At 45.1% G+C, this 288,358-nt stretch overlaps 4 protein-coding genes, 1 long non-coding RNA gene and 1 other non-coding gene across 11 annotated transcripts in view; 2 read left to right on the forward strand and 4 right to left on the reverse strand.

The window, feature by feature from the left end:
• Positions 1–7,232: 7,232 nt before the first annotated feature.
• Positions 7,233–7,305, reverse strand: TRNAG-CCC. The gene has a single exon. It is a non-coding gene; the product is annotated as a tRNA-Gly (tRNA).
• A 10,415-nt stretch (positions 7,306–17,720) lies between these two features.
• Positions 17,721–22,229, reverse strand: LOC122437919 (basic proline-rich protein-like). Its single transcript, XM_043462390.1, has 3 exons — positions 22,160–22,229; positions 20,441–21,983; positions 17,721–19,935 (listed from the first exon to the last, which is right to left on the reverse strand). Exons 1-2 carry the CDS (start codon positions 22,227–22,229, stop codon positions 20,857–20,859), a joined length of 1,197 nt encoding a protein of 398 aa, XP_043318325.1. The 3' UTR covers positions 17,721–19,935; positions 20,441–20,856.
• Positions 21,068–110,104, forward strand: CUL1 (cullin 1). 3 transcript variants are annotated; one of them, XM_043464016.1, is made up of 22 exons: positions 21,068–21,189; positions 56,392–56,693; positions 77,015–77,189; positions 78,855–79,022; positions 81,872–81,922; positions 82,135–82,225; positions 82,971–83,134; positions 86,495–86,657; positions 87,541–87,671; positions 96,511–96,618; positions 96,698–96,804; positions 98,027–98,075; positions 98,437–98,568; positions 100,078–100,195; positions 101,526–101,602; positions 102,048–102,179; positions 103,866–103,958; positions 107,290–107,337; positions 107,417–107,499; positions 108,008–108,113; positions 108,625–108,738; positions 109,548–110,104. In XM_043464016.1, the coding sequence occupies exons 2-22, from the start codon at positions 56,554–56,556 to the stop codon at positions 109,626–109,628; spliced, it is 2,331 nt and encodes a 776-aa protein (XP_043319951.1). In that variant the 5' UTR covers positions 21,068–21,189; positions 56,392–56,553; the 3' UTR covers positions 109,629–110,104. The 3 variants fall into 3 exon arrangements, with proteins under 3 accessions (XP_043319951.1, XP_043319949.1, XP_043319950.1); XM_043464014.1 differs by lacking the exon at positions 21,068–21,189 and adding an exon at positions 21,303–21,416; XM_043464015.1 differs by lacking the exon at positions 21,068–21,189 and adding an exon at positions 21,557–21,692.
• A 5,250-nt stretch (positions 110,105–115,354) lies between these two features.
• On the reverse strand, positions 115,355–171,692 carry EZH2 (enhancer of zeste 2 polycomb repressive complex 2 subunit). Of its 4 annotated transcripts, none has more exons than XM_043464019.1 (20): positions 171,546–171,692; positions 148,378–148,501; positions 147,694–147,822; positions 136,273–136,389; positions 132,522–132,642; positions 131,613–131,753; positions 130,545–130,647; positions 129,845–130,008; positions 125,049–125,140; positions 123,449–123,689; positions 122,694–122,863; positions 122,050–122,144; positions 121,327–121,367; positions 120,854–120,979; positions 119,972–120,150; positions 118,429–118,524; positions 117,767–117,848; positions 116,722–116,802; positions 116,510–116,594; positions 115,355–115,680 (listed from the first exon to the last, which is right to left on the reverse strand). In XM_043464019.1, the coding sequence occupies exons 2-20, from the start codon at positions 148,492–148,494 to the stop codon at positions 115,620–115,622; spliced, it is 2,241 nt and encodes a 746-aa protein (XP_043319954.1). In that variant the 5' UTR covers positions 148,495–148,501; positions 171,546–171,692; the 3' UTR covers positions 115,355–115,619. The 4 variants fall into 4 exon arrangements, with proteins under 4 accessions (XP_043319954.1, XP_043319953.1, XP_043319956.1 ...); XM_043464018.1 differs by having other exon boundaries at positions 129,830–130,008; XM_043464021.1 differs by lacking the exons at positions 148,378–148,501; positions 171,546–171,692 and adding an exon at positions 139,633–139,769 and having other exon boundaries at positions 129,830–130,008; positions 147,694–147,825.
• A 72,913-nt stretch (positions 171,693–244,605) lies between these two features.
• On the forward strand, positions 244,606–267,300 carry LOC122438830. The gene is made up of 3 exons (XR_006268659.1): positions 244,606–244,642; positions 259,703–259,706; positions 267,192–267,300. It is a non-coding gene; the product is annotated as an uncharacterized LOC122438830 (long non-coding RNA).
• Positions 267,301–282,206: 14,906 nt separating this feature from the next.
• PDIA4 (protein disulfide isomerase family A member 4) overlaps positions 282,207–288,358 on the reverse strand; it is a 17,950-nt gene continuing 11,798 nt past the window's right edge. Inside the window, exons 7-10 of the mRNA XM_043464022.1 lie at positions 287,132–287,283; positions 284,567–284,723; positions 284,161–284,394; positions 282,207–283,449 (exon numbers count right to left, since the gene is read on the reverse strand). Coding sequence (XP_043319957.1) covers positions 283,034–283,449; positions 284,161–284,394; positions 284,567–284,723; positions 287,132–287,283 — 959 coding nt within the window. The 3' untranslated portion in view covers positions 282,207–283,033. The remainder of the gene's footprint in view (positions 283,450–284,160; positions 284,395–284,566; positions 284,724–287,131; positions 287,284–288,358) is intronic.

The following is a 288,358-nucleotide window of genomic DNA, read 5'->3' on the forward strand; positions in this document are numbered from 1 at the left end:
GCCTGGTCATCAACACAGTGGGCTTCAGGATTCACAGATCTGCCACTCAGAGATTCAGTCATCCAAGGGCAATCAGAGAAGTCTATTCACTTAGTGATTTTGCTAACACAGGAATTTGAATCATGTGCTCTGCCAGGAAAATCTCTTGGAATGAGTCTGCATTCACTCCCAGCATCAACCCATCACCAGATATGACTTTGTTACTCTCTTATTGTACATGAGGGCTCAGAAACAATCCTGGAGTGATTCTGAGAAATTATTTTCACTGTGGAAAACTGCTCTTTAAAGGGATAGAAAGTCAGTTCAGAGTGACTCAGGTGAAAAAAATAGGAGAGAAATGATCGATTCCTGTAACTGAGAAGTCTAGGCTATCATAGTATCAGACCAGGTAGATTTTGATGTTGAAAGACGATGTCGTTAAGAATCTTTTTCTAGGGACTTCCCTGGCAGTCCAGTGGTTAAGACTCTGCACTTCCAGTGCAGGGGTGCAGGTTTGATCCCTGGTCAGGAAACTAAGATCCCACATTCACAGTGTGCCCCCCAAATTTTAAATATATATAAGCAATGAGGATTTACCATATAGCACAGGAAACTAGATTAAATGTCTAAGAATATCGTCCATTTCTGTCTTTCCATTTTGCTGTCTTCTGTGCTAGCTTCCTCCCCCAGCAGTCTCTGTGTTTGTGATGACAAAGAGGCTATCTGTCGCCAGCTACTAACTTACATCCTGCTAATGCAGGGACCCCAGAGGTGTTACTATCACTCACTGTTTGCAGCATGTTCCCACTGCTGGGGTTGGAGCAGGTGCTCACATGACTTGAGCCATGTGAACCAGGATGGGGAGAGATGGGTACAGTGGGGGATGCCCAGCAGTGCTCTGAAAAATATTTAATGATGAGCCCTGAGGGCGGGAGGCAGGGGGTCTTCATTTGTACTGTTTGCCGATTTCCACGGTGAGAGAGCAGACACTCTCACCAGAGCAGATTTCAAGCTGCCCAAGTGGTCCCTGAACGAAGAGTTGGGAAGAGAGATACAGGAGCACCCAGGACATAATGTTTCTACCCTACAGAGAAAATAAATGTAAGTGACCTCAAGGCCATCAATAACATGTAGTAAAATAATTAGGAAGTGACGTGTCTTGAGTATGCATGACCTTTGTTTTTATTTAATCAGAAAGTTATAAAATCTAATGTTAAGTAGTGATGGTTTCCTAAAGGAAACCAACCCTGAATAATCATTGGAAGCACTGATACTGAAGCACCAATACTTTGGCCACCTGATGCGAAGAGCCAACTCATTTGAAAAGACCCTGATGCTGGCAAAGATTGAAGGCAAAACGAGAAGGGGGTGGCAGAGGATGAGATGGTTAGATGGCATCACCAAATCAAGGACATGAGTGAGCAAACTCCAGGAGATAGTGAAGGACAGGGAAGCCTGGTGTGCTGCAGTCCATGGGGTCACAAAGAGTCAGACACAACTGAGTGACTGAACAACAAACAGCAAATTGACAGTTTATGACAGTGGACAAGCCACCCTCCTGAAGCTTTGATGATTCGTTCTTGTGAGCCAGCTCTAGCACACCAATGCAAATGCTCCAAAAGGAGAAACTCTCTGTTCCCAGAATAAGGGAGAACGGATGCTGAGGCAAGAAGGATGCCTGTCTCATATATTAATAAATGAGAGAGAAAATTTCAAGTGAAAGTTGAAAATGTGCTCTATTGGACCTTGAGATGCAAAAGAAAAATTTTAATTCTTGTCAGAAACATATTTTGAGAGAAAATCTTGGAGAATTAGGGAGGCCCAAAGATCTCATCTGTGTTTACCCTCATAATGTCAGGAGGTATTAGGTCATGAGTTGTTCTGCAGCCTCAGTCCTAAGGGTTGGTGGTTTGGAGCAGGACAGAGCCAGGGGCTAGACCCAAGACTCTGAACTGTTGCAGAGATGGGGTTGGGCAGGGCGAAGCAGCTGGAAAAAGAATTTCTCAGTATAATGCTCCCGTCTATATCCTCCTTAAAGGTTGATGTTAACAACTGAAATGAAATGCAGGAAAGTCCTTTGGAAATTTGTGGGAGTCTGGATCGTAATTTTTCAGAAAAAGGCTTCCCAGGTGGTAAAGAACCCACCATCCAATGCAGGAGACACAGGAGGCGCGGGTTCAATCCCTGGGTTGAGAAGACCCCCTGGAGGAGAGCATGGCAACCCATTCTAGTATTCTTGCCTGGAGACTCTTCATGGACAGAGAACCTGGTGGGCTACAATCCATGGGGTCACAAAGAGTTGGATGCGACTGAAGTGACAGCACCCACTATATGACAAACATCCTCTGTAAAGCTGGTCCTCACTAACCCAGAATGCACTGATCTCACCTCTCTGAATTTCTGTAATACTTAACTATGATACAGTCTACATTGTGATTATATACACTCTCATTTTCTTATAAAAATAATTGTGGGGGAAATCTTTATCCTGCCAAGCGTATTATTGCTGCCTTAACATTTATTCTTATCGCCAACAATGCTAAGCACAAAAATTAAACACATAGAGTATGTTTGATAAAAGTGGATAGGAAAACTGGACTGTCTACTAAATTGCTGTTTACAAAAAGATCTTCTTTTATGAAAAGGCAACACTGACTTTGGTAACCAGGGTAGTAAGTTATGTGTAAATGGTGCTTCTAAACCCTTGAGGGTGCCTGACAAATGACTTATTCACTTTGAAATTTTATCAAAAATGCTAACTTGGTTTCACACATATTTTATAGAGATGGTGTCATGGTAAAAATACAAATTGGACCCTGTCTGAATTAACTCAAATTTTGTATTGGACCTGATTAGGTCCAAGAGGTTACACTGTAAATAAAAATTCACAGTAACAATTCTTTTTAAAAAATAGTTTTACTTATTATTTTTGTCTGTGCTGGGTCTTCGCTGCTGGGCGGGCAATCTCTAGTTGTGGTGTGTGGGTTTCTCATCGCAGTGGCTTCTCCTGATGCGGAGCACGGGTTCTAGGGCGCTTGGGCTTCAGTAGTTGGCAACACATGGGCTCAGCAGTGGTAGTTCCCTGGCTCTAGAGCACAGGCTCAGTAGTTGTGGCACATGGGCTTAGTTGCTCCGGGGCATGTGGGATCTTCCCGGCCCAGGGATCGAGCCCGTGTCTCCTATGTTGGCAGGCGGATTCTTCACCACTGAGCCACGAGGGCAGCCTCCACCTTAACAATTCTCTCTTAGCCAGTCCCTTGTGCTTGCTGTCTACAGTGGAAAGCTGATCAAACTTGATACACTCACAGAATTACACAAAGGTCCCTTCCAATAAGGTGGCGTCAATTATTAGGAGATCACTCACTTCTGGGGGGAGAGTTTAAGGTGGGATGTTAATTCCAAATGGAATTTCCAAGTTGAATGGTGGGGATCAGCACCGAAGCGGTTGACACCATTTTACATACCTTTAGAGGCAAAGTCATTTTTTCTGGTAGGAAAACAGAGATAATTATCAGTTAATCTTTTTAACTGTTCATACTACCTATTAGAAAAATCGTAGCGCCTCAAATGCTATAATTATAATGTCTTATTCAGCCTTCTGACTACATCGGCTCCCCAGACTCTCCCCCACCCCTCACTAAAATTGCGTCTTCAAATTATGCTTCTCAGCTCCTGGATGAAGTTTCCTAGTTTAAATTAGACTTATACCATGTATCTGAAGCCCTCTCTGCTTGGTTTTTATTTCCCAGTCTTGGTTTGCCAGCTGCCTTCAACAGATGGAAATTTGGCCCCTTAAGAAGACTGCATCTGCTGTGGTACCTGTTAGCATCATTTCTTCCCACAGCCTGTTGAATCACATACATCCTTGTCTATAGACTGCTCAAGCCACACTTTAAACCTAAGTGTAATTTTAACTCCAAACACCATGTCTCAGAGAAGCAAATAAAAACAAGCAATTAGAAGTTAGCAACTGTTTCTGATAAGACAATAATTTGAAGGAACAGGAAAAAATGGTATAAATATGAAATTTAAGAAAGTTTATGTCAAACTCACAAATGTTGCTAAGCCTCCCCCATCCCACCCCACCCCACTCTCAGGGAAGCACAATATTATTAAATCATAGTCAAATAGTCCCAATAACCCAAGGACTCACAGAATGTGTTTTTGCATATCTGACTCTCTGACACAGTTGAACCACTATGCCTTTAAATCAAAACTTTAAAATCATAATCATCCTCATTTGACATCTTTGCAAGATGTAGTGTATTAAGTTTATACATATAATTCAATCAATTTCTTAATGACTACTGTCATTGCAGTGAACCATCTTCACTGTACTGCACTGTTGTGACAGCTAGCACACCAGGACAAAAAATAAGTCTTGTTCATTTCCATTCAGTGCCACAAACATTTGTGCATTTCACTCTCCAAGCCAGACATGATGCTGAGTTCTAAAAATAGAGTCGATGAAATCTGGGCCCTACTATATCCAGGGTTGCTCATTCTCACTAAAGGAATACGAGAGCATGTGGGATGTACCATGAATGGCCATAGACAACTGGCTTTGGAAATGAGCAAGACCGAGATCAGGAGAGAATTTGAACTTGACCCTGCAGTACTTTACACAGGGGACTAACCTGGTCAGGTTCAGAGTGCAGAATGAACCAAGTAAATTCAGACCTGGAGATGAGACAACTATGGAGAAATCTGCTCCAGTCCCAACAAGAAATGAGCTGAGGTAGCAACAGATTTCAGAAGGTAGAACCAATAGGATATGACATCCATCTTAATGATGGAATAAAGGAGGAATCTAGGATGATTTCCCAATCCTTTGCTATGGCAACTAGGTAGATATGCCATAAGCCAAAATGGGAAACTCAGAAAGAAAAGGTTTGAGAGGAGATGAACTGAGTTTGGCTTTTCTTATTACTATTATTATTACTTTATTGAAGCATAGTTGGTTTACAGTTCAGTCAGTTCAGTTCAGTTGGTCAGTCATGTTCGACTCTTTGTGACCCCATGCACTGCAACATGCCAGGCCTCCCTGTCCATCACCAACTCCCGGAGTTTACTCAAACTCATGTCCATTGAGTCAGTGATGCCATCCAACCATCTCATCCTCTGTCGTCCCTTTCTCCTCCCGCTTTCAATCTTTCCCAGCATCAGGGTCTTTTCCAGTGAGTGAGTCAGTTCTTCACATCAGATGGCCAAAGTATTGGTGTTTCAGCCTCAGCATCAGTCCTTCCAATGAACATTCAGGACTGATTTCCTTTAGGATGGACTGGTTGGATCTCCTTGCAGTCCAAGGGACTCTCAAGAGTCTTCTCCAAGACCACAGTTCAAAAGCATCAATTCTTCAGTGCTCAGTTTTCTTTATGGTCCAACTCTCACATCCATAACATGACTACTGGGAAAACCATAGCTTTCACTAGAGGGACCTTTGTTGGCAAAGAAATGTCTCTGCTTTTTAATATGCTGACTCGGTTGGTCATAGCTTTTCTTCCAAGGATTAAGCGTCTTTTAATTTCATGGCTGCAGCTGATTTACAAGGACGAGGTATATAGCAAAGTGATTCAGTTTTATATATATATATATATATATATATGCAAATTCTTTTCCATATCCTTTTTTATTACATTATTACAAGATATTGAGTATAGTTTTCGGTGCTATACAGTAGGTTCTAGGGTTTGTTTGTTTGGTCTTTACGTGTGTCTTTATCTGGCCGTGTTGGGTCTTAGTTGAAGCATGCAGGCTCTTGCATGAGACATGTGGGCTTCTCTCTAGTGTGGTGCACAGTCTTAGTTGCCCCAAGGCACATGGGATCTTAGTTCCCTGACCAGGGATCGAACCTGCATCCCCTGCATTGGAAGGTGGATTCTTAATCACTGGACCGCCAGGGAAGCCCCAGTAGGTCCTTATTGTTTATCTGTTTTATATAGAGTAGTGCATATCTGTTAATCCCAAACTCCCAGCTTATTCTTCCTCCTTTTTTTCCCTTGGGTCACCATAAGTTTGTTTTCTATGTCTGTGAGTCTGTTTATGTTTTGAAAATAAATTCATTTGTATCTCTTTTGTTTTGGATTCTGCATATGAATGATATCCTATGATATTTATTTTCCTCTGAGTTGGGTTTTTGGCTGCCCAGTATGCAGGATCTTAGTTCCCAACCAGGGATCAAACCTGTGCCTCCTACAGTGGAAGCACAGAGTCTTAACCATTGGAGCATCAGGGAATTCCCTGAGTTGGCTTTTTAATTCATTTTTTTGACAAATATTTATCAGTCACCTGGCACCCAGTAGGTGCCAGGCACTGGGTTGGAGCTATGGACATGATGGTAGAGAAAAGAAGGCATGATCCCTGCCCTCTTGGAGCTTAGGAGAGAGGCTTACTTGAGTAAGCAGGTAAAGATATTTATAACTTCAAGTGTGACGACTTCAAGAACAGGGAAGAACATGGCGCCATGAGGGACGGTTACTGGGGAGTCTCACCTCTCCAGGGAAGTCAGAGCAGCTTCCTGAGGAATCTGAGTTAAAGAGTCGAGACAGGGAGCATGGGTGAGAGTTTGCTAAGTGAGGGAGGGAAGAAGGATGTTTTCGGAGGGAACAATGCCTGGGGACTCTTGGGTGGCTGTGTGGTAGGTATTTTCAAGTGACTCAAAGAAGACAGTGTGACTTGAGCAGGGAGGGCAGGAGATAAAACCAGAAGAGTGGGTTGACGCCAGGCCACAGAAGGCCCTGGAAGCAGGCCTGGTGTTCAGCCAATCTGCTCCAATGTAACACTCTTCTGAAAAGTGTGAAAGTGTTAGTCGCTGTCGTGTTTGACTCTTTGAGACCCCATGGACTGTGGCCCGCCAGGCTCCTCTGTCTATGGGATTCTCCAGGCATGAATACTGCAGTGGGTTGCCATTCCCTCCTCTAGGGGCTCCTCCTGACCCAGGGATCGAACCCGGGTCTCCCGCATTTTGTGCAGATTCTTTACCCTCTGAGCCACTAGGGAAGCCCAACACTCTTCTGAAGCGGATGGTAAATAGCTCCTACGCTAAGCTCATAAGTACTGCTCCAAGATGCTGGCGTCTGTTCTGATGGTCAGTAACTGCACAGTGTTGGTTGCTAAATATTTAGATTTTTTTTTTTTTTTTGACTGCACCAGGTCTTTTAGTTGTAGCACGCAGGATCTTCGACCTCTGGTTGCAGCATGCAGGACCTTTCACTGTTCTTTATGAACTCTTAGTTGTGCCATGTGTGATCCAGTTCCCTGGCCAGGGATTAAACCAAGGCCCCCTGCATTGGGAGTGCAGAGTTTTAACCACTGGACCACCAGGGATGTCCCTATTTAGACTATTTTGAATATAACCCCTGCTTATAGGGCATGTAAGAGGTTAGTGTTTATTCCGAGAATAATGGGATATCTTTGAAGATGGTGGCATGATCAGATACATGTTTCGAAAACACCAGTTCAATTGCAGTGTGAATAACAGATTGAGAAAGTGGCAAAGTGGAGACGGGGGACCAGTTAGTAGTCTTTTTTTTTTTTTAATTAAAGTAGAGTTGATTTCCAATGTTGTGTAAGCTTCAGGTATACAGCAAAATGATTCAGCTATATATATTATATATTTTCAGATTCTTTTCCCTTATAGGTTATTACAAAATATAAAGGATAGTTCCCTATGCTATACAGTAGGTCCTTATTGATTATCTATTTTATATATTAGTATATTAATTAATATATGTTAATTAGTATATATTAAGCCCAAACCCCTAACTTATCCTTCCTCCCAGTTAATAGAGGGCTTCACAGGTGAATCAGTGGTAAAGAACCTGCCTGCCAATGCAGGAGACACAGGTTTGATCCCTGGGTTGGGTCGATACTCCAGAGGATGAAATGGCAACCCATTCCATTATTCTTGCCTGGGAAATCCCTTGAACAGAGGTGCCTGGAAGGCTACAGTCCACGGGGTCACAAAGAGTCAGACACAACTGAAGTGACTGATCATGCCTGCATGCCAGTTAACAGACTCTTGTTCACCCGGTCGTGTGTTAGGGTGGTAACTGGGGTTAAGATGGAGAGAAACAGGTTCAAGAGATAAAGATATCCCAGTCAAAATCCCAGCAGGCTTTCTTACAGAAATCGATAAACTGATTCTAAAATCTATAAGGAGACATAAAAGGTCTCAGATCACCAGAATGATTTTCAGAAAGAACAAAGTTGAAGGACTTACACTACCTGATTGCAAATCTTTCCATAAAGGTACATCAATTAATTCAGTGTTATATTGGCAGAAGGATAAACATGGATTTATGAATTGACGTTTTCTGAATTTCCTTTTCCAGATTGTTCACGGCTAGTATGTTGAAGTACACCTGATTTTTGCACATTGATTTTATATCCTTAAACTTTGTCAAATTCATTTATTAGCTCTAAACTTTTCTTGTGGATTCCTCAGAGTTTCTACATAAAACACCATGCCGTCCTTGAAGGGAGATAGCTTTACTTCTTTCTTTCCAATTTGGAGGTATTTTATTTCTCTTTATTGTCTGACTTCTCTTGGTTAAAATTTCCAGTACTGTGTTGAATGGAAGTGGTGAGAGTGGGCATCCTTGTCTTGTTCTTGATCTTGGGAGAAAAGCTTTCAGTGTTTCACCATTGACTATGTTGTTGTTTAGTCGATAAGTTATGTCCCACTCTGCGACCCCATGGACTTTAGCCCCCCAGGCTCCTCTGTCGGTAGGATTTCCCAGGCAAGAACACTGGAGTGGGTTGCCATTTCCTTCTTCAGCGGATCTTCCCAACCCAGGGCTCAAAACTGCATCTCCTGCGGCTCCTGCATTAGCAGGAGGATTCTTTACCGCTGAGCCACCAGGGAAACCCCACTGAGTATGCTAGCTGTGGGCTTGTAATATATGGCCTTTATCCTGTTTATTTATAGTTTATGAGGTGTTTTTTTTTTTTAATCATAGAAGGTATTGGAATTTGCCAAATGCTTTTCCTCATCTCGTGTGTATGATGTGATGTTGTATAGGAGATGATCATGTTTTTTTTTTTCCTTCATTCTATCACTGTGGTGTACTACGCTGATTGATGTTCTTATGTTGACCTATTCTGGCATTCCTGGGGTAAATCCCACTGACCAACTGATCTTTGACAAAGGCCCCAAGGTAATTCAGTGGAGACAAGATAATTGTTCAATGAATGGTGCTCACAAAGTTGGACATGCTTGTGGAATAAAAAGAAACCTTGACCCTAACCTCACACCATAATAAAAAAATATATATATATGTCAGATTTTCTGTGGGGCAGGAATTTAAGAGTGGCTTAGCTGAGTGGCTCTGGTTCAGGGTCTGTTGTGTGGTTCCAATCAGGAGGTCAGCTGAGGCTGCAGTCATCTGACGGCTTGATTGGGGTTGGAGGATGCCCTTCAGAGATGGTGAACTCACGTGGCTGTTGGCAGGAGGCCTCAGGTTCCCACTCAGGGAGATTTCCCTGCAGCATGGCAGCTGCCTCCCCGCAGAGTACTGTCCACAAGAGGGAACAAGGAAGAACACAGCATCTATCACAGCCAGGTCTCCTATCATCACTTCCCATTTAATCTGTCTGTTAGAAGCCAGTCACTGAGTTCGGCACACATTCCAGGCGAGGGGAATCTGACCCCGCCTCTTAGTGGGAGGGGCTTCCCTCGTGGCTCAGCTGGCAACGGATCCGCCTGCAATGCGGGAGACCTGGGTTCGATCCCTGGGTGGGGAAGATCCCCTGGAGAAAGGAAAGGCTACCCACTCCAGTATTCTGGCCTAGAGAATTCCATGGACTATATAGTCCATGGGGTTGCAAAGAGCTGGACATGACTGAGCGACTTTCACTTTCACTTAATGGGAGGAGCACAAAACCTTTATGGACATATATGAAAGCTACCACATGGAATATTACCTCCAGGGATAACTACAGTTCAGAGGTTGCCATCTCTCTGGGTGGAGAGAAGTGAGATACAGCACATAAAATATTGTACAGTTTTACCTATGTGAATAACATGTTTTAAAGAATGACAGCTGATTTCGGTAGAACCCATATCATTACTGACTTTAAAATTAGACAAAGAAGCAAAACTCTTTGCATCTTATTATTTCCTTTGAGACTATCAATCAGGATAAAAAACTGACATACTCAGAAAATTCATCTCTCAACAAAGTGCTACTTTCAGATAAGCTTATTGAAAATAATCTTAATATACTTTATGTAATGAGCAGTGCCCTAACATACTGATTACCCATTATAGTTGCAATTAGAAATGTTTTAACATTATTCATTAGCATATTGAACTCCCTGTGTGTTAAGTGTGTATATATAAGGTAAAAGTTTTGAGAACTTTAAATCCAGGCTAAAGAAATTCTTGAGAAATCTTTTTCAGAACAATTTGTTTTGCATTCTTTTTTGACATCTATTTCAGTCTCCAGTTTCTATTACTAAAAAGTATTTATCAAGTTCTGATTTGATAGCATGCTTTTCCTGCAATAACTATTCCATATTCAAATGTTTTGGCTAAAAAATTGCCCCAAAAAAGGCACCTGTTTTTTCACATGCATATAGCCTTAACCATTTCTTCTCTCAAAACAGCAAGAAATCCTAATTAATGTGAACATAATAATTTTTCTTCTACAATATTTCCATTATATTTAACTTCTTTTTCCCTGTCTCTAACATAGGATCAAGAATCTTTATTTTACCATAGGAGAAAATCTTCAGGATCTAGGACTGAAGGGTTCCTCACCTTGACCTCAGAAGCACCATGCACAGAGTAAATCTGATAAACTGGAAATCATCAACATGAAAACCATTTGCTTTTTGAAAGACAAGAAGATGAAAAGACAAGAAACCTAGAATTGAATGCAGCAGTGATACAAACCATAAGAATCTGTGCTTACCTTAGAGGTCCAAACAAAGTACTATGAGAATACAAAGGACAATGAGATTAATTTCAGCCAAGGAAATCTGGAAAGTCTGATGAAGTGAGAACCAAGCTAGGAATCAAAAAACAAGTCAGTAGGATTGTAACAGATGGACCCAAGAGTGAGAAAAGCATCTAAGATAGAATCAGCAAAAGCTAGAAGGAAGGAAGGGCTTCCCTGGTGGTTCAGTCAGTAAACAATGTGCCTACAATGCAGGAGACCCAGGTTCGACCCCTGGTTCGGGAAGATCCCTTGGAGAAGGAAATGGAAACCCACTCCAGTATTCTTGCCTGGAGAATCCCATGGACAGAGAAGGTGAAAGGAATGATACAGGTGTGGGAAAACATTGTAGTAAAGGAAAGGATGGGCTTCCCTGGTGGCTCAGATGGTAAAGAATCTGCCTGCAGTGCAGGAGACCCGGGCTCGATCCCTGGGTTGGGAAGATCCGCTGGAGAAGGAAATGGCAATCCAGTCCAGTATTCTTGCCTGGGAAATTCCATGGACAGAGAAGCCTAGTGGGCTATAATGGGGTCACAAGAGTTGGACACAACTTAGCGACTAAACCATCACCACTACCAGAAGGAAGGAAAGCGCAAGAATGTTGATACCATGAGTGGCCCAGTGTAAATTCCAGGGTATGGGAGGAGCGAAGTGGGGAGTGAGCCTGCATAGGGGATTGGGGACAAATTATGGAAACCAGTGTAGTGGAGACAGAGCCCTGTTCCCAAATAGCTCACAGCTAGAAAATGCTGGTTCTGGGAAGAGGTGCAGAGAATGCTCACAGATGTGAACTCTGGATGTCCAGAAAGATGGGATTGTTTGGCCAGGGGCCATCATGCAAGACGCCCGTCTGCTCTTGCTGCAGGGGAGCCAGAGGGAGTTACGTGTGACACCTTCTGTGCTCGCCCCCTCTTCTGTCTGCTGTCAGGCCCGAGCCTGGGTACCTGAATCTGTCTGTTCCCCACGGGCGTCTCTTCCTTGCTTCTTCCCATAGTCGTTCTCAGACCAAGGGTGGAGCTGGAGAGGCTCCTTGCAGCAGCTAGTGGGGTTGACCCCACTCAGTGCAAGATAAGAGCCACCCTGTGGCCCGTGTCTGAGCTGTGGCATTGTAGCTGCAGGAGGGGAAAGTGGGTCAGTTAGCAAATGGTTTATGAAGTGCTCACTCAGGAAACACAATCACAGTCAATGCTTTATTTTTCCCAACTCTCGATACCCTGGGATTTCAAACAATCACAATATTTTTGACCATTAGAGTGTGTTTATACCTGCTCTTTACATCTCCTCGCCTAATTCTATCAGGTGCTTAAGCATCTGTGGTTCAAAGTAAATTTTACCCCACTGCCCATTTCTTCCACTTGGCCTTGCTGGCATGTTCAGAATAGAAATCAGTTTGCATCGTCCAGGTAGCGTGGGCTAATTTAGAGGCGAGTAAGTCAGCAAACTTAAACGATAAGGGAACCACACTGCTGGATATTTACCTAGTTCCAATCTTTAAGTAAAAGTCCAGGGTGGCTGGAAGGGAGAAAGAAAATATCATTGACAAAAGAATGAGAAAACGGGACTAGCTTCCCACACAGGAGGAAAGTCTGAAGGCTTCCTTGGGATATTTAGTAGCTGGTTTCCCACCTGTCTTCTGTCTCTTACTCACCTACCAAGTTATGGGGCAGCTGGGAGGGCAGGAGGGGGTGTAATTCTTGTTCTCATCATGGTACACTGAACTACTTAAGCTCACAGCAGCAGACTTGAACGCGATGGCGTTGATAGAAAAGCCAAACACCTGCCAATGGCCTTGTCGCTGCTGGGGTGGAACAGTGGCTGATGACATTGACTTCAGTTTCTGGGACATTATCAGCAAAAATAAAATGTAACTCTCATTGTACAAAAAAGCGTTTGGTTCCTGAATTTATTCTGCTCTCAAAGCTAGCCAGGAGCTCCTTATCCAGATTCCAAGTCTGAACTGGATTTTTTTATTTAATTACATACATTTTTTTAAATTAAATTAAAAAGTTAAATACATTTTTTTCAAACAGTCAGAGAAAGTCTGAAAATTTGAGAGAGCTTGTTTCACTTCTCTTCCACAGAAAAAAACAACTAATGGAGTGGGAAGTAAAATAATTTCTCTCACAAAATGGTAGTATAATATCTTTTTTGATTATTATCTGTTCATTGAGAACTCAGGCCTACAGTCTCCTTTGATGTTCATTTCTTTTTTACCACCAAAGTGAATGTTGAGTCATAAAGCAAATGACCTTTCAGACCCAAGAAAACCTAGCTCTAAGGTCATTGGAATTTCTTCAATTCTCTGTACACATTCTCAAAATACTATTGCTTTTCTTTAAAAATGTATCATAAACAAATAGTGTTGAAGGGCTATAAAGTGTTTCTTGGCACAAATGTGGTATGACCTGGAAAACACACTTCATTATTCACAACAAGAATGTCCTCTCCAATTTATGCCAATAAAAACTTGGAATAATCCAAGATATACTTTACATGTATTACATTACATACAAGAATAGTGGCTCTAAATTGGAAACCCCATTTTTGGCAATCGAAAAAGAAAGTTCAAGGTCAAAGGCAATTTCTCAGCGGACTTCAGGCCAGCATTTATGCAAAAATATCAGGATACAGTAGAGTAAGAAGAGGCGGAGGAAACTTCAGAGAGAAGATGACATGGGATTAGGGGTCCGGAGAATGACTCAGGGAGAAAGCAATAGTAAGGAGGACATTCTCAACAGAGGTCTCTACCAGGAGCCCCCACACTTCCTGGGGGGATCCCCTTGGGTTGTCACTGTGGCTGCAACCCAAGGTCCAGGAAGAGATGTGGCTGGAAGGGATACTGGGAAGGGAGGCAGAGGTCACGGTGTGAACATTATCATTGAATATCTTCCTTAGGGATGTGAAACCATTGAGAGTTTTTTGTTGAATAATGACAATAATATGCCAAATGCTTTCTGTGTGTCAGGCATCCAACACCATGAAATGCTACAGCCCACCTTTATTTTTTTTTATATTTAAAATAGAATATTTTTTTATTTTTTTCCATTTATTTTTATTAGTTGGAGGCTAATTACAATATTGTAGTGGTCTTTGCCATACATTGACATGAATCAGCCATGGATTTACATGTGTCCCCCATCCTGAACCCCCCTCCCACCTCCCTCCCCACCCCATCCCTCTGGGTCTTCCCAGTGCACCAGCCCTGAGCACTTGTCTCACGCATCCAACCTGGGCTGGTGATCTGTTTCACCCTTTACAGTATACTTGTTTCAATGCTATTCTTTCAGAACATCTCACCCTTGCCTTTTCCCATAGAGTCCCAAAGTCTGTTCTGTACATGTGTCTCTTTTTCTGTTTTGCATATAGGGTTATTGTTACCATCTTTTTTTAAATTCCATATATATGCGTTAGTATACTGTATTGGTCTTTATCTTTCTGACTTACTTCAGTCTGTATAATGGGCTCCAGTTTTATCCATCTCATTAGAACTGATTCAAATGAATTGTTTTTAATGGCTGAGTAATATTCCATTGTGTATATGTACCATAGCTTCCTTATCCATTCGTCTGCTGATGGGCATCTAGGTTGCTTCCATGTCCTGGCTATTACAAACAGTGTACAGCCCACCTTTAAAAACCATCCTATACATGTGTACTGTTCCCATTTTACAGGTGAAGAAGTTGAGGCAGAGACCGGTGAAATAACTTTTGCAGGGTCCAACAGCCGTTAAGTGGTGGGGTCAACTCATATCATCTAACTCCAGAGCCCATGATCTTCTGCTTCTCGAGGAAGTCACTATCATATTCTGGGGTGGTGGTGGGGAACACAACTCCATGGCTACATGGAGGATGAATTAGGAGAGAGACAGGAGGTAGCGAGACCAGCAGAAGGCCATTGCAGCAGCGCAAATGAAAGCTAATACAGGTCTTAATTGGATAGGGTTTAATGACCTAGTGGACATGGAGGTTGAAAAAGAGGGCAGAATAAATATACCTGAGGCATCGAATTTTATATATATATCTCTCTCCTGTTGGTTCCGCTTCTATATATTTGTATCTTTGGCGTATCTCCTATTGCTTCTGTTTCTCTGGGGAACCTTGACGAATACAGTCCTATATCACAAACTTGTGTAAGAATGTCTTCTAGAAGCTCACCCAGTGAGTGTGTGTGCGTGGTGGGGGCGGGGAGGGGGGAGGAGTGATGGAGTTGGAATTCACAATAGGCAGAGAAAAAGAAAGGTTTCACTGAGGAAATTCCATTTAAGGTAGACCCAGAAGAATGAATTGTACTGGGGTGAGCAATGATTCTCTTGTCTGTGCTGAGCTCAGTCGTGTCCAACTCTTTGCGACGCCATGGACTGTAGCCCGCCAGGCTCCTCTGTCCATGGGTTTTTCCAGGCAAGAATACTGCAGTGGGTTACCATTTATTTCCTCCTCCAGGGGATCTTACCGAACCAAGGATCAAACCTGCATCTCTTGTGTCTCCTGCCTGGTAGGCGGATTCTTTACCACTGTGCCACCTGGAAGTAAGCAGTGATTGGGGAAGAATAACTGATACAGAAAGTGTGGTTAGCAGAGGAAACACACAGAGACCATTCAGGAGTCCAGTCTGGATCTGGCTTGGTATGTGTAAGAAACCAGAGAGGAATAAGTCCACTGAAGCTGAGGTGTGGAGGGTGTTTTAATACTAGGAATGACGTGTTTGTCATTCTTTTTGTAGGATATAGGGAATCGTTAAAGACTTTTGAGCAGGAAAGTGGCATCACTGGGTTTCATAGTGTAAACAATCCCCACTAATCCATGAGTTGGGTTCTAACTATTTTTTCAATAGACTATGTACCGGGAACTATGATAAATACTGTACATATAGTAATAAAAAACACCTTCTCTGTATTCAAGAAGCTTATAACCTATGAGAGAGTGGGAAATAGAGAAAGGATAATTATAATGCAATATAGACAAACTCTTCAGTAAGTACTAATACATGGTATAAAAGAATCACAAAAAGCAGGCACCTGATCCCCATGTGGGTGTGGGGTTTGGTTGGTGTGTATAAGGTCAAAGTTTCCTGGGAGAAGAGATTTTAGGGCAATTTCCTGGAACCCAATAATTTTCTCACAGACACAAAGTCGAATCATTAGAAAATGAGTTGCAATTCCATATGGTCCAACCTGATCGAATGTTACCATGGTGTTCAGGTCCCCAAAACTCTAAAGCCTATTTGATTCATGACTGTCTCACAACAGTTTTTTTCTGTCTTAAGGGTCCTCAAAACAAGAGGCTTAGGCCTTCTCAACGTGCAAAATCTGGACTTGAACAGATTAGACTTTATATGTCCTTCAGTCAGTCTCCTTTCCTCAGTCCCTTCTTTTGCTTATGGCTCTTCTCACCAGAACCTCTGACCCCAAGGCCTTCAGCCTGCCCTAAAGCACTGTCTATCCCCAAAACTTAATATGTCCCAAACCTTCCTTTCTTTGGCTGTTACCCTACACGGGTGAGAAAGAAGGCCATCTGATTAAACTAGTTAGTGCTGACGTGTGAATCACTTTTGATTCACCATGGGATTCTACCATCCCAGAGCTATGTGAGTCTTTAAGAGAGGATACTAGGAATCTTTCTTTGGTGGAATTCCAGACAATAAAAATAAGGCCTTTGTGTATTTGTTTGTATAGGCCATTTATCAGTCAAGAGTTGAGAAGGTGGGGCTACCCATTCTGTATTCCCCATTCAGACATAGTTACTTTGTGACTTTGGTTAAGTAAATTTTTGCTTCCTATTTTTATGGCTAGTTACATTTAGTATCATTAAAATATTGTTTGGAATTTGGTGGACTAACATGAGCTATGAATTTTTTCTAATGAATTAAAGCCGAAGATTAAAAACCTACTTCTTCAAAAAGAACTTACGACTCATTATCCTAATTAGAAGAAAAAATAGAAGAAATCGTGTATTATTTCGTATCTTTCCTGATTGCTTCCTTTGAATGTTAAGCTGGTTGGATTACTCTACTTAGCATAGGTAACTACATGGGTAGTTATTTTCCTAAGAGAAACTAGTTTGTTTTTTTAAAGCATGCATAAAGTATACGTCATGATTTGGATTAAATAAGCAAATTTAATTGAAAAATCTGCTTACTTAGCTCCTCTTCCTTGAAATACATGATTTCAAAACAAGTAAGACTTATGTAATACGTCAACAATGCTAACACCGGAAGTTTTAAGATCATAACATTTGAAACTTTAACACAGGAAGGAGTAGTCCATTATTAAATCAGTGGTTCCCAAACTCAGGTCACCAGATTGGCCCCGGATAATTAGATCAGCAACATCATCATTGGCAGTGGTGCTTTAGTCCTAAGTCGTGTCTGACTCTTGCAACCCCATGGACTGTACCCACCAGGCTCCTCTGTCCATGGGATTTCCCAGGCAAGAACACTGGAGTGGGTTGCCACTTCCTCCTCCAGGGGATCTTCCCCGACCCAGGGATCGAACCTTATCTCCTGCATTGCAAGCGGATTCTTTACCGCTGAGCAACCAGCAAGAAAGTTCATGTTTAGGTTGTTATGAACATAACAACCTCATATGAGATACTATTATCATCCCCAGTTCATAGGGGAAGGCACAGAGAGGTTAAGCAACTTGTTCAGAGTTACTCAGATAATAAGTAGTAAAGCCATGATATAAACTCTGACAGTTTCAAATTTCATCCCTTCCCCCTTCCCACCCAGTTTTGACTCAGTAGGTCTGGAATGAGCCCTGGAATCAGTGTTCAAATCCCCAGGTGATTCTGAGGCGGAGACAGGTTTGGGAACTCTCTTGTTAAATGAATTTAATTTGCTCTGGATGGCTAGTTCCTTACTCACATCTTGGAAACAATAGGTCAGAGGGCTCATCAAGTGACATGGTACCCTTTCAGATTTGACTAGTAAACAGCTATTTTGGAACACTGTTCCCTGTTCTTCAGGCACAATACTGAGGCGTCTGGTGGAAATAACGCCTGACCAAGGACTGCCTCCTTTAATGGCGCATGTAAGAGGTTGGCAGTTGGAAGAATCCACAAAACCCTGTGCAGAAGGTACAAAGTAGGCTTCCACAAAGTAGGCTTCCAGAAGTGGATGTGAGCTGGACATGAAAAAGTGAGGGTGATTTGCAGATGAAGGAAAAGAGGAGGGACCATTTCTGTTTGTTTCAGGAACAAAGGGAAGGAAGTGTTCACAAATGGTGATTCAAGGCAGGTATTTGTGGGCCAACAGTAGGTTTAATAGGACGGGATGAAGTTGAGGGTTCCTTCTGGGAAATGGCTGGAAAAAATTTGGAAAAGTAAGTTAGGACAAGATTATGGTCAACTTTAGGCACGAGGTCAGAGTTTTGACTGAACCCTATAAACAGTGGGGAGCCACTGAAAAGTTTGAAAGGATAAAGATTCAATGATGAAGGCTTCAGTTTGGAATGAATCAGTGGGGCTCAGTCACTGTGCAGGCTGGAAGGACAGCAGAGATGAGAACCAGGAAAACCATTCAGAAGGTTAAAGGAACGATACAGGTGTGGGGAAACATCGTAGTAAAGGAATGGATTGACTCGCACTTGGGAGTCACTGTGTCAGGTTATGCCACCAATTAAGCTGTGATTCGGGTCAAACTGCTACTGTTGGAGTCTTAAGTTTTTCTTTGGAAAGTGAGTGTGATGATGATAATGTATGTCCCCAGACTGAGCCAAAATAGACAAAAGATTTCTTTAGGATGGTGACTAGCTCTGGGATGCAAGGTTCACAGGTCAATATACTGTTTTCAGGCCTATACGACTTTGAAACCATGGGGTTGCAGAGGTGGACACAACTGAGCTGAACTGAACTGATGACTTAGAAAATGTCAGCGTTATCAACCACCAAATAGGGCGGTCAGTAAATCTCAACTGTACAGAAGACAAGAAAAAAAAGGGACCAACACTGTTTCAGGAAGTATGCTGGGATTATGAAGGAATTAGGGACTAACACTGTTTCAGGAAGTATGCTGTGACTATGAAGGAATTACTCTTCACAACAACCTAATGAGCTAAGTATTTTAATCCCCTTTAAGTTGGCTTAACCAAGACAAAAGATGGTAGTTTGAATTTGAATATAAACTGAGGTCTGCTTAAATTTAAAACGTGGGCTTTTTGAACTTCATCATATTGTTTTAGGTTTGCAAAGTTATATTTTATCCTAGGTTTTGACCTAATATTCTAGTCAAGACTATTTTGAATTTTGATTCTAACGTCTATAAGTTAATTACCCCTCCAAATGCTGGGTCATCTGACAGGGGGACAACATCAGTTTTGCTGAGATCGGGGAGAAGATGGAGAAGTTTTGGAGTGGAAAGAGAATAAATGGTTAGGTAGGAGGCAAGGTAACCTGTGCAGAGCAGAAGTGGTACAGACGCAACCTGGTTATGAAGTGGACATAAAAGTCAATGGTGTAGCCTTAGAGCTAAGAATAATAGTGCAGATGAGCGGAGAGTAAAGGCTGGAAGAAGTTAAGAACCGGGAACTGAGGCAATGAGAAGTGGAGAGGAAGGTAGAGATGAACTAAATCCTTCCATTAAGGAAAAACAGAGGTTGGAAGAAACAAACAGCAAAGGGAAAGTTGACCCATTCAACTCAAGTGTTAGCTGTGGTGAGTCACAGACAGGATGACCATATTGAATGATGAGATGGGAGAGGACAGGTTAGGGAAACGGGAGATGAGCTAGCCTGTCCTCTGGGGAAAGCACACGGAAGTGAGGGTCTCAGAGAAACCATATATGTGCAGTCTCCCATATATGTGTACATATATATGTACAAGCCTTCCATTTTTACCTTCAGTCCTCCCATGTGCCCATGAGAAAGTTAAGTACATCTAAGCTTCGAGTATTTAGAAGTATAGGACATTTGTTGCTGTTCAGTTGCTCAGTCCTGTCCAACTCTTTGCAGCAGCATGGACTACAGCATGCCAGGCTTCTCTGTCCTTCACCATCTCCCGGAGTCTGCTCCAACTCATGTCCACTGAGGATATAAAGCACAAATTTAAAAATCCTTAAATAGGCTCAGATCACATACTCTGTCCTTAAGCAAACTGAGATCACATACTCTGGTGACAGGTACAGACAAATGCCGTACTTTCAAAGATAAAGAGTTGTTGACAAAAGGCCACATTTCAATAGGAGGAACCACATATACAAATATCTCTTAGATATTTCTTCTAAGAGACACCCATATTCCTCAGGAAATAGTGAGGGCTGTGGGAGTAGCCCTAGGCTCTGGGCCTAGCATTTCCACCCCAAGGTGATACTTAATGTTTTAGTTTTGGAGCAAAACAGGAAGTTACACTCATCAAGTCTTTGTCCCAGATAACCTGAAATCCTTCCATGCTGAATTGTTCATGGACCATGGTATTAGAGCAGAAGCCCCTCCAAGTCCAAGCTTGCTCACCTGTGTCCCCCCCCCCCCGCCCCGCATAGGAAGCCAGGTGGCCATCTACGCTGCCAAAATTTGTATTTCAGGTACCCACTTGTGAGTTAATTTCAGATGAATGCGACGAACGACTCCGCAGCACTGGTGAAAACAGTCCTATTCAATAGTCATACCTCATCCCATTCATATATGTAAGATCTTCAATTCCATTCTTCATTTATCTTTACAGAGATTAATGGTAAAGTAAGTCTTTGTCGACGTTTGTTCAAAAAAGAGTGGGTTAAAGAGTTTAATGAGGGAAACTGATTTGATCTCCGAACCGATTTGAGAGAGACAGAGAGGCGCCGAGGAGCTGGGACTTTGAGGTGCCGATCCACGAGGCCGCAGGTGTCCTGGGGTTCAAGAGAATGGACGAGAATGGACGGCACGTTTCTCTGGAGTCTGCTGCGCCAGCCCTTCAGGGTCACTCGCCCATCTCTGACTTTTATCAGCCGGTCGGGTTATGGCTTTTGGTTATCCTCCCGGCCGGGGAGGTAGATCCAGCGGGTGTAGTTGTGATCCGCGTCGGTTGAGGGTGTGTGTGTGTGTGTGCGCGCAGAAGCGGGGGAGGGCGGGCGTGTGAGACCCTCTGCTCCGGGGTGTTTCGGACCGGTTTCTCCTCAGGCTGGGGCCCCGACCTAGGAAGGTGACCACCACCCCCACCCTCGTTCGGCCCAAAGTGGCGGGAAGCCGGGTCCTCAGAGGCGGCCCCCAAGGCCAGGGAGGCTGTAAAACCTGGACGAGGATCCGGTGCGCCCGTCCGGGGAGGGCGCGGCGTCCACGGCCAGGGGCCCGCGGGCTTTTCAGGTAGAGAGCAGCCCCGCGAGCGGGGCCTCGGCGGCGCGGGGCGGCGGGCGGGGTGGGGAGAACCCGGGGCCGGAGCACGGCGGGCGGGAGCTTTCCGGGCCCCTCCCGCTCCGCGGGGCTGGTGGGGAGATGGCGGCGACGGTTTCCCGGCTCCCCCGCCCCGGACGCCGATGGCGGAGCGTTCCGGCCCTCCCCCACCAGCTTCTCCACCGCGGGAGCCGGAGCCGGTGAGGCCGGGAGGGCGGGGAGCGGCGGAGGGAAGGCGAGAGGGCGGAGGTTGCGTGGTGCAGGCGGCGGCGGCAGCGGCGGGAGGAGGGCCGGCGGGCGGGCCCGGAGGAGGAGGAGGAGGAGGCGGGAGCCGTGTCGCACGCAGCTCCAGGCGGGGCAGCCCCGGCGGCTGAGGGACGCGGCGAGACCTTGGCGGGACGGGGATTTAACCGGGGCCGGGCCCAGCGACCAGGTGGAGACGTCGCCGGAGCCATTTAGGCAGCCGGGAAATGCGGGTGAGTTGTCGGCGGCGCCGGGGCTGAGGGGAGGCGGCGGCGGCGGCGCAGGCCCGACCCGGAGCCGCGGTGTCGCAGTGACTGGGGCCGCGGCGGCCGAGCTCAGGCGCCGGGCGAGAGGCCTGAGGCGCCGAGCCGCGACCGGGAGGAATGGCGGCGGGGGCCGGGGCACTCGTGGGCAGAGGGCGCCGGGGGCAGGAGGGGAGCGAGCGCGCGCGCGCGCGCGCGGAGCCCGGCCCTGAGTCACCCCGGCCGGCTCGGGCCTGGCCGGGCCGCGGCCCCGGACGCGGGCTCGGGGCGGCCCAGGCCCGGACTACGCACTGGGGAAAAAAAAAAAAAAAGCCCGATTCATCGCGCCCGAGGCGACGGCCTGGTGGCGCCCGCCCCTTTCCCAGCGCGACCCGGCTCGGGCCGCGGAGCCGGGCTCGGTGAGCGGCCCCCGGGGCGGTCGGGCGCGCGCGCCTCACCTCTCCTCAGTCGGCGACCCCCCCAACCACTGGGCGCCCGGACCCGCGCCCTCTTTCCCTCGGCCCCCATGGGGACCCACCGCTCCCCCGAGCGTCACTTGCCCCCGACTCGTGCTCTCAAGTAAAGTACTGGGCTCGCGCGCCGGAGGAGCCGCGGAGCCGGGCTCTCTCTGCTTTCCGGTTCCCTGCCCCGCGGCTCCCGGGTTTCCCCGCCCGCATTGTTGCGACCGTGCAGGGCGCTATTATTGGGTAACAGTCGACCCTTTGCTCGGTTCTCCACGGGGAGCGGGCCCGGGGCGGCGCGCAGGGATGCGAGTGCGGCGGCCGAACCGGACGGAGCGCCCCCCCCCCGCCCCCCTCCGCGGCGCTCTCAGAGCGCCCGCGAGTCGGGCCGGGCCTGCGCCGCCGCTTCGGCGCGCCCCCGACCCTGCACCCGGCGGGAGCGCGCGCTGACCCCGCAGGTAACCCGGGCGCCGGCCGGCCGCGTGCAGGGGTAGCCCCACGCGCCCTTCCCGGCCCCCCGTGTGCTGTAGGCCGAGTGCTGGTGGTTCCGGGGAGAAACGCATGGTGAACGTTCCTTGAGCCTAATCCTCCAAAGTTGAGGGTTTTCTCCCTTTAGCGAGCTCTCTGCCAAAAATAGGATCCTCTTTTGGGATTGGATCACTGTCGTTGCTCACAGTTCGCAGCTGGAGTTGGTGGTGAGGGTGCAAATGAGGAATTGCAGTTTAGTATTTATTTGCTCTGTGTGATTGCTCTTCGCGAAGTGGCATTAAAACAGTCCAAGTTAGTGGAGTCAGGGGTCACGCAGTTTTGGAAATGCACTCATTCGAGTGACAGAAGGGAATGAAATTCACTTTTACTTGAAACCCCCAGCTTTTAGACCTCAGCATAGCTTTAGCAGTGTGCAAAAGCATGGCCAGTTGTAAGTTTAACGATTCATTTTGTGGCCACCCTGTCTTACCTGGTTTTCTGAAATCCTGCAGCGTTTATGGATTGTGTAGAAAAAATAGGGAGCATTGTTTAAGAAGCAAAAAAAAAAAAAAAAATTTTTTTTTAATCTAAAAAATTTACACCTAACGTTCTCTTGATCTAAAAGTGTCCTTGGATATTGGGGGAAAATTTACTTAAAAGTTCTGTTGCTTTCCCTGGTAAGTTGAAATAGTTGCAACACATTTCAAATTCTGAGGCATGCATACAGCATGCAGGAGACTGGCTTGCTTTAACTCTATTATGCCCATTTTTGGAGGTTTCTAGAGAGAGTGGTCATTAAGCTCTAGAGGGTTGGGTGAAATACTCTCTAAAAATATTTAGCTTTTTTTGTCATTGGAATCATCTTTTAAAAACTTATTTTTTTTTTAAACTTATTTTAACAAAAGGGGGGAAAAAAACCTTTAGCTCTAGTATTAGGGTTTTTCACCAGTTCGTACTATCCTCTCATCCCGACTCAGTGGACATGAATTTGAGCAAACTCTGGGAGATAGTGAAGGACAGGGAAGCCTGGTGTGCTGCAGTCCATGTGGTTGCAAAGAGTCAGCCACTATAACAGCAGCTCTTAGGGCCACTGATGCAGGTCCTCGGAGGCAGGCCCCCCTTTCCTGCTGTGCACCCACCACATGGGTAACTAACAGCCTGCTGATACCGGGTAATATCCTGCAGTTTCCTTGGATGTTACAGCTCTGTCGACTCATAGCTCTAATATACATATATTACAGACATGTTGACTCCTTTGTCTCTTACTGATTATTATCCTCTAGAGATAATTAGCTTAGTCTGGGTTGTCAATGCAGCATTACTTCCCATACTTTACAGACTGAATTCCTTGAAGGCAGGACATAGTCTTTATTTTTTGCATCCCCAGAGGAGCATAGAACTTGGTCATGGGTACTTCCTTTGCTTTCTGAATGAAGAAATCTGGAATAATTCTGATTTACACCCAGTGTCTGACCACCTCGGATTTTGGCTACAGAAGCAGTCACCGCACTTAAATTGGGTAAGAGTGCGAGCTTTTTTAATAAACTGTTCCTACCACATCCCCGGGAACTAACACAGAACTGGACGGAAAAATGCTCAGGCTTTCTTCGGCTCTGAAAGTTCAGGAAAGTGCCAAGAAAGCAACTTGTGAAACTTTAATTTCCTTCTTTTCCTTCAGAACTAGTTTTAAGTACAGATGTTTAAAATTTTTGTGTGTGTGTGTGTGTTTTTTAAAAACAAGATTGAGGTCTTTGCCTCAGGTTAAATGTTGCCGCCTTAGCTTTGAGGTGAAATCCTTTGGTTGGTTGAGACTCTTCCCTGTTAAGAGAGCTCTGACTCGGTCCTGGAGGCCCAGTGACCTTTCTCACGGGAGAGACCTTTCTTGGGTCCCTGAGTGCCTTTTGATCAGAAGTTCACTCCCAGTTTGCCCAGCAGGCATAGGATGCCTTTCTTTCTGCAAGGAAAGTTCAAACGAACAGGCTTTAGATTGAAGAAGAGTTACTTGCCCTCCTTCAAATTTAGGGTGCCAAAAATTGAAGGAGTGTGTTTGTGTTTTATTTTTTGCTGTTTCAGCCCTGCATAGGTTCCAAGGCCATGGGCCTTGGCAGTTGAGTCCAGACTCAGAATGAATTTCGAGCTTTTAGTTACACCTGGAGAAAAGAATGTAATGTTTTAAGAACCAGTTTGAAGTTTATCTTGTTTTGTGTGTGTGCTTGTTTTGGTGGGGTGCTATTGGGTCGTTTCTCAACAAATTGTTTTCCTTCATTTGTCTCTCAAAACTGAGACACGAATGTGAAATGAGGAATAAACTTAAATAAAACCTTAAGGATTTTAAGCTTTGTAATCTGTCCGATTAATAATGCACACTATAAACAGGATTATTGTGATGTTTGGTGGCTTTAAAATTTTTTATGCACAAGAATACAGCTTCTAGAAAAAACATATGTGTGCCTTATTTCTTTCCGCTTGAGTATGGAACGTGTTGCTTGAGACAGAAGATGTAGGATGTTGTTGGATCTAGAGGTAGAAAACTTCTTACTTCCTTGTTTATAAAGTGAGATGGTTTTCAGTTGATTTCAGTTTTCTTCAGGCGTTCAGAGTGTGTGGATTCCATGGGAATACCATAGCTTTTAATGTTCACAACATTTGGACTGCCCCATAAAGCGTAACCTTCTTCGTGTTTGAAAGCAGGGTTGTGACGCCCAGGCTTGGTCCTTGCGACCCTTGGATCAGGTGAGCGGAGTCTTTGCTGCGCCCCCCGTTGTGGCGGCCCCCTTCCCAGAAGTGGCCCCGCTGCCCTCTGGCTCTCCTTCGGCCTCCAGAACCGTGTCCCCTTCGCGTCACCCAGCAGGCTCCTGCTCCTGTGGAAAGGCCCCACTCAGATCCTGACACGCCATCTGGGCGGGGGGAGCCTTTCCTGGGCTCCCTGAGGCCCCGCCCGGTCACTGTCCGAGCACCTCACCTTGGCCTGGACTTGGGGTTTCTTTCTCTCGTTGGACAGACCTCTTGTAGGCGTGGGACCTTGTGACAGGCACGTGGCCCTCGTGCAGGCGCACGAGTTAACTCCAGTAACTCACACGTTGCTCCTAAACATCCTCCCCGCTTCGCATCTGGGGGCTTCCCTGGGGGCTCAGGTGGTAAAGAATCCACCTGCCATGCAGGAGACTCGGGTTCAATCCCTGGGTTGGGAAGATTCCCTGGAGAAAGGAACGGCAGCCCTCTCCAGTATTCTTGCCTGGAGAATCGCATGGACGGAGGAGCCTGGCGGGCTACAGTCCACCGGGTTGCAGAGTTGGAAATGACTGTAACGACTAATACTTTCACATCTTGACCAAGCCCCTTGGGTTAGAGCTGCTGTTGTTTAATCCTCTGACAGCCTCTTGGGGAAGAAGCCGAAGCTTTGGGTGGTTAAGGTCAGGCCTACTCGGCGGCCAGTTCAGTTCAGTTCAGTTGCTCAGTCATGTCTGACTCTTTGTGACCCCGTGGACTGCAGCACACCAGGCCTCCCTGTCCATCACCAACTCCCAGAGTTTACTCATACTCACGTCCATTGAGTCGGTGATGCCATCCAACCATCTCATCCTCTGTCGTCCCCTTCTCCTCCTGCCCTCAATCTTTCCCAGCATCAGGGTCTTTTCAAATGAGTCAGTTATTTGTGTCAGCTGGCCAGAGTACTAGAGTTTCAACTTCATCAGTCCTAACACTAAATATTCAGGACTGATTTCCTTTAGGATGGACTGGTTGGATCTCCTTGCAGTCCAAGGGACTCTCAACACCACAGTTCAAAACCATCAATTCTTCGGTGGCCAGGCCTGAGTTAAAATGAGACGGTGACTCCAGGGCTCCAGCTTTTACCCAGGTGTTCTGATTTATATGAAGGTGGAAGAGAAGAAGGAAGCAAGGTAGAAATGCTCTTCAAGATTGATATCTTCCTATTGATAATTAGGACAGAATTCATTATGCAGAACTGGGTTGCCTCCCAAGAATGAGCTTATTCTTCTTAGTCTTTTAATAATGGGGGGACGTTAAAGGAGAGTGATTGGACACTTGTGGGACAGAGGTGAACAGCTCTGGACTTTGGGACTGTCGTGGAGTGAGATGTGACTCACTGGCCTTATAAAACCATTGAAGACTGTTCAAATCTAGTAAGCTGTGATTTTTTAAAAAAGGCCTATGGCAGAGAATACTTTGAAAAAGAGATTGTATGAAATGTGTGCATGTGTGTGTATACTGCCGAAAATATTTAGAGTAATAAAAACGGTTGTGATTTTAGGATGGAGAACTTGTGTGCTTTTAAAGTGTCCCCCCACAACCCAGATTTTTAAGTACCAAAAGATAATGCAGTTGATCTCAGGATGGAGAAGTCCTCTCAGCATATAACCCCAAAAGCAGGAACCGTGAAGGAAAAGTCTCCATTGATTACTTGAGAATAATTAAACTTCTATATGTTAAAATGCCACAAATAAAATTAAAAACCAAATGACAAACGGAAAGAAATAGTGTACCTTTCAGGTAAATTTGCTTTCCTTACTGCAAAAAGAGGGCTTATAGAACTAAGATGAAAATACTCATGCCACCTCCTTCCCCACTATGGGGGGAAATGAGCAAACTGGTCATTTTTTTAAAGAGGGGTCAAGAAACAAAAATTCAGCTTTACTAGTAGTACTCCTGGGAAAGCAAATCAATGAGATACTGTTTGTTTTAAATTTTGGCATAGATTGAAAAATAAGCCACTTCTGGTGAGGATATGAAGAAATGAGTCCATTCAGTCATTGCCTGAAAAAGAATAATTTTTTGCAAGAACCAGGTTGTGTGTGTGTGTATGCACTTTGAAATATAAATAGCCAATCTACTTTTAGGGATTCAGTCTTAAGAAAATATAAAAAATGATGGGTTAATACTCTGCCACTGGTACACTATTTAATGCCTTCCTGTTGAACGTTTGTTTTCACATTTTGCTGTTAAGGGTTATGATCTCAGCATTTTTAGACAAATCTTTGCATTTCTGTAATTCTCTATTCGGTGAGACCACAGCATGCTATATATAGAACAATATATGTAATGTCTAAAATTTTCTTTTTTTAATGTGCGTGTACTTTTTTTTTTAAATAAAGATAATAAGCTGAAATGTTTATAGTGATTATCTCTGAGTAGTGGAATTATGGGTTATTTTTAGTTTATTCTTTTGGCTTGTGTTTTTTTCCTCCAGTTTTCTACAGTTCACATGTATTTATAATGCAGTGGTTTAGCTTGTGAAGACAGAAGACAATAGAAGCAGCGAGCCTGCTCTGAGCAGGATGTTTGTGCTCCCTCAGCTCAGTGCTGGGTCACCTGGGTGTCTGCTCTGCTTGCAGCAGGTCCCTCCGCAGGTGTGCTGACGCGGGTGACGGGTTAAGGGTGAGATATCTGACTGTTGGTTCTCCCTGCAGGGCTCCGCTTCCCATCCTCCCATCTTAGTCCTTCAGCTTCTCCGGATCCCCTCATACTCCATGCCCTGCGTGAAACTGTTTTAATTTCGTGAAATCCATTTATGTTTTATAATTTTGTTGAGTTGTAACTGGATTATGTACTAATGAATTGTCTTCAGTGTGGAAGTTTCTTTTTCTTAGCGATGCTGCGACCTTCCTGTCTTTTTTTTGTGGACTTCGCAACTCCTAGCCATAGTAGATGGGTGTTGAAACCTATTGTCATCATGCCTAAGAATGTGCATTTGCTACAAATTTTCTTGACACACCTCATGTCATGGCTTGGAATATTAAAACGTTATTAGTGATTGAGAAATGTATCCTGAATGACACAAGCTAGGAATGCTCTTGGCCATCTGAGAGAACAGGCTCACAGAAACATGGCCCCGAGTAGCTAACATAGTTAAGCGTGCCGAGGAAGCATTTGAAAGTCAGGATGTGGCGGAGAGGCCAGAGAGCCTGGAGGCCCTCCTGCAGGAGGCAGGGAGGCCTGCTCTGGTTGGACTGGAGGGAAAGGTTTGAAGTGGGGATGAGGCTGAGAAACCGGGGAACGCAGAGTTCAGCCCCAAGTGGTGTCCCAGACATAAGGGCCGGAGGCGCTTCCCCCACTTTGGGAACTAGGGGGCTTCGGTATGGGGGAGGGTGGGGAAGAAAAAAAGCCAGAGATTGGTTTCTTCTGACCACTCCACTCCAGTCTTAGCGGATCATCTTGCAATGTGGTAATAACCGCTCTTCCTCAGCACATAGAATGTGCCAGAGACTGGGGCTGAACCCACTCTGGCAGCTTTGAAACTGCCCCCCACCCCCTGCCCCAGCTTTCTGCTTCTTGCAAGTAGACACCTTATTATGGACAGAAGTCTTTCTTTCACTTCCCAAGATAAAGGTAGCCTTGCCCACTTGATTCAGGAGTGGTTTGCTAGTCAGTCATGGTTCAGAGGGTAAAGAATCTTGTCTGCAATACCGGAGACCCAGACTTGATCCCTGGGTCGGGAAGATCCTCAGGATAAAGGAACGGGTACCCACTCCAGTATTCTTGCCTGGAGAACCCCATGGGCAGAGGAGCCTGGCGGGCTACAGTCCATGGGGTCGCAAAGAGTCAGACACGACTGAGCGACTCACTTTGCTTGCATCAGATAGAGGCTCCCGAAACCGGAGGGTGAGGACTGCCTGCCCGCAGGGGACGCAGAGTGCTGGCGATGGCGTGGCCTGGGGGCCGTGTCATGGGAGGCGCTCCTCAGTGGCCCCTTGGCAAGTGTCCCGTGTGTCTCTGCCTCTGTCTGGGGCAGGGGGTTGTGTTGTGTTTGTGGACATCGGCGATTTAGCCGGGCATTTATGGTGAAGCCTATCATGCACGTATCACTTGATACTCTGATGCACTGTTCAGTTCCTGTTTTTATAATAAAGCAACTCAGCTTTACCACTCCCTGCATTTTCAGTCATTTGTTTTAGAGCAGTGTTTGCCCATCTATGTTCTCTGACATGTAAGATATTGAAATGGAAGTGAAGTGTTTGTGCACTTCAGTCATGTCCAACTGTTTTGCGACCCATGGACGGTAGCCCACCAGGCTCCTCTGTCCATGGGATTCTCCAGGCAAGAATACTGGAGTGGGTTGCCATACCCTCCTCCAGGGGGTCTTCCCGACCCAGGGATCGAACCTGTGTCTCCTGCATTGGCAGGCAGGTTCTTTACCACTAGTGCCACCTGGGAAGTCTATAGAAGGGAAGATGTGTGAGTAAATGCATTTAGGAAATGCTAGGTTGGATACTGAGGAACTTTTAATATGCTAATGAACGTTGCTACTCTAATAGGGAGACTTCTATTTTATAGGAAATACATATCTTACAGGGTCTGTGTGCATATATGAGGTGGTGGTGGTGGTATTCAGTTGCCCAGTTGTGTCTGACTCTTTGCGACCCCACAGACTGTAGCATGCCAGGCCTCCCTGTCCCTCACCATCTCCCAGAGTTTGCCCAAGTTCATGTTCATTGCATTGGTGATGTTGTCCAGCCATCTCATCCTCTGACGCCCTCTTTTCCTTCTGCCCTCAATCTTTCCCAGCATCAGGGACTTTTCCAATGAGTCAGCTGTTTGCATCGGATGACCAAAATATTGGAGCTTCAGCATCAGTCCTTCCAGTGAATATTCAGGGCTCATCTCCCTTAAGATTGAGTGGTTTGATCTCCTTGCAGTCCAAGGGACTTTCAGGAGTCTTCTCCAGCACCACAGTTCAAAGGCATCAATTCTTTGGCGTCTGCCTTCTCCACAGTCCCGCTCTCACAATACCACTGAGAAGACCATAGCCTTGACTATACGGACCTGTGTACCCTTGGTTTAATAATAGCATCTGAGGGAAGAAAACCCTACTACCGTGGTAAAGAATATGTGTTGCTTTGTAGAGACATACCGATTTTAGAATCAGATGTGAGAAATGACATGCCTTGCCGCGGAGGGGAGGCCAGGTGTGGAGTAAACGCCGTGTTTGCCTCTTCGCTCTCAGGCAGAGCGTTGAGCATCTTGAAACACCAGAGTTCTCAGGAGTGGGGTGGGGAACACGGAGAGCAGGATCCTCCTGAGTCCAGAGTTAGACGTGTACTTGTCTAGAAATGGTTTCTGCCTCACTTTATTCCTTGTCTAAATATAAACCCGAAGTGCTATTATAGGAAGTGTCTAAACAAAATGTTTTTTAAGCGCATGGACCAGCGTTAATCCGTCCTCACTACCGAGGAACAACAGCAGGATCTCAGCCAGTGTCGTTCACATTTTCTTGGAGGTGACATACTTGAAAGTACTTTTTAAACCTGGAAAATGCTGGTTTGTAACATTTAAATTAACTACAAAGATGTTTCAGAACTTGTTAAAGTTTATAAACTGCAGGAGTTTTCAAAGCTTTTCAGTCCATTGAACACAGACCTGGCTTCTCCTAGGTCAGGTTCCCCGAGCTTGTTTTCTGATATTTACGGGCCCCTTTGCGTTTCTCGCTCGGTGGTTTCCAGGGTGAGAATGGGATGCCCAACCAGGTGTGTTTTTCAGAGCACTTTTGGCCACTTTAAGGAAGGGCTGTAACACGCAGTGTTCTCCAAGCTTCTGGACCAGGATCGCATCGTTTTTTCTTGAATCATCTTGGCCTTCGCTTGTTAGATCCTCTTTGAGGAGGTGGCTCTTTGGCTGGGTTCTCTGATCTGGTTCGCTTTGCTGTGGGGTTTTTCAGGTATGTTCTGGCTGGAGCAGTTCTGACCTTTTTCGAGGGTAGCTGGTTGCCTCCTGGCTGAGCCCACCGCACCCCCCAGCCCCGCGCCCCAGGCTTTCTCACTGCCCGCAGGGTGTCCCCGTGGCCCTCCCTACCCTCCCAGCCACCCCAGCCACGTTCAGTGTCTCAATTTACAGCGTTGTCTCTGAGAATGTTCCATATTAAGTGATTGCCAAGTCTTATTAGTTCTTCCTTCAGCATGTTCTGTCCTCAGCTCTGCCTTGTTTGGGTCTGTCCCCAGCTCCCCTTGCGTGTGTTCAGGATTTGTCCTGACTCCCTGACTACAGGGTCTGTCCCCAGCAGAGGTTGGCATCACCATGACCGGCTGGAGGAGGCCCTGCACTCCATCCTCGCCAGCCCTTCTCCGCTCGTCCGTCTCTCACCTGACGCTCAGAAAATTCCCAAAGTCAGACGTGTGCCCAGTGCGAATCTGCGGCTCTTCTCACTCGGAAGTGGCTGGTGTGGGGGCTGGCTCTTCGTCTTGTCCTGGTTCTTCACACCTTCTACCCATGAAACAATGCAGTTTCAGTAGGGCAAACCAGTTTGGGGAAGTTCTATTAATTTTGAGATTTAACCTATAATAAATTACAAATGAGAAATGTCCTTTTGATAGGCTGACTCGTGGGAAATGTCTGTGATTAAAGAATTCACAGGTGTTATAATCAACAAACCGTCTGAAAGTATGGATGTGGTGTAAGGTGAACATCCTCGGCTTTTTCTGGTGGATTATAGGTGAGTGAGTATGTGTCTAACTAGGACAGTGGATTCCCTTCATAGTTTAAAGCACATTCAGATGACTCCTTGGAGCAGTGAGTCTAACTGTAGTTCTACATTAAAAAGAGGGTTGCCCCCTGCCCCCAAATGCAGAGGAAGATTTGTGTGTTTTATTAACTGTCTAGTAGAGACTAAGGGTGTGTGATCTGAAAAAATCAGTCCTAAAATGTGCTTCTTTCTCCATAGTTCATTGCATTTGTACTTTGCAGTAAGTTGATGTGTTTGCAAAGTTTTTGTATCATTTTGTGAAGCTCATGTCCTCTAAAGTTCCCTCTCTTATATATGTGAGTACTTGGTAAACTGGAGGAAACCTGCACTCTGTGATTTTGATGTTCTTTCAACTGGGAACATGATTTGATGGTTTTAAAAATAAGCTATTTGAAGCATAAGCTTGAAAACTTTGCTTGAGAAAATATATACAAGTTCAGTTCGGTTGCTCAGTCGTTTCCGACTCTTTGTGACCCCTTGAACTGCACCATGCCAGACTTCCCTGTCCATCACCAACTCCCAGAGTTTACTCAGACTCATGTCCATTGAGTCAGTGATGCCATCCAACCATCTAATCCTCTGTCGTCCCCGTCTCCTCCTGCCCTCAACGTTTCCCAGCATCAGGGTCTTTTCCAATGAGTCAGTTCTTCACATGAGGTGGCCAAAGTATTGGAGTTTCAGCTTCAGCATCAGTCCTTCCAATGACTGTTGAGGACTGATTTCCTTTAGGATTGACTGATTGGATCTCCTTGTGGTCCAGGAGACTCTCAAGTCTTCTCCAACACCACAGTAAATTATGTGAAATCAAGAATTTTGACAGACATTACTCTGAGGCTTCCCCTGCTAAACTTGCACTTGACTGTAAAGAGAATAGTACCGCCCCCATCACAGGTAGTAGAGATCGATACCGATCTCAATATGTAGGACACTCTTTATTCTTACTGTAGAAGTGAAAGGAGCTGCTTTTGTCTCTTCTGTCCCTAAAACAGTAACCTTTAAAAAAAGCCAGTACTTCTACAGTGACCATAAAAACAAGTTAGTGCAGATTATGAAGGAAATTGACTACAAGTTTTTGCAACTTAAACATATGACTAGGATCAGTTCAACTAAAAACAAACACAAATAAAAAATGCCAGAAGCTTCAGTCAGTTTCAGAATCATTTTCTTAGGTGAAGCTGTTACAGGTTTTACCAAATTTTTGCCTTTGTTATAGACATGGCCAGATTGTTTTGAGTCGGATTGGGGAGCAAGGTTTTTTAAAAATCCCCCACCTGCCACCAAAAAAAGGAAAAAACCTTTATTGAAGGTTATCAAATGGGATGTGTTCAGGAACTCAGAAGACTTACTCAGATAATTGAGAGACTGAATTTAATCTGTTTGTCCTTGATAGGTGCAAAGCCCAGGTTTAAACACAGCACTTTTTTAGTGTTATGTATCTCCTCTTATCCTTTGCCGGATATTTATAAGTCTCTGACTACTTGATGTTGTCATAGCTGGAAAGGATATTTTCAACAGGACACGCTATCATTAAGTCAGGCTCAGACAGTAAAGAATCTGCCTGCAGTGCTGGAGACCCATGTTGGATCCCTAGGTTGGGAAGATCCCCTGGAGGAGGGCATGGCAACCCACTCCTGTTCTTGCCTGGAGAATCTGATGGACAGAGGAGCCTGGTGGGCGACAGTCCGTGGGGTCACGCAGAGTTGAACACAACTGGGCGGCTTTGACTGCACATGTGCATGGGGTGGGGTGGGGTACAGACCCCTCGGAGCAGTGGGTGCCCCAGGCTCTTCACCACTCTGCGTGGCCAGAGCACTGTCCAGGCCCCTGAAAGATGGCACCAGCGGATCTCTTGGACCTCAGGAAGGTGAAGGAATGGGTAAACTGTACTCAGAACAAATCAAATGTGAAAGCTCCAAATCAGATTGAGTGTAGAGGAGGGACTGTGTATTCTTTTTGAACCAATTTGTAGTGAAGTGGGAAATGTCTTGAAAATTCACTTAGCTAGAGAGAGCTGCTGGTCGTGAGTTTTGAACTTAAGGTTAATGTATTTGGAGTAGGGGAATGAAAAGGCTTGAAACACCCAGATTAGCTGAGTGATCTTGTTCACCTAGTGACGTGGTAACTTTCAAAATCTGCTGACTCAGCAGATGGTATTTCAGGGCCCAGCGCTGGCCAAGTACAGGGCGAACCATGTGCCATGTGGGGAAATCTGGCTGTTAGCGGAACAGGATTGTGAGACCTGTGCGTTGAAATGTTTCATGGAGACGAAAGTGACTGTCTGTGTGGCAGCATCCTTTACGGAGGAGGAGAGACCTGTGTCGCCTGGTCGTGACGTGCCACGCTGCCTGCCCAGCTGACGGCGTCTAGACTTCACCCTCAGTGGCCTGCAGCTGTCCCCCATGCTGCCAGCGTCCTGGTCGTCTCAGCAGTGAAGGCAGCCTGCTCTGTGTTTCTGCCTGTGTTGGTCTGGGTCCCGACGATACTGTGGCACCAGGACGGCAGGGGGTGGCCGGGGTGTAGACTCAGTGGATCCCTCCCAGCAGCAGCTCACCCACCAGCTGGGGTCAGAAACACTTTGCCAGCTGGTATTTTTAAAGCACTTTTTTTTTTTTTTTCAACGTGCATTTGGTGGTGGAACCAAAGAACCAGCTGAATTTTAAGAGTGAACGAGATTTCAAAGAAAAGCTGAACTTTGAGCAACTGCCTCTGGCTGGATCCCCGGGTCCATCAGAACACGAGGCTCCCTGTCTTCTGATGGTGGGTCCACTTTGGTGGCAATTTGGGGAGATAGCCATGGTGTTCTGTTGTCCAAGAGTATTGTGCAGTTTGCAGGCAACGTTACTTCATTTTGACTTAAAAAATAAGCACTCTAAGTTTCATATTTCCCCCTGAGTTTTTGTTGTTTTATTTAAATACTGTGTTGGGGTTTCAAAGACATCTGATAACCTTTGTTGTTCAGTCACTAAGTCGTGTCCAGCTCTTTGCGACCCCACAGACTGCAGCACACCAGACTTCCCTGTCCTTCACTATCTCCCAGAGTTTGCTGAAACTCAAGTCCATTGGGTCGATGATGCCATCCAACCGTCTCATCCTCTGTCACCCTCTTCTCCTCCCACCCTCAATCTTTCCCAGCATCACGGTCTTTTCCAATGTTGAAGTTGGAGTGTTACCGTGAAGAGTAGCAAATGCTTCCTGTGTCTAGTACCCTTAACAGTTTCTTTGCATGACTCATCCATCTGTGCCTCACAACTGCCTTGTGAGATAGGTAATGTAATCACTGCAGGTCATTATAGGCATTATAAGTTAAGGAATCTGCCCAAGCTTATGTAGATTGTAAGTTACAGAGCCAGAAATGTCCCCTCGGACGTCCACGTGCACTTTCGTATTAACTGTCTCAAAGAGTCTTGTCACCGTTGCTTTTTGAATTGTTTCTATAGTAAGAAGTACATTTCGTAGGTTAACTCTCTACATACACAGACATAACTTAATTAAAGATGCTCTGAGTAATACTTGTTATGTTCTATGAGCTCTTTTCTTTTTCACTTTTTTGAAAAGTTCCAGTTATCACTGGCTAAGCTGGTTTCACGGCCTACACATTAATGGATTGCAGTCCTCAAGTTTGAAAAACATGCATGGTGTAGATAATCATTATCATATGTAATACTTTTTTTCCCCTTGTTTTAAAGTGAATGAAAATGCTTGAAAATGAAATACATGCAAGCAGCAAGCTAGATCACTGAATTAATATGCCTATGATAGCATTGTGCTGAAATGGAGAGTCCTGAAACTCGGTCCGTAACAGTTAAAACTAGTTGATGTGGACAAACAAATCAGTCTGTATAGTCAGTTCAGTCCAGTCTCTCAGCTGTGTCCGACTCTTTGTGACCCCATGGACTGCAGCACAGCAGGCTGCGGTCTGTATAGTACCTGTTGAATATCAAGTGGTTACGGTCATCTTCAAGCTTCCCTGGTGGCTCAGACGGTAAAGCGGCTGCCTACAATGCGGGAGACCTGGGTTTGATCCCTGGGTTGGGAAGATCCCCTGGAGAAGGAAATGGCAACCCACTCCAGTATTCTTGCCTGGAAAATCCCATGGATGGAGGATCCTGTCATGCTACAGTCCATGGGGTCGCAAAGAGTCGGACACGACTGAGCGACTTCACTTCTTCTTCAAGTTTTCCTAAAGTGTATACCAGTCAGCTTGTGTCAGTGCACTGGAAGTCACAGTCATTAGGGTAGGAAGGATGTATATACCGACTGAATGAAGAATCAGCTTTAACAGTACTTAAGGCTTTGAGTGCTTTTGTGTAGATTTTTAGGATTTTAAAAGACCTATTAATTATTCAAGTATCGAAAATAAAAATTGCATCCTAATTCCTACGATGTTCTTAGGACAAAATTCCATACTTGATGATATCCAAAATTTCTCATAGTTATAAAATTGTGTGTGTGTTCTGGGGACTGAGTTGAATTAGCATATTTCTTTATTTGTATAATTAAAAGGGCAGTGATCTCAAGGACACAGTAGCTATATTCCCTCATTTAGTGTAAGTTTAAGGATCTAGTAATTTCAAAGCTTCTGCTAGTTTTTAGAAAGTAGGAGATCTCATAGAACAAGCCCATGAAGCTTTAAATTCATTTGCTCACATCCTACCCCAGAATGGTGTGTCCTGGGCTTGGTTCTTCACTTCCCATACCATCACTTTTATAGTTTTAATCGCCTATTTGAGTAATTTCTCTTAAATTTTATACATAATGTAAATGGTGTGCCTCCGCTCACCCCCATTTTTCTCAGTACTGTTACTGTGCTGGTAGAAAATGAAATGACATGTAATTAACATGTTCTAGCTTGCCTCGCTGTAGTGCTGTATGCTGAAGACCTGGATAGGTTTGGAGGTTTTTTAAAGTATCATCAGTGATTTAGGTGAGTCCCCCCAAATATTTGGAGTCACCATTTACCCAGTATTTCTGGAGCACCTCCAGTGTGCCAGGCATTCACTGTGTTTGATGCTGAGGATTCAGCTGTGAATTAGACCCCTGCCTTGGAGCCACAGTCTTCCCTGGGGGCTCAGAGGTTAAAGCGTCTGTCTGCAATGCTGGAGACCCAGGTTCGATCCCTGGGTCGGGAAGATCTGCTGGAGAAGGAAATGGCAACCCACTCCAGTATTCTTGCCTGGAGAATCCCATGGACAGAGGAGCCTGGTAGGCTACAGTCCACGGGGTCGCAAAGAGTCGGACACGACTGAGCGACTTCACAATGTATCTATCTATTTGGAGCTGCAGAGCAGAGCCCATCAATCAGAAGTATTACTTTTATTAAATCTGAAGGTTCTGGGTGAGAGATTTTGTTTACAAAGAAGAACTTCAGTTATTGATATACTTTCCATTTTTACAGTAACAGGTATAAATTTAAAATCCACTTATTAACATATCCATTATTCAAATAGCAATAATTAGCAAAAGCCTGATTTTCAATTAAGAGAAATGAGCAAATATAGTATTTCATATTCAGCATTAGCTTTTTGTTTACTCAGGTTTTCTAGATTATAAAATGCAGGTTATTTTATGAGCAAAACCTAAAGATCAGAAGTGAGCCTCTACTTTCATTTTTTTGATTTTTTTTAAAGACTTGTTTTTCTTTTTTTAAAGCAGTTGTAGGTTCCCAGCAAAACTAAGAGGAAGGTGTAGAGATTTCCTGTATCTCCCCTGGCCCCACATACACAGACTCCCCCATTATCAGCATCCCCCACCAGAGTGGTATATTTGTTACAAGCAAACCAACATTAACACATTAATCACTTAAAGTCCATAGTTTACATTAGGATTCACTCTTGGTGTTGTATGTTTTATGAGTTTGGACAAGTGTATAATAACAGGTATTCATCATTATAGTAGCATACAGAATAGTTACATTGCCCTGAAAATCCTCTGTGCTCTGCGTATTTATCTCCCTGCCCCCACCCTCCACCAAGTTCCTGGCAACCACTGACGACTTCTTGTGATGTGTGGTTTAGTCCCTCAGTCATGTCTGATTTTTTGCGAACCCATGGACTGCAGCCCACCAGGCTCCTCTGTCCATGGGATTTCCCAGGCATAAATAGCTGGGTTACCATTTCCTTTTCCAGGGTGTCTTCCCGACCCAGGGATTGAACCCACCTCTCCTGCATTTGGGCAGATTCTTTACCACTGAGCCACCTGGGCAACTTCTTACTGTCTCCTTAGTTCTGCCTTTTCCAGAATGTCATAGAGTTGGAGTCACAATATGTATAGTCTATGTATCCTTCTCAGAATGGCTTCTTTCACTTAGTCTTGTGCCTTTAAGGGTCCTCCATGTCTTCTCATGGCTTGATGGCTCATTTCTTTTTAGTGCTAAATAATATTCCATGGTCTGGAGAGACCACAGTTTATTTATCCACTCACCCCCTGAGGAACATTTTGCTTGCTTCCAGGTTTTGACTGGAAAAAAGGCACTATATGAACTATGAAGAAAGGCACTGTAAACATCTGTGTGAGGGTTTTCATGTGGACATTAGTTTTCAACTCCTTTAGATAAATACAAAGCAGCACAATTAATCGCTGAAATGTATGGTCAGAGTGTGTTTAGTTTTGTCGGAAGCCCAAAGTGCCTTCTAAAGTGGCTGCACCATATTGCTTTCCCACCAGCAGTGAAGGAGCGTTCCTGTTGCTCTTCTCTCTCACCAGCATTTGGTTTTTGTCATTGTTCCGAATTTTGGCCATTGTGATAGGTGTGTGGGCGTCCCACGTGGCTCTAGTGAAAAAGAACGCTCCTGCCAATGCAGCAGACATAAGAGACTCACGTTGGATCCCTGGGTTGGGAAGATCCCCTGGAGAGGGGAATGGCACCCACTCCAGCATTCTCGCCTGGAGAATCCCATGGACAGAGGAGCCTGGCGGGCTGCAGTCCATGCAGTCACAAAGAGTCGGACACGGCTGAGGCGACTGAGGATGCTGTAGGTGTGTAGGGTGTCTCATTATTTTAATTTGCGTTTTCCTGGTGATGATGTTATGTGGAGTAGCTTCTCATGTGCTTGTTTACCACCTGTATTTCTCCTCTGGTGAAGCCTTTGGCCCATTTTTTAACCAAATGGTTTTCTTACTGAGTCCTAAGAATTTTTGTGTATTTTGGTTAACAGTTGTTCATCAGACCTGTCTATTGCCAGTATCCTCTCCCAGCCTGCGGCTTGTCTTCTCATTCTTTTGACAGTGTCTTGCTCAGAGCAGACGTTTTTCATTTCAGTGAAGTGCAGCTGGTCAGTGATTTCTTTCATGGACCCTGCCTTTGGTGTTGTGTCTAAAAGGCCACACCTTTACCCTAGCTTATCTAGGGTTTCTCCCACCTGATCTAGGAACTTTATAGTTTTGCTCTGCTTTTATTTTTAAGGAAGACTTTGCAAATATTACACGAAAAATGTCCAACATACCAAAAGTGTCCTTGCATTTAATGGGTTTTAATCATTTTTCTGACTAAGATCAGATGAATTAGATGGGTTTTTAATGATCATCTACTACGGTTATTTTTTAAGAAGGAAGGAAGATCACCATCAATTGGGGAGTTCCTACTAGGAACCAGCCATAGAAGTAGGCCTTTTTACTTACGATGTCTTATTTAACAACTCTGAGAAGTTGGCATTTGGATCTTTAACTTCAATTGAGTTCTCAGAATTAGCACTGGCATTGAAGGAACCAAGTGTTCCCCTTCTAAGTGAGTCTGACTAGTCATGCTCCTTGGTTTTGGAGTCTCACGAAGGATTTGTCTCCTTGTTAAGAAAGCTGAGTGACAAAGAATTGATGCTTTTGAACTGTGGTGTTGGAGAAGACTCTTGAGAGTCCCTTGGACTGCAAGGAGATCCAACCAGTCCCTCCTAAAGGAAATCAGTCCTGAATACTCACTGGAAGGACTAATGCTGAAGCTGAAACTCCAATACTTTAGCCACCTGATGCAAAGAACTGACTCACTGGAAGAGACCCTGATGTTGGAAAAGATTGAAGGCAGAAGGAGAAGGGGATGACAGAGGATGAGATAGTTGGATGGCATCACCAATTGACTGATGAGCAGAAATGATACTGGCAGTAACTGTCCTGGAGTAAGGAGAATATCTCTGATTTCCTGGTGGTGAAATGGTGGTCAGAGGTGGTCCCAGAACCCCTGTGGTCCGCCACCTGCGCTCCTAACTAGGGGAGTGAGATAGGGTCAGTCTGAGGTTACAAGGATGCTGTGTGCACCACTGAGCCATCATTCAGTGCTCCCAGCCTCTCTGGGCGGGTTTCAGGTTGATTTCCTGTCTTCTGCGGTGACTAAACTTGAGTTTACTACTTCTTGTCGTTTGGGGCCACTCTATATTGGGGGATAGATTGCTAGAAGTGAGATGACTGGGTGGATGGGTCAGTGCACTTGGCAGTGTTTTGGATACGGCCGATTACCGCCTGCAGAGTGAACACCTCCACCAGCATCAGTTCCGTCGTTTTGACGTTTGTCATGTAGTGTCTGTCAGATTCTGGAATTCGGAGGTGCGTTTTTGGAGATCTCAAAGTCCAAGTCTGAGAGACTCGTCCCCTCCATGTTCCTCGCTGGCGCCGCCCCTTCCCCCCTGCCCGTCTTGAAGTTAATTTCACTGCGCTGAGGCCTCCTTTCGTCCCAGCTCCACGGAGCTATCAGCCAATGTTTCTAACATCACATCCCTGCCCCGGAACCTTGCAGGACCCTGTTGCCCACTCAGAATAAAGGCCTCGCATCCTCTTACTACAGAGGCCCCCTCCTCTCTTGGAAGCTCTTGCCCAAGCCCCCAGAAACTCAGCCTCCTGCCCTTTGCTTTTCTGCCTCCTGCTCTTCCTGGGCAAAAACCCTCAGATCCCACCTGAGAAGCATTCAAAGCGCAGACTTCGTAGAGCCTTCTTGGACATTGTAGTCTGAAGTGACTTCTTCCAGACCCTCCAGACTTGTATTGCAGTTTTACTGTATCTTCACTGGGGCAGTAAAATGTCTCTGCCTGGTGACAACTCTTCTCGTACTTCAGCTGTCTTTAAATATTTTATGTTGCAGGAGAACTTGAGCCCCTCTGTTGGTGACATATTAGATGGCAGTTCTTAAAGCTTTCTTTCCAGTGGAACACCCAGTAATACTGCTTTTCATGCTAAGGCTCCCGCATATCCAGAACCTGGTAATTTTGTGAAGATCCATTCCTTGCTGTGAGTGACCTGAATTCGATCCAGAGCGATTTGTGCTTTAAGGCTGTCTTTTTTTTCCTTAACAGTTTTATTGAGGTATAATTCTCATAACACTCACTTGTTGTAAATGTATAATTCAGTAATATTTAGTAAAATTAGGGTTGCGCAGTCATCACCACAGTCCAGTTTTAGAACATCTCCTTTACCCCAGAGGATCCCTCTGGGGCAAGGCCTGTCTCCTAACTCTCCACTCCACCCAGTGGCTCCCCCAACTCTCCGCCCCCAACAAGCAGGAGTCCACTTCCTGCCTCTCTTGTTTACCCGTTCTGTACATTTCATGTAATAAATGGGATCATGTAACATGTGTTCTTTTCTTCTGGGATTACAGAGGATGAGATGGTTGGATGGCATCACTGACTCAATGGACATGAGTTTGAGTCAACTCTGGGAGTTGCTGATGGACAGGGAGGCCTGGCGTGGTGCAGTTGATGGGGTTGCAAAGAGTCGGACACGACTGAGCAACTGAACTGACTGACTCACTTAGGCTAGTGTGTTTGAGGTTCATGCGTGCTGTGGTGTGTATCAGTACTGCATTTTCTATTGCCTAAGTGTATTCTTCTGTACGACTATAGGATATCTTGCTTATCCGTTCACCTGTTGGTGGGCATTTGGGTTGTTCCACTTTTTGGCTTTTATACGTAATGTGCTGTGAACATTCGTGTACAGGTCTTTGGATGGACATATATCTTCTTTTTTAGCGGGGGGTAGATCCCTAGTAGTGGAATTCATGGGTCATGTGGTAGGTAAAGAATCCGCCTGCAATGCAGGAGTCACAGGAGATGGGGGTTCTCTCCGTGGGTGGGGAAGTTCCCCTGGAGGAGGGCATAACAACACACTCCAGTATTCTTGCCTGGAGAATCCTGTGAACAGAGGAGCCTGGTGGGCTACAGTCCATAGGGTCACAAAGAATCAGATTGAAATGACTTAGCACAGTGGTAAATTTATGTTAACTGAACCTAGTCTTTAAATGGCCCGAATGTTTAATTACTAGCTTTGAGTAAAGACATAAACAAGACAGTTTGAGCACTTATGATTCAGGCCTTGGGAACTTGACTCTGAAGTGATTGAGAAAAAGCAGAACCCATTTCCCATCTGTGTGTGTATTTAGATTCTCTTTCTAGCCGTGGATTTAATGGTTTTGAATGACTAAGTGGAGACAAAACTCAGCTAATGTTCCTAGAAAGACATCTATTAGGATATTAATTGGAATTTTTTATGCTTTTGTCAACTTTAATTGTTTGAGCTTAATTGTAATTAAGCCCTTAGTTCTATATAGAAATGGAATAATACACATTTACATTTTATAAGTAAGTGTACAAATTTCAATAATGGAGGTCAGGTAGTAAATGCCTTTCCTGGTGATGTACAGATAGAACCCTAAGTACTGAATGTACAAATTGTTGGTCTACATTTATAAGATATTAACCCTTGTTCTGGTATCTTTAAGAATACTTTGATTTAAAAAGTTAAACACTTAAATAATTCATATTCAAATACTAATAAATAAATATACAAATAAATAGGGATGTGAATATGAGTAAATATCCAGTTCGTGAATTGGCCAGATCTTCCTTGACCTATTGGTTTGCAGTCCTTTGGGCCCGTCATCACACACTGATATCTTGAAGCTTTCACTTGTGTTTTTGCATGGTTCCTGTTAAGCCATGTTGTAATCTCAAATTAGAGAGTACATCCTAGCAGCACACTTCTTAAGGAGGTGGGATAGGAAATCTCCGCCTTCCTAAGAAAAGAGCATGGAGGGATGAGTGATGGAAAGAACACGGCTTTGGAATCCAAATATTTGGGTATGAATCCTTGCCACTTGTTACCAGAGTGGTTTTGGGCAAATTATCAAACATCTCCAAGCCTGAGTGGGGCTTCCCTGGTGGCTCAGTGGTAAAAGAATCCGCCAGCAATGCAGGAGACATAGGTTTGATCCCTGAGTCAAGAAGATCCCTTGGAAGAGGAAATGGCAACCTGCTCCAGTATCCTTGAAATCCCATGGCCAGAGGAGCCTGGTGGGCTACAGTCCATGGGGTTGCAAAGAGTCGGACACAACTGAGTGCACGCACACACACACACACACACACACACACACACACACACACACACACGCCTGAGTGTCCTCATTTGTAGGAAATAGTACTATCCAGAGAATATGGTTATTGTAAGGATTCGGTGAGGAAAAAGCATTACAGCTCCTAGTGGCACAGGGTCTAGCAGTGAGGCCTGCAAGAGAATACTGGGTCCTCTCTTTACACTGCGAGGAAACAGACAGGAAACAAGCAGTCCCACTGCATGGACCCTGTCTGGTCGTGGGTGCAGTAGAGTGTAGACGGTGGTCGTGGAATTACTCACTTAATAGAATGAGAGGCTGCTTGTGTTTTAGAAGTCAGTCTGGGCACCACGGTGGGGGGTGGATTGGAGCAGGTGAGACCAGGGAAGAGACTGACGTTAGTGACCCAGGTGAGATAATAATGACTGCCAGACTCTTAAGGAGCTGTTGGGGATATCTTGAGAGGTGGGTGATTCAAGAGAGGAGGAGGGAGTTGATGGAACTGACTTTGCATCAGGGGTGAGAACAGGAGAAACCAAAGCTGACCTCTTACCAAGATAGGGGGATACAGAGGGAGGCTTAGTTGGAACGTGGACCAGTCAAGAGACTAAGCAATGGCCCTTAATTTAAGGTGAGGGTGGAGGGACTGGGGAGGGAGGGATGGTATATGTGAATTGAGATGGGTCTGCAGCTAGGAGGGGGTGCTTTCATCACCTCCAGGATTTTGAATTGGACAACCAAACCTTTTTTCTGTTCACCAAGGTAAAGAAAGGTGGAGAGGGAGGTGTTCTGTTTCATTCACATGAGCGTGTGGCCTCTGGAAGGTCCAGGAAAGGAGAGAAGGAGGGAGGGTTGAGTCAGGAGCAGATTGGCGTGGCCAGTACACAGAGGGGCCACGGCCACGGGCCAGGAGGGGAGGGGAGCCTCACCTCGTGTGCTGACGGCTCCTGTGACTCCTGAATTACTGAGTGAGAGTGTAAGAGTCTAGTAAAATCCTGCCCACTACTACGCAAAGTTTACAGCCTGGGGGCTCCGCGTTACCTTATCCCAGCTATGCACATCAAACCCAGGTTTCAGATGTTCAGTTCAGTCACTCAGTCGTGTCCGACTCCTTGCAACCCTGTGGACTGCAGCACGCCAGGCTTCCCTGTACATCACCAACTCCTGATTTTTACTCAAACTCATGTCCATCACATCGGTAATGCCATCCAACCATCTCATCCTCTGTCGTCCCCTTCTCCTCCTGCCTTCAATCTTTCCCAGCATCAGGGTCTTTTCCAATGAGTCAGTTTTTTGCATCAGGTGGCCAGAGTACTGGAGTTTGAGCATCAGTCCTTCCAATGAACATCTAGGACTGATTTCCTTTAGGATGGACTTGGTTGGATCTCCTTGCAGTCCAAGGGACTCTCAAGAGTCTTCTCAATACCACAGTTCAGATGTTGCGTTTTTTTAAATCATTAATGGAATTTAAGAATTTCTCAGTTGGTGAGTTTACCAGTCTCAGTTCTAAGTGGCACTGAGATTGCTTGGTATGCACCAACCAGATCACGATCAAATGGCACAGTATTTCCAGGGGTGTAAGTGAGAAGGTACTGTGTTTTGGTCCCATCCCCTCCCACATCCGTGTCCTGAACTTGACCACCTCCCTGCCAGGCCCCATCCTTTTGCTTCTCTTTCTTTGTCTACCACATATGTTGTGTAAAAAGCTGGAATCAAGATTGCTGAAAGAAATATCAATAACCTCACATATGCAGATGACCCCACCCTTATGGCAGAAAGCAAAGAGGAACTAAAGAGCCTCTTGATGGAGGTGAAAGAGGAGAGTGAAAAATCTAGCTTAAAAGTCAGCATTCAAAAAACTAGGATCATGGCATCTGGTCCCTTCCATTCATGGCAGATAGATGGGGAAAAAATGGACACAGTGACAGACTTCATTTTCTTTGGCTCCAAAGTCACTGCGGATGGTGACTGCAGCCATGAAATTAAAAGACGTTTGCTCCTTGGAAGAAAAGCTATTACCGACCTAGACAGCATATTAAAAAGCAGAGACATTAATTACTTTGCCAACAAAGGTCTATAAACTTAAAGCTGTGGTTTTTCTGGTAGTCATGTATGGATGTGAGAGTTGGACCATAAAGAAAGCTAAGCGCCAAAGAATTGATGCTTTTGAACTGTGGTGTTGGAGAAGACTCTTGAGAGTCCCCTGGACTGCAAGGAGATCCAACCAGTCAATCCTAAAGGAGATCAGTTCTGAGTATTCATTGGAAGGACTTACGATGAAGTCTCTAATACTTTGGCCACCTGATACAAAGAACTTAGTTGTTGGTTTGTTTTTATTTCTTTTGCAGTATATTTAAGGTAAATCCCAACCATGCTATCATTTCATCCACAAGAGTATTAATCTGGTGAGGCTTGGGGGTTTTGTTTTTAAACAGGAGCCAGTAAACCCCGAGGCCCGGTGCCTCACACAGCTCTAAGCCGGCGTTCCAGGCTGTCAGGGAAGCCTGGACCCTCTATCCTGTGTTCTGTGTGTTTTTACTCTCAAATATAAAATGGTATCATTTCGTATGTATTCCCCTGTCTCTTTCCCCGCGGGACTCTTTCGGAAATTCATCGTGTTGGAAGAAGTGGCCAGAGTGGACAAGCTTGTGTGTGGTGTGCTGTGCGACTGTCCGACAGCTTATTTGTGACTTCTCCTTGTGGTGAACTTTCATGCATTTCCTGGTGGGCACAGGCAAACGTTCTTCTCGGTGTAAATCATTGTTTTACCATCTGTTTCATTTCTTACGTGCCATACTGCAGGTGGAAGCCAGGGACTCTGTATACTTTTACTAATTGTTAGAAAATAAGTAATTACTAAGTAATACGCAGGATCATTTCAAATTTTAATCATTTAAAATGTTATTAAACTAGAAAAGCCAAATTTAGCCTTGTTTTTTCTTTAACAGTGAATTTTGACTGTATTTTCATTAACTCTAATAATGACTATTTTTAAAAGATACTGTAACAGCTTAAATCCATGCTTTGTTTTGATTTTTTTTTTTTTTTTTAACATTTTTCAAAAGCAGTCACCTAACTGTGGACACAGTTGTGGTCTTTCTGCCCCGTGTCATGTATTCCTGTTACCACTCTGATCTGAATTATTTCTGCTTTGTTTATTGAACACTGTTCTACACTGGCTTGTGCAAAAGCATCTGCTAAATGTGTTTGGTCTTAATTTACAGGAACAGCGGCAACTACTAGGACCACCTTAATAGACAAAAGTGGTATCTGGATTTTTTTTTTTTTTTTTTTTTTTATATTTGAGGTGAAATTGAGCAGGGGACACAGTTCTTTTATTACTTTTAAATCTGTGGGCTCCTCCCCTAGAGTAGAAATGTAGGTTCATTAAGGTCTGAATCAATGTTCCTGTCTGTTTTGTACTTAGGGCTGGTCGGGGCAGGGGAGTAAGGTGTTCGGAGAAGTCAGGCAGCCCAGCTGGTGAGACGCGGTGAAACGCGTGGCCCTCTTCAGTTCAGGGGCCCGGCCGGCCGGGTAAAGTGGAGGCCACCCCTGAAAGCAGAGAGAAACCCCCGGTCCCCTCCATCGCTGACGCCCCACCCCGTCCCCAGGCACCCAGCCCCCGCCCGCCCTCCCTCCTCTCCCCGCCTGCCCTCCCTCCTCTCCCCGCCTCAGTTCTCAGTGCAACCTTCTGGAATCCTGTTCCCGGGAACTCCTCGGACGCCTCTCCAGCCTCGGGCCCCCGGCTCCTCCTCAGAGGCTGCGCTCCGAAAGCCGCGCTGGGGCCGTTGCGGGACCCCTACGTCCCTCCCCGGGCTCCCGTGAAGGTGCGCCGGCTCTGGGTGCTGCCCGCCCGGCCGCCCCGCAGCGGCGCCGCGGTCTCCGCGCCCAGCGCCCTTCCCGGTGACGGTTCCCGGTGCCGCCGCCTCTCACTGCGTCCAGCCCTCCCCGGGCCGCGAGGAACGCGTCCCCGGGCAGCCTCTTCACGCCTTCAGGGCCGGAATGCCTGGAGAGTCTGCGTTTCTTTTTAAGTTGTGATCGGAGAGTAGTTGCTCTGCAGTTTGTGTGTCTGCGGTGTGGCACAGTGCCCGCAGTGTACATACACACATGTCCCCTCTGCTGGGATTTCCTTCCCTCTCAGGTCACAGAGCAGCGAGGAGAGCGCCCTGTGTCTTTCGGCAGGTTCCCATCAAATGTCTGTTTTCTGCGTAGTCGTGTGTTCTGTCAGTCCCAATCCCCCAGCCCATCTGGCTGTCCCTTTCTCATCTCAGTCGCTCTAAGTATTCTCTAGATCTGTCTCTCTGCTTTGCAAGTAAGTTCATCTGTACTGTTTTTTTTTTCTGTATTCCACATATAAGCAATATTATATAATATTTGTTTTTCTAACTTCACTCTGTATGGCAGTCTCTAGGTTTTTCCACGTGTCTGCAAATGGCACTGTTTCACTTCTTTTTACGGCTGAGTAATGTTCCATTGTGTATATGTACCACATCTTTATCCGTTCCTCTGTTGACGGACATTTAGGTTGCTTCCATGTCCTGGATGTTGTACATAGTTCTGCAGTGGACGTTGGGGTTCACATGTTTTTGAATGTTGGTTGTCTCCAGGTATGCCCCCAGGAATGGGATTGCTGGGTCATATGGTAGTTCTACTTTTAGTTTTTGAAGGAACCTCCGGTACTGTTTTCCATAGTGGCAGTACCAGTTTACCTTCCCACCAGCAGTGAAGCAGGGTTCCCTTCTCTCCACATTCCCTCCAGCACTTACTGTTTGTAGAGTTTTTGATGATGGCCATTCTGACCAGTGTCAGGTGTATAGTTTTGTTTTGCATTTCTCTCATAATTAGTGATATATTGAGCATCTTTTTATGTGTTTGTTGACCATCTGTGTGTATTCTTTAGAGAAAGGTCTAATGTCTATTTAGGTCTTCCACTCATTTTTTTATTGGGTTGTTTGTTTTTTTCATATTGAGCTGCATGAGCTGTTTGTGTGCTTTGGAGATTAATCTCACGTCTGTTGCTGTCTCTCTCAGCCCACTCCAGTTTGATTCCTCCTGTTGAAACCATGGGAACACCTGCCTTGCTCGGGTCCCCAGTGTCTTAGACAGAACTAAGGTCAGAAGCTACATTTCAGATACTGTCATTAGGATGAAAATAATAGCTCACATTTATCACACACCGCGTTGCCACTTTCAGCCAGGACCCTCATAGATGTTAAGTGATTTACCAAAGATCATACAAGACGTAAATGCAGCGACTATGTGAGGCCCAGACAGCCGTGCCCTTTTCTGGCCTCCAGCATAGGTCTTGTTGTTTTTGGCTGTGACTTTGCAGGTACAAACTCTGTGGGTTCCCCACCATCTAATCTGTCTCTAAATGTTCCTCAGGCTTCAGGTTGGGTCTCTATCTGTGATTGATGGTGGCTCCCACTCTCTAGTGCCCGTCAGAGATGAGCCTCCACAGTCCAGCCTCCAAGGATGGGTCACAAGCACCTCAACCTCCCTGGGTCCGAAAGCCAGTCTTTCCACTCTGTCATGTTCTGTCCTCATAGACAGGTCCACGGTCCCTTTATCATGTAGCTGCACGTGAGTGTTTGTCGTACACACATCACCAGAGAAGAATCCATAGGATTCTGTGCTGCCCGTTTACAGCAGTACAACTGTTAAAAAGTCAGCACCTGGGAGCTCTGAGTTGGATGCTAGGGTGATGAACAGTGGAATATTTTACGCTTCCAAACCAGTGAGGCATATTTCGTTAAGCGAGTGAGGTTTATCTCATTATTAAGTGAAGAAAGTTGTAGAACAATGCATGGTTGATCCCAAGAAAGTTAGGTCTCTGTAGGGATCAGCCCAGATTTCCTTTTTTTTTTTTTAACGTTGTGTTTTCTTGAAATATTAGTGTTTTCTTGAAAATCCAGACCTGAGGTGTATTCAGGGAAAAAGATGCTCTAGCCAAGTCAGTTTGAGTGGGAGATGTTTTATACTGTTTTTATGACAGGAATTCATAAGACATGTTCACTTATTAAGGCCTCTGAACTCTTGTAGCAAGCAAAATATTTAGCTTCAGTAAAGCTATCATTTCCCCAGATTCGCTGGATGATCTGTTCAGTTGATGCTCCGGTTAGTGTCTACAGACATCTGTCATAAGTGCTCTTTTAAGAAAGCCCTTTCCTTACTAATGAAACTGAGTTACTAATATCAAAGAGGATATAGCTTTTAGGATTCTTGGAGGTCGTTTGGTTAGTTCATGCTTGTATTCAACGAAAAAATCTTATGCACCATTAATCTTGAGAAATAGACTGATTAGTTCACAGTTTGAAGTGTTAGAACACTTGTTTTAATACTGATTCCATTGGCTTTCGTATCCCTTTGGAACAAGTCTCTTTCATGAGGCAAGTCCTTGAATATCCAACCTCCCTTCTCCTCCTAGACATCTTTATTTTGAGTTCCCCTACCGTATCTTAACTTCGCTGGGAGAGGGAAGGGTGAAGTGAGCAGCGCTGTGACTGGCCCAGGCTTCTGAGGCCAGGGCTGGGGTGGGATGGGACAGCAGGCTCTGCCCACCCATCCCTGCCCTGGGTTGGTTGCATTTTGTGCCTTGGTTTCCTGGGCATCCAGTGAAAGGAGCCAATCTGCAGTTTCTCTGTCTGAAAACTTGAGTGTTCCTCCTGGATGTTCATGACCACAGTTGGAAACCCTGTGATGCCAAGGAGTCACTGTAACAGTGCTTTTGCCCGACTTTCTAAGTATATATTTGGTTTAGTTGTGTTTTTTGTTTTTAGTATCTCCTGGCTTTTTGGACATCCTAAGTTTTATGGCTGTGGGATGTGAATTATTAGGAAAATATTTTTATCCCTTACCCCAAAACCATTTCAGCCTCTGACTTTTCATGAGGTCTGCCTGAGGTTATTGATAGTTTTTGATGGCCCGGTTATGGGATGAAGGGCAGGTGGTTTGTAAAGTGGTTTTATTCCTGAAAATTCCATACTGGCAGATAAGTCAGTCTTTTCTGGGCACTCGTGTTATTGAATTTTTATTCCAAACAGTTCACCATCAAACATCGAGGGATGTATCCAGTCAGTTCAGTTCCGTCGCTCAGTCGTGTCCAACTCTTTGTGACCCCATGGTCTGCAGCACACCAGGCTTCCCTATCCATCACCAACTCCTGGAGCTTGCTCAAACTCATGTCCATCGAGTCGGTGATGCCATCCAACCATCTCATCCTCTCTCGTCCCCTTCTCCTCCCGCCTTCAATCTTCCCCAGCATCAGGGTCTTTTCCAGTGAGTCAGCTCTTCTCCATCAGGTGGCCAAAGTATTGGAGTTTCAGCTTCAGCATCAGTCCTTCCAGTGAATATTCAGGAGGGATACATAAGCAGATGAAATCCAAACACAGCCCCTCGAGCATCACCAGAGCATCCCCTATGCATTCGGGCCCCACCCACGTGCCCCTTCAGGGAGGGGCTGGGCTCCCAGGGGGCCTCCAGCTGTAGGGCCCTCCCTGGCCTCCCCGCCCGGTGCACTTGCGGGCACTGAGTCCCCAGGAGCAGAAGCACAGATTGTGCCGCCCCGTGTGACAGTCCAGGCAGCGCCGGACACCCAGCTGCCTCCCGGGCGGGGGCCACCTCACCGTCCACCCAAACTCTGCCCCAGCATTTGCTCCAGGGAGCCCAGCCTGTGACCAGCAGGTCAGCTGCTGTCAGCACACGGCCTGATTTTGAAGACATTTCTCTGATGTTCGTATTTTTAACGTTTCCTTTTAGATGTAGTTTTCTTTCTCTGTTGTAGTATAAGTGATAAATGTTAAATATATAAATGGGAGGCTCTCTGGGGGGTATTAAAAATATAAGATAAGGTTAGAGTCTTTCAGCTTCTCAGTTAAGTCAGTAACGGCATGTGGATTTTTGTGAACTGTGTAAATTTTGGATACTCAGTGAGGACAACTAGGAAACGGGAATGACTCATTTGAAAGGGAAAACAATAAAGCACCTAAAAGCAGAAGTAAGATACTTTGCTGAATTTTCACCACATGAGCTGAGATTTGGCTGTGGCACCAGATTCCCACGCGTAGAACTAGACAGAAAATGTGTGTAATAAAGTAGACTTGATATTTTAACATGAGAGATTGTGTTTGATCTTGGAATACCAGTTGCTCTGATGCAGTAAGACTCATAACTGGAATCAGATGTACATTAGGAGAAAGAAAGAGCACATTGGGGTGCTGATGTTGAATGGGGACAAGGAGGTCATGTAGGGGAAAATCACTGGCCATTTTATTCGGTGTACCTTATTAAACTTGGGGTGGAAGTGAGGCGGGATAAGTGCCTTGTTATTTTTGTTGAGTCTCTCAGTCATGTCCAACTCTGTGACCCCATGGACTCCAGCACACCAGGCTTCCCTGTCCTTCACTACCTCCAAAAGTTTGCTCAAACTCATGTCTGTTAAGTCGGTGATGCCATCCAACCATCTCATGCTCTGTCACCCCTTTCTCCTCCTGCCTTCAATCTTTCCCAGTATCTTGCCCTTTTCCAACGAGTCAGCTCTTCACATCAGGTAGCCAAAATATTAGAGCTTTAGCATCAGTCCTTCCAATGAACATTCAGGGTTGATTTCCTTTAGGATTGACTGATTTGATCTCCTTGCAGTCCCGGGGACTCTCAAGAGTCTTCTCTAACACCACAGTTCAAAAGAATCAATTGTTTGGCGCTTAGCTTTCTTTATGGTCCAACTCTCACATCCATACGTGACTACTGGAAAAACCATAGCTTTGACTACAGGGATCTCTGTTGGCAAAGTAATGTCTCTGCTTTTTAATATGCTGTCTAGGTTGGTCATAGCTTTCCTTCCAAGAAGCATCTTTTAATTTCATGGCTGCAGTCACCGTCCACAGTGATTTTGGAGCCCAAGAAATAAAATCTGTCACTGTTTCCATTGTTTCCCCGTCTGTTTACTATGAAGTGATGGGACCAGATGCCATGATTTAGTTTTTTGAAAGCTGAGTTTTAAGCCAGCTTTTTCACCTTCATCAAGAGGCTCTTTAGTTCCTCTTTGCTTTCTGCCATAAGGGTGGGTTCATCTGCATATCTGAGGTTATTGATATTTCTCCCAGCAATCTTGATTCCAGCTTGAGCTTCATCCAGTCTGGCATTTTGCATGATGTACTCTGCATATAAGTTAAATAAGCAGGGTGACAGTAGACAGCCTTGATATACTCCTTTCCTTCCCAATTTTGAACCAGTTTGTTCTATGTCCAGTTCTAACTGTTGCTTCTTGACCTGCATACAGGTTTCTCAGGAGGCAGGTAAGGTGGTCTGGTATCCCCATCTCTTTCAGAATTCTCCACAGTTTGTTGTGATTCACACAGTTTAGGGTTTAGCGTAGTTAATGAAGTAGAAGTAGATGTTTTTCTGGAATTCTCTTGCTTTTTCTATGGTCCAGTGAATGTTGGCAATTTGATCTCTGGTTCCTCTGCCTTTTTGAAATCCGGCTTGTACATCTGGAAGGTCTTGATTCACATATTGTTGAAACCTACTTTGAAGAATTTTGAGCGTTACCTTGCTAGCATGTGAAATGAGTGCAATTGTGTGGTAGTTTGGACATTCTTTGGCACTGCCCTTCTTTGGGATTGAAATGAAAACTGATCTTTTCCAGTCCTATGGCCACTGCTGAGTTTTCCAAATTTGTTGGCCTATTGAGTGCAGCACTTTCACAGCATCATCTTTTAGGATTTGAAATAGCTCAGCTGGAATTCCATCACCTCCACCAGCTTTGTTTGTAGTGATGCTTCCTAAGGGCCCCTTGACTTCACACTCCATGATGTCTGGCTCTAGGTGAGTGATCACACCATCGAGGTTATTTATAAGACCATTTTTGTACAGTTCTTCTGTATGTGTGTGTATATATATATATATATATATTTTTTTTTTTTTTTTTAGTTTTTTATTTGGCTGCTCTGGGTTCTAGTGGCATGTGGGATCTAGTTCCCTGGCCAGGGATTGAACCCAGGCCCCCTGCATTCCAAGCTCAGTGTTTTAGCCAGCGGACCACCAGAGGAGTCTATTCTTCTGTGTATTCTTGCCACCTCTTCTTAATATCATCTGCTTCTGTCAGGTCCATACTGTTTCTGTCCTTTATTGTGCCCATCTTTGTATGAAAAGTTCCCTTGGTATCTCTAATTTTCTTGACGAGATCTCTAGTCTTTCCCATTCTATAGTTTTCCTCTATTTCTTTGCATTGTTCATGTAAGAAGGCTTTCTTACCTTTCCTTGCTATTCTTTGGAACTCTGCATTCAGATGGTTGTATCTTTTCTTTTGTCATTTGCCTTTCTCTTCTTTTCTCAACTATTTGTAAGGCCTCCTCAGACAACCATTTTGCCTGTTTGCATTTCTTTTCCTTGGGGATGGTCTTGATCACTGCCTCCTGTACAGTGTCACAATCATCATCCATAGTTCTTCAGGCATTCAATCAGATCTAATCCCTTTAATTTCTTTGTCACTTCTGCTGTATAATCTTAAGGCATTTGATTTAGGTCATACCTGAATGGTCTAGTAGTTTTCTCTACTTTCTTCAATTCAAGGCTGTATTTTGCAATAAGGAGTTCAGGATCTGAGCCACAGTCAACTCCTGATCTTGTTTTGCTGACTGTATAGAGCTTTTCCATCTTCAGCTGCAAAAAATAAAATCAGTCTAATTTCAGTATTGACCATCTGGTGATGTCCATGTGTAGAGTCATCTTTTGTGGTGTTGGAAGAGGGTGTTTGCTGTGACTAGAGTGTGTGTTCTCTTAACCTTTCTGGCATGTGACATCTTGTGCACACCAAGACCCAGTGGGAGGAGAAATTCAGCTATTTTGGAGAAAGGATGAGGATTTCCAGGAGCTGGGCCGCTGCCCACTTTTTGGCCTTTTCTGGTGGTCCGTGGAGCTGTCTTGGTGCCTGTGGCTGTGTCACGTAGCATGCTGAGATGTTGCAGTGAGTGTGCCCCGAGACCCACGGTCTAGTGGAAGTCAGCCACCCACCGTCCTGGACCTAGCTGCTGCTGACCAGTTTGTGTCGTGGCCTTGGGCTGGGTCATTCTTTTAAAGGTTGTGTGCCCTGCCCCGCTCAGTCTCACTATGAATCCAGAACACCCCAGTTCCTCTCAAGTGGGGTGATGGCATGTACCACGCAAGGTCGAGAAAAGGCAGATTGAAGTCAGGAAACATTTGCAAAGTGGTTGCTGAGGTGTCAAGTTTCTTAAAACTAAGAGGATTCATGCTTGTGTTAGACATTTTTATGTTTCACTTTTGGACGTACCTATTTGGATGTAGACATAAAGTGTTTTTAAGATTAGGAATGATGTTGTGGTTTCATAAAATATTAAGCCCCGTCGCTTAGGTTACAAATACCAGAGCTGATTAGGCTTCAGAAGTTCAGGCACTGTCCACTCGTGTGGCCGCCACTGTCCTTCAATGTGCCTTAGCCCGCGGAGAGCTCCGCGCAGCCACTGAGGCGCTGGGTGCACTGAACCCCTCGCAGGCCGTGACACCTATTCTTAGTATTCCAGACACCATGTACCTCCCAGCATTTATTTTCTGGAGCCATTGAAGTAATTCGCTGTTTCCTAGTTTTACACCAGAAGTACTTGTTTAAAAACCACCGCATTTTGATGTAATATGCATAGACATTCCTTGAAGTATGTCTGTAATGTTTTATATTGGGAAGTACTGACTTAACACAATATTGGATAGCTAACGTTCCTTATCTGTGGATCCATAATCCTGAGGCATTGTAAATTGTATTTTGCAGTCGCTTCATACACTTAGAGATAATAGCCATTACCACTTGTCAACCCTGATAGCTCCATTGGTAAAGGATCTGTCTGTATTGCAGGAGACCCCGGTTCGATTCCTGGGTCGGGAAGATCCGCTGGAGAAGGGATAGGCTACTTCCCTTCAGTATTCGCAGGCTTCCATGGTGGCTCAGCTGGTAAAGAATCTGTCTGCAATGCAGGAGACCTGGGTTCAATTCCTGGGTTGGAGAAGCTATCCTGGAGAAGTGAAAGGCTACCCACTCCAGTATTCTGGCCTAGAGAATTCCATGGGCTGTATAGTCCATGGAGTTGCAAAGAGTCGGACACGACTGAGCGACTTTCACTTCACTTCACTTCGCCCCTTGTCAAGTGTTTACTGTGTGTTGGATAGACCTGCGTCTATCCTGCAGACTAGGAAATTGAGACTTACAGCAGTGAGAAGTCACTTGCCCATGACCATATATCTGTAGGTGTGGAGCTAAGGTTCAAACCCAGGTCTCCCTAAATTCAGAGTACATTTTAAATATTGATAGTTCTTGCCCAATTCCCTCCTTAAAAAGGAGTGACTGGGGATCCACTGGCAGTCCAGTGGTTAGGACTGGTGCTTTCACTGTCGGGGTCCAGATTTCAATCCCTGGTGCGGGAAGTAAGATCTCGCAAGCTGCCCACTGCCCCTCCTCCCCCCAAAAGAAGTGACCCTTCCCCCTCACTTTCAGCCTCACCACCATTTGTATTTTGCCAGATGCTAAGTGAGTTTTTTTTTTTTAATTCACAGGTAACTGGTGAGATTGAACATTTGGCTTTTTTGTTAGCTGTTTGTGTTGCTCTTTCTGGACGTTTCCTTTGCCTTTTTTCCTTTGAGTTTGTCTAACTGTTATGTAGGTCAAGTAATGTAGTTTAAGTTGTGATATCTTTTGAAGACCAGCAAAACAGCATGTTAGTTGTGCTTGTGTATAAGTTTTACCAGCTCTTCTCGGCGCACTCTAATAAACATAATGATTTTGAACTAAGCGTCTACGTACGCATATCACACAGACCATGTACTATGAAAGTGTCGTCACACAGAAAGAGAAAGAATCTCTGGATCAGAGTGCAGAGGCGTCTGCCAGGGCCTGCAGACCCAGTGTTGCTCTCAGCGTGTGGCCAGCATCCTCTCACACTACCCCCGCCTAATCAGTTCCCTTTATTTCTTCTTCAGGTTGGCCTGCGATGAGATTTCATTCTCTCCATTCAAAGGACATCATTTCTGAGCCGCTGTGAATAACTTTGGAATGATAACTGTATGTTTTCATCTGATGGAGAATTAGCTGAACCTTGACCAAGGATCGCTGCACTGGACGACTTGAGACTCTTACTCACCATGTCATCCAACCGGAGTCAGAACCCGCATGGGCTGAAACAGATCGGCCTCGACCAGATCTGGGACGACCTCCGAGCCGGCATCCAGCAGGTGTACACCAGGCAGAGCATGGCCAAGTCCAGATACATGGAGCTCTACACGTATCCGCCGCCGCCGCGCGCGCACCCGGGGCTGGGGGCCTCGCTGGGCCGGCCCGGGGCGCGTTAGGGGTGTTACGGCATGTTCTCTCTGCAGTCCTCCTGGGATAGAATCAGTAAGGTCGGCTTTTAGCCTTCAGAGTTAACTCATTCACTCTGTCTGCGTTTATGAACAGAGGTGAAAGTGGCCGCTTGGTGGTCTAAAGCAGTGCTCTTCAGCCCAGGAGCCTCTCGTGGCTCATGGCTGTTTCCATTTGAAATCATTAGTCGTGGTACCCGTGTTCTAAGCACGCAGTAGGTAATCACTTCGACCAGGGCAGGAAGTTCTGTGGCAGGGCGCTGCTTACCGCTGGGGGCTTGGGTTTCTGTATTGTCTGGGGCTGCCCTCACGCAGCGGGTCAGGGTGGAAGAGCTTGCGTCAGAAGTGGTCTGGTCCACAAAGCCCAAAATATTTACCATCTGGTTCTTCATGGGACAGGCTTGCGACTCCCATGTAAAAGGGTCACCACATGGAGCAAAAGTTGCATTGTTGTGGCCTTGTTTTACAAATACGATGTCCAGGTGGTTCACTCTGTTTGGTCCCTGATAGGTGCAAGGGACTGCCGTGTGCTAGAAGGTTGTGTTGTCTGGTGTATGCAGTTGGCCCTCCTGATCCACGGAGGCAGAACTCCAACTGGACTTGCCATTTTATGTGAGGGACTTGAGCGCCCACAGCTTCTGGCATGGGAAGGTGAAGTGGTCCTGGAACCTGACCCCCACAGGTACCAAGAGATGGCTGTGTGTGTGTACACCAAGGCGTACTACTTAACTTGTAGAATTTCTCGAATCCATTCAAATATCAGAAATTGCAGTTGAAACTAGCTCACCAAAGGGCGGATTGCTACTGATTTGCTCATTTTAGGAGTTTAAAGTTGTTAGTTCAGGGCAGATTTAAGTTTAAAGCTTTAATGTGTATCAGTGATTATCAAACTTGGTTATGTGATAGTCCAGGAGGCCCTCAACTATGCTAATATTTTATGGTTTTAAAAAAGTTTAACATTAATTTGAATAGGTATGGAACTATATGTCTGTCTCTAAAATGAACACTTATTGTGGGTATAGACCAATTTTCATAAATACATATATACTTACACTGTAGAATACTTCAACAGATAGCTGCTTTATTGAGTTATAATTCACATACCCATAAAATTCACCCTTTTTAAATGTCCAGTGCAGCAGTTTTAGGTGTACTCACACATTGTGCAACCGTAACCGCTGTCTAAATTTAGAGGCTTTTCATCACCCCCAGAGCAGCTAACTGTGCACCCTTGCTAGTCACTTCCCATTCTGTCCTCCCCCCAGTTCCTGGCAACTGCTAACCTACTTTCTGTTTCTATGAATTTGCCTATTCTGGACATTTTACATAAATGGAATCACACAATCACACAGTGTGTGGCCTTTTGTGGCTGGCTTCTTTCACTTAGCATAATGTTTCCAGGCCTCATTCTTGTTGCAGCACGTGTCAGGACATCATTCCTTTTTACAGCTGAATTTGATGCATATTCCATATTTTGTTTATTCATCTATCAGTGATGGGTATCTGGCTGTTAGGAACCATATTATAAATATTGTGTGTGAGTTTTTGTGTTTTGTGCAGATGTGTTAAAAAACACGTGTATATATAGGAGTGGAATCATTGGGTCATGTGACATGTCGAACACTTTTAAGGAGGCCGTAATCTTTACAAATGAGAGGATATTGATCCCTTCAAGAAGGCTGTGGCTTGCTAGGTGTGACAGGTTTTGTGGTGGAGGTTTTTGAGGTGTGGTTTTTGGCTTTTTTGTTTTTTTTTTCTTGGTTGGTTATTTTGTTTAATTCTTTAAGTCCTAGAGCTAAAGATGGTGATTCCAGTGATGAAACAAGGCCCTTGGTTGGATTTCTGCATGCCAACAACAGGGGAGTGCTAGAATAGAAACGATGAAAATTTAGTTGCTAGTTTGTCTCCAGGGAACTTATTAGTTTTCATTTTTGACCAGCCCAGATTGGTCCTTGTTCAGTATAATGTTTTGGTCTTAGAACTGTTTCTCTTCCTCTGCTTGCTGCAATTACTAAATTCTTTTATTCTATAAATACAGTTTGTCGTTTTGATGCTTTCCATTTTAATTTTTTTTTTTCAGGAATAACTCTTGAGTAAGATTCTTCTAGTTCTGTCTGAGAAGATAATAGTTTCATTTATTTAGTACATTTATTAAGAGTGGAGAATCTGCCACCCTTGAACTGTTGCTGTAAAACTGCTCACCAAACCCTCCTGGGTTGTGAGGGCATGAGCCCACCGTGCCCCACTTTGCTGACAAAGCAATAAAACTGTTCTTTTCTACTTCTCCTCTCCCCCCGCAAAAAAGAGATTGGAGATTTCTGAACTTGACATTAATTCCTTAGGTATTTGTGAAATCAGAGCTGCCATTTGAGTCCTGGGTATCAGACACCGTGCTGGGAACCATCTACATCTGGTTGGAGGCTTACATCAGTCACCCACGAGGGCTGGTGGTAGTAACCCTGGTGCAGTGCTGTCGGAAACCCAGTCTCCCAAAGCTTGGGTAACTTGCCTAGTTGTTATAGCAACCACTGGGCAGTGATGACGCTCATCTGAAATTCTGAGTAGCCTGACTCTAGAAACTGCCTTTATCCACTCTGTGGCCTTCAGATTCTGTATGTGAATGAGCCATAGTTCTCAAAATATTTTCTGTATTTTCCTTAGGAAGTTCCAAAAGAGTCTGATCAACCCTTAAATATTAACTTTTAGGATATAGACGAAAGAGAATGTCTACTTGTGTTTTTTAATTGAATTACTGAAAATCATAAAATTCTGCTGCCTCCTTCACCTGCATTCTTTAACATCAGTGTTATTTTCCAGTATAGAAGAACTCAAGTCATCTGGCACATTTTTCTAGAACGCATCTTCACTTCCATTCCAGTCATTTACACACAGCTTTTGGAAACTGTCGCCGTACCACGGTTCTATCTCAGCCTCAGTTTACATAACAGTGTTTGTAGAACTTTCTCTTTCGGGTGTACATTCAGTCTCCATGTAACCGCTCGGCTGCATCGCCCTTTAAGATAATCTCCCAGGGCTGGTGTCCAGTGACGGATGTTCTAACGCTGGCTTGTGAGGTTGTGTTTCAGGCTGGGAGGTACTTTGGGTCCTGGGGAGAGGGAGCAGACTGCATCTCCCTGCTGCAGTCAGACCAGGGCCGGTGGAGGAGGCCTGGCCGGGAGAAGGAGAAGGGGTCCTTTCTCCATCGTCACTGTAGACAGCAGCTCACAGCGAGATCTTTACCCTCTGTTTATCTTCGAGAAACACTTGACACATTTTCTAGAAAAAAGTAACCAACTTCTGGAAGTGCAACTAGTGTTCCTAGAGCCTTTAGCAACCACTGGCACTCCCTGGTGCTACAACAAGAAGTTGGGTTATTATACAGCGTAAATGTTTTTCTTGATTTCTCAATTTAGAGTAGCAAAAGGAAGAGAAGGCAAGTTGAGGAAAGAGCGGGGGAATAAGGTTCCAGAGCACCTGAGTCAGAAAGATCTAGTTCAGTTATTAATAACTTTGTTCCCAGCCATTCAGAAAGGCTTCTCTTTTCCCCTTAAAGTTCAGCCTGTTGCCCTGGCTTCCCACTGGATGGTGGTTAGCAAGTCTGATTTTCCGTCTTGGGTATGTAGAGTACAGTGCAGCAACTTTTTTTTTTGTTTTTTCTTTTTGGAGTAAAATATAGGAGTATGTTCTATGCTGGTGGGTAAATAATAGTAGATTTCCTTTCTTTTGAACTTGAAATGGGTAGTGAAGTTTCCTATTCGGTTTCTTTCTTTCTGTTTTAAAGTAATTCATTAGTTACGGCTGTGCTGGGTCTTCACTGATGCATAGGCTTTTTTCCCTGGTTGTGCCGTGCGGGGGCTGCTCTCTAGGTCGGTGTTGTTGGGGAGCTCGGGCTTCAGTAGTAGCTGCTCTGAAGCATGCAGAATCTTCCCGGACTAGGGATCAAACCTGTGTTCCCCGCATTGGCAGGTGGATTTTTTACCACTAAGCCACCAGGGAAGCTTCCTGTTTGAGCTTCTTGACGCCACTGTGTTTCCATGCTCAGAGAGCAGGCACGGGTCCTGACTTTGGGCAGGGGGTGCGGTGTGATGGGGGGACCCCCGTGGCGAACCTGGGAGCAGCCGGTCATGGCTCGTCTAGCCGGCAGGCCACCTGGTTAAGTTTGTTGGTTTTGCTAGGCCCCCGATCTTCCTGCTTCTCACTTCCAAGTAATTCTTTTTTTTCTGAAGTCATTGTTCACCTCGAATCATAATTTTAGCTTCCCTTGGAGTCAGTTTAAATTTCTATGTTGATGTCTTTGTCTTTTTCCTCTCTGCCTGCAGACGTTCTCAGACACTTGACAGGGTCTGTTTTCCTCCCTTTGGTGCTGTGAGCTGAGTTAGTTTATTCTGATTTCAAAGTTCCTTTTTTCCCTGGCAGTTACATTAAGGATGACATTCCTATTTCCTAGCCTGGGCTGCTTACCTGTCCACAGGTTGGAATAAAAGCATATTCCAAATTCGCAGTTAAGCTCTGTCCCCACAGTCTGTGTGGAGAAGGAAATGGCAACCCACTCCAGTATTCTTGCCTGGAGAATCCCAGGGACAGAAGAGCCGGGTGGGCTGCCGTTTGTGGAGTCACACAGAGTCAGACATGACTGAAATGACTTAACAGCAGCAGCCACAGTCTGCGCCTCAGTTCGCATCACTGGGGTGGGGTCGCTCTCCTCCCCAGAGCGGCTCCCGGGCCCCTGGCAGAGCCGAGAGCCCCCCAGGGCATGCGGTCGTGTCGCTGCTCAGCGCCCGCCAGCTGGGGCGTCGTGTCGCCCTGCCCTCACTCTTCTAGGTCGCCGGCGTCCCCCTCTGCCGGCTCCTCCGCGGCGGCCGTGGCCGCGGGGCCGGTGTTCCAGGCAGCAGCCGCACTCCTGGCCCGCCTGCCGCAGGATTCTCTGTCCTGTAGAGAAACTCGGGCTTGTGGAAAAGCAGATCAGACAGAAAGAATGTCAGCTTGTTTTCACAGTGCCTTGATGATGGTCCCAGTCCATCTTGAGGTAACCACGCAGCCAGTGAAGGTATTTGGACATCTGTCATCTTGTACCTTTTATTCCGGAGTCGTAACATTAATCCGGTTTTGCTCACCTAACAAGCATGGCTTTCCTCAAATAAACCTAAATGTATAGAGGTATTTTTTTTCCAAATGTATGCAGCTCTTCTCATATATACGTATATATATACATACAGATACATTTATCCATATTTTTAGAATAAGGCTCTGGAGGATATAACTGGTTCACAGACCAAAGAAATGCAAAAGGTCAGTAAGCCTGTAGGAGAATTGTCAACCTCTTAATTGTTAAAGAAATGAAGAATTTAAGACATTGTAAACCTCTCAGGTTGACAGCCGTTTTAGAGAAATGATCGCAGCCAGTGCTGGCCCAAGTGAAAGAAGCTGGAGCTGCCACAGTCAGGGGGTATCAGTTTGCTGTGATCTTTCTGGGGAAGTTTAGAAATACACAAAAAGGTACTTTGACCCACTGATTTTTAACTTTTAACTGTCCTAAGGAAATGTGCTGCGTCACTAAAGTCCTGTCCAACTCTTAGCGACCCCACGGACTGGAGCGCACCAGGCTCCTTTGTCCACGGCGTTTCCCAGGCAAGAATAGTGGAGTGGGTTGCCATTTCCTCCTCCAGTTTTGTTCAAATTGTATGTGTCAGGGATTCAGAATATTTCATATTTGGAAACAACAGGAAACAGCCTCATTCTTCAACATTAGGGATTTGATATAAATGGCCATAAACAGCCATTAAAAATTCACTGAAGATTATTATTCATGGACATGTACAATGTCCCTAATAACGGGGAACGCAGGATATGAAGTGGTTTGTGTGATGTGAACCCCCAGGACATCATCTGTGCTTCTGAAAAGCTTTACATAGCATGGGAAGTGTCTGTCCATAGTTATTGGGCTTATGGATGGTTTTTTAAAACCTCATCTGTGCTTTCTAGGCTTTCAGTATAGAACATACATTTTAAAATACAGTTGATTAGTTTTTGCAGGTTTCCCTTGTGCAACTAGAAGTCCTAGTTATTTCACTCACTTGCAAAATTCCTTCTGTCTTTCGTTACTGACACGGTACTGTTAAAATAGTTTTGGGGATTGAGAACCCAAATCTATCTTCCAGAGGAAACCCATAGAAATTATATTGGGTTGGCCATAAAGATGTTACAGAAAAACCCGAGTGAACCTTTTAGCCAACTCAGTAATCATATTGCGTAGTTGTCTCTGGAGGCAATTTTGGGGGTTTTATTAGTATAAACATGGTATGTTGAGCTTTCTTCTAAATTTGATTCATGGTGTGTATACTCAGAGCACTTTGAGCTTTGTTAAAACAAATTTTGTGGTTAATCACAGGCTGTTGTGTGCAGTTTTTGCCTTTGAAATAAATGTGAATTTATTTGCTTCGTCTGGTATATTCCCTTTCAGGGCTATACCTGCCACAGCCCAGAGAGAACTTGGTTCTTAAATAACTTTGCAGACGACAATGCGGGGTGGGAGGCGGGCCTGCCGCTCCTGCCAGCGGGTGCAGCTGGAACGTTTGTGGACACAGCTTTTAGTGCAGAACCCTTCCAAACGATGTTAATACAGGCAGCTGCTCAGATTTCCACTGTAAGTTCACTTGGATAAGAAGGGGTCGCAGAAAGTGGTTCTGTTCAGAAGGAAGGTGGCTTGAGTTTGGTAGTAACTAAAAGTCACAGATTGATTCCCCAGATGTGCTGACTTCATGCTGTAAGGCTGGTGCCCTGTGGTAACAGACAGGGGGGCCGCTGCCCGGTCATAGTGTTACCAGGCACCCTGGGCATCACAGCCAGGGACGGCGTGTGGTCACACAGTGCCTGGATGCCTGAGGCGGGGCGGGCACCCAGGCGATGTCTGCCTGAAGCTTCGCCTTCACCTGACCCCTTTCAGGGTGACTTGTCCCTACCAGTCACGCAAAGAATGTATTTTGGCGAATGATGAAGCAGTCGTGGGATGCAGAAGAGTTGTGGGCCTGTTTCAGAGGCGGGCCCAGGCTCTGCTCTTGATGGCCAAGTGTCGCCAGAGACCCCAGGTGTCTGCCTCAGGTCCCACTCACTGTCCCAGTCTGATGGCGGCGCCAAAGGAACCCTTCCAGGGAACCTTTTGAAAACAAGGTCAACGTTTTAAAAGTCCGCGGCACGGGCTTGTCAGGCTCTCGCTGCCCTAGTGTAAAACAGCCAACCCACTGACTCCCGAAGGTGGCTTCTGTTTGATTGCCCCCGTTTCCTCCTGGGTCCCCAGGCCAGCTTCTCAGATGAGGACCAGCTGGGCTTTGGGCTGAAGCTTTCCACAGTCAGGCACAACTACCCATTTTGTGGCCTAAAACTTACTTGTAGAAAAAACTGCATGGGCTTGAGAGTAGATCCCTGTGGGGGCTTTCTGCTATGTAATTTTTGATTTTTAGATACATAATCCTGTTGTCAACCTAGGCATTTAACAGGGCGCACAGTGAAAGGCACACATCCTCCCAGCCGCCTCCGCCCCACCCCGGCCCATCAGTCTCTCCAGGGTGGTGTCGGCCATGCCTATCTGTCTGCACACGCGTATACAGAGATGAGCGTTTGTCTGCAGCCTAGGAGCGCCCTTTAACCCCATTCCCAGGTTTCGGTGGCCGTGTACCTGGGGTGGCTCCCTGGTCGTCGGGCCTGCAGGGAACTTGCTCTGAGTCCTCCCCTGAGCGTGAGGACCGGTCTTGATGCAATACTGTTTTCTGCTGGTGTCTCACCAAGCGGAATTGTTCCTGTCACTCTAGAACCGTGCATCTTCGTTGGAGACCATAGAAAAACGCATTCTCCTTGATTCCTTTGATAGCATGTGCACGTTAATTAGCCGTGGGGTTGCCTTAGCCATTGGTTCTGTTACATAAATGCTATTAGACATGCTGAAGATAAATACTCTGAAACCAAAATTAATTTTGGCACATAGCAGTCTGGATGCAAAATATGTTTATTTTGGATAATTCTTAGTTAGGTCATCTGTTTAATTTTAGGATTCTGACTTAGTTATTGTTAATTTTGTGTTCTATTTTATTTTTATGTTCTGTAGATACTATTCTGGCTTGTATTTTTCTTTCTTCTTTGGTGTTTCAAGTATTATAGGGCTTCCCAGGTAGCGCAGATGGGAATCTGCCTGCAATGCGGGGGACATGGGTTCGATCCCTGGCTTGGGAAGATCCCCTGGAGAAGGGAACAGCTACCCACTCCAGTATTCTGGCCTGGAGAATTCAACCGCACGACTTTCACTTTCTTTCAGCTATTATAAGCTATCTCAAATGCCTTAAAACAGTGGAAGGGTGTGTGTGTGTATGTGATGCAATATTTAATAGTCTCATTTCATTAATTTGAAAGCCTTTGATGATAGGCAATACAGACAGCTATTACTGCAGAGGAGATGCTCAGAGGAGGGAGGAAGATATTGACACTACTGAAGTTGGAAGGCTTCAGAACTAGTGGAAGCTAAGTGAACCTCAAAAGATGAGTATAAATAAGGAGGAAAAAATGAGAAAAGGGAGAAAGCCTTGCAGAGTTTTGCTTGAGGGAGAAAGATGGATGTGAAGTGGGAAGTGGCACCACGAGAAGGCACGAGGCTGGCCAGGAGTAGATGCTGTCAGACTGGCCCCCGGAGTTAGTTTCACCGGCTTTGACACAGGACGACTCCAGATCGTGGTGAACCTTGCAGACCAGGTAAATGTGTTTGTTACCGTTATTTTTTGAAAGCATTATAGGTCCACAGAGATGGATATATGACTTGAGAATCTGTGACTTTAGGAGGAGGAATCTGGAAGCCAAGTGGAGTTAATACCGGAAAGAGATCAAAGGCACAGGAAGACCAGCTTGTTCTTGGCAGTCCAAGTGCGATGTTGTGTAAGTTCTGAGCTAGGGTAGTGGTGATGGAAACAGGAAACAAAGGGAGCAGATTTCTGGGCTTCTGGCCGAAGGTGAAATTTGTTTTGACTTTCCCATTGGTGGCATCACTAAAATGATCATCATAAAATCATTTTAAATCAGTGAGGACAAAGAATGGCAGAGAGATGAGATGAGAAATTTAACCGTTTGCTTGTTCTTTTTCTTTAACGCAAAGCAGACTGAGTCGCCGCACTGATCACCGGGGTGTAGGAAGCCTCACTTTAGAGGGAGCGTCCCCGAGGAGGGTCCGGGGACAGCACCGCCGGCCCTGTAGGACCAGAGAAGCTCAGAACCTGAAGGCTCCGGTTTGGCAGAAGGTGGAGGGGTGAGACTGGGCAGTGCTGGGAGGGGAGGGATGGATTCAGAGTCTGCAGACCTGAGAGCCTGTCACTTCCCTCTCCTCGAGTGTAGACCCCCTGACAGCTGAGAGCCTGTATCCCGGGCAGAAGACTCGCTGCTTCTGTTTAGGACACACGGAATGGGAACATCACGGAAATTTATAAACAGGAGGCCTAGCACAAGTTGGGATGAATAGGAACTAACAACCGTGGCTGTGATGGAAAGTTAGCATTTAAGTGACTGGTCCGTCATTGTGTATCAGAACACTGCTGGTAATGCAGGGACAGAACAGTTCTCTGGAAAAGCTGAACAACCTGAAAAATAAATGCATTTGTCAACACAAAAGGTGAGCTGTGCAGAGCTATGGCCCACCAGCCTCCCTCAGGCCAGTGGTATTTCCAGTTGGTTTTTTAGTGCCTTATCATTTTGAGTACTAAGCATTAATAGTGTTTGAAAGAACAGAGTACACATAGAATAAAAGAGAACAGGAAGGAACTGACAATACAGGGAAAAGAAGAAAATGTTTTTAAAAGTAACATTTTTGAATGTTAGTCGCAAAGTCTGAGATGAGAATCTCCTCATGGCAGTAAGTTAGGAACAGGACACTGAGAAAAGAACTCACATTTGCAATTGCAACTCGGGTTTTAAAAAGAATAGTAATAGAAGGCCCTGAAGGACATTAAAAAGGAAAGATACGAGGGCAAGTAGCTTTGCAAACAGAAGTAAGCCAGGAGGCCCAATAAATATCTATTAGAAATTCTAAAGAAAAACAGGGAGAGAAGAGTTTTTGAATTTATAATAGTATTAATAGAGAGTATAAAGTAACTTCCCGGAAGTGAAGATGTTAAATCACTAGTGCTGAAGATAATAAAGGATGAAAAGATGGATCCTACAAACAAAACCATGGCGTTTCTGTACACGGAACTGAGAGACCCAGCCGCCTGTGGGCTGAATGGGGCGGGACAGAGTTCCTGGGTTAGCGCTGCCCAGAGGTGCAGAGAGCGGCCAGTTCAGGCTGGGGCTGGAGGACGGGGTGGCGGTTGCAGTTATTGCCAAAATTCCCTGGTGGCTCAGCTGGTAAGGGGTCTGCCTGCAATGCAGGGGACCTGGGTTCCATCCTGGCTTGGGAAGATCCCCTGGAGGAGGGCATGGCAATCCACTCCAGTGTTCTTGCCTGGAGAATCCTCAAGGACGGAGGACCTGGTGGGCTCCAGTCCATGGGGTTGTGAAGAGTCAGACATGATTGGGTGACTAAGTACAATGTTAAGTGAAACCGAGCTTTCAGTTACCAAGAGTAGCTCGTCCTTATGAAGAGGGCTTCCCTGGCGGCTCAATAGTAAAGAACCTGTCTGCCGATATAGGAGACACAGGACACTCAAGTTTGATCCCTGGGTAGAGAAGATCCCCCGGAGGAGGACATGGCAACCCACTTCAATATTCTTGCCTGGAAAATTCCATGGACAGAGGAGCCTGGCAGGCTACAGTCCATGGGGTTGCAAAGAGTCGGACATGACTGAGCACACACATACATGTGAAGAGGCACAGTTAGGGAAAATGAAGGTAATTTAGCAGCTCAAATTGGAGAAGGAAATGGCAACCCACTCCAGTATTCTTGCCTGGAGAATCCCATGGACAGAGGAGCCTGGTGGGCTACAGTCCACGGGGTCGCAAAGAGTCGGATACAACTGAGCGACTTCACTTTCACTTAGCAGCTCAAATATTGAAATAGTTGGAGCCTAGCAGCCTGTCTTAGGCCATCAGTCTATCACAACATAGTTAAGAGCACTGTTACAGTAAGTCTAATAAATAAAAATAATAAAAGGACCAAAGTGGTACATAGGCATTTGCTCAGTAGTAGGTAAATGACTGGCTTTGTAGCTTTGCTTCTGGTTTTAGGTAGTAAAGCATTTCTAATTGTCTAGCTAATTGGGCTTCCCTGGTTGCTCTGTGGTAAAGAATCCGCCTGCCAATGCAGGAGACTGTGGGTTTGATCCCTCTGTCGAGAAGATCCCTTGGAGGAGGAAATGACAACCCAGTCCAGTATTCTTGCCTGAGAAATCCCATGGACTGAGGAGCCTGGTGGGCTACAGTCCTTAGGGTCACAAAAGAGTTGGATACGACTTAGCAACTCAACAACAACAACAACAAATGGCATCAGAAGTTTAGGGGTTTTTATGTTTTGCTTTGAAGGTTTTTACATGTTATTTTCTGTCTTGGAGTTTTCAACCTTTTATCATAAAAAAATTTTACAGTCAAAAGAATTTTACAGAGAAGACCCATTTTACTGGACTTGCTCAATCACGTATCTGTCTGCCCTGAATCCATATATCCATCCATCCATTTTATTTTGCGCATTTCAGAGTAAGCTATAGACATCAATACACTTCTCACTAAATGCTTGAGCATGTACATCATTAGAGTTTGAAATTTGCTTATAGTTTCCAGTAGAGAAGCTTTGACTAGCACATTTGCCTAAGTAACCCAAAAACCTACCCAGATAGAGGACGTCTTCATCCTGTGGAAGGTTCCTTGATGCTTCCCAGTGCATCCTGGCCTCCCCCACGGCGGCCACCATAAATTAGTTTGGCTGTTCCCAGGAGTTCATCCAGAGGGCAGTAGAGAGTATGTTCCCCTTCTGTAAGGCTGCTTTCATTCAGGGCGTTTTTGAGATTTATCCGTGTTACCTAAGGGGCAGTAGTTTTCTTCCTTTTGCTGAGTAATATTCCATTGTATGAATACCTCAGTTCCTTGATTCATTCTTCTAATGATAGATACCTGAGCTGTTTCCCATTTTTTTTTTTTTTTTGGGCTATAGCAGGGGGAAAACGGTATCTAAGTGGTGATCTTTTGGGGAGCAGAATGCTTTTATATCCTTGGATCGACACAGAGCAGTGGGATTGCTGTGTTGTGTATTAATGGTGTCTTTGACAGTGTAAGAAACTGACCGACTGTTTTTCCAAAGCGGCTGTATCATTTTGGAATCACGTGAGCAATGTTTGTGAGTTCTCGTTGCCCCACAGTATTGCCAGCGCCTGCTTGGAACGTCATTCTCTTTCATTTTAGCCATTCTGGGGGTGTGTGTCATGCTATCTCATGGTTTTTATTTGCATTTCCCCAATGATTAATGAAGTTGAGTCATTTTCATATGCTAGTTTGCCATTTGTATGTTGTCTTTTGTAAGGTATCTGAGTCTTTTGGGGTTTTTGGGGGGGATTACTATGCTTTTTATTATTGAATTGTAGGAGTTTTCTCAGACTTGTCTTGCTATTTCCTCCCAATCTGAGGCTTGCTATTCCTCTTCTTAATGGTGTTTTTGAGTGAGCAGGTACTTTATTGTGAGGAAACCTGATTTGTTTATTTTCCTTTACACTTACCTCCTGTGACCTATGAGAAACCTTTGTCTGGATCACAAAGATGCTGTGTTTCCCTCTTGAAGCTTTGTGGTTGGGGCTGTTCCGTTGAGGTCTGTGATCCATCTTGCGTTAACTTCTGTGTGTGGTGTGAGGCAGGGCTGGAGGTTGCTCTTCCTGCCGCGAGGCTCTGCAGTTATTCCAGAGTCATTTGTTTCCCCCAGAGGGGCAGTTTGGTGCCTTTGTTAAAACTGACAATGTAACTGTGGTTTTGTTACTAAAATTGTTTCATTGAGATGTGTCCAGTGTAAAGGGATGATGTATTACTACTTTGATTTGTTTATATTTTGTGACGTGTGGCTGCATCTGTATTCATGTGGGATTACTGGTTGCTGTTTTCATTTTTTATAATTTCTTACTGTGGCATTATGAAAATTCTTGAAGTCAGATAGTATGTCTTCCAACTTTGTTCTCCTACCCCAGGATTTTTTGACTATTCTAATTCCTTTGTGTTTCTCTATAATAAATTTTATTGTCAGTTTGCCAATTTCTACCCTAAAAATTGCTGGATTACAATTGGTATTGTGTTGAATTATTTTAATAGCAGTCTTATTGAGATATAATTCACATGCCATACAATTCATCCATTTAAAATGTTCATTTCAGTTGTTTTCAGTATATTCACAGGTATATTCAGTCTTCACATTTTAGAGCATTCTCAACATCTCAGAAAGAAGCCCTGTACCCTTGAGCTGTTACTTCCTTAGTCCCCTACCTCCCTGCTGATCTACTTTCTGTCCATAGATTTATCAGTTCTGAACATTTCATGTAATGTAATCATGTATGACACATGGGCTGAAGCTTATGCCCCAAAATTCACATGTTGAAGCCCGGACCCCAGTTTTGCAGTATTTAGATGGGACCTTTAGGGAAATAATTAAGATTAAATGAGGTCATAAAGTAGGGCCCTGATCTATAGGATTGGTGTCCTTAAGTCTTAAAGACCCCCAAGACAATATTATAAACATTAGTTTTAAATCATTCTTTGTATTTTAAAGAGTTAAGAAAAATAGTCTTTTGTAAAATTGCACAGCTATTTATTATTTCTGACGCTCTTCATTCTTTTCTAAAGATCCAGGATTCAACCTAGTATGAATTTGTCTGTACCTAGAATTTAAGTCTATACTACATGAAGGCTCTTGATTTTATTTTATCTGAAATTACCCTTATTTTGCCTTCATTTCTGAAGAATACTAGTTAGCACTGCCTCGTGTTTTCCATGCCTGAATGGTTAATGGTGAGGGTGATGCTAATTTGCCAATGAAAGTAGAGTTGAACTCTGGGTAGAAATTTTAAAAGAGCGTTTAAGAGCTCCCCCACCCCCACCCCCCTCCACCCCAATTAAAATTTTGCCTTTCATTCTGTTCTGTGAGGCCCAGGGTTCCTTGCCTTGTTTGAAGGTCCTCTGAGGAGGTGAGGCTAAAAGGAAATAACGGTGGGGTGAGAGCGTGTTCTTTGCACAGAGAATACTTTGTGAAGAAGAAAGAATTCTGTGGTTAGAAGTTCTTAAATACTCTAGCCCTGCTTTCCCAAAAGAATGGTTCTTTGATACCTGAAGAGATACGTAAACTTTATCTGTATGTCCAAAGGAACCATGTACTGAAACGCTCATTTCTAAGTTGTTAAGTTCTTTCCACTTACTGTCTTTTTAACACCTTTCTGCCTTGATCTCTGGATGTGCCCTGCCCACTGCTTCCCGGGCCGCGTGTCCGTCACGGCCTGCTTATCTGCAGGCTTCACCCCGTCCCCCGAGCCCCCACCCCACCTTGTTCTTAGTCTGCAAACCGTTAAGGACCATAGGAAGAATCTGCCCCAAAAGAGAAAACCCTTGTAATATCAAGCAAGCTCAGGTTCAAAACTTACAAAACGGATGAGAGCAGATTAGGAGGAAAAGCCGGTGCGGGGCTCTGGCCAGCTCTCCACGATGCTGTCACTCTCGGTGTCCAGAGGAGGGCGCTGTGTGGGAAACACGCGTCGCCTTCAGGGCGCACAGGCCCAGAGGAGTGAGGCTGTGTACAGCCTTTGAGAATGAGTCAACCAGTTTATTTAACTTTTCTTTATTCGCTTATAAGAATGTTGTGATACATCTTTTTACGTCTAAACCACTGATCTTTCAGGAAGTGAATATAAAAATTCCACCTAAGAATGCATTGTGTCAGATTATAATTGGCAGTATTTTCCTAATGGCAGTATTTACTTAATGATGCATATCGTGAGTGGAGTCTTGGATTTGACTCCAAATATGATTTTGGTACATATATTGCCATTTTTATAACCATTCTATATACTGTGACAGTGTTAAAAGCTGCACAGTATATCAACAGGTAGATCCAACAATATATGTAACTAATTCTTTGTGTTTGACAAATAGGTTGCTACAAGTTTTTTTTACCATCTTCAGCAATGCTGTCATAGTTGGCTAACTAAAGTAATTGTATACTTCCATGATAATTTCTGTTCAGTAAATGCTTTTGAGGATAATTACTGTATCAAAAACAATGCACTTGAAGATTTTTTAATATTTGCACATTTTAGTCCAGAAAAATATGTGGCAGTATGAGCCCTGACCCCAGTGAATAGATGCTCCCTGTTCCTGCACTTGTTTGTCTGTTTTTAAGACCTTGTTACTCTAATAGCTAGAGATTGATACATTGCCAAGAAAGAGAGATCAGGCTGATCTCGGTAACCTAAAAAGTTCCCTGGAACCAAACACCTAGAACTGGGTGCTAGGTAAAATGTGAAAGGGAGTTAGAAGTTTAAGTGAGAGTCTTGGTCCACGTGAACAAGTCAACATGTAGAACAAACAGCAGAACTAGAGCCTCAAGAACTAACAGAAGGGCCTTTAGAGAGCACTTTTAAGTGTATTGAAAACAATTAGTGATAAGAGTCCAGAATATAAAGGGACAAAGCACCATGGAAATAAGACATAATTCTAAAGAAGTGGGGAACTTCTGCAAATGTAAAATAAAGTTATTTAGATAGATATTTCACTTTTGAAAGAGAATCACTTAACCTGATATGATAGGTAGATCAAAAAAAATTAGAAAAGTTTGAACAAAAATAAAGTGATGGATGTAATGGACATAAATTGAGATATGGAACTGAAATAAAAATGGTCAATATACATGGTGAAACCTCCAGGAGAAAATTGAACGTGGCTTAGAAATGTTTGAAGAGGAAATAATCCAAAAATTTACCAGAATTGGTGAAAGCAAAATACTATGCGTGTCAGATTTTAAGTTACTGTCACATGGATATGATGTATAACTCCAACATAATAAAAGAACTATCATAGAATAAAGAAACTAGTGATCCAGTGTAAGGGGGAAGGGGAGAAAACGAGAAGCATAGAGAAAAATAATGAAAGTAGAAAACGCAAGGTAAGATGGTAGAAATTAATCCATACATCAGTATCAAAACAGTAAAAGCTTAAAACCAAACTGAAACAGTTTCTTTTTTTTTTAAGTTTCTTTTTTAAAGGTAAATTTTACTGTGGTGATTTGCAGCAGATAAACCAAAACATAGATACATAAAAGTTGAAAATAAAAAAGTGGAATACAGGTACTTGAGAGAAATTCTAAGCAAAATATAGGAAAACCCATATTAACATCAGATATGATAGATTTTTAAGACCCTGTTGTTAAGATTAAATGCGGTTACTTCCTAATGATAAAAAAAGAACAAGTCACCAGGAATATAATTCCAATTTTGTATGCTTATTAACAGGGCCTCAAAATATATGACAGATATTTTAGAGAATTATGAGACTTAATTGGCACGTCCATAACCGAATGGAGGGATTTCAATAAAATTTTCTCAGTAATTAATAAACAGACAAGTCATTGACAATATAGACAATTTGAAAAACAAAACTGACCAGCTTGCTGTAACAAGCCGTTGTGTCCAACTTAGAGAGTGGACATTTTCTCAAGCATTTGTAAGGAAAATCATCATGTATTCACCTATAAGTCTCATATTTTAAAGAAACCACCCAAAAGGTAATATTCTCTGATTAATTTTAGCATGAAATTAAGTTGTTTTTTTTTAAGGTTAAAAAAATACTGTTGAAATCTAAATTCTAAACTCTGTCAAGATAATTAGTAATGGAAAAAAAATAAATAATAAAACTGATTAAGGAAAATATCAGACTTGGGTGATGCAGCCAGAGGGGTGAAGAGCAGAAAATCTACTGCTTATATTAAAAAGAATGAAGAGGAAAAATGACGAAGGTACTCAGCCAAACAAGGATTTATAGAAAGCAAATGTAAAGGAAGAAGTAAATTTAAAGGAATAGAAATATAAATACCGTGATGAAAATTAATACATTTTAAACTGGTTCCTTAAAAAGAGTGGACAAGCCTCTGGCAGAATTAAGAATATTTTAAAAGGGGGACCATTAAATAGGCATTTTTTTAAAAGAAGACTGAACTGGGCAGTATACTTAACCTCTTGTGAAATGTTACAGGGAAATGTACACTCACTTTTCTTCCTCACGTTGTACAGTTTTACTCAAGGTGGATTAGGAACCAGTGTGAAAATCAGATTTAAAAGAAAATACAATAAAATATGGAAAAAATTGGAAACTGCCAAAAGATCATCAGGAGTCTAGCAACAGCAGAAGGGATTAAATTACTTTTTACTATACAGTATATATTACACATGGACTGGTGGTGTGTGTGCTCAGTCGTGTCCCGCTCTTTGCATCCCCATGGACTGTAGCCCGCCAGTCTCCTCTGTCCGTGGGATTCTCCAGGCAAGAATACTAGAATGGGTTGCCATTTCTTCCTCCAGGGTGTCTTCCCAACCCCAGGGATCAAACCTGACTCTCTTGCATCTCCTCCATTGGTAGGTGGATTCTTTACCACTGCACCACTAGCTGAAACTATGTTGTCAGAAAGAATTGGCAGAAGCAAATGTATGATTCGTTATAATTTTTTGTAATGTAAAATTTGAAAACATGTAAAATAATTGCATGTATCGTTACATGTTTAGTTAAATGAAACTCGCTCAGGCCTGTCCAGCTCTTTGCGACCATATGGACTGTACCCGCCAGGCCCCTCTGTCGTGGGATTCCCCAGGCAAGAAGACTGGAGTGGATTGCCATTCCCACCTCCAGGGAATCTTCCCAATCCAGGGCTCGAACCCAGGTCCCCTCATTGCAGGCCATTTCTTTACCATCCAGCTACCAGGGAAGCCCTATTGTTACATGGTGAAGTGTGAACCGTTCATAGCGATGCTAAACATTCATAGACATAGCGATGCTAAACATTCATAGACATTTGCCCTTAGGGAGGGGGAGGAGGCGTGGGACTGGGGAGGAGCGCGTCAGTTACACTGTTCCATTCAACCAAAACGTCGATGGGGATTCGGATGGAATGAGTGACACAAGCGTGGGCACACAGGAAGGTTTGTGCACACTGGGTCGTGAGTTGGAGACAGCTGGTTGTATGTTATAACCTGTGATTCTCTATTTGAAATATTTAATCAAGTGACTTAGTGTTTTATGACACAGTTCCCCGGAGGAGGGCGTGCAGCCCACTCCAGTGTTCTTGCCTGGAGAATCCCACGGACAGAGGAGCCTGGCAGGTTTTGGTCCATGAGGTTGCAAAGAGTCAGACACAGCTTAGTGACTAACACTTTCACTTCACTTTCTTTGATTACCACTGAGATTGAGGCGTTTCTTAGGTTTTTGGCCCCTAAACTAACACATGTTTCTTTTCTAGCCTTTGGATTTTCAGTTGGAATCCTTATGTTTCTTGAGAGATTAATTTTTTTCACCTTGTTTTAATTTACCTTAGTTTATTAAAAATAGTAAGTTTAAGATAGTTCTTACTAAAATAGTTTCAGAATTTCAGATGAAGTGTTTATGACTTTGCTTAGAAAGGCCTTCTCCCCTAGAAAATATTTGTATTTGTTTTATTTTATAGCTTCTGTTTGTATATTTTAATTCTTAATCTATTTGTAATATATTTTGGAATATGAAATTTTTAAATCACCCCTTGCTATAATGCCATTTATTCAATAATCTTTATCCACTGACTTGAAATAATCTTTACATAGTAAATTCTTAAACACACCAGAGTATTTGGTTTCATGGTTTTTCTGTCTGAATAAGTATCGGTGTCTTAATTTTATCCAAGGTAGTCCCATGCACAGAGGAGCCTGGCAGGCTACAGTGCCTGGGGTCACAAAGAGTCGGACACGACTTAACGACTAACATGCACAAAGTACATGCAGATGAACTGAAATAGTAGTAAAGGTCATGACAAAACAGCTCGTCTCCATAGTGCGTGGGACTGCTCCTCTGTGATTGGTCAGCCTTCCGCATCCCTGAATTTCAGCTGTGATAGAGGACTCCATCTCTTGAGCTACTGTGTTTTCTGCTTTTTATTAAATATTTTTCATTTTCAGAGTGTCATTCATTTCATTTCAGTCGCACAGTCGTATCTGACTCTTTTCGACCCCGTGGACTGCAGCATGCCAGGCTTCCCTGTCCATCACCAACTGCCGGAGCTTACTCAAACTTGTGTCTGAGTTGGTGAATGCCATCCAGTCATCTCATCTTTTGTCATCCCCTTATCCTCCCGCCTTCAGTCTTTCCCAACATCAGGGTCTTTTCCAGTGAGTCAGTTCTTCACATCAGGTGGCCAAAGTATTAGTATTAGCTTCAGCATCAGTCCTTCCAATGAACACCCAGAACTGATCTCCTTTAGGATGGACTGGTTGGATCTCCTTGCAGTCCAAGGGACTCTCAAGAATCTTCTCCAACACCACAGTTCAAAAGCATCAATTCTTTGGCGCTCAGCTTTCTTTATAGTCCAACTCTCACATCCATACGTGACTACTGGGGAAACCATAACTGACTAGACGGACCTTTGTTGGCAAAGTAGTGTCTCTGTTTTTTAAATGTTGTCTAGGTTGGTCATAGCTTTTCCTCCAAAGAGCAAGTGTCTTTTAATTTCATGGCTGCAGTCACCATCTGCAGTGATTATGGAGCCCCCCAAAATGAAGTCTGTCACTGTTTCCATTGTTTCCCCATCTATTTGCCATGTAGTTTGGTTAAATCCACTTATAAATCATTTTAAAGGTTTTGGATATTTTTATATTTGTAACGTATGCTTCTGGAAATATTCATAGCTTAAGCATCATAATAGACTATGGTCATAGCCTTTTGTTTTTCCTGAAGTAGATAATTGCTTTTTTTTTTTTTTTTTTTACTTGCAACTTTCTCTCTGTATCATTTGCCACTTTCCTTACCTTCTGATCCACTCTGGGGACATTACCACTCACAAGGTAATGGCATTAGATGATCTGGAAGGTCCAGAATTCTCTTGGTGACTTCCTCCAGAAACTGCCATCCTCATAGCTGGCTGACTCTTTGCTTTATTGGTGTATAAATGGGATCTTTACTTTGGTTCTAATAGGTTTCTGTTGATACATGGGAACATTGACACTGCAGTATCTTGTAAGCAACTATATTTGTGTTAATGACTGTTGACATTGATGATGCACATTGATTTCCTTGACTTTTCTCCAAGTCACGTTTATAACTACTGCACGAGTGTTCACCAGTCAAACCAAGCTCGAGGGGCTGGTGTCCCTCCTTCTAAATCGAAAAAGGGGCAGACGCCGGGGGGAGCTCAGTTTGTGGGCTTGGAGTTGTACAAACGGCTTAAAGAATTCCTGAAGAATTACTTGACAAATCTTCTTAAGGTAAGATGTTTTACATTTATACTGAACATTTATAGTAGAATGTAGAAAGATAAAAAGTAGTGAAATAATGACTGTGAGTTAATTTTTCATTGTTCTTGGCACCGACATGTCTGTGCCTGAAGAGGTGCTGCTCTTAGGTCGTTTGCCCATTATGAAGATGAAACCTTCCTAAGCCATATTCTGTTAACTTGTTAGATCGGAAGTTTCTGATACCTTTCCCTAATGTAGTGCTTTCCTTAAATTACTGACCATTTGGTGTTTGGTGGTTAGAAAGCGATGAACCTATTAATTTAAAGCACATAATTATGAATTCAAGTTACCTATGTGTATTTCGAACCCACTGTAATATTCTGTGTTAAGTGTATGAATGACTAAGGTTATTCAGCCTCTGGTAATCACATTTTTCCAACGTCTTCTGCACACGTGTGAATAGAGATTTTTGATTTATACAAATAATGTCCAAAAAACTCCAGCATGCTTCAAATTTGTTTTTCTTAATATATTTTGCAAGGTAACTGGAAACTTCATCATTTAACAGAGCAGAGTTGAGTGAGCACAATTGTGACCAAGGCAGTATCTTTTTCACATTCCCAAGCAGTCTTGATGAAGCTACTGTGTCCTCCTGGCTCTGATTTGCAACACTTTGTAAAGTGAACACTGGGATTCATTATTCTTTAGTATCGAAGTGACAGACAGTGTGTTGTGTTGTGAAAGGTGTTGATAGGCCTGCCGTCAGCGATTTTTTTTTTTTTTTTTTTTTTTGCATTTTTAAAAAAGGTCATCTGCTATCATCCAGAAGAGATTAGCTTTATGTGTTGGGTTCATCCCTTGTTATTTAAATCTAAATGAACACAAGTTTGGTTGTATCAAGATATGGCCAGGTTTCCATGTGGCTTGTTGGATCATTTGTGCACCCGTGTGTTTCTGGAGCTTTGTTCTGGAGCTTTTTATTCTGCCAGCTGGAGGGCCCAAGGCCCCAAGTTCATGGAGGGGCTGCCTACCACCACCCCCCCCCACCAAGCTCCTCAGATTTCTCTCCTCCTGCAGCACATTTTAATGATATAACGCCCCATTTTTAAAGGGTAAGGTGTCATTTGTAGATGTCATTAATACCTAAAAAATTTCAAGTTAGTTTCCTTTGAATAAAGATTTGTGGTTTAAGTTGTAGAAATTTCAGTAAAAGTAATTTTTATAATTTTTAAGTAAATTTAATGAAGAAAGGAGATACATTAGAAAATGGAATAGTACTGGCCCCATGATTAAATTGTTAATCGGATATCTTTTTAACAGAGAAATTATCAAAAAATAAGGGATTTCCTTAACCTATCCCTATTGGTGAATATAAAGGAATTACCCTCATATTCTACAAGTTCAGTCTTTTACAAATGTATATGCACATTTAATACTGTGAAAAAAGTTCCAGTTTGAGATGAAAGAATTTTTGTTAAAATTCTCTGTGGTCTAATCCTCACGAGCTACATTCTTGTGAGAATTTGTAGTAAGTGAGTATGTTTTGTGTACAGAATAATTTAAAGAGCCTGTCTATCTAAAACCACGCGCATCAATATATCTTAGTGCAATAGATCTGTTCTAGTGAACTCTTATCTTGATAAATTAATCATGTGACGAATTAGTCATCTTAAAGCTTGGTTGCCTTGTTTCCAGGATGGAGAAGATTTGATGGATGAGAGTGTGCTGAAGTTCTACACTCAGCAGTGGGAAGACTACCGGTTTTCAAGCAAAGTGCTCAACGGGATCTGTGCCTACCTCAATAGACATTGGGTTCGCCGCGAATGTGACGAAGGACGGAAGGGAATCTATGAAATCTATTCTGTAAGATTTGACCACACACCTTTCAGGCGTGTGTTTTTCTTGGAGATGTTTCCTTTCCAGCAAGGGATCTAAGCAGATAGTGAGCAGCTTTCAGACTAGCGAGCTAATTTTCTTTGTTTTAATTTATCAAAAAACAGCCCTTGGATGTTTTGTGGCAAGACAGAAGAAGGATGAGAAATTGGAAGTTCTGAAATACAGCCTGCACTCTTCTGCAGTTACAGGTTTAAAAAGCCGACCATGGGGCTGAGCCTGGAGCTGGCCCCGTCTTAGCACAACAAGCCTTGCAGGCACAGCGGGTCCGCTCCCTGGGACTCACGCCTCCAGAGTCAGCCCTCGTGGCCTTTTGGGGTCAGGGAAGCTGCTTCCAGGAGCGAACTGTGATGTGAAATTCCATTCTGCCCACTCACTTTAGGAAGTAATGACACAGAGTTCAAAATTGATGGGTTTTTAAAAGACTGCAGGAAAATGAATTCTGAAGAGGCAAAGTCTGGATTGTTAAAACATCTTCATAGTAGGTTTCTTCAGTCAAGGAAGCTTTTTCCAAGGCCCGTTGGTTTTCAAAGCGTGGTCCCCAAACCCTCAGCATCATTGTGACCTGGGAACTTGTTAGAAAGGCAAATATTTGGGCCTTAAGCAAGACTTGCTTAACTAGATGCTCTGGAGGTGGGACTGGCCAGTGTGGTGTTAGCAGGCTCTCCAGGTGGTTCTAATGCTCGTTCTAGTCTGAGAACCAATTAAGGGAGGACTTAAACCACCAGAACAGCCTCTCTGTTCTTAATGGGCTCGGGTACACAGACAGTACCTTTTTTGAATGGTGTTAAAATGTCAGTTCTATTGCATAGTGAGATTATCTCCATACCCACGAATGCTACTGTAATAGCAGTGCTTTGTAGCTTTACAAGTTTGATTAAAAGAAAAATATAATGTACCATAGATGCATAACAAATTTTTATCATTTGTATAGCTCAGTTTCTATACCGAACTGTTAACTGCTGTTTAACAGTATTTTGTTACATAGCTTTAACAAAGCTTTCTAGGTGTAGTGTTGATTTGAGCCTCACGTAGTTTACCTTTTCTATTAAAAATAACTTCTTGAGACTGAAAAATTGTCTGTGGGAATCAGCATGATTTTGATTTCCCCCTGACTGAAAGCACCATATGTATGCCCTATAGTAATGTCACAGGCTCCTACAAATCATTACGGTCTTTAAACTTTTTGAATACTGTTTTCAAAATTTGACTGCTTTTTTTTTTTTTTTAACTTTGAAAATTCATAGTTTCTGCATCCTTAAATTCTGTAGTCAGTTTGGAAGTACACTCTGCACCACAGTTCTTAGGAAAGGCCAGTGGACACCCGTCTGGAAACAGTATTTCCTCTGCATGCTCTCCCACGAGGCTGTTGAATTCACAGTTCAAATACCAATCGACACATGCAACGGTTCTTACACAGTGATCTCTTGTTGCATTTTCCAGAATCTCCAGGAGATGGGGATGCTTTGTCATGAATTATAAAGTTTTCCCTTTTTCCTAATAATTTTTGTTTCTCTTCAGTTACAGAAGGTTGTCGGTTTCCTTTCAAGTCAACCAGAGGACATAAATTAATTTCATTATCCACATATTGAAGTGATGCAGCAAGACTTTCCCCCTGATTCTGTCCCTCTGAACTTCCTCTGGCTTACCTTTGGTCCTGCTCTCTTAATCTGCCTTTCTTCCTTCAAAGCAACCAGTTATCCAGAGTTAAATCACATCTGTCTTATGCTGTCTCAAGTTAGAAAAATGTTTGGAAAAAGTTGTTTTTGAAGGTGTAGTGTCTTCACTAGAAGTTGATGGCCGCACACGGTGTGTTCCCTGCCTCCCTGCTGCACCGAGGAGGCCTGGGGAGTTGGAACAGAGGGTGTGCACCTGGAGAGTTACTTCCCGAACCTTGCCCCCCAGGGGGCATTTCTCCTGAAAAACTAAGACTCTTCCCTTCCCATCAACTTCTTTGACAGAATAGTTCCTAATTCTGAAATCACCTTTTTATTCTAATAGAAGACTTGGGTATACAGTGTTCATATCTTATTAAAGATATTTTCTCTTAAATACCGCTTTCATGCTGCCCTTTTTTGGTAGAAATTTTTCATTTTGTAAATGAAATTTACATAGAATCTTTTCAGAACTGTATGTAAAACCTAGTTTTATCTGTGGTTAAATTTGGGAAAAAATAAGACTGATAGCATTTATATAAGTGTCTCAGCAGTTATTGAGTATTGAATTCCCTTAAGTTTGAATTTAACTGAATAATACCTCAACAGTTTAAAAGCCATATATGAATTAATATTTCCCTCTTGGAGGGGGGGAGCATTTTATAGTAATCGTCTGACATACCCTCTATGAGAAGTTCCAAAAACTTTTTAAAAAAATGCATCATATGCACACACATAAGTAAAATGGGAAATTTGAGTACTTTATGTATAATAAAGGTTTCCCAGGTGGCACAGTGGTAAAGAATCTTCCTGCCAATGCAGGAGAGACAAAAGACTCTGGTTCGACCCCCGGGTCGGGAAGATCCTTTGGAGTAGGAAGTGGCAACCCATTTCAGTATTCTTGCCTGGAAGATTCTTAGACAGAGGAGCCTGGCAGGCTACAGTCCATGGGGTCACAAAGAGTTGGACACAATTGAGCACGCAAGAAAAAAGAGAAGTTTTTAACTCAAGAAAATGGCTCTCTGATTTCATCATGATTTTTTACCAAGTTTATAATTTAAAATATTGGTACATATAATCTGGGATTCAGGCTGTCTCCTACAGCTTTGAAAAAACATCATAAAAGTATAGCCATTTAATACTGTTGCTTTTTCTTTCGTTCAGCTTGCGTTGGTGACTTGGAGAGACTGTCTTTTCAGGCCACTGAATAAACAGGTACCTACTTGTATGTGTTGTGTTTTCCTTTTAAAACCCCTTCCAGGTGTCATACCTTAGCCATTGTCTTCCTCGCTCCTTTAGAATGTCCTCAGAGTACCTCTCATCTTGCCTTTGATGGATTTAAATGTTTAAGAGCTATGTAGTAAAATAATACTGATGCATACCATAGTCTGTAATCTACATGTCTCTTTCCTACATCTGTTCTGAAGGTAACAAATGCTGTTTTAAAACTTATTGAAAAAGAAAGAAATGGTGAAACCATCAATACAAGACTGATAAGTGGAGTTGTACAGTCTTATGGTAAGCAGTTTTCCCTTTAATTTAGTGAAAGTTTTGGTATCAGTGGCAGTGATAACAGTGATGCAACAGATTTGCTTTCAAATAGTATTATCAAGAATGTTGTTAGCATTTATCAACGTCTCATAATTCTCTTTATGTCAGTGTGATTATGTTTGATTTTACCCATTATAAAGATTGTTTATCTTCATGCCTTAAGGAAATTTTGACGGACTAGACATTTGACATTTGAATTATTTTCTTTTCTGGTTTCACACTGAATTACTGGATCTATATACCTGTATAGACTGATGACTAAGCACTTATATATGCTTAGAGTGTCATTAATGGAGCTGAATGATAACCAGAAATATGTATCATCTTGAACAACTGCCATTGAGAAGCCAATAAAGTAATAAGTGTTTTAAAACTTAAGTAATAGTATATTTCTTTGAAAGTTTACAATTAATCATTCTTATTATTTTTAAGCTTTAGAAATATTAAGATGTTCTCTTAATGAACTTCATGAGAACTTTGAAGCATGCCTGGCTGTCGGTCAGAATCACTTGCCTTTGTGTGTCTTAGATTTTTTTTTCTTTTATGCAAAATGTACTTAACTACCAGAAAATAAGTTTGCCTTTTGCCCTGCTATTTTATTCTAACCTTTTCAACATAACTTAAACTGAAAGCTACACCTCAAGTAAAATATATATTCCTTAAAATATAACCAAAATGAGGCAGTTGAAATATAGTTCGTATTTATTTCCAGTGGAGCTGGGACTGAATGAAGATGACGCCTTTGCAAAGGGCCCTACGCTAACAGTGTACAAAGAATCCTTTGAATCTCAGTTTCTGGCTGACACAGAAAGATTTTATACCAGAGAGAGTACCGAATTCTTGCAACAGAACCCGGTTACTGAATATATGAAAAAGGTAAGCTTAAACATACTTAAAGTAGGCTTAAGTTAAAAGTTACCAGCTGCTCAAATAAATTACTCTTTTTATTCTTTTACGTGCAGCTTCCTTCAAAGTCATTTCTTGGGCACTGTTAACCAGTAGTGTTTGTAGCAGGTGCAGATGGTTTCTCCAAGTTCACTAAGGAGCTTGTATAAATTAATTTAATAATCATGGCTCATGTTCTCCTTACTGTGTGAAGGATGTAACTGTTAAAGTTGAATGACGTACGTGTCTTAAACACTCTCTCCTAGAATGTATATGCTCCTAGAATGGCATATTGGTCTTATATCAATGAAAAAATAGTATTTAAGGAACAAATTTTTATCTGCAAACTTTAAGCTTTCTACTTTTTTGCTTCTGGGATATCTCCTAAAAATCTATTTAACACAACGTTCCAGTGTGTATTAGAGAAGTCCTTCTGAAAGAACAGGATCGAAATCTTAGATGAGAAGATTGGGGATTGGTCTCTGCATCATAAATCTTCTACATTAAGTGATGTCACAGTGCGGTTCTACGAGAATTATTCTAACTTCCCTTCTCGGAAATACCGGTGTCCCAGACTTAAGCTCAGAGGAGTGACCTCAGTCGGGTCAGCAGACTCTCTGTGAAGGGCCAGATGCTAAATACTTTAGACTTTGTGCGCATGTGTTCTCACTTGCAACTGTTCAGCTCTGCATTGTGGCGCAAAAGCAGCCGTGGCATCATCTAAACCTCGTTCCAGTACAAGTTTCCTTCCAGCAGAATTTTGCCTCCAGGCAGTAGTTTGCCAACCCCTGACCTAGACAGGCAAGGAGACTTCCGGGGGTCTGGGGCTGTGTATCTGACACCCACTTTTCCCTTTATTCTCTGTTCACTTGGAGAGCAGAGTCACTTTCTCCACGTGCTGACGCCAAAAGTCAAGGAGAGCAGCAGCTCCCCTGTCTAACCACATAGAGAAAGTCCTCCTCAATTTGTCCATGACGTTCCTAGTACATTTTCCCACAAGAGATAGTAATTATAAGTGGGCCTTACAAGTCTGAAGTTGAAAGTCCTTGACAGACAAATATCTGATCCTTCAAAACCTAACAGAAGTGGAACCCTGCAGAACTATTATACTTGGGAAAGTGATAGTTCTTTGTGTATTTATAAGTTAAATTAGCTTTCGTGTGCCGGTCTGGAAGCCAACCAGCTTATTGAGAGTTGGGACAGCTGCCTGAGCAGTTAGTTTTAAATCTAAGCACTGATTTTTACAGTGTAGTTTTCATAAACACATCTTTTATTGAACTGTACTATGTATGGTGAGTCTTTTAAAACCGTATATGTTTTTTAAAAGTGTGGCCTTTTATCAGGGTACAGATCCACAAGTGTGGTTCAGGCCTTTTCATGTCATGGACTTCTTAGTGAATTGCAGTTACCTGCTGGCCACACCGAGGAAGGTGGTAGTGCTTTGGTGCGTGGAAATCCGCTCTGTAGACCTACGGTTTCAACCTAGTCTGAGCCCTGCCTTCAAGGGAGAGTGCTACGTGCATCCTGGCTATCTTAGATGGGCTTTCTTGGGTTAAAGGTTTGGCCCAAATCTGGTTGGGTCTTAGCAAATATGACAGCCATTCCATTTGAAAAATCTATCATGTAGATATTCTGTGGGCTTAAAATTGGAATTTAACCATCTGAACAGTGCTGCTATTACCACTAGATGTAGACTTGCATCTCAAACTGGGATATATGTCTAATCGAAAATCCCCTCTCCACCATTTACCAGGGGTGACTTTAACCACCATTTACTAGGGGGTTAAAATCATGTTAAAGTCTGTTCCTCAGTTTCCTCCTCATTTGGAAAATGGTGATACTTTATCATCATCATCATTATGTATTTTTGATGTTTGGCCATGAGTATGCACTGATAATATACAGGATAAAATATGGAACATTTTATTCAACAATTTGAGAAATTATGTTTATATTCGAACACTTATTAGGAAGTAAAATACAAAACTCATGAATAGCATTGAGATAAAACATCAACTTTCAAGAACTATTCTCCTTTTAGCAGCCAGTTTGGGCTAGATGTACAGATTTTCTGGGGTCTGTGTTCCTTTTTCTTGAGTTGTCCTTGAGAGGAAACAGTTGAGAATCTCTGACTTCCCTTCTCCTGATGGCGTCGACCAGGGAACAAGCCTCAGCCGCATGAGTTTCAGTGTATCTTACTGTCTCATGTGATGGAGTCACAGAGAGAATATTTGACCTTTCTCGGTTTCTAATGTCATTTTTTTTTAAGATTTAAAAACAAAATATATGTTATGAATTTGCTTACTGCTTTTTGATCCATTTTTTCATTTTGTTTTTCCTGTATATTGATCCTAATAGAATTAATAGAGACAGTCTTTGTTTGCTTAATTTTATTTAGTCCTTTTGAATTTGTACTCTGATGTGATTATCTGCCAAGTACAATGGTGATCATGAACTTATTTACTGTCAAATCAACAAAGAATGTAAATCACTGTCCCTCCTAAAACCTAATGACTTCATATCCAGGATTTTGGGCTTTTTGGTTTCCCCAGTCATGACACTTTACTGTAGTCTGTGAATATGGAGAATAGCATTATGTCTGAACAAAACCAATGTACATACCTTAATTTGAAAATACTATATTGCTAAATGATGCCAAAACAATTATAATAGCAACATCAAAGATCACTGACCAAAGGACAGCTTAACAAATAATAATAATGAAAAAAGTTTAAATATTTTGAGAATAACCAAAATGTGGCCCAGACACACAGAGTGAGCAGATGCTCTTGGGAAAATGGTGCTGACAGCCTTGCACAGCTCAGAGTTACCACAGACCTCCAGTTGTTGTGTAAAAAACAAAACCAGCACCAAAGCAAAAGAAGGAGGTCGGCCTGGGGACAGTAGTCCCTGCTTGTTCACAGTTTCAGTCACCCACAATCAGCCTCTCTCTGACAATATTGAACGAGAAGTTCCAGAAATAAGCAGTCCGTAAGTTTTAAATTGCAGAGTATCGATAAGGGTATTGCCCCCTAAAAGTGTGAAACTGCACATATCTGTGGGAAGAAAATTGATGTAAAGACGTTTGGATGGTTAATCATGATAACCTCGTTGAAGTCATTTGAAGAGGACTTGGAAACAAACATATAGGTTACAGAGGAAGGCACACACCAGGGACCAGTAAATTGTGGTTAGCATTCCCTCCCCATCCCACCCCAAATCAAAGGACCCCTTCCCTTCTCTTGTTTTCCTCCTCATATCAGGTAGGGCAGGATTGTGAGTTGAATTTGTCACTATTCTTGTTCTAAAAAGACGCAAGTCCAAACCGTTGACCTGAGTTCACTCCCGCAGGCGGAGGCCCGTCTGCTGGAGGAGCAGCGGAGGGTCCAGGTGTACCTTCACGAGAGCACACAGGACGAGCTCGCCAGGAAGTGCGAGCAGGTGCTCATCGAGAAGCACCTGGAGATCTTCCACACGGAGTTCCAGAACCTGCTGGACGCCGACAAAAATGAAGGTGAGCCGCTGAGATTCGGAGTACATGGGTGTTTATTTTATTAAGATCTGTGATTGCGAAATTGTGTGAAGGTCTAGACTCAGAGTTAGCGTTACCACACCAGCCATTCTTTAAGAAAGTTGTGTGTGTGTGTACCTTGTGGTGTGTTGATCTCAGATTTCTATAGTGTGTTTTGGGTGTGACTTTGGAGGAAGAGCATCTTTTCAATTTGATTTGAAATCTGACTTATTCCATACACTTTAGCATTCAGTGATGCTGCCACTGCTTTGTGCATGTGAGTATGTGACTTTTATGCTGAAAATTCTTAGAGATGAGAAGGCTGCTGTTTTGCAGAAGTATTTTCCACACCCCTCCCTTGTTTTCCTGGGACGTGTGAGGAGCTCAGTAGAAGATTCGTGTTCAGACGCAGGACTTTTCTTCTTTGATGCTCATAAATCAGCCATGTGCCATGCATATATTAAGTGACGAATGTGGAGGCCCTTTTGTGACTGAATTGTTTGTATAGTTGAGAAGGATGTTCATAAATACTCCTTAAATGTATTCATTCTTGTAAATACTGATTATGTATTAGGCGTAATCAGTTTCTCAATCTTGAATCATCACCTGTAGTTCCTGTTCATCTTTTTTCTCTTGTTATATCAGTAGTTTCTCCTGGCAAGGGGGAAATATGCTTTCATAATCACATGACTTCATTGTTACTTTTGTCTAAATATACATGTGCTAAATATAAAGTATTTGAGTACAGTTAAGTGCAATTGATTATTAGGTCTAAAAACATGGCGGTTTTATTTCACTGTACCTTTCATCTCTGTAAATACACATTAAGTGGGATGGATTTGCAAAGTTTGTTTTGATGCGTAAATGTGGCACCTTCTTCTTTCAGATTTGGGTCGCATGTATAATCTTGTATCTAGAATCCAAGATGGCCTGGGAGAATTGAAAAAACTCCTGGAGACACACATTCATAATCAGGGTCTTGCAGCAATTGAAAAGTGTGGAGAAGCTGCATTAAATGTAAGTACTGTTCAACCAAACACCGGTCGGACCTAACCATTCCCGTGGGTGGACTGCTCGGGCGTCCTGCCTCCACCTACAGGTCTAGTGGGTAAGACTTCAATGGACTCTCATAGAGAACCATCTACTGGCTCTTTAAAGTAGGAGTTTCACAAGCGTCTTTGTTTAGTAAATATCTCCATTAATTCTCCTCTGGCACTTCTTAGGCATTAAGGATGTTATTTCTTGATTTTTTTTTCCCTTTCATTGTTTCTCAAAATTAACATTCGTTGCACTAGAAAAGAGCAGATGATTCCATGGAAAGAAGAGGCTGAAGCCTCCCAGAGGCCCGGCTCTGCTCCAGGGCCACAGGCTGCCCGTGCGGGAACTGTGGTCTGAGTGCCGCCCTCCAGTTGGAGACCTCAGGGCTGTTTGCCCTGGAAAGGCCCTGAAATGTATGGCATTTCTCATACAACCTCCATCCCCATTGCCACCCCCACTCCAGGAGGTCCCAGAGTATTTCTGCTGGGTTTTCTATAATTCAGTTGTTGATTTTACATAGGAAGTATCGCATGTTTCTGAGAGACAGGCAAGTTGCCTTCAGGTTTGTCCCTGTTGTGAGCTTTAATTTCAGTAGTGTTTGGGACAGCTAATGGAGAAGAAAAGCTCCATTCCAGAAGAGCACAGTTGGTTCTTCTGCCTCAGTCAGAAAACTTTTTGTCCCTGATATTACTGTGTTTGGTGTAAAGTATTTCGAGTCTTTATTTTCCTGTTAATCTTTGGGGGCTCCCTTTTCCACTTTTCATTATTGGGCTTATTACTGCATCACTTGTTGCCACATCTGTGAATTATCAGAGGGAAGAATGTGAACACACCTTAGACTTTTACATGGCAGGGGACAGGCTTGGTGGAGAGAGCTGTGGAAGCGGTCTGCAGGTTTCAGGGCGAGGTCCCAGCAGTGAGATTCGCAGTGCCGTGGGGCCCCTGCACACAGACCCCGGGGACAGTCCGTCTGGGCTCAGATCCAGCTTGGCTGTTCACTAACCGCTGACCGCACTGCTCACTCGCTTGTCCAGTCTGTGGCAGTTAGGAAGAAAGACTAATGATGGTGACCACCTTCTAGAGGTTTTGTGAATAAAGAATATTTAATGCTCATAAAGGGCTTCTTACATGAAAGTCCGCAGTGCTTAGCAGTGAGGATTGCAGTTTTTGCCCAGTACACAGTCCTGTTTAACTGTTTTTAATTATGTAAAAATTATATAATGCTTTTTCTTATGTCCAAACTCTAACTATTTCTTGTTGAAGAGCCTGACACACAGACACAGGTACACAGACATGCACGTGCGTACATGAGACTCAAAAGGGGCCAGCTTGATGAAGTTACCTTTTCAATAATGTAAGGTTTTCGTGGTTATTAATTCAAAACCTGGTTTAGCTGTAAGGGCAGGGTAGCCATCCATTTGGCTGGAAAGCATGTTTTACTGCTAATAAATCTGATGTAGGCTGGAATTTTTACAGGCTTTAAGTTTGTAATGTGAGTCAAATAATATTTATGTGTTAGAAACATTGGAATGTCCTTAAGAATTTTCTGAAGGCATATTTTTCGTCGTTAAATAGATTTGAGAATCCCATGTGTTCCTGGGTAACTGGTGCCCAGGGAATTCCCCTCATGGGGTCCCCCTCACTTCACCCAGAGAGGAAGTGGCGGTCCTCCCCCCGCGAAGTGTGGCTCAGAGCCTGAGCACACGAGCTGCTTTTAGACGCGCTGCGTCTTGTACCTGCCGCGCCCCCAGGCCGGGGAACACTCAAGAATGAGGCTGGGGATCAGGGCTCCTCTCGGGGGATGAGGGCTTCAGGCCGAGGCAGCTCGGTGTGGTCCGGCCCACCACGGTCACGGGAGATTCCAGCGGAGGACGAGGGCTGTCGGCCTTCAGAGGCTGGTGACTGAAGGCAGGCGTGCCCAGCCAGGCCGCCCGCGCCGTCAGCATGCTGCATGGAGGCTCCTGGAGGACTTCAAAAAAACCTTGTGCACCAAGGAATCTTCAGGGATGGGTTTAAACTGCTTTAGAGCTGAACAGCGGATCAGATCATTGTTTTAAAAGGCAGGTTTGTTTCACAGGCGAGTCACCCCACGTCTGGCCTCTGGACGGAAAGGAGAGAGTGGGCGGCCGGGTCAGTCAGCACATTCCAGCACATTCCACGTTACGCTTAGGTAGAGGGGCCGAGGCCCGACACATGTGCTCAGTTGCTGGCAGTGTAGTGACGGTTTGCAGGAGAATGGTCAGATACAGGAGGAGACTTGAGGGGAGCAGTCTGGTAGCAGAGCCCACACCTTCAGGTTCGTTTACAAAGATCGAAGTCCATGGTGTGGTCGGCTGGGTTCTTGGTTTTATCTACTGCAGCAGCCAGCTGCATGATGGTGGCTGTTGCTGTAACTCAAAGGGCCAAGGTATGCTGCAGAGAAAATTGAAATGATTTTCATTTATTCCGCAAGGATCTGTGGCCCGGCTCTGAGCCCAGGGGTCCCCGTGTGAGGTGCCTGTCCTCCGTGCTCTCCTCAGGTCTCAGCTTGTCTTCTCAGACTCCGTGCCCTCCTCCACCCTTAGCTCAGCGGGGCAGCTGTGGGCTCGGGGCCCCTGCCCTCCCCCTCCGCCCCTGGCAGCATTCGTCCCCTGAGATGGAGTCATTTCCTACTGAGTCTGAACCAGCCGTGGGTCTTCACACCACCATACACGTGCCGCGCTGAGACCTGCCTGGTTCTTCTCTCTGCCTAGACGTGTGCCTTCTTTTTCGCCCCGTGTATTAAACACCTTCATCTTCCAGTACCCTCAAATGCCGTTCCTTCCCCAAAGCCTTTCTCGACCACCCCTTGGAAATAGCATCATGTTGGACTCTTTACATGGCGTTCACACTCCTTACATTTTAGATGTCTGTGTAAATGTCTCCTGCAGAGGTGGCTTTATCCACCGGCGTGCCCTCAGCCCAGCACCGTGCCTCGCACAGAATCGGGTCTCAGTACACTTGGACCTTCGTGATACTCCTCTCTGTTTCCAGCAGGGTTCAGGGGGCTTACCCAGTATGTAAAAGGCAGTGGGATAAATGAAACAGCAGCAAAATAAGGGCTGGAAACACAGGCGAAGCTGAATGCAGAGTAGTGAATGGCGCTCAGAGTGCGTGCAGTGAGGTGGTGAAGGCTGGTCTCTCGATAGAGGTGGGTCACGAGTTTGCCTCCAGGGTTTTCCATCAGTACAGAAAGCTCTCTGGAAAAGAAGTTGGCAGTACTGTCATAAGGAACAAGCCCTCAGCTCTGAGGAATGACTCTTATTGGCATTCAGAACTGGTAATACCTTTCCTAATGGCCCATCTAAACTGAGCACCAGCTATGTGGAAAGTCATCCACTTACAACGTAAATACAAAATAAAACTGTATCAGGCCACTGGATGGCTTTGTAATTTCCCCTGACACCAAAACTTTATAGCAGAATGAAGTTCAGGAAAAGAGTCAGTGCAGACTTGTAAGTCCTTGCTGATGAATACTTGACGGTGCAGTTGGTTTCATGTTGAATTTTTAATTAGCGCTCCATTCTGCAGCAATCTGGGTGCTATTGTTCTCCACAAAGAAGGTTTCATAAGTCAGGTATAGAGAATGTTTCAGTACTGTCTTCAGGGCATAAGTGGCAACAGATAAGCACAAAGTCCTCTTTGAAACCGTATCTTGACTGAGTGACTTCACTCTAAAACTGGACCTGAAATAGAACCCAGCAAGAGTGGGCTTGTAGATACTTTGATGTCCAGCGGGCTGTCGGTCTAACAGTGGGAGGTTGAGCTGCAGACCTAGACTGGGGCACAAAGTTGTCAATGTTTATTTGCAGGTTTGGGGGAAAAAAAATGTTCTCCTGAGATGGAAAGGCATTTTCAGGAGCGGCCCGGGGCTGCTGGCTCCAGGATTGGGAGTGACAGTGCTTGTAAGAGGAGTACTTAAAATGGAGAATTTTAAAGACAGACATAAAATCAGGGAGCTCTGACAAGCATGTTTTTCAGTATAAGACTAAGGGGTGAGTCTGAGGCCGTATCAGACTTGTAAAAAAAAGTTCTGTGGTTTGGGTTGAGAAGTTGGCTTAGGTGTAATTATAAGAGCTGAACTGTGAAAAAAAAAGAGCTGAACTGTGTACGAATTTACCCCAGAATAAACAGAGTAACACGGTGCTGGGTGCTTCTGGCAGAGGTAAGGTTAAGTGATATATCCAAGATTCCCTTTCTCTGGAGTAAAATTCCCAAATGTAATAACTTAGTCCTGACTCAACGTTCCTGTGGATGGTGAGAGAAGAGAATGATCCATGCAGAGCCACACCTGCTCAGGAGCGGGTTGTGGCTTCGTCTAGTCCAGGGGGATGGAGCACTCAGCCTCATCAGGCCTTCTCAGAGTACAGAGCGGGTGGGAGGAGGTCCTCGACCAGCACTGCTGAACGCTGGCCAATGGATTATGGTGTCTGATTTTACTATTTATCATTTTGGAAGTTTTCCATCATAAAACTTAAACAGAAAGAAAAAACACACGTACTAGTTTTGATGCAGTTGATGTGGGAAAAGAGAGAGGGGCCCAAGGAGCTGTTTTAGGATGAGAGGAAGCAGTTTTGTACAGTAAATCCAACTGACCATTTTAGTCACAGAGAACTGACAACATGTGACAGTGCGGATTGGTCCAGAAACCATGCAGTTAAGCTTGCCCACTCTGTCTTGCCATGAGATGAAGAGAACAACCTTTTTTTCTGAAGGAAAAAAAATACACAAATAAATGTCCATTTTTAGTCTGTGATCACCAGGTTCTGAGGAGACTCACTGTGTCCTTCGCGTAACCAGGAAGCTCCCTTCTCTCCTCCACCTGTAGGGGGAAACCTCAGTCCTTGCTTCCGCAGGGAGCCTCCTCTTACCCAAATCAGACTTTATCCCGCACACCGAGCTCAATTCTGGCTTAGCCTTGCTGTGCGTCCGCCCACCCTGAAGTGACCTTGGCTGGTTCCCGGCCCAGGCCGATGAGACCGTGAACTCCTCTCGGTGTTTGAGCTCGTGCCCGGCAAGGGGGGCGGCCTGCGCAGCACCCCACAGGATGCTGACCATCGTGTGGTGGGGGAGGCCTGCTGTCCAGGGCTCAGGGAGGTTCCCTGAGAAAAGACGGATCCACGATTGGCAGCCGGGATCCCACACAGAGCTACACAGACCTACACAGACCAAGAGTCTGCTGGGACAGAGAGGGGGTGGGGTGCAGGTGACCTGAGAGGGTGCGCCGGGCTGGCCAGCCCAGGGAGACCCCGAAGGCTAGGTCAGCGATACGCCTTAATTCCAAGGACAAGAGGAAACCAGGTTAAGCAGTGCAATAAGCCTGAAACTGACAATATTTTCTTTCTTTTCTCCTTTTTTTTTTAAGTGAAATTGCTACCATGTGCAAAATGGATTAAAAGGAAGAACTGTTAGCATGCCAGTTAGGCTTATCAAGAGTGGTTCAGGTAGAAATGACTCAGCTGCTGACGGACGCAGAGGAGGAGTGAGGCAGTTAGACTCTGTGATGGGCAGGGTTCGTGTCGGACGATGCTTGAAGGGGGACAGTGAATACAGGGGCAGGTTTTACGGTTCTTTGTGATTTTGAGTATATCTGAATCTTTTCTACAATAAAACGTTGACAGAAAAGAAATGTAAATAGCAATGCAGAGAGCGGCAGGACCAGGGGTACGGTCAGGCCGGCTCTGATGTGCAGAATTCAGGAATCCCCCTGCATCCACGGCACGTTGTGTGAGCTGAGTGGGGACATCTGGTCTGGAGAGCATTGTGCCAGCCACGGGCAGAAAGATGCCTATCACGTAGGAGTTGGATGGGGTCCCCCCGGGACCAGCCTGAGCGGTGTCGTGTTTCTTGTATGCAGAGAACTCTTGCGTAGTAAGAGTAATCACGCAGATTGCTAAGTGCTCCATTTTTTTTTTTAACATCCAAAATTCGCATCTTTATGTTCTTAAAAAAGCATGCATTTCATCCAACCGGCGTTTCCTCTGCCCTCACCTCTCTTGCTTTTGTGACCCTGCCATCCGGGGCCCTCGGAAACAGCTCCTGCACATCACCATGTACCTCCTGGTTGCTAAATCACTCAGCTTGTGAACATCTTCTCCTCCATCTGACACTGCCGATGGCGCCTTCCTTCCTTAAACTCCCTCCTCTGTGCTGCTCCCATGTGTCCCTGTCTCCATCTGCCCTTGGCAGGCTCCGAGCTGGCTTCTCTCTGGATCTCAGAAGCTGATTCAAGTCTCCAGGGCTCAGTGCCTTAGCACAGTCTTCCCTTCGGGTGGCTCAGAGGTTAAAGCGTCTGCCTCCAGTGAGGGAGACCTGGGTTCGATCCCTGGGTCCGAAAGATCCCCTGGAGAAGGAAATGGCAACCCACTCCAGTATTCTTGCCTGGAGAATCCCATGGACGGAGGAGCCTGGTAGGCTACAATCCACAGGGTTGCAAAGAGTCAGCGACTTCACTTCACTTCATTCACACCCTCGCTCCTCACCAGCCTGAAGACCCTAACTGGGTCTTCTCCTGTTAGCCAAAAGGATCTGTAATTGGAGTCTGAAGATTTCTGTTCTTTTAGAGATCTGTCTTTCCATGGAGAATTCATATCTGGCATTTCTTGGGACTTTTATATTTTTTCCAAATCCTGGATCTGAGAAAAATCGGAAGAAATGAAGAAGACATGTAGTTCTCCCGCAAACATAGAGGCTCTGTGTGTTCAGAGGACTCCATCGATGAGGGTGCAGAGCAAGGGTAGGGGTGCTGAGGTGGGAACTCCAAGCTTCAGGCCATCTCTGGGAACCAGGCTGAGGCAGAAGGGCGGTCCAGTGGGTCAGCCTTCCTCCTGGACAGTGCCCAGTTATAAATGTCTGTGTGTCCTCCTCTGCTCCTAAAAAGCAATCATTCTTGCAAACAAAGTAAATATTAATCTGTTTATATTCATAATACACTTTATATCAATCCTGTAAGTGACGTTCCAAAAAACAGCAAGGTTTGGAAGCATATTAAGTCCTTAAATTGGCAGTTTTGACATGTGATTCTTTGTAATGCTGCTAACCTTACTGTGTGATAGTGTTTGCTGGCATTTTCCAGTGTTTGGGTACTCGTTGGAGGTTAAAGATCTTTGTAAATACTTTAAAAGAACCAATGCCAAGAGAAAAACAGTATAAATGATGAGAAATAATTTGACATGAAGTCAGAAAACAATCTAAAATCTGAATTGGCAAAAGCAGTATCAATTTCAATGGCAAAACCAAAATTAAGTCAAGCGGACAGTATTTTCATTGTTAAAAGAAATGAGTTTATCTGAAGTAAGACATGTGCCGCTGACAGGTACAGTCTTGGGAATCAGACCATTAATACAGAATGCAAGAAACTTCTACACCTGGAATCATTCTTCTGAAACTAAGAGCAGGATTGTACAATGAGACAGTTAATGCTGTGTGTGTGTGTTCTGAGTTTTAAGATAGAAAAATTTTTAGACATTAAATATATGTGACATCCGCTTTCAATATTTTAAGTGATTTTTATTTGGCAGTTTTTTGTGTTAGGTTCCCTTTTAACATTTTATCAAATATCTGCCCGGTAGAGGCCACTTTACATGTCACCGAAATGAAAATCTTGTCACAGTACTTTTATTCATAATAATAATAGACCTGGCATGTTTATTATATCTTTAAAAACAGAAAACCTCTGAACCTCCCGGTGTAACCCTATCACAGAAGAATGATTTAATGGTGACCCAAAATCAAGTCAGGTGTCACAGAAACGCAGAATACTTGGAATTGGGGGAGTTCTGGTTTCTCATTCCTGAACCGGAGGAGAATGCCCGTCAGGAATTGGGGAGCGCTGGCAAACCACTGACGCCTCCCGTTGGTGACGTGCTGGCCGCGGAGCCCCACGCTCGTGCGGAGCCCGTGTCCATCAGCACCGCCTGCCGCCTGCCCGGCCTCTCCCTGGGCCCTTTCATCTCTGAGACTCTCAGGAGCAGGCTGCCCGCATCAGGCTGGCCGGGTGCCCGCCCGTGACTTTGTTTCCTAGCCTCTAAGAGGGGAGGCCGACAGCCCCAACCCCGCAGTGTGACGGGTCACGCCTGCGAGTTCAGTCCGCCCTCTGACACGTGGCCAGCCCTCGGGGTCGGCCACTCTGGTCTTCGTATGACCCTGGACTCTCTTCTCCGGCCCGTCCTTCTGCCTGCCTTCGGCAGCGCTTCCAAAGCCTCCCCTGAGGCTGGCTCTCACATCTTTCTGTTCTGTCCAAAGACTACCGGCGGCCACCCCGCCGATCGCCCGGTGCACTGACGGTCTCCAGGCCTGGTTCTCTTTGCTTGTCCTCATCCGTCTTCAGATTTCACGGGTGTACTAGTCAGACCCACCCCTGTCCCTGCCCATGTGTCCCGAGACCTCTTGCATTGCCTGCTCAGCTGCTTCTAAGGAACTTATTGACGGGTTTCCCCGCCAAGACAAAGTCGAGAATATGAAATTTTCAACAGCAAAAGTAGACAAAACCAAGCTGTTGCTTTGAAAGTTTGTTTTGTGTGGTTCCTTTGAATTTTCATATAATTTGAAAAATCACTTTTTCGTGTAGCTCGGAATTAGTATTTCATTTCGAGTGCAGAGAATATATTTTCGTTTCTTATATCTGTAATAAGCAGAATGTCCTATGTGTTTTGATGATGGGATGTGAACTATTTCTTGATCTTATTTGTTAGCATCTTTGAAGAAGGATGCAGATCTTTTGGAATATTTTCCAGTAGCATGTGAGTATACAGTCTAGTCCCCAGGAACTAACTCGTGTCTGTTTTTCCCTCTACCCAAGGACCCCAAAATGTATGTACAGACAGTGTTGGATGTTCATAAAAAATATAACGCTCTGGTGATGTCGGCATTCAACAATGATGCTGGCTTCGTGGCCGCGCTGGACAAGGTAGGTGTGCTGACGTGTGGCTCCGATCGGGACTGAGCGGCGGCACACTGGTCTCTGACTGTGTTTCTGTGATCTGCAGGCTTGCGGTCGCTTCATAAACAACAACGCGGTTACCAAAATGGCTCAGTCGTCTAGTAAATCCCCCGAGTTGCTGGCTCGATACTGTGACTCCCTGTTGAAGAAGAGGTACTCGTGCCTTTGTGCGTTCTCTTAGTAACCCTGCTTAAAATCTCAGCCTCTAGATGAGGAGTTAAAATTTCTATTACGTGTGTCACATTGTAATTTTTTTGTACCTAGAGAAGTACTGTAAACCAAGTACCTTCTTTGTCTTCCTGAAAGTCGCTTCATGTTACGTGTTACGTGCCCAGTTCACATTTTTTCTTATATTTCTAATGTCTGTGATTGTAGACGGTGTGAGCGTGACCCTCCTAGCTAAAAGGCTAAAATTTGGGGCTCTGTCATATGAAAAACTTTCGTATTTTAAATACGCAGGCACTCTGGCAGGGCTTGAGTTTGTTTGGCAGAACACACAGCTGCTTTTTTAGCCATTGTCTTTTCAGAAACGGTCTCATCGAGTCTGTTGATAGACTGTTCTTTCGTTAAGGCCGCTGACGCAGACAGAGCGGCCGAGAGCTCCGAAGTGCCGCTCTAATGAGCGTGCGTTAGTGACTAGACGCCAGCGGGCACCAAGGGAACCTTTGAGGAGAGGGACACGGCCCCCGCCTCTCCGGGAGCAGCAGGCGCTTCTGAGCCAACCGCTTCGAAGCAGGAGCACCTCTTCAGAGCCTGTTTTCTGGTTGGGTCATTTCAGATGAATTTATAGGGATCTTGTTTATCGAGGACTCTTGGAGTAAAACCTTTAAATTTTTGTCCTGAAATCACTTTTCAATTTAATAGTTGCTCATAGACCAGCGTGAACAAATCAGTTGTTAAAGGACAGCCATCTGTTTTGTAGACATAATGACAAGTGGAACGGAGCACTGGGGAGGCAGTTTAAAAAACCCTCTCACTACCTTTAACTATTAGGCCATTGGACGGCCTTTTATTTTTTCAAAGTTGAGTTAAAGCATATTGAGGAAAGCAATTAGAAAAGTGAAGCTAATTTACTTACATTTAAATGGGTTATCTTAAAGGAAAACTTGATTCAGAACATTTTGGGAAACTTTTAATTTTTATTGTGGATATTCTAAATGATTATTTGGAAGAATAGTTTATGAAATAGAATATAAGATTGCCAAATTGCCACAGGTTAGAAAAGCTAACCTTCCTTCATCCACATGCTGATCTGAAAAAGAACTCGCTGTTTGAACCTCATCTGATATGGTAGTTTGGCAAAAAGGTGCTTGTTTAGTAAACATTTGCTGGTTTGTTTTATTAATAAAACACCGTGCCTTTTAAAAATTTTCAGTTCCAAGAACCCAGAGGAAGCAGAACTTGAAGACACGCTCAACCAAGTGGTAAGGTGCTGGCTAGTTACGTTGGTTTTCAGGAACTTTTTCTCTGACAGGTGGCTTTAAGGTTATGTTTATGTGGCACCTGGAAAGTAGTAGAATCACTTGTTTTTTTCTAAATCTGATTTTACTTCCTGTACTGAGTCAGTAGTTGTAGCATTTGTACCTTTCTCATTAGTACTAAGTCTAGACCAACTTAATGTGATTTAAGGAGTTGATGACAATATTAAAGATTATGGGGGCAGTATTTTCTGTCATTCTAAATGTCAGCATACGGGGTGGGACAGAACAAGACCCACGTGTTGCTTCTCGGCCTGTGGCTGGTTCTGGTCGTAAGGCGTGTGTGTGCCCTCTGGCGGCTTTCCAGATGGTGGTCTTCAAATACATTGAGGACAAGGACGTGTTTCAGAAGTTCTACGCGAAGATGCTGGCCAAGAGGCTCGTGCACCAGAACAGTGCGAGCGACGACGCCGAGGCGAGCATGATCTCCAAGCTGAAGGTAAAGGCTGGCTTCTCCCAGAGAGCGTGGCCTCGGGCACCGAGCCTCCTGGGCCCTCCAGGCTGTCGGCCAGGCTGAGCTGTCAGCTGTGATGGCTAGGTGTGAGCTCTGCCCTGCACGCTGAGAGCCCCCCACAGCTGTCGAGACACATCCAGGCCCCCCCAGCGGTTGTCGAGACGCGTCCAGGCCCCCACCACAGTTGTCGAGACACATCCAGGCCCCCCCAACAGTTGTCGAGACGCGTCCAGGCCCTCCCCTGCCCAGCAGTTGTCAAGACACATCCAGGCCCCCCACCACAGCTGTCAAGACGCGTCCAGGCCCCCCACCACAGTTGTCGAGACGCGTCCAGGCCCTCCCCCGCCCAGCAGTTGTCAAGACACATCCAGGCCCCCCACCACAGTTGTCGAGACGCGTCCAGGCCCCCGTTGTAGGACTGCCTGTGCTGTCCCGACACTCATACGTGCGCCCACGTGCACACACACACAGCTTCCCAGACACAGACACGCACACACACACACACACAGAGCTTCCCAGACACAGACACGCACACACACACACAGGCCGCTCTGCGCGCCCCCAACCCTGACCCGCCCACTCCCCCCCCACCACCAGGAATCACTCCACGTGGCGTAGCCTCCACTCGTATGTTTCGTTAGTCTTGAGCAAGTGGGGCATTTTGTATTTCTCTGGGCTTGGTCGACCGTTAGTAACCCCACGTCTGCAGGAGGACAGGAAGCATCAGTGTTAGCTGGCTATTGAGCATTTATTTCTTAATTCAGCTCCCGCTGCTCCTGGCCTGTCAGGTGCTAGTCCATGTTTTACGGCATATTTCACTGTGACCGGAAATGAGTTAACGTGAGTGTTCCTCGGTGTGGGCTGCTGTGGAAGAATGCCGTGACTGAGTGGCTCAAACAGGAGAGAAGTGTTCTCAGAGCTCTGGAGGCTGCTGAGAAGCCCAGGTCGAGGTCCAGGCAGCTCAGGGTCCAGTGCGGGCTCTCCCCGCACCTTCCCTGAGGACACCCAGCCACGTCCGCACCCAGCCAACTCTTCGGTCTCTTCTCAGGACCAGGCCACACTAATTCCCGCATAGAGGTCCACCCTCAGGACTGTTCCTAAACTTCCTTATCTCCCCGTGGCCCCACCTCTGAGTACCATCAGCCTAGGACTTCAGCATAGGATGGGGGTGGAGGGGTGGGCAGGTCAGTCCGCAGCAGCGAGTGAGAGCAGACAAGCCGTGCCTTGGCGTTCTCCTGATGTCAGAAATCTCTGCTCTTCCTGCCCGAGTTGCAGTCACTGTGTTCTGTGACAGTTGCTGACGGTGCTGTTTACAGCTGTGTAGGTTTTGATAGTGTATGGATTTTTATCAGTGCATATTTATACCGTGGGATCCTGTTGCAGCTTTAGTACTGCCATTCAGCGTCTGCCATGTGTCTGCTCCCCATCAGACTCCCCTGTATACATCTCTGTCTCTGGAGAAGTTAATAAGGCAGTTGTCTGGGTTCATTTCAGCAAGCTTGTGGTTTTGAGTATACCTCTAAACTTCAGCGGATGTTTCAAGACATTGGTGTAAGCAAAGATTTGAACGAGCAGTTCAAAAAGCACCTGACGAACTCCGAGCCGCTGGACTGTGAGTATCCCCGGGTTCCCGAGCTTCCTTGACCTGGCAGGGCTCTGGGAGGAGGCGGCGCTCTTCGTAGCAAATGCGAGAGACGGCAGTTTTATCAGAAATTCAGGGCCAGGCACACAGGAAGTCCTCCCCCCACGCACCGCCCGCCTCCTGCCTCCTGTGTGATGACAGGAGGTGACCGCTGGGGAAGGGGGTTGGCGTTCCCCGAGGGGCTGAGCCGGCAGGGGTCTTGTGTTCAGGCTCTGAGCCCTGACCCTTCCACGGCTGGCGTGGCCGCCTCACCCTGGCCGGTCGCCAGCTTGGGGCACCACTTAAGTTTAAGTTTCAGTTAACGTTTTTTCACCTTAGTTTGATTCCATTCTAGCAGTTTCTCCCATTATAAGAAACTTACTTGGCTGCACAGATGACCAGTGCAGCCTGGCTCCTGCCTGCCGTTGGGGGTCAGGACAGGCTGGCGTCTGGACACACAGAGGCCCGCTGGGCTCCTTCAGGGTCTGACTGCAGCAGGGGGTGGCAGGTTTCGCTGACATCATCCATGGTGATTCTCTGTTTTTAAATGAAAAATGAGGCTGTGCTTTGCCCAGATCAAAAGCAGCATTCCATTGTAGAACTGGACCGTGGTGCCAGCAGACTTGCTGTCGGCCGTCTGCGGTGATGACGCGATGGTCTAGCTTATGGATTGTGTGTTAGATGCACACCCTCTTCGTGCTGCATACAGAGTCAGCAGCGCCACACGAGGCGCAATGAAGTAGGCCGACTCGGGCTTCTCGTTGTCTTGAGTTTGGGGCTCTCAGGCCATCCAGCCTGAGGAGCTCAGGTGTGCCCTGAGTGGACTGAGGTTATTGGTGGCAGAAAACCAGAGCAGATGAAGCCAAACAGGCTCGCCATGTTATAATTCTGAGCTAGATGAGGAATGAAAGTCTCTCTCTTTGCAGGGAGAGAATTTGTGGCTCTTTCTCCCTTTACTTCCCAGGTGGCTCAGAAAGTAAAGAATCCGCCTGCAATGCAGGAGGTCCCTGGGCTGGGAAGACCCCCTGGAGGAGGGAATGGCAGCCACTCCAGTGTTCTTGCCTGGAGAATCTCATGGACAGAGGAGCCTGACGGGCTACAGTCCCTGGGGCTGCACAGTCAGACACGACTGAGCAACTAACTCTTACCCTTTACTAAGTTTAGTTGAAATTTAATGTGTTTCATCCTTAGTTTTATATTAAAGCAGGATTTTCATTTAGTGTGTTTTTCTTTTAATAAAAAGCAATTCAAGTTTACCTGCTCTGTTGGCATTTTCCAGTTTATAAGGCTAATGTATTCCTGAATTTTCCCCCTCCCTCAGTGGATTTCAGTATTCAAGTACTGAGTTCCGGATCATGGCCCTTTCAGCAGTCTTGTACGTTTGCCTTGCCATCAGAGGTAAGGATGGGTTCCTTTTCTGTTCCTTGGTGTTGGGCAGGGGTGAGAAGGGGCACCTTCATGCCATCGTGCCTGCAGAAGGCCTTCCTGCTAGCCGAGCCGTGCCCAGGCAGCCGTGAGCACTGGCCGGAGTGGGGTCAGGAGGTGGCACCCCCGGTCCCACTCAGCAGCGATGGTTTACTCTCGGAAAGAGGACCTTGTAGTTCTGTGATGAATGTCGTGGTGGTCCCTACTTGTCCTGAACTAGAGACTTGTTTTTTTAATACTTTCAAACGTGTGTAAATTAATGGACTTCTGCAAGATAATAAACACTCGATATTTGTATTTCACTTTTATGTCAGCATTTTGTCCTGTAAACTCAGGCCAGTGTCTATGTTTAGAGATGTTGACCGTAGGAGGCGCTGAGGTACGTGTTTGACGAGTGCTCTCCCCACTTTGTACGCAGCTGGAACGGAGTTACCAGCGATTCACAGCCTTTTACGCCAGCCGTCACAGTGGCAGAAAATTGACGTGGTTATATCAACTGTCAAAAGGAGAATTAGTAACAAACTGCTTCAAAAACAGATACACTTTGCAGGTAAGATCACTTTTTATTTCAGAGGTTTTTTTTTTTTTTTTTAAAATACAAAATGAAGATAAAGATGAATTATAGAAATCCATCAATAACATGCAACAGAATCTAGAGTTAAGCCTTTGCAAAATACTACTGAGGTTAAACAACTTGGATTTTATGAGTCGGGGAGGTGAGTTCTTTGTGGCTAAGAGAGAAGTTACTCAGTAATGCTGAACCTCACTTTTCTCCTCCACAAGAGTCGGGGAGAGGGTGTTAATGCTTGGACTTTGTGTGCAGTGTGAAGACTAAATGAAATTAAAGGTATTTTAATAGGTGTTTGAGGGCTTCCCTGGTGGCTCAGCAGTAAAGAATCTGCCTGCCAATGTAAGAGATTCGGGTTCAGTACCTGAGTCAGGAAGATAGGTTGGAGGAGGAGATGGCAACCCACTCCAGGCTTCCCGTTCTTGCCTGGGAAATCCCATGGACAGAGGAGCCTGGTGGGCTGCAGTCCATGGGGTCGCAGAGTGCCACTGACACACTTTCTGCTTGACACACACTGAGTGTTCAGATAGTAGCTTTAGAAGCTGGAGTTTTATTTATTTAATTATGATGATAGCTCTTTTCCTTTGACGGGGCAGTTTCATATTAACGGCAACCTCAGCACTCACTGCGGTGCTGAGCACCACATGATGACCAGTGTCACTTGGCTTCCGTTTTATTGCTGAGAAGCCAAGCGTCAGCCTGACGAAAGGGACCTCTGGCTCCTGGCTGATAAGAGCCCAAGTTTCAGTTAAGATCTTGCCCCTTAAAGATTCCGTCTTGAAGAGGGTTCACTCGTGTACTTATAAGCTTATAGAAGCAATTATAAATCTATAAGTGTTAAGAAACTTCTGACTGCATTTTGCAGACTCAGCCCGCTCATTAAACTTTCAGTAATTCTACTCTGATAAACTGAAGTGTCTGATACTCCGTTACACCAGGTCCAGAGGTCTTTATCAGCTTGAATGTGGATTTCTGTACAGAGTCGGAAATGACTAAGGCTACGTAGCAGCAGCAGCAGCAACCCTTGAGCAGCGTGGGAGTTTGGGGCACCGACCCCTGGGCAGTTGAAAATCTGCACAAAACTTAGAGTCAGCACCTCGCATCCAGCGGTTCCCGTACACCTTCAGATTCAACAAACCGCAGATCTGTAGCACTGTCCTATTTACTGTTGGCGGGGCCAGAAATCCACAAATAAATGGACCCACACAGTTCAAACCCATGTCAAGGGTCCCCTATGCAATTGAAATTGTTTTCTTTATTCCCAAGTATACATAGAAGAATCTCTGAGTTCAGACTTCATTACCTAAAATTTCAGGCGCCCCCCCCCCTTTTGATCAGTAGACATTATGTAAACTTTATTGAGATTATTTACATAAAAAGATACCCATCTTAAGTATTCAGTTTGCATCATTCAAGGGTCAGCTGTATTTACATAGACAAAACATGTGGAAGAAAGTGCAGAATCCTCAAGTGTCTGTAAAGGTGGGGAGCGGCGTCTTTCAGGAAGAAGCGGATCGTGGTGGAATTGTGAGACGTGTGGTATTCCCACTTAATGGATCGGCTTTGTTTTTTGCGTCTATTCAGAGCACTGGTTTCTTAAGTAAGTTCTTGTGGGAGTTGCCCAGCATTTAGCTCTTTGCTCTCTCTCCTTCGCATGGGGCCCTGAAGGCATCCACATTCCAGATGGCCATCCTGCTCCAGTACAACACGGAGGACGCCTATGCCGTGCAGCAGCTGACGGACAGCACCCAGATCAAAATGGTATTCCAGCCTCTGCGTCCTGGGGAGGGGCGGCTCCATGACCCTGAATATGCTCTTCTTCCGGGGCTCAACACTTGACGTGTTAAAAGCTTTAAACTCAGTGTAACATGTGCCCCCGCCACACACACATCCACATGGCACGCTGTTCTCTCATTCGTTTAGCTTGTTCTCAGCCCTCTTTCCAGCTAAGCTGTCCCTTACTAAACTTCAGTTTTCACCAAATGTTATCCTTCCTGCTACTGAGTTACATTTCACATAACATAGAATTCACCATTTTATTCTACTCAGTGGTTTTTCACGGGGTTGTACAACCACCACCATCATCCAAGTCCAAAACGTTTCCATCACCGTAAAACGAAACCAGTACCTATCAGCAATAGCCACTCTCTACCTTCGTCCTCTTTTTGTGATGGAAAAACTATATTCCAGTATATGGATGGACCACATCGTGTCTATCCATTTATCAGTTGATGGACATTTGGGTGGCTCCCACTTTTTGGTTACTATGAGTAACACTACTTTGAACACGTGTGTAGGTCTTTGGGTGGACGTACTTTCAGTCCTCCTGGGTATAAACCTAGCTGCGGGGTTACGGCCGTGGTAACTTAGGTTGCTCTTTTGGAGGCACTGCCAGACTGTCCCACAGTGGCTTCCGCAGCTGGTGTTCTCAGCAGCAGAGAGAGTTCCCCTTTCTCTGCATCCTTGCCAGCAGGGTACGCATCCGTTTGGTGGATATGAAGTGGTGCCTCGTTGTGGTTAACTTCATGTCCCCAATGATGTTTATGCCCGCTTTTAATTGGGTTATTTGTCATTTTGTTGAGTTGTAAGAATTCTTCATATATTCTGTGTAGTAGACGCTTTTCAGATAAATGATTTACAGATATTCCCTCTATTCTGTGGGTTTTCATTTTCTTTATCATGCACATGGTTTTGATTTTGATGAAGCCCACATTATTATTCTTCTGTTGCTTATGCTTTTGGTGTCAGTGTCTAAGGAATCATTGCCTAATCCAAGGTCAAAGATGGTTCTTCCCCTGTCAAATAAAAAGTCAAAAAAAGTTGACTTTTTATTGAAGTATAAATTAATACATTAGTTTCAGGTATACCTCATAGTGATTGGATATTTTTATACATGTTTTTCCCCTATTGGTTGGCTCTGGCAACCTTGTCAAAAATCAGTTGGTTCTAGATGTATTTCTAGATCCTCAATTCTTTTCCACTGATCTGAATGTCTTTTCTTATGCCAGTACCACAGTGTCTTTTTGTAGTAAGTTTTGGAATTGAGACGTCAAACTTTGTTTTTTATCAAGCTTGCGTTAGCTGTTCTGGGTCTCTCGTACTTCCATATAAATTTCAGAATTAGCTTGTCTGTTTCTGCAAAATAGGCAGTTGGAATTGTGATGGGGATTGCATTAAATCTGTAGGTTGCTTTGGGAGAATTGCCATCCTGACAATATCAAGTCTTCTACTCTGTGAACATGGATGTCTTTCTGTTTATTCAGATTGTCTGTAATTTCTTTTAACTGTGTTTCATAGTTTTCATTATGCAAGCCTTTTTACACTTATTTGGTTAAATTTACTCCTAAGTATTAAGTTTGATGCTTTGGGTAATTTACTTCTCTATGTATTTTATTAAGTTTGATGCTGTTGTTAACGAAATTGTAAATTCATTGCTGGTGTAGAGACGAACAGTCACCTGTTGGATCTTGTGTCCTGCAGTCTTGCTGAATGCATTTATTCTGGTACTCTTTATGTGGATTCTTTAGGACTTTTTAAATATGCAGTCATGTCATCTACAAACAGTTTTGGTACTTACTTTGTCTCCTTGGGTGTCTTTATTTGTGTTGCGTGATTGCTGTGGATAGAACTTCCTGTAGTGCTGAGTGGAAGTGGTGGGAACGGGCGTTCCTGACCTTGAGGGAAAGCTTGAGTGTGTCACTGTGAGTTCTTCTTAGATGCTGTTTACTAGACTGAAGACGTTCCCTTCTATTTCCACAGCGTTTTGTGTTTTAGTGTTTTCATCATGAAAGAGTGTGGGCTTTGTTTAAATGCTCTTTGCAATGACTGTGTGCTTTTGTCTATTAACATGTGTTATGTTGATTGGCTTTTTAACTGTTGAACCACCCTTGCATTCTTGGGATAAATACCACTTGGTCATGGTATATAATACTGTTTATATGCTGCTGGATTTGGTTTGCTAGAATTTTCTCGAAGATTTTTGCATCTTTATTCATAGGGAACTTGGTCTGCCATTTTCCTGTGATAGCTTTGTCTGGTTTCCGTGTTAAGGTAATATTGGCCTCATGGAACGTGAATTAGGAAAGTTATTTATTTTTGCGTCATGCTTCAAGTTAGCCCAGAATACATTTTCAAGTTCTAGTAACACAAGAATTTGCTTCTGTGCACGTAAGAGTCTCTTTTTTTCCTTCCTCATTCCTCACCAGAAGGAGGAGACTAAAGTTACAGTGGAGGCTCAGGTTGCCCCCAGACCGCGGGGAGGGCTCTGCTCTGGGGAACCCCCTTTTCGGAGCTGAGTGGCCCCTCGCTCCTCTGTTCAGCCTCCACACCAGCCTCAGCCAGCTGTTCTTGGGGCACTGACTCCCCCCAGGGTGGGGGCCACTGCTCCCCACTTCCCTCTCCTCCACGAGGGCTGTTGGCTGCTCAGTCTCTCTGGCTCGTGAAGACAGCCTCTGCAGCCGTGCCCCCGGCGTGGCCACGTCCTCATCCGGCTCCAGGCTGTGGGCCGGTCAGCACACCAGAGGCCTCTCCAGCTCGCCTGGGCCAGGATGGCCTTCCCCTAAGGGCAGGGGGGCGCATGAGCGTCCCGGCGGCTGTCCCACTGCATGGGGTCCCGAAGCCAGGGCGCTAAAGGAGAGCTGAGACAGGACGGGCCGCCCGCTGTCTGCACGCAGAGGCGGCCCGGAGGCGTAGGTTCACCAAAGCTGAGTCAGCAGCAGGGTCTCGGCGCCACCCCTGTCGTGTTGGTGAACAGAAGGCGCATCCAGGCTGGTGAAGCTTCTGCCCATTCTTTTCAGTGCTCAGGGTCCAGGACGCCCTACGAAGATGTAGTCCAGGAAGTCGGTCTTACATGCATTCTAGTCTTTGTTAGTAGAGCTGTAAGTTTGGATCCTGGGTGATCAAGAGCAGAACGGGGTTGTGGGCACTTTTCAGAGTAGGTTTGGGGAGCCGCCAAGGGGCACTGCCCTCTTTTTCCTCTGGACATATTCTACTTAGGTCACTAATTTTTCCCCAAAATTGGATTCTGTGGGATTGGCTGTGGTTCTTACTACAAAGAAAAAAAATGCATCTCCTCTTTTTCTCTTTAATGCAGGACATTCTGGCACAAGTCCTTCAGATTTTACTGAAGTCCAAGTTACTGGTACGTCCGTGTCCTTTGTACGTTAAGCTGGAAGAAAGCCGTTTCCTGAGATGATGTTCTAACAGTTGTTTTCTTACAGGTCTTGGAAGACGAAAATGCAAATGTTGATGAGGTGGAATTGAAGCCAGATACCTTAATAAAATTATATCTTGGTTATAAAAAGTAAGGAAAATCTGCTAAGTAGGTGGTCCTAGGCCGCAGACCCCAAGCACGCACCCGGGTGTCCCCACACACGGGCTGTAAGCTCAGTTCAGGCCTCTGCAGGGGCCTTTGACCTCTTCTGGCCATCCCGGGTGCTTGTCCAGTTGACTCAGTTTTCGGGGTTTTCTTCATTTGGTAAAGGGCTCACCTCGAAAGCCTAGCCCTCTGTGCCCCCGTGTCTTGATGTTATTTCACTTGACAGAGTTTGGGGAGAGCAGGTTAAGGAGCTGAATATCCTGGGACACAGCCGTCCCATTGCTGGCAGCGTAGGACACCGCTCCTTCGGGAACTAGGGGGCCTTTCACAGAGATGACGTGGAAACGGCCTGGGGAGGTGGGAGGTCATCGGGCATGCTCTCCATCCTCTGTCTGGGGGGACAGAGCACCTTTTTAAGACTGAAAACAGAAAGCAGCCTTTACTGCATGTCTTTGAAAGCAATAGTGATTGGTCTCCTCGATTTTCTTGACAGCAAAAAATTAAGGGTTAACATCAATGTGCCAATGAAAACGGAACAGAAGCAGGAACAGGAAACCACACACAAAAACATCGAGGAAGATCGCAAACTACTGATCCAGGTGACCCTGGGGGCCCAGCCCCTCGCGCGGCAGGCGGGCCGCCCACAGCTGGGGGGCGCTTCCCTCGGGCTGTGTGCTGCTGGGACTTGGGAGAGGCGGCCTGGATGATGGATGGTTCTGGGTGGAGTAGGTGAGATGCCCAATGAAACAGATGAGAACAGTGCGTCCACGAAATGGCGGCGGGGGGGGGAGCGAGGGTCGTCCGGTGTGGGGCTCAGGTGCCGTCTGTGGCTTTGAGGACTGAGTTTCCTCATTTTAAAAGTGTGTTCTAGTTGGGTTAAATTACTAAAATTGCTGCTCACAAGACCAAAACACTTTAATGTTTGTTGTGTTGGCGCCGAAACCAGCAGATAGAATCGGCCCCCTGCGTCCTCGGACCTGCAGTGTTTGTTCCCTGTTCGGAACCCAGTCTCCCACACAGCGCCCCTGCAGGCTTGTTGCTCCTTCTCATTACAGATAAGTTCTGGTTAACACTGTGGAAAACAAGGTCTTTATTTCCTTGGTCACACAGGCGGCTATTGTGAGAATTATGAAAATGAGGAAGGTCCTCAAACACCAGCAGTTACTGGGAGAAGTCCTGACTCAGCTGTCCTCAAGATTCAAGCCCCGGGTCCCAGTAATTAAGGTACAGGATCCCCCAGCAGCAGGATTCAGTTGATTATTATCTCAGGAGACTTAAAAGAGGTGGTGACTGTCACGGAGGAGTTTGGCTTAGTCACCTAAAATGAAAAGTGAGAGTGAAGTCGCTCAGTCATGTCCGACGCTTTGCGACCTGTGGACTGTAGCCTCCCAGGCTCCTCCATCCATGGGATTCTCCAGGCAAGAGTACTGGAGTGGGTTACCATTTCCTTCTCCAGGGGATCTTCCCGACCCAGGGATTGAACCCGGTCTCCTGTATTGGGGGCAGACGCTTTAACCTCTGAGCCACCAAGGAAGCCCATGTAAAATAGGTTTCCACAAAAGAAAACAGGCCAAATTCTGAAACGGTCATTTTGAGACGTGGAAAATCCTCAGCATTCCGCTTGCTGAGCTTCTCGGAGTGAACAGTGGCCGGGAGTTTCGGCGCCCGCCCGGGAGCCTCCTGCGTGTGCTTAGCCCGGCGGCAGGCTCGTCCCTGCGGACGTGGCTCCTCTCGGGGCCCCCGGGGGGGCCTGCAGCCCCTGAACGACGACCCCCAGGGTCGTTTCACACAGAAATTGGGCGGCTCCTTCCCCTTCTGAGACCTGAGGCTGGCAGGTTGAGGGGGGCGGTGGGAAACCCTGGGGTGAGGCGCCTCAGAGCGAGGGGGGCACTGCGGGAAGTCAGACGGCGCCCCCCGCGGGGCCGGCCGGGGGCGCCACCCCCCGGAGGGGTGGGAGAATCCGTCTCTGTTCCGACGGTAAGTGTGCTTTTCTTCCCCTTCACGGCCTCTCCCTCCTTGGAACCCACGCCCAGAAATGCATCGACATTCTGATCGAGAAGGAGTATCTGGAGCGAGTGGACGGGGAGAAGGACACGTACAGCTACCTGGCCTGACCCGGGGGTCTGAGCGCGGGCGCGGCCCCTCGGCTGCGGACCCGGCAGCCCCGAGCACGGCGGACGCCCGCCCGGCCCCAGGCCCAGGCCCCCGGCGCGCGCGCGGGCCCCGGAGCTGCTCAGGACCGCCACACTTCACGTCTGTACATACGGACACCGACGCCATTTAACCTAATTTAAGACCGGAGGGGGGAACCTCCCGCGCCGAGGGCTGCATGCGTCTGCATCCGAATCAACCATTGGCCACGCGAGCCCCAGCTGCCGGCCGGGGCCCCTCGGAGGCCGGCAGTCCTGGAGAGCGGGTCTGAGGGACCCACGTGTAATCTGCTATGAGAAAACCATTTGTATAGTGTGTTTCATTTTTTAATGTGTGAAAATAAAGAAAATTAAAGGATTTCTGTACAAGTCGCATTGGGTTTTTGTTTTAAGTTTTACTAATTTCTATCTGTAAATAAAAGATATAATGATTGTGCAAACGGGCCTTCCCTGGTGTCTTCCTGAGGCCCCGAGGGCCGCCCTCCCGAGGGAACACGGTTAAGCTTTGGCCGTCCAAGCCCTTGCTCGCCTTCTCCTCCTGGAGCGTTGGCCGTCATTCCCGTGACCGCCTCCAGCGACCGACGCCCAGGAGCCTCCCTGCAGCTTCTCTGCGGACCCTCGTGGTGCTGGCCGGGCTGAGCCGGCCGCCTCCCTGGAAGCGCGGCCGCTGGTCACGGGCCTTCGTCCCGAGTCGGGCTCAGGGGCCTCGCCCACCGCCAGCGCCTCCCTTTCGCCTCCGGCCCATCTTGACTCCGCATCTGTGGTCTGGTGGTTGGCTTGCAGCCCTGTGCGGTCACTTCTCAGCCTGAAGACAGATGGAACGGGAGGTGGGAACAGAGGCCCCCGGCCGGTTTAGTCTTTTGGGCTTCCTGGGCCATATACACCATGCGTGGCTCTCCAGAGCGGAGGTGTGGACATGCTTGTCAACACCTGTGCCATCTCTACCTGCCCTGAGGCCTGCTTCTGAAAGCAGGGCCAGAGGAAGACACCCAAGCTACTACGTCCTTCCAGTTTTTTGGACCAACCTGGCACCTAACAGGTTAGTTTTTTACAATTTAACAGTTAAACGGGTTATTGAGTAATAGACTTAAGCACTTGTCTAACGGTTTCCATGTTTGCTTTAGTATATCTTCTTTTTTCTAACAGTCTTATAAAGAGCTCCAGTGTATGCACCAGGCAAAAAACAGTGCCACCCCCCACTCCCCCCCCCCACCCCGGGGAACCCCCACCACCCCCAGAGCCTGTAGTGTCCTGGGGCTCCAAGGACCACCTAGAAACTGCCCTGCGAATCTCCGGCTGGGAGCTGAGACCACAGCTCTGCCTCTCCTGGCAACAGTCCACCTGCCCCTGGGGCAGACGCGCTGTTAATCCCCACAGCCGCTTGCCGCTTGGGTCTGAGTCCCAGCAAGAGTAGGAAGGTAAATTGCTTTTTTTTTTTAAATTTTTATTGGGAGTGCAGTTGATTTACAATGTTGTTTTAGCTTCAGGTATACAGCAAAGTGATTCAGTTACACCTGTTCCCACTCAAGATTCTTCTCCATACAGGTGATTACAGGGTATTGAGTAGAGTTCCCTGTGCTATGCAGGAGATCCCTGTTAGTTATCCGTGTTACATATGGCGGTATGCATATGTCCCAGTTTCCCAATTTATCCCTCCCCTGCCTTACCCCATCTTCACCATGTTTGTTTTCTACATCTCTAACTCTTTGTTTTGTAGATATGTTCATTTGTACCTTTTTTCAAGATTTCCACATGTGAATGATACTATATGATATAGTGTGTCTTTTTCTGGCTTCACTTAGCATGACAATCTTTAAATCTGTCCATGTTGCTGCAAATGGGATTATTTTGTTCTTTTTTATGTGGCTGAATAATATTCCATTGTGTCTAGGTACCACAACTTCTTTATCCATTTACTGATGGACATTTAGGTTGCCTTCATGTCCCAGCTACTGTTAAATAGTGCTTCAGTGAACATTGGAATTCAGGTACATTTTCAGATTATGGTTTTCCGCAGATACATGCCCAGGAGTGGGGTTGCCAGATCACATAATAAAGAGCTTCATGGTCTTTTTTTTTTTTAACTCAAGGATAATTGCCTTACAACATTGTGTTTGTTTCTGCTGCACAACAAAGTAAATCAGATATCGACCCCCTCCCTCTTGAGCTCCCCCCACCCCTCGCCCGCCCCACCCCTCTAGGGAGGACCTCTGGGTCATCACAGAGGACACAGCGGAGCTCGAAGTGTGGTCCAGCAGCTTCCCGCCAGCTGTCACACACGGTGGGGTATCTGTGCTGATGCTACTCTCTCAGTTCGTCCCACCCTCCCCTTCAAGAGGGAAGGGACCTCTTCATGGGACTTTCCTGACGTCTCTCGAGTTCCTCCAGGACGAAGAGTGTCCTTGGTAAGACCGAGGACATCCGTGAGCAAAGGCGGACTGGAGGTGGGTGGTGGGAGATCCCCTGTACGTGCCCCCCACCCTGACCCCCTCACACTGGGTGAGTCCTATTTAATGGGTGTGGAATACAGTTCCAGACTTCGTGCCTTCATTCCACAAACCACATCCTAGCCTAACAAGAACGGCCGGGCCTCCAAATACAAGCCACGAGGGTCGAGTTCCCCGGCATCCAGTGAGCTGCATTTTTCCGAACTTAAATAGTAGCTTTCTGAATCTGCCTAGGGACCGATGTTCAGCCTCTGAAGGCCGCCTAGTGCCCAAGCCCTCTGGGAAGTTCGCGCCCTGGGGGAGGGTGGTGGGTGGCAGCCTTGGCATAACCCACAGGGATTGGTCCATTGAAGGAAAACTGTGTTCCGGGCAGTCGCTGTGGTGCTGCCTCCTGACGGAACCATCTCTCTCCTAGAAGGGGGCAGGTAAGGTAGATCCCAGGGCCAGGACCCCCTCTCTTGCAGGCTGGGTTCTCATGGGTCAAACCTCGCACCTGCCGAGAGGCAAACTGCCAGCCGTCACTGGTCAGCACCTTTGTAAGAGGCAGCCAGGGACACCACAGCAGGAGATAAAGGGTCAAGAGGCACCTGAATTTAAAATATTTTTACTGAGTATTTTAAGATGGCCTACCTATTCATTGAGGTATCTTAATTTTCCTTCGAAAAGAAATACAAGATTTTGCCACACCCAGCTAAAAAATCAAACGTGCTGACTCATTTGAAGAAAATCCCCCTTACGTAAATCCTAAAAAAAATAAAATGAAGACTTTTTTTTTTTTTTTTTTAGGAATAGCAACAACTTGTCTGGGTGATTTGATTCTATACACATGAACCTCACCTCTCTAGAGGCAGAATGATGACTTGGTCAAGATAGGTGAGGACAGTTTTCTAAAACTTCTTTATGGAGCTTTGGTTCACATACAAAAAGCTGTGTGACTTGGATGTGTTGGACCACTTCTCATACCAGGTACTACACACACCCCTCCCTGGATCATTTGTAACAGAGGCTGGAGACACAAGTGTTGATTTGAGCTTTACACACACCCCTCCCTGGATCATTTGTAACAGAGGCTGGAGACACAAGTGTTGATTTGAGCTTATTCTGGTAAGAGCCCAAAGCCCATGCAACTTCCAACGGAGAGAGAGTGTGTGTGTGTGTGTGTGTGTGTGCGCGCGCACGCGTGAGTGCACGTACATGCTTAGTTGTGTCCGACTCTGCAATCCCATGGACTGTAGCCCACCAGGCTCCTCTGTCCATGGAGATTCTCCAGGCAATACTGGAGTGGGTTGCCATGCCCTCCCCCAGGGGAACATTTCCGACCCAGGAATCATAACCAGGGTCTCCTGCATTGAAAGCGGGTTCTTAACCAGCTGAGCCACCAGGGAAGCCCTCTAATGGAATACTTAGGTTCTTGCAAAACGTCCACGTTTGAAACCTTTCTTGACGACCTACCTACAAATCTAAGAGTGGGCTTCCCTGGTGGCTCCGCTGGTTAAGAATCTGCCTGCAATGCAGGAGACCTGGGTTCAAATCCCTGGGTCCGGAAGATCCTACCTGCAACCTACAAATCCAAATGACGCAATTTGTGCATTGATTTCTGGCAGTGGTGGGGCAGTTGAACACCTTGGGCAGAGGTGGGAATCCAGAGTTGGAGTCATTGACTGGACACTGAAGTCTGGAGGTTGAGTGATCCAGACAATACTGAGCGAGAGTTAGGAAGCAGTTTCTAGGTAGAGGAATACTTTTTTTTATAAACTGCAAAATGTTGAAACTTTTGTCATGCGGCAGTTAGCCGGAGTCTAAGGTGCTGCCTGTACTTGGACGTCAGGACTGTGGTCAGACGTGTGGGTCTTCATGACCACTGGGGAAAGGCTTAGGGACCACAGACACTGACCCCCCTGTTGTCGGGCTCGTCTCAGTGGACAAGGTGTGAGCCTCCTAAACCATGGCAACCGTGACTGCATCCATATCCTGATGCGGTAACTCATCCCACTCACCCTTCTCTGTTCTGTTGGGGAACTAAACCCGCCAGGCTCACAGTGTCAGTTATTACCTCGGTGGGAGAGCAAGGGGAAGAGAAAAAAGCACATATTTAAACTTGGTGTTCTGTGTGAACTGAACACGTTGTGTCAAGCTCTCTTCTTTCTCCCCCCATTCCAGGTAAAAGAAAATGCAAGCTGACAAGCTAAGGATGCTCTCGATCACGTGGGATGTGGCCATGGCTGCAGCCCAGGATTTCTGGTCAGGATCTCTGCATCTGTGAGGTCAGTGGACCGGTTCCTGGAGGTACGCTGCTAGTCAAGGAATGAAAGCCCACGGTGTGCAAAGCGCACACACAGGGCGGTGCTCCCAAGCCCTGCCCTCCATCGGGGACAGCTGCTGTCTTCTGCTGCAGTTGGGTCTCTGGTCACATGACGGGGAACAAACAGGCTTCATGGGGGCCGCATGCCAAGGGTGGGATGTGGCAGTCAGGCAAGCTCGGGGGCGACTCTCCCCGAATTGGTCAGCGATGCCTCCTGGGTGGAGTGCAGAGACCAGGTGTCTCAGCAGGTTGCAGGGAAGCTGAGGGGACACAGGAGATGCACACGTGTCTTTTTCACTGTCAGGCCAAGGTGAATGAACTGTATTCCAGGACTCTGCTCACAGGCTTGTGCATCGAGGTAGCAGAAACCAGCCTTGTGCATGTTTGCGTAACTGGAAAAGGAAGGTGTTCTATCTGAGCATCCCATTCATGTTACAAATCAATGAAAACTTACTGAATGCTGCCGTCCTGGGCGCTCCTACCACCGCCCAGCCTGAGGAACAGCTTCCCGGGACATTAAGGGTGTCTTATTCCATCAAGATCTAGAAGTAGTCTGGTTGTCCCCGTCACATTTCTGAAAGGCTGTATCTAGTGGGATTTAGCGCTAGATCGTTCGCAGGAATCTCCTGTCGTTTTGGAGAACGAGGTTCAGAGGGCGGGCACCTGCAGGCCTCTCAGCACCGGGGACGTGCCCCATCCACCCTGGTCTCAGATGCGAGCAGTGATCGCTTGCTGTGTCTTGTCTCCTTAGCCGGTATGTATGGTATATGGCAACATGTTTGCAGTAGTATTTATTAAAATGCCTAATACAGGCAATACGTGTTATACCCAGTTCCCAGGATGGCTTCTGACAAACCAAAGGGGTGAAATGTTTTTCCCATCACTCAGTCCTTTTCTAAAACCAGCTGGAGAGGCGGTGTAACAGATGACTACGACAAGGAGAAGTTCAAGTATTCTTTATTCAAAGTTGAAAAATGTACCACACTGCATTATTGCAAAAATTCACTGGTACAAAACACTTTGCAGCTGGTGAGAAGGCAATAAAAAGTTGATTTTTTTTAAACTCATTACTATAAATTATTCTTACAGTACTTTGCAAATTCAGAATTTCAAACTGCATTTTCTTTTTCTAAATCGCCCACAGTACTCGAGGTTCCTGAAGCTAAGGCCGCTGTTCCGAGAGGAGGGGGGAGGAGGTAGCACGCGTCAAGGGATCTCCATTTCTCTTTCGATGCCCACGTACTTCAGGGCGTCGGCCTGGCTGTATCTGAAACAGCGGGAGGAACAGGTGAGCCAGCACGGCCTGAGACCCAGCCCACTCAGCACGGCACACACGAGCCCGTCACTGCTGGCTGCACAAAGGCGCCTTCGCAGAAGGGGTGCAAACATTCCAGCTACAAAGGGGCCAAGCTGGACAGAACTGGCAATAACGCCCCTTCCCCAGCCAGCCCCCTGCCCCTGAAACCAACTGCCCGGGAAGGCAGGCCCGCAGGGGGGCTGGTATTGAGGCCAAACACAGGGGGTGCAGAGCACCTTAGTGAGCGGGCCACGGGCCCCTTGAAGCCAGGACAGCACAGAGGCCAGAAGAGATGCCTGTGACTCTTGCCCCTGGGTGAGCCCTAGGGGTCCCCCAAAAGGAAGGTGCCCCAGCTGCTCCTCCTGGGAAGATTTGGGTTGGAAACAGCTCCACACAGGCCCCAGTGTAAGACACTTCTACACAAAATACCAAGCTTCTCGATGAGATGTATAGTCAGCCACAGGATTTGTTCAACTAAACATTCCTCTGACTACATTTAAATATTCTATAACTTGTCAATTGTCCCCAGAACTTGACAGTATAAAGTGCCAGCCGGATGCCCAGCGGCATAAGCACCCCCGCCGCGAGCCTGTGCTCAGCACCCTGACAGCAGGCATGGACCCTGAAGGTAAAAATGGAGCTTTCTGCGTTTTTTTTTTAACTTTCGGAAAGCATGACTTTATCCTGGAAACGCCATTACCCAGCACCACCCATGGCAAATCACCAGCCCCGACGGAAGCCGGCCTCTGGCCAGAACTCAGCGTCCCGGCAGAAAAGCCCTTGGAGACTAGAAACCAACCTGTAATCGAAAAACAGCTCTTCACCAGTCTGGATGGCTCGCTTAGCAAAAATCCCTATCCTGTGATCGCCGTTGACCATCATCACTGCAAAGAGAGGCATGGGGTCAAGGCATCAGTGAGAACGACCCAGGAGAGGAGCTGACAGTCGGGTAAGGAGCCCAGAACCACTCAGGACGCCCTGCGGGGACTCTGCCCACCTCGGAGCACCTACCTTTTGCATAGCAGTTGGGATTTACTGAGTGATTTGCAAAACGAATCTTGTTACCCTTACGGGTTGCATCCACCACAAAATCTAAAGAGAAAAAAATAAGCATAACCTAGCAAACAATTAGTTTTAAATCAATAAATACAAGGTTATTATGATTCTGTAAAAATATAAGTGGTTATTGTTCTTTAGAGTTTGCCTTCAAAAGCAAGTAAATCATTCAACCAAGTTCACCTGGTAAGAAATGACCTCTGGAAGAAAATGCTGCCCTAGGTTAAAAAGAGATTCTTCCCAACATCATAAATATCTTCAAATTAGTTTTTTTCATGTTACTGGTTATGAAACATGCAGACCACCTGTTTCAGTGGCGAGACCCCCTGAGCAGCACGGGTGTGAAGCGGGGACCCAACCACCCCGATGTCCTCCCCCAGGATCAGGGTCTGCACGCGCGTGTCCCCGTCCATCCTCGGGACCCTCAGGGAAGTTGAGGAGGCACTTCACAGGGCGGGGCTCCAGGCCCTCCCAGGTGAGAGGCGCCTGGGAGTGGTATCCGTGGCAGGAGGGACGCAGGAGAGTCAGGCTGTGGAGTGGAGCCAAGGATGGCTCAGAGCCCGGGCCGCCGCGGCCCCCCCTTCCCCGGACAGTGACCACTCTCTGCACGCAGAACCCGTGACCGCCCACTCCCCAAGTTATACTCTGCAAACCTGGGGGGAAGTGAAACTCTCTCAGTCATGTCCAACTCTTTGCAACCCCATGGACTGTAGCCCACCAGGCTCCTCTGTCCAGGGAGTGCTCTGGGCAAGAATACTGGAGTGGGTACCATTTCCTTCTCCAGGGGATCTTCCCGACCCAGGGATCGAACCCAGGTCGCCTGCACTCCAGGTGGATTCTTTACCAGCTGAGGCCCCAGGGACGCCTTTCAGCCAACAGCCTATTCCTAAGCCCAGCCCCTTTCAAACAGCTGACACCGGGGACGGCTCATGTCATCTCTGCTGCTTCAGCCCCTGAGGTGCGGCCTGGGAAGCAGAGGGGCGCCGACCCCCCAGCGTACCGTTGTTCAAGTTGAACAGAAAGCTGCACATGTACTTGTCATACACTTTCCCTCTTCTGTCTGCTTCATCTTGAGAAATAATCTGAAAAGACAGACACAGGGTGAGGTGATTCAGGATCAGGTGAGCCTGGCAGAACACAGCCAGCTCATCTGAAACGTTCAGGACCTTGACAACACTCAACAGAGGGTCCCTGGCCAATTTCTCTTTGTCAGAGAACAGCGGTGGTTTTAAGGACTCTTAACTTAGAAATACTTCCACAGCTTTAAAGTAACTGCCTGGAGAATGTGAGTAACCTGAGTCTCTTTACTTGGTACCAAATGCAGCCAGCCCCAGGGTTTGCCCTAAGTTAACAACCTAGAAAGGATGCTTTAGTTTATCAGGTAAGCTACGGATTAAATAGGAGAGACTCGTCGTCATAAAGCTCTTGTTCTCCCCTCTTTTTCCTGGGTGATAAAAAGTGGAATGTGACCAGGACTGAAGCGATGTAGCTTTCAAGCAAACCAAACCCACAAGTCTAAGCTGAAAAGGTGCTTTATATTCATTTCTAATCAAACCCAGTGGACTTGCCCAATGAAAATCAGTCCAAAGCACATTACAGGTGATACCACACAAGCACAGAGGACATCCCGCTGCCTGTGACTGACTGGGGGCCCGGCCTTACCTCTCCACAGTATTCCGAGATGAATTCATTTTTCTGTACAGGGTCTTTGATGAAGATCCCCCAGCCTGCGACATCAGACGGTGCCAGCAGTAAATGCTAGAGAATAAACACAATCGTAATCAAAGGAGAACGAGGCTGGACAGATCAGACCACAGGATGAACCAGGTGATTCAGCCACAGAGGGGCGTGGGAGTCAGCGTCCCCTGTATGACCAGAGGGGCCAACAAGCTGCAGAAGCCACGTTTTGTTTTTTTGTAAACCCAGTACAGAGCCTAAGTGTCTGCCTCAGAGGAAAACGGTGTCGCTGAGCTGGTCCGCATGTGTGTCCCCAGCCATCCTTCAGCCTTGACCCCGACTCCGCCGGCAGCTTCACAGGCCGCCTGCGCCCCCTCCGCCTCCCCCGGGCCCAGTCGCCGCCCCTCCTGGTGGGTCAGCAGCCTCTACTCCTCCCGAAGCGCTGTCCCTCCTTCCAGAGCACTGTTCCACAGCCCTTCCTCACGACAGCACAGAAGCCCAGGGGCCAGCACTCTGGGCTCAGCTGGCGCCAAGGTGATCACCGCTGTCAATTTACAGACAGACTGTGTTTGGGAACGAAGCCCAAGGCCCTACCTTTTCATCAAGGCTGACTATCATGCTTGCATTCCACATTTCTTATGTCTAAAGGAGACTCCCTGATCCCCAAGCTCCTAAGCTGTGCTTGACCCGGCCCACGCGCCCCTGTCAGGGCAGTTAACCAAGTACCTCCTTGACCAGCAAGATGCTGTGAAGCAAATGAAACCTAACTGGGAAAAAGATATCTACACAGTTTTCTGTTTGAGGAGGTAAAAGATGTCTAGAAAGATGACAAAGGAGAGTTTTGTTGTACAAGAGAGGAGGTTTGGGATTGGGGGAGAAATGAAAAGCTTTCAGGGCTGAATGGGGTCCGTGGGAAACGCTGGCTTCACTGTGACCTGAGGACCTGGATTAAAACCATCTGAACGCTGGCCACCACCACAGCCAAAGAAGTAAGGCCAGTGCCACGCGCGACTTCTGGCCGAGGAGGACTGACAGGGCCGTCTCGGCTACACCGCACACGAGTCAGCACCCTTCGAGCTGACTGCGCCGCGCGGGGCCTGGGGCTGGAACGCCTGCTCGGAGCCCGGCTCCTCTGAGTCTCAGAACTCTGGGTTTAGGGATTATTCCTAATTCACGCAGTCAGGACGACGAAGCAGTTAATGCACACAGCGCTCAGACCAGGGCCTGCACTGTCAGTTCCGTCCCTCAGTCATGTCTCTGCGACCCCACGGACCGCAGCACGCCCGGCCTCCCTGTCCCATCACCAGCAAACCCACGTCCATCGAGTCGGTGATGCCATCCAACCATCTCATCCCCTGTCGTCCCCTTCTCCTCCTGCCCTCAACCTTTCCCAGCATCAGGGTCATGTTACTGTCATCGCCTCCCCTAAAAACCTGAGATAACTAACCCAGCAGTGCTGTTCGTTTCTTACGCTCAGCAACAACCCCCTGGTTGGGACGATTAGGCCCTGAGTGCAGCGCCCTCCTACCTTCTTGGAGCCCCGCTGGATGCTGCAGTTCTTGCAGGACACGTTCTTGCTGTCCCAGTGGTCGGCCGCGCCGCAGGTGAGACAGAGGTCGGGGTCACACTCGCGGACGGCCAGGTAGCACGGGCACTGCTTCGTGTTGCATTGGGCTTTGCAGCGGCAGCCAGGGAAGCGGTTCTGACCTTCAGAGAGACGCCCCGTCAGGGGAGAACGGCCCAGCAGCCTCACCGAGCCCGCACGGCCCCTCACTTTCCCACCGTCGTCACACGGGAGGGGAAGCGAGAAGAACGTCAGAGCCATCCACGCGGACGCCGACCGCCGCCTTCCTGCTTCGCCGCTGGTGTGAGAGGCAGTCTGCGTACTTACAGTGCAGGGACTACACGCGCGGCGAGGCGGGCTCTGGACCGCGTGACACCCGGGCTTCCCAGCCACTCTCAGTCAGGGCTCTAGGGGCCCCCCTGGTGTCCAGGCTTCAGTGCACAGTTACCGTCCTCACCCGGATGCCACTACATCCTTCACTCTGAAGACCGAACCCACCTAACTCATGATAATCTCTAATGTCCAGAAAGTATTTGGGAAGCCATTTCTAGATTTGCCTTCCATTCTGTGCCAACTTTACTATGATTTAAAAGTTAAATGATCAAAGACAGTACAAAGCTCCTTTAATGCACGCTGGCCTCACCTGCCCGCCTACCTGCCTCAGCCAGGAGGCAGGCTGGACACTGGTCCTTGGCTCCACACAGGCTTGTGGCGGGAGCGAGCTTCCCAACGGAAACAACACGGGGGTTGCCATGATGCCCTGGTGTTGACTGAAGTTAGTTTTAAATTCCTGACCAACAGTCAATTTAATTCTCACACAATGACATCAAGACAACAAGTACTTACACTCTGAACTACACTGACAAAACTTTTCACAAAAATTTTGTGCTATCACACAAGGGCACGAGCTGTCGCAAGGCTGCCGCGGGTGGTCACAGGGTTGATAGTTGTAAACGTGGTTGGAGGAGCCGTCTGCACAGACAAGAGCACTGCGTCAGTCCCGAACGCTGCGAGGTGACCACACGCCCAACAGGCACACGTTCCCCCCGTGACCTGAGCTCGGGCTTGTCCTCGCCGTGTCCACCTCACTCTCCCGTCTACACGCCCCCCGCCCGCCAAGAGCCAGGGAGCCCCGGGCACCGTCACACCTCAGTCAGGCTCCCAGTTCTCCTCTAGCCACCAGAAGGCCTCCATCTAAACTGGTTTAAGGCACACAGTCAGTTCTATCTGAACACCCCAAACTCTAACCCAGTTACTATTCTAAGACACATGAGGAGGAGACAGGAGTTCCCAAGGACGCTGAACGGGAAGATGCTGACCCTTCTTCAGCTGGATCTTCCTGCAGTGTGCTGCCCACAACCTGCAAAACACAAGCAGACGACAGCCCCTGGTGACCCGGGCGCCCTGCAGCAGCCAGCCCGCCGCGTGCCGCCGTCCGCTCTCTGCGGAGGGTGCGGACACCGCACTCTCTCATTTCCAGAGTCGAATCATTTCAACTGAGCTATCTGGGCAGAAATAATCCAAACAAAAAATGCAAACGTATCTACTAAAGCTAAATTATTAAATTACGTATCAAAGAAAAATATGAACACGAAGACGATTTGTGAGGTATAATCTAAGTGTTCCCTTACCCAACACCCAGCTATGCTTCTAAAAACCCCAGAAGGGTTACAACAGTGCATCCAGGGACTCTCCGTCTCTGTGCACAGGGGTCAGCCTGCCGCCTTCACTGCACCGTCCTTGCTCCGCCGGGCTGACCACGGGGTGGCCGTGAAGAGTACCTGAGTCAATGCCACATGCCCGGCAAACCCGGGCTCTGGAGCGGGAACTGGCTCTGGAGCTTACAGGCTCCCAAGACACACCACAAACACTCATGCCTTCACTGCAGAGGCTACTAAATAGTTCTCCGGAACGAAAATGGAACCTTGACTACGACTCAACACACCAAACCTACGGACAGCCACTGGGTCTCACAGAAAAATGGCAGCAACGGCTCGAGGAAGCCGGCCAGGCCGGCCCCGGCCTCCTCCTGGCACACTCACCGGTGTTTCCTCTTCTTCTTCCGGGGAGGGGTGTCCACGTCCTCGGCGGGGGCCGGCGCGATGACACTGGATTCTTTGACTCGAAACTCATACACCTGACAGGGGGCAGAGTCACAGGCCGTGAGGACCGTCTGTGAGCACACCGCTCTCCTGCTCACTCACTCACACGCTCTGCTTGGCTGTCCCGTGGCGCTGCTGCGGTCACTCTCTGTTCAAGAGTCACGAGTCAAAGTCGCTCAGTCGTGTCCAGCTCTTTGCGACCCCCTGGACTATACAGTCCATGGAATTCTCCAGGCCAGAATACTGGAGTGGGTAGCCTCTCCCTTCTCCAGGGGATCGTCTCAACCCTGGGATTGAACCCAGGTCTCCTGCACTGCCGGCGGGTTCTTTACCAGCGGAGGCACCAGGGAAGCCCCAGGAGTCACAAGGCTACATCTAAATTCTTCTGGGTTTTTGAAACCCACTGCCACCTACCTGCAGCATCTAAAGTCAAGACTTCTTTCTTTCAGTTCCCTCTCAGTAGAAAAAAAAAGTTCTTTCAGATGAACAGGAACTTAATAACCAGGAATGTTCCTAGGTTGGACAGTGACCACACACTTGTCCGTCTGAAGGTCTCTGCTGTTACCTTTCCCAGCCACGCTCACCTGCCGACACGTTTTGGTCCCGATGAGCCTGGCGATGGCACAGAAGTTGTCGTAGTAGGTGCCGATGAGGACCCTGAACATAGAGGCCTCAGCGCCGCTCCACTCCACGTTCTCGGGGGGCTCCGTGTTGGGTTTCATCTTTATTGGCGTTTGACACCGAGAATTTGCTTCTACAAAACCAAAGTTAATAGGCACTGCTCAGGAAGTGGCAAGTGGAGAAAGGGAGGGAGGGAGGCATGGAATGGCAGTCAGAGAACAGTGTTAGGATGCAGAGCTTGGGTGTGCTTCAGAAAACACGAAGTGGATCATGTGTGAGAATACATGAAGGCTAGAAACTATCAGGAAGCTTTTCCCCGTGGAAACATGAGATGGGGCTCCCCTTAACACAGTCTTCTAAAATGAAAGCAAACGGGGTTCCACGGCTGCTGGTCACGGTAGGATGCAAGTGGCTGGAAGGACAGCCCGGAACGCACTAGTCAGGAGTTGGGCTGCTTTCTCCTAACCAATGCCACCCACCCGCAGACCATCAAGAATGGTCACCTGAGTGATCAAATTTCTTTATGCCCTGCCTGAGAAAACTGGCAAAAGGAAAACAACCCAGAGTGTGAAAATACACTGAATCATCAACTTTCAAATAACCCGGACGGACAGCACGACAGGCGAGGAGGGAGCCCCCAGCTCTGTCCTGGAGTCTCACTGCGCTGGAAACCAACGGCTCAGGAGAGCACCCGGCCCGGAGCCACCCGCAGCCTCACCCGAGGAGCTTGAGGTCTCGTCCTTCTTCTCCTCCTCGTCCTTGTCGTTGCTCTCCCCGCCCGTCTCAGCCCCCGCCTCCCGGTCGCTGTCCGTGTCCTTCGACTCCAGCACGTTGATGGTGGGGGTGCTGGGCCTGCTGCTGTTGTTGGGAAGCCGGCCTCTCCGGCGGCCCCCCGGGCGCTTCGGGGGGGTCTTGATCCGCTCGGCGGTGAGGGCCGCAGCGAACTCCTTCGCTCCCTCCTAAAACAGCAAGAGTGGAGACATCAGAGTCAAGTTCTACAATGCGTTCTGGCAGAGGAGGAAGAAAAGGACTGGGTAAGCATGTTAGTCAGACTTATCAGTGTCTGCTTTTCACAGGCAGTCACATCTAAAGACAATCGTTTTCCTATCTGCTTTCCATGGTTTGAAGATTTGAGAAAGATAAGTATGGCTTCTACAAACTCAGGCAAGACAGTTCTGTATTAACTGATTATGAGTTAAGATACAGAATATACTTTAGGAAACACAGTCTATTTAAAAGTGAACTTTAAGAGGAGTCACACACCTAGTGTGCATCTAAAGTCAGCCTTTCCTGTCTCAGGGCTTCTTAAGCGAACACTCGCTCCTCTATGGTCACGTCTGAAGTATACAAGAATACGGGACGGACACATGCGCCATCCGTCCCTCTTCTGCCCCTTTCTTCCTGGGAGGGATGCACAGCCCCAGGAAGACATGGAAGGACCCTGAGGGATAGGCAGTGAGGGTCACAGTCTGTGCTGCCAGGCACAATAACCCCGTCTCGGAAAGCATACAGCAACGGTAGGGGCATGGACTACAGACCACAGACACACTTTAGATGAGCCAAATAAAATGCTGCCTTGTAAAGAATACTGTACAACAGTGCTCAAGAATTCCATTTTTAGTGGCAATAGAAGGGAGAAGTTTGAAAGCAGCCAACAGTTTTATACTTCATTCTACAAAAACCAAATTGCTTAAAAATAGGATACCTTCTGTAGGTGCCATTCAATGAATCTTCTGTCCAAAATCCAACAGGCAATATATACCCACTTAGTTCCTAGGTAGGAGTGGCTTGGTTCAAAGAGGGGAAATGGTAAAAATAAGATAGTACCCATAAAAAACAACTTTCCTACCTCATATTTTCCTAAACCCTTACCTTCTCTCCATCATTACAAAAAAAAAAACCACACACACACCCCTCATCTCCGGGACCTACACTAACACGCTGAACTACAGCAGGTCTACAGCTGACAGGAGGGTGGCGGCTCTGAGCAAGGCTCGGAGACCACCGTGCTTCTGGGGCCTGGGCGGCTGCTCTGCACTTCCTGTCCTCTAAGGTTGGCCGAAGGTACCAGAGTCTTGGATCCTAAAGACCTGCACACGCTGCTGAAGAGGCTAACACTGGTAAAGAATAATGCAAGGTAACAAAGGACTAGGATGTGCAGTAGGTACCAGCTACCGAGAACCGTGGCTGAGAAACCTTGCCTATTTTATGGCCAGTAACAGTACGGGAATGACAGCTTACCACTGACTTCACAGACCTCATGAAAATTCAAAATTCAGACTTCTCCACTCCCTCCAGAAGCCCCCGCACATGCTTACCAAGTGCTGGTAACAGTGGGGGCCACAAGGCTTGTTGTCAAGGGCCGTCTCCGTGTTCTTCCGCTTGTAAGTGTTGGGTGTGGCATGAAAAGCTGAAGAATAAACAGACAACAGCCAAACATGAAGTAAAACAGTTACTTTTTCATTCCTCCAGTTCCAAAGGAAAAAGGCAATTATACATCATCACACTTCTGCTAACACGTGGTTGACACTGTGGAACTTCCTTCACGCTCTTACTGAATACTCACCATGTATTTTCCTCAGCTCTCCCCCAGAACACCTGAGCCCTAATTATAAACATTTACTTGAGTCTTTAATGTCTCCATAGAAATAACTGATGTATCCTCTACACAGAAATGAGTTTCCTCTTTTCACCAGAAGAATCCTGACACCTACAACTTATTGATTTCTAAAGAAAGGTCAACCCTAGCTTGTCAAATGAGGGAACAGACTGGGACACCACTTGTTAAAAACCTGGGTTCAAAGACAGTGAGGACAGCCTCGGAAGTCAGTTTCTATGAATCACACACAATTCAAGAACCCAGGGGGAGCCTGCAGTCAGCACTTTCTGCAGGGAAAAATAGTAGTCAGATAAAATGGCTTTGGCAAGATATAGTGTTTGAAACTTAAGATGCCCAAATAACATAGCAGAGAGACTCACACTCCAGCACACTGGTGCCCTAACCAAGGATGAAAGCACAGCAGCTGGACTTGACAACCTGGGATGCTGGCTCCAGAGCACAAAGGCAAGTACCAGAAAAGCCCTACCCAGCATCACACACGACGCGAAGTAATGTGGATAAAAACAAGTGACAGATTCATGGAATAAATCATTCCAAAATATATATGTAAAAAGCCATACTTCTATCCATAGAACTTAAATGGGAAATGACGACAGACTGATGAGGAAAGGAAGAGAAAAGGAAAAACAAACAGTTATGCTTTTAAAGTGGAAATCCAAGGCTCAGGTCCCCGTGTCAAGTATGTGAGTTGCTTTTTCCCAGAATAAGAGTCTGATACCATATGACTTATTTCACCCTGGACTGGCATGGGTGAGGGCCCCTAAAATGTCAACACAAAGGCTGAGCACACGGAAGGTGAAGGTCACGTAAGGGGAAGGAGTTACATCCATCCAGACATAAGGTCATCATGAGCCAAAGGCACTTGTGGGCTTTGAGCCCGGATGTCTCCTCTAGCACGTGCTAGGTTTAGAGACTGATATTTTGCCGCAGTTCACGGAAGAAGACACAGATGTGTCTGTACACCCACACACACACACACACACACACACTCTGGTCTTGAGAGAGAAGGTGTCACTAAGTCAGGACTAAGTGACGGTACATGGAGTCGCAAAAGCGTCGGACACGACTCAGCAACTAAACAACAAAAAACGGCAGCAATAATCATTTCACTTGCGCTACGGGAAGAAAATCTGAAAGGAAAGAACAAAAGGAGAGTCATCAGATAGTCAGTGAGATAGAACCCTTACTTTAAAATGTGAGATTTACCTTAGGTAATATAAATTTAATAAGATTTCAATAAACACACCTAGACCCTTTAGACAAACTGATTCTAAAATTTACATAGAAAAACAAGAATGGCCAGGAGATCTCGGAATAAAACCCCCCAAACAGACAGACTCAAGGAACAAGACCCTCGGATCAGAAGCAGAGCCCAGGCCCTGTGGTGACCAGGACCAACTGCAGATCAGGGCAGCCCCAGAGGGACCTGCGGACAACGGTGGGAAACAGCAGTCCTGGACACGGGGGTGAGCTGGAGCCAAAATCCTAACAGAGCAAACCAAATGGGTCAAAGGGAGAGATGTTTTCAAAAAGTCTAAGCGTACTAGGGAAAAAGGTGAGACTCCCTTTAAAATCTTGGAGTAGGGAAAGCCAAATGATAGATTTAACTACTTCTAAAGGTTTTGTGTTTTTGTTTTGTTTTTTAAGTTTGCTACGGGATTTTTAACAAACTGGAAAGAAAACACTGCAATTCATCACAAAAAAACTAATTCCCTGAGTATATAAAAAACTTCAAGATATCAAAAAGACCACCAAAGCCAAAAGGATAAAAAGAGTTCAGAGAAAATAAAACACAAATCTCTTAATCATATAGAGAAATGCAAATTACATTGTGCTAGAAACCATTTTACTGATTCAATCAATAAGATCAAAGTCTGTTGTTTAACACACTCGGGTGGCTGGGCTCGAGGGAAACCGGCACTCTCACTCTGCTGATGGCTCTTTAAACTGGCAGCCCCCCACACGGCGGGTTGTTGGGCAGGACCTGCACGCAGCGGACCAGGCTACCCTGCGCCCGTGGGAGAGAACACACGGGCCCACCACGCAGGGCGATTCACGTGCGCCGTTCCCTGAGTGCTGACCTCCGGGGGCCGCATCTGACACGGGAGAGGACGGCGCAGCCGTCCAGAAAGGATTCAATCTGCAAACCTGAGTCCAGAGGGGGGGAGCCGAGTCCAACGGCAGCACGTGAACAGGGTGGCTGGAAAAGAATGTGTGTGTACAACATCTGCCGGAAGAAACTACAGAGAGACACAGAAGAACTAAAAGTGGAAGCAGCTCCCTTACAAGGGAGTGAGGACAGGGGAGACTTTCCTGGACAGCTCTGAATGCTATTCTGAAATACACGCGTGTAAAGGATGATTTTGAAAAAACAATAGCTAAAAACACAAGCCAGGTGCTATTATTTGAAGTATTTTGCACACAGAAGTAATAAATTTAATCCTCAAGACTGTATGTTATTCCTATCATACAAAGAACAAAAAGCACAAAATGCTATATTTAACGGGTATGTTTAGTCATTTATTTAATGACTTCTTTTACCCAAGAAAAACATATAGTGTGTGATCTTTTGTCAGAGTCAGGGTAAAGCAACGAACGCCTGCAGAACTGATAGGGCCTCACTGGGAGGAACGAGGGGAGCGGCGCGCGGCGCACCCGTCAGGCCAGGGGAGCCGGCCTCAGTAAGCACAGCCCCCGTCTCGCCCTCTCCCCAGCCTGAATGACGGCACGATGTGCAGGCTCAGGGTTCATCCAAATCACTCTGGAAGAGCGCAAGAAGATAACTCCTGTGATAACGTTTAAAAGGAGCGTCCTCCTGCCTTGGCTCATTTGTACAAAAAGGTTATCAAATGCTGCAGCCGCCAACAAGTTGGAGGGGACGTTCCACCGATTCCAAGAAGGGCTCCCACCAATTTTCTTGCTATAGTGATATCTGAATGCAATTTACAGTATTCTTAAGCAAGAACTGGACAATATTTTATAAAATGACCACGTGTAAGTAAGTAAAGGGGAATTAAATGCAATTCCAGACAACTTCCCTTGTGGCTCAGCTGGTAAAGAATCTGCCTACAATGCAGGAGATGGGTTCTATCCCTGGGTTGGGAAGATCCCCTGGAGAAGGGAAAGGCTACCCACTCCAGTATTCTGGCCTGGAGAATTCCATGGACTGTATAGTCTAGGGGATCACAAAGAGTCAAACACGACTGAGCGACTTTCTCTTCACTTCACCTCAACTACTTCAAGAGCTGTGTGAAGACAAGGCTGCCAAGCCCAAGTAAGGTATTTCATAACCCTACAATGGCTGGGGTAGCAAATAGCTGGCTTCTGCAACTATTAAAACTATCAAATCATCCATGTAAACTACGTCAGGAGCGTGGATAACAACAGCGAGGACGTGGAAGATACAATGATAATTCTCAAAGTCTACTTCAAGGTTTTCTAACTTAAGATAACTAAACCACTCATACTTCACACACACAATCATTTCCAGACCAAGATACGCATCACATAACAAATTATGTGCTATAAAAAGTAGATAGAGCAAAAACTCAAAATGAGGCAAGATGTAGTTGCTTGGGCAGGCTAATTAACACTACGAGGTACCACTGGACAGAGGGAAAAAACTACAAAAGGTGGACCCAGGAACTCTAAAAGGACAAAGCAACATGAGCCACCTTAGCACAGGGACAAAGGTGTTAGGCCACAGATGGCCAGCTGCTCAGAAGTCTAACAGAAAAAGCTAACCTGTATTAAGTAAACCCTTCTTATTAGGAACCAGGAGGTATGAAATGTATTCTCACAACGCATGCCTCCCAAGTCGCTGGTACTCTTTAAATTGTACTTAAACCTGGAAAATGTACTAAGAAACCTCATTCTCCAGCAGAATCAGAAAAATACAGGAGTATCATATGTATAAATTTCATTAAGAACATTTAATGCTTTACCTATATTCAAATGCAGGTGTTTTTAAAATCAACTTATTTAGAGGACCCTCTCCCCGACTCCAAACACCAGACTTAACACTCAACAGATAAGAACAGATACATAAACACCTTTTTAGCAGCCTGTGTGATCTCAGTACCCTTAGTAGGGTCCTAACTACTGAACTGCCAGGGAATTCCCTTTAGTCAATTTCTTATTTGACAAAACCTGTCCATCAGCATGGAGAATGTTGCTCTGGGCTACCAGCTAGTTCACAGTGGGTTTCATTACAAAACCAGCATAAGGTTAGCATGTACGGAAAAATCACTGGCCTGTATTCCAAGTTAGGGGAGACAGTAGTCCCAACTTAATATGTGCAAAAAGACTTCAGAGCAACCTCAAGCAACAAATTAAAAAATACCAATACTTTGATTCTAACATATTTTTCAGTCATAACTGTTAAGATTAAATGACAGATCCTAGTGGTAACAGATGACAACACTTTCCAAGTTGATTTAACACATAATTCCACAACAAAGATAGAAAATGAAAACGTACAATAACTGCACTTACGATGTAGGAAGCAGTCATATTTAAAACACCGCCTACAGAAAAGCGTATGAAACGAATGCAAGCTCTGCTCCCTCTGGACAGACTTGGCGTTCGGTCCGTCTATGTTGGGGGTGCACTCAGGAGGAAGTGCGCCCGGGAGCTGCTGCTCCGTGAGTTCTTTGTACCTGACGTCAACCAGAGAAAGGCACGTGAGGTGACACCAGAATCACATTCTTGAACACAGAAGTTTCCACAAGCTTTCTATGATTTACTTTGGATATTTTATCTTGCCTAAAACACAGAAAAGGGTCTGGCCTACAGCAATCTTCATTTAGATGAAGAGCCAATTACACATTACACATAGTATATCAAGAAACATTCACAGATGTTATTCAGATCTGTCATGAAAAATGTTATTATATTCATTAAAACAAAGCAATCATGGCAGTAAAATTTCTGTGGGTGTCCAGAGAGATTTCCTCCTACACGCACTCCTATAAATTGTGTGTGTGCGCACGTGTGCACACTCACGCACACTTCCATCTATGATGAACGCAGCCCAGGGTACCACAGACACACACACGTATCCGTCCGAGTGTCCCGCAGACACTGAACGCGCAGAGCAGCGGCTTCACCAGCTCCACCAGCTCCATCTCTAAAAACCAGAATGGTGAGTCACATGCCACACACAGCAAGGCCGTCTCCAAAGAGCAAACCTTACTTTTCCTTTAACTCTTCCGCTGTGCCCTTATCTGGAAACATTGAGGAAATAGCTTCAAAAATTTTATCAGAAGGAAATTTCCGAGGTGGACGGCTTTCTTTATCTAAACAGGGAAATGAGAAAGGAAAAAAGAATGAAAGTGAACAAGCTCACCAATGCTTCATTTTGCCTACACTTAATGCGGATTTCTCAAGAAATTACCAATTCTGTGTCTCTCTCACTTCTAACCTATTTTACAAGTATCTGGAATGCTGGTAGGTCAGACAAAACTCAAAATCAAACATGCAAAGTTTCAAGTGCACCGGGAGGCAGAAAAACCCAGGTTCTGATCCCAGCTCAGCACCGCCTGCTGCCGTGACCCTGCCCCATCACTGACCCCCGGCACGTGTCATCTGTGAAACGAGGGCCCACAGGATCGCTAAGGCACCGATTCTGAGAACAGGACGCTTCTCTGAAACTGCAACTTCCCCCAAAATTCTTCTATGCTGACTTCATAATGAGCTTTGTCAAGTCTCTTCCAACCCCAGCTCTAAGTTGGGACCCTCTAATTTCTCTGGTGATCCGTAATTAGTGTGCAAGTTACAGCATGTGCCCTGGGGTCAGTCAGAGCTGGTTTCCAAAACAGAACTTTCTGGGTTCTCTTTCTTCCCAATGCTGTGATCTTAAGTTACTTCACCTCACTAAACCCATCTCAACTATAAAGTGGATCTGAGGATAAAATCCACTTTATTCCATATGGAATATTAGGAGGATTAAATGTCTATATACATATAAAGTGATATAAATTGACAAGTGTATGACCTGCATATAGTCAAAAACTGATGTTACATATTACAGTAATTACGATAATTGTCTAGGGAAACCCAAAACCTGTACATTCCTTTGCTAGCCAAGGAAATAAAAGACTCACAAGTGTAGGATGAAATGTTACAAACAGTATTTTAATTTTGATTATACTACCCCTGATGTGATATTTAACAGAAGAAAAAAGAAGGGAAGTTTACCTGTACTCTATTTTTTTGAAAAACGCTGTTATGGCTACACACAAACCTAACAAGACAGATGTACCTTCTCGACTCTCCTCTAGATCTTTCTGTTTTTCTTCTCTGTCATCAGGATCCTCTCCATCATCATCATCATCATCGTCATTGTACTGACCAAGAGCGTTCACCAGCTCCACAAAAATTTCATCATTTATAAACCCACATTCTGAAAGTCATGAAATCAAATATCAGATACACACAGAAGTACACCATGCTTTTTTCTAATTTGTAAGAAACAACTGCAGCATATCAATCAGCACTGTAACACCACAATTATTATAAAATTTGGGAGAAAGGTCATTTCCAGGACTGGCCTAAGGCAAAGCTGGAAGAAGAATTTACCCTCAACACCAGTCATTTTCACAAGTCTCCAGTGCCGGAGACCACAGCCTAACTCTCCAGAAACTAAATACGGCCTTCGCCTCCTTCTAAACAACGTATCCACCAGACTGCGCTGTCCACTTGTGAAGAGACCGAGAGGCTATTACACACCACCCGCCTGCCAGGCACTTTAACGGTTCTCCTGTTAAAGCACGAAGCTGTGATTCTAATGACAGGACTTTCAGGTCCTGTGGTGGCCTAGCAGAGAAAGTCATTTTGATCACAAGGCCTTTTGGAGTCCATGTTACATAAGCAGGGCTCTAATCCTAACCCATTTCATTGCTAAAGAATCTTAAAATCTATATACCTTGAAACAATTCTATTTAATTTGCATGTGATTGACAGCTTTTTAATAACCAACTATGCATAATTTCCAAGTGGCAAATACAATCCTTCAATTTAAAAATAAATAGGGAAAATACTGAAAATTTTAGCCCAGGCCAATCCAGCAGTTTTAATTTTTAAAAAATCTTTTTCATACTGACGTTTGAAAAAACAAATCAAAATATCAATTCTCTGGCCCCTTTTCCAAGAGAATAAACACATGCCTCACCTCTATCCCCGTGTACTTTTCCATCATAATTTTTTATTAGTTCTTCAATGAAAGTCCCATCCTGGTCTAAAACTTCATCCCCCATGTATGGAATGTTATGTAAAACAGTTTCATCTTCCACCTAAAAGTGAAAAAATAAATATATTTAAAAAGTAGACACATCTTAAGTTTTTTAAAAGCAAATGTAATATAACTGAAATACAGTATTTTTTCATAAGCAGATGTCCATACCCAGTTTTCCAGATCTAAAATAATAGCTGACTCTAAAAGCTACAAAGAAATAAATGATGCTTCTCATCAATATCTGAGAAAACTGTTTACAGGAAAAAAACTTAAGAAAAAATACTGTATTATGGAATCAGTCACTACAATTTACCATCACTTCATGTCCCTCTGAGACAGGAACACGCCACAAGTTACAGTGTGGCCCATCACCCATTTGAAGACGTGTTCCTGCTTCAGACATTTAAAAGCATCTCAGGGTCGACAAAATACAGCTTATCAAAGCCAACCATAAATAACAATGCCCCAAAAGGAAAAAAACTAATTAAGTGAGGATTTCCAAACTTCACTTGATCAACTTATTGACAGCCAACATAATAAATTCTAGGCACGTAAAATATAGATGGTTCATTACAGGTTATGCCAAAAGGATTTACTCTCATTCATAAAATAGGAACATTCTACAATAACAAAATGCTTCAACGCTATGAACAAGACATATCAAACCTGATAGTGCTAATAAAGATGACAGATGAGATTATATCAAGGTTTGGAAGATACCAGGGAAGAAAGAGGGTTCTGGTTGAGCAGGAAAGGGCTAGTCAAAGAAAGTTCAGAGAGGACACAGGACTTCAAGAAAACAAGGGACAGGAAGCTGATGTTCTTCGGGGAAGAGAACTTTCAATAAAAAAAGTTAGAGAGTAATTATAGATAAAGACACAACCTTTCTGAAGTCCGTATCTAAATAAGGAGACTAATTTAAAACAAGGATAGGTCTCAGTCTGAAGAGGCCTTTGAACAAGGTATTGATTATAAACAGAATTTTAGAAAGAAATTCTGATAACAGAACAGACTGGCTAAGATTGAAGAGAGGAAATGGCAACTATTTAAGTGTGAGGTGCCTCAGGCTGGCCCATGACTGATACAGAGGAACAGGCTGGGAAAAGGCCGGGACACACAGGAGCTGCCAAGTAGGAACACACAGGAAATAGGAAAAAGCAGGGAATTTTTCAAACAATTCCTACATAACAAATCTAGGGCAGGTGCAGAGTTCATAAAGATAATGGTACCTTTGACCAACAAAGAAAAGGCAGACTGGGAGGAAAAGTGCACATGGGGTATAAAATGAAAATGTACATGTTAATACACTGTTCTATTCAGAGTCAACCTCATATACAACTACTGAGTCTAGCTGCCAGCACACCTCACCAGCACTAAACCCCACTTAAAACTGGGAAAGTTCATTATTTTGGACACAAGCCAAAATTAGATGACAGCTGGCTATTTTTTGTCTTCACAATTACATCCATAAAACCTTTGCACTGTAGGACATACCCTAGCCATAAAAAAGAGTCTGCCTAATCTGGCTTTCATCACTAGCAAAACCCATGTCTGATTCATAAATAATACTGACAACTTCGGAGGAGGAGATGAATTACGACTGGAGGGTTGATAGAGACACACTACTATCCATAAAACAAGAGGGACCTATACTCAATACCTTGTAATAATCTATAAGGAAAAACAATCCAGAAAGGAATCAGTTTGCTATGCACTTGAAACTAACACAACAGTATAAACTGACTATACTTCAATTTTTTCAAATGGTTAAAAAGATTTATTGCCAAGTTTAAAACACTATATTCCTTCAGAATTTCAGTCTGTGAAAATATGAGCCCTCTCAGAAGTTCTTGCAACATGATTCTCAAACCAAATGTTTTTGAATAAAGCCTTAAATACACAAATCTACGCAATGGCAAAAGAGAATCTCAAGTTTACCTTTAAGCCTCCACTGAGAAAAGTTACTGAGGATGTTATAAACACCTATTTATTGAAAAATCTAGCAGGCAATTCTCTAAAGTAGGCTCACCAAGGACTTCCATCAAGATTTCAATAGCCCTATTATTTTATATAGCAAGTAAACTATAAAACCATGTATTTTTAATTTGACAAAACAAGTCAAGAATGCACACTTTAACTTCTCTTTTGTTCCATCCTCTCCTTGATCCTACTTCCATAAAGAATTAAATACTAGCATTTCATAACAAAAGCTATTGTGCCAGTGTTATCTGTGGAAAAATAACCTTATACTGAGACTATTTCATAGTGTAATTATCAATTAATAACATGCTGCCTAAAATTGTTCTAAATAATAAGTTCTCACTTAACAAAATCTCAAAGTCAGACTGAGATTACAGGATACTAACATACTTAAGAACAAGAACTATAAGCTTCATCTTTTAAATATATTTTAAATCCCAGGTATGGTTTTTGCTTAATACTTTCCCTTTGGAGGGCTTCCATGGTGGCTCAGATGGTAAAGTGTCTGCCTGCAGTGCAGGAGACCCAGGTTCTAACCCTGGGTTGGGAAGATCCCCTGGAGAAGGAAATGGCAACCCACTCCAGTACTCTTGCCTGGAAAATTCCATGGACTGAGGAGTCTGGTAGGCTACGGACTATGGAGTCGCAAAGAGTCGGACATGACTGAGTAACTTCACTTTCACTTTCCCTTTGGAGAATGTTACTTAAAAGAAGTAAATAAAAGCAAAAAAAAATTAAAAAGGACTAAGAGCAACATCAACACAGCTTAAAAATACATATATTAACCAGTTTAAAAAAATTACTCCAAGTGTTCCCATTTCAATAGCTATTTTTACTTATACTATCTTGAAGTATTTCTACAAACAAAACTAGTGGAGGTGACAGAATTCCACCGGAGCTATTTAAAATCCTAAAAGATGATGCTGTGAAAGTGCTACACTCAAAATGCCAGCAAATTTGGAAAACTCAGCAGTGGCCACAAGACTGGAAAAGGTTGGTTATCATTCCAATCCCAAAGAAAGGCAATGCCACAGAATGTTTACACCACTGTACAATTGCACTCATTTCACATGTGAGCAAAAACATGCTCAAAATCCTTCAAGCTAGGCTTCAAACATAGACAGCATATTAAAAAGCAGAGACATTACTTTGCCAACAAAGACAAACTCTGCCATCTAATCAAAGCTATGGTTTTTCCAGGAGTCATGAATGGATGTGAGAGCTGGACTATAAAGAAAGCTGAGCACTGAAGAATTGATGCTTTTGAACTATGGTGTGGAGAAGACTCTTGACAGTCCCTTGGACTGCAAGGAGATCCAACCAGTCCATCCTGAAGGAGATCAGTCCTGGGTGTTCACTGGAAGGACTGATGCTGAAGCTGAAACTCCAATACTTTGGTCACCTGATGCAGAGAAACTGACTCATTGGAAAAGACCCTAATGCTGGGAAAGATTGAAGGCAGGAGGAAAGGGGGACGACAGAGGATGAGATGGTTGGATGGTGTCACCAACTCAAAGGACATAAGTTTGAGCAAGCTCCGGAAGTTGGTGATGGACAGGGAAGCCTGGTGTGCTGCAATTCATGGGGTTGCAAAGAGTCAGACACAATTTAGTGACGGAACAACAAAATCTTGACTTACCTTGACATGAAAATTATGCTTTGGTTAAAAGAAGTAATTACCAAATAAGAAGACACATTATTTACATACCATGAAATTCTGCTGTAGAGGAGACCAAGAATACATTATTGGTACTGAAGCAACTGCATTCAGAGTCTTTAATGGGATGACTTGCGTTGGAAAATCCAAGTCACTGGTCACTGAACACTAGAACAGAAAAAATAGAATTGACTCCTAAGAATAAAAGGACAACCTGAAGCCTCAGTCATCATATTATAAAGAGATGCTGCCTACTTACATCATTTTAAAAAGTAAATTTCTTTACCTGAGACAGTAAGTTGGTAAAAACCAAAAAGCCATTCTCTCCTCCTTTACTTAGTGACCAAAAAAGCTTCAGATTTTGAAAATTTTCAAAACCTTCCAACACCTCCCATATTTACCAGTACCAGTAAGAATCAAATATTATATTTATGTTGGCCTCAGATTAACTGCTCTTTGCTTTCACCATAAATTTCCTACCTCACTGCTTAATTTTGCTTACATCTCAACCACATGAAACAATAACATAAATCTTACTAAATAAGAATTTAGAAACTTGTTAGGTTCACCTTTATCTTTACCTTCCCTTTTTAAAAAGTCAAGTGTCTGCTGATATTATCAGATGATACACTAATATAAAAGGGAGTAGATGTGAGTTTCAATCACAACAAAATGGATTCAAATTAATTCTGCAGAAGTGTAATCCCTAAACTATTAATAACAACAGCTGATGTCATTAAGCACGTTCTATGTGCTAGGCACTATTCTAAACACTTAACATGTCTCATATCAGTCCTCATCACAGCGCTGTAAGATGGGGACTATTCTTAGTGCCCATTTTACAGGTGAGAAAACTGAGAGAAAGGATACATAACTGGCCCGAAGTCAGACATGAGTCAGGGCTAGAACTTAAGCCCAGAAAGTCTGACTCTGGAGTCCCTCTTCTTACCCAATACACACACTGTCAGGATACCACATCTCTAATACCAGTTAAGTGCGTATATTCCCCTGAAACATTATACCGTATTTCATCCAATTTACAATGACATGAATTTTAAAGCACATCATTACCTTCTGTATCATTAAGAAAATAATGTTGCCAATTAAACTATAACACAATACTTTATCATAGTGACTCTAAGATGCATGCCAGTTTCAGATGTTAAAATGTTTAGAAGTTTGCATCTTTCACTTGATGAAATACGGTAAAGATCTGTGTCCAAAGACCACAGCACTTCACCCTGTCTAGGAATCCAGCCTCTCTTAAGGAGCTCCAAAACCCATGGTCAGGTCTCCAGAGCCATCTCAAAAATGCCCTTGACAAATAATCCATGAAAACAGAGCAAAAAGAAGTAGAATTGAAGTAGTAAAATGAAACCAAAAAAGTCATATCTATACGACACACATAATTATTAAGTGTTTCATTTTTATCAAAGAAGATTTAAAAATAGCAGGGCTAGATTTGGTGAAATCAGAGTGGAAGTCTTTGGCCTCCAGGCCCACCTGGCCCTCAGCATGTCCTCAGGCCAGGAGGACAATCTTCCAATAGTCACAGTCACCCAGCACAAAAACAGTTCCTTCCTCAGTGGAAGGGAAGGTTTAAAGATAGAACAGTTAGGAAAAACTGTGACAGTGGTTAATCCATTAATTTGCTTTCCAAAAGGGCAAAGATCAAAGGTGACACTAGAGAGCTCATGGCTCAAGTAAGTGAGACAGTGTGAACAGTGACTAAGCCCCAGAACCCGCAATCCTCCCCGTCTCCCCCCTGGCCTCTGATACCATCCCTCATGCGTCCGTCCAGTAATAAGAGCAGTTAACATTTATTGAGCACGTACTATGTTGCAGGCACTGTGCTAAGAGCTTCATGTGCATTATCGTAACCACTCCTCATCTTAGCCTTTGGCATCGCGACTGCACCATGAGGAGGCAACTGAGGTGCAAAGAAGTTAAATAACTTGCCTGGTCAGAAAGACAGTCAACTGCCAAGCCAGGATGGAAGCCTCAGTCTGACTGCTACACCCGGGAGCCTCGTCCGTACACTCACTCCAGCCCTTCCCGGGATGCTCGTGCCATGGGTGCTATACGCCGAGCATCTTCTCCCCCACCTCCTCCTCTTCCCCTCTTCCTACCACATCTTCATTCCTTCTTCTTAAGTTACTTAACCAGCTAACAGTGGGGCAAAGAATGGCTGAAACTACAGAATAAAGTGATATACACTGTCCAGCGGTTTTAAGTTCAAAACAATTTCAGTCCTTGCAAAACAAATTGGAGTTTTTGAATTTTGTTTTACACGTGGTGGAGGCAAATTAATTCAGTGACTTTAATTCAGAAGACTGGTCCCCTTTAAAGCCTGGGGGACAAGGGGGAGCGGCTGCCTCTCCAACTCTGGCAAACCCAAGGTCACACTCAGAGGAGGAGGGAGAGCTGCGTGTCCTACTCAACCACCAGACGGGAGGGGCACGAGCCCCGCCCCGCCGGGCTGCCCGGCGTCGTGAGGATGCTGAGTCCACTGAACGAGGTCACGTCCCCGTGAACACACAGAGCTTAGAGAAGCGCAGAAAATGAGATGGCAGAGGCTGCAGCACTAGGTGCTGTCTCCCCCCACACCTGCCACACCCTACCACCTAGACCTCAATTCTCAGCCCTCAGTGTTACCAAGGGGCTGGAGATACGCCCTCTGAAGGCAGAAGTGGCTGCGACAGCGCGTGGTGCTACGTCTGCCTCGCAACAACACTCAGCACAGTGTCTCAAAAAAGAGTAGGCACTCAAAAAATGTTCCCGGAATGAACCGACTGCATTTGCTGACTTTTCCCCGATGGAGACTTCGACTTCCATTTCTTTTAAAGCTACGAGAACACCTAAGTAACAAATCGAAGGTCTATACCCACCTCGTTATCTATGCATTATCTCTAGAAACTCTATCCCATTCTTTAACTATTAACTAAAAACCATATCCCTTTCGTTTATGAAATAATATTCAAATGCAAAAGCATTTGCTGGTAAAACAAGTTTGGGAATTCTTATTCATTGACTTACAGGAAAATTACTCAAAAATCCCAGTTACTTACCAGTAACTTTTTTTCTTTGAAAATGTATCATCCTTGACAGTTTGTTATCAAGTCTCACATCACTCAGAGGACTGAATAGGACTTTGACCTCCTGGGTCTCCACAGCCTTTTACCTCATCAAAGCCTTGGGCTCAGGAACTCACTAGGAGACCTATATATCAACCAATGAAATTCTCTAATTCTAGGTCCAACTTGAGGATCACACAAGGAAGCTGTTGCAGGTAATCCATCAACGATGGTAAAGAAAGAAAATGACTACATGAGTTATCAAGGATGCTACATTTTCAGAGAAACACAGCTTACTGGTAAGTGACCAGGTTCCTCTGAGGATGGATAGACTTACATCAACCAGCTGGTACAATAGGCGACTGTGTGGCTGGACCACTGGGAGCTGGAGAGGGAAGTCAAGCCAAAAATAGGAGTTGTAGGAGTACACAACCAAACTGAGACTCTTGGCAGAAGGCTGGTTCCAAGTAAAAACTGTGTTATGGAAAATCGTAGAGGGAAGAGCAGGTGAGTGGCCTGCAGGGAAGGGAAAGAAATTAACACACCCTACTACGTGCCGAGCACTGTGCTAGACTTTACCAAAGTTAACTTCTTTAAAATTCACCACTACCCTAGGAGGCAGGTATGACTCCCCCTCTTACAGTGGGACGTCCCAAAGGGCATGGCCACAGCCGTCCGGACTCTGAACAGTCTTTACATTAGGAGGGTTGAGGCCAGCTTCCGTACAGTGAGGGGAAAAAATACACTCGGTTAACCAAGTTAAAAATACTCTTGGATCCTGGTTGGTCCCCTTAATTCAAGCCAGAGACACAATGAACTGTTGACATTGTCTAATATCCTTTAGCTTTTCCGAGCGAAAACAATAAGAACTGTCTCACATCTAAAGTGCAGGAAAGAAAGTATTGGCTGCCACCCAACTCCAGGGGAAAGCTGAGGGTGATTTCTGAAACTACTCATATTCCTCACGGTTTCAGCAGAGACAAGATGATACACCAAGTTTTAAATTAGCTAGCCCTCTGGTGAAAATGATAGTGTACATAACTTAATTTCAGACTGCTTTCATGTGAAGGAAGTACTGAAGAGAAAACTGGAATGAGGTTAAGTACCAAGTTTGGGTCAAGAAAAGCTCACAGCAGAAGTGAGCTCCTAACAGGGGTTAGAAGGATTAGGAGAAGGGTGGCTAGAGGAGGGAAGGGTGGTCAGAAATCAAACATCCTGATGAGATCTTGACACAAAGACCTTTACAGTTAATAAAAGCAGCTAATCAAGGTCGTGGGAGCTAAGGAATACAAGAGTGGTTCAGACCAGACTGTAAATTATTTCCTGTTCTGGTGCTGAATATGTGTGCTGCAGAGCCGCCCAGACTAGAGGAGAAGCTCCGCCTAGCGACACGAGGCTCCTGCTCTGAGCTCACTTGAGAACAGAAAGATGTCATCCTACAAGCATCCTCTGGGCGGGACACGGGGGCATATATAGCATCTCACAGAGAACAGGTAACAACAATTACCTTCACATTACCTGTGAAGGGCAATGGCAGGATATTGGGACCTTAAAGCTCCTCCCTGCATCTGAGCTCCTGAGTGAGGAGACCACAGATCTGTAAACCTAGTTAGTATAGTAACTGTTAGAAACCCAACTCTGGTCTGAGTCTGAAGGGGGCTGTAAGGGTAAATAGTCCCCTCTTAATCTGCAGTTCCGCTAAAATCCTACAGATCAGAAGCAGAACAATTAACAGTCACAGGACAAAAGTTGGCAGGACCACAAAAACACCCAACACAGCGTGTAAGGCAGGTAACCAGAGTCCTGCTTGTCCGTGAGAGGCAAACTCAAGTACCTAATTCAGTAAGGGTCCTATGAGAGGTAAATAAAGATCACTTCTATCACTGAAAAAAAAAGGAAAGAAAAGAAAAACTAAGAAGCAGAACAAAGAATAAAGCAGGTTTCCATCAGCTGGGGCAGCAGGGGTTGAAGTGGAGCCAGGACAGTCCCAGGACCTCGGTCTCAGAAGCGCGAGCTCTGCGCTCAGGTGCCGAGCTTGCTCCGTGGCCGCCAGACAGGCCAACTCTGCTGATCTTTGCAAAACAGAAGCATGACTCCCCCCAGCTGCTCACAGATTCATCATTTAGTGAATGACGCTAAAACAACAGAGCTAAACAGAAAAAAATCAAAAACGAAATCTCCCCACTTACTCTTTATACAACAGGAAACTCCTAATAGGGTAAATGATGTTAAAACACAAAAATGAAAACAGAACTAGAAGGAAAGATGGGTAATCTATCATCTTGAAGTGAAGAAAGGCTTTGTCAGCCTTAAAGAAACACAAAAATCAAAAGAAGAAACTCTAATTAACTACACATACATTTAAAACTTCTGTACAACCAAAATATATCAGAAATAACATCAAAATGGGGAGAAAAAGATCTGCAGAACAGATTAAAACCTAGTATTTATAATATAAAGTCCTTAAAAATCATAAGAAAAAGTTCAACCCAATTTTAAAAGATCTGAGCCCATAACAGCCAACTCATAAAAGAAATACAAACAAACAACAGATACTTAGTTTTGCTGAAAAAAGGAAGGCAAGCAAACCGCAGTAGTGTTTTACCTATCACACTGACAAAGGTTAACATTTTACGTTGGGAAAACAGAGAAAGCCCTACTATTATGAGTTGGTGAAGAGTGTAAACAAAAAACTTTTGGGGATCAATTTGTTAACATCTATTAAAATGTTATGTACACATATCCTCTTGACCTAGTAAAACATTTCTAGAAACTTATCCTACAAACTTACTCAAAAGATGTGTAAGAAGAATACTCACAGAAATGCTAACTGCAAAAGGAAAAAATAAAAACCTAAGTGTTCATCAGTTATGAACAGGGCAATCAATTATGGCAAAGCCACGGGACCAGGCACTTGCACTGGTGAAGAATTGTAAAGTGACGGCCCCAAGTAGCAGACATGTTTTATCTGGGAATAATTTTTTTTAAATAAAATACATCATCATTATTACTAACATGTTACAGAAAAAGAAATCTGAAAGAATCACAATCACAAGGGTTCAACTACAGGGTCCTTTGTCTCCTGTTTCATATATTTCTGTGTTACTTGAATTTTTACAGTTAATATTTTATAATGATCTCCTAATTAAGAAAAAGATTTTTACAAAATTTCACTAACCCACAGATATTCCCGGGGGCTTCCCTGTGGCTCAGATGGTAGAGAATCTGCTTGCAATGCAAGAGACCCAGGTTCGATCCCTGGGTCAGCAAGATACCCTGGAGAAAGGAATGACAACCCATTCAAGTATTCTTGCCTGGAGAATTCCATGGACAGAACTCTGGTAGACTACAATCCATGGAGTCACAAAGAGTCAGACACAACAGAGCAACTAACAACACACAGATATTCACATTAGCTGGTAAGAAAGTACCTTATCAATTGCCAAGGTAGCTCATGAAATCTACCCATCCCTCCCAAAAGGTACTCAAATTATATACTTTTACAAAATCTAGTAAGAGCAAACAAAACAGAATCCTAAGCAGTGGATTTGTCAATCCATAATATCAAGCTAAATTATGACAGAAGTTCCAGGCCTAAAAAGTGTTATTTCTTCAGAGCAATAAACAATTTTTAACACTGTAGACTAGACAAGCATTTCTTTGGGCTTTGGTTCATTCTGTTTGTTTTTAAGACAATTGTCAAAATTTGGTTTTGCATTTTGAGAAGAGACTTTGATCTTTGTAATAATCAATTTAACAATTTTTAAAACCCAAACTGTATACACAGTGTTCTCACAGAAAAACAGCAAATTAAACACAACTTCTGCTAATTAAACACAACTTCTGCTAGTTTATTTCAGATCACAAAATAAATATTTGATATTTTTGAAAAGTTCACTTTTAAAGTTAAGATATATCATCTTAAGTTTCAAATATGAACTCAAACGTAAGTATATATCTTTAATATACAGTAATAAAATAGAAACTCAAACAACATACGTGATCTTTCTTTTCTTTAAATGGTCTTTTTGTAAAGCATAAAATGCTTATATTAGCTTCCTTTCAAAAGAAAAGTAACACCTCCTTATGGTTACTGAAGTAACGTCCCATCTAGTTCCACTGAAAGAAAGCCAGAAAGAAAGCGAAGGCTGTCATGATTTGAAAAAGTTACATGGGCAGGAAGGACTGGCAGAGTTAATACAAGACTCAACCAACTAAGGGTTAAGAGAGACAGACAGCAGCAGAAAGCAACTAGAAACCAGTTCCTTGAGGAAACAAGAAAGGACGGATATGCTCAAGCTGAGAGTCAAGACACTCACATGGGAGCACCCCTCACCTCTCTCTAAGACATGAGAAAAAGGGCCCAGCTCCTTGAACACTTGCTCAAATGCTGAGCAGGACACACTGGTCCTCTAACGCTCAAGTTCACAAAGGAGAGAAAGCACGCGACTGCGCTGGAGTGAGGAGTAACAAGATGCCAGTACACACTGGGTACACCAGCATGTCATTTTTCTTTGCATACAGTAATTTCTATTTACAATCAACTGACAAAAGTACATGACCATGTCAATAAATGATGCAGTCAAGTGTTTACAGGTAAACAAGTTTCTTCCCCTTCAATAAAAAATAAGCCCAAACTGCAAACTCATGAAAGAACTCATATGTCCTGCATTACAAGAGAAGCCTCCCCCTACAAAAAAAATTCATTTGCGAATATCAAGTGACAGGTGATGAACTTAAAATTCTAAGATATCACTAGGAAGAGCAAACCTATATGTATTGAAAAGTCCAGTAGACTTTTAGTTTTCCACGAATGTGAGAACCTGGGGGTCCTTCTGATGCTGCTTGTATGTTAAACATTCTTAAGAAGCCCCACTCCTTTCATAAGTAAACAAGACACAGAATTCTTACAAGAACACTACATTCTCCTGGAAATCTAAAAATGCATATTGGCAGGATATTTTTAAACTACTACACCAATCACACCAGTTGCCCAGAAGATGGACATCATTTGAGAAAGCCTCCCTTTCAGTCACAACTTGTACAAGTAAAAAAAAAAATCTTGATATGAAGAATCAATGAAGAGGAAAAGTGCCTTGTGGTTTTTAGCAAGAAACAGAAAACGTACAAAAAGAAATGCATTAGTAAGAACTGCAAGAGGAACTCAACCAGCTTCTTCATTAAAACTGGAAAAACAGACACACTACAGAGCATGGCCACTAACATACAGGCTTAGAGAAGATAGAGTTCTTTACTGACTGATAAGACAAAGTAATGATGTTACCAAGAAAGAAGTTTTTGATAAACAGCCACATGTTACAGCAATATGGTGTATATCCCTTGGCCTGTAAGTATCATTTAATAACATTTTTATGCTGAGCACTCCTTAAAAAAAGATAAACTGAAGCGCAAAGGAAATAAATGTAAAGTATATATATTATAGTCACTATCTTCAAGAAGTCAGGAGTATTTTCTAAAAGAAAAAACAGACATACTCTGTACTAAAATCCTGTGGGCAACAGTTTAGGTTCTGCAACTTCAACACGAGCCGCGAGTCTCCTAAAAGCACTCGTGAAGGAAAACAGCAGACTAAAGATGTGGCTGCAGGTCAACTGCAGGGCTCCTTGAACCCAAGTCACTTCATCAGATCAGAAAGTAACCTTGTCAGATTTTCTTTACTAAAATAACCTAGATAAAATTGGTCATTTTAAAACTGAGCGTATCACCTACCTTCTACAAGTACAAAAGGGAATAAAGTATTTGAGTGAATGACTGAAAACTGTCAGTGAATCATCATCATGCTCCAAGAACTTAAACTGAAGACAGCCCTCTTATAAAGGATGAGTTTATAAAGATAAGGACTTAATTAAAGCAGTGTCACAACAGCACTTAACAAATGTTCAAAGAAACAGATTTTTCAGGTGTCTGGGTCAACAGGGCAGTCCCAAATTCTGCCAAGCCTTCAAGCCTACTGCAAAGAAAGTCTTTGCAAAATAGGCTAACTTACCTATTTTCTCCCTGCTTCTGACCTAGTTGACTCCAACTTTCAAAGCATAAAAAAGAAACTGATCTATTTTGGAAATGCTCAAACTGAAGAAAAACTAAACAGAGATAGAGTCTTATCTGAAAAGTAAGGAGACTAGACAGAGATCATTAAAGTCCTTTCCAGCCCTGAAGTTCTATTACTTACTATAATAACACCGAAAAGCTTATCACAAACTATATAAATCTTTAGCTTCCAAAAGTCAGTGATGACGGTTTTAAAGGGGGTGGGTGGCTAGGAGGAGTATAAGATGAATCATTTGAAGCAGAATCAGCTGTCAAGAGACGCTCAAAAACAAGCGAGCCTGACCAGGTCAGAGCTCCAGGCAACAAACCCTGAACCCTGAGGCTAGGGGTTTCTTTCCTCCTTTTCCTTCCTATTTTGTGAAAATATTTCTTCTCAACCAGTATGGAGTACTAAGTTTAAAAACCACTTGTTTTTATCAAAATACTAATTTCTTCTTACCATTTGTCCCATAAGCTCAATAAAAAGTTAGGTATCTTTACATTCAATGACTTTTATCTCTACTAACAAAATTAAAAGCAAAATTCAATTAGTAAATATTCATTTGAATAAACTATACTCTTTGATTAACACCAAAAATTGTATCATGAGCAATTCCAGTTGTACATAAATAACGAACTTCAATAATTTCTTAATGTGTCTGAGCAAAGAGTACTCTTTCAGGCCCACATCAGATCACTAGAGCAAGGAAACTGACTTTAAGCCCTCTAAGTTACGTTTCCTCACCCGGGAGTGGAAAAGGGGCAACACAGCCATCACAGTGATCAAATCACAACAGACCTAGTGCCCTGCCAGAAATCACCACTGCTGCGACTTTTATTATCAAGGCAGGCCGGGCTTTTGGCAGCATTTTGAGATTTGTAATGGGTGGCAAAAACAAGTGTTCCATGCATTTCCTACTTTATTTCTTCAAATTTCTAAGATTTTTCTCTCTGGGGAGAAAAAAACAGAGGTTTCTTTTTCCTTCACTTCAACACTTTCAGAACATCACCAGACAAAACTTGCCAAAGAGCTAGTGAGAGGCCACACCCTGACCCTTCGAGGGTGTTCTCACCAGCACAGAAGGGGTCTCCTTCACCTTCAGTTACAAAATATTTAGTGCACTTTATTTACATATGTACAGTAGTAAGTACATATTAATAAGTCATTTACCTCAACGCGTAGGTCCTGACCTGTTCCATGTGACTGGAAGGTGTTAATACTTTTTTTCATATAATACATTTTATACAACTGCAAATCAGAGCTTAAAGAGCTGTCACCCGACAAAATTTATAAATAACTAAGAATCATCCCAAGCCATTTTTCACCATCAAGACCATGAACATCATCACTAAAACCACTTCTAGGACCATATCTGTAGCACTGACCAGTCCTTGAAGCCAGTCCATCACATGACCTCAACAGGCCTCATATGACAGCAAATTACTGCTTAATTATCATAATACCATATTAAAAATGTCTACTCGTTGAAAACATCATTTTAGAACAAATTCATTCCATTGTTTAAATGCATCCCATGTTTAGACACCCAGGTCAACAATCATCTACTCCGTGGTGTAATTTAAATTTCATCTCACTTTCTTCCCTCTGCTTCCATGCCCGTTCAGGTAGCATTTCTTATCATATGCCATGTCTTCCTGTATAAAACTGGCACTTAAGTTGAAACAACTTAACCAAAATCCTACTGATTGGTTCATACTGTGTAAGTTTCTGCCATTTTCTCTTCATCTTGCTACTACTACATTTTAAAGTGTTACCTCATTATAAACCTACCATAGATTTACTGCCTTCCTTGGAAAACAATAATTTTTTGGAGTGATTAAGATCTACTTCATTCATCCAAAAAAATGCTATTAACAAATGAAATTCTGACCTCTCAACCCCAAGTTTTGAAATTCCCAGTGAGCCTTAGAATTTAAACAAAATGTGTTATAAAATGCTTGTTAACTCCATGAGTATGCATGAAAAAGAAACATTCTTCCAGCATGGCTAATTCATAAGAAGAGGGAGAAAAAAAAGAAAAGTGTGGGTCAGAAAGCCGTGCTCTAACTTTTGATCTGATGAGGACATTTAAGAGTATTTTAAGTTCTTTTTTAATGAATAGTCTTATAAAGTCTAGGGATCTATCTAATAACAGTGAAAGTAGAATTCTAAACATAAGAGCTCTGTTACAGGAATAACTAGAAGCCATTAGCAGTTGCACATTAAAGAGAAACAGCAATAAAACAAGGGACATCCGAGGTCAATGGTTCCCTCTCAATAACCAACCAACATTCCAACAGCAAAAACCAAAATGCACTGATAATTTGAACAGCGCATGAGTTCACCAACCTCCCTGGTCCCGCGCAATGAGCTCACAGAAGTCAGGATATGCACAGGCTGGATTCTTCGCTGTTTCCACTCTTGGTTTAAGATTTCTGTTCTTTCCAAAATTTTCTGACGATTGGAACTAAACATACTCTTTTAAGAAAAAATGAAGGAGAGAAGAAAAGAAATTGTTCATTGTTAGAAAATTTGTAACATCTCTAATGAAGGTTAAAATTGCATAATTTGTCAAAAGTACCAGGGATATTCCTTCAAAAGCATACGGATTTTACACTAAAATGTGGCTTCCCACATTCAAATAATACAAAAACACAACATCTATTATTTTACTGAGAGTAGAAGGGGAACAAGAAATCATTTTTGTCCTTTGTCAACTGTGTACATATCTTTTTTAATTACAAAGACTTCAGGAACACAGTACCATGAAACACCCCTTTATGCTTGGATCCTAGGTCTTGTCATGCAGTGCACAAAGCTATACTGAAAAGATGGTGACAGCCAAGTAGGCTGAATTAGACTAAAAACTTATCCTTTCACTATGCGCATGGTATGTTTTTATGTTAGTTAAGACAGACCAAGGACCTCAACTTCCAAGCTTCCGTGTCTCTTACAGTAAAAAGGCCACTTTCCCTCTCACACTAAAGCTTATCTTGAGGGCTGTGCCGCGTGCTCCCAGGAGGCAGAGGGTACCTTGACTTCGTCAGCGCGCCTGAATCTCTTGAGCTGCCGCAGGCGCATGTACTCTGACTTTACGCGCTTCCGCCAACACACTGGTCCCTTCTCAGACTTCTTCCCAGTCTGGCCCATGATTATTCTAAAAGCAATGGTTTCATATTAAAATTGCTGATCTGACCAGCCTGAATATGATCACTTGTGTTTTAACCCCCAGCAAACTAACCACCAACTAAAGAAATGACACATAATTACGCTCTTGGTATTTGCAAGAAGGGTGCTCATTTGTTCTGGGTTGTGAAGTCCTTAAAAACATTTCATTCCAGGTATAAATTTTTATTTAACATAACTTTTCAAAGACATTTTTATATACAGATACTCCACTCCTAAACTGCAGTCATTCTACCAAAACAAGACCCATTACAGGAGTTAATTATACACAGTAAGGAGCTATGAGATTCACACTTGTGGAGTGAAATAAAAATGTAGACACATGTTCTAAGTTTTTCATCATTAAATTAGCTGATATAGGCACAAATAAATGACTGGAAGAGAAATCCAAAAAAGAAGTAAAATCTGCATACAGCACTAAAGGTAGAAAATATACAGAACAATATATGATACAGGTACAAATTAAAGTATTCCCCCTACATGCACTTTCAACCATGCTTCTCACCTTCAACATGGCGATGCAAGGCTGTGGTTTTACCTGTGGCCACCTTTCCTCCCATGCGGCCTCCCAGAGAAGGCAGGGACTCAGAGGCTCTGGAAGCCCGTTAGGTGCGGCATGGGCTCAGCCTGCGGCCCACCAGGTGTCCAGTTCACACTACAGAGTCTAACAAGTGTCCTCTTCTAGAACATTTTCTCAAAGTGCTAGAATTGTACTTGTATCTTCAAAAGATTAGAAGGACAGTCCTCTGTCGGATGGCGCAAAGGGGCCGCGCTGGGGATCTGGGCTCTACTTTCTCTAGGCACAGAGGAAGTCATGGAGGGTTCTGAGTCAAGTGGAAGGAAGACGTCCACTGTGGAGGGGCCCGCTGGCTGCAGCAGTGACAGAAGGGGCTGCAAGAGAGCCAAAGGCAGAGGCGTGGCCGGGGCGGGGGGGCGCGCTCGTACAAGCCCACTGGGGAGGACAGCAAGGGAAGGGTTTCAGTCTGCGGAGGCGGCTTTCTGGCCTGAGTAACTGAGCAGTTTCAGCACCTGTTTACATACAGCCCTCAGGCACAGAGAAAAATGCCTAAGGAGAGGAATCAGAGAAAGAAAAGGAGTCCAGAGGTCAGTGGAACTTTCTGTAGGAATATTCCACCACCAAGCCACGACAGACAACGCCAATGGTGGATGATTCAGGCTGAAAGAGGAGCAAAGAGAGCAAGTGATAAATGACTAGTAAGAATTGGACGATGAACATACAAAGATGAATGGAACACAGAACCTGCCTTGTGGAGCTTATAGCCCACCTAGGAAGGCCTGAAAGAACAGACTTTACAATATGAGATAAACACGCAAAAGTACTGGGGTTGAGGGTGGGGGAGTCAAGTAAGCAGGGGTAGAAGGAGGGCAGAAAAGTGACAACTCAACCTTCACAGCTGAGGCGATTTCAAAAGCACAGAGAGCAGGCGCTAAGAGCAGGAGCCAGGGGTCGCCGGCAGACCCTGCAGACAAAGGCACCCCAAACAGGTGAAGAGCCCAACCACAAGAACTGAGGGAATGAGAAGAATGAAGAGATTTCAGAACTTCAGATAAAGACAGCTGAGTGAGATCAGAGATAGGATGAGTCCTGTAAAAGGTTCAAAGTGCGCCCTTGCCTGGGGTGCTGAGTGGAACACTCCTGGGAGCTGAGGAGACTAACCTCCACAGCTGACTCCAGCTTGGCAGAAATGAAGAACCCCAGGAAGAAATGAGGAAGAAGGTGAGGCCAGGCCAAAGGACGCCCGAGTCTGGGAGAAGCTAAAGCTCTATTTAAAAAGTGACTCTGTGGCAATTTTTTGCTTTCATATCTGTGGTTAAGACAACAGATAGGCTCAGGTGATTCTATGCAAATCATTTTCAGATATTTGGCACTTCAGAGGCCTACCCAAAAGGGGGAAATATCAGGTAAAAAGGGATTATCACCACTTCATTAGCTCATAAACTCATCACCACTACCGCCTCCACAAATTCTTGGTCCCCAGCAGGCGGTGGTGGTGCCGAGTCCGATGAACCTGCTCTGGGAGCATGGCTCTTGTCCTCACTGATGTCCAGCACAGTTATCACTACAGTCTTTAAGGTGCATTTTTTCTGTCGTGGTGAAAAGGCATCATCAGTTAGCACTTCATGTTTTCAACCCTGGAATAGCTTCCAGAGTCTGTCAAGACAGAACCAAGGCTGTAACTAAACTACCAAGTCTCACAATCAACAACAGGACACTTCAAAGCTTATTTGAAACCAACATCTCCGTAAGAGGGCGTGTGTGGATACGTATCCACGTTTATAAATTTCACAAAGCTCTCCCAAATAATGAAAATGAAGGTTTTTAAGTCACAGAATGATCTGGTAAATATGCACAATAGACAGGAAAAGAAAATCATGATTCATATAAGGGGAAATTATCCAAATATAAGGTTCATGACCTCTGAATTAGAATAACAAATAAAAGTATACAGACTGCTCCTCAAAAGTATAGGGATAAACAGGCAGACCCATGAAAAAATTAACAAAACTTAAGGGACCATTAGAAGGATGTTTTACATAAAACAAGCTCCCTCCCTCAGCACTGACAACACATTAAAATCACATTTTCATGTTCTTCACCCCACTTCACCCCCACTGGAGGTTCCTCCACCTCAAGAACAGTTTTTCTCCTTTGTAAAACCCCAGGGCCTGGCTGTATGCCTGACAAACAGATTTTAAAACAAACAATAAAACCAAAAGGCAGGTCTAGTGACATGTGCGGGTCACGAGCCGCGGTGCCACGAGGCATGAAGGGAAGGGGCTGCTGTGCTGAGCACGGAGGGGGGGGGGGACACCCCATGACGAGAAACCTGGGAGAAGCCGAGTCTCAGGGCGGTCAGGGCCCTGTGGTCCTCCTGCCCTGCAACAAGTGAAGAGATCCTGAGCGTAAAACCCGGAGCCTCCAGGATTCCCTTAAGGAAGCTGCTCCTGCCTGAGACACCTCATCCAAACAAACTGGGTACCAGCACCCCCCACAGCTGGCTGCAGACACCCAATCCCGGCAGGCCCACCCACCTCTAGGCCAGCAGGCAGAAGCCTTCAAGCCTTCAAATTTGAGCTCCCCCAGCCCCTGCCCACCCTGAAAGCAGACAAATGAGTCCTTCTGACTCCTTCCCACCACATCTCAGCCCAGTAAGAACTAAGATAGCGCTCAGAGTACTCGTGGATTAGCAGAAAGGAAATTTCACTAAAATGACTTGCTACCAAATGGATGGGGATGTGGGAGAAATCCAGTTTTTAAATTTCTCACTCAAAAGATCTGTTTAGTCTCATAGATGAAATGACACGAATATGATTTTTATTCCAGAAAAAAAAAAAAAAAACCAGCTTTTCTTATTCAAAGCAGATATAGCTCAAGTCCACCTGTATACAATGAAACTAAAACGACAGTTATATGCTTTAATTCAAAAGACAAACCAGGGTATGGCAGGGGACCATCCACAACTTAATACAATGTCATACAGCCTGTCAGGACTACAAATAGAGAGATTAAAGAAACTAAAGTAAGATTATACATAGTTCAGAGTCTGTTTTATGAATCAACCAAACCTCAATTGTTTTGGATTAGGCTTTCTGCCACATGAGACACAGCAGGGATCTGAGGTATAGTCTTAGTACTGCGTGAGTGAACAGAAGACAGGTTCTGGCCCCATGTCCTCCGGGTCCATAGCAGCGGGCCCAGGAGCAGACCTACTCCACCCCTGCCCTCGGGTTTAGACACCAAGACACACCTCCACCTGCAGTGACTAGGCCACACAGCCCAGGAATCTCATTCTTGTCTATCAGGTCCAGCCCTCAGCCACTTGTGAGGGGCCTTTATTACCTAAGGTAACATTCCTGCCCCTCCTTACTCAGCTGAGGAATTTAAAAAAAAAAAGAAGGAAAGAAAAAAGGTTCCCTGGGCATTTTCGGTGCCCTTGATGCCCTTCTTTAAAAGGTTTTTCATTCCTAAAGGATTTGCTGCATCAAGGCATTTGCCATCTACTCAGTTGCTGAGTTATGCTTCTACTTATCTAAAGAAAATTATACATTATGTGTACTACTTATCCTTCTCACCTAATTGCGTTAACTCTGACTCCTAACTGAAGACTCGACTGAGGAAGGTGAAACCCAAACAACATTTAAAAGTACTACAAGTGCAATACTCTCAATGTCCTTCCCTAAAGAAAATTGCCAAGTTTGAAAAATCACCAATCTTTAATAGTGCTTTTATATTTAAAACACTTTTGAGGGCAGCTCAAAGTAATATAGGTAATATAGTAATATAGTCTCACCTATTTATCTTTTTAAGTTAAAAACCACTGTTTTAATAAATTCAAAAGTAAATTAATGGTAAATAAGATTTTGCAGGTTAGGATTAGGAGAACTTAGACTTATAGATGTGAACTCTTGGTAAGAGATAAAAATTACCAAAGGGAAGTAGGTCGTATGCCTGAAGAGCTTCACAGAAAACACCCCCATGAGAAGCAGACCGGGAGCAAGGCATCCAGGGAGGCAGGCACACGGAGCTGCTGCCTGCGCCCCCATTCAGGGGATTCATGAAAACGAGCAGACACTACTACATGTCACCGCCCGCCCCAGCTGGGCAGAAGGGTGCCCTGGTGCATAACAGCGCCGGTTATGGGCGCAGGGCACAGACGTGGGCCGCACGCTCTCCATGTCCCACCCACAACTTAAACAGAGGCGCATGCACGGCCTGCAAAGCCAGTCTCCCTGGGCTGGACCCAGCTTTCCCAGAACCAGCTGTGTGAGAACCAGGCCAGGTTCCCACATCTCTTGGTGCCTCCCTGTCCTCACACCATGAGGAGCATCCAGGTCACAGGGCAGTCCCGAGAAGCCCGCTCAGGTCAGGCACTGCCCAGCGCCCATCAGAGTAGGCGCGGCACCAGGGAGGTCCTGCCACCATCACCCACAGGTGAGGGAGAGGAGGATACAACACCCAGAGAAAAAGTCACACGACAGATGGGTGTGAAAAGTCACATTCTCACATGGGAGGCTGTAGGCAAGTAAATAAGAACAGAACGGGATTCCAGGGATCTCAGGAAGGAATGCAGACCACACAGCGGATCCAAGTGAATTGAAACCTCAGGAGATAGGCCCATGGAAACAGGCGGGCTAAAGGAGCCCACCTGGGAAACTGTGGAAATCTGTGTTTCAACCGGACAGAAGAAGGCTGAGGACAAAAAGAACTGGGCAGAAGCACTGTCCTCTAGCTCAATTTCCTCATGGGGAACCAGGGCCAAATAAGGAAGAGACGGTGATGGACCAGAATCGGGGACAGCCGCGCGAACTCCGAGAGATGCAGAGCATCCCCGGGTGAGCTGGCGGGCGGGGCCTTTCCCAGGCCATGGAGCCCAGGAGCAGGACCCCACGTCTTCTTCCCCTGGATCCCATTCTCTGGCATAAGGAAGCCGGGCTCTGAGGAGACGGCCGTTCGAGGGCTGGGACCAGGAAACCAGGAGGAAGGCCTGCAGCAGAAAGGAAGGGAGTACTCTGAGGAGGAAAGGCAGGAACCAGACTGAAGGACTCCCAGGGGCCAGAGCTGCAGGGGTGTTAGCTGCAAAGGACCACAACAGTATTACAACCAAACTAACAAGTATCCATGAGTCTAGGAGCGAAGGACGTGGAAGCTAAATAAGCAAATGGGGGTGGGGGGCAAGTCTTCCTTCCACGGAATTTCAAAACTGGGGTGGGCAGGGTCCCAGTGCAGAAACCAGCGACACCCCCGACCGGGTTATTAGCTCACCCTCTGCCTGCACCCCATGACACTTGCCACATACAGGTACACATACAGAAGGTACTCATATCTTCCCCCAACCTCACGGCCTGTCACTTCAGTTGCCGCTTAAAAATGTATCAACCCAAACTGAAGAGTATTTCCACCAAACACCTGACCAATAAGTTAGGTTATGATAACAGGGAAAGACTGAGGAATTGTTACTGATGGGAAGAGACTAAGGAGACAGCTGAATGCAACCTGGTGTCCTGCGGCAGAATAAGAACTAAGTAGGACACCTGGTGATATCCAAATAGAGTCTCCAGGTTAGTTAACAGCAATGTAATAATGGTTTCTTAATTATTGACAAATATACCATGATTACAGAAATCTAAAATTATTCCAAAATAAAGTTTCTTTTTTAAAGAAGAAAATTAGCTTATACAACAACCTAAAGGTTTTCATTCTAAAAGCACCTTTTTTAAATGATAAACTGAACAGAAATATATTAAAAATTAAAGTGCTATGTAAAATGTTAAATAGGAAAAAACAAAAAATATACACAGATGGAATTTGAGGGGGAAATTCCCACATCTAATTCTACTATTTAAAAACAAAGACATTACTTGAGTAATATAAGGGAGGGGGGGAATCTCCATATGAGCTTATAAGATGGTGTCTACTTAAAAAGATAATATAGGCTATAGGCTATATTATAGGCTATATTAATAAAAATACAGACTCTGAACCAAGGAAAGTAATTGTTCCATTGATTATACACATACTGATCAAAGAAATCAAACAGTTCTATACAATTCAGGTGTCGTGTACAACTAGTCCTGTTCAGGATGAACAGAGAAGCATGTCTCTGACCCAGCTGGGAGATAGCAGTAAACACCTATCACAGAAAAGAGCATCTGAGTTTGGAGTTTTAACAGAGAAGTGTCAATACACATTCACCGAGTTATTCAATATTTACTGAACATCTAGCACATTCTAGGTACCCTTGTAAGAACGGAAGGCTCAGAAATAAATAACAGACAAAAATCAATGACCTTACAGAACTTAGTCTATTGGGATGGAAACAAATCAAAAACAAAGAAAAATGTTTAGTATGTGAGATGGTGTTGAGGGCTGTGGAAAAAAACACCACCAACCAAACAGGAAAGTAAGGTGAGCCAGGTCCGCTGGGGCTAGCAAACACAGAGCCCTGCTGAGGCGCTCAGCACCCAGTGCGGGGTACAGGCCCACGGGGCGCAGAGCTCACCAACCTGCATTCTGTTCCCACCAACCCACTCGTAAAATGTGCAAGAGTACTTTCCAGTAAAGACTCCAAAACTAACTGAGTCCGTATCTATCCAGAGCAGGCTTCAGTGACTCCACAACGCTCCAGCGATCAACACAGCTCTACAGAATCTCCAAGTGGCGTTCAAGCGGGCATTCAAGGACTGCTAGGTGTCACAGCTCAGGTGAACCACTAGGTCAATTATCCTGAACAAACAAAGACTAAACGTTAACAGCACTTTATAACACATACATGCTCTCTTTGTTAGCATTATTAAGCCAAATTAAAGAAATAGATTGGCTATTCATGTTAACAAAACAGCATCATTAAATATGTGTTGCTGATTTGACTGTCTATTTAATCTGTCAGTTTGCTTTGGTGATACCATAAGATGTTTATATCTGTACATTTTTAGAGAGCATATAAATAAAGCTAAAGTCAAAGCTAAACCCAACAGTTGCATTCAACATTCAAGGTTGAAAAATATATTAGAAACTGCGTTACTGAAGTAATTTAGGAATAAAGTGATAAGAACTTCTGACTGGGTTGGTAGTAGTGTGAATGGAGAAAATAGACAGCAAGAGACACTCTAACATTTAAAACCCTGATGCACTCAGGTGGAGAAAAAACTGAGCAAAAGAGATTAAGACTCCCTAAGTTGGCCACTGCAACCACTAAGAATCCGAACGCAGACCCAGATGGAGACATTAATTACTCACATAGCAATCAGCCAGCACAAAGCGCAGACAGGACGTTCTAAGGAAACACGACACCGTTCATGAGCTAAAAGGGTCTTAGGACACCTTGAGCTTATACAAGGTGTATCTACTGATATTTTTCATATTAGAAATGTAAAACTGAGAAAGTTTTAAAACATATTAAAAAAACCAATAGCAAGTCTGTCTCATAATATAATAACATGTAATGTTATTATAAAATGTTAATGTAACACATTTTATTTTTAAAAAACTATTTTCCTTTTTTAAAAAATTAATGAGGGGTACTGTTTTACATTTTTGCCAATTCTTTAAATATCTGTCTTAATAGCAAACAGCTGGATTGCCATATCTGCTTCTGCACTCAATCTGCTCCAACATGCTGTTTTGGTTGAAGAAGATCCCTTCCCAAACAAACACTGGGCTACAGCAGGGAAGGGCGTCCTCATGGCTTCTGAGCTCATGGGCAATCTCATGCTCGGACATTACTCCAGAACTGTTTTAAGAGAAAAGTGACCAGAGCAGCGTGAGATTCAACCTCACAGCTGCTTTTCCTCAAGACAACCTCTATCCTTTGGTAAGCAGCGGTTGTTGCTTAAAACATTAGTTGCAATGAGGGATCTAAAATTGTATCAATAAACGTTCCTACTCTGCTACATTAAAATTCATTGGTCTGTCTCCTTTGACTGCATCTTTAACCCATGCGTGACTTTATAATATCATTTCCTCAATTTGAAAAACACTGGTCCACTGAGTTATGCAGATTTTCCGTAAGTTCCCATATTTCAAAAAATCATTGTTTGTTAAATCCACTGATGTCATCAGAAAAGTCTTTAAGTATTTATTGGAAAAGCTGTCAACCTCACCATGACAGATACCAAGTTTTCTAAAAATTCTAATTTTTGCTGGAAAACTCAAACATTGCCACTGGCAACAAATAATGGTCAGTTGTTCTCCATCAAGTGACAGGCTCACTTTGTTGAAAAACGTCTGCCCCATACCCAAGCTGGAATAATCACTGTCTGTAAACCCCTCTTTCAAGTGAAAATGGCTCCGCGTGAAAAAAGCAGCTGGTGCAGCCTGGAACTCCATCACGTAAGTGCGGCTCCCAGAGACCGTCGGACTCGGGCAGCGTCGAAGCCCCATATGCACATTCCTTTCCTGTGGCACAGAATATTAAGGTATGTGCACTCAGGATCAAGAGTATATAAAATTAGTAACTGCTTTCACTTCACTTCACATTCTCAAAAAAACATTTTTTTTTAAACTCCAAGTGCCACAGTGCCAACAGTCCTTATCTACCACTGCTCTTCCACCACTGGAGCAGATGTCAACAAGTAACATCTTAAATTACTACCAAAATTGTTTTTTAAAAGTATCTATTTGGCTGGATCAAGGTCTTAGTTGCTGCATGTGGGATCTGGCTCCCTGATGCCCTGCCCTGGGAGGGCAGTCTCAGCCCCCGGACCACCAGGGAAGTCCCACTCCCTGCGGCCACAGAGCACACTTGGAGAACAAGCATATCCAGACCATGTGAATCAGAAATCCCAACAGTACCCCAGCTTTTCATCTGCCTAGCAGACAGCCTGGAGCTGCCATATATTCAAATTATATTTCCTAAAAGACAAGTTTGTAAGAATGAAAGCCTAGAAATCACCATTTTGTAATTAAAAAAAAAAGGCAAACAAAAAATCTCTGTGAGAGCTTCGCTGGTGACTCGGTGCTCAAGAATCCGCCCGTCAATACAGGGCACACAGGTTTGATCCCTAGTCCAGGAAGGTCGCACATGCCACACACAAGGCAACTAAGTCCGCGTGCCACAACTACTGAGCCCACACGCCCTGGAGCCTGTGCTCCGAAATGAGAGAAGCCTCCACACCACAGCGAGCGTAGCCCCTGCCTGCCACAACTAACGAAGACCCAGCACTGCCAAAAATAAATTAAAAAAATTTAAATCTATGTTAAAAATATTTAATGAGGGATACTTCGTTGTAACTGTCAACTACAGAATACAAAAGAAAGGCTGCCATACATCTGTGCCAAATTAAGGGACTAACATTAACAAAATTTGTCTTAAATTGCTTGCTTTCATCCGTCTGTCCTACCCTTCACCCTCGCAGGAAGGCATCATCCCTCATCACCGTTTCTCTTCTTAACCCCCTGCTTTGCTTCCCCCGAACAACCCTACCCTTCTGACCAACTCCCCACATACTCACTGGCACTTTGCCCTAACCACGTAAGAGAAAGATAAAAGTAAATATCTTGTCCCTTTTCACTTTCTAGCATGCCTCTGTTTTTATTTAAAAGGGAGAAAAAAGTAACAAAAATACACAAGCTCACTACTGCTGCATCCAAACAGTCCGCCCAAAAGACTTGTGAAAATTTACAAAAAAGAAATTTCTGAAACTTCATTTTGAAGGACTTGGGAAAGCCAGGAATAGAGGTACTATCCACCAATCAAAATCAATTTATAAAACATTCTGAAAGTGCCAAACACTTAAGAGACACGAGTTTGCAAGATACAACAGGCACCTTAGTGCCTAAACTTCAGCAGATCATAGTCACACAATCACTAGTACATACAACTACAGGTGAAAAAGTATTATGAACAGCATTTGTATCAATATGTTTTTAGGAACCAAATGTGCCATGACTAGTGATAAGGGAAACTAAAAATTCAGATCCCATTAGTAGCCCTGGTTGGAGCCCAGCTAAAAAGGCACAGGAAAACTACAGTAATGTAGCAATCTTAGGTGAATGATAGAAAACATTAACTGAACTGCTTCAGCAAGAGTAAGTAGACTCTGCAGTAATGTATTTTCTACAAAAGTCAGGTCATCTTCCTTTCAGCAGAAGAGTAAACTAAACCCCGGGGTCTACAGACCACCATTCCTATGTTATTCGAAAATCCTATCCATTCACAGACATGTCTTAGAAATGGCATATAAATTTACACCAGGTGGAAAACTGAACTATCATAAAGGTCTTAACAGTTTGCTTGGACAACAGATAATACAGATTGATTAGCTAAACTGACATCTAAAGGGTGAAGTTCTCTTTGAAAACTGTACAAAACCTGTTTTTAAGAGCTAAAATCCCTTCATTCTCTTAGGTGCTATTCAGTTTACCGAGACACTGTTGGAGAGGAAACAACAAAAACTGATGCACCAGAAATTAAAACTGATACACAACTCACTGTAATTCAAGGATGGGACGTGGGACACGTATTTCTTCAAAACTCCTTTTAATACTTCCTTAGAGGAAGTCTATTCTAAATCATGTCTCAAATAAGCCAACACCCAGTACACATTTAACAACACACGCTGGGGAAAGTTTTCAGAGAAGCCCACTTGAGGTAAGTTATCCCGGTGAGCATTAGGCGGGTGACAGGACTCTGCCACCCAGACTCTGCAAGGCCTTGACACTAGTCAGCCGCGCAGGGCGCCAGGGCACCCTCACAGCACGAGCCCATCCGTGCAAACCAGCAACTGTGCTCAACAGTGACCTGTCCTCACACTGGAGGAAAGATGGGCTGCTCTGGGGCCTGAAGAGAAGGGATTTGCGCTACAATACCTTCCTAGAAATTCTCCACGGGCAATTCTGCCAACATACTATTGTCACCTGAGACACTGACTTTATGTCTTAATCCCCAAACAAAATTCCCTCTATATTCTTCTTTTTTTTTTGGCTGCACCACACAGCAGGTAGGGTCTTAGTTCCCTGACCAGGGATCGAACCTGTGCCCCCTGCAGTGGAAGCACAGAGCCTTAACCACTGGACCACCAGGAAAAAGTCCCCCAGTTTCCTCCATATTTTGAAGACAGTATCATAAAATGGACTTGGCAGTTCAAACTACTAATCCCTAAGTATTTACAGGCTCTCTCAGAATTTCCAGGCGTTCTACAATCAAGTAACCCTTACCTGGAGATTTCAGCACTGGGGTTCGTGTCCACCACAAGGGGATAAAAATGTCTGTCAGTGCCATTTCTTTAGATCATGGACAAGACTCCTCAGAGACCCTTCAGAAACTCCTGGGGGTCATCTCCACCCTGAAATTCATTCTCTTGCTTAAAAATGTAGTAGTTTCGGGCCAACATGGAAGTAAAAGAGATAGGGGTCATGATGAGCTCTAAGTCTTTTCATGACTTTCCCATACTTAAGGTTTATGATAAATAGAAATATACTGCTGAAGTACAAGGAAATGCCTAACCCTTCAAGTGTTACTTATAACCAGTGATATTTCCAGTATTTGTTACCAAAGTAAATTGTCTATTTAATTATTTTATCACCATAACATCATGTGCTGTGCTTAGTCACAAAGTCAGATCCAGCTCTTTCCACCCCATGAACTGTAGCCCACCAGGCTCCTCTGTCCATGGGGATTCTCCAGGCAAGAATACTGGAGTGGGTTGCCATGCCCTCCTCCCTCCAGGGGAATCTTCCTGACCCAGGAATTGAACCTGGGTCTCCTGCACTGTAGGCAGATTCTTCACCCTCTGAGCTGCCAGGGAACCAGCTTATAATTAGCATTAGATGTTTTAGGAATGGGAGAAGTACACAGAACAACTCAAATGCCAGCCAGAAAGCATCACAATCACCTGTGAAGGTAATATGAACTCACGCCCAGTATTTCTCAGTCTCCAGAGAAACAGACATAAGTGCCTACAGTAGCAAAGCACCGAGCATGTCAGTATTTGAGCTAAGAAGCCTAGAAGCAGCAAAACCCTATTCTCTAAGGGACCTCTGTCCTTGTTGTATGAATTCAGGCAAGTTACTTAACTCCACCAAGTTCCTATTTCTTTATCTATGAAAAAGGCAAGTGGTAGGTCCTAAAAATCACAAGCTGCTCAGTTTGTTTGCTCATCTCAGTCACTAAGCAGTGGAGATCCACGAAAGCTACTTGCCAAGGAAACACAACTACTTTTAGATGATCATCATACTGTTAAAAGATGATTAAATTCATCCTAATAGAATCTTTTATAATATTCAAAGAACAGGTAACTATCTTCTCATTCAGCAAATGCTATATATTTTTTTAGAATAATTATAATGTATGACTTTCAATAAATTTCAAAAGTAAAATGATTGGTTTATAATTGCATAGATATTAGGCACAGAGCAGACTCGAAGTAAACAGTAGCTAGTAGCATGACTTGGAAGCACACGATAGCTACTCACCCGCCTGTGAACAGTGTATAGTGAAACTTCACTACAGGCACCAGCATCAAAAACATACAAAAGCTGCTTTAATGATGATTGAGATTCTTTCAATAAAGAAAATCAACTAGTTTTTGTCATTTTTTGTGTTTGGCTTACAAAGCACTTAGGTCTTTAGTATCAAAAGCCAAGGTACTAAAATGGATAAAACAGTCATGATGTCTTTTTGACACTTTTTTAAAGCTTACTAGAAACATCTTGATATGCTATGTATGAATTTAGTGTGCATAAATTCAACAGAGGGATAAAGACCATCCTGAGGTAAATCTGCAGAATCATTATTTTATATTCCTCACTTATTTCCATGTTTCTCAAGCTAACTTTAATCAAGAGTATATTATATTTATAAATTAAAGTTGCACAATAGTACCTGACAGCAGGTAGCAAAGTTCACTGGGTGATACACACAGTGAAGGAGAACAAAACTCACTTTTGAGACAGACTTCTGAAGCCTCTGCTTTAAAGGGTAGAGTGCTATTTAAATAATTATTTACTGAGTTGCTGCTAAAGAAGAGAGGCCCAAGTTTTCAATTTTATTGATCCTAAATCAATTTCACAAAATGTTATTTCTACCTGCTACGTACAAGACTTTTTTCTAACCTCTCCCATGTAGATGAGGAGACCAGAGCTTCACGTGAAGGGGAGAGGGAGAGAGAGAAAGACTCAACAGCAGCTTGAGATGCTACAACGGTGCGGAAGGGATTCCAGAAAGACGACAGAACAGACTCCACATGAGGCTTCCTGGAGACGAGGAAGAAGACCAGCTGAGCTCAACAGGGAAGAAGTACAAGAAAACTCTTGAGAAAACAGCTAGTTTACTGTGTGACTGGCTGAGAGAGCTTAGGCTGTTTCCGAGATAGCCTGGAACACTAGCTTCGGGAGTTTCTCACGGAATCGACAGCCATGGAAAACAACCCACCTGCAGTGGTGTACAACACCCAGCAGAAGCCCTGGCACTATTTTTCTTTATTAAAGAAGAGACCATCTCAGGATGGTCTTTATCCCTCTGTTGCATTTATGCACACTAAATTCATACATAGCATTTCAAGATGTTTCTAGTAAGCTTTTAAAAAGTGTCAAAAAGACATTATTTTGTATAGTGAAGAAAAACTAAAAATTACTGTGGGAGTAAATCAGGTTTTGAGCAAAAGAACTGATATTTTGCAGAAATAAAGCAGTGAACAAATCGAGTATATATAATCTGAAAAACTATTTGATTATATAACAACAAAAAACTACTTCACTATCTAAACAGGTAGACCAAGCTTGACAATTTTATTATCACTTCTACATAACCAGATACTAAGATCAAAGTCACTTTTAATATTCCCATTTATCCTCTGAAGAAAAAAATAAAAGCAAATTGTTAACTCACTAAAAAATGGAAAAGGTCCAAACTACTCCAAATGAAAATTTAAAGAATTACTAAATATTATCACTTTCAAATTTTAAAATTCTCCATGCCACATAACTCACACACCTAACACCATCAAGATAAATATCCTTTTCATGTTCATGTTTCTACAAACATGACATTTTGTTATACCAAGAACTAAATGACTTGTGAATTAAGAACAAATTTGTTTTCACACAATTTTACTGAATTTAAACATTATGCTTCTAGTGTTATTACTTAACTTGATCTATAGATTGTCAAAAATACACAAAATCAAATAGGAAAATTTGGAGAAAACGTTTGGAGAAAAAAAAATGGAGAAAATTAAGGAGAAAACATTTCCAATATATACATTTGACAGAGACAGTATACCCAGAATACAGAGACGCCAATTTTTAAAATGGGCAAAAGGTTTGACTGAAAAGTACACCCAAATGGCCAATAAGCATGTAAAAAGATATCCAGCACTGTGAACACTTGGGAAATGTACATCAAAACCACAAAAGGACACTCAGCACTCATTAGATGCCAGTGACTTAAACAATAGACATCAGTGAAGACGGAGTGGAACCGCAGGTCCCAGGCAGACACCACCACCCCAGCTCCACGCAGGATGGCACAATCGCTTGTGGAGATGGCCTGGCAGTTTCTCATGTAGTTAAATCAGTATTTACCAAGTGACCCCACAGTCCAACTACAAGTCTACCCAAGAGAAAGGAAAAGATCCATCCACAAAAAGATTGCCCAAATGGTCACAGAGGATTTACTATAACAAGAGCCAAAAGGGACCAGCCCATTCAGCAAGCAATGAAGTGAAAAAAAGCACAGGATGTTCACACATGGACTACTACTGAGAAATAATGACTCCTGAAACAAGCAACACAGATAAACCTCGAGAACATGCTGGATCAAAGAAGCCAGTCACAGAAGAGTATACCCTGCATAATTCCATTCACATGAAATTCCGCAACGGGAGAAATCTGATCAGCAACTGAGAGAATGACGGGAAAGGAGCGTGAAGAGCTCTGCAATGGCAGCAAGGTTACATCATGGTTGAGGTGACAGTCACACAGATGGTTACAGCTGGCAAAACTCTTCCAACTGTACCCTTCACATGGATGGATCTTAAGGTATATAAGCCACACTTCAGTAAAGCTGATTCTGTACCCCCCAAAAACAGACACCTCTCTAGAAAGCAACTGGGCAACACCTATTAAAACCTGAAATGTGCATAATCTTGACGTGCAGAGGTTCAAAGCTCCATAAGGATGTCCCCCCCGCCCCCCGCCCTCAGAGGGCGAGCACAGAACCCACACAGACAGCTGGTTCACTGCCTGACAACACAGAAGCCGGCACAAGGCGTATTCCACCTAAAAGGGCGGTACACTTCTGCAAAGAGTCGGGTGGTTAAGCACTCGAGGCTTGGCAGGCCACAGCCAGTCGCCTTGCATATTCTTTGGGGGGTTTTGTTGTTGTTTTACAACTCTTTTAAGAAATGCTAAAATCATTGGTAGCTCAAGGGGCCTTACGAAAACAAAAAACAAGCGCGCGCGCGCGCACACACACACACACACACACACACACACACACACACACACCCCCTCCAGACTGAGAAATCAGGGCTTTGAAGCCCAAAGGCCTAAATTCAAATCGGTAACCTACCACTGACTGGTAACATAATCCCGCCATCTCTTGTCATTACAGTGTCCGTGTAAAATAAACGAAAGCACTTAAAACCGTGTCAACCACAGAGCAAGCTTTAAAGAACTACCAGCTTTTTAAAATGAAACAGACCTCTGTACTGACCTAAAATAATTATTTTATATCAAAAGAACTTAATCCTGCTTTTGTAAAATACCTAAATACACGTATAAATATTGGGTTGACCAAAAAGCCCATTCTGGCTCTAGCAGTGCGCTTAGTTGTTCTTCACTTCATTCGAAACAATTCTTTTAGATTGTATTGTGACAGCTCTCATATCAGTGTGCGTTTAAAAAAACTTATCAAAACTGGTCAATTTTTTAATAAAAGATTTTTTTGTGTGGACCATTTTTTAAAGTCTTTATTGAATTTGTTACAACATTGCTTCTGTTTTATGATTTGGTTTTTTTGGCCCAGAGGCATGTAGGATCTTAGCTCCCCGACTAGGGATTGAACCTGCATCCTCTGCACTGGAGGAAAAAGTCTCAACCACTGAAGAGCCAGGAAAGTCTCAAAATTGGTGAATTTTTATGTAGCCATTTTAAAACTGAAGATGGAAGACAAAAGGAATATTTTCGGCAAACTATGCTTTATTACGTTAAGGCAAAAACCCAACTGAAACACAAAAATAGATTTGTGCAGTGTATGGAGATGGTGCTGTGACTGAAAGTATCAAAAGGAATTTTCCAAGTTTCCTGCTAGAGATTTCTCACTGGACGATGCTCTAATGTCTTAAATCAACGTTATACCACTCGAGAGATGGTCAATAGTCTCAAAATACCCAAATCAAGCATTGAAAATCATCTGCACCAGCTTGGTTACGTTAATCACTTTGATGTTTGGGTTCCACTTAAGGGTGGGGGGGGGATGGGATCCATTACCATATTTCCATATGCAACTCTCTATTGAAACATAATGAAAACGTTCCATTTTTAAAACAAATTGTGACGGGGGATGAAAAGTAGATACTGTTCAATAATGTGGAACAGAAGAGATCTTGGGGCCAGCAAAATGAACCACCACCAACCACACCAAAGGCCGATCTTCATCCAAAAAGGGTGAAGTTATATATATGGTGGGATCAGGAGGAGTCCTCTATGATGAGCTTCTTTCAGGAAACCAACTGATTAATTCCAACAAGTACTGCTCCCAGGTGGCTCAGTGGTAATCACCTGCCAATGCAGGAGATGCAGGAGAATCAACTTCAATTCCTGGGTCGGGACCCTTGGAGGAGGAAATGGCCACCCACTCCAGTATTCCTGCCTGAAAAATTCCATGGACGGAGGAGCCTCATGGGCTGCAGTCCACAGGGTCGCAAGGAGTCTGACACCACTTAAGGATAAGTATGCACGCCCACTGCTCCCAATCAGAACAACTGCAAGCAGAGTTCCACAGAAAGCGTCTGGAATTAGTCAACAGCAAACCATAACCTCCCGTCAGGATAACCCAAGACCGCACGTTTCTTTGATGACCAGGCAAAGACTGTTACAGCTTGGGTGGGAAGTTCTGATTCATCCACCATATTCATCAGACACTGCACCTTTGGATTTCCATTTATTTCCGTCTTCACAAAATTCTCTTAAGGGAAAAAATTGCAATTCCCTGGAAGACAATAAAAGGCACCTGGAACAGTTCTTTATTCAAAAAGATAAAAAAGATTAGGGGAAACAGAACTATGAAGCTGCCTGAAAATAGCAAAACGCAGCAGAACAAAATGGTGAATACATTGTTCAGAAAAGTCCGTCGTGAAAATGAAAAATGTGTCTTTATTTTCACTTTTTAAACTGAAGGAACTTTTTGGCCAAACCAATATATTCGCATGAATACACTGGAAAGTTTGGGACAAATACATGGCAAACTGTTAAGGGAGACAGAATGGGGCTACAGGGATCAAGAAATTTTCACTTTATAAACATCTAAATTATTTCAGTATTTTAAATTGAATACATATTGTCTGTTTTTTTAAACAGCAGACAGTACTGTTTAGAAGTAAACAGATAAATCATATGTGGCACCATTTTCTTTATATACAGATATTTAAGTTTGGGAAGTGTTTAGTTCCATGAAAGTACATCTAGTCTTTAAAAAACAATACTGGCACAGTTACTAAGAATCACTTATTAAACAATTTGTGCCAGGTGTGGTTCTAAGGGCTTCACATGTATTAATTTATTTAATCCTCTCCACAACCTTATGGAATGAATGCTTATCATTAAGACACCAATTTACAGACAGGGAACTTAGACTTCAAGGACAATGTGACTCCAAAGACCACACTCAAAGCTCCCGTGTCCTCCCCCTAGAGTGCACACTATTACAATTCTGGCTGGAAAAAAAAAAAAATCCACAAAGACATCTCTTAGTCTGGGGCATAGATCCCATAAAACTACAATTCAGTTCAGTTCAATCTGAACTACAATTTATCTACTTTTAAATATAATTTTCTGATTGATTCAAATAAACTCATTCTTCTTGGAACCCATGCCTCTTCAATCATCCAGAAGACAAGTAGATAACATGGAGCTGATAATAGGAGCCAAACAGAATCTAAGTTTGGATCCTGCCTGCAAATTCCTAGCTGATAATCCTGGGCAAATTCTTAACCCTCTACACCAAAGCTTACTTATCTGTAAATATTTGCAGAGTGTGCTGTTGTTGTTAAAGTTCTTTTAATTGTAAAATATACATAAAATTTACCATGTCAACCATTTTTAAACACATAATTCAGTGGCATTAAACACAATCAAAACATTGACCTTCCATGTCCAGAGCTTTTTTCACCTTCCAAATAGGAGCTCTGTCCCAATTAAACACTAACTTCCCATTCCCCTCTCCCCTCAGCCCCTGGTAACCTCTTGTTCCACCTTCTGTCTCTGTGAATTTGCCTGTTCTAGCTCCCTCCTATAAATGGAATCATAAAATTGTTTCCTTCTGTGTCTGGCTTCTTCTCCTTAACATAACGTTTTCAAGTTTCACCTGTGTTATAGTATGTGTCAATATGTCATTCCTTCAATAGTTGAACATTCCATTGTATGTATACGACATGTTTCGGTTTATCCAAACCTCTGATGATGGGTACAAGGTGGTTTTCACAAGAATCAAAAACAAAGCATCTGATGTGAATGTTACCACAAATAAAAAACAAACCAAGCAAACGAATGAAGCATCTGGCAAACAGTAGGCTCTTTAATATTAATGTTTTTTTTTTTCACTTCGTTTTGTCATATTTTTGCACCACATAGCAGGGCAATGGCAAGACAAAAACAGTACAACCATCTTACATATTTATCAGCTATGCCTTTTGAGATATTATTGGATTTACAACTACATTTATCATCTTAAAAGAATGATGAAGAGCATCCCAATAAACAATCTGTAATTACACTAACACTACTTTCTTCAGGTTTAGCTTCAAAACCTAGCTCAAGTTATTTCAACCAAGAATTCATTAATGGTAACTAAACCCCTTTTGATTAAAAGATGTATTCGTCCCCTAAATTTCAGTATGACTCGATCAATTTCAACATAAATTAAGCAGACACTATGTGCCAGGTATATCCAGATGATCCATCAAGCTTCTCTCTGGCTGCCTGAAATATCAAATATGAAAACCAACAGTTACATCTAAAGTATATCCAATTTTCAGTATCTTAGAGTGTTAATAACTAGGAGAAACCGTGGAACTTGTACACCTTGATAACTATTTTTCATTGTAACCACTGCCAGTCAGGGAGAAAAATACCTTCCAAAGTTCTTCACAACATGAATATATCCTGTTTGCTTTGCAAGCTGCTTTGTCAAAACATTTCCCTACATTTTCAGGATTTCCTTTATTCATTCAACTATTAATCCCTGCTCTCTAGCAACTCAGGTGCGCAGAGAAAACCAAGAGAGAGCCCCTGCCTGAAGGCACTTCAGAGTGAAGGGGGGGACGCACCAGCGAGTGACTGCAACTGGATACAGGCTACAGCAAAGGTACCAACCAAGCCCTTCAGAGACACGGAGGGCCTCCAGCAGGTGAAGCTTTCTCCGAACCTAATAAGCTGTTCCTCTCCTGCTCTCCCCAAACTGCACATTTCACCTGCCCACGTAGAATTTCTTCATCATTCACAGAAAATGTTTTCTTCATCTGTACAGACATAAAGACTGCAAGGCAGATCCATAAATCATTTCCAACTGACCCCAGAATGCATTAGATCGTCAGAGGACTTTCCTTGCTGTTAGTGTTTTAAAAGCAGATCAACTTTCTTAATCACTTCTTTAGGCCAAGTGAGAAACTAATTCAGACTCCTGGAGCATGCCAGCTCAAAGGATGGGGGATATCCTGGAAAACCCCATGTGACCTGGGGAAATCTGCCTACACATTTTTAGCGGTCAACACAAAGATAATCACTTTTACGTATGCATGCAAGGCAAAGCTGGTATAAACGGATTTGAGCTTTTTTCTTTGCCTGACTACACTAAATCAACAAATATGGTTTTTTATCACTGCTACTTAAACTAAATACATTCTCAATTCAAACACAAAGAATTTAAAACCAATTCCCCCCAAAAAACTTTTCAAACAAAATCTTGTGGCAAGTACAAAGATAGTAATTATCAAATATAATGTACACAAGATGGGAAAAACTGGAATTCTGTATCCTAAAAGATTCAAATTTCTGCCAAAATCTGCGTAACTAGCTCATCTCATAACAATGGGCAAGATTATCAACAGGACTTTTTAACATATAATTACCAACAACTAATATAAATGTAGACAATACTTAGGAACAGCACCTGGAATGTCAGTTCAGTGATGTCGAACACTGCAAAATGTGTAATAAAGACTTTTAGATTGCATTTCTTTGTCTCCATTTTTTTGAAACCGTAAGACAGAAGGCTGCACATTAACTCAACAGATAAAACAATGCAAATAAGAAGAGTGCCTAAGTGTTTCTAAATTTCGTTCCTTTGAATACATTCACTTTTCACAAAAACTACTATTTAAGATGCCATTTTCCTAAGCGTTTCCAGGACTTTAAACATTACATTCTCTAACACATCTCCAAAAAGAGAATAGGATTCTTTATATCTAAGACTAGAACCCCATCTATTCCTAACTTTAGGGAATAGGAAAAGGAAATTAAAATGTATCTTGAATACTTTCGTTTTCTTGCAAATAAAATGATCAATAGTTAGGTTTACACACTTGCTCTACATTTTATCTCCAAACATAAAATAGTTACTAATGGTCATGAATGAAGAGTAATAGAAAATAAACTCCACAACCACCCGCCCCCCCGCCCCCTGGTGATCTAAAGGTTAGTATCCCACCCGCTCGATCTCAAACCCCCCTAGAAGTATAGACTACATTCACTGTGTTAGCATTAGTGTTTTTTAAAAGCTTTTTTAAACTGTTGTTTTAAATGTTGTTTTACGTGACATTGAAACGCCACAAAATTAAGCTGACAACGACCTTTAAAACCCAGCAAGCAAACCCTGCAGCATTTAAAACATTTTAAATACCAAAGACATCTTTATTTCCAAATGAATTAAAATTTTACAGATCCTGTGCGACAAACAAAGGAAGTTTAGCTTAACTGCGGACAGCACACGTTCGATTTCTTAAGCAACAAACATTTCTGCAGCCAGTCTTTTCTGACTCAACAAAGCTATTGTTCACGGAAAACAAGTCCAATTAATGAGAAACTGCTAACCATACCATCCAAACACACGTTTAGCATAAGCGTTTTCTTTGGACCAACTCTTTCTACCATCTCGTCCCCGTTCATCCCCTAGGGATTTGGGGAACAATCGCTCCTCACTAAATGACAGCTGATTTCGTTAGCACCTGTCGCCAGTATCAATTGTATCACACGAGTTGGCCAAAACAGCCTGGACAGTTTTTGGGGGGTTTTTTTGCTAAGATGATGATTTCTTCAGAAAGTGGGGATTCACCAGGCGTGAGTTCACCAAGTTTTCCAAAATACCGCGCTTCTCGATCCCTCCCGTTCTTCACAAAGTGACCCTGCGGCACCGACTTTGGGGGGGCGGAGATGGGGGTGGGGGACCCACAAGGACGCAGGAACTCGACAGAAAGCCCTCCGTAACGAACAAAACCGGGGAGGTCGGGGGAGAGGGGAGAACAGCTCAACCCTTGCCTCAAACTTAACCGAGAGCCCCGCCGAAAAGACGGAGGCGGCCGGGGACCGCCTGGTCCGAGCGGGGCTCGGGGACGGGGGACTCCGGGGCGGCTTTCCGCGGAAATGTCAGCAAGCGCGGCCGCCCGAGTCCGGTCTCCGCGCGCCGTCCCGGCCCCCGCGGCCCCGGGCCGAGCCTGCGCGCTCGCGGGGAGGGGGCGTGGGGCCGAGCCCGCCCGCCCGCCCGCTCCCCACGCCCCCTCTCCCGCCCGCTGTCAGGCCCCGGTGTCACTGCCCCTGACTCGCGCCGAGCTCCCCCGAGACACAGTCCGTCCTTTGTCTGTGAGTGCGCACTCGGCGCCGAGGTCCCATCAACTTGTGTGCGTCCCGTCCCACCCGGGCGCTCCCGCCGCCGCGCCGCTCCACACAAAGGAGACCGGGGCTCGGGCGGCCGGGCCGCCCCGGGCACCGGAGCGCCCCCAGCCCGGCCCCGGCGCCTCGGGAGGGGCTGGCGCGCGAGGGGACCACCCCCCACCCTCCCCTCGGCGCCCGCCCGGGCTCCCGCCTCAGGTTTCTCTGGCTCCCACACAGCCCGCCCGCCGGGGTCGCGCGGGTCGGCCCGGACCCACGGCCCCTTCCGAAGGGGGTGAGGGGCGGTCTCTTCTCACCCCCCACGAGCCCCAGAGGCACCCCGGGAAAGCCCGCTCGGGGGTGGGGGGAATTACCCGGACCGGCTGAGCGGCAGCGGGGATGTCCCGCCGCCGCCGCCCCACGCCGAGCTCCGGAGCCCGGCCGACCGGCCGGCCCGACAGCGGCGCGTTACCTGCGCCCCGCGCCCCAGCCCGCGCCGCTCCCGCGCGCCGCTCCCGCGCGCCGCCGCCGCAGCCACCGCCGCCGCCGCCGCCGCCGGGGCTCCACCGCCTTCTGCGTCCCAGTGGGTGTCGGACGCTCCCGGACCGAGCGCCAAACCGGGCAGCCCAATCGCCATCGCTTTTATTTGGCCCCCCCTGTCCAACCAAGCGCCGCCCCGATTGGCGGGACGCGAGGCGGGCTCCTATCCAATCACAGGGCCCGCCGGGCTCGGAGGCGCCGAGCCAGCCCCACGCAGAGGCGCCCGCGGGACTCGGCCGGGCCGGGCCGGCGGCGCGTGCGCGCGGGCGGGCAGGCGCTGAGGGACGCTGCCGCCCGAGTGGAAGCGCCGCGCCGGCTCTTTGTTCTTTTCGCCGAACGCCCGGCGCCTCTCAGGAAGGCGGCGGGTCCGGCGCTCGGGGAAGAAGGGCCTCCAGAGCCCGATTCCCCGAACCGCGGGCGGGAAGGCGGGCTGGGCGGGGTGGCGGGAACCGGCCGGAGGGCGGGACGGCGCGCTCGCAGCGCTTGGCGGGAACCGCCGCCTCGGTGTTCCCGGGCCGGAGGGGCGGGGCGGGGCCGAAAGCCAAGTTTGAACCAGTTCAAAACTCGGGGGTGGTAACGGTTTCAACCGCCGCGCTCTTTTTCACCGCGCGCGCAGCGGAGGCCCCGGCCGGCTGGCCGGCCGGCGGGCGGGAGACGCCGGACGTGAGGGCCCGCAGCGCCCCGTCTACCGGCCAGACGCCCTCTACGGCCCCAGCTCCAGCCGGGCTGGTCTCGGGCGGGGAGCAGCGAGCCTCCCGCGCTCCGGCGGGGCCGGTGCGCCGTCCCCCGAGCCGAGCGGAGCGCCCTGCCCGCTACTTTTGTCTGCTGCCGCCCCTCGGCCGCTTGGCCCGACTCGGGTCCCACGTCCCGTTGGACTTTGGCTAGTGGACCCGCAGTGCCCATCGCCTTAGAAACCCTGGGAAAGAGAGAAGTCACGATTATTTCAAATTCCTCATTCAGAGCGCCTTGTTCAGACCCTTTCCAGTGTTTGTAGTGCCAAGCACGTGTCAGCGTTGAAAATCATTGATCAAGGATGCGTGCTGTTCACGTCCCTCGCGCTAACTTCTCTACAAAGTATTACGATTCCAGCATTTTTCAAGTATTAAAAAAAAAGATCATGGGGTGAGCCTGCCTCGACCCAGAGGAGTTAGGAATATTTCACTTAGGATATAGTCGCCCCTTTTGATTTATCTGGCAGTGAAGTTAAGGTTATTCCGATTTTTTTTTTTTTAATAGGATGCAGCTATAGGGCAAAGTAACCCCCTCACCCACATAAACTGAGATTCCATATTGAGAGTTCTCGTGCGGAGCGGGGAAGACGGTCACTTACGAGCTCGAGTTAAAAGTCTAACGGAATCATGCTTTTAGTATTTTATTTAATTTTTAAATGACTAAGATTTTTAGTAACTAGTCGCTCGCTTTGTGTTCCTAGAGACTAGAACAGTCATTTAACCCATTGATCTACCGCCTTTCCTAAGTCACCATTCCGTTCCTCACATATTAAAGTATGAAGCTGAAAGTCGCACAGTAGTGTCCGACTCTGCGATCCCATGGACTGTAGCTTGCCTTGCTCCTCTGTCCATGGGATTCTCCAGGCAAGAATACTGGAGTGAGGAAATCAAAAGACAGAAAACAATCATGTGCCCAAATAAAAGCATGAATAAATGATAATAGGGCAAAAGCAAATTATGCATCTGAGTGCGTGTGTGCTCAGTCGTATCGGATTCTGCCCACCCTATGGACTGTAGCCCGCCAGGCTGTCCATGGGATTTCCCCGGCAAGAATACTGGAGTGGGTTGCCATCTCCTCCTCCAGGGTATCTTCCCGACCCAGGGATCGAACCTGAGTCTCCTGCCTCTCATCCATTGGCAGGTAGATTCTTAACCACTGAGACACCTGGGAAGCCCTATGCATCTGAGATGTAACTTTAAGCTAATGTAACAATTCTACCTGTCTTATACCAGACAGACATTCATAGTCCATGGTACAAGGCTTCCATCTAGACCATTAATTTACAATTGCTTAACCATTTACATCTCAAAAGTTAACTTTATGACTAAATCACTTATCAAATTACTGATTTTACCTTTTATATTAAAACAATGTGGGCATTTTTTAAAGAAAGATAAATTACATTAGCAGAGATTATAAGCAAATTCAAGCAATATACAAACACAGCATATCATGAAATGTCATGTGAGTTGCTAAGGCATTTAGAATCAAGAAATGATGTTGGATCAAGATGTCCCCCCCCCCAAAAAAAATACCTCAGGAAAGGATATTTTAGCCAGACTGTAAAGAAAGCATAAGATTTAGATTGATGGGGTAGTGAGGGCACTTGAGAACGAGCATGTACTCCTCAGGATTACATAGAGTATAATTAGAGCTGAGAACTCCAGTTGGCAAAGAGTGAGAGAGCAAATTAAGAGAGCCAATATTGTAGAATTTATATTTACAATACATATTTATGTTAAATATAATACGACGGCTGACCTGGAGCAGGAAGTGGGGGTGCCAGTGGACTACAATAGTCTTAATTCAGGGATAACATTGTCCAGTTAAGCAAGATGTTTTAGGTTACAGTGTGGCAAAAAAAGAGGATACATTGAAAACATTGCCAAAAGACCTCGTTATATATGGAGGACATATGTTATTGTGCAACTCAACTTTGTATATTCATAAATACAGGAAAATTGAGAGGAAGAAGTATTTCATTTTTGGTATTAAGAAAAATTAAAGATTTCCAAGCTGGGAAAGCAAGAAAGCATGTGTGAACCCCCAATTATTGGGTGTGAACCCCAAATTACTAAAGGGACCTCGGTGAAGCAGAAAAGCAGGTTGAACACAAAGGTAGATATGAACAGTAAGAGTCACCAAGCATTTTTACCTCTGTGAAGATGCTCAGAGGACAGTTATGCTCCTAATGACAGGTCATCATGTCCTCTGTAAAAGATTCACTATTACAGGATAAAACCAAAAGGTGGAGAATTAAACTCTGAAGTCAGGATATAGCTCTACCTTATTCACTGCTCTTCTCCCAGGGCCCACCATTGCACCCAGTATATCACCAGGGTTTTCCAGGGGGAAGGACAGGAGAAGGTCAAGTGCAAAATTAAGGTTTATTGGCATCACAGAAGTTCCCTTTCAAGCCCACGAATGGGATCTACTTCTCACACATTCATTTGTTCACCTTGCACCCAAATATGGAGGGCTTACTACGTGAAAGCACTGTTCCGGGGTCTAGAAATACAAAGTGAGCAAAACAAAAGTCCCTGCCTTGGTGGAGAGAAACAAACCATAAATTATACAGAATATGAGGTGGTGGCAAGTACAATGGAGAAAAACAGCGTGGAAGGAGAGGAGTGAGTGTTCAGTTCAGTTGCTCAGTCTTGTCCGACTCTTGGCGACCCCGTGAACCGCAGCAGGCCAGGCCTCCCTGTCCATCACCAGCTCCCAGAGTTTACCCAAACCCATGTTCATTGAGTCAGTGATGCCATCCAACCATCCAACCATCCCCTTCTCCTCCTGCCCTCAGTCTTTCCCAGGAGTGAGTATAAATGCTGCCATTTTAAAAACGCTTAGTCAGGGAAGGTCTCACTGAGAAGATGACATTTGAAGAAAAACTTGGGGACTTCCTTGGTTCAGTGCTTAGGACTCTGCAGTTCCACTGCAGGGGACACGGGTTCGATCCCTGGTCGAGGGACTGAGATCCCGAGTGTCTCATGGCATGGCCAAAATAAATAAGTAAATAAATAATTTAAATGGTCAGAGTCAACATTTATAAAAGAAGAAGACTGAAAACAGGAAAACTTGGAGGTGAAGGAGCACTTCCTGATAAAGATGTTCAAAGCAGAGGGGACGGCAGGTACCTGGCCCTGACGTGGGCGACTGCCCGGTGTTCTGGGGGGGTGGAGGGAGTCGAGCAGGAGGTGAGGGAGCACAGGCAGCTCTTCTCAGGCCTGTGGACACTGTGAGGACTTGACTTCAGCGACAGGATGGGGAGCAGAAACGTGATCTGATCATTCAAACGAGAGCCTTCTGTCTGCTGTGCTGAAATCAGCCCGGAGTGGAGCAGGGCCAGATCAGAGAGAACAGTCAGGGGTCTGTTGTCATAACCCAGGCAAGAAAAGATTGTGACTGGGAAAGAAAGTGGTGACGGGGAGCTGGTGAGAAGTGGTAGATCCCGGGCGTGTCTGGAAAGAACAGCCAGTAGGAGCGAGTAGAGATTTGAAGATCAGAGTTCAGTTTGGGACAGAGTGAGTCTGAGATGCCTGTTTTCAACCAAATTGAGTTATCAAGTAGGTGGTGAGTTACGGATGGGAGGAAACACTTGTCCTCTACCAATTTAGGACCGGGTTACCAGTGCCAGCAAATTAATTGATGGCAGGTTAACAGGATAAATTTTTAATATGCCTGCAGGAGGACTTCTACAGAGAGAATAGTTCCCCAAACAACACAAGGTAAAGGTTTATATACCAGCTTAACAAAGGGCAGGGGCACAGGGGAGGGTTAAGTCTTCCAAGGATGGAGGTTCTGATGAGTCTTGTTTAAATGATTTTTTTTTTTTTTCTTTTGGAATGTCCCAGTGCCTGAAGTAAGTCACTTCCCTGATGGGAGACTTGCTGGGGAAAGGGTGGAGGGGAGGGGAGGGCATATAGCTGACTCTCATGAAGCTCTTGCTTTAATCAGATGAGGGAAGCCCGATAAGTTCTTTCAGCATCTGTTAGACTCAGATGTTCCCACTCTGGAGTCATCTTTATAGCATTTTGGCAGGGGGTGGAGGGTGGGGTGGGGGCAGGTTGCTGCCCTAGGACTTTGCTGCTGCACATGGACTTTCTAGTTGTGGCTCCCAGACTTAGTTGCCCCGTGGCACATGGGGATCTCAGTTCCCTGATCGTCAGTCAACCCTGTGTCCCCTGCATTGGAAAGCATATTCTTAACCACTGGACCACCAGTAAAGACCCTATACCATTTCTGTTATTAAAAAAATTTTTTTCATTACAGGAGTCTGGAGTTAGGGGCGAGGCTGTCCCTAGGAATGTAAGTTTAGGAATCACCAGCATATAAATGGTGTTTAAAATCAAGAGAATAAAGGCAGACAGAAAAGTTGAAGGTCTTCTTCTACTGTGACGTTTGTGGTGATGAGGAGACACCAATGAAGACAGAGGGAACAACCAGCCAAGTGGGAAAGTGCGGCAGCCTGGAAGCCTAGGTGTCTCAGAGAGAAGAGTAACCATTGCATGATAAGTAAGATGTCCGAGACTTAACCCTCAGATTTAACAACATGGAGGTCATTGGTGATGCTGAGAGCACTCTTTCAGTAGACTGGTTGGAGTGGATTTCGTAGCGAGTGAAAATTGAAGACAGCAATTGTAGCCAACTCGCTCAAGGACTTTACTAAAAAAAAAAAAGAGAGAAAATGAGCTAGAAGAGTAAGTGGGATTGAAAGATTTTAAGATCTTTAAGAGAAATACCACATTGGTATTCTGATGAAAGATCTAGTGAAGATGAGAAAACTGATGATTCAGGAAAGAAAGCGTATTGCTGGAGCAACATCCTGGGGTGTTAGAAGAGATGGAGTCCAGAGCAGGTGAAAGATGAGTCCTGGAGCCTGAGTGGAGGACTTGGCCTCTGCTAGGTCATGGCCAGGAGAGAAGGTAAACTACATGGTCGCAAATGCAGGTATGTGGGTGGATTTAGTGAATTTGGTACGTGTTTTCATATGACTGCAACAGACACGCGTGGGTAATGACCTGACTGAGAAGAGGCAGTATGTATATGAGTATGCAGTTTGTTAGGGGGAAAAAAACTATGTATAGACCATTATATTCCAGCATCACATTTTTATCAATTCTCCCTTCTTGGTCTTAATGTCTCAGCCCTAACAGAAGTAGAAAACTGATTATTTTGGTTTTAGACAGAGAATACAGAGCAAAAGTGAAAAAACTAAAAGTTTTTGGAGGACAAATGAAAAGCCACAGGATATAAAATCTGTGTGAGAGATTTAAGCTTGTCAACAGAGGGGCAGCAACTGGAGGCCTCAGAAAGATGACCTCTAATAGAGAACAAGAGTGGCCTTGTACTGCAGGCTGGAAAACACCCGGGGCTGAAGCTGGGGAAAGTGTGGCACAGAGGGCAAGCTTAATTAAAAATTATAGCATAATTTGGTCATGATTTAAATGAGCCTGACCTTTGCAGAACAAGGCTGAAATAGTCACCTGTAGAAAGCCAGAGGGGGAAGTGGTAGGCAGCCTCTAAAATGCTCCCAGTCATTACTGCCTCTTGGTGTTCACACCCTTGTGTAATCTCCACTTGAGTGTGGCTGGACCCACTGGCTGATTCACTTCTAATTAATAGAATATGGCCACATGAGTAATGGGATGTCACTTCTGTAATTAGGACCACCCCCCCACCTCCTTCTCTCTCTCATCTCTTGCTCTGCCTGAAACAAGCTGTCACATCAATTTTCTCTCTCATACCTTTACCACCCTTAATTCCAGCCATATTGTATTGATACTACTCACTATCTCAAACACAAATTCAGCTAAATTGATCAGGCTGTTACCATTTTACTTTGACATTTATAAGAGAAAGTTGATCAAGTCAAATGGATAGATTAATATAGATTTAAACATTTAGGATATCTAGAAATTATCTAGAAATTATTTCAAATCCTAAAAGATGATGCTGTTAAAGTGCTACACTCAATATGCCAGCAAATTTGGAAAACTCAGCAGTGGCTGCAGGACTGGAAAAGGTCAGTTTTCATTCCAATCCCAAAGAAAGGCAATGCCAAAGACTGTTCAGACTACCGCACAATTGCATTTAGCTCACACACTAGCAAAGTAATGCTCAAAATTCTCCAAGTGAGGCTTCAACAGTGCATGAAGTTCCAGATGTACAAGTTGGATTTAGAAAAGGCAGAGGAATCAAAGATCAATTTGCCAACATCCTTTGGATCATAGAAAAAGCAAGAGAATTCCAGAAAACATCTACTTCTGCTTTATTGACTGCACCAAAGCCTTTGACTGTGTGGATCACAACAAACTGTGGAAAATTCTTAAAGAGATGGGAATACCAGACTACCTGACCTGTCTCCTGAGAAATCTGTATGCAAGTCAAGAAGCAACAGTTAGAACCAGATATGGAACAACGGACTGGTTCCAAAGCGGGAAAGGAATACATCAAGTCTGTACATTGTCACCCTGCTTATTTAACTTATATGCAGAGTACATCATGCGAAATGCCAGGCTGGAGGAAGCACAAACCGGAATCAAGATTGCTGAGAGAGGTGTCAATAACCTCAGATATGCAGATGACACCACCCTTATGGCAGAAAGCAAAGAGGAACTAAAGAGCCTCTGGATGAAAGTGAAAGAGGAGAGTGAAAAAGCTGGCTTAAAACTCAACATTCAGAAAACTAAGATCATGGCATCCCGTCCCATCATCTCATGGCAAATAGATGGGGAAACAATGGAAACAGTGACAAACTTTATTTTCTTGGGCTCCAAAATCACTACAGATGGTGACTGCAGTCATGAAATTAAAACACACTTGCTCCTTGGAAGGAAAGCTATGACCAACCAAGACAGCATATTAAAAAGCAGGGACATTACTTTGCCAACAAAGGTCCATCTAGTCAAAGCTATGGTTTTTCCCATAATCATGTATGGATGTGAGAGTTGGAACATAAAGAAAGCTGAGTGCTAAAGAATTGATGCTTTTGAACTGTGGTGTTGGAGAAGACTCTTGAGAGTCCCTTGGACAGCAAGGAGATCAAACCAGTCAATCTTCAAGGAAATCAGTCCTGAATATTCATTGGAAGGACTGATGCTGAAGCTGAAGCTCCAATACTTTGGCCACCTAATGCGAAGAACTGACTCATTGGAAAAGACCCTGATGCTGGGAAAGGTTGAAGGCAGAAGGAGAAGGGGACGACAGAGGATGAAATGGTTGGATGGCATCACCGACTCGATGGACACGAGTTTGAGCATGCTCCGGGAGTTGGTGATGGGCAGGGAAGCCTGGCGTGCTGTAGTCCATGGGGTCGCAAAGAGTCAGACAGGACTGAGCGACTGAACTGAACTGAACTGAGAAATTATCTGGGAGTTGTAAAGGAATCCAAGTATGAAACTGAGGAACACTTGGCCAAAGTATGACTACAAATGACCCCTGGGTAAAATATCATTTTACAAATGTGAAATTTCTCCTACAAACGAGGACTGAGGATTTGGGGAAGTTGAGAACTGATAACTCTTACTTACCATTGACTTTGGACTATAACAAGAGAAATGATCAATAAAGACTAAAATATCTAATAGGAAAGAGAACATGGTTTTAGCAAGGGATAAGAGCTAAAAAGGAAAAAACAAAACTGATCACATGATTGTATACATAGATACTCCAAAATAATCTTCAGATATTAGAATTAATGAGTGAAGTTACCAAGGTCACTGGATACAAGGTTAGTTTACAAAAATCAATTTCTATATACCAACAATAAGCAAAGAGGAAATTAAACCCTTAAAGTAAAACCATTTGCTTTTTGAAAAACTAACACCTAATAATAAATCTGATGAAAATGCACCAAACCTATATACTGAGTATTACAAAATTATATTGAGGAGAACTTTTAAAAGACCTAAGTAAATAGAATGTCATTTCTGTGACTTAAGAAACTGCCTAGATTCAACACAGTGCCAATCAGAATCCCAGGAAGGTTTATGGGGGTGTGAGTGTGTTTGTGTCTCTGTGTGTAACTTGCCAAGCTGATTCTAAAATATATGTGAAATTCAAAAGGCTGAGAAGAGCCAAGACAGTCTTGAAGAAGAAGAATGAAGCCTGGAGACTTCACTGCCAGATATCAAAACCTAGCTTTTCAAAGCTATGGTAATTAAGCCAGTGATATTAACACAAAGATGGACAAATGGACCTGTGAGCAACAACACAAACATCCAGAAATAGACCCACACCTAAAGGTTACCTGATTTATAACAGAGGTGACCAGCACTGCAGTGGAGAAGGGCAAGTCTTTTCAACAGTTGGTCGTGGATATCCTCAGGGGGAAAAATCTTGGCCTCTACCTCTTACCAGATGGGTTACTGATTTAAATGTGGAAGAAAACTCAGAGAAACATTGTTATGATCTTGAAGTAGGCATAAAGTGCTTAAACAAGATGCAGAAAGTACTCATCATAATAAAAAAAAATGATAAAGTGAACTATATTATAATCAAGAACTTCTGTTCTTCAGAAGACAACATTAAGATATTCAAAAGGCAGGCCAAATAATAGATCCACTATACTCGTATCTGATGAAAGCCTTGTCAATAGATCATATAAAGAACCCCTACAAGACAATTTGAAAAAGAAGACAAAATGTTAGAACATGATCAAACACAACCCACCTTACACTAGCACTCTGAAAGAGTAAATGTACAAATGTCTAATAAGTATAAAAAGGTACTCAATTTCACTACTTGCCAGAGAAATGGAAATAAAACCATAATGTAATACCACTACAGACATACCAGAATAGCTAAAACAAAAAGAAATACAGACGATACCAAGTGTTAGCAAGCATGTGAAACCACCAAAACCCTTAGACACTGAATCAGGGCTATAGGACTATAAGTTGGTACAACCACTTTGGAAAATTGAGAGTTAGTAGCTGCAGAGTTTGAACAAACATTGAATACTCAATAAATAGCATTCTACTCCAAGATCTACATCTATCAGGTATGTACATGTGTATGTATATTTACCAAAACATGCACACAAGAATATTCAAGGGCTTCCCTGGTGGCTCAATGGAAAAGAATCCACCTGCCCTTGTAGGAGACACGGGTTCAACCCTGATCCGGGAAGATCCCACATGATGCAGAACAACTAAGCCCATGTGCCACGACTATTGAGCCTCTGCTCTAGAGCCCGGGAGCTGTAGTTACTGAGCCCACATGCCATAACTACTAAAGCCCGAGCAACCTAGAACCCATTCTCCGCAACAAGAGAGGCCACCGCAAGAAGTCTGCGCATCGTAATCAGACAGTGGCCTCCGCTTGCCACAACTAGAGAAAGCCTGCACATAGCAATGAAGAGCGAGCACAGCCAAAAATAAATCAGTAAATAAAATTTTATAAAAAACAAATGTTAAAAAAAAAAGTGCCAGGACTAATAGGCACAAATCGGAAACATCTAAATGTCCATGAACAGTGGAATGAATAAATTGTGGTCAGTTTACAGAATGGACTACCCTACCACAATGTAAACAAACAATCTCCAACTACATACAAGTGAATAAGCCATTAAAAAGAATTTGTACCATATGATTTTGTTTATTTGAAATTCCTTAATGAGTAAAATGTACCCATGATGTTAGAAGTCAGGACAACTGGTCATCCCTGGTGAGCTAGTGACTACAGAGAATGGGAGGGTCATTTCTGGGTGCTCAGGATGTTCTACTCTTTGATTTGGGTACTGGGTAAACAGGTGCATTTCCCTTGGTGAAAATTATTTAAGCCATTTCTATTTATATGTTATCTTTCAATAATAAGTTTTCCTTAAAATCAAGGAGAAGAGAAAGAGCCAGCAAAGAAGACTGAGGAGAGTAAACAAAGATGGAGGAAAATCAGTGTCATGTCCCCAAAGCCAGGTGAAAACAGTTGATGAAGAAGGAAGAGGTGTACCCATAATATATGAAGAACTCTAACAACTCAACAATAAAAAAAAAAAAAATCCCAAATGGTATAAATAATAGAAAGACAAATGAAGTGTTAGTTTCTCAGTCATGCCCGAATCTTTGCGACCCCATGAACTTCAGCCCACCAGGCTCCTCTGTCTATGGGATTTTCTCCTCCTATGGGATTTTCCAGGCAAGGATACTGAAATAGGTTGCCGTTTCCTTCTCCAGGGGCTCTTTCTGACCCAGGGATCGAACCCAGTTCTCTTGCACTGCAGGCAGATTCTTTACCAACTGAGCTACAAGGGAAGCCCGACAAATAGAGGATTTGAATAGCCATTTCTCCAAAGAAGACATGTGAGTGGCTAACAGCACATGAAAAGATGGTTAATACCATCAGTCATTAAGGAAATGCAAATCAAAACCACAAAGAGACACCACTTCTCACCCACTAGTATGGTAAAGATAAAAAAATTAAAAAAGACAATAACAAGTGCTAGCAAGGAGGTAGAGAAATCGGAACCCTCAGACATTGCTGGTACAGTGTAAAATGGTGCAGCCATTTGGAAAACAATCTGTCAGCTCTGCAAAATGTAAATCAGAAAGTGTTACCCTATGAACCAGCAATTACACCCCCAGGAGCGTAATTTTCATTTCAGCCAAGAGGAATGAAAACATATAGCCACACAAAACCTTGTATATGAACATTCATAGCAACATTGTTCATAATAGCCCCAAAATAGAAACAACCCAAATTTCCATCAACTGATGAAAGGATAAAGCAAATGTGGTATATCCACATAGTGGAATATTATTCAGCAGTAATAGGGAATGAAATACTAATACATGCTACAACATGGGTGAACCTCAAAAACATTATGGTAAGGGGGAGAAACTAGACACAAAAGGCCACAATCGTATGGGACCATTTATATAAAATGTCTAGAATGTGCAAATATACAGAGACAGAAGGTAGAGTAGTCATTCATTGCCTGGGCCTGGAGGGGGAGGAGAGGATGGGGGAAAGAGGAGTGACTGCTAAATTATACAAGGTTTTCTGAGGGACGATGGAAATGTTCTAAAATTAGATTATGGTGGTGGTGTAAACAGAACACTGTAAATATACTAAAAACCACTGAATTGTACAGTTTCAAAGGGTGAACTTTATGGTATGTAAATCACTTCTCTAAGTTTGCTTTTTTTTTTTAAAGAAGGAAGTGGTGATTACTCAGGAGAACTTGCTGAGGCACCCTTCTCACCAAAAGATCCTACTTCTAGAAAAAGGATATTTGCTCAGGTGGAAAGTTCCAGATGACTTATTTAGAGATAAAATAAATCCTCTATGCATTAATAAAGAAGACCTCTGAGCCATTGGTCAAAGACCTGTGGAAAGTTCTCCCGAGGAATCAGTTGCTTGAAAATAAGGGCTTTAAGTCCCAAAAGGCAGTAAAACATTACTTGTCCTGGCATCAGACTTAAAAACTTTGAGGTGTCCACAAAAGAAAATACTAGAAGCATTTTCAACCACTGTACCTAAAAGGATTGAGAGGGAGATGGGGGTTGGAAAGGGAAAAGAAGAAGTTCTGCTGAAAAAATGACCGCATCAGAGACCCCTCTGGTGGTCCAGGGGCTAAGACTCTGCACTCCCAATGCAAGGAACCAGGTTCAGTTCCTGGTTGGGGAAATAGATCCCACATGCTACAACTAAGACCCAGTGCAGTCAAATAAATACATGATAAAAAAAATTTTTAAAGACAGCATCAGAACAGTTTAGGCTAAAAGCTCCAACATTGAGAAGTGAATCAAGTGTTCAGATTCTCTGAAAACATATACAATCTGGATAGAGTGAATCCAGGTTTTTTCACTGAATCCCAAGATGTTTCAATTAAAAAGTACTGCCTGCATTCTCTATAACATATAATGAAAACAATTAAGAATGACTTCATTTGGTAAGTAACAAGCTAAAGAACTCATTATGTAAAAATACAGCATAATTAGACAAACATAAAAGAGTTTAAAATGTTTGCATAAATGTTTAAAAGTCTGAGTCACACATGACCATTAATTTATTCATTCAAAATACATTTACTTAATGTTTGCTTTCGTCCATGCCCTGCAGGAATATAGCCAGTGGAGGGAGGGGAGGGACACACAGAAGGATTCCTCAAGAAAGCAAAAGGATCATTAAAAAAAAAAAAGAAGAAGCAAGCAAGCAAGAGGAAAGTAAGGGAGGGAGAGAAGGAAGGATGAAAGTATAAAGGGATGAAGAGCAGAGTCAGCAATGCCAAGAGATCAGGTTGGCAATGAGGCAACCCAGACCTCCTGCTCCCAAGAGCATAGTGACCTGGGTCCTTTCAGCAGCCCATTCCCACAACAGGTGGGGATGGGGTGTGTGTGTGCTAAGTCGCTTCAGTCAGGTTCGACTCGTTGCAACCCCATGGATCGTAGCCCACCAGGCTCCTCTGTCCATGGGACTCTCCAGGTAGGAAGACTGTAGTGGGTAGCCATGCCCTCCTCTAGGGGATCTGATTGGGTGGCAGGAAGTTAATACTCTTGGCCTCTAAAGGCATCATTATCTAGGATCTCAGAGGCAGTGTGTGTGACTAGAACCCTGCAGTCAGGACCAGGCTCGTGATTTCCTGAGTCTGGGATGGATGAGCGCCAACCCTTTGGCTAGTCAGTCTTCTCAATAACAAGATCCTACACCTGATTTCGTCCACTGTTCCAAGTCCACGGTGGTGCCCTCCTCAACCTCTTGCACCTTCTTAGTAGGTGTGAGCTGCAAGGTTCCCCACACCCCTCGTCCCCTCCAGCCCCTGCGGACAGATGGACAGTGCTGTTGTAAACATATGTGCTAACATACATCCAAGGAAGGCAGTTCCTCTATTGTTTTGAAGCGCTGGTTTTATATGAGATTTCGGCAACCTTCTGACATGTTGCTTTGCAATTCTCCATGTTCTAATGACTGTTGACTGAAGACTTACTCCTACTATTCAAAGAAGAGTATGTTCCAAATCAGTATCTTTAATATAAGAAATGTTTCCAACTGCAGAAATTCATCCCTAACTTGAGGAGAAAATATTTTCCCACTGATGAAATTTATCAAACTGGTGTATAATCTTCTAGGAAGAAAAATAGTAGCAGAGATAAAGCTTCATCTGGGAACCATATGTTTCAAAACTCAACCATTTCAAACTAAGGGCAATAAATCCTTGACAGAGCGGGTTCATTCTGCAGCGTTGTCACACTCACACCACCTGTGAAGCATTTGCAAAAAGTATCACTGAACTCGGAATACTGCACTAGAAAATTGACCTCATAATTTACTTTTTGAACACTTTCATACACATACTATTCTAGGATAACCTTAACAGAATGACCAATTGCTTAATAGTTTATTATCTTATAAAAAAAAAATAATGTGTAACAGTCAGTGTACACTGGCAGAAACTTCTCAGTAAAGACATTCATTATACCCATAATTTTATTATTTTTCATATCATATTGTTTTACAAGACAATGTCCTTTTAAATTAGGCTGGGTTCCAGCAGAAAATACTTTGGCCACCTGATGCGAAGAGCTGGTTCACTGGAAAAGACCCTGATGCTGGGAATGATTGAGGGCAGGAGGAGAAGGCAGCAACAGAGGATGAGATGGTTGGATGACATCATCAACTTAATGGACATGAGTTTGAGCAAATTCTGGGAGATAGCAAAAGGACAGGAAAGCCTGGTGTGCTGCCCGTTCATGGGGTCACAAAGAGTCGGACTTGACTTAGCGACTGAACAACAGCAACTAGCAGAAAGCGGTAAGGTAAGTTTTTTCTAAGGTATTGTTATTTCTACTCTCAGAGCATAATGATTATATGTGTTTTAATAGCATTTGCAAGAATCCACTCTAATGTCTGTTCCATATAACTGTTTTTGTATACTGAATACCAAACTAGCATCACTTGTTTGTATAAACAAACCAATTCTATTCTATCCAGTGGCTAACTGGACAGGGACTTATGGCATCTACCTCTCTCTCACTCTCTGTTATTTTCTATATGTTATTTTCTCTATTTATGTTTGACTGTTAGCATCATTGTTTTTAAATTACTGCCTTTTTTGCAGATCCAAAAGAAATGAAAATTGCCCACAGCCTGTCTTCCAAGAAGAACCACTTTTACCATTTTGCTGCATTTGCTCTCAGTCTTGAAAAGCAACATTTCTATTTAATTTAAAAACATTTTTTCTCTTAAAAGGTATACATGCTCATTCAAGAAATCTGTGAAATGTTCTTGATAAACTTATGTTTTTCAAGACATGCTGTTAGTGAAATACAAAGATCTGAGGAAATAGGACTTACATGTGTCGGGAGTACTAAGTGACAAAACCTTTCAGGAAGGCAGCGTGGCAGTATTTGTCATTAAATACATGTGTACCCTCTGACTAGAGACCTGTTTCTAGGGATCTTTCTTAGAAAAATTCATGTTTGCACACCTAAAGATAAGGATCATCAGTGAAACATTGTTTATAATAGAAAAATTTAAGGAATGACTTAATGTCTATCATAAGTGATTTAGTTAAATGAATTATGATAGAGGTATACTATAAATATGTATTTATTTTCATATACTATAAATAATATGCAGATACTAAGATGAATATCATTAAGTGAATAGAATTAAATTTATTTTTAAATTTCTTGAAGTAGAAATATGAGTAAACCCCCATATACTGATATTTAAAATTCTCCCAGATCCTATAAAAATAAAAATAAAAGACAAAATTTAAAAAGTGGCAACCCTGGAAATCAGATTATCCTTCTTTCCAGCATTCGTTATTGTCGCTGTCTGTTTTTTTTTTTAGATTTGCTTACTTATTTTTTGGCTGTGGTGGGTCTTTGTTGCTGCACACGGGCTTTCTCTAGTTGTGGAGAGCAGTGGCTACTCTTCATCGTGGTGTGCGGGCTTCTCGTTGCAGTGGCTTCTCTTACTTGGGGTAGTCTCTAGGCACTCGGGCTTCAGGAGTTGCCCCTTGTGGGCTCTAGAGCATGGACTCACTAATTGTGGCACATGGGCTTAGTTGCTCCCCGGCAAGTGGGATCTTCCTGGACCAGGGATCAAACCTGTGTCCCTTGCATTACATGGTGGATTCTTCACCACCGTCAAAGAATGAAAACAATGAAGACAGCCTAAGAGACCTTTGGGACAACATTAAACACACCCACATTCTCATTATAGGGGTCCCAGAAAGAGAAGCTAGAGAGAAAGCCCAAGAAAATATTTAAAGAGATAATAACTGAAAACTCCCCTAACACAGGAAAGGGAATAGTTAACCAAGTCCAAGAAGTACAGAAAGTCCCAAGCAGGATAAACCCAAGGAAGAACACACCAAGAGACATGGTAATCCAATTGACAAAAATTAAAGACGAAGGTAAAATAAGAAAAAGCAACAAAAACAACAAATAACATACAAGAGAACTCCCATAAGGTTATCAGCTGATTTCTCAACAGAAACTCTACAAGCCAGATGAGAATGGCACAATATATTTAAAGTGACGAAAGGGAAGAACCTACAACCAAGAATACTCCACCCAACAAGTGTCTCCTTCAGATTTGATGGAGAAATCAAAAGCTTCACAGACAAGTAAAAGTTAACAGAATTCAGCACCACCAAACCAGCTTTACAACAAATGCTAAAGGAAGTCTTCTAGGCAGAAAACAAGAGAAGGAAAACGCCTACAAAAAATAAACCCAAAACAATTAAGAAAATGGTAATAGGATCATACATCTTGACAGCCCTGCTGTCTGTTGTTCTTAATGTTTGTGTTTAGTGACTTGCCTGAATGAATCCTATAAAGATCCAAAAAAAGTCTTCCAAGATGCAGTATGAAATGAAAAAGGTAAATCATAAAACAGTAGGTATAGTATGATCACATTTCATACTACGAGCATGATATACACATACGTACATATATACAAAGAAGGATGCACACAAAACTGAGGGAGCGTCACCCTCAGCTCTGTGTTGTCATGGCTGGCCAGACTCTTTACAATAAGACTGCATTCATGTATTCTTTTTTTTTTTTTTTTGGCTTCATTAGGTCTTAGTTGCAGCCTACAGGATCTTCAGTTGTAACATGCAAACTCTTAGTTGCAGCATGTGGGATCTAGTTCCCCAACTAGGGATTGAACCCGGGCCCCCTGTATTGGGAGTGTGGAGTCTTAGCCACTGGACCACCAGGGAAGCCCCTATTCTGTAATTTTAAAAAGCAAAACTGTACAATGCACTTCTTGATTAATTAGAGACCATATAATTAGAGACCTAATATTTTAAAATAGCCCTTCTGAGATTATAAAAGATATTATTATAAAATGTTCAGATATAAAAAATATATACCTCTCAAGATAAGAGATATCGCCAGAGAAAGTCTTTTTTATTTTATTCATATACATGTGCATATGTACATATAGATACACATATATATGTATCTGTATAGCTATTACTTTAAAACAAAATTAAGATCATACTGTGTATATATTTTATATCCTATTTATTTCCTTTTTCTGTTGATTTATTCATTTAATGTTTTATCATGACCATGTCATATGATTAGAATCTGAAACATTATTTTTAATTATGAAATAATTAAGCATACAAAAAGTATGCAGACTCACACAGTGAAACTCCACGGACCCATCCACCCACCAGCTTCAGAAATAAACATTACAGATTATTAACTCCATTCAGGGACTTCCCTGGCAGTCCAGTGGTTAAGACACTGCACTTCCAGGGCAGGGGGCATGGGTTTGATCCCTGGTCCGGGAACTAAGATCCCACATGCTGCCCACAGCCAGGCCAAAAAAATTAAAATAAAAATGTTTCCTAAAAATAAACAAACTCCTGAACCTCATTTGCAGGTCCTGAGCCCCATTTTCCCTATTCTCTCTCCAGAAGTAACACCTCAGTTTGAATTTGGCCTTTTTCATTTCCACATTGGTTTCAGACGTTTCCCGTGTATGTTTGTATGGAACAATCTTATAGTATTGCTTTGCTGAAAAGCAGGTTTTTAATGCCTGCTTCATGTTCTGTGTTATAGAGATGCTATAATTATTTAATGTGTCCCTTAGTAGTGAGCATTTTAGAACAAAGAGCAGTTTTACATTTCCTTTTTATGTTAAGATTGAAATAAATTGCTACAAAAAGGTACAGTCTCCTTGGGGAAAATCTGTATTATGTTCACAAACTCTGGAGCCAACCCCAGGTTTCCAGTGTCTTCTTTACTAGGCTCTGTTTTCAGAGCCTAGTTTGCAAATCCACAAGGACAGGAACATTGCAGACGTGGAGAGTCAGAGAAGCAGTGAGTTACAGCGGAGATCTTCCCACTTCTGCTCTGGGTTTGTGTCTCTCTTCCTGCAGACTCCGTCAACTTGCAGCCGACACGCTGAAAGCCAACGGCACGGGCTGTCTCCTTAGTGTCACGGAGCTGCTTGGTTTCTCTTTCCAAATTCAACTCTTTCTCCTTTATAATGTGATCATGGTACACCTCCTTTTCTAATCTAACCACACTCTCCCCTTCTCTCCAGACTAAGGTTCCCCAAATAAGTCAGGCAGTCTGTCATCTGACTTGATATTTCATCAACATGACAGTCACTTCTTGGAAGCCACCATTAAGTATATCAGTCACCAGGAAGTATGATAAAATAACAATACTTGTCTTTGAATAAACATGCTAGAATTTCTGTGTTCTCAACCAGCAGTACCCTTGAAGAAGGAATAACTTAACCCAGTCACTGCTCAAAATCTCTTTGAAAACTTTCTTTTGAAACCGCCTTCAGAAACGGAATTTCCTAAATGGTGACAAATCTTTTCCTTGGACAGCAGATTCTGTTTACAAAAGCACCTCCCAGAAGTTTGGATCCAGAGCTGGGGTGACGGACCTGAGTGCCACCGCTGGTGTGAACGGGAAAGGGGCACATCTGGTCTCGAGGCGACACCAATACGGCCACATAGGCTGTTGATGAAGTGTCCACGCTGAATGGTCAGCACTCCGGCCATCTTGGTTATAAAATCATTTGAACCTCACCCTGCTAAGGGCCTTGATCACCCTCCCCTTTCCTTTACCCATCTCCAAAGCATCCCCAAGATCATGTCACTCTTGTTAAAGAAGCAAAAATAAATGCTGGTTAAAGGAGTGACTGTTGGCATGAGTCACAAGAAAGCACTCCTGGGCTTAAGGAATGTGCTTTACTTTCTCCCGCTCATACCAAAGTATTTTTCTTAAGAATACCCTTTTAAAAGGAATTAATTCATAAAACTTAAAAGAAATGAGACATAAGTGATTGCTGAAAGCACTTAAAAGCTCAGATTCATTTTGTTCAGATAGATGAGCAAGGAATGAGATTGAATGCAGAAGAGTTAAATTCAGACACAGAGAAAGGCTCCCCATGGACCTGAATTCTGGGGAGGGTCCTCCACTGTTGCTCTATGTGCTGAATTAACAGCAGATTTCCAAAAAGAAGGCAGAACATAAAGACTCAAGGAGAGGAAAAGAAAGACTTATAGGTGACAGCGGGGACACGAAGAGCCACCTGCAGGCAGCTGTCCACAGGTAAGTGAGGGGCATCGTCCGGCACCTGCCGGGCAGGGGCAGCAGGTCACAGGGAGCAAGGCTTTGGGCTGCTAGTCCACTGGGGGCATTGCTGGCCCAGACCACACTGGTGTGAGAAGCCAATGATGCCAGACAAATTGGTGCTCTGGTCAATCAGGGAGCTAAGAGTGTTCAAAAATTCACGTTCATTCTGTAATATGCATTCTTCTGCTAACAGTCAACCCAAATCCTCAGGATGCTGCACTCAAAAGCAATCTAGGTAAGATATTTTCTGAATTATGACACATGAAAATGTAGTGGAGACACATAATTTGTTTTATTCTACAGCATGTATATTTCATGGTGGTGGTTTGGGTGCAGTGGCTTCACGTGCTGAACAGGACTCTGACAGCATCAGCTCGACAGTGTCTTCCCTGGGGGGCACAAGGAGCAGCCTGTGTCCTGTTAAGCAGGCAAGTCTTAGGTGAGACTAACTAGGTTTGATTCCTGGCTGCGTTAGCTGTGACCTTCAGCAGATCGGGGGCTTCCCTGATGGCTCAGACAGTAAAGAACCTGCCTACAATTCAGGAGACCCGGGTTTGATCCCTCGGTTGGGAAGATCCCCTGCAGCAGAGAATGGCTACTCACTCCAGTATTCTTGCCTGGAGAACCCCATGAACAGAGGAGCCTGGCGGGCTACAGTCCATGGGGTTGCAAAGAGTTGGACATGACTGAATGATTAACACTTTCTTTTTTTTTTTTTTCAGTAGGTTGCTTAACCCAGGACTCAGCTTCCTTATCTGTGAGACAGGCATGATGAAAAGTTCCTACTTCACAGGTTTACTGTGAAGATACAAATGAAAGAATGCATGTGAGGAACATGACTACTATTTAAGTTATTGTTATAAATACTGGCCATTACACATCATGGATCTTGTAAATACAATCGCTATACAATTCCAGCATATGGAGACAATAAGCAACAATAATGAAATAAATTACCTTTAATGACTGAAAGAAATGGAAAGATAACCCATGATCTTTGATTGGAAGAAGTATTGTTAGAATGGTCATACTATCCAAAACAGTCTGTAGATTTAACTCAATCTGTATCAAATTATCCATGACATTTTTCATAAAACTAGAACAAATTATCCTAAAATTGGACCCAGAATTGCCAAAGCAATCCTGAGGAAAAAGAACAAAGCAGGAGGTATAACCCTCCCAGACTTCAGACAATACTACAAAGCTACAGTAATCAAAACAGTGTGATATTGGCCCAAAAACAGACACATGGGTCAGTGGAAGAGAATAGAGAGCCCAGAAATAAACCTACTCAGTTAATGGTCAATTTATCTTTGACAAAGGAGACAAAAATATACAATAGAAAAAGTCTCTTCAGCAAGTGGTATTGGGAAAGCTAGACAACTGCATACAAATTAATGAAATTAGAACACATCTTCACACAATGCACAAAAATAAACTTGAGTGTCTTAAAGACTTAAAAATATACATCATGAAACCATAAAATTCCTAGAAATGATCATAGGCAAAACATTCTCTGACATAAACTGAACCAATGTTTTCTTAGGTCAGTCTCCCAAGACAATAGAAATGAAAGCAAAAATAAACAAATGGGACCTAATCAAACTTACAAGCTTTTATACAGCAAAGGAAAATATAAACAAAATGAAAAGAGAGCCTATGGACTGGGAGAAAGTATTTGCAGTTGATGTGACCAAGAAGGACTTAATCTCCGAAATATACAAACAGTTCCTACAACTCAACAACCAAAAAACAAACAACCCAATCAAAAAATGGGCACAAGACCTAAACAGACATTTCTCCAAAGAAGACATACAGATGGCCAACAGGCACGTGAAAAAATGCTCAGTGTCACTAATACTAGAGAGAGGCAAATCAAAACTAAAATGAGGCACCACCTCACACTGGTCAGAATAGCCATCATTAAAAAAATCCACAAACGGGAATTCCCTCTGGGTCAAGTAGTTAGCATGCAGCGCTTTCACTGCCAAGGGCTAGAGTTCAATCCCTGGTCAGGTAACTAAGATCCCACACGCCACATCTAAGACCCAGGGCAGTCAAATAAATACATAAATATTTTAAAAAAAAAAGATAAATAAATTCTATATTCCACAGAAATACTAGGTTAGCTCTACAAAGGTGCATGAATATGATAATGGTGGGTGGTGATTTTTTTTCTTATTTTTACTGAGGAATAATTAACATACATTACTATATGGCATGGGCTTCCCCTGTGGCTCAGCTGGTAAAGAATCTGCCTGCAATGCGGAAGACCTGGGTTCGATCCCTGGGTTGGGAAGACCCCTTGGAGAAGGGAAAGGCTACCCACTCCAGTATTCTGACCTGGAGAATTCCATGTACTGCATAGTCCATGGGGTCACAAAGAGCTGGACACGACTGAGCGCCTTTCACTTTCACTTCACTATATGGGCACCTGCTAAGTCACTTGTCACCTCTGACTTTTTACGACCCCATGGACTGTAGTCCACCAGGCTCCTCTGTCCATGAGATTCTCCAGGCAAGAATAGGAGTGGGTTGCCATGTCCCCCTCCAGGGGATCTTCCCAACCCAGGGATCTAACCCATGTCTCTTATGTCTCCTGCATTGGCTGGCGGGTTCTTTACCACTAGCACCACCAGGGAAGCCCACATTACTATATTAGGTTTAAGGTATACTGCATGATGGTTTGATTTACATGTACCAGGAAATGTTTACCACGATAAATTCAGTCAACATCCACCTTCTCACACAGATAGAGTAGAAAGGAATGGTGATCTTTTAAAAAGCCTTGTGAGGTCATCTTTCCAAGAATAATGTAAACATGTTCAGTATGAGGAATTTCACCATAGGACTACCACACATCTCTGTTTCCTAAGAGTCTTCCTTTAATTCTTAGCTCTGTGGGGTTCTCGGAACTGTCAGGACAGTGTCAGAAGCTGGTCCTTTATTACCAACTCTCTTCCCGTCATTGTTTTCGATTCTTCCCCACCCCCTTCCTGTGACCTCAGATGTGACTTTGCAGTGTCCCCTCCCAGCTGGTAGTGAAGCCCATCTCCACTCCACGGATATTGGGTTTGGCCCTCTGACTCATTTTGGCCAATGGCATGTTAATGGATGTGATACAAGCAAAGACTTGAAACCTACATCTGGGCTGGCCCTCTTGCTTCTCACGCTTTTGTCAGCACCACAAGAAAAACATGTCCCAGCCAGCCTGCTGGTCCAAGAAATGTGGAGCAGACCTGCATCCAACCTTCAGCTTGAAGAAAGACGCAGTCAACCGTAGGCCACTCCAACTGACCAGACACCGAGGTGACAACACCACTGCTGTTTAAACCACTGACTCTTGGAGGGGCTTGTTACACAGCTAAAGCTATCTGATAAACCGCGAAGCCTCCACCTCTGGTGAACGACCGATAAAGCACTTTAAAAATATGCCCCCCCACACGTATATATATGTGTGTGTGTGTATATATACAGATATATATGAAGTAACATATAAGTTTATATAAATGGCATAGAAATATTAATACATGTGACTAACTTCCCTGGAGAAGAATGTGCTAACTAAATTCAGTGGCTTTTTCCTTCCTCAAATTTCCTAAGGGACTTTTATATGTTGAAATGGCTTTAATGGAGTGTAAAAATAAATAAATAGAACAAAAATGCAAACCTTAATTAGTAGATTTGTCTTTTATGTTGGTCTGTGAGCTATATGATAAAATAGCACAAATATTTACTGATACAGAAATGTCTAGAATAAAAAAAGCCTGAATACTTCAAATTAATTCCTGAGACTTCCCCGGTGGTCCAGTGGTTAAGAATCCACCTCCCAAAGCGGGGGACACTGGTTCAATCCCTGACTGGGGAAGACCCCACGTGCCACGGGGGAGCTCAGCCCGGGCGCCACAACGACTGAGCCTGCACCCTAAAGCCTGTGCTCCGCAACGAGAAGCCACCGCAATGAGAAGCCTGCGCACCGCGATAAAGAGTAGCCAGTCGGCACAACCAGAGAAAGACTGCGCACAGCAGCAAAGACCCAGCACAGCCAAAAACAAACAAAAATTTTAAAACATTAATTCCCACTTTGGAAGTAGAAATGTACTCTCTTTGCCTATATAATGATTTCTGTTCATTGATCATGGTATTACTAACCAGAAATAAGGTAAAACCCACTATTCTTTATTTAAGGAAGAACACTGCTTAAGTTCAGAGGATCTTTTTTCACTCCTGATTTTTCCATATGTTTCTTGCATGCATATTTAGAAGGTTAGTATAATAATAGGGTTATTATCATCCAATGAACATATCATCTAGCTATAAGTGGTATATTTTTGAACAAACGGAATCAATTAATTTTATTTTAAGCTGAAAAGATTATTCACTGTATACACTAAGATGGCAGAAATCGTCCACTAACTATAGCTTAAACCATTAGAATGTTTAGAAAGAAAAGAAAGATAGTGCTAACTTGTGTCCTACTCTTGCAATCCCATGAACTGTAGACTGCCAGGCTCCTCCATCCATGAGATTCTCCAGGCAAAAATGCTAGAGTGGGTTGCCATTTCCTTCTCCAGGGGATCTTCCAGACCCAGGAATTGAACCAAGGCCTCCTGCATTGCAGGCAGATGCTTTACCAACTGAGCTATGTGGGAAGCCCTTAGAATGTTTATGTTTACTTAACAAGAAACTCAAACATGGTCCATATCAGGATCGGCCTGCCAGCTTGCCAATTCATTAGACATCAGAGATACAGACTCTTTCTGCCTTTCCATTTTGCATATTGGCCTATTATCCCCATGCATGTCACCTCAAGGTTACAAGATGGCTGCAGCAGTTCCAACTATCACATGCAAGGTCAAGGCAAAAAGAAAGGGGAGGGAGGTGAGTCAGACACTACTTTCTCATGTATAAAGAAAGCAAGAACTGGGAATTCCCTGGCGATCCAGTGGTTAGGACTTCATGCTCTCGCTGCCAAGGGTTCCAGCCCGGGTTGGGGAACTAAGATCCCAAAAGTTGCAAGGCACAGCCAAAAAAAAAAAAAAGCAAGAACTCTTCAGAATGGTTGTTGATTCTTCTCACCATCAAGAAATGGAACACATTAGAGGGTGCTAACAACACCCTCGCTAAGGGAGGCTGGGCAGTTGACAGTCTAAGGCAAGAGGATGGGACTGTCCTGACTCGTATGCAGTGTCATGAGGCACCCTCTCACGCGGGGCCCCCGTCACCCTGAGCACAGTCAGCGCTCCACTGGCAGAAAGAAGCAGGAACAGACAGCATCTGCGCATGTCTTACATCCCTGTCCTTACATCCCTTGTCTTCTTGACCTGATGGAAGCAGGGAAGCAGAAGACATGGAAATGTGGTTTTACCTTTACTTTTTTTGGCAGGGCAGCCTGAACTCTTCTGAGCAACTGAGTGAGCAACAGACCCACTACTTCCTACTCTCAGAATTTCCAAACAGGGCATTTTAGGGCATGTCCAGAGTCCCTGAGGCTCACCATGGGTGACTCAGTTAAGAAACCAACCCACAGTCAACTCAACCTTCCATCACACAGCTCCTGGGTTCCACTCTGCTGTCTCAAGTATGTTGTATTGTGAGGGTAATGGCTGTCGACTCTGAACACAGCAGTACCTCATCTCTCTGTAAATAAGCCTGCGATGGAGGAAACCTGACAATGTCGAAGGTGCCATAACAAGGGCTTCCCTGGTGGTCCAGTGCTTAAGAATTCACCTTGCAATGCAGGGGACGCCGGTTCGATCCCTGGTCCAGGAGGTTCCACATGCCACGGAGCAGCTAAGCCCAGGCACCAATACTACTGAAGCCTGTGTCCCTAGAGCCTGTGCTCCACACAAGGGAAGCCACTGCTGTGAGAAGCCCGAGCACCGCAATGAAGAGTAGCCCCCACTTGCTGCAACTAGAGAAAGCCTGCACGAAGCCACGAAAACACACTACAGCCAAAAAATAAAATGAAGATAAATAAATAACAAGAAAAAGTAAATTTTTACTCTTTTCATGGCCCATTGTATTGAAAATAAAAAGACCAAACTTTAAAAACTGAGTTCATACTTCAAAGCATGATCATTATCAAGCATCTCCGTGCAAAATATTACACGGAGGGAACTGCATGGTTCCGGTTCCTGCTACTGAGAACCTACAATCAGAGACAGTCTGGTGATAATCCCATTTGGGTCATGGAGGAGAGGCATGAATAATGTTACTAAGTCATTAAATAACACATGATGACTTTTAGAAGCATGAACTATTTTGAAAATACAAAGTTCCGGATCAGTTGTTAAGTCCTGCCTCCATGTTCCAACAAGTAAAAACCAGAGATCACTCTGATTGCCATAATCAGGGTTAAGTACAAAAAACAAAAAGAAAGAAATAGTTTTGTAGTAAGAAAAGCCCAATAAAAACATTATAAATTTAAGAAATAGATTAAACATCAAGGTCCTACTATATAGCACAGGGAACTATACTCAGTATCTTATAATAACTTATAATGGAAACTAATCTGAAAAAGAATATATATGTAACTGAGTCACTTTGTTGTACACCTGAAACTAATACAACATTGTAAATCAACTATACTTCAATAATAAAATTTTTTAAAGATTTTGAAAAAATGAGAGATCACTAACGATGCCCTACATCACATCTGATACTTTAGAAACACAGAAAACTGAATCAGCTTTTTGAAATGAGATGTAATTGACACATAACATTGTATTGGTTTTATACAACATGATGGTTTGCTACATGCACATATTGCCTGTATCTGCTTTGATTATAAAATAAGAACAGTGATTTCCCTGCATGGCTTGTGGAATCAGTATCCTTACTTTGGAGTCATACCTGGCACCAGTGTGAGATCAGTATCTGATCATAACAGAATGGTGAATCAGAATTCTTAGGCACTCCATACACCTAAAACTAACACAACATTGTAAATCAACTATACTACAATAAAAAAAATTTCTTAGGCATGTGTAGCCAGAGAAAAGGGTACATAAAGAGACTTTTCTAACAGAAAAGTGTAGAGGAAAGGTAAATTTTTTTTTCTTTCTCCTGAATCTCCACATGAAAGAATCGGCTCTTCCATTTTATTTCCTTTTTTGTCAGTGCAATAAAGTGGTATCATGTGCAACTTTATGCTTTTTCTTAAAAAAAAAAAAAATCTAAGCTCCTGGTTCAACTTAGCACATTTCCTCTCTAACAACAGACATTCTCCACAGTTCCTCTTGGTCTCTGCGGGATCCTGTGCTTTGCACTAGTTTTGATTTTGTGGAGACCTGAATCATTCTGTAAGCAGTTATGAAATATCTCCTGTAGAGTCGTGGCCCAGGGCAGATGGAGGAATTAACTCAAAGAAGGAAAGAGCGCTCTGAGCTGTCTTATTTTCCAGCAGACAGCTGTCGACATGATCTCAGGGATCATCAGTTCTTCCCCCGGTCCACGGGTCAGCCCCCACAGCCTCAGCCCCATGGAGTGGGGTGTGGGCTCCGATTTCAGCCCAGTGGCAGCAAGATCCTATTTCCTCCATGGCTGAGACCCCTGATCTGAAGCAGATGCTCCGTGAAGGCTGCCTGCAATTCAACCTTCCTTCAGCCTCTTTATCATTTCCTTCCAGCTCCACCCCGGCTGCCCCAAGTTGTCCTCGAGTTGAGATAAATAACCCCAACCTTTACAGGGCTTCCTAAGGGTGGGGAAAAGGCTGGGATTCAAGGAAACCAGGAATGAAATATCTCCCGGAATGTAACCCCAAGTACAGAGGCTTGACATCTACTTCCTTTTCTTTTTTTTCATCTATACTTTCTCTCTCCTCCTTTGTAAACACAAACTTATAGCAGAAACCTGCCGTTCTAGTATGTCATTTAAAATCTATTTTACCCTAGTTATTAAAGATGTCCCATATAACAGAGCTTGGGGTTCATTTCATGAAAATTTATTTCCATACATATGAACTAACAATTTCAAAGACTGCAGTGCATATAAAGTTAATAAACCTGAACACGGCTTGACAGCACAGCCATGCTGAAATCTACAAATTGAAGTCGCGGTTGCAGCCCAAACAGAGTCACATTTTAAAACCAGGTGGTTTCCTAATCAAATGTGTGCCCTGTCGTGAACAGTCTCGGTACGGGGTTGGGGCTTAAGGGCAAGGTCAGAGGTCCTCAGGACGTCTGGGTAAGTAAGACGGCAGCAGGTCTAGATTTGGGTCCATGGAAATGTCCTGGGGATGGGCCAGAGTGGCCTGATTCAGAGCCACCCAGACCACATGCTTCCTATATGAGGAAGGGAGGCTGTCCCTCTTAAAGACGTGGAAACAGTTCTCTGGGAACGCCCTGGCAAGCCTTCAGCCCAGAAGTCACCCGATGATACAGATCCTGTCTACCTGACCGCATCTCTCTACTGCTTTGCCTGTGCCTCATCTGTAAGTGTCAGTTGCTCGGTCATGTCTGACTCTTTGTGACCCCATGGGCTGTTGCCCACCAGGCTTCTCTGTCCGTGGGATTTCCCAGGCAAGAACACTGGAGTGGGTTGCCATTTCCTTCTCCAAGGGATCTTCCTGACCCAGGGCTCGAACCTGGGTCTCCTGCATCTCAGGCAGACTCTTGACTATCTGAGCCGCCAGCATTGTGCCTCATCTATAATACTGTGTAGTGTGAGTCGCTGTCATGTCCGACTCTTCGCAACCCCAAGGACTGTAGCCCACCAGGCTCCTTGGTCCATGGGATTTCCCATGCAAGAATACCGGAGTGGGTTGCCATTTCCTTCTCCAGGGGATCTTTCTGACCCACAGATCGAACCCAGGTCTCCTGCATTGCAGGCAGATTCGTTACTGCCTGAGCCACCCAGGAAGCTCATTTATAGGAAACCTCTATTTAATGCTTGTTGAATAAGCGGCCTCCCCTGACTGTCTCCCCAGTGAGGCCGGTCCCCTAAAGCAGACCTCACTAGACTTTAATGAGTCCTTAAGTAATTAAGGATATTCTCTATTTCCCTTTAGGCAGGGGATCATCCCTAAGCCTCCGTTCTCTGATACAAATCAGGACCATATGCTCCAGCCACATCTCTGTCTCAATCCAGGGACTCATATCTGTGAGGGGCTCCTGGGGTCAGGTTCCCAGGCTCACAGTCCACACTCCAGAGTTGATATCTGGAACTGTCTTCATCAGGTTTCTCCGAGCAAGGCAAGCACGTGACCTATAGATAGCATCTTCTGTCTCTCTGTCTTACTGCCCTCCCCCGCCAGGTATCTTAATAATATCGTGTCCTGTATCCCCAGGAACATTTGATAAGAGCCATCGGAACAAATACAGATGCCGCAAGGGACTACTGTCCTATTCACTTTGATTTTACATCTACGATCATGAAATTAATTCCTTCTGCGCTGAGACTTATTCGTTTCTCACAATCACTATAACACCAAGCAGAGGATCTTTTCATTTTCTGTTATGATCTAGGTAATTCTATCTTTTTGCATCTAGAAAAAGCAAAAAGATTGTTTTGCAAAACATTCGAGAAGTTGAGGCAATTATACGGAATCTGGTCGCATGATTTCCCAATTTCTTGGTAGCACTGTTGAGTTTTTGTTGCTTCCTACCCACCTCCAACACACCACCATCATCACCAGGACCACCACAGCCCTTTCTCAGCTGTTAAAGTGTTATACGGCATGTATTAAAACTTTTGGGGTTAACTTTGAAAAAATGTTAGGAAAAAAGTTGACAAAGCAGTGCATGACTTCCCTGGTGGTCCAGGGGTAACAACCTGCCTGCCAATGCAGAGTACACGGGTTCAGTCCCTGGTGCGGGAAGACTGCACACACCAAGGAGCAACTAAGCCCATGAACCTCAATGACTGAGCCCACACGTGCCCTGCGGCCCATGACCCACAACGAGAGAAGCCACACAACGAGAAGCCCACACACCGCATCTAGAGAAACCCTTGTGTGCATCAACAAAGACCCAGCACGGCCAAAAGTAAATAAAGGAAACAAAACAGAAAAGCAGGACAAAGAATTCCCAAGTCTCCTTCACTGATGTTCCCCAAATGTTAACATTTTACAGCATTCTTTCTCTCAGTAAACATACACATACACATACACATAAAGGGTACTCAATCACTGCGCATTGACCTATTTAGTATTTTGTGGGCATTGGATTATATCACTGCTAACTTTTCTTCTCTAAAGAGTCTATGATCTTACCACTTATATATAAAGTAAGTCTTTTATAATATTTGTAATACGCAATCATACACAGTCTCAAAACACTCATAGCTGATCAGTTCAGCCCAGTGATAAGCTAATAGTTCAGATGTAAATATTTGGCATTTCCAGAGTAACGTATCACACTAGATGCCAAGTCATACAAGAAGTGTCTTGTAAATGGGACATGAGTGATGGTGAATGACCCCCACCCAAGAAATCAAACATGAGAGAAAAGAGATGCCCCATAAGAGGTAGATGAAAAAATCAGCTGGAGATGAGTCAGAATAGCCCTCCAGTAAAGGATTTACTGGATGGGATGTCCATGTCCAATGTACAGGTCCAGCTGCTGGTCTGACATTCACACCGATGGGTCTCACAAGTGCCACAAACTGAGGTAGCCAACATCGAAGTCCTTAACTGCCTGTTTTCCTGTCTTCTCTCTCTGCTTGGTGATACTGTGACCAATTCTGAGACTTGGGATTCCTCTTCCATGAAATGTTCTTTCATCCCCAGTTTCTAATCACTCACTAAGTTCTGCTCATCTGGGAGGTTGAGACCTCCCCAGGAGAGTGAGGAGTAGTCCAGGTGAGGAGCTGAGTGCCTTACATTTAGAGGGTCTTCATCAGGAGATGCCCAGAGATAAATATTTAAGGAAATTCAGTCCAGAAAGCTTCCTGGTGAAGCCCGAAGCGTGGTATATTTCTGTGGATGTAGCAGTTTCTGTTCCATTGTGTCATGTAAGGTTAGTGCCAGCAACAGCTACAGACGGCTTGGTGTGAAAGAACTTGGATGTGGGGCCCTACATGGATAGTCTGCCACCCCCATGGTGGTTCCTCAGACTCAGGGACCATCAGGTCCCCTGGTGGTTTGTTGGGGCAGTAGTGGTTGGGGCTTCCCCGGTGGTTCAGATGGTAAAGAATCCACCCGCCATGCAGGAGACCTGAGTCTGATCCCTGGGTGGGGAAGATCCCCTGGGAAAGGGAATGGCAACCCACTCCAGTATTCTTGCCTGGAGAATTCCAAGGACAGAGGAGCCTGGAAGGCTATATTCCAGGGGGTCACAAAGAGTTAGACACGACTGAGTGACTAGTGTGCAAGAAGGGGTTGAGGGGTAAGGACCCTGGAGAAATGAACTAGGAAACAGCCCACAGGACCTGCCTGCTTCCTCCTGCGCTCACCACCACGTTGCCAAGGGGTGGTTCCATGTTTCACTGCATTAAAGGTGAGCATTTGACACAGAGGTGTAGCCTAATCACTGCTTTCAGACACACTGAATCAGGTCAAGCCTAAGCTAGAAAGTAGTTAGAGTAGGGATGAAAAAAGAGAGAAATCCTTCAGCTCTAAAGCAAACAGGGAAAACATGGAGACTGACAGATTTTATTTTCTTGGGCTCCAAAATCACTGTGGATGGTGACTGTAGCCATGAAATTAAAAGACTCTTCCTCCTTAGAAGAAAAGCTATGACAAACCTAGACAGTGTATTAAAAAGCAGAACATCACTTTGCTGACAAAGGGTTTGTATTGTCAAAGCTATGGTTTTTCCAAAAGTCATATACGGGTGTAAGTGAAGTGAAAGTCGCTCAGTTGTGTCCGACTCTTTGTGACCCCATGGACCATACAGTCCATGGAATTCTCCAGCCCATTCTAGTGCATAGCCTTCTCTTCTTCAGGGGATCTTCCCAACCCAGGGATCAAACCCAGGTCTCCCACACTGCAGGCGGATGCTTAAGAGTTGGACCGTAAAGAAGCTGTGCACCAAAGAACAGATGTTTTTGAACTATGGTGCAGAAGACTCTTGAGAGTCAATTGGACTGCAAGGAGATCAAACCAGTCAATCCTAAAGGAAATCAGTCCTGAATATTCATTGGCAGGACTGATGCTGAAACTCCAATACTTTGGCCACCTGATGCAAAGAGCTGACTCATTGGAAAAGACCCTGATGCTGGGAAAGATTGAAGGCGGAAGGAGAAGGGAATGACCGAGGACGAGATGGTTAGATAGCATCACCAACTCAATGGACATGAACTAGAGCAAACCCCGGGAGACGGTGAAGGACAGGGGAGCCTGGCATGCTGTTGTCCATGGGGTCACAAAAAGAAACGACTTAGCGACTGAACAGCAACTAGAGACAAAATACTCAGGCCTTAAGGATTGAAAGTGGGAAGTGAGCAGGAGGTGCAGAAGTAAGCAGTTCACCCTGGTTGAGGCCCTACTGTGTGCAGGTGCTCTGTGTCCCATATTCGTATGAGGCAGCCCTCATTGGCCCCATCACATGAATGAGACATCACGCTTCAGAGAGGTGAAGTGATTTGCTCAGGGTCACACACCTAACTAGTGATGAGGTCAAGATGCTGCCTGTTAACTTAAAACCTTTTTCTTTGCTTCTTAAGCAGCATGACCTCATCTTCAAAGGAAATCTCAAACAAAAATCCAATATGTAAACCACATCAGTTGTGGTTAGAAAGGGGTCAGAGAAAAGGCAAAATGATGGAGACAGTAAAAGGATCAGTGGTTGCCAAGGGTCTGGGCAGGAAGAGAGGCAGAAACAGACAGAACTCAGAGGATGCGGACAGCAGTGAAAATACTCTGGGTGATATTATAACACTGAGATACACGTCATTATATGCTTGTCCAAGCCCAGAGAAGGTACACCATCAACAGTGAGCCCTCATGGAGACTGTGTAGCTTGGGTGTTTATGATGTGTCCTGGACCACTCTGCTGGGGGATGCCGATAAGGCGGGAGGCTGTGTGTGTGTCAGGCTAGGCAATATGTGGGGACTCTTGGTCCCTCTCTCTCAGTTTTGCTGTGAAACTGAAACTGCTCTAAAAAATAAAGTCTATCTAAAAAAAAAAAAAAAAAAGGATGAGGGTCCTTGAGTCTCTCCACCAGTCTCTCATCCCTTTGGAGGTAGGTCCCAAAGCAGAGACATTACTTTGCCAACAAAGGTCCATCTAGTCAAGGCTATGGTTTTTTCAGTAGTCATGTATGGATGTGAGAGTTGGACTATAAAGAAAGCTGAGCGCCGAAGAATTGATGCTCTTGAGCTGTGGTGTTGGAGAAGACTGTTGAGAGTCCCTTGGACTGCAAGGAGATCCAACCAGTCCATTCTAAAGGAGATCAATCCTGAGCGTTCACTGGAAGGACTGATGTTGAAGCTGAAACCCCAACACTTTGGCCAACTGATGCGAAGAGCTGACTCATTGGAAAAGACCCTGATGCTGGGAGGGATTGGGGGCCGGAGGAGAAGGGGACGACAGAGGATGAGATGGTTGGATGGCATCACTGACTCAATGGAGATGAGTTCGGGTAAACTCCAGGAGTTGGTGATGGACAGCGAGGCCTGGCGTGCTGCAGTCCATGGGTCGCAGAGAGTCAGACACGACTGAGCGACTGAACTGAACTGATGCCACCAAAGGCTCTGCAAGGAGCTCCACCACAAGCCGTGTAAAAGCCATCGGCCGCCCCATCAGAGAACAACCCCTTCTGTGAAAACCCAAAAGCAGTTCCATACAGACACGTGGCACTGCTCTTTCTTCCAACCCCTCTGCACTCTCTTCCTGGTCTCCTCCTGCAAATGGACAGCAGGAACCTGTCTCCCAGAGGGGTTCCTTCCAGGCCTCACCCCACCTGCAGCCTCTCAGGTCACAGACAGCTTCCCCACCCTACCAGAGGAAATGGACCAGTGAGGTAGAACGCGCTGCCGCAGCACTACAGCCCAGGGATCCCTCAGGCCAGCCAGTCCATGGGAAGGAAAGAGTGTCTGGGGACAGACACGGCCAGAGTGGCACCGCAACCCAGTGTGCTTGGCCCCTTCTGCAGCCTGGAAAGGAAACAGGAAGAGGAAGGACCAGAGTCTTCTTGGCTCCATCACCCCAGACTGCAATTTTTTTTTCTTTCTTCTAAAATCCCTACTTATTTCTTTGTCTCAGCAGCCAACACAATGTGGACCGCTCCCCAGGAGATACCAAAGGCACTTTGAATAAAGAACTGTGAGAATTCTCCCTGAAGGAGAAAATGAAGCTTGCCTCATCTTCTGGGAATGCCTGAACACCACTCTAACCGTTGCTATAAATGATTCAAAAGCAAGGGGAGAGATGTCTCGTCTAGCCTCCTCCTCTGTGACCCAGGGGTGAGACAGTTTCTGGGGAAAACTGAATTGAAGACACTCTACTTGTGATGTAGAACCCCCTGGGGGCTTCATTAGGCCTTCTGGGTCCCAGGCAGCGCTGGCTATGGTGAAGAATATTTTCTACAACCTCACCTTGTTAATCCACATTACCAGTGGGAGGCAATGGCTCAGAACATCTCCAGGAACTGTCCCTCCTCACTAAGGTCAGCTTCAAAGTGGGTTACATCTCCCTAAAGGGTATGAGGAACAGAACTCAGTGAAAGAGTTGTGCCGATTTCCAGCCAGGGCCTCACTGCCTCTTTGGAACAGTCGTTCTTGAGACGCTGCCGTGCTGAGAGAAAACTGTGTCACACATAGGTGCTCCAGTCCACAAGCCCAGCTGAGGCCCCCAACCAAAGACAGCACTGACCGTGGCCATGTGAGTGCGCCATCTTGAACATCCTGCCAGGTAGAGCCTTCACGTGCGCCATCTTGGACATCCTGCCGGGTAGAGCCTTCACGTGCGCCATCTTGGACATCCTGCCGGGTAGAGCCTTCACGTGCGCCATCTTGGACATCCTGCCGGGTAGAGCCTTCACGTGACTCCAGTCCCAGCCGCTGAGGAGAGACCCCCGAGCAAGGAGGACACAGCTGGGCCTGACTAACCTGCAGAAACACAAGAGGCCTGTTCACTTCCCCGGGCTGCCTTCCACAGACAGCTAGCTGTCCGTTAGCTGTGGGGCTGAAAACAACAGAAGATCATTCTCTCACCATTCTGGTGGCTGGACGTCTGAAATCAAAGTGTCAGCAGGATTATACATGTGCAGACTCAGTCGTGTCTGACTCTGGGCGACCCCAACGACCGCAACCGGCCAGGCCCCTCTGGCCATGGGATGCTCCAGGCAAGAATACTGGAGCGGGTTGCCATTTCCTTCTCCAGGGACTCTTCCCGACCCAGGGATCGAACCTGCATCTCCAGCACTGGCAGGTGGGTTCTTTACCACTAGCACCATCTGGGAAGCCCTCAGCAGGGTCCTGCTCCCTCTGAAACCTCTAGGGGAGGATCCTTCCCTATCTCTCCCAGCTTCTTCTCTATCTCTTCCCAGGTGCTCCTCAGCTTATGGAAGCATCACACCAAGGTCTGCCTCCATCTTCCTGAGGCCTTCTTCCCTCCGAGTGTCTTGTATCCAGATTTCCCTCTTTTAAAAATTTCATTTATTTATTTGGCCATACCAGGTCTTAGTTGCAGCACTTGTGATCTTTAGTTGTGGCATGTGAACTCTCAACTGTCACATGTGGGATCCAGTCCCCTGACCAGGGATCAAACCTGGGCCCTCTGCATTGGGAGCATGGCATCTTAGTCACTGGACCACCAGGGAAGTCTCGATGTGGACCACTTATTAAGTCTTTATTGAGTTTGTTACAATATTGCTTCTGTTTTAGGTTTCGGTTTTTTGGCCTTGAGACATGTGAGATCTTAGTTCCCCCATTAAGGATGGAACTCAGCCCCCTGCATTGGAAGGTAAAGTCAACCCCTGGACTGCCAGGGAAGTCCCTGGATTTCCCTATTCTTATGAGGGCACCAGTGATACTAGATTTGGGCCCTGACAAACTCATTTTAACTTGGTGACATCTGCCAAGATCCTATTTTCAAATAAGGTCCCAGGCCCCGAGGATTAGGACTTCAATATGTCTTTTCAGAGGATACAATTTAACCCATCACAAGAAGTGAAGGTAGATGTTACAAGCCTCTTCCTTTTGGAGAAGTTTGTGATGCAGTAATAGAAAGGTTGATAATAGAACGGGTTGACACTCCTGGTCCACCAGGCATGTGAACTGGATGTCTAAGGGAAGCTAGCCTACAATGAAAATGGTGAATCTGCAGATAATGGCAGCTTTGTGAAGCTGTGTTTCACTTGGTTTTTGTATACAGTTGTTTCATTTTTTTCTCTTCTTAGGGTGTTTTCTTCACTGATCTCCAAGGACTTTTACAAAATTCAAGGTCTTTATTCTAAGCCTATTCTGTACAGAGCAATAGCCAAGAGTCAGAAGACATGGATCCCTCCCTGAGTAACTGTATGATCCCAGGCCAATCAAGCAGTCTTTCGGGGTGGGGGTTAGTTTCATTCATTCAACAACCACTTATTAGAAGCCTGCAAAATGGTGGTGGTGGGTGGGGATCAAGAGTTCATACAGCCCAGCCTCTCCTTTCACAGACCAGAAAGCTGAACTCTGGGAGGGTAAGGACCTGCAGGCCATTAATGAGCCACAATCATCAGCATTCATCTGCAAAATGATGAGCTGGGAACAGATTTTCTCAAAGGCTCTTTCCAGTCATTAAACTGATTCTAAAACCATGAATCTATATTTTACTCGTTTTAAATTAAAAAAAAAATATTACATTCGATTCGGTTGCATGCATTTCTGAGACTCAAAAATTGCGACTGTAAAATTATGTCACCACAGTTTCCTTGACTTTGATGTTTATGAATTATGAAGCCAGTGAAGAGAAAGTTTCATCAAACCATCAAAAGCTAAAACATTTTTTTGTACTTTCAATTTGCATGACTTTTGACGATCTTGTTTTTACTGATCTTAAGAATGTCTCCATCCATACCTTTAAAAGCCCCAGAATACCTCCTCATGGCAAAGCTGAGTCACAGGGCTCGTTTGCAAAGAGTTCAGTCTTGGAAAGTGTACTCATTGCCTGATTTAACAGAAAAAGTAATAGACTAATATGTGAAAGAAGGTCAGTATATCACATATTACTTATATGATATACTCAAGTACACATATATCATATACCCATTTATGTATTGAGTATACTCATATCATTTTCTTTGAAAATAGGATGAAATCTCAAATGTTATACAGATAGATGTTGGCGTTATTTGTGGATTCATCTTCCAATTATGCCTGGTACCAGAGATTGCAGGCTTAATGATCTGTGGGAACATTTACATGAATGATTTGCTTTTGGAAAGGAAAGCACATCCTACAGTCAGATAGAGCCACAAAGCATGTGATGGGTAAAAAGATATTTTTACAATGCATCATGAGAGAAGACATGGATAAGTAAGGTTAACATACAGTTTAAGACAGCATGTTCTGCCATGGTAGTGAAACCTGAGAATATGAATTAAAATGAAAAAGTCATAAAATGGGGACATCCCTGGTTATCCAGTGGTTAAGACTCCAAGCTTCCACTGCAGGGGCTGGAATTTGAACCCTGGTCGGCGAACTAAAATCCTGCATTCCATATCGCGTGGCCAAAAAGATTTCTAAAAAGTCATAAAATGAGAAGGTGTCTGCTACATGATCAGGGTGCAATGTCAACCATCGTCAGGTTCCAACGGTGGGAGACTGAGAGGACCACTGCTTTGTTCCCGGGTACTCATTGGCTTCTCCCTCTTCCCAAACACTTGGAAAAAGTGCTTTTATAGCACTTGACCCCTGTGTGGTCGTTACTAGTTTATAGCTCACATCTCTGTCTAGGCTGTGAGAGTCTATGTGAGAGAAATCAGGTCTAAAGTCTCTCTGTATACCCAGAGCCAGTACCCAGTACTCAGGGAACAGAAGGTGATCAACAAACCATCTTTCTCTAGCCCCTCCACCAAGGGCAGCAAAGATGCTGGGGGTGGGCTTCTCTGGTGGCCCAGTGGTTAGGAATCCTGCCTTGCAATGCAGGGGACACGGGTTCAATCCCTGGCCCAGGAGGATCCCACATGCCACGGGCAGCTAAGCCGCAACTACTGAGCCCACATGCCCAGCTACTGAAGCCCCAGACCCTAGAGACTGCACTCTGCAACGAGACAAGTCACGGCAACAAGAAGCCCGAGCACCGCAACTTGAGAGTAGCCCTCACAGCAACAAAGACCCGGCAGAGCCAAAAATAAAATTATATTTTTACAAAAAAAGATGCTGTGGGTGATGCATGCACAAAGAGGCAGCTGAAATGATGCAGGTTTGGAACAGAATGGATTTTCCCTCCTGGGCAGCTCTAGGTAATTAACAAAGTTGTTACTCATTCATCACTTTCCCCATCCATCCCTGACTTCAGCGTGGGAACGTCTAGGCTCTGGACTGTTCACAGAGGTGCCAGAGACCCATCACCACCCGATCTGCAGCCTCCAGTGCAGCTGTCTTTCTAAAGCACCTGCCGCTTACTCAGAACACACCCTGAGAGCGGCGTCTGCCAGGTCCTCTGTCATAACTGCTTGAGCGAAACCCAGAGCATGACTCACTCACAGCAATTATGAAAGACAGGGAAGTAGTCTCAAGAGGGTTTTGGAGGCAAAGACCTGGCAGGGCCTCCACGCGGGCAGACCTCGGGTGTAACTGACAAGGGCACGCGTGCCCCAACTTGTGGGGGGTGCCCCCATCACCCCCACCCCACCACCACCATTTCCTTCTTCTCTTCCATGAGCTGTAATTCCTGGAGATCAGCCAGGAGAGTGTTTCAGCATTGAGCCCACAGCCAACCTGCACCCTCTCCTTTTTCCTAGAACAGGAACAGGTGAGAGGTTCTGGTTCCCTGGAACTGGGTCAGCAAGGCAGGGGCCAGATGTGAGGCCCTGCCACTCAGGTGCAGAGGAACAGGAGGACAGGCGCCAGCTGGAGGGCTGTTTTTTTAAGGTGGAGCTGGGATCTGTTGGGTGAGTTCCCTCCCAAGAGTTTCCTTCCAACGCCTGAGTTGGCTGCACGGCAGTGCCTCATGAGCACGTGAGAAGCTTCTTCATAAAATGTCTTTCTCCCTGACCGTTTTTGCCAGTGAACAGATAGGAAGCTGGTTCCGCTCTTCAAATAGCTTTTGTTGTTGTTGTTTAGTCACTCAGTCGTGTCTGACTCTTTGTGACCCCATGAATCACAGCAGGCCAGGCTTCCCTGTCCATCACCAACTCCCAGAGCCTACTCAAACTCATGTCCATCGAGTCAGTGATGCCATCCAACCATCTCATCCTGTGTCGTCCCCTCTGCTCCCGCCTTCAATCTTTCCCAGCATCAGGGTCTTTTCAGATGAGTCAGCTCTTCGCATCAAGTGGGCAAAGTATTGGAGTTTCAGTTTCAGCATCAGTCCTTCCAATGAATATTCAGGGTTGATTTCTTTTAGCATTGACTGGTTGAATCAGTCAATCCTCAAAGTATCTCTAGGCGTTGCCAAATGTCCCCTGGGGGCAAAAATCACAGCACCCCCTCCCCATGTCCCCAAAATTGAGAACAACTGTTTAAAAGCAATTTGACACAGGAACTTTATGTCTGTTCAATCTAATAATAAAAATATTGGACCCTGAATTTTGCAAGTCTTGGTTGCTTTTTTAATTTCATCTTTGCAGTAATTCATTTTCATTGGTCTTATTAAAGCCTGTGTCTGCAAGACACTAGGGGAATAAAGAGCAAAAGAGAACTAGGTTTTCACTATCAACAGTCTGTTCTAGGAGCCCCACTAGGGGAGAACACAGCAGGTGCCCGGGCAGGAGAGGCCACGGGGAGGAGACGGCCTGTGTCCCGTCAGATTCCTGGTCTGTCTTGACCAGCAGTTGTCATCTGTGAACCTGAGTAGAGCCTTTTAGCATTAAAAAAAAATTTTTTTACCATGTGGCAAAGGGACATGGTATAAAATAGAGAAAGTACCCCCCAGTGACACCAGTCCCCCTTAGGCTCACCAGCTTCATGTCGTGTACCCCCCACCCCCCCGCAGATGGACACACGTTCTTAGGCATGATACACATTCTTCCTCTCCCTTCGACGATGGGCTTGCTTTCCTGGTGAATCTTTTGCCATTTCAGACGGGGATGCACAAGCGTCCCCGCGTGCGCAGGCAGGAGATGGGGTTGATAGATGATGCTGCAACCAGATTCCTTTCAAGCTCATGGCAGTACTATTTTTACTGTGGATGTCATCAACTTCGGCTCTGTGTGTTAATATATCTTTTCCTGATGACAAAAGCAATATTGTTTCTTATAAAAATTCAAATAGAACAGGAATATGTAACTCTAAATGTAAAAATATGTTATACTCTTGCTCTGCCCTGATCTTCACCAAAACCACTGTGAAGTTAGGCATTTAGTATTCCAGAGTTCTGTGTGTATATAGTGTGTGTACTTATAAATGTGTGTGTGTGTATACACACAACATATATACATGTGTAATCATATATACATATATAAACACAGTATATATACATATATACATGTGTATATACACACAGTATATATACAAATGTAATCATACATACAACATATATACACAGAACATATATACATGTATGTGATCATATATACACATGTAAACACAGTTATACATATAAATGTGTGTATACACAACATATACACAAATGTAATCATATATACATATATAAACACATGTATATATACATATGTGTATATACACACAACATGTATGCATATATAATCATATATACATATGCAAAACCCCACATATACATATATACACACACAAATAGGATTATAGTGCATATTCTGCCCTGTAACTATCATCCTTAGATATTAAAGGTGACATACAAAAAGCCACTCAATGGTTTCTGATATTAAAATAAGAACAAATCAAAATAATCTATTTGTAAAACAAAGAATTACTGAGAATAAATCTCTCCAGATTTCAAAAATGTGAAAATCACTGATGTGTAGCCATGTGGCAGTGTTTATTTCCTTGAAGTTCACCCTAAAGGATTGTTCTCATGCAGTATTTATTAAAATGTATGTTTTCTGTCTAACATTATTGAACAAAACAAATATTTCCCTGGACCAGCCTAACCATCATATTAACTGTAAATTGCATTATCTGAAATGCAATCAATACTCTTCTGGTATACAATGCTCCTGATGTATAATTCCAAACCGCATTAGTAGACGGAGAAACCTGCCTAAGATTTAACAGGCTTTGTCTTGTCTAGCTATTGTTCAGATTTCTTCATCCAAACAGTGCAGTCTGAACTGAGCATTAATTACCACCGAGAGCAGGGAAAATGTCATTTGAAAAAAGCCACCATTGACCATCGTAGGTAAAGAAACGGCATGTACAGGTTTGGGTACCAAGATCAAACATTCCCACACAAAATATACGTTTTGAGCAGGTTTTATAGTCTAAGCTCTGAGCTGGGCAGGTCAGTGATACAAAGATGGTTAAAACAGTGTCCTCCCTGGCAGAGATTTTCTTAGGAGATGACTTCTTTCTTTAAGAAAGAATCTACTTTAAAACATTCTATCATTTGGTGATTTAAGTTCATGTACCAGATAACAAGCAAAATTCTTTGCTTTCAAACCAGCATTTTTGTTATTTAGGTGCATATTAATATCCCCTTTTCAGTATAGAGGTCTGTCATTCAACACAGGGGAGAATTTTTTTTAAGTTTCTTTAAAAATGAAAATCTGTGCTAAATGGAATCTTCCACAATAAAATCAGATAGGCTTTCTGTAAAATAAAGCACAACAAAAAAGCACTGCATTTGAATGTGAGAAAACTATCATTTAAAAAGCAAGCATCTAAAAATCATGTACACTGAGAATGCACGTATGTACATGAATCATACACAGCATGTAGTAAGTTCTCATGCATTTTTGTTGCTCAATTAGCATATTAATAAGACCAGCTATACTTTTTAAATTCTCCTTTGTCCATAAAAGGCTTATTCACTTACTAGATCTGACTCAGAAAATGCCAACACAACCAGAAATGCCAACTACAAAAAGGAAATATATCTATTAATAAATTTATCCAGAAACCCTGATGGTAATTGGGTGTTTCACATCCTAGTCCTGCTAAATGCACGGTCGTTCCTGGAGTCTCAGGGTTTAGTGAAGTTCTACTTCACCCTCAAACCTCTATACCTATCAGATGTCACTCTATAGCAATTTTTATATATTTTGCTTTAATTCCACTTCTGGAATTTACCTTCATCTCACCAGCTTCCTAGATAAAGAGGTAAGTGGACTGTCAGTTAGGCAACAACATCTAATATCTGATTTCTTCGTTTTTACTATTTATTTATTTTTGGCAGTGCTGGGTCTTTGGTGAGGTGCTTGGGCTTTCTCCAGCTGTGGCTCCCAGGCTCTAGAGTGCAGACTCCGTAGCTGTGGCACACGGACTTAGCTGCCATGCAATATGTGGGATCTTCCCAGATCAGGGATCGAACCAGTGTCCCCTGCATTGCACAGCGAATTCTTAACCAGCGGATCACCAGGGAGGGCCCCAAGTGCTCTAACTTCTAAAAACACATCTTTCTCCTTATTAATCTGGGAACCTGAGCCAAGAACACCACTGTTGCTCTCACCGGAGACACCACCCGGAAATTTCACTGTTGCTGTTACCACCATGGCTGAAAGAACATTCCTATCTATACAGACACGTGTAAAACGACCCAAAGCGCTGAGTTTAAGGTGACACACCTTTGAGGCAAATTTTGAAATTAATGTTAACTCTAAAACATACAACTGAACCTTTTCTACTAGTTCTGAACTTTTCCCCCCTAACAGCCTTTATGCTAAATCTACTCTTTTCCCAGACCTTTATTTAAAAGACAGCCTTTCATCCACCCAAACTCTGCCTTCGATCCCAGGCCCTGGGGACATTGGCCTATTTGCTTTCTGATTCTGTCTGTCTTTCTCTGTATCTTTCTCTCTCCCATCTCTCCCTCTCCTCTATTTAAGAAGTCTTTCCTCTCTTCTTTTAGCTCCAGATGGTGGTGGGAGCCTGGCATTTCTTGAGCTTTCTCTGTTTTTCTTTCTGACTCAAATGTTAAAGCCAAATATCTGTGTCCAGTGGGTATGCCAGGGAAGGGGGCCATGGGGGTGGGAAGCCTGACTTCCTCTAGTCACTAAAAGAAGAAAGGCACTTGAACCACTGCCATCTAATTTGCTATAATATCCACATTTATAGGCTTTAGTTGCCAAGGTTTCCCTTCAGAAGAGACATCTAAGTGAAATCCTATGACAGTCAACTGACATCATCACATCTAAACTTGACCTCACACATCCACTCAGCAGACATAAACACATATACGCATATACAGCAAACACACTCTCTCACACATACACGCTTACACAGTCACTCAACTTAGGAAGTTTCAAGCCTACAGAATTTCAAAAGACATCAGCCGCAGCAGCTTCAACTTTGTGGGCCGGCAAGATCCATGGGTGAAGAGTCTAAAGTGCTTTAACAGTCGCCAGTGGGTTGGTGCTACGGGCTTCCCAGGTGGCTCAGTGGTAAAGAACCCGCCTGCCAATGCAGGAGACACAGGATGTGCGGGTTTGATTCCTGGGTCAGGAAGATCCCCTGGAGAAGGAAATGGCTGCCCACTCCAGTATTCCTGTTTGGGAAAGCCCACGGACAGAGGAAGCTGGCGGGGTACGTTCATGGGGTCACAACAAGTCGGACATGACTCAGTGACTAAACAGCAACAGTTTAGTCTTAGTGACAACAGCAACAGCGGGTTGGTGCTACAAGTTCTTGTCAGGAGGTCACCCCACTGGCACATTCCTTGGGGTGTCCGTCGTGGGCACCAGACCCTCCTCCAGGACTCTCCTGGTGCACCCTGTACTTCCCTTACCCAGGTCCATGTAGGATGCTTTTTAAAGGGAGGAGGGACATGAAATAAATCATTATAAGCTTGGTTTGGTGGGAAGACATGATGGGAAGTTTGGTTCCAGCTCTGACATGTTGTTATGGGGCTGGATCGTGTCCCCCCAAAAGACATGCTGAAGCCCTATTCCCAATGCTTCCAGAAGAATGTGACCTTCTCTGGAAACACAGTCTTTGCAGATGTAGTTTGTTAAGAACAGGAGGAGGAGGGTGGGCCTTTCACCCAGCAGGCTGGCATCCTACAAGAAGAGGGAAGAAGGCAGTGTGGAGTCAGACACACAGGGAGAGCCACGTGGCGATGAAGGCAGAGGCTGGAGGAGGGAGAAATTGGGGTGATATGTCCACGGAATGCCAGACTGGCCGGCCACCACCAGAAGCTGGAAGAGACAAGGAAGGATTCTACCCGGAGTCTCAGAGGGAACATGGCCCGCATCCTATGTAGACAATCTGACATTTTTCATAAGATCTTCACGTCTTCATGCTCTATGAACTTTGCACTTTTAAGAATTTGGTTGGGGGTTCAGTAGAAACGATGTATAGGGCTTCCCTGGTGGTGCAGTGGATAAGCATCCACCTGCCAATGCAGGGGACATGGGTTCAAGGCCTGGCCCATGAAGATCCCACATGCCACGGAGCAACCAAGCCCATGCGCCACAGCTACTGAGCCTGCACTCTAGAGCCGGGGAGCGGCAACTCCTGGGCCCACAAGCTGCAACTACTGAAGCCCGCATGTCCTAGAGCCTGTGCTCAGCAACAAGAGAAGACACCGCAATGAGAAGCCTGAGCACCGCAATGAAGAATAGCCCCCATTCACCACAACTAGACAAAAGCCCGTGCAAAGCAACAAAGACTCATCGCCACCAATATAATAATAATAAAAAAAAACTATGTGTAACTGCCATTTAAAAGTAGTTTTTATTTAAGTTTAGGACCCTTTCATTACCCAATTCTATAATATAATACAGGTCCTATGACAAATGAAACTGGATGTCACGGAGAAACAGATAAGTTGTACCTCTAAAGCCAACAGCAATTCAAGTCCACATTTGCTACAAGAGCAAAGTCTGAAGGATTCATGAATGTTCTTTGTGTCAACCACTGCTATCCTATCCACGAGTTCAGTGATGAAAGTTAACAGCTTCCAAACAGAGCACAGACTTTCTGAAGAATCTAAAAGCTACAAATTGGACTTGTCATCAAAATAGCCCGGTTGACTTGATGTTATCATGCCTTTCTTGTTTTTTCTGTAGAAAGGCAAGAGATCCTTTTAAAATCTTCTTTCCTCTGCTCTCTGCACACAGCCCTTCACCAATGCACCTTCTGAAGGTGTGTTGGCTTCAGCCTTCTTCTCCTTCCCCACCACCAGCAGCCTTACTTCCTGGCCTCTCCCCGGCATGGTACCCGCCGTCTGCTTATTAGACCCTGGGGCTCAGCATCTTCCCTACTCCAAGCTCTCTGGCAAACTGGGGCTCTGAACACTTCCAGCCCCAAATCTGGTTGGTTGTGTCATATGAAATCAAGTGGGCTAGGCAGTTTCCCAAGCTGAAGATTTGAAGTATCATCCAATTCTCATGAGAAAAACGTGGCCACATCTGTGGCCAAAAATCAGGGGCTCCTTGGGCTACCTCCTCAGGGGTTGATCCACTCTCCCTCTGTGAATCCCTGGAAACTGTGTATGATGAGAACAAATGATCGTTTCACGGGGAGGGAGACCCATAATTTTCTCCTACATTCTCAAGGGCATGCTTGACTACATAAAAAAAATAAAAAAGTGTAAAAACCACTTGAGCTATTAGAATCTCTTCTGAGTTTCAACACTAGTCAGACTTATATTGGTTATTCATTCTTTCACTCATTAGAATACAGGTGATGGGACCCAGAGGTGAGCTCTAGGATCAGATCTTTATCAGGGTAGATCACATGATGAGCAATGAGAAGGCACCTGTATAGCCAAGGCATCTTGAGAAAATGGCGTGGTGGCACTATGGTTCAAGGTCATGACCTTGGCTTTCTTTGCTCAAGCTGTTTTCAGCACTGCATTGTTGAGGGATGCTAAGGAGATGCTTATACACTTGGGGGAGAACCAGGCAGCACTTGCCTGTGGAACTGTGGGAGAATCCCTGAGTCTTTCTAGGTCATGACTGCTGTCAACACATCGCCTTTCTCCAAAATCCCCCTCCTCCTCCTGACCTTCTGTAGGGGCCAAAGGGTAACCCAGAATGACATCTCCATTTGGACCCTGTGAATGTGACTTATTTGAGAAAAGGGTGTTCAGCGATGTAATTAAGAATCTCAAGATGAGAACTTCCTGGACTGGGATGAGCCCTAAATCCAGTGACATGTATCCTTGCAAGGGAGGAGAGGCAATGTGAGGATGGAGGCATGGACTGGAGAGGCGCCACTGAAGACCAAGGATCGCCAAGCATTGCTGGAAGCCACCAGAAGCCAGGAGAGAGACATGAAATGGACTCAACCTCCAAAAGGAACCAACCCTGCTCTCATCTAGATGTCAGACTTTTCAGCCTCCAGGGTTGCAGGGAGCACACTGCTGTTCTCATAAGCCGCCCACCTGTGGTCATTTGTTTCAACGGTCCTAGCAAGTGAATACACTGCATCCAGCTCCACTTCAGTTGCTCAGTCATGTCCGACTCTTTGTGACCCCACAGACTGCAGCACACCAGGCCTCCTTGTCCATCACCAACTCCCAGAGTTTACTCAAACCCATGTCCATTGAGTCGGTGATGCCATCCAACCATCTCATCCTCTGTCGACCCCTTCTCCTCCTGTCTTCAATCTTTCCCAGCATCAGGGTCTTTTCCAATGAGTCAGCTCTTTGCATAGGTGGCCAAAGTATTGGAGTTTCAGCTTCAGCATCAGTCCTTCCAATGAACACTCAGGACTGATATCCCTTAGGATGGACTGGTTGGATCTCCTTGCAGTCCAAGGGACTCTCAACAGTCTTCTCCAACACCACAGTTCAGAAACATCACTTCTTTGGTGCTCAGCTTTCTTTATAGTCCAACTCTCACATCCATACATGACTAGTGGAAAAACCATAGCTTTGACTAGACGGACCTTTGTTGGCAAAGTAATGTCTCTGCTTTTTAACATGCTATCTAGATTGGTCCTGCCTTCTTCCCTTTCTCTTTCTTGAGTCTATTCCCAACATAAGAGCCATAGTCAGAAGCTATTCTTCTGTTGGAGACCCCAGATGGCTTCCTTCCTCTCCTGGTCCTCTCCTCACCACTCCCTCCTCTTTAGCAGGGCACACTTCCACCTCCAGGAAACCAGATGGCTCATTTCCTCACACCCTCAGGCATTTATTCAAAACCCCACCTCTATGAGAGCGTCCCTAACTGTCCTGCTTAACACTGCACCTGGGGGCTTCCCTGGTGGTCCAGTGGTTAAGAATCTGCCTTGCAATGCAGGGAACACCAGTTTGATCCCTGGGCTGGAAAGATCCCACATGCCTCAGAGCAACTAAGGCCAAGCGACACAACTAGAGAGTAGCCCCTGCCTGTTGCAATGAGAGTAAGCCCACACACAGCAGTGAAGACTCAGTGTGGCCAATAAGTGAATATTTTAAATAAAATATGTGCTGTGCTTAGCCGCTCAGTTGTGTCCGACTCTGCAACCCCATGGACTGTAGCCCACCAGGCTCCTCTGTCCATGGGGATTCTCCAGGCAAGAATACTGGAGTCGGTTGCCATTCCCTCCTCCAGGGGATCTTCCCAACCCAGGGATCGAACCCATGTCTCCCGCATTGCAGGCAGATTCTTTGCCATCTGAGCCACCAAAGAAGCCTAAATATATATTAAATTATTAAAAAAAAAAAAAAAACCTGCACCAGGGACTTCCTTGGTGGTCCAGTGGTTGAGACTCCACATTCCCAATGCAGTAGGGCCCCAGGTTCGATCCCCGGTCAGGGAACTAGATCCCACAAGCCACAGCTAAGACCTGGTGCAGTCTAATTAATTAATTAATCATTTTTAAAACTGTACCTGCCACACACCCTAGCTGCCTGTTGCTTCATTTTCCCCTGTAAAACCCACTACCACCTAACATGTTACATCCTGTAGTTATTTATTTTACTTTTCTGTCTGTCCCCCCACTGTTAGACTGTAAGTTCCATAAGAGTTTTAAGTACTTGATACACTTCTGCTGAATGAATGATGATTTAATGGAAGTACTTGATATATTTCTGCTAAATGCATGAATGAATAGAATGAGTAATGTTCATCCAGTGGAACTTTCCAGGCCACCTTTAACTCCTCCCTCTCAAGTCTCACTCCCTGCATTTAAATTCATCCAGCCACACTGATCACTCAGTTCCAATGGCCTCAAATCCTAGGTCACACTAGTGGTAAAGAATCTGCCTGCCAATGCAGGAGACAGAAGAGATGCAGTTCGATTCCTGGATTGGGAAGATCCCCTGGAGTACGAAGGGCTTCCCTGGTGGCTCAGCTGGTAAAGAATCTGCCTGCAATGTGGGAGATGTGGGTTCAATCACTGGGTTTGGAAGATCTCCTGGAGGAGGGAACAGCTACCCACTCCAGTATTCTGTCCTGGAGAATTGCATGGACTGTACAGTCCACAGGGTTGAAACGAGTTGGACATGACTGAGCAACTTTCACTGGAGTAGGAAACAGCAACCCACTCCAGTATTCTTGCCTGGAGAATCCCATGGACACAGGAGCCTGGTGGGCTACAGTCCATGGGGTCGCAAAGACTTGGACTCAGCTCGGCACAACACTCTCCTTTGGTCACTGCTACCACCACCATTTTGCCCAGTGACCCATGAATTGGCTTCCTAAATAGCCTCCTTGCTTTAGTTCTCCCCCAAGTACATCCTAAACTCCCTGTCATGTTAATTTTTCTAAAAATAGCACTTTGATAATACTTCTCTCCAACCAAAAAATAAAAGGAAAAAAATCACAATGACTCTGAAAGATGATATAATAAGTGATATTTATCTCCTTCTTTATACCTTTTTGGTTTTTTTCCTGATTTTTCTACATTAAAGGTATACTCTTCTTATCACTGGAGAAGGAAATGGCAACCCACTCCAGTATTCTTGCCTGGAGAATCCCATGGACAGAGGACCCCGACAGTCCATGGGATTGCAAAGAGTCAGACATGACTGAGCGAACACTCCCTCCCTTCTTCTTATTATAAAAACTTATTGAAATAAATTTTCCAAATGGTTCCCTCTTGCCTATAGGAAAGCCCTCAATAGTGTGGCCCCCACTGTCCAGATGTTCCCTCCCTCTGAAACAGCCCCACCGCTGGTCCAGATGTTCGCTTCCCTCTGGACCAGCCCCACCACACTCTGTGCAGACCAAGCCTAAACTCTGACCCACACTTCAGTGAGAAAGTCTCCTCCATCCCACAAAAGGAAACCAGATTGGCCAGGGCAATTCCAAAGCACGAGGGGCTTCAGAGGCAGTCAGATGGAAGACATATGTTAAAGTCGAAAATGGACCAGTAAGAGTCCCCAAAGGCAGACACTTGAGTCTCCGTTCTGTTAATCACTCTCACATTCTGAAATTCCTTCTCCTCACTCTGTTATACTTAATTAGCACTCGGAATGTTGCACTGATTTTTCTCATCGCTTACTTCTGTAACGCTAGCATGGTCATTGTACTCTCCTATTCAACAAAGCAGAAGAATTCTGAAATGCAAGCCCTCCTCTGATGATAAATGAAATTGATTTTTTAAAAAACCATTTGGATTCACTAGAAACAACTGCCTTTTAACACTTGTCTCAACTCCTACCTAATTATTTTTGGGGCTTTGGGCTAGGAAGCAAATTGCATTATGTGCTTCTAAAAGTATATACTTACAGAACCATCTGTAATCCCTTCAAAGCAATCTTTGCAAGCCACTACTGGAATACATAATGTTATAAATTCTATTAGATCATAGAATTACAGGGCTGAACGTGATCTAGAAAACTGACAGATCATAGAGCTGACAGATCCCCCACTGTCTTCAAAAACCACATCTAAACGAGGCCAGAAAATAAACGACCAGATGCATTTGTTCCAGGATGCCTTCCTGAGCTGAAAAAAGATCTTCACATTGAGCAAGATGAAGCCATAAACATTTGAATTTCAAAAGGGAACTGGGAAGAACTTTCCAGCGCTAGGATCCGTGATTATTTCCCTGACTATGCACATTCGTAGGGATCACATGTAAATACTCTGAAGCCAGCCCCACCCTTTCCTCTCCTTTGGTCACTAGGTTATCAGACAGAGTTAGCTGGTTAGCTGCCAGGAGCCAAATCTAGGCTGCTGAGTTCACCCCCACCGGAAGTTCCCATGATAGAAGCCAGCAGGAAGAAGAGACAGACTATCTGTCATTTATGTTAAAACAATGGCTTCTTATCACCAAGGCCAGGTTCATTCTAACTTGGGCAGATGCTAAGAAACATTCTGTATAGCTAGGATAAGAGCAAGTCAGACCGTGTCCTAGACGGAAACGTTTATTAAAACCTCTCAGACTTCCCTGGTGGTGCAGCGGTTAAGACTCTGCACGTCCACTGCAGGGAGCACTGTTCGATCCCTGCTGGGGGGAGTTCCACTTGCTGCACGTGTGCGCATGCTCAGTTGCGTCCAACTCTTTGCAACCCCATAGACTATAGCCCGCCAGGCTCCTCTGTTCATGGAATTTTCCAGGTAACAATACTGGAGAGGGTTGCCATTTCCCTCTCCAGGGGTCAACCCAGGGATCAACCCTCGTCTCCTGTGTCTCCTGCGCTTGGCAGGCAGATACTTTGCCACCGTGCTACCTGGGCAGCCCGCTGGCTGCAGTGTGGCCAAAAATAAAACGCCAAGGCTCACTCACCTTTGTTGCCACCACTGTCCCCACCCGCCGGCTGGCTTTTGCACCTCCCTCCTCGGACACTCAGACCCATAGAGCCTTCCACCACCCCTCAGTCAGAACAGTACAGACTTGCATTCACTCAGCACGTGTGTTTTGAAGCTCCTTCCTACACTAACCGCTTCACCAGGCTGCTCTCTCTCATCGTCACAAGGGGGCTCTGATGGGCGTGCTCTGCTAATCCTCACCCAGCTGGTAAAGTGCTGCACAGAGAAGTTACGTAACTTGCCCAAGGTCACAAAGCTTGTAAGTAGTAAATGAAACAGAGATTTGAACCCAGGTAGCCAGACTTTGCTGGCCGTCCTCTGAGGCTGCCTCATTCAGCCTCCTCGCAGGCCTGGTGCCTCTCAGTTGCCAAGAGCAATGGTACTGCGTGTTAGGAAGAGGTAGAAGGGGCTGACAGAGAGAATAAGGAGGTGTCCTGATCTTGTCTGGGGCTTGGGAATAGTTTTTCAAGGGTGAGGCATTGAATTTAGGGCCTGCAGATAGGAAAAGCAGCTGTAGAAAGAGGTAGGGAGGAGCATTTCAGCACAGAAAATGAATTCACTCACTCACCCATTTCTCACTCATTCACTCACTCACTCATTCATTCATTCACTCACCCATTTCTCACTACTCACTCACTCATTCACTCACTCATTCATTCACTCACTCACCCATTTCTCACTCATTCACTCATGCACTCACCCATTTCTCATTCACTCACTCACTGATTCATTCATACACTCACCCATTTCTCATTCATTCACTCATGCACTCATTCATTCACTCATTCACTCATTCATTCACTCGTTCATTCTCTCACCCATTTCTCATTCACTCACTCATTCATGTGTGATGCTGAAATGCCAGTGAATATTGCTTTCTTGCAGGCATTGCCATCCATGGCCTGTTCCCTGGGCAGGAAGCAGAGCTTGATGTTCATGTTCTCATTACCCTATAAATATTTAGTGATCCCTAAGCTGCACCACTGTTAACCTAGGGAATCAAGAGCTGCTGGACGCTGTCTGGCAAATGGATAAGAACTTTCCTTTCTTCCTGGGAGCTTCACATGAAGGCTACTCGGCAGGTGAGGCCAACTCCAGATGAAGGCCGTTGACGTGACTTCTTGGTCACTAATACTCTTCCCAGGGTTCCCGACTGGTGGTGTTCAGGGTGCAGAGCAACAGGTGAGCCAACGTCTAGGCCCCTCAATACCCTGCTTTCTGGGGAGGAAGCCATCCAAGAGGACCAAGGGAAGTGATGCTTCAACCAAAAGCCCCCCATCGTGCCCCCCGCAGTCTGTGTTTGATTCACAGACTCAAAAACCGGACCACACAGGAGGCTTAAGTGATGTGTTCTGTGTTCTAGGCAGTGGTCACGCGGGTGTGCTCACTATCCACAAATGTATCCATTGTGCACATTCTATATCCTCATCACACTTGAATTTACGAGTTTATTTAAAACATCAGGCAATGCAGTTTGCTTTCTGGTTATAATAAGCATGACAGGGAAGGATTGCATTTGAGCTGGAAGAGACCTCTGAGTGTGACTAGTCTAGCATTTATCAGAGTGTGTTCCACAAAACCCTGGCCCCCAGAGATGCTCCACCAAGAAGAGATGGATTATGGGGCAAATTAACTTGACAGATGTTGCATGCTATTGACTTTAGGGAGAGCAGAGCTCACTGGTCTCGACACAGTCCTGTCACCGTCACCTCGTGACTATTCTCCAGGTCAGCATCACAGGCTCCACATTCCAGGCACTAGCACCAGTATTTGCCCAACGGTACAAGCCAGCAACCGGGGCATCGCTTCTGACCCCTCTCTTTCCCTGACTTCTTCCAATTACATCTCCAGTTTTTCTCTCCAGTCCGTCCACTTTGGCCCCATTTTCACTATTATCCAACATCACCAGCATCTCTGATCTAAACACTATGACCCCCTAACAGTTCTGCCTCCATCAACCTAGTCTCTCCAAAGCAGCAGAAGGATCTCTGCAAAATGTAAACATCACACCCCTAATTAAAATCTCCAGTAGTTTTTTACTCACGCCCCACCCCCCACACTGACCCCCCTGGGGATAAAGTCCCAGATCCCCCCAAAGACCTCGAAGTTCCCCAGTGATGCAGCTTCAGGCTGGACCCTCAACAGTTCCCTGTTGTCTCACTTAAGAGCATGTGCTTTCCTCTGGGCAGCTCCCACTCCAGCCTCCAGCTCACAGCACTCAGAGGGCTCCCCCTGCTGTGGGTTCCTGACACCCCGTCGCAACTTCCCTGGAACTGACCAGGGTTTGCTCCGTGGCTGTCTTCTGCACAGAATGACCTCCACTCCAAAACTGTGTCTGGGCTTGGGGGCCTCTTCTCTCACGATGCTTGGCTTAGGAGGCATGTAATAAACGCTTCTGAATAAATAATAATATTTATCATTCAAATAAAGAAAAGAAATACCCTTTACATTTTATGTAACACAGAAATTCCCAAAATTGTCCGCAGAATTTCTTTCTCGTTCAGCCCACCAGGCGTGTGGTCCTCAGAAGAAAAGTGGATCCAGCCCAAGTCTCTCATTTTACAGAAGATTCTGCTAGCCAAAGAAGCGAAAACAGAGACCCAAAATTATTTAGCATGTTAGTTCTTAAATGAGTGCAGTTTATCCTCAGAAAATAACCTACAGCATAGTAAAATGTAGCTATTTTTAACACTACCTGCAGGGGTTTTAAAGCCAAGAAATACCATAGAAATTAGAAATCTTAATTAAGATAAGAGTAAAGAGCCAGGCTAGGAAGATGAGAAGCTGGTTTCTCATTACTCACATTGAAATAAAATTGATTAAAGAGCTAAACGAAAAATAAGAGCAAAACCTAGAAGAAAACATAGGTTAATAGTTATGAATTATCAACAGGAAGGACTTTAAGCTTAAAAGCAATGGAAGAAATCACATAGGAAAAGATGTGACAACTGAAAATTAACCTGGGTGTGGGCTTTCTGGCCAGTTCAGGCAGGACTTCTTTCTCTATGTGTAAACATAACTGGCTGTAGCCCCCTAAATAGTTTAAAAAGAAAAGAGTACCATTAGCATAAATCCAGGAAACTATAAATGCTTTGGATCATAAGAAAGGAAAAAAGGGCACAGATGTAATGTTGGTCAGTTATCAAAATTTAAACTCTGGAAAATCAAACTCAATAGTCGTTAACAAATTACAGTGAAATTTTGAGTGCACATGATAAGTGCCAGGCATTAGATTACCTGCCTCTGGCCCCTGCAGTAACATCTTCTAGGGAAAGAAAGCTGCATGGGGTAAGGAGGAGCCCCGGGTACCACCTTTCATAGAATTTGGTACTGCAGGAAGTTATTTACTTTCTCTGACTTAACTGGAGCTCAAACTCCAATATTTTGACCATCTGATGCGAAGAACTGACTCATTGGAAGAGACCCTGATGCTGAGAAAGGTTGAAGGCAGGAGGAGAAGGGGACGACAGAGGATGAGATGGTCCATCAAAAGTCCAACAAAAGATGGGATAACAATGGGGGAAAAATGAGTGTCCTTATGTGTGCAAGACTCATACATGCAGGAGCAATCAATGAGGAGTATAAGCAGAGGAGCAGTTAGAATTTGGAGTTTATACACCTAACTCAATAGAGGAAAGAAAAGGCCAGTATGGGAAGAACAGAAGTGTTTCCTTAGGGAAGGCCAATGGATTTTCAGGAGAACAAATAGGAAATAAGAAAGTTTGTGATAATGCTTGTCTCTATGGGTATGAGAAGCCTATATGCCAGCTTCAGGGCCATAAAACTCCCCCAGTCAGGACACTTATGAGTAGGTCTGCCCCAAAGAGGAAATTTGTGGCAGGCTTATTTCCCCAAAGTTGGTGCTTTGGGTCAGAAAAGGGAAACTCCAAAACAACTTCTTTCTTCATCTGTTGACTCTCAACAGTCCTTACCTCAAAATAATTTGATGCCAAAATAGCATATCCTGATTCCCATCGGGTCTGATAAATAATAAAGAGGGGGAAAAGCTGACATGTGCAACCAGTTCCTAAAGACATCAATACTATAATATAAATGAGATAATAAAAAGAAAAGTATAAATTATAATAGAAACTACAATGATTATTATCATGTAAATTCCCACCTTAGTCAAAAGACAAAAATCCCCAAATGTATAAGGATGTCACTAGAGCAATTACCCATGTCTGTAACAGAGCATTTGACAATATTTCTATATCTCTCTTAATCTACTAGACTCTCCTAGATTATCTGTATTTTTAAAAACCATGAGTCAGCTATCTTAGATTTAGGGAATTTCTAAGCTTCTTGTGTCATCATTTTCTCTAGGACAATTTAAAAATATCTTAAATTTGATGTTTTCTCCATTTTTTCTAAAATTCTCAACCCAGCGCCGATATTCCCAATTTCTCACATTTTTCTCACTAATCATAATAGTTCATTAGAAAGTCAGCTTGGGGCTTTTTCTGAACAATTTCCTGGTTTTGTCCTTACAGGAAGAAAGAACAGTGAGTTACTAGGAAAACCCGAAAAAATACATTGAATAAGAGCTTTATTTTGAGTAAGTGCAGGAAGTCTATTAAAGTTTCCCCAAAAGGAGTTTGTTTTTTAAACAGACAACCAAAAAAAGCAAAACTATCCTCAGAAATGATTCAGATGATGTCAAAATTCTAAAGGGTTTATTTCTTAAATCTAGCTCATATTTTAGTTTCTGGGTTTAACTCATACCTGACACATAAAACGAGGTTCAGCCACACTTCCTCAGCTGAAACCCTCTTCCTTAAGGAAAATAACTTCATGTTTTTGTTGGCAATGTTTTTTATGTGCAAAATACTTAGGTGTGGGTAATCTCTCAAGTTTATCCTTAGACTTTCATTATAAATATTTAAAACTTGGAAAGGTCACCAATGGTTTGCATTTTCCCAATCGGTTTTTGGAAATAAATACCCCAGCCCCTGTGGTAGGCTGAGAAAAGGTGAGTAATTTATGGGTTGATGTAAACCACTGAAGAACTCCCAGAATAGGGTTTTCAGCACACATGGGGTTTCTTGGACGGCAGCTTTACCGGAGGGAAAGAGGAAATCTTGCTGGAACCACCTGTTTGACTCCTGCTGACTCACTCTTAATCCCTAACCAGCAGAGACCTGAGTGTAGACGTACGGATTTCTGGGAGTAGGGGCTCCTAACGATGAGACGAAGGTAGGTGGGTGCCTGCCAGCGCTGGCGAGAGGGACCCGCAGGCCGGCGCCCCCTAGCTCGCCGCCGGCCTCCGCGCGCGCGCGCGCCGGGTTAGAGCGCACAGTCCGGACCGGCCACGTGCCCCCGACGCTGACCCGACACTGACAGCGCCCGCCCGCCCGGCCGCGCGCCGGAGCCCCAGGCGAGCGCCTGACTTGGTTTCCTCGTCCTTTTCCGCGCGGCCTCCCCCGGTGGGGCGGGGCGCGGGCTCCCGGCCAGGTGGGCTGTCCTCACCCGGGCGAACCTCCACTCCCACAGCCCACGTGGCCGGCGGCCACCCGCCTGCCCGGCTTACTTTCATATTTAGCCAGGCGCTACCCACAATGCTTTTGTTTAAAAAAAAATGAAATGCAAAAGAGGTTAGCGGTTAACATAATCCTTACAAATACTACTTTTAGAAAGAGGGATTTTGGTTTTTTCACATCGTATTTAGTCGAGAAGTTGTTCACATCTTACTTCTCGTGGTTGCGACATGGGCCATGAAAAGTCTCCTTACTTAAAAAAGTGTCTGGAAAGGAACTATAAATACTCAGAAACCTATTCGTGCCCGCAGTTGGTCCGAAAGCTGTGGGTTATCATATCTGTCTCCCCCCACAACCATGTTCGACTAACTTGTGTTTTGCCTTCATCAAGAAGCAGTCGTTGGTAGTTTACATAGATTAACTAAAATGGAAATTTAAAGAAATTTTTAGTTTATGATCTAAAAAATAAAAGACTTAGGATGGCCTGCCTGAGACTTACAGACATAGAGAACAGATTTGTGATCGCCAAGGATAATGGGGGTGGGGAGGGAGGCGTTTGGAGTTTGGGGTTAGCAGATGCAAACTATTATATATAGAACGGGTAAACAATAAGGCCCTACTATATAGCACAGGGAACTATATTCAGTATCCTGCAATGAACCATAATGGAAAAGAAAATGAAAAAAATAAAAGAGCCTGCTTGGTTACATTTTTTTTTGTAAGGTTAACTTTACTGCAGCATTTATATATTTACTTTCAAAGTCCCTGGGGGAGAAAGCTAATGCAGTAAAAGCAACTTTGTTTTAATTCGCTTTAAACTTATCAGAGAGCTTATCAGTTTTTAGAAATCTTATATTGAAAACTGTTAATTCATGGTTAAACAGCAATGCATTTCTTATTATAAATCAGGAAAAAGGAAGGGGGAAGCCAATTAAAGAAGCTTCCTTTCAAAGCTACACTGGCATGATCTCATATGTCTGTATGTATATATAAATACACGTGTGTTTGTCGGTGGATAGAAAAAACCTGGAAGAGACATACCACATTATTAACAGTGATTACATAACTCTGTCTGTGCATGCATGCCCAGTCATGTCAGCGCCATGGACTGTAGCCCGCCAGGCTCCTCTGTCCATGGGATTCTCCAGGCAAGAATACTGGAGTGGGTTGCCATTTCCTCCTCTAGGGGATCTTCCCAACCCAAGGATCCCACCCAAGTCTCCTGCATTGGTAGGCGGATTCTTTACCACTGAGCCATCTGCGAAGCCCTACATAACTCTAGGGAGTAGGATTTCAGGTGAGGGCATTTAAAGAAACTTTCAGAATGAAAAAAGGTATGCAAACAATGGTTGCCAAAAATTCAGTACATTTATAAGTGTCTGTGAATGAGTAGAAAATGAACTTTGGATTATTTCACAACAAACATAAAGCACATACATTCACAGACCCAGATGGAGACCCAATTTAAAACCACGTAGGAAAGAAGGTTTCTAACTCTGGCAAGGCTTCCTGACTCCTCATGGATCCTTTCTGTCTGCCAGTTGTCAGCCATAGCTGTCTTCTCTTTGGTTCAATTGCTATGATTGGTTCGAGTTTACAGTCAAATTGAATCAACAGGTTCCAACACACTGGCTTTCCTTATTAGCAAAGAAACTTGACTGCTTTGTTTAGACATATGCACCCTCTATGGTAACTTTGTTTGGGGGAATAATTTGAAAAAAAAAATCAGAGAGAGTAGTAGTGTTAGTCACTTAGTCATGTCTGACTTTGCGACCCCATGGACTGTAGCCCAGGAGCCCAGGCTCCTCTGTCCATGGGATTCTCCAGGCAAGAATACTGGAGTGGGTAGCTGTTCCCTTCTCCAGGGCATCTTCCCAAACCAGAGATCCAACCCAGGTCTCCCGCATTGCAGGCAGATTCTTTACCATCTGAGCTATGAGGGAAGCAGGTTCTATGTTGACTGAATCTTGATAGATGACAAGGGCATCGTTTGTTGGTAAGGATGGTTCTCAGCTAGAGAAAACCCACAGCTCACACTCTCAGGCTGGGGCAGCTTGTTAAAAATGGGTGCTTTGCATCAGCCAGCCTTGTTGAACTTAATTCTAACTCCTGAATTTAAAAGCATTAAGATACAAAGTCCCCAAATTCTAGCCAACTGGTAGTCTAGAAATGTTAGAGCACTAGAATCTTGCTCAGTGTTACTATCATAATAGGCATTTCCATGTCTATTTCAGATGACTAAAATATCTAGCGAGGTGAGGTCCATTCCAAGGGAAATGGACTAGCATTTGCTGATGCAATTTCAACCTATAACCCAGGCCGAAGATGACAATTATTAAAATGATGTTCTTAGTGTTAGATAATTTTTTTCCACAAAAGTATCTATATCACAGGGGGAAAGGTAACATCCCTACAAAACAATGAAATTTTAAAAAACAATTGGAGAATATATATATATAGAGAGAGGGAGGGAGACAGGAAGGAAGGGAAGGGGAAGGGAGAGGGAAAGGGGGAGAAAGAGAGAGAGGTCTTACTGAAATGAGTGTCATCTTTCAACCCTGTCGCTTCACTTCATGGATTTATGCAATCATCTCCCCTCCCAGTAGTCGCAGCTGTGTATCTACCTCCCTAAGAGTTCAGGAGACCTGAACTTAATGACTCATTTCTAAGGAAACGAACAAGGCAAAAGTAATAGGGTATCACCTCCAAGATGAGTTTGAAAAATGACGGTGGATTCTACCAGGATTCTCTCTCTCCCTCTGCCCCTGTCCCCTTCATCGCTCTAGGGGAAGCCAGCTGCCCCACACGGAGCAGGCCGACAGAGAAGCAAGGAAGGGTGTTTGCAGCCAACAACCACTCTAGCCTGAGGCCGTGTGAGTGAGCCAACAGCCAGGCAGAGAGCCTGCAAGCAAGGAAGTCTCCCCAGGGGAGCCTTGCGAGGACCACTGCCCAGGCCAACACCTTCCGAGCAGCTGGGGAGAGCCCCTCGGCCTGAGCACCAGCCGCTGTACCCAGATTTCTGCCCCACGGATATTGTGAGAAAACAGATGTTGGCTGTCTTAAATTGCTGTCTGGGGTAAGTCTGTTAGACAGCCGTAGATAGCTAATAAATGTCCTTCACTAAAAGTGCCTCCTCTGCTTAAGCATCCTTGGAAGCGTTGTGTTTTGCAAGTCGCCTTCAGGGTCCAAGTGTGAGCCACACAAGATGATGGACCGCGTTCCTATAATTACACCTTGTTTTTGCCAAGATCATCCGTCCCAGCTTGTTCTCATCATATTCACCATCCTTGACTCTGACAGACTTGGGGCTCTTTTCAAAAGCAAATCTGCCTTCCAAAGAGAAAGAGTCACTACCCCAAGGAACACTGAAAACGAAGATGGTTTCTACGGACAGTTTCACTTGCTTTCAGATACATTTTAACCAATGGCTCCATCACTGGAATAATTCTTCCAAGGTGATTATTTTGAAAGTCATTAGTACTTACTTCAGATATTTAATGCACAGATTACTCAATGAATGAGTTGTGCTGTGTTTACGTCCTTAGTATCTATCAAACGTATGCCACATCCGCCAATAACTGCGCTGGGGACTTCCCTGGCGGTCCAGTGGTTGACTTCACCTTCCAATGCGGGGGGCTCCAAGTTCGATCCCTGGTTGAGGTGCTAAGATCCCACATGCTTTGGGGCTAAAAAACCAAAACATAAAAAAAAGAAGCAATATTGTAACAAATTCAATAAAGACTTTAAAAATGGTCCACATTAAAAAAAAAAAAAATCTTTAGGACTTCCCAGTGGTCCAGTGGCTATGACTCTGTACTCTCAATGCAGGGAGTCTGGGTTCTATCCCTAGTCAGGGAACTAGATCCTACATGCCGTGGTAATGAAGATTGAAGATCCTGCATTGCCACAACTAAGACTCGGCACAGCCAAGTAATTTTTTTTAATCTCTCTGTGCAGTATTACCCCTGTTTTGCTGAGAGGAAACTGAGGCAGAGAGGACTTGCCTAAGGTACACAGAGTGGGAGTCTAATCAGAGCAGTCTAGTCCAAGTCTTTGCTGTCTTGCTTCTGTTAATTCACTGTCTTTTCTACTTAGATCTCATATCATGACAATCAACACAGTAACAAAGCCGAGTCAGTTTCTTGTTCATTGTAATAACATTTCACCTCTACTCAGATAATCCTCCAATTTGATGGGCTTAGAAAATGTCCAAAGTACCAAAGTGATGTTCCTTCATACATTCTCCCATAAGGGAAGGAAAAAGAGACCAGAGCATCTGTCTTTGGTCAAATTTAGGAAGGTGTGAGTTCAAAGGATTTTTGTCTTTATGTAAAATCTGATGATTTTTTACATCAGTAACATATCAGACTTTGAGTAGAACTTTCCACGCATTTTTTTGGGTGTGGTATGTCTGACCGAAATGCTGACCAAGCTCACACTGGATCTGGAGTCTGGCTTCTGAGAAGAGGGCTTTGGGGCAGCCATCATGTCCGAGTCTTGACATTGGCTGACTCACTTTGGAGAGGGTTCCTTTACTGACAAACCTCCCTTTTTACTTTCTTTTTGGTCTGTGAGGGTGTACAAGCAGAGTGTATCTCCTCTGACTGTAACCAAGGGAAGTGTCCTTTCCGGTTTGGTTTCCTAGGACCCATGTCTCCCTTCAGGCTGCACCTCCTTCCTCCAAATCAAAGAGCCTTGTTGATACATTTACTTACAGATCCTTTGTTATCTTATAGTAATTTGTAAATTTGTTCCCAGGTAAAGTAGAACCCCTTTGGTGGTGGTCACGGGGCTTCCCTGACGGCTCAGCGGTAAAGAATCTGCCTGCCAATGCAGGTGACGCAGGAGACTCGGGTTTGATCCCTGGGTCGACGAGAGCCCCTGGAGGAGGAAATGGCAATCCACTCCAGTATTCTTGCCTGAAAAGCCCCATGGACAGAGGAGCCTGGTGGGCTGCAGTCCACAGGATCGCAGAGTCAGACACAACTAAGCACAGTGGTGGTTATGGAATTGTATTAGTTCCATCAGCCTCACAATGCCTGGTACGGAAACAAAGTGCTTATTTTTTTTTATAGTTAATGATTATTTTTTTTAAATGAATAGTTTCCGTTTACAAGGAGCCATGTTATTAACTAGAGACAGGATCCAGGTTGGCTTCCAAAGTTAAGCAAGCACCAGGAGATGCTTCAGTCAGCCTTGTAAAGATTCCAAACTGCTAGGACCATCAGGGAACCTCAGCAGGAAGTGAACCTGGCCACTCTGATGAGTTTCCAGACTACTCATTACTGGAAACTATTATTTACGAATGGTTACTTGATTTGTGTGCCTTTGTGTATTATTCTGTTGCTGTTGCCATTCAGCCCCTCAGTTGTGTCCAACTCTTTGCGACCCCATGGGCTGCAGCACGCCAGGCTCCCCTGTCCTTCACTATCTCCTGGAGTTGCTCAGATTCACATCCATTGAGTCAATGATGCCATCCAACTATCTAACTGCACGCAAGGACTTTCTTTGATTCGAGTGCACATTTTTTAATCTCTAAGAAACTGAATTAAAAAGGATTCTGTGAATCCATGAGGTCACCCTCGAGTTCTCCTCTTTTTCCATCCTTTATATGAAGGCATAAACACCATCACTTTGATAAGGAGATTAGCAACAAGTATTCACTGGGCCCTACCATTAGCAAACGCTTTGGCAGGGAATACACAAGAGAAACAACCTCTGTCCTCACGTAGCCAAGTAGATAATGTGTGTGATTCACCTGCACAAGGTAATACCAAAGCATGATGTAAGGTTTCCAGAGCACAGTTTACAAACAAGACATGTGAGCCTGGAGAGGTCAGGAGGCTTACCCAGAGAGGCATAGCTGCTAAGTGACCCAACCATAATTCCACTCTGGTTTTCTGATACCAAGTCCAATGCCCCTGTTCCAAATGAGGCTGGATCTGCAGAAATATACATCCAGCCTGAGGAATGTCCAAGGAAAGAGTGAGACAATCTATGGCTTGAATAAAGAACTTTTATTGCATTTTAAAGAAAATTATAGGGGCTTCCCTGGTGGCTTGGTGGTATAGAATTTGCCTGCCGATGCAAGAGACATGGGTTCGATGCCTGTTCCAGGAAGATTCCACATGACACAGTGCAACTCAGCCCATGTGCCACAGCTATTGAGCTTGTGTTCTAGAGCCTGGTAGCTATCACCACTGCGCCCAAGAGCTGCAACTGCTGATGCCCAAGAGCCCCAGAGCCTGTGCTCTACAAGAAGAGAAGCCACCGCAGTGAGAAGCCCACCAACCACAACTAGAGAGTCGCCTCCTCTCACTGCAACTAGAAGAAAGCCTGTGAGTGGAAGAAAGCAGTGAAGACCCAGCTCAGCCAAAAATAAAAATAATAAATAAGTAAAAGGATAAGCACAATCCAATTTGCAAGTAGGTTATCCAGTCTGTGCAAATGACTAAAGAAAAAGAAACTTACGTAAAATTGTAGTCATGCATTTAGTAAAGAATGTTAATGGCAAAAATATATTTCCAAAGAAAGAACATAGGCAACTTCCGGGCGACAAGCGCTGATGGGAAGTCCATGCCACCGTCCTGTGTGGGCGTCAGGCTCAGCAGGACATGCTCCGGGCTAGCAGGTTGGAAGGCGGAAGCTGCAGGAGGAAGGGGGGCCCCCTACAGCAGGGACAGCCATCTCTGTGAGACCACACACAGTCACTTCAGTACCCAGAACAGATAGCTGGACCATCTGGCAGTAATTCCCACTTTAGTGTTGCTTTCCTTGAAATAACTTGTCATTCCCATTTGCTCCTCTGGGAGGCAATTAGCAGGAGGACCCAGCAGGGGTGAGGTCACATGCCTGAATCTCCCTGCTTGCGTGTGTACTCGATGGATATTTTTGACTAAATGAAAACCATGTTCTACAGCATCATGTTCCAGTGACTTAACTGCTGATGCCTTGGTCTAAATGTCACATACAGAGAAAAGTTCTGAGAGCTAGGGATGGTTGATAAGTTAAAACCAAAGGCTGCCACCACTTTGATATGGACTGAACATTTATGTACCGCCCTCCAAATCTATACGTTGTGTCCCGATCCTGAATATGATGGTATTTGGAGGCAATGCCTTTGGAACATGGTTAGGTCATGAGGGTGGAGCCCTCATGAATGGGATTAGTGCCCTCTAAGACATGAGCAATGACCACTCTCCCCGCCACCTGAGGACACTGAGAAGACAGACGTCTGCCGGCCAGGAACAGAGCCCACACCAGAAATCAAATCTTGGATTTCCAGCCTCCAGAACTGTGGGGAATAAATGTGGTCTAAGTCATCCCGTCTCTGGTAGGTTGTTATTGTAGCCTGAGACACAGGTCATCACATTCCATTTCTGCCACTTAATAGCAGCGTGATCATGCACAAGTTAATATCGTGAGGCTCAATTTTCTCATTATTAAAATGAGTATAATAAAACACAGGCAGCTGGACTTCCCTGGTGGCTCAGTGGTAAAGAATCTGCCTGCCAATGCAGGGGACACAGGTTCGATCCCTGGTCTGGGGAGATTCCACATGCCACAGGGGAACTAAGCCTGTGTGCCACAACCACTGAGATCGAGCTCTAGAGCCCGTGCTCTGCAATGAGAGAAGCCACCGCAACGAGGAGCCTGCACACCACAACTAGAGAGTAGCCCCCACTCACCAAATCTAGAGAAAACTGGTGCAGAGCAATGAAGACACAGGGCAGCCAAAAAACATTTTTTTTTTTTAAATAAAATAAAGCACAGGCAGGGCTTCCCTGGTGGCTCAGTGGTAAAGAATCCGCCTGCCAATGCGGGAGACACGGGTTCGATCCATGATCCGGGAAGATCCCATATGCTGCAGAGCAACTGAGCCAGCGTACCACAACTACCGAGCCTGTGCTCTGGAGTCCCGGAGCTGCAGCTATTAACACCAAGTCCATGTGCGGCGGCTACTGAGCCCCAGAGCCTGTGCCTCCCAGGAAGAGAAACCACTGCAATGGGAAGTCTGTTATCCCAACCAGACAGCAGCACCTGTTCTCCACAACTAGAGAAAGCCTGTGCAGCTACGAAGACCCATCACAGCATAAAATAAATAAATACATCTTAAAAAAAAAAAAAGAAAGGTGATAAGCACTTCAAAATCAAACTTAGTGATGATTTTTCTGGAACTGACACCAAAAGCAAAGGCAATAAAAGCAAAAATAAATAAGGGGGTCTACATCAAATTAAAGAAAAAAAAAAAACCTTCTGCACAGCAAAGGAAACCATCAACAAAATGAAAAGGTAACGTACTAAGAGGGAAAGAATATTCAAAATCATACATTTGATAAGTGATTACTATCCAAACTATATAAAGAACTCTTACAACGCAGTAGCAAAAATACGAACAATCCAATTGAAAAAGGAGCAGAGGACCTGAATAGACATTTTTCCCAAAGAAGATACGCAGATGGCCAACATTTATTACTCAGCATCAGTAATCATCAGGAAAATGCACAACAAAACCACAAGGAGATATCACTTCACACCTGTTAGGATGTCTACTACCAAAATGACAAGAATAACAAGTGGTGGGAGGGATGCAGAGAAGAGGGAACCCTTGTGCACTGTTGGTGGGAATGCAAATTGGCACAGACATGTGGAAAACGGTATGGAGATTCTTCAAAAAATTAAACACTAGAACTACCACATGACCCAGCAATCCCACTCTAGGCATTTACCCGAGGAAAATGAAAAACCAATTTAAAAAGATGACCTACATCCCCATGTTCACTGCAGTGGTATTTATAATAGCCAAGACATAAAAACAATTTAAATGCCCATGCACAGGTGAATGGGTAGAGAAAATATTATTCAGACATAAAAAAGAATGAAATCTTGCCATTTGTGACACCATAGACAGATCTTGAGGGCACTATGCTAAATGAAATAAGTCAGACAGAGAAAGACAAATACCATATGACCTCACTTATATATGGAATCTAAGGGGAAAAAAAATACAGAACTCAAATACAGGGAACAGAGAGATGGTTATGGTGGGTGTGGTTGGAGGGTGGGCAAAATGGGGGTCAAGAAGCACCAACTTTCAGTTATAAATTAGCAATGAGGATGTAATATACAGCATGGTGACTATAGTTAATACTGTATCATATATTTGAAAGTTGCTAAGAGAGTAAATTCTAAAAGTTTTCATGAGAAAAAAATGTGTAACTGTTGAAAGAGGTTAACTAAACTTAAGAGTGGTGATCATTTCGCAATATATACAAATACTGAATCATATACATTTAAAAATAATATAATGCTATGTGTCGGGGAAACAGTGGAAACAGTGTCAGACTTTATTTTTTGGGGCTCCAAAATCACTGCAGAGGGTGACTGCAGCCATGAAATTAAAAGACACTCCTTGGAAGGAAAGTTATAACTAACCTAGATAGCATGTTAAAAAGCAGGGACATTACTTTGCCAACAAAAGTCCGTCTAGTCAAGGCTATGGTTTTTTCAGTGGTCATGTATGGATGTGAGAGTTGGACTGTGAAGAAAGTTGAGCACCGAAAAATTGATGCTTTTGAACTGTGGTGTTAGAGAAGACTATTGAGAGTCCCTTGGACTGCAAGGAGATCCAACCAGTCCATCCTAAAGGAGATCAGTCCTGGGTGTTCATTGGAAGGACTGATGCTGAAGCTGAAACTCCAATACTTTGGCCACCTCATGCAAAGAGTTGACTCATTGGAAAAGACCCTGATGCTGGGAGGGATTGGGGGCAGGAGGAGAAGGGGACGACAGAGGATGAGATGGCTGGATGGCCTCACCAACTCGATGGACATGTGTCTGAGTAAACTCCAGGAGTTTGTGATGGACAGGGAGGCCTGGCATGCTGCAATTCATGGGGTCACAAAGAGTCGGACACAACTGAGCAACTGAACTGAACTGAACTGAACTGATGTGTCAATTACACTTCAATTTTTAAAAATATTTTCAGAAGGAAATAATAATAGTACAACTTCATAGAATGATTAGGAGTGTAAATGATTGCACTGAGCACAGTCCCAAAGAGCAAGAGCTCGATCGATGCTATTTAACTACTACAGTGATAATTATGACTACCTGCTCTTTATTTCACAGGACATTTTTCTATATTGCAGAGATGAGCATTGTTTGGGTGTAAATCAAATGCTTTAAATCATATTATCTGACTTGTTTTGATGGCTCTAGGGAGAGATGGGGCTTCCTCATGGCTCAGCCATAAAAAATCACCCTATAGTACAGTGGGCCAGTTTGCTTCCTAGGTCAGGAAGATCGCTGGAGAAGGGATAGGCTACCCACTCCAGGATTCTTGGGCTTCCCTTGTGGCTTAGCTGGTAAAGAATCTGCCTGAAATGCAGGAGACCTGGGTTAGATATCTGGGTTGGGAAGATCCCTTGGAGAAGGGAACAGTTTCCCACTCCAGTATTCTGGCCTGGAGAATTCCATGGACTATGTAGTCCATGAGGTCGCAAAGAGTCAGACTCAACTGAGCGACCCTCACTTTTCACAGTGCAGGAGATGCAGGAGACCCAGGTTCTATCCCTGGGTCAGGAAAATGTCCTGGAGAAGGGCGTAGGCAACCCACTCCAGTGTTCTTGCTGGAAAAATCCCATGGACAGAGGAGCCTTGCAGGCTACAGTCCATGGGGTCGCAAAGAGCCAGACACAGCACAGGAAGAGATAAGGAACTTGTACCTAATGAGAGCCAGGGTACCAGGCGGCGCCAGCCTTCTACCTCTACCAGATCCTGCCCACCTGCTCCTGGTTTTACCCAGGTTTATTCTCAAGTCCGATCCTCCACACCTAGCCAGTCTTGGTCTCTCATCCACCAACTCTTTCCTCTACCCAGCTCTGGGACTGTGAGCAACCTCATCATCTGGTTTCACCACCCAGTCCTCTGCCTGCTGAATGCCCTGAGTGAGCAAACTTGCACCCCCACCCAGCCCACCCGACCCTGGACCAGAGGGTTGTAGTCAGGAAGTATCCTTGGAATGCAGTGTCCACATAAATGCCACCCCCAGCCAAAGGCAATAAAACTTTCAGCAGTGACCCTTGACAATACAGGGCTCACAGCCTTTGAGCAAGGCCATTTTCCAGCTGGGTTTGTGGCTCAGCTGGTCAAGAATCCGCCTGCCAAGCGAGAGACCTAGGTTCGATCCCTGGGTTGGGAAGATCTCTGGAGAAGGGAAAGGCTACCCACTCCAGTATTCTGGCCTGGAGAATTCCATGGACTGTATAGTCCATGGGGCTGCAAAGAGTCAGACAAGACTAAGCGACTGTCACTTGAGGCCTGAAGGACAAAGATAAGGATGGACTGAAAGTCCGGTGAGTCCCTGCCGGCCGCCCGGTCCAACCTTTGGGCCGGGAGGCACTACCATCCCATTGCACAGAGGAGGCAGGCGAGACCCAAGAGAGGATGCTTGCCAAGTCAAGAAGGTAGGGTGGGGACAAGCCCACATCCTGAAGCCCCACCACGGCTGCCTGGAAGCAGGAACCTTCTAGCGGAGAGGTGTGTCCCAGGACACAGGTTTGGGCAGAAAGAAAGAAACTAGCACAGCGGAGAAACAAATAACAATTTTTTTTTTTTTCAAACGGACAGAAGTTCCAGCCGGGATTCACCTGCCAAACCAGAAACACACAAAGCGCTCCTGTCTGGGTCTGCGGCGGCCCGGCTGTCTCACCTGACTCCAGAGCATCCCGCAGAATGGACCGTCTCCAGGACGAAATGCCGAGGCCCCCGCTCCAGAGCTGGCCCTTCCCGGCTGCCCGCGGCTCCGCGCCCCCTGCCGGCCCCAGGCCGCATCCCCCCCGCCCCGAGGTCCAGATGGAGCCTGTTGGAAGAGAAGCTTCTCGATGCTGGGACCCACGACCTTCCCCAGGAGGCCGGTTCTGACCCATCCCACCTGCCTTCCCTGGAGTAGCAGAGCCCACAGCAGCTACAGGCGGGCTTCTGGGGGGTTCCCCCAGGCTGTTCCCCCAGACTCTTCCAAAAGTCTTGGAAGAAACGCTGGGAAAATATTTCCGTGTGATCTTTTCTTTTTCAATTTGGAAAGAAACATTAAGACGACTTCAGCTTCTTCGCAGAAGGCCAGGACGCACTGGCGGCTTAGCTAAGTCCCTTTCCAGGGTCATTTCGGGTTGGGGATCCCATTTAGATCAGACCTAGGGGGTTATATGGTGGTATTTACACCATGTGGAACTTTGCTTACTCAGTTTTTCTTTTTTTTTAATTGTTTACTCAGTTTTTAAAAATTGAATGAAAGATTCTTTCAATTCTATGTTTTATAATTTTCAGAAGTTTCACACACACAGGATTTCATATAACCACCTAACAACCCATTTTTAATCCCCTACCCTATTTTGTCCCTCCTTCCCCTCTCCACACTGGTGACCACTAGTTTGTTCTCTGTATCTATGAGTCTGCTTCTTTTTGGTTTCATTCATTAGTTTATAGATTCCACATTTGTGACATCATACAGTGTCTTTATCCGTCATTCAGTCTCTTTTATTCTAACTGGCTGAGCTGGCTGTAAGAAAGGAATGCAATTCCTTATTTTTACATCAACAGCACTATAATAATACAGCAAAAGAAAAACAGACACATCCCAATATGTCACACTTTTGATTTTCAGGTGTTTTGCTTATTCCCATATAATTCTCCCATAGGTGTGAGCCCAGTACGATTGTTCTCCCACTGAACCTTACATGTAAGAGTTTTCCTTTGTACTACCCAATCTTAGTAACTGTCTATTTTAAATCTGCACAATTTTCCATCTCTCAAATACGTGCATAAAAACATACTTCATACATTTGTTGGGTGTGTTCTGGGGGAATAAGGGTTTTTATGACTGGGAGGAAGGGGTGGTTTTGGCCGCTGCTTCCCAAGGCAGCTCTGGGTGGACAAGGAGATGCAGAAGAGAGTGGAGATAAGGCTGGAAGAAGTAGACAAATGTGTCATAGTTTTGCAGGTAGCTGTCAGTATTCCTAAGGTTTAGATCAGATTTTCTTAACCTCTTGATTGGCCTTGGAGACTCATAACACTCTGACACTGTACACAGAATGTTTGGACACATGCCAATGTGTGCAACTTTGTGGACACAGACGCAAAACTTTCATCAGAGTGCCAAAGAGTGTAATGATTTTTGAGAGATTTTAAGAACTACTGTTTCAAAAGAATAGCTTGAAAGAGACAAGTCCCTATGGTCGCTAAGTCTCTGCCAATCCCAAAGATGCATCTGAAAGAGAGCATTTGGGGATGACACACTCATGTGTGTCTTGGGGGCTGGACATCACAGGGGACCTGTAATAACACACCTCCATAATTATGAAACACTTAAATTGAAAAGTGTCATGGCAGGGGCACGTGAATAAAATTATATTGGCATTCAGAGAAGAAAAGAGCCCTTATGATTGAGGGGGAAAGAGAGACAAGAGAGGCAGTCTTGCTGGGAGAGATGAAGCCTCAAAAACACTTTTAGGGAAGCATGTGAGGTGTGGTTTGATGTGGTGAGGATGTGAAGGGCAGACCAAGTAAATGGTGGAGTGTGGAATAAAGAGGAGAAGTGGGTCAGGGCCAGAGGGTTTAAGATGTACCACTTAAAAACAAAACCTGGGGCTTCCCTGGTGGTCCAATGGGTAAGAATCCACTTGCCAAGGTAGGGGACATGGCTTTGATCCCTGGTCCAGGAGCTATGATCCCACACGCTGCAACCAAGCCCGTGCACCACAGTTACTGAAGCCCAAGTGCTCTGGAGTCAGTGCTCCACTACAGAAAGAAGCCACGACCATGAGAAGCCACGCACCGCCACTAGAGAGCAGCCCCATCCTGCCGCAGCTAGAGAAAGCCCATGCACAGCGGCAAGGACCCAGCACAGCCAAAATTCATTCATTCATTTAAAACCAAAGCCAGGGACTTCCCAGCAGTCCTGAGGTTTAGACTCCAGGCTCCCGATGCAAGGGGCACATGTTTGATCCCTGGTGAGGGAACTAAGATCCCACACGCCCCCGGGACGCAGCCAAATAAAAGAACCAGTGAACAGAACGGCTACTTCTGTGGCTTCACCTGTAGCTTCATCACATCCTGGGTGACTCGTGACAAAACGCCAGGTGACTCTTCTCATCTCCCCAGCTCAGTCGATTCTCTGAGGGCCTCAGAGGAGCCTGCCCCTGTTCCCAAGACGGATGCCGCTCAGGTCTCCTCTAGCATCTGGGGGTTTGGTGCTGCACCCCTCTGGCTGGCCTCCTACCGGGGTTTGTCCTCTCCTGCTAACACAGATTATTCACCTGCCTGGTAACCAAAATACAGGATTCAAGTGATGAAATTTGATCCAGTCTAGCCCTGACTACAGAGCCCAAGAATTAGGCCTTCAGTTTAACCCTTAGATGACCAGGCTTTCTCCATCACCTTGGCACCTTCCAAGTGCAAACCACCACGTACCCGACAGGGCCTCAGTAAACACTTGTACGATGACTAAAACAGCAAAGCAGCAGACTCATGTTACAGGTTTGTAAAATCTCATTTCTTACCCTTGCTAAGCTTCTCAGATGGGTCATTGGCAAAGATTCTGCCTGTAATGCAGGAGCCACAGGAGATGCAGGTTCGATCCCTGGGTTGGGACGATCCCCTAGAGAAGGAAATGGTAACCCAGTCCAGTAGTCTTGCCTGGAAAATCCCATGGACAGAGGGATCTTGGCAGGCTACGGTCCATGGGGTCGCAAAGAGTCAGACATGACTGAAGCAACTTGAGCACCCATTGCTAAAATCGTAAAAGAGCACTTTAAAGAAGTTTACAAAGAACTTTATGGAGATGTAATTTATGTGCCATATTATTCAGTAATTTTTAGTAAATTTATGGAGTTACACAACCACCTCCACAATCTGGGGCTTCCCCAATGGGGCAGTGGTAAAGAATCTGCCAGCAATACGGGAAACACAGGAGATGTGGGTTTGATCCCTGGGTCGGGAAGATGCCCTGGAGGAAGAAATAGCTACCCACCCCAGTACCCTTGCCTGGAAAATCTCATGGACAGAGGAGCCTAGAGGGCCATAGTCCATGGGGTTGCAAACAGTCAGACACAACTGAGTGACTAAGCACACACACATGCTACGACCTGGTCCTAAGACATTTTTATTCTCTTCAAAAGGTCTCACGCAATAAGCAACAAGGGCCTATTGTTCAGCTCAGTTCAATCGCTCATCTGTGTCTGACTCTTTGTGACCCCATGGACTGCAGCACGCCAGGCCTCCCTGTCCATCACCAACTCCCGGAGCCTGCTCAAACTCATGTCCATGAAGTTGGTGATGCCATCCACCATCTCATCCTCTGTCATCCCCTTCTCCTCCTGCCTTCAATCCTTCCCAGCATCAGGGTCTTTTTCAATGAGTCAGTTCTTCGCAAATAAGCAACAAGGTCCTACTGCAGAACACACAAAAGTATAATCAATACCTTGTGATAAACCATAATGGAAAAGAATATGAAAAAGAATGTAAATATATTTACATTCTACACTTCACTGTATAGCAGAAATTAACACAACAGTGTAACTCAACTATAGTTCAATACAATTTTATAAAGGCTGCACAAGAGTAAATTTTTAAATGAAAGAGACCTACCTGGTACTCTTTCACTGTAGCATAATTATTGCCTTTTTTTCATATTCCTTCATGGTTTTTGCCCAAGGGCAGCATTTGTTGCTGCTGCTGTTTACATAGTCACGTTCTCCTCCTGCGTTTTAAAAGAGGTATTGGTTTCTGTCCTGACACGGAGAGTTTTAAAAGGAGAAATCTTATCAGAGACCCGCTTAGACAAAGCTGACTAAAAATGCTTTTGGCCAGAGAAAGATTCCCCCTTAAATAACAGTCTCCTTCCCATCCCAGCCTTAGACAGCTGTCGACTGTCATTATAAATCAGGCTGAAAGGGAGAGGGGACAGCCTGGAGCTACGAGCAGCTCTAGGGGCTGGCTAGAGACAGCCTGCAGAGACAAGCCTGTGGAAGACAGGCCCCAGAGAAATTACAGAATTTAAACTTCATCAAAGGGTGTCATGGGATGATTTCCAGCATATTCTGAAGAAAAGCACAGGTATGGTTTTTCTAGTAGTCATGTATGGACGTGAGTTGGACCATAAAGAAAGCTGAGCACCGAAGAATTGATGCTTTTGAACTGTGGTGTTGGAGAAGACTCTTGAGAGTCTCCTGGACTGCAAGGAGGTCCAACCAGTCCATCCTAAAGGAGATCACTCCTGAATATTCATTGGAAGGTCTGATGGTGAGGCTGAAACTCCAATACTTTGGCCACCTGATGTGAAGAGCTGACTCACTGGAAAAGACCCTGATGCTGGGAAAGACTGAAGACAGAAGGAGAAGGGGAAGACAGGATAAGATGGTTGGATGGCATCACCAACTCAATGGACATGAGTTTGAGTAACCTCCGGGAGTTGGTGATGGACAGGGAAGCCTGGCGTGCTGCAGTCCATGGGGTCGCAAAGAGTCAGACACGACTGATCGAGTGAACTGAACTGATACATGCATGATGTCACAACCAAGATGGAGAATGGTCTCATCACAGCATAAAGTTCCTCCATGGCCCTTCACGGTCCCCCTTCCTCAACCTCCATCATAGGCAACGGCAAGTCCGCTTCTAGTATCATAGAGTAGCTTTCTCTTTTCTAGAATTTCATATAAATGAAATTCTGGTTTTTGTACACTGCTATCTGGGTTCTTCTGTTCATTATTGTTCTTGAGATTCACTCATATTATTGCATATGTTAGTAGCTTTTCCCTTTTACTTACAAGTAACTTTTCAAAAGTGTTTCTTTCTTTTTTTAAAAAAAAGATGTTTATTTGGCTGTCATGGGTCTTAGTGACAGCACACGGGATCTTCAATCTTGGTTGCAGCATGCAGATCTTTTAGCTGTAGCATGCGGGGAATTTTTTAGTTGTGGCATGTGAACTCCTAGCTGAAGCATGTGAATTCTTCACTGAGGCATGGGGACTCTTAGTTTCAACATGTGGAATATAGTTCCCTGACCAGGAGTCAAACCCAGGCTCCTTGCACTGGGAGGGTGGAGTCTTAGCCACCAGACCACCAAGGAAGTACCAAAACATATGATTTAAGAAAACTTTCTATCACCAGTGAAATTAGAAAATCAATATCAATTACCACAAGTGAAAGGAACCATAAATAGGAATACTTTGGAAACAAAATAACATTGTTAAAATTCTAGTGAGATACTGTTACAGCAAGAGGTACTTCCCCTTCACTTAAAAAAGAAGCTGAGCAAATGGGAGGGGTTAGTGACATATCAAATTAAGATTTTTCCTCCTTGATGTAATCAGAAAGATTGAAAGAAAGTTGGAAAGATATAACATTCTCATCATAGGTGTGTACGTGTGCTCAGTCGTGTCTGACTCTTGGCGACCCCATGGACTGTAGCCCACCAGGCTTCTCTCTGGGATTTTCCAGGCAAGAACACTGGAGTGGGTTGCCATTTCCTTTCCCAGGGGATCTTCCCGATCCGGGGATCGAACCCTCATCTCTACATCTCTTGCATTGGCAAGCGGATTCGTTACCAGTAGTGCCACCTGGGAAGCCCCACTGGAGGGTCAGTGTTATTTAAGTCTGTGTACAATTCATACAAGTCTACCTACAATTCATATCCTCACGTGGGGATATGTGCCCCATGCCTCAGGCACCCTCTTTCTCCCAGTTAGGAATATGTTGAGCTGCATGTAACGGGAAAGCCAGATCACAGTGGTCTGAACTCAATGCAGACTAACTGTCCTCAGATCACAAGAAGTGTGGAGCTAGCCAGTGTCCAGGGCTGGAGCAATGCCCCCACCGTGTGATCAATACTGCAAGACCGTTTCTCTTCATCTCATGCCATCCTAAGGGAGGGTGTCTGTACTCAAGGTTTCAGGATGTTTTTTTCCCACTCCAGGTACCAATCCCCATTCCAGGCAGGAAGAAGGGGTGAAGCGCGTCTTCTTTCTTTCTCTTCCCCCACCCCTTTTTAAATTATTTCGATCTAGTTTTACTTGGATTAGAGAAGGAATTCAGACAAATGCATGCATTCAGGCTGGCCTGTTAAACAGGAGTTGAATGCTTACATTTTGCTAAGAGAGGTCTGAGGCCAGAAAGGCCCTCCGTCCACATGAACTGGAGAATCTTTCAAATGTGGGAGAGATAGAAGTCATCTTGGACTGGTCAGCCTTCCGGGAAATCCCAGCCAGCCTACTTTGGCAAGTGGTCCCTAATAACTGCCTGAGAGAAGATAAGGATGAGGGTAGATGGTCAGAATAGTCATCATCAAAAAATCCACATACAACAAATGCTGGAGAGCGTGTGGAGAGATGGAAACCCTCCTACATTGTTGGTGGGAATGCAAATTGGCACAGCCACTGTGGAGAATATAGTATGAAGATTCCCTAAAAAACTAAAAACAGAGCTACCATATGACACTGCAATCCCACTCCTGGGCATATAGCTGGAGAAAAACATGGCCTGAAAGGATTCACGCCCCCCAGTGTTCATTGCAGCCCTATTTACAGCAGCCAAGACATGGCAACAACCTGGATGTCCATCAACAGAGGATTGAATAAAGAAGATGTGCTACATATATACAATGGAGAATACCCAACCATTAAAGAGAATGAGATAATGCCATTTGTAGCAACATGGATGGACCCAGAGAGTGTCATACTGAGTGAAGTCAGACAGAGAAGGAGAAATATCGTTAAGATATCCTTTATACGTGGGATCTAAAGAGAAGTGATACAGATGAACTTATTACAAAGCAGAAAGGCACTCACAGACTTAGAAAATGAAGTTACGCTTGCCGAGGGGAAGGGATAGTTAGAGACTTCGGGAAGGTCATGCACACACTGTGCTATTTAAAACAGATGACCAGCAAGGACCTACAGGATAGCACAAGGAGCTCTGCTCAATGTTATGTGGCAGCCTGGGTGGGAGGGGAGTTTGGGGGAGAGTGGATACATGTGTGTGCACGGTCGCGCCCCTTTGCCATTCACCTGAAACTCTCACTACACTATTAATTGGCTGTACTTCAATATGAAATAAAAAGACAGAAGGCTCTACGTCATCTCCAGAAGGCTCAGCCCTTCACTTCTCTCAGCGCCTGGTCCCCAGGAACTATCATAATTCTTCTTCCGATTTGTAAAAACAAAAATCTTTCTGTTATTGACTAAGCCCAGCGCAGCTCAATACTGCTCAAGCAGCAAAGGTCATGCCTTACAAAGTGGGCCTTTCTTGGTACTCACATTAATCATAATCTTCAACACACATTTTCCTCCATCCTTGAAACCTTCAGTTCATGTCAACATTTACTACTTTAAAGTAGGGACAATTAAAATTAAAAGTTGACAGGCAAAGATAAGAACTAAGACCTAGTGATCATTCTTGAACTCTTTTCATTTCTTTCCTTCTGGTGAATGTGGAATTTCTTACCTGGATTTTAGTGAGGGTGCTTATATCTAATTATTGAATGGGGTTTGATCCCAACAATTAAATCATTGCCAAAAGACTATTTTCACCATTTCATGGCAACTTTCACATCACAGCAGCAGTCTTCCTTAAAGGTGAAGGATATGACCATATAATATGACCATAGTATACTTGACATAATTATTTGACTTATTATAACTATCTGGGATTATTAAGAAAAGAAGAAAAATCTAGGTTATAACAAGTGTGACAGCACAATGTATTCTTGCCTGAGAAGTTCTCTAGTCCAAACTCAACACAGAAGGTGGATGGAAAGTGAATTTTCTGTGTATTACTGCCATCTGCTGCTGCCTGAGTCCGGAAGGCATTTACAGATCGTAGGCAGAAAGACAAGCTTAAAAAAAAAAAAACCAAAGCTCATTTGGCTGACATTAATTTTTTTTTTCTAAATATTTGGCACAAGTATGTTCATTAATTTTTTTCCTGTGATCCCTGGATGTCATAAAATATTTGTGAAGGACAAGAAGCTTCCATCTGGTCATTTGTCTATTTCCCATCATGCAACGATATTCATTTTGAATATCAGTTCGTGTTAAGCTGTTTAAAATTCAGGAAAAATAATAAGGCGATGTGTTGCTTTTTGTAACACTCTGCTGTATAGCTCACATAACATTACAACTTTTTGAAAATTATGAAAACAACTCAACCTAAGTTATTTGGTGTAGCTACTTAAGGGATTTATATAATGAAAGTGAAAGTGGTTCCCTCGGCTGGTCCGATGGTAGTGGGTTACCAGAACTTATTAACGTTAGTGTCACTAAAGTTGGTATACAACCCCCCACTGCTAAATTTGACTGGCTTTTTACTATTTGAGTTTGTATCCAACTTAAAAAAAAAAAACAAAACTTTGCAAAATATTCACTTTGGAGGAAAAACATGCTTAAATAAGTGCACTTATAACAACTAGGAACAATACCATTCTTTTTCTAAGTTTCATAACAAGTGTATAATATTTTTTAAACCAGAAATGCTCTTTTGCAGGTGTGATCCTTTCACTTGCACTTAGCCTGAATGGCAATTTCCTACAGCTTTGGGATTGGGGCACACCTCTCATGTAATAGCCCTTGGAGATGGTGTCAGTACAGTGTTACTGCCAAGGGTTAAACCTTCCTGGCAGTGTGTCCAGGGCTCTTTTTTGCTCAGAAGTGGGGAACAGTTTTTCAAGGGACCCAGTACAGTCTGGCCTGATCATTTGCTCAGAGGACCAAGGCTCTCCTTGCCGTCATGGTTACCTGTTGTTTGAGCTGCAAACTCTTGTCAATGATCTATGTCTGTAAGCATCTCTAGGTAGGATTTAGGGATGAGAGCTAAGGTGAAGGGCAAAATGAGAAATCCACAAGTCTTTCCTGGACCCTGTGGTATTATATTTTGTGGTGGTTATTATTGTTTAGTTAATAAGTTGTGTCCGACTCTTTGAGACCCCATGGACTGTAGCCCGCCAGGCTCCTCTGTCCATGGGATTCTCCAGGCAAGAATACTGGAGTGGGTTGCCGTTTCCTTCTCCAGGGGATCTTCCCAACCTAGGGATTGAACCTTTATCTCCTGCATTGTAGGCGGATTCTTAACCCTAGAGCCAGGGAAGCCCTCTATTACATTTGCTTTAGTTCAAAATAGTGATGATCATTTTTTAAAATCATAAAACCAGCATAATCTTTCCTTTCTAAAGAATGAGGTTGGCCACTGGAGCAAAGCAAAGAAAATAACAGGGATGTTATCACTTCCCAAAACTCCTGATAATGGAGGGAACAGTACATACATCTTTTTCTTTTTTCCACAGTGGAGGGAAGGGCAATGGTTGGTGGTTGAGTCGCTGGAATAGAAACAGCTTGAGTCTCCAGAAACAACCCTTTAGACGACCTGGTCCAAACCCAACATGATCTCAACTGAAGGACAAAGTGACAGGAAACAAAGAATTAAAGCAAATACTTGGATAATTGAGGCAGCACTCCATCGCTCCGCAAATTCTTTGCCTCTTGTATCTGAATAGTGTTTCCTTAGTTGCCTGGATCATGGCCTCTGCTCCTGAGTGTGTGTGTGTGTGCGTGTGCACACATGTGTGTGTGCGCGCTTGTGTGTGCATGTACGTAGGATGAGAGTTCCCGAGACCAGCATAGCAAGAGCAGTGTGCACACCTCAGGGACCTGTGATGAAGTGTGATAATAACACCCGAGCTGCTTCTCGTCTCCAGGGTCCGCTGAGGACTAATAATTGTGTTCATCTGGGTATCAAATGTCTGGCTCTCCAGGGACAGGATGGAAATTGATCCCTTGGAGAGACTATCCTTCTAGGGCCCACCTCTCTGACTCCCCTGCCCCATCCCTGAACCCGCCAACCACTGTCTCTGGCAAAAAACACCCTGCCTTCCCCTCTGGGCAGAATCCCCTGCGCTATCTTCATCCAGCTACCTATTGCCTCATACGCTCCTTCTCCATCCCCATTTCTGGCTCGCCAACTAGACAGGGAGGGTTTCCCAAGTTCTTTCATCCGTGCAGTCCCAGCACCCAACCGCCACATCACAGGTCCATAGCAAGTGTTTGGGGAATGAATGAACAACGAAGTGATTAACATTGATTTAAAATTACTGAGGGTAATACGCAAAATTTTCCAGCCTCGGTCTCAAAGCCAGTTTATTCCTCATAGGTAGGTGAAGGAGGCTTAGGGCCCCTCTGGGAGTGGAGCAGGTGTTGGTGAATAATGGGCTTTGGGGGGCCGGTGAGGAAAGGTCAGAAGGGAAATTGACAGAAACTGATGCTGCCGAAGACACTGGCTCCTGAGACCAGATGTGTGCGCACAAAGCCCTCCCCTGACCCCACTCTCATCAGCAGCCCACAGAAGCACCTTCGCCAGTTCCTCCCGCCTTCTGAAAGTGGGGGACAGGCCTCGGCACTGTTTCCTTTCAGCCTGGAGCCTCAGTCAGGGGCCCCTGTTTGCGCTGTGAGCTGCGCTTGTCCCCAGAAGGGTTCACTCAAAAGTCCTGCATCCACGCTCTCATCTTCACCCACAATCCTCACTGCACTTCATCTCCAGAATAAAAGCCACTCAGAAAGCATGTCTGTGCTTTAGTTTTCAGCTCTCCTGCTCCATGGAAGCTCTGCAGGACACTTCTCAGTGAAGCGATCATCAGCCTTCTCTCAGAAGCAGTGTGTTTCCCTTTCCTTCTTAGCTTCTACAGGATGCAATTGTTTGCTCCCCGATGCACCAAGGAGCCAACAGCAGAGGTTGCACAGGGAAGAGACAGAGGTGGCTCCAGAAAGCTGGGTTCCTCTGGAGGAGCCCACAACGTCATAGCAGTATCTCCTTGCTACGGGTGAGTGATGCTTTGGAAAGAAGTCTGTGTGGATTCTGAGCATGACAGCCAATTCTTCTCAGTCCCCAGCTGTGGGACAGAGGGCACCTCCCTAGGAGCTGGGAGCAGACCCATCATGGTCATCACCATCCCTTGTAAAAAGATCCTGAGACAGTAGCCTGAAGAACATCTGGTGGATGTTGTGCAGCAGATACCAGCCCCTAGCCCCGCCCCACAGCAGACCAACCCCGTTTCATCCATTCATCCATCCCAGGAGTTCACCCAGTCCTGTCTCATCCACTTCCTCCTCAGATTATTTTGAAGCAAATCACAAACATCATATTTTCTTCAACTGCAAACATGTCAACATAAAATTACAAAGGAAAATCACTCTCTTGAAAAACATAACCATGATAATATGCCCTACCTATTTCACATGGGTTTCCCTGGTGGCTCAGTGGTAAACAATCTGCCTGCAATGTAAGAGACATGGGTTCGATCCCCGGGTCGGGAACTTCCCCTGGAGAAGGAAATGGCAACCCATTCCAGTATTCTTGCCTGGAGAATCCCACAGACAGAGAAGCCTGTGGCAGGCTACAGTCCATGGGATCGCAAAAGAGTCAGACACACCTTAGCGAATAAAAGAAACAAAAAGTTAACAACAGTTCCTTAATGTCATCCAACAGCCTTGGTATTTCCCTGGCCATCTCATAATTTTTGTCCAGCTTGTATTTTGAATGTAGATCCAAGTAAGATCCATACACTGTAATTGGTTAGCATGTTTCTTAATTCTCTGTAAAAAAAAAAAATGTCAGATTCAACTTCCTAAAGTAAACAATTGAGTTCATTTTCATATAGTCACAAAGTTATGCAACCATCACCACCATCAAACACCAGAACATTTTCTTCATCCACATCCATCAGCAAACACTCCCCTTTTCCCCTCCCACCCAGCAACCACTAATCTACCTTCTGCCTCTTAATTCTGTTTTAATCTGTAGGCGTCTCCTCTTTCTCTGTCTTATGCAATTTACTTGTTGAGGAAACTGGGTCATTTGACTGCAGAGTTTGCCCAGGCTGGCTTTCCCAGGTTGCTGCCCAGGGGTGTGGTTTTACAATGTTCCTTTGTTCTGTGTCTGCTGTAATGGATAATGAGATCTGGAGTCTTGAGCAGATTCAAGTGGGACTGGGGGGCAGGTACTGTAACTGTCTATAAAGAAGCACATGATGTCGGTATTAACAGCTATTGTTAATTGTTGCCCAAACCCATTAATTCATCAGGGTCGCACAACGGTGAGGCTTTAATTCTATCTTCCCTTCTCATCTGTGAGTTGGCATGTCTCTACAAAGAGGAACTTTCGTTCAGCAACTAGGAGGTTACTCTGAGGTGCAGTGTGTTGAACAAAAGCAGGGTAAATGTTTGAGTCTTTTCCTCTATTATGGTTGTGAAAATTACGGGTTGGCTCCCAAGCGTTCTCCAAAGCTGATCAGTGAGAGTTGGCTGTCTGGGTTCATTTTTGGTAGTATCATCATAAACTGTGCATTAAAAACCCATTAAATGGACTTCTCTGGTGGCCCAGTGGTTGAGACTCCACACTCCCAATGCAAGGGGCCTGGGTTGGATCCTGGGTCAGGGAACTAGGTCCCACGTGCCACTATTAAGAGTTGGCATGCTTCAGCTAAAGACCCTGCATGCCATAGTGAAGATTGAAGAGCACACCTACTGCAATTAAGATCCAGCAAAATCAAATAAATAAAAATTTTTAAAAATCCATTATAAATATGCGAAAGGTAGAACGGGTCCAGATTCTGGAGAACCTTAAAATCTGACAGAAGAGCATAAATTTACGGCATTCAGGGAGCACTGTTAATTTCTGACTGAGGTGTTATCTGGTAAAAATGGCGCTAAAGGAATAAGATTAGAAAAGGCAGCAAAAGAGAGGATGTGGAGAAAAGGAATCCTTCCTACACTGTTGGTAGGAATGTAAGTTGCTATAGCCATGAAGAAAAACAGTATGGAGGTTCCCCAGAAAACTAAAAATAAAATTACCACATGATCCAGCGATCTCATTCCTGGGCATACAGTCAGACAAAACTCTAATTAAAAAAGATACATGCACCCCTGTGTTCACAGCAGCACCATTCACAACAGCCAAGTCATGGGAACAAACTAAATGTCCATCAACAGATGAATGAATAAAGATGTGGTACATATATACAATGGAATATTACTCAGCCATAAAAAAGAATGAAATGATGCCATTTGCAATGACACAGATGCAACTAGAGATTATCATACTGAGCACAGTAAGTCAGAAAGAGAAAGACAAATACTATATGTTATCACTTGTCTGTGGAACCTAAAATATGACACAAATAAACCTATCTACAAAAGAGAAACGGACTCACAGACACAGAGAACAGACTATGGTTGCCAAGGGGGAGGGGGTTGGGGGAAGGATGGAGAGGGAGGTTGGGTTTAGCAGGTGTCAGCCATTCTGTAGAGAATGGATAAAATAATAAGATCCTACGGTATAGCATGAGAAACTATATTCAATATCCTGTGGATATTGGGTATTTCAATCTGTCTCTCCCTGGAGAAATCTCTTCACACTGGTGGCTTCAGCCTTGCCCACCTATGAGATCTGGTGTTCCCACATGGACATCTCACTCTAACCTCAAGCTTTCCAGGCCCAATCTCATCATCCTGACCATCTCCAGAGCAGTCTCCCTCACCCAAAGTCTGGATAGCCACCTAGAGCCAGGCTGGATGAGGGGAGAGTCCCAGCTAAAGGTGCCACCACAGTGGGGTTGGGTTAAGGAAATGGAGAATTGAGACGCCACCGGATTTATCAAGACGAGGAAGTAGTGACTCCGGAGAGAGGACAGGGATTTGGAGAAAGCCAAGCTCGTAGGTACAGAATTCCATATTCACAGGATACTGAATATAGATTCCAATGCTATACCAAAATGGAAAAGAATATTTTAAAAAGAATGCGTATATATGGACAGCTGAATCACTTCGCTCTACAGCAAAAATTAACACAACATTGGAAACCAATTTTACTTCACTTTAATAAAAGATTTTGAAAAGGCAGGAGTGTCAAGACAGACTCAGGGTGAGGGTAGGAGATGAATGAACAAGTCACAGTGATCAGAAAGGATCTGCTGCCATAACTTAATGAGAGAGAATCAGCTGAACAAGATCAGCAATGAGGAATAAAGGACACACCTTTTGAAGAACAATTCAGACACTGCGAGGGATTGACAGGGTGTGGGGAACACGGACGCTCAAGGCTCAAGCCAGGGGCAGACAGAAAGTGTCATTCCTTGGCTGAAAATAGGGAAGTTGGATGAGGGAGACAGTTCTGGAGATGGTCAGGACTATGAGATTGGAACCGGAAAGGTTGAGGTTAGAGTGAGATGTCTGTGTGGGAACACCAGATCTCATAGGTGGACAGGGCTGAAGCCGCCAACGTGAAGAGATTTGTCCAGAGAGAGACAGATGGAAATACTCAAAGGACTGGAGGAGGAAAGAATGGAGAAGGAAACACTGCCCAGCGCAGAGTTAGGATGAGCAGGGAGTCCCAGCTAAAGACGCCACCACGGTGGGGTTGGGTTAAGGAGGGCGAGAATTGAGACAGCCGCTGGATTTATCAAGACGAGGAAGTAGGACCCTGGACAGAGGACGGGGGGGCGGGGCGCGGGGGGGGCGGGGCGCGGGGGGGGGGCGGGTTGGAGAAAGCCAGGCTCGTCGGTGCAGAATTCCATCAGCTGCAGGAACTCCATCCATCTCTTGGATCAGAATGCCCGCACGTATCACAGCAACACCAAAAGGATACCCTGCGTGCTGAGTCCACCGGTCTCCTGAGAATGCCATCAAAGAGCCTCACTGGGGGGAGGGGGGGTGGCTAAAACAACAGAAAGTGACCATCTCAAAGCTCTGGAGGCTGGAGGTTCAGAAGAGGTCAGCAGGGCTGGGTTCGCATTGACTCCCGAGAGGAGGGTCCTGGCTCGCTGCTGCCCGGCATCAGGTGCCCGGATGCCCAGCTGACCTTGGCTTCCCTGCCTGCAGCTGCACCTCTACTGTCTCTGCCTGTCACCACGTGAGTCTGGTCTTCACAAGTCATTTGCCCCCCTTCTTATCAAGACATCAGTCATATGGGATTACGGGCCAACCCGACTTCTATACGACCTCATCTTTACTTGACTAATGGCATCTGCAATGACCCTATTCGCAAATCAGCTCACAGTCACAGATGCCGGGCTTGGGACTTTAACATGTTTCGGGAGACACCTTTCAACCCAAAAGGGGGAACCAGGGGCAAAGCAAGGGGAAGTTGCGGAATGACCAATAGGGAGGGCTGGTGGCCGGGCGCCCTCTGCTGGCCAGCTCTTGGACATGCGCCGTTCACTCGCGGCCACCGTCTGGCTCCAACGCAGTCTTTCCCCAAACAAGGAAGAGGATAGACGCGCAAGATTCCATTCAGCTCATTATAACCACAGCCCGGTTCTGCTGCCCCAAGCTGACACTCAGACTTTCCCATCGTATTATAAGACAGTTGGGCTTCCCTGGTGGCTCAGTGGTAAAGAATCCGCCTGCCAGTGCAGGAGACTCGGGTTCAATCCCTGGGTCAGGAAGATCCCCCTGGAGAAGGAAATGGCAACTCCAGTATTCTTGCCTGGAGAATCCCATGGACAGAGTGGGCTACAGTCTATGGGGCTGTAAAGAGTGGGATATGACTGAGCGACTAAACTACAACATAAGAAAGTTCCTTTTTAAAAAAAAAATTATTTTATATTGGAGTATAGCCAATTAACAATGTTGTGATAGTTTCAGGATATAGCAAAGCGACTCAGCCATACATATACATATATCCATTCTCCCTCAAACTCCCCACCCATCCAGGCAGCCATATAACATTGAGCAAAGTTCCCTGTGCTATATAGTAGGTCCTTGTTGGTTATCCATTTTAAATATAGCAATGGTACAAGATAGTTCCTTAGTTTATGCTCATTGGTAGGTTAATTTCTAACAGGGGAATTTTTTTTTCTAATTTCCCTCCTTCTAAGAGTTTAGAAGACACCTCACTGTTACCCCCAAGGTACCACCAATATCCATAACTCAAGAGTACAATTGAAAGATGGGAAATTAATGTCAATGTCCCCAGCAGGGCGAACAGCTGGCTTTTAGAGAAAAACTAGCTTCATGGCCAGAACTCCACAGACAGCAAGCTTTATAGTCTTGGCTCTGGTTGAAACTCAGTGAATCTCTTATTCAAAGTGCTTTGGTTTCTTTCTTTTTTTTTTTAAATTAATTTTTTTAATTGAAGGATAATTGCTTTACATAATTTTGTTGGTTTCTGCCAAACATCAACGTGAATCAGCCATAGGTATACATATGTCCCCTGCCTTGGTTTCTTAACTGCAAGAGGATGAATTCTGTGATATCCACTCACAAATCATTTTACACCAAAGTAGCTAAACAGTGGTCAACCTTGAGTGGGCCTGTTTTTTTTTAAATATTAATATAAAGACAAACTTTATAGAACAGTTTGAGACTTACAGACCATTGTGAAGACAGTACAGAGAATTTCCATAAACCCCACACCTAGGGCCCCTATTATTAACATATGACATTGGTAGGCTACACGTGTCACAATTAGTGAACCAATATTGATATGTTCTTGTTAACTAAAGCTCCTACATTCTTACTGGCTAAAGTTCCTACCCCTTCATGGATCACATCGTTGTCATGGCAAAGGGGCTTGCATAGCTCAAGATAATGAGTTTAATTCAGATAACCATTATATCTATTACTGTGGGCAAGGATCCCTTAAAAGAAGTGATGTAGCCCTCATAGTCAACGAAAGAGTCCAAAATACAGTACTTGGGTACAATCTCAAAAATGACAGAATGACCTCGATTCATTTCCAAGGCAAACCATTCAATATCACAGTAATCCAAGTCTATGCCCCAACCAGTAATACCAAAGCAGCTGAAGCTGATGAATTCTATGAAGACCTACAAGAGCTTCTAGAACTAACACCAAAATAGATGTCCTTTTCATCATAGGGAATCACAATGCAAAAGTAGGAAGTCAAGCAATACCTGGAGTAACAGGCAAATTTGGCCTTGGAGTACAATATGAAGCAGGGCAAAGGCTAACAGCGTTTTGCCAAGGGAAAGTACTGGTCATAGCAAACACTCTTTTCCAACAACCCATGAGACAACTCTACACATGGACATTGCCAGATGGTCAATAACAAAGTCAAATTGATTATGTTCTTTGCAGCCAAAGATGGAGAAGCTCTATACTGTCAATCCGCTTCATTGACTATGCTAAAGTCTTTGACTGCATAGATCACAACAAACTGTGGAATATTCTTAAAGAGATGGGAATACCAGACCACCTTATCTGTCTCCTGAGAAACCTGTATGTGGCTCAAGAAGCAACCGCTAGCACCAGACATAGAACAACTGACTGGTTCAAAATTGGAAAAGAAGTACAACAAGGCCATATATTGTCATCCTGTTTATTTAGCTTATATCCAAGTACATCATGTGAAATTCTAGGCTGGATGAATCACAAACCGGAATCATGATTGCTGAGAGAAATATCAACAATCTTAGATATGCAGATGATACCACTCTAATGGCAGAAAGAGAAGAGGAACTAAAGAGCCTCTTGATGAGGGTGAAAGAGGAGAGTGAAAAATCTGGCCTGAAGCTCAACATTCAAAAAACTAAGATGCCATCTGGTTCATCACACCATCTACTTCATGACAAGTAGAAGGGGAAAAAGTGGAAGCAGTGACAGATTTTTCTTGGGCTTCAAAACCACTGCAGACAGTGACTGCAGTCATGAAATTAAAAGACACTTGCTCCTTGGAAGGAAAACTATAACAAACCTGACAGCCTATTAAAAAGCAGAGACATCACTTTGCCAGCAAAGGTCCGTCTAGTCAAAGCTATGGTTTTTCCAGTGGTCATGTATGGATGTGAGAGTTGGACCATAAAGAAGGCTGTGTGGTGGAGAACTGATGCTTTCAAACTATGGTGTTGAAGAAGACTCTTGAGAGTCCCTTGAACAGCAAGGAGATCAAACCAGTCAGTCCTAAAGGAAATCAACCCTGAATATTTGCTGGAAAAACTGATCCTGAAGCTGAAGCTCCAGTACTTTGGCCACCTGATGCCAAGAGCCGATTCATTAGAAAAGACCCTGACGCTGGGAAAGAATGAGGGCAGGAGGAGAAGGGGACAACAGAAGATGAGATGGTTGGATGGCATCACCGACTCAATGGACATGAGTTTGAGCAGGCTCCAGGAGATGGTGAAGGACAGGGAAGCCCGGCGTGTTGCAGTCCATGGGGTCACAAAGAGTCAGACACGACTTAGCGACCGAACAACAACAACATCAAAGCTCCTGCATTATTCAGTTTCCCCAACATCATTTTTCTAGCCCAGAATCCCCTCCAGGACGCCCCACTGCATGTAGTCATCATGTCCCCTGAGGCTCCCCTTGGTTCTAACAGTTTCTCAGCGTGTCCCTGTTTTTGATGACCTTGACAGATTTGAGGACTGCTGAGTAAATATTTTGCAGAACATCCCTTCATTGGGGTTTCTCTGATGTTTTACTCATGATTAGATCAGGGCTACGAGTTTCATGGGAAAGACCTCAGAAGTGATGTGCCGTCATCACATGTCACCTACTGTCCCTGTGACTTCTCACTGTTGATTCAACCCTGAACACTTGGCGGAGCTTGGCTTTGTCGAGTTTCTCTTTCTTTTATTCTTTCCCTTTCCACACTCCCGACCAGGTGGCTTACTGGTCAAGAACCTGCCTGCCCATGCAGGAGACAGAGGCTCAATGCCTGGGTCAGGAAGATCTGCTGGAGGAAGAAATAGCTACCCACTCCAGTCTTCTTGCCTGGAACATCCCATGGACACAGGAGCGTGGTGGGCTACAGTCCATGGAGTTGCAGAGAGTCAAAAATGACTGAGCACACATTCATGGTTCCCTTTGATGGAATGTCGAGTGGGCACGTTTTTGTGGGGTTTTTATTCTTTTAATTTTTTATTGGAGTTTATAGTTGCTTTACCATGTTATATTAGTTTCTGCTGCACGGGAAAGTGAATCGGCTATTCACATACACATAGATCTCGTCTTCTTTTGGATTTCCTTCCCATTCAGGTCGCCACAGAGCGAGGAGTAGACTTCCCTGTGCTACACAGTAGGATCTCGTTAGTCATCTATTTCATGCAGAGTATCAATAGTGTGTGGGCTTCCCAGTGGTAAAGAATCTGCCTGCCAATGCAGCAGATGCAAGAGACTCAGGTTCGATCCCTGGGTCAGGAAGACTCCCCTGAAGGAGGAAGTGGCAACCCACTCCAGTATTCTTGCCTGGAGAATCCCATGGACAGAGGAGCCTGGTGGGCTACAGTCCATGGGGCTGCAAGCAGTCGAACACGACTGAGCACGCACACATGGCGTGTCATATCAGCAGCATCTATGTGCCAATCCCAGTCTCTCAGTTCATCCCATCTGCTCCCTTCCCCCTTGGTCCCCAACGGGTTTTAAGTGCCGTTTACATTTTAATCCCTGTATCCCTGTGGCAGCCTGCCTTCCCTTGGTGACAACAACCCACGTCTGCACACACAGCACCCCCACCACACACAGTCCCCTCCGTTTGCCGCTGCAGACACCTCTGCAGTGCTGCTTCTCCCTTCCTCTGCGCAGCTGGCTCTTGCATCTTGCCGCCAGTCTGCATTGCCCTTTGAAGAAATACCCTCAGGAAGCAAGATCACGGCCAGTTTCTGTGACCTGGGTGAGGAGGCTGTGAGTTGCTGCCGAGGATTTGTTTGGTTGTTTTAATGCTATCAGCTGTGACACATGCAGCAGCTAATCACCACATCAATCGTCTATCGCGTAATTATCACCTCGGTTAAAACATCAGAGTCTGCTAGCAAGTATCATTAAGCTTAAATTGGATCCCTGGGCAATGTTCTAATTACGATATTTGAATTTTTTAAATGAACTCATAGAAAGATGAGTTTCACGCTGTAATTAGTGATTTCCTCCTATTGGACAGGAATATGTACAATGCACTTTTGGAATAAATGATTATTCTCTCCTTGAGGCACTAAGGTGGGCTTATGTGTATGATTAAAGTAATTACATCTTTCTTCTTACTAGAATATATTCGATTCTAATTATTATATATTACGTACAATATATTCATAAATATATTTATATATTTAAGTAAGTAGAACATATTATAGGGCTTCTCAGGTAGTGCAGGGGTAAAGAATCCACCTGCTAATGCAGGAGACAGAGGAGATGAGGGTTCGATTCCTGGGTGGGGAAGATCCCCTGGAGTAGGAAATGGCAACCCACTCTAGTACTCTTGCCTGGAAAATCCCAGGACAGAGGAGCCTAGCAGGTACAGTCCAAAGGGTCGAAAAGAGTCAGACATGACTGAGTGTGAGCAATTTCTTCAGAAATGCCCCGATAAACGTTTCTCTGCCTCTGTCCACCTCCCCTGACCTTACCCAGACACTATGTCCTCACCCTGACACTGTTTGTGGACCCCATGCACGTGGAGCTGTCTTCCACTCTCCATCTGAAGCTTCCTGGGATCTGGGCCCGTCTCCTATGACTCTCCCAGAGTCTCCGAGAGAGACAGGTGTTGGCACAACCAAGGCGGGCCCAGAGCTTGTCTTGGCTGAATTGACTCCTGTAGACTTTCCACCTGAGAGCCAAAGCTTTTTATTTCCAACAGATGGCGCTAGAGCTCAAGCGGTCATCCCATCTCCTTCTAGTGCACCAACTGCTGCTCTTGCCCTTGTCCTAAGGAGTTTTAGGAAGACCTTTAACCTCACCCTGTCTGATTTATGCAAAAGTGGTGAGAAGACTGAAAGAGCCAGTAAGAAAAGGGATGTGGCTAAGAGGAAGCAGGGAGACATGATTAAAAATAGTTGATCAACCTGAGATGTAGAGAAATGAAGGACTTTGCAGTTTTTAGGGAAATGCTTGGATTGGACATCAGAAAGGGAACAAGATAAAGGGCCGCAGGGGCAGACACCAGAGGAAGGAAGGGGCCTCATCATCTCGTCCGGGACCAGGTGGCTGTGAGCAGAATCATTGAGACCCAACATGCAGACTGAAAAAGACCCAAGAAACAACTCTGCCCAGGACCTGGGACTCCCAGGAGAGAAGCCCCAGGAGGGCAATGTGCTGGGGTGGTGGGCCCGCCACCCACCAGGCTCAGGCTTCAGGGCGCTGTCTGGGGGGACCTAAAAACAATCAGAGAACCAACAAGAAGGTGGCCTGCTTCTTCTGAGCACCATGCACTGGCAATTGTAAACAATGCCAGCCACAAAATGCTTCTCTCCCGAAATCTGTTGTTGACTCAAGTTTTAAAACACTGCTGGCAGTTATTCTTGAATTTAATAAGATAACCTACAGGTGTGGAATGAGCACATTTTTAAATGTTATTTTTATTTATTTGTTTTGGTTGTGATGGGTCTTCATTGCTGGCACAGGCTTTTCTCTAGCTGCTGCGAGCGGGGACTACTCTCCGGTTGCAGTTTGCAGGCTTCCCACTGGGGTGGCTGCTCTTGTTGCGGGGCCTGGGCTCTAGGTACGAGAGTTTCAGTCCTTGCTGCACGTGGGCTCAGCAGTTGTGGTTCCTGGGCTCCAGAGCACAGGCGCAACAGTTGTGGCGAAGGGGCTTAGTTGCTCTGCAGCTTGTGCAATCTTCCCGGACCAGGGATGGAACCCATGTCTTCTTCATTAGCAGGCAGATTCTTGACCCCTGAGCCACCAGGAAAGTCCCTGGAATTAGCACATTTAAAATATTTTCTTTAACACATATTATGTGCTATACGGGAGTTCATTTGGAGAACTCTCAGGCATACAGTCAACCAATACATGCAGACTCAGCCCAAGCATCTGTCAGACCGAATTCTTCTGATTCCCCAGGACTCACTTTATTACAAATAAATCACTGACTGACATCCATTGGCTACTTCATTCAGAGAGTGAATTAATATTCTTCGCAAGCTCACAGGAGACATTCACCCAGATTGACCACATCCTGGGTTATAAAGTACACCTTAATGAATTTCAAAGAATAGAAATCATAGAAGGGCTGCTCTCAGACCACAACAGAATTAAGCTAGGAATCAGTAACAGAATGCTGGCTGGAAAATCCCAGACTACTTAGAGATTAAACAGCACACTTATAAATAAAGCATGGGTCAAAGAAGAACTCTCAAGAGAAATTTTACATATTTGAACTAAATGAAAACACAATATTAAAATATGTGAGATTGTGCTCGCTTCGGCAGCACATATACTAAAATACATGAGATGCTGGGACTTCCGTCCTGTTCCAGCATTAGGGATTTGGTGCTTCCAATGCAGGGGACTCAGGTTCAGTCCCTGGCTTGAGGGAAATTAAACAGGTAGTCTTGTTTAGGCTGCAAAGACAGAGCAGAGCAGGCCTCCGACCTTGCTTCTAACCTTCCTGGACACCGCCCTGACTGGGAGTGACTGCCTGCTCTGAGTGCAAGACTTACAGCTCCTTAAATAAGATGGAGGAGAAATCTTGAGATTCTTGAGCCCCTGGAGGGGGTCTGGCCAACCATTTTGTTTGTTTGTTCAGTTGCTCAGTTGTGTCCGACTCTGAGACCACATGAACTGCAGCACACCAGGCCTCCCTGTCCATCATCAACTCCCAGAGCTTGCTCAAACTCATGTCTATCGAGTCGGTGATGCCATCCAACCGTCTCATCCTCTGTTGCCCCTTCTCCTCCTGACTTCAGTCCTTCCCAGCATTAGGGTCTTTCCCAATGAGTCGGCTCTTCTCATCAAGTGGCCAAAGTATTGAAGCTTCAGCTTCAGTCCTTCCAATGAATATTCAGGGTTGATTTCCTTTAGGATTGACTGGTTTGATTTCCTTTCTGTCCAAGGGACTCTCTAGAGTCTTCTCCAAACACCACAATTCAAAAGCATCAATTCTTTGGCAGTGCTCAGCCGTATTTATGGTCCAACTCTCACATCTCTACATGACTACTGGAAAAGCCATAATTTTGACTATATGGACCTTTGTTGGCAAAGTGATGTCTCTACTTTTTAATATGCTGTCTAGGTTAGTAATAGCTTTTCTTCCAAGGAACAAGCGTCTTTTAATGCCCCAGGCTTAACAACATTCCATGTTTTACAAGACACAACAAACTGCATTAATATGAAACCAGAGCTGCCATTTGCTCCCAGACTGATGACGATACCAGTTTGCATCCTGGGATTATGAGCAGGAACCCCGAACTGCAATTTCTGAAGTCTCACTCACAGAGCAGATGTGCTGCCTGGCACCTTTTTCCAACTGGGACTCCAAATGTGCTGTGACAGAGGACTTCCCAGTGCTGTTTAAGCCTGGATGTTGGTCAAATTCCAGTTAGGTTATGTATCCTCTGCTGTTTCTACTTCTTTTTTCTTTTAATGTTAGTATATTGAAAGTAAGCTAATTAATTCTCTAAAAAATATTGGTATTATTTATTTGTATATATAACAAGTGACTTATTTTGTTAATAAATCCTTTGAACCTGAGATGAAAGTGAAAGCTTTCTGCAACACACCTGGTCAGGGAACTAAGATCCCACATGCAATGTGGTGAAGCCAAAAAAAAAAAAAAAAACTTAAAAAGATGATATGCAGAGAAGCAGTGATTAGAGGGAAATTTATAGCACTGAATGCATATATTAGAAAAGAAGAAAGACCTAAAATCAATCAACTAAATATCCACTTCAGTAAACTAAAAAAAGAACAGTAAGTCAAATCCAAAGTAAGCAAAAAGAAAGAAACAATAAATATTAAAGCAGAAATCACTGAAACTGAAGATAGGAAAGCAATAGAGAATATCAACAAAACCAAAAGCTGGTCCTTTGAAAACATCAATAAAATCAATAAGGCTTAGCCAGGCTGATTAAGGGGGAAAAAAAGAGAGAATATATAAAGTACTTTATCAAAATGAAACAACGGACATCACTACAGAGCCCATGGACATTAAAAGGACTATTGTCGGAACTTTCCTGGTGGTCCAGTGGTTAAGACTGTCCCAGTTCAGGGGGCCTAGGTTTGACCACCTAGTTGGGACACGCCACAACAAACAGCCTGTGCAGCCAAATTAATAAATATTTTTAAAGTAATATTGTAAACAACTCTATGTCTACCATCTGAAAACCTAGATGAAATGGACCAATTCCTTCAAAGACACAATCGGCCAAAACTTATACAAGAAGTAGACGATCTGAATAAGCCTATATCGTGTTAAAGAAATTGAATTAATAATTAGTAACCTTTCAAGACAGAAAGCTCCAGGCAGAAATGGGTTCACTGGTGAGCTCTACTAAACACTTAAGGAAGATATCATGCCAATTCTCTATAATCTCTTCCAGAATATAGGAGAAGAGACCAGCATTGCCCTAATACCAAAACCAGACAAAGACGTCACAAGAAAACAACAAACCAACATCTCTTATGAACACAGATACAAGATTCCTCAACAAAATACCAGCAAACTGAACCCAACAATGTTTAAAAATAATTATATGATGGGGACCACATGTAAATCCATGGCTGATTCATGTCAATGTATGGCAAAAACCACTACAATACTGTAAAGTAATTAGCCTCCAAATAATAAAAATAAATGAAAAAATAATAATAATTATACACCCTGTCCAAGTGAGATTTATACTAGGTATGTGAGGATGATTCAATATTTGGAGATCAAATAACATATCCTTGGGCTAAAGAAGAAAAGTCACATGCTCATATCAATAAATGCAGAAAAAGCATTTGTGAAAATGCTTTTCAAAAGACATTTATCTGATAAAGGACTGCTATTCAGAGTTTACAAAGAACTCTTAAAGTCCAACAATGAGAAAGAAAACAATTCAATTTTTAAATGGGCAAAAGACTTGAATAAATAAAATGTCACCAAAGGAGATTTCCACATGGCAAAGGAGCATATGAAAAGATATTCAACATCATACATTGTTAGAGAATTCACATTAAAGCAATAAGACACTACTACACACCTGTGAGAATGGCCCAAAGCCAAAACACTGACAACATCAAGTGCTGGTAAGAATGTGAGCAACGGGAATTCTCCTTTGTTGCTGGTGGGAAGGCAAAATGGTACATCAACTTTGGAAGAGTTTAGCAACTTCTTACAAAAAATAAACATACTCTAACTATATGATCCAACACCATGTTCCTTGGTATTTACCCAAAGAAGCTGAAAACACGTACACCCCAAAACCTGCATACAGATGTTTATAGCAGCTTTATTCACAATGGCCAAAACTTGGGAAATGTTCCTTTCTAGATAAGTAGATAAATAAACTGTTGAATATTCAAACAGCGAAATATTAGTCAGCACTTAAAGAAGAGCCAATCCACTGGAAAAGACCCTGATGCTGGGAAAGATTGAAGGCAGGAGGAGATGGGGATGACAGAGGATGAGATGGTTGGATGGCACCACCGACTCAATGGACATGAGTTTGAGTAAACTCCAGGAGTTGGTGATGGACAGGGAGGCCTGGTGTGCTGCAGTCCATGGGGTCGCCAAGAGTCGGACACGACTGAGCAACTGAACAACAACAACAAAAAGAAATGAGCTATCAAGCCATGAAAAGCCACGGAAGAAATTTAAAGGCATATTACTAGGTGGAAAAGGCCAATGTGAAAGGCTGTATGCTGTGTAATTCCAACTATATGTCATTCTGGAGAGGCAAAACGATGGAGACAGCAAAAGGATCACCGGTTGCCAGGAATTAGGCTGGAGAGAGGGATGAATACTGGAGCACAGAGGATTTTTAGGGCAGTGAACCTACTCTGGATGATATTATAATGACTGACACATATCATTAAACATTTACCCCAACCCATAAAATATACTACACCAAGAGTGAACCCTAATGCAAACTATGGACTTTGGGTGATAATAAAGGGTAAATTGGTTGTTGTTGTTCAGTAGCTCAGTCGTGGCCAACTCTTTGTGACTCCAAGACTGCAGCACACCAGGCTTCGCTGTCTTTCACCTTCTCCTGGAGTTTGCTCAAACTCGTGTCCATTGAGTCAGTGATGCCATCCAACCGCCTCATCCTCTGTCTTCCCCTTCTCCTGCCTTCGGTTTTTCCCAGCATCAGGGTCTTTTCCAATGAGTCGGCTCTATGGCATCACGCGGCCAAAGTATTGGTGTTTCAGCTTCAGCATCAGTCCTTCCAATGAATATTCAGGATTGATTTCCTTTAGGATGGACTGGTTTGAGCTCCTTGCAGTCCTCCTTAGGGAACCTGAAAGCCATCTGTCCCAAAGCCGCGCTGCACGCCCAGCTCTCGCTGTTCGCTTCTGGCCGTGGGGACCCCGGTCCACGCAAAGCCACGGGGGAAATGGCCTTACACATGGAGAAGACCGCGAGGCTGGCGGAGCGGGGCTGGAGGTCCGCGACTCCGGGACCCGCTGTGCCAGAGAAAAGCCAGGTGACTTCCTAGCTCCAGTTATCACCCACCCCATTTCTTCCAGGAGTCATTTAAAAACAAACAAACAAACAAAAAAGAACCCTCACTGCTAATCATAGAGATCAATCATACATTACTTTGCCAACAACGGTCCGTCTAGTCAAGGCTATGGTTTTTCCAGTAGTCATGTATGGATATAAGAGTTGGACTGTAAAGAAAGCTGAGCGCTGAAGAATTGATGCTTTTGAACTGTGGTGATGGAGAAGACTCTTGAGACTGCGAGGAGATCCAGCCAGTCCATCCTAAAGGAGATCAGTCCTGGGTGTTCATTGGAAGGACTGATGCTAAGCTGAAACTCCAATACTTTGGCCACCTGATGCGAAGAGCTGATTAATTTGAAAAAACCCTGATGTTGGTAAAGATTGAGGGCAGGAGGAGAAGGGGATGACAGAGAATGAGATGGTTGGATGGCATCACCGACTCAATGGACATGAGTTTGGGTAAACTCCTGGAGTTTGTGATGGACAGGGAAGCCTGACGAGCTGCGCCCCATGGGGGTCGCAAAGTCTGACACGACTGAGCGACTGAACTGAACTGAATCATACAGATTTTTAATTTTAGCCGTTAGGGACCAAAGTCACTGTTTCCCTTTCTGCGTAAACAAGGGGGCGGGGATCTCCCTCCAAGAGAGCTGACCGTCCCGGGTTCTCCTAAAAACAAAAGCGCTCGCGGAGGACAGGAGGGGATGGCCGCGGAGACGGCGGGGCCGTAGTTCGCAGGAAGCTCCCCGCCACGTGCAGGCGCTCGGGCGCCCCGGGCGGCTGTGCTCCGCGTCCCGGGACGCCCAGCTCCGGACGGTGACGCCCCCGCGCGTCCCGGGCGAGCTCCCCGCGTCCCAGCCCGACATGCGGGGCGTGGGGCCCCGGGAAGCCCAACCCGCCGGCGCCCGGCCGCCCCCACGCACACGCCCCGGCCCCCGGAGACTTCAGACAAACCCGGGGGCTCCGCACACTTCACAGACCCGCCAGGACCCACCTTCAGGGATTCCGGGAGCCCCCGGCCCGCGCCTCATTTTGCATGCAGATCACCCACAATGCTCTAGCAGGGCCGCCCGCAGCTCCTGCAATTCCACCGAAAAGGAAAAGGCTCTTTTCTTGACAAAGTTCATCTGCTTAATGGTTTTCTTTTCTAAAAGTCAGGGTCGATATACGAGGCAGACGTTACAGGGAGTCAGGAACGACCTCTCCCCTCTGTAGATAATCACCGTAAGTCTAGAGGAGATGGCGCGCTGGAGGCTTATATAAGTAGCCGTATGCACGAGTTCCTCGGCTGGTCCGAGTGCAGTGGTGTTTACAATTAATTGATCACAGCCAGTTACAGATTTCTTTGTTCCTTCTCCACTCCCACTGCTTCACTTGACTAGCCTTTTACTGAGTGTGGTTAAAGGGAAATTCGTGTTAAAAAAAAATTTTTTTTTTGTTTTTTTTTTTCCTCCCCGCCCCCCACCCCTCCCCAGGACAGTCAGGTACTAACTCCTGCCTGACTTTTTTTTAAACACAGGGGAAAATGCATAGGCATGACTGCCTGCCAGCGAGGATGACCAGTGGACCGCAGCAGGTGCAGCCTTCAGGAGCCTGCAGCACATGAGGCTTCCCTTCTTCACCAACTCCCGGAGCTTGCTCAAACTCATGTCCACTGAGTCGGTGATGCCATCCAGCCATCTCATCCTCTGTCTTCCCCTTCTCCTCCGGAAGATTCCTAAGCAGGTGATAAGAACTTCAAACCAATAATGAATAGCCAACTAAACAATGAGGCCAGCCTACAGTGATGTAACAAGCCCAGAAAGAAAGGGGTTTGAGGTTAGTTCTTTTGTAAGACTTGTGGGAAGAAGACAGGGTTGCTAGATACATACAAGCCGCCTCTCAAGTTTGAATCTCAGATTACAAGTCTTAGTAAAAATGTATCCCCAATCCTGCTATCATTGCAGACACCACGGTTGAAGCCAAAATATTCTTAATTTGCAGAAGCTTGTATTTGAGAAGAGAAGGGTTGTGGGGTTTTTTTTCGGTTTGCTCCCCAGCCCCATACTCAAATCTTTACTTTTAGTTGGAAAAGCAAAACTTAACGGACCCCGGGTTTAAGCCAATACAATAAACCTCCTGTCCTCCATCCTTCATGCCTGAACAATCCAGAGACCAGAGGACCTCCCTTTTCAGCATCCTCCGTTGCAGATCTTTGCTAATGAGTCAGTTCTTCACATCAAGTGGCCGAAGTATTGGAGTTTCAGCTTCAGCATCAGTCCTTCCAATGAATATTTAGGACTGATTTCCTTTAGGATGGACTGGTTGAATCACCTTGCAGTCCAAGGGACTCTCAAGAGTCTTCTCCAACACTACAGTTCAAAATCATCAATTCTTCGGCGCTCAGCTTTCTTTATAGTCCAACTCTCACATCCATACATGACTACTGGAAAAACCATAGCTTTGACTATATGGACCTTGGTAGGCAAAGTGATGTCACTGCTTTTTAATATGCTGCCTAGTTTCACTGTAATTAAGGTGGTTCACTCCTGAGTGTATGTCCCTTTCAGGGAAGCAGTCAGGTGAACAAGAAAGGGCACAGGACTTAGAACACCCTCAAGCTTCCTGACGGTGGTACTCCTAACACTGCCTTACCTCTCTACCCGGTCGACTAAACAAGATGGTATTTGTGGAAGCATCAAGGAAATCCTCAAGGTACCTTGGATTGCTTGCACTTGTAAGGACAAACCAAACAGTTTCCTTCATTATATACACACTTGTGACAGCTACGCAGTACTGTGTCTCACTTCTGATGCTGTTAGGAATTTACATTTACATCTAGCTAAGAAGTAGGAAGGTACTGTTTTGTAACCCCGCCCCCACCCCATGTCAGATGGAAGAGGCGGCTTAATGATTTTCTTAAGGTTATGCGAGAAAGTAAGGACAGAACGAGGATGAGAAAGTGGCTCCAAAGTCCCACCCGGGAGTCCTACAATGTACTCTGCCCTTCTCCCACTTTCTTCTCTATTCCCAGACCCTTGGACTTGGGTTTTCTTTTTCCAAAATATTTTCTCTTTGAGAATGTTCACATCTCTGTCTTCAAAACTTAATATGATTGTCAACTGTGAAATGTCTCCTAATTTTGTCGATTTTGTATTATCAAATATTAATCATTCATCCTATTGATATTCAAAGCATTTTAAAATCCTTACATATCTTCAAAGACTTTTCCCCTTTTTTGCAAATGATTTAAAGAATGTAGAAATTAAATAAAAACCCCACACCATGAAAAAGTGGGAAAAATAAAATCCTCGTTCATCCCCACCCATTGCCCCCATTTTCTTTCTGTGACCTCTTAGAATATATACTATCTTTCCCATAACTATTTGAGTGGGGGTGGGGAGCTCCCCTGAGGGGTGGGGAAGCTTCTGTGATGGTTTTCCTCAAATTCATTTTTTGGCTTCTGGAGGGAAAGAACTGTTTTTTTTTAAACATTGCATTACCAGCTATTGTCTCAATTATAAGATAGTGTTGACCTCCAATTTTTTTAATTAAAATCAAGAATTATTTATTTAATTTAATTAATTATTTAATACCTAGAAGGGGGGCAAGTCCGCAAAAGACTAGTCAAGTGCAGTAGTGAGAAGGGGGGAAGAGTAGAACGAGGAGTTCGATCTGTAACTGACTGTGAACAATCAATTGAGATAACTCACTACCTTCGGACCAGCCGAGAGAGCCCTTCGCCGCCTGAAGTACTTAAAGCTCAATTGTTCATTCATTTTTACCTTACAGTGATATTTCAGTTGGTATTTATAAAGTACAATATTTGCAATATTAATAATATGCATCCCTTAACGCGCCCCTCGGGACCTATTTATCAAAAAATAACAGAAATGTGTTTAATGACAAGAATCAAAAGCACTGCTGAGCATCCTGGGAAGGAGACATGCAAAATTAGCAACTCGTCACTGGGGCGTGTCTCAGTCCCTTTGGTCGGGGAGGCTCAGCTGTCCAATCAGCGCTGACCTCCTTTGTCTGTTTACCACACGTGACCCTGGAGACTGCTCAGCGAGGTCCGGAGAAAACTGTGAGCTGGAGCAGATAAAGTCTTGTGCCTCCCCACGTCTGTAAACCCAGGCGGAGCCCCCACACCCTGGAAGCAGCGCTCTTGCATCTTGGAGTCGGCTTCCTCCAGAAGGGCAGAGGTGTCTCCGGATGACTCAAGATCTGCTCCTCCTCCTTAAATCCCAAGTGATTTAAAAAACAAAACAAAACAAAAAACCAGACACCACCACAGGGATGGGAAGACAAGCATCTGAAATACCCAAACACCTTGGGTGCTTCTGAGGATTTCAGAATTTGAAAAGGTCAGAAGACAGAAGCCGAAGGTCAGAGGTGAAGATGACGAAGTGAAGGCGAGAGGGACAGATTTCCGTAAAAGCCTCAGAGCGGCAGAACTCGGAAGGACCTGAAAGTTCACCCCCAATGCAAAGAATAGCACAAGGACTGCAGATATGCGTCTGGGACAGCAAGGTCAGAAATATTCTGGAGCAGGGGGGAGGAGGAAGGCAGGAGCCGGAGGGCAAGCAGCTGCCCCTTTGCGAGTTCAAATCTCCAGACCCAGACCAAACACACCCCTTCCTCTCTTTGTGAAATCAGAATTGCTGGCTGCCCGCCTGACTCCCCTGGCTTCCTTGTGATGCCAGGTGCTCAATAAATGTGGTGAGTGAGGGAGTGAGTGAGATTAAGGAGAATGGACAGTCCCAGAAAACCAGATGCAGGCAAATGTCCCAGTTTTCAAGATGGGAAAAAGAAGAGTAAGACTTTCATAAATCACAACCTCTAAATTGATATTGGTCTGCGGCCAAACTCGGGAATGGATTATTTAGGAGGTGGATGTACATTGGGAGCCAATTTGAAAGTAACAAGAAAAAGTCACGCATCAAAATAACTGAATTTCTTTTTGTTTCTAAAGGCACTGCTTGACTTGACTAAATTGTTCCCAACTCTTCTGCTTTTTTGTGGGCCAGAAGTCCGTTCAGCAGCCAGGCTGCTGATGGGGACTGAGGCCATCCTGGGGGTGGGGGGAGGTCTCTAGTAATGTGCCATGGGCTGTCCCTCCGCCAGACCTAACTTGTTTTCATCATTCACGTAAATGAGATACTTCACTCAGATTTATTGAGGACACAGTAGCTAAGATGCTGTGAGAATCAGGAAGGCAATGAGACATTAACAGCAGGGGCTTATTTCACAGTATCTGGGCTTGAGTCCTAGTTTTCATCACCTACTAGTTCCATGTCTTTGGACAAGTTGCTTACCTTGCTTGTGTCTCAGTCTCTCCACCTTTAAAATGGGCATAATCAGAATATCTATTTTATAGGAGGTGTGGAGGATTGAGCGAGAAGTTTTGGAGAGAGTTTACTTTCGCACATAAAAAAGTTCCATAAGGATGTTAGGTCTCAAGGTTCAGAAACATTTCCCCTGGCTGAACAGATACAATCTAATGAGAAACTAAGAGATACAAACTAACAAGATAACAGACACAAATTAAGTGCCTCTTTTCAGTTATAAAGGGAAGGAAATCTGAGCAGGTACCAGATAAGAGAATCTGGCAAAAATGCAGAACCAAGTGGAGTTACACAGAGGCTGTCCTCAGGAAGTATGCTCTGCTCAGGATGAGCCCAGAGCTCTTTTTTTTTTTTTTTTAATTCAATTTTTATTTTCACATTGAAGTATGTTTGATGTACAAATTATATTACAGGTTATATTATGCAATAATATATACAATATTATATCACAGGTTATGTTACAGGTGTGCAGTATAGTGATTCAGAATTTTTAAAGGCTATACTCTACTGTACAATATATCCTTGTAGCTAATCATGTGTACCTCTTCATCCCAGGGCTCAGTTTTTAAAAGGACATTGGCAAACTAGAGTACCCAGGGGAAACTGACCAAGGTGGTAACTTAAGCTTCCTCACACTTTCTTGTCTTTGCAAACATGCTTTCAACTAAGTATTCCCTTAGACTTGGTCCCCGTGACAATCCTGAGAATGAAGTAGGACTGACAATATTTTTGCTGGTTTTATGGCCTAGAAAAATGGGCTGGAAGTGGTTCCAGGGTTTGCCCTGTTAGTAAGATCAATGGTGGCAGACGCGTTTTTTTGGGGGGGGGAGTACCCGATAACAGGGACAGCTCAGTCCCCAATATCCACCCCAATGTCCTCCCTTTTTCCCGTCACCCAAGGGCCAAGGTGAGCCAGGCTCCGCTGGCCCTGCTGGCTCAGAACCCTCCCCTGGTCTCGGGTCGCCCGGGTGGACAGCTCTGCAGAAGGCGGAGGGGACTGTCTGCCAAGGTTCGTGCTCCCTTGACCCTTGGATTTGTGGGCCTGGTCAGCCCCCCAATGTGGGCGCAGCACAGCCTGCAGTCCTTTCCCCAGGAGGCCGTGTCCGTGGACTGGACCAAGGAGGACCCACTGGTTGGGGCAGGTCTGCATGGGTGATGCAGGGTTACTTTGAATGTTATCTTGAGGAGACAGTGAAAGTACTTCACTGAAAACCTTTTGACTATGTCTGCCTTGAAGTTCTAATCAATTAACTTATGGCAAAGAGAAGAGAGATTGCCCTGATTTTATTAAAGATTCCTCTCCAAATGCTCCCAAAGTGCTTTATGAGGGCAGGATTTTCCCTCTTTCCATCTCTGTGCCCTCCCAGGCCAGGTGAATTCTCTCAACCTTCCCTCCTTCGCTTCATTCCGAATCTATCTGGGAAAGGTCCCCTTTGGCCACATCTCCTCCCTGCGCCTTTCCAAGATGGGGCCCAACAGCCAGCAAGATTATTTGTCCCCATGGGCAAAGAGTCAGGAGCCCGTGGTCACCACCACACACTTCCCCAGGTTCCTATTTTTTCAAAGCTCCAACTTAAGCAGCCTGGGGCTGAGCAGGTGGGTGAGCAAGGCCCCTTAGGCGCTGAGGTCAGGCGGCCACCCTCAATGGGTCTCAGAATTCGGGGGAGCACACCATCCACCCTCCTGTCTGAGCATCCTTAGCTCTTCATGTGTTACAGCCCTGGGTCACAGGGAAATAGACAGGGAACCAGAACAATCAAAACCTGGGGAAATGACACTTAAAACTGTATGAATACCAAAGATTTGGGTGGAGAGAAGTCATGTCTTTTTCTTATAACTCACTGATACCCACCTGGGGAATTGGCTGAAAATCAAACGTCTGCCTTCTTTAGCCCTCGTGCCTTTGAATTGTGAAAATACAGCTAACAATATTTTAAAAATGGAATAGGGACATTCCTATTCATGGTTAAGAATGATTAAGAAATGTCATTCCTTAACTGCTGGTCCAGTGTTTGAGACTCCACACTTCCACTGCAGTGGGCTCAGGTTTGATCCCTGATTAGAGAGCTAAGATCTTGTATGCAGAGTACAGGGTGCATGGGAGGGGGTCTGACCTTGGCACCCAGTGATGTGAGCTCTGGGGTCTGAGTGGACCACTGCACAGGGATTGTGCATGTCAGACCAATAATACCAGTTGTCATAGCTGACTCGGGAGCTATAATGAAACAATAGACTGGAGGCTGGAGGTCCAAGTCCCAGCTGATTTGGATCTTGGTGAGGACCCTCTTCCTGGCTAGTAGACAGCCAACTTCTTGCTATGTCCTTATGTGGCCTTTCCTTGTTGAAGTGCCCATGGAGAGAGAGGAAGTGCTGGTCGTCTTTCTCTTCTTACGAGGACACTAATACCGCCATGGAGGCCCCACCCTCAGAACCACGTCTAAACCTAATGACCCCCGAAGGCCCCACCCCCAAATGCCATCACACGGGGGGTTAGGGTTTTAACATACGGATGTTGTGGCGGGGGGACACAAACATTCGATCCATAACGCTGGAATCCACTTGGATGCTTTTTCTGTCCAGATGGTTGCAGAGCTGGAGTGGTCCCAGGAGTAAGGACAGACCTACTTGGGTGCTCCCTGCTCAGCCCCCTCCCTTTCACCCCACCCCTGAGATCACAGCTGTCAGTCCCCTGGGTGCATGTAAATCCCAGGCTTGGGCATCTGGAGCACTGGGTCCCGACCAGAGAGCTTCTTCCCCAAGAATCTGCATCCATGGCTTGACTTGTTCAGTCACTCAGTCGTGTCAGACTCTTTGGGATCCCATGGACTGCAGCACGCCAGGCTTCCCTGTCCTTCCCCATCTCCCAGAGCTTGCTCAAACTCATGTCCATTAAGTCAGTAATGCCATCCTATCATCTCATCCTCTGTCATCCCCTTCGCCTCCTGCCTTCAATCTTTCCCAGCATCAGGGTCTTTTCCAGTGAGTCAGCGCTTCACATCAGGTGGCCAAAGTATTGCAGCTTCAACTTCAGCATCAGTCCTTCCAATGAACATTCAGGACCGATTTCCTTTAGGATTGCCTGGTTTGATCTCCTTTCTATCCAAAGGACTCTCTAGAGTCTTCTCCAGCACCACAATTAGAAAAAATCAATTCTTCTGTGCTCAGCCTTCTTTATGGTCCAACTCTCACATCTATAACTTGACTACTGGCTGCTTTCCTCTTAATCTCTCAAAACACGAAGGGCCTGCCTTTCCCCACAGTCCTGTGCCAACCTGGTGACACTGGCGGGCATGGGGATAGGAAGCAGTGACTCCAGGTGGCTCCCTGCGGTCCTGCACCCCAATGCCACCCCAGGCAGCACTTCCACACTCACCCAGGAGGATAAAGACCCCAAGTAGCCTTCCTTAGGTATCTCTGCACTTTGGGTGGACATGGTCTGGTCTTTTCACAACTTCAGCATCTCGGTGATCTCTCCCTCCCAGATCTCATCCTTTCCCCAGGGAGGGCCTGGTCCCCACATCCTCCTTATAAACAGACCTCCTAGGGCCGGAGGGAAGGGCCACGGGTGCCAGCCTGAATGAACGGCGGCCCCTGGAGAGGTCTTGGGAGGACACTACCCTCCTCCCAGCCTGGCCCTGCCTCTGCCATCTCGCCTCCCTCAGGAGAGTTTCCTCAAAGCCCTTCTGAAGAGTCAGGCCCACGTTTCTCTGACCGCCTGTGGGAGGAGCGGGATTGTCAAAGCCCCTTTCTGAGAGCAACAGCTCCTTCTCCATGCCCTTGGTCTCCAGACCCGGAAGAGGGGAACCCGAAGGGAGGGGCTGAGAGGGAGGCAGAGACCTTTCAGTCTGATCAGACGCTTCAGTTGGGGGGGCGGGGCGTGAGGGGCGGGGCCTGGACACGAGGGGCGGAGCCTTGGCGTGAGGGGGCGGGGCCTGGCAGCCCCGAGGTCAGAGCAGCAGGAGACTGGGCTGGTGGTAGCCAGTCGGTCTTCGCCTGTGATAACCCGGAAGTGTCAGCCCAAGGCATTGAAACAGAACCACGGATGGGAGCTCCGGACTCCTCGCAGGTCTGAACGCTTGGAAGTGCCCTGCGCCAGGTCCGCCTCTTCTCTGGGCCTCGGTTTCCTAAAAAGGCAGGAGCTAGAAGTGCTAAAGCTCTGGCAGGAACAGCAGATGTTGATGGGGAAAGGGGGTTGCCTCCAGCTAGCCCCACCCCCAGGGATCTTCCCCTGACCTCAGTTAGCCTTGGGGTGACTAAAAGGCAGAGGGGTGTGCTCCTGGGGTGGGGCGATCGGAGAAATAACAGGAAGGACTCTGACAAGCAGAGCTAGCTGCTCTGGGCACATGTTGAAGTGACCCATGAAAGGCAGTGCTTCTGCCCGGCCAAGTGGCCGTGTTCAAATGGACATGTTCTCATGTTCAAATGTGGTCGAAGCACACACCATGATGTGCACCCAGCAGTCCATCTGAGCAACGCTGAGAACTCAGCCCAGATTCCAGCACCAGACTCAGCTCTTCAACTTTTCTAAAAGAACTCCATTTTTAAGCTTTCATTACACTCAGGGCATCCTCGGTGCTAGTTTCTTTCTTGTGATTATAAAACAATCAGGAAAAAAAAAAAGTGTTGATTCCTCAGTTGTGTCCAGTTCTTTGAGACCCCATGGACTGTGGCCCACCAGCCTCCTCTGTTCATGGGATTCTCTAGGCAAGAATACTGCAGTGGGTTGCCATTCCCTTCTCCCAATTCAGGGGATCAAACCCCGCTTTCCTCCATTGCAGGCAGATTCTTTACCATCTGAGCCACCAGGGAAGCCCACAACTCAGGGCCAGTTTCTAACCAAACCCAGCTCTCAGATGCCTTTTTTTTTTTTTTTTGGCCCACACAGTATTGATACAATAATGTGAATTAGATCCAACACTTAAAAAGTAGGGTATTTCCCCTTATATGTGGACTCTAAAAAGAAATGATACAAATGAACTTACTGACAAAACAGAAACAGACTCATAGACTTTGAGAAGGGATAGGGAGTTTGGGATGTACACACTGCTGCGTTTACAATGGATAACCAACAAGGATCTACTGTATAGCACATGGAACTCTGCTTTCAATGTAGTGGCAGCCTGGATGGGAGGGGGGTTTAGGGGAGAATGGATACATGTATCTGTATGGCTGAGTCCCTTCACTCTTCACCTGAAACTATCACAACATTGTTCATCGCCTATATCTCAATACCAACTAATGCATGTTTTAAAACTTTAAGGGATTTCACATTACAAGGTCGGACTTTTCTGGAAAAATCAGAATAGCAACAGTGGGACCAGAGGCCTACAGGCGGCAAGCGCCCCCTGCAGGTGGGACACAGAATCGCACGTGTGCCCTGGTACCACTCCCCATCACACACCCGCCTCCAGCCTGAGGTTCTTTGAACACTGGAGTTTTCGACCTCTGACCTTGAAGGCCTCTTACGTCTCCAAAGGCATCAGTTTTCAATCCAGCCTGAACTAAGCTCACACTTCTTTATACGAGAAAAGCCAGAAAGAATAGACAAGAGCTCCTTCTCTTGCTAAAAGTCCCCCAATCGCAGTCTTTACCAACAAGTGGTCCTTTGTCTTCTTCCCTCTGCCCGGGTATCGCTGTAATCTAAGGTGGGAACACCATGAATTAGAGAACTGTGCTCTCTGTGCGTTGGGGCTGAGCCGAGTGAAGAGCAAGGAGAGGCAGCAGCCGAGGGGGGACCGTGTTGGGGGAGGGGAGGGCAGCGGGCCCCTTCCTGCCTGACCCTCAGGCCTGTGGACCCAAGGATCTGAGGTTCTCCACTGGTTCATTCAAATGGGATTCTGGTCTGCACTTGGTCCTGGGGGCCTCCTGGATCTCACTTCAGCTTCCCCGAGCCCTGCACTTTGTGCAGCTGGCCACGTGCCACGTGGGTAACCAGACAGACATACAGTAGGAGGGACGCTTTGCCTTGGGAAAGGCACCAGAGAATGTACTTTCAACATCTCTGATTCATCTTAACAGGAAGCAAGAAGGCACAGTAACACACCTTCTCGGGATTTAATACCTTTGCTCCAGCTGATGGGATCTTGAAAAGACAGGGTAAATACATCTGTGACATTGCCGCTCAAGTGCATAGAGATGGGCTCAGGGCTCAGGCTTGTCCTCAGGCTCCTGGAGCCCTTGCTGGCCCACATCGGTGAAGGGGGTGGAGACGGAAGAGAGGGAAGGCTCCAGTACTTGCTCGTGGCCTGGGGAAGGAGCCAAGGGCTCATGTGTTGTCACAAAATGCACCTGTGATCACAAGGCTCTGCACCAGGAACACGCGTCACTGTGGATCCCCGAGGATCCGTGCAGGGGACAGCCAGGGCGGGCCCCACCTGCCCTGGGGACGCCAGCACGTGGGTGCCTTCCAGGCTCCTACAGCTTCAGCAAGAACCCCACAGTTCGGTTCAGTCGTGTCCGACCCTTTGTGACCCCGTGGACTGCAGCACACCAGGCCTCCCTGTCCATCACCAACTCCTGGAGTTTACTCATGTCCACTGAGTTGGTGATGCCATCCAACCATCTCATCCTCTGTCATCCCCTTCTCCTCCTGCCTTCAATCTTTCCCAGCATCAGGGTCTTTTCAAATGAGTCAGCTCTTTGCATCAGGTGGCCAAAGTATTGGAGTTTCAGCTTCAGCATCAGTCCTTCCAATGAACACCCAGGACTGATCTCCTTTAGGATGGACTGGTTGGATCTCCTTGCAGTCCAAGGGACTCTCAAGAGTCTTCTCCAACACCACAGTTCAAAAGCATCAATTCTTCAGTGCTCAGCTTTCTTTATGGACCACTGGAAAAACCATAGCCTTGACTAGATGAACCTTTGTTGGCAAAGTAATGTCTTTTTAATATACTGTCTAGGTTGGTCATAACTTTTCTTCCAAGGAGTAAGCGTCTTTTAATTTCATGGCTGCAGTCACCACCTGCAGTGATTTTGGAGCCCCCAACATAAAGTCTGTCAGTGTTTCCACTATTTCCCCATCTATTTGCCCAGTGATGGGACTGGATGCCATGATCTTAGTTTTCTGAATGTTTAACTTTAAGCCAACTTTTTCACCCTCCTGTTTCACGTTCATCAAGAGGCTCTTTACTTCTTCTTCGCTTTCTGCCATAAGGGTGGTGTCATATGCATATCTGAGGTTAAGAACCCCACAGAAGCATTTATTTTCATTCCAGTATTTCCAAAGCCAAACTACCAACAGGATCGAACTTAACGGAGCCTGTGTCAGTCTCCTTCATGAGCGTTCTGCCAACACATCTTGGGAGATGCTGTTGGAAAAAACCCTGGGTCTGAGCTCTTGTTCTGGTTTCTCAGTTTACTGTGTGGCTTTGGGCAAATTATTTAGTCCTCTGATCTCTCTCTACTTCCTTTATTTTGTGACAGAGGTCATAAGACCTGTCCTGCTTACATTTCACATGAAACGTGCATATTTGGAAGCTTCTGAAATCAGATAGTATGCAGTAACCTCGCTGATCTGATTCCCCAGACCAGAATTGGGGTCCAGAAATCTGTGTTTTATACACACACAGACACACACCCTCCATTTAGGGTCTACCAGTGTCTGAACAACTGCCAGGTCAATGTCCATCCTGGCCCATTGGAACAGGTGGGAGAGGGACTTCTCTGGCAGTCCAGTGGTTAAGACTCTGCGCTTGCAAGGCAGCGGACACAGGTTCAATCCCTGGTGGGTGAACTAAGATCCAGCTTGCCACGCACACACACAAAAAGAAAAGGCAGGAGAGACAAAAAGAGAAATGGTTCCCAAAAAAAGGGGAGAGGAGAGGTCTTGGATTCAGGATTTCAGGGGCTGACGTCCTTTTTGTGTACCGATTTCCTCTTTCCGACCCAGGGAATCACATAGCAGGTCAGACAACAACACTTAGGAGAAGGGCTGTGACTTCTTTAACCAGAACACCCACCATCCCCGGAATTCCCACACTCCAGAACAAAGCTAAACTCCAGGCACACGTCATCGCATTGGAACCTTATGAATCCCCTGCGAAGGAGGCTGTGTCTTTACCTTACAGATGGGAAAACAAACTCTGAGAAGAGATAAGTCATTTGCACCAAGTCGCACACCCCAAGGGCAGAGTCAGCCTGGATTGCTGCTTTAATAACTCAGAAGGGATGCCAGTCCCGGGCACCTGTCATCAGTCTGATATGATCTGGTACTATTTATTCCCTCGGTCTGGATCTCTCCAATTTCCAAACCTCCCAGGTATACCACCGAGACAGTGACCATTGAACGTTCCTCAAATTTGTGCAAAACACAAGTGACCCAAGTCATCGCGTCATTTTCTTCTGAAACTGGAGCAGTTGTGGGGAAAAAGAAGAGGTGACAGAGCTGCTCTAGCTGAGATGAGATGGCTGATGAATCAAACAGACTGACTGTAAAAAGACATTGAGAAAATTGGGGAAATCGGGACAGGTACTGGATGAATCATTGTTTCTTTTCGTGGCTGTGATAAAGCACTGAGGTTCTGTAGGAAAATGCGTTTTCAAGTGTGTCGGGATGAAATGACATGTCTTGGCTGTGTCATTAAAAGAAGGGATATGAAAATGTAGTCTGTGGAGTTGCAGAGTCGGACACAACTTAGCGACTGAACAATGAAAATGCAGCAAGATTTTGGTAATTGTTTTAGGTGGATGATGAGTAAAGGGCATTGATTAAAGAATTCTCTTCCTTTTTTATGTATGCTTGAGAAGTTTCATAATTAAACAACAAAAGAGTCAATTCAGACCCTGGATGTGATACCAGTCTTCTCAGATCCACTCACCCACCCTCACCTCCCCAACAGCCCCGGCTCCTGCTGGCCCTCGACTGCTAAAGCCACGCAGTCCTAGAGCAGCCTCGCTCCTTGCAGCCAGCCCTGGCTCCCCGCTACTGCTCTGGCTTTTCTATAGAGGACATGCACAACTTGCAAGGGGGGGCCACAAACCCCAGGTCTACCTTTGCAGACATGCACCCACTTCCCTTCTTCAGCTGTAAAGTGAGCACAAGAGTATCTCCCTCACAGATCACTGAAGTGGGATAATCAGCAAACTGCTAGACACAGGGCCTGGCTTTTGCTAAATGTCCAATAAATATTACCTTTTACCCCTGTGATTACCTCGATCCGATCACACCACTTACCTACTTAAAATCATCAGTGTTGTGTCTGACTCTTTGGGGCCCCATGGACTGTAGCCTACCAGTCTCCTCTGTCCATGGGATTTCCCAGGCAAGAATACTGGAGTGGGTTGCCATTCCCTTCTCCAGGGGAATCTTCCCGACCCAGGGATGGAACCTGAGTTTCTCCTTCGTCTCCTGCATTGGCAGGCAGATTCTTTACCACTGAGTCACCTGGAAAACCCCAAACTGTCAGTTCAGTTCAGTTCAGTCGTTCAGTCGCTCTTTGAGACCCCATGGACTGCAGCCCGCCAGGCCTCCCTGTCCATCACCAACTCCCAGAGTTTACTCAAACTCATGTTCATTGAGTTGGTGATGCCATCCAACCATCTCATCCTCTGTCATCCCCGTCTCCTCTTGCCCTCAATCTTTCCCAGCATCAGGGTCTTTTCAAATGAGTCAGTTCTTTGCATCAGGTGGCCGAAGTATTGGAGTTTCAGCTTCAACAAGTCCTTCCAATGAACACCCAGGACCGATTTCCTTCAGGATGGACTGGTTGGATCTCCTTGCAGGCCAAGGGACTCTCAAGAGTCTTCTCCAACACCACAGTTCAAAAGCATCAATTCTTCGGCGCTCAGCTTTCTTTACAGTCCAACTCTCACATCCACACATGACTACTGGAAAAACCATAGCTCTGACTATATGGACCTTTGGTTCCCTACTAATTTCTGACAAGGTCAGAGTCCCTGACTTACTGCAAGAGGATCCCACCACAGGGCCTCGCCTCCTCCAGCCTCAGCTCCACCTCCTCTTGCATCCCTGCTTCCCTCCCTCGTTTACCATGTGGCTCGGTGCCTCTGTGCCTTCATACCTGCTCTGTCTCAACCTGCAAAGGTCTCACCCTCCCCTGGGCTCCCGGGTGAGCCTCTCTGAAGGGCTGGCACAGGTTCCCTGGTTGGGCTCCCCAGGCCGGCTCATCTTCACCCTGGCTCTGATCACATTGGACTGTCATCAACTGCCTCGCTGGTCTCCTTCACCAGCCTGGGGTAAGCTCTCTCCCAAGGGCCTGCACTCTACAATCAGTACAAGATGACCTCACCCAATCCTCCATCAGGCCACTCGGCTTCCAGACTGAATTTCAGAAGAGGATACTTCGACTTCTGCCTCAGGGCCTTTGCATTCACTGTTGTGTAAGTCTCCTGGGCTCCTCTTAAAAGTGCAGATTCCGACTCAGTAGGTCTGGGGCTCAGCCCTAGACCATGTGCTTCTGACAAATGTCCAGGAAATGCTGCCAGTCTCAGGACACACTGAACCGACTCCTTCCCATCCTCTGCTGGGCTCCAGCCAACTCATCCTCAGGTGTCAGCTCAAACTCCACTTTAGAGGCCATCTCGCCCCTCCCAGCGCCCAGGCCTCCTCTGCAGTCCCACACATGCTGTGTGAGGTCTCCCTGACCAGCACGGAAGCCCAGGTGAGCTGCATGAGTGCCTCTGGGCTGAAGGACAAGGTTCAAGCCCCCCATCCACACTGCTTCATGTGAGCCTGTGGCCCAAAGTTGGGGGTGGGGTGGGTGGGAGGAGCCCTACTCATCCACCTGTCACACTGGGGAACTCACCAGATACCCCGACCCGCCCAGTGCCCAGTCCACCCTGGCCAGATTCAACTAGCAAGTGGATCATCTGGGAAGGCTCATCGGGGCTGCCACCCGCCCTGCCGCACCCCGATCCTGCAGCGAACACACCAGTCTCTGCTCAGAACAGCCCCCAGCTCACTTGTTCTTGTCTCAGCAAAATTAGGAGCAGGTGAGTGCAGACAGCACACCCGGGGAATGAACTCCCTAGTGAAGCTCTCACCACACAAATCATGCAGAGCTCTGAGAGCCGGTCCAGCTTCCCATCCTGTTGAGTCCCCTCCGCCCGGCTCCCAGGCACACCCAGAGCCTTGTCCTCCACCACTGTCCACCTGCACACAGGAGCAGGGCCCACCAATGGCCTCACCCGGGTCAGGAGCCCCCCACCCCCAGATGTTCAGGATTGGGGTGAAGCCACCCACACGCTGCAGGGCAGAGAGCCTCCCCTCCAGGCCCAGGGCACCGAGACTCTGGGACAGGATCGTGTTCTCTAAGACAGCAACGGAGGCTCATTTTCAATCGTTTTTTTATTCCACCATGTCTATCCTTCCCGCCACCCCAAAGTCTCCACCTAGGCCCTGTCTCATCTCGCCTCAGCCAAGGCGGTTCTGAAGGAGTGGCTGACGGCCTTGGGCAGGGGGGTGGGGGGGGACCTCTTGGAGGCTGAGCCTTGGAACCTGGCTCCAAAGGCCTGGGGGCATCTGCAACAGGCTCCTGCCCGTGGTCCTCGGCCTGGAAGGAGAAGGCACGGTGATGTCCAGGCCTGTAGAGATGCTGCTTCTCCTGGGTCGGGCGGCGGCTGAGTTGGGCCGGAATCACATCCTTGGCAGGGCGCCTGGTGACCATTCTACTTCGTGCCCCAATGGGAAAAAAAAACAACCAACAGTCCCATCTTCAGCTAACGATTCCTCAGACGACGATCAAATAAAAGGCAAAAGGCAACACAATTTGGCAAAGGTTTCTTAAATTTTAAATTAAAAAAGGAAAAAAAATGCACACAGAAGAGATTCAACTTAACTGCTTTGAAGAAATATATTAAAGAAGGTGAAGTTAAAAAAAAAAATCAAACCCCAAATAATGATAAAAATAGATGTCTCCTCTGTAAAATTCTGGACTAATCTACTGAGTCATTCATATCTATTCAGTATTCAGAGCATGAAGGCAAAATACCAGAGTATAAAAAAATTAAAACACAAAACTAACCAAAACACCTTGAGATACTGCCTGTGAGCAAGCCCGCCAGGCTCGTGGCTGGCGTGGACCCCGCCAGTGACCACTGGAAGCTTTGCTGGGTCTGGTCCCTCCCGCGCACGCCCTCTGCAGACCCCCAGGGCCTTCAAAGTTCTTCCCTGGTTCTGCTCAGTTTTGTGGCATGTTCTTCTATAAACTTGCTCAAATGCTCCAGGTCTCTGTTTCCGTCCTCGAATTTAATTGGGTTCTTTTTGTCCCCACTGGGGGCAAAGTAGATGGTGGGGAAGCCCTCGACTTTGTAGTGGTCGCTGGTGACATCGTTGGCCGTGGCGTCCATCTTGGCGATGACCAGGTTCTTGTGGCCCTTGTACTTCTTGCCCAGGGAGGTGTACACCGGCTCCAGCTGCTTACAATGCCCGCACCAGGGCGCGTAGAACTCGATGAGGACGTCCTTCTTAGGGTCCATCACGATGGAGTCGAAGGTCTTCCCCACGACAACCTTGACCGGCCCCTTGTTGTTCTTGGGCACTGGCTGGGATTTGATGACCGGCTTCAGTTTTCCTGCCGGGGAAAGCAAGCAGAGGGGGGTGTGAGAGCCAAAAGGCCCGGCCCCTGGTGGCTGTGACTGGACCAGGCAGAGAGGCTGGCCCAACACGCAGGAGGCTGGGGCAGACAGACGTCGCCACAGCCAGGCTGGACCTTGTCTCCAAAGCCCAGCCCCTGCTTCTCTGATTTCCTCAAATCCTGTACTTTCCAGCCCCTGCAAAGGCCAGAGCAGGTGCAGATGACCAGTCTCACCAGAGGCTTAGCAGACACGATCCTCTTCAGAGACGCTGTCCCAAGAGGCTGCCAGTACAGAGGGATCACTAAGAAGGTGGCAGGCCGGAAGCCACGGTGGGCAGCAGATAGAGCAGACAGGATCGGAGGAAGGTCTGCCCACCGAACGGGGCAACCGGGACCCTGAGCCACGTGCTTAATCAGATCAGAAAAACTGCACTGGATGCCAAAGCAAGTTTCCCACATACACGAAACTTGTCTGTTGCACTTTAACTCTTAAAGTTTTTTGCGATTTCTAAGACACCTGCCTCTTTCTATGACAAAGAAAAGAGAGAGGAGAGCAAGCAAACCAACAGGGATTCTCCGTTCCCATGCTCCGCACCCTCGGGTCCAGGAGGAAGCCCAGGCCGGGGTCCTAGAGACAAGCCGGCAGGGGCTGCAGAAGCCGGGGTGGGGGTATGGGTGGGTGGGGTGGCGGCCGGGGTGCGGGCCCACCTTTCTTGAAGGCGGTGACGAAGTCGCGCAGGGCGTCGGCGTCGAAGTCATCGGGCTCCATGGCGAACCTGCGGCCGCCCTCGTCCAGGATGGCCGCGTTCACCTCCTCCCCGCTCTCGCTCAGCCCCAGGTCCTTCACCTCCGTGGCGAAGTCCTCCTCGTCGGCCACGGCGAAGGTGTACTCGGGGAAGTCCTTGGCCACCTCCAGGACCTTGTTCCGCCAGAACTGAGTGGCTGAGGGGGGACCGAGGGCTTGGGCTCAGGAGGCTGGTCCCGCCCGATCGTCCCCGCGGCTCGAGGAGGGCCGCCGGGACTCCCAGCCGCCCCCCTGCTCAAGCGGGGAGGGTAGTGGGTGGCGACTCCCCCCGCAGCCGTCGTTACCCACACCCCACAGCCCGGGGCTCACCCGCACGGTAGTCGAAGCTGAAGTCCACGCCGTAGTAGACAACCACCAGGGGGCGCCGTGCATAGCGCTTGGCGTCGTTGGCAGCCTTGCGGTGGCCGACCAGGGGCAGCGTGTGCTTCACGACGTGCTCCGTGATGGCTGCGGCCTCCGTGGAGTCCTGCGAGAAGGGGGCAGGTGAGGTGCAGCTGTCTGCTGCCGGCCCGGGGGAAAAGTCTGCCCCTAGGGACGTCACGGGGCTTCCCTGGTGGCTCAGAGGGTACAGCGTCTACCTGCACTGCTGGAGACCTGGGTTCGATCCCTGGGCTGGGAAGATCCCCTGCAGGAGGGCATGGCAACCCACTCCAGTGTTCTTGCCTGGAGAATCCCATGGACAGAGGAGCCTGGCGGGCTACAGTCCATGGGGTTGCAAAGAGGCGGACAGGACTGAGCGACTTCACTAGGGATGTCACAGGGGCCCTACTCCCCCAGTGAACCTCAAGTGAGCCTCTCAGGCAGCCAGGGCGCCCTTCCCTCTGGGTCAGGGCTGGCTGACCAGGTCAGTCCGGATCTGCTGGGGCGAGGCCTGCCTCCTGGATGACAGAGGCGCAAAGGTGAGCTGAACTGGGTACAAGGTCTCGTGTTCCTCTGGCTGATCCCCACAGTAGCCTGTCGGGACACTATAGGATGAGATGGTCAAAGTGGCTGCTGGGGCTCTGGGCTCTGCCTGCAGAAAGCCCACCCCGGACCACTGGTGACAAAAAGCCCGGGGGGCCTGGGGAGGAGCGTGGGGCAGACAGCTGCACCACAGATGAGGAACCTGAGGCCCAGCGGGGTGAGGCCATCTGCCCGGCAGGAGAAGTGGTGGATGAACACCTCTCTCCCCTAGAGCCTGAGTCCCATCTGGATGGACGGTCAGGGAGGTGGCCCCAGCTGGCACTGAAAAGTGGCAGGACTGGCCAGCTCGGGGAGGCAGCAGGGACAAGACACAGTGGCAGCGGGGGCCTCTTGCATCAGGACGGCCCTGGACCGCCCGTCGCGGAGAAGGCGAATTCCAGGGGCACCCAGGGTGGATGTGCTCCAGAGCTGAGCACTCGGCACCCAGGGGCCCAAGTCGGAGCTCAATGCCTGAGCCCTCCTCACTCACGTCTGCAGCAAACAGACTGTCTTTTCACCACCAGCCTGCGTGTGCTGACTTTACACCTGGCTTCATCTTATCTGTCTGGCCCTTATCTTCCCTTTGTCCTAACTCCTAGATCCATTGTTTTTAAACTGCATGTTATCTGTTATGTAAATTTTTTTACAAAGCAGCCCTTAAATAATTCTGGGGACAAAATTGGTATATAAATGATACCAATCTATTGAAAAAAAAAAAACGTTGAATGTAAGATCAGGCAGAAGCAAAAAGAGCGAAGTAGCAGTGATGTGTTTAACAGACTGTGGATCTCAGCCGTTCAGGGTCAAGGGCCCCTTTGAGAATCTACTGAAAGCCTCAGATAGACCCCTTTCCTGGGAGCAGACACAGACACCACACAGAACTGTGTCTGGTCCCCATGGTCCCCCGATCCCAAGTTCACCAGGGCTCCTCTGTGGAGCCAGGGTCAGTATCTCTGGACAACAGAAAAGAAGCCAGAGGGGGGAGGGGGAGGGGCAGGGGTGTGATGAGCCCACTCCCCTATGTCCTAGCTGGGGACAGAGCACACGTGCCTTTCCCCTTAGTCTGCTCCTAACCCGCTGTGGGACCCTCTAGGTGTTAGCTCACTTCTCTGCACCCCAGTCTCTTTCTGTCAAATCAAACATCTGGATTCAAGATGTAAAGTCAAAGTTGCTCAGTCATGTCCGACTCCTTGCGACCCTATGGACTTCGGGAATTCTCCAGGCCGGAATACTGGAGTGGGTAGCCTTTCCCTTCTCCAGGGGATATTCCCAACCCAGAAACTGAACCCAGGTCTCCCCCACTGCAGATGGATTCTTTACCAGCGGAGCCAAGAGGGAAGCCCAAAAATACTGGAGTGGGTAGCCTATCCCTTCTCCAGGGGATCTTCCCAACCCAGGAATCGAACTGGAGTCTCCTGTACTGCAGGCGAATTCTTTACCAACTGAGCTATCAGGTCAAAGTTTCCTCCAAACCTGAGTATCTGTTCTGTGGAGCTCGGGGACCCTGGGAAGCACTTGGAACACGAAGCGGGACCCGGGCTCACCCTCCATCCTTCTCGAGATGAATGTGTCACCTCTTTAGGGAGACTGAGAGCGGGGGGCCCCGAGGAGGAAGGAAAGGCCAGGTCCACAGTCACAGCTCCTCCCAGTGAACAAAGACGCCTGTCAGTGCTCCATAGCCCTCAGCACCCAAGCCGCGTGCCGGCGAGTGGGGCTTCTCTCCGAGGGAGCTGGCCCATCACGAGGTATGGGGAGTGGGCCACCCTCCTCCCGAGGCAGGTGGAACTGTGCCAGGGCCTTGGCCCCACGACCCACCGGGCATGTGAGGATGCCCCCCGCCCCCCCCCCACCACCACCCCTCCCGTGAACTCTGACCTGTCTGAGCGACCTTCAGGACAATCGGACGCCCCAGGGCTGGCACCCCTCACCCACCTTTATGTCCATCACGTAGCTCTTGGGCTCGTATTTGGACTGGAATTTCTCAGGCTGCATGATGACCAACTTCCCCAGGGAGACTTTCAAGAACTTTGCTATTTCGGTGCTGAAAGTGTGGTGGAATTTGTAATCCTCTCTCAGGCTGTTAGCTGAAGAATTGACAGAACAATAAATAATACACAACGTATGAAATCGCTTCAATGATTTAAATTCTACTCTACCCACGTCAGCCAAAGCAAATGCCCAGAAAATGGTGTAATTAACCACAAACGCTGTGTGGACAATATCCAGAGCTTAGACACTTGAAAGAAGTCTGGATTTAAAAACCTGGTATAGATGTAATACCTTAAAATCTATGTATCTCTGAATTTATTTTAAAAATAAATCTGAAAAAAAAAGGAAAAAATAAATAAAAATAAACAATTGGAACCTTCACAGAAAAACTTCATCTCAGACTGACTGTGGTCTGATGCCGAGAAGCACATTAACCCAGACTGCCAGCCAGACCCTCCTGTGTCTGGCACGAGAACCCGCCGTCTGCACAGGGGCTCACTTCTCGAGTGGCCTGTTGAGGCTGCAGTTCTTCTGTTCTACGTATGTGCTGCGCTATACTCAGTTGTGTCTGGCTATCTGTGACCCCACGGACTGTAGCCTGTCAGGCTCCTCTGTCCATGGAACTTTTCAGGCAAGAATACTGCCGTGGGTGGCCACTTCCTCCTCCAGGGGATCGTGTTGACTCAAGGATCAAACCTGTGTCTCGAGTCCCCAGTATTGGAAGGCACATTCTTTACCACTGTGCCACCTAGGAGGCCCTACATACTTTTATTTAAATCTCGGGAAACTCCCAAATGCAAGCCTGCTGATATTCTAGAATGGGGGCTGGCAAACTTTCCTAGAAAGTACTGGAGAGGAACTGTCTCAGCTTCGTGGGCACCACGGTCTTGACAACTCAGCTCTGCTGATTAATGTGCCAACCAGCCAGCGTGCTCTGTCCCCGGGGAACCTGCAGAACCAGGTGAGGACCAGGTTCAGCCCGTGGGCAAGCCTGTCAACCCCTGCCCTGGACCCCACAGGGCACCACCTCGGGCCCCCTGTGTTGTCCTTGACGAGCTATCTGGAACCACGCTGAGTGGAGTCTGCGGTCCCAGGAGGACAGGCCTGTGACTGGGTTACAGGAACAGGGCTGAGGGCACAGTACAACTCAGGGGAGGCAGGGGGCAGCCT

The sequence above is a fragment of the Cervus canadensis genome, chromosome 3, assembly GCF_019320065.1.
Source record: "Cervus canadensis isolate Bull #8, Minnesota chromosome 3, ASM1932006v1, whole genome shotgun sequence".
Classification (NCBI taxonomy): domain Eukaryota; kingdom Metazoa; phylum Chordata; class Mammalia; order Artiodactyla; family Cervidae; genus Cervus; species Cervus canadensis.

Coding starts and splice junctions, on each gene's coding strand:
- CUL1 (XM_043464016.1), top strand. CDS start 56,554: ATGTCATCCAACCGGAGTCAGAACCCGCATGGGCTGAAACAGATCGGC. Junction 81,923..82,134: donor TCAGGCCACTGAATAAACAG/GTACCTACTTGT, acceptor TCTGTTCTGAAG/GTAACAAATGCTGTTTTAAA. Junction 82,226..82,970: donor TGGAGTTGTACAGTCTTATG/GTAAGCAGTTTT, acceptor ATTTATTTCCAG/TGGAGCTGGGACTGAATGAA.
- LOC122437919 (XM_043462390.1), bottom strand. CDS start 22,229: ATGGGGGCCGAGGGAAAGAGGGCGCGGGTCCGGGCGCCCAGTGGTTGG. Junction 21,984..22,159: donor GGGTCGCCGACTGAGGAGAG/GTGAGGCGCGCG, acceptor GGCCGCCCCGAG/CCCGCGTCCGGGGCCGCGGC.
- EZH2 (XM_043464018.1), bottom strand. CDS start 148,494: ATGGGCCAGACTGGGAAGAAGTCTGAGAAGGGACCAGTGTGTTGGCGG. Junction 122,864..123,448: donor CGAGACCTCAAGCTCCTCGG/GTGAGGCTGCGG, acceptor TTGGTTTTGTAG/AAGCAAATTCTCGGTGTCAA. Junction 117,849..118,428: donor TCTCGGAATACTGTGGAGAG/GTAAGGCCGGGC, acceptor CTGTCTTTTCAG/ATTATTTCTCAAGATGAAGC.